The 286823-nt window shown below is 37.1% G+C and overlaps 20 protein-coding genes across 29 annotated transcripts; 10 read left to right on the forward strand and 10 right to left on the reverse strand.

Moving 5' to 3' along the window:
* The first annotated feature begins 23009 nt into the window (after nt 1-23009).
* gdf10a (growth differentiation factor 10a) lies at nt 23010-27327 on the forward strand. The gene is made up of 3 exons (XM_079439486.1): nt 23010-23512; nt 24358-25265; nt 25659-27327. Exons 1-3 carry the CDS (start codon nt 23287-23289, stop codon nt 25848-25850), a joined length of 1326 nt encoding a protein of 441 aa, XP_079295612.1. The 5' UTR covers nt 23010-23286; the 3' UTR covers nt 25851-27327.
* A 1183-nt stretch (nt 27328-28510) lies between these two features.
* Nucleotides 28511-32408, reverse strand: znf488 (zinc finger protein 488). Its single transcript, XM_079440042.1, has 4 exons — nt 32263-32408; nt 31644-31868; nt 31281-31512; nt 28511-30702 (listed from the first exon to the last, which is right to left on the reverse strand). The coding sequence occupies exons 2-4, from the start codon at nt 31857-31859 to the stop codon at nt 29663-29665; spliced, it is 1488 nt and encodes a 495-aa protein (XP_079296168.1). The 5' UTR covers nt 31860-31868; nt 32263-32408; the 3' UTR covers nt 28511-29662.
* Nucleotides 32409-32960: 552 nt separating this feature from the next.
* On the forward strand, nt 32961-56036 carry LOC306884085 (anthrax toxin receptor 1-like). The gene is made up of 18 exons (XM_079439740.1): nt 32961-33314; nt 35871-35942; nt 36028-36099; nt 36202-36283; nt 36507-36537; nt 36632-36705; nt 36800-36868; nt 36954-37034; nt 37974-38034; nt 42373-42471; nt 42662-42731; nt 46020-46098; nt 46458-46553; nt 47961-47999; nt 48755-48853; nt 49372-49539; nt 49698-49778; nt 54979-56036. The coding sequence occupies exons 1-18, from the start codon at nt 33166-33168 to the stop codon at nt 55228-55230; spliced, it is 1674 nt and encodes a 557-aa protein (XP_079295866.1). The 5' UTR covers nt 32961-33165; the 3' UTR covers nt 55231-56036.
* Nucleotides 56037-57274: 1238 nt separating this feature from the next.
* Nucleotides 57275-68072, reverse strand: rrp12 (ribosomal RNA processing 12 homolog). Its single transcript, XM_079440670.1, has 34 exons — nt 67834-68072; nt 67334-67557; nt 66416-66499; nt 66213-66289; nt 66003-66108; nt 65299-65415; nt 64967-65105; nt 64358-64485; nt 64182-64280; nt 63981-64072; nt 63793-63904; nt 63592-63692; nt 63391-63505; nt 63164-63306; nt 62960-63081; nt 62779-62843; nt 62334-62496; nt 62053-62207; nt 61840-61907; nt 61508-61601; nt 61262-61420; nt 61093-61173; nt 60906-61011; nt 60697-60804; nt 60062-60219; nt 59866-59954; nt 59603-59761; nt 59318-59481; nt 59090-59203; nt 58957-59000; nt 58784-58859; nt 58360-58427; nt 58188-58270; nt 57275-58103 (listed from the first exon to the last, which is right to left on the reverse strand). Exons 1-34 carry the CDS (start codon nt 67970-67972, stop codon nt 58004-58006), a joined length of 3852 nt encoding a protein of 1283 aa, XP_079296796.1. The 5' UTR covers nt 67973-68072; the 3' UTR covers nt 57275-58003.
* A 496-nt stretch (nt 68073-68568) lies between these two features.
* On the reverse strand, nt 68569-74463 carry LOC306884738 (ubiquitin domain-containing protein 1-like). Of its 2 annotated transcripts, XM_079440900.1 has the most exons (4): nt 73921-74225; nt 72625-72896; nt 71148-71375; nt 68569-70498 (listed from the first exon to the last, which is right to left on the reverse strand). In XM_079440900.1, the coding sequence occupies exons 2-4, from the start codon at nt 72677-72679 to the stop codon at nt 70125-70127; spliced, it is 657 nt and encodes a 218-aa protein (XP_079297026.1). In that variant the 5' UTR covers nt 72680-72896; nt 73921-74225; the 3' UTR covers nt 68569-70124. The 2 variants fall into 2 exon arrangements, with proteins under 2 accessions (XP_079297026.1, XP_079297025.1); XM_079440899.1 differs by lacking the exon at nt 72625-72896 and having other exon boundaries at nt 73921-74463.
* zdhhc16a (zDHHC palmitoyltransferase 16a) lies at nt 74282-81969 on the reverse strand. 3 transcript variants are annotated; one of them, XM_079440894.1, is made up of 11 exons: nt 80614-80791; nt 79154-79390; nt 78873-79067; nt 78681-78769; nt 78520-78548; nt 77214-77347; nt 76847-76951; nt 76155-76231; nt 75941-76064; nt 75733-75803; nt 74282-75643 (listed from the first exon to the last, which is right to left on the reverse strand). In XM_079440894.1, exons 2-11 carry the CDS (start codon nt 79379-79381, stop codon nt 75541-75543), a joined length of 1155 nt encoding a protein of 384 aa, XP_079297020.1. In that variant the 5' UTR covers nt 79382-79390; nt 80614-80791; the 3' UTR covers nt 74282-75540. The 3 variants fall into 3 exon arrangements, with proteins under 3 accessions (XP_079297020.1, XP_079297021.1, XP_079297022.1); XM_079440895.1 differs by lacking the exon at nt 80614-80791 and adding an exon at nt 81853-81969 and having other exon boundaries at nt 74283-75643; XM_079440896.1 differs by lacking the exon at nt 76847-76951 and having other exon boundaries at nt 74283-75643.
* mettl18 (methyltransferase 18, RPL3 N3-histidine) lies at nt 81052-83181 on the forward strand. Its single transcript, XM_079440897.1, has 2 exons — nt 81052-81553; nt 81801-83181. The coding sequence occupies exons 1-2, from the start codon at nt 81461-81463 to the stop codon at nt 82665-82667; spliced, it is 960 nt and encodes a 319-aa protein (XP_079297023.1). The 5' UTR covers nt 81052-81460; the 3' UTR covers nt 82668-83181.
* LOC306884737 (phosphoglycerate mutase 1-like) lies at nt 82992-86841 on the reverse strand. Its single transcript, XM_079440898.1, has 4 exons — nt 85501-86841; nt 84522-84796; nt 83727-83907; nt 82992-83505 (listed from the first exon to the last, which is right to left on the reverse strand). The coding sequence occupies exons 1-4, from the start codon at nt 85637-85639 to the stop codon at nt 83336-83338; spliced, it is 765 nt and encodes a 254-aa protein (XP_079297024.1). The 5' UTR covers nt 85640-86841; the 3' UTR covers nt 82992-83335.
* On the forward strand, nt 86709-107343 carry tdrd9 (tudor domain containing 9). Of its 2 annotated transcripts, none has more exons than XM_079440892.1 (35): nt 86709-87141; nt 87589-87683; nt 87887-87960; nt 88114-88335; nt 88658-88780; nt 89505-89585; nt 89676-89846; nt 89927-90030; nt 92839-92958; nt 93034-93118; nt 93205-93262; nt 93356-93460; nt 93560-93657; nt 93780-93911; nt 96361-96520; nt 96658-96721; nt 96820-96883; nt 97797-97841; nt 98106-98159; nt 98241-98357; nt 98890-98997; nt 99293-99393; nt 100088-100261; nt 100337-100448; nt 100573-100788; nt 100899-100988; nt 101651-101908; nt 102996-103163; nt 103260-103330; nt 105055-105164; nt 105928-106024; nt 106227-106365; nt 106523-106641; nt 106736-106808; nt 106900-107343. In XM_079440892.1, exons 1-35 carry the CDS (start codon nt 87011-87013, stop codon nt 106996-106998), a joined length of 4038 nt encoding a protein of 1345 aa, XP_079297018.1. In that variant the 5' UTR covers nt 86709-87010; the 3' UTR covers nt 106999-107343. The 2 variants fall into 2 exon arrangements, with proteins under 2 accessions (XP_079297018.1, XP_079297019.1); XM_079440893.1 differs by having other exon boundaries at nt 93560-93600; nt 106900-107299.
* A 549-nt stretch (nt 107344-107892) lies between these two features.
* On the reverse strand, nt 107893-130498 carry LOC306884655 (reticulon-1-A-like). Of its 3 annotated transcripts, XM_079440717.1 has the most exons (9): nt 130007-130498; nt 124133-124915; nt 122374-123264; nt 110812-111019; nt 110583-110721; nt 110025-110094; nt 109484-109530; nt 108875-108933; nt 107893-108777 (listed from the first exon to the last, which is right to left on the reverse strand). In XM_079440717.1, the coding sequence occupies exons 1-9, from the start codon at nt 130194-130196 to the stop codon at nt 108738-108740; spliced, it is 2427 nt and encodes an 808-aa protein (XP_079296843.1). In that variant the 5' UTR covers nt 130197-130498; the 3' UTR covers nt 107893-108737. The 3 variants fall into 3 exon arrangements, with proteins under 3 accessions (XP_079296843.1, XP_079296844.1, XP_079296845.1); XM_079440718.1 differs by lacking the exons at nt 122374-123264; nt 124133-124915; nt 130007-130498 and adding an exon at nt 117815-118141; XM_079440719.1 differs by lacking the exons at nt 122374-123264; nt 124133-124915; nt 130007-130498 and adding an exon at nt 114212-114275.
* Nucleotides 130499-132469: 1971 nt separating this feature from the next.
* lrrc9 (leucine rich repeat containing 9) lies at nt 132470-149198 on the forward strand. Its single transcript, XM_079439915.1, has 31 exons — nt 132470-132637; nt 132866-133006; nt 133095-133158; nt 133272-133342; nt 134908-135090; nt 135174-135329; nt 137362-137525; nt 137611-137742; nt 137831-138010; nt 138534-138651; nt 138729-138864; nt 139411-139560; nt 139656-139780; nt 139905-140108; nt 140185-140304; nt 140602-140793; nt 140952-141077; nt 141176-141316; nt 141583-141760; nt 141914-142134; nt 142292-142414; nt 142630-142760; nt 142871-142979; nt 143133-143269; nt 143920-144053; nt 145061-145278; nt 147476-147544; nt 147764-147889; nt 148143-148275; nt 148364-148520; nt 148993-149198. Exons 1-31 carry the CDS (start codon nt 132473-132475, stop codon nt 149042-149044), a joined length of 4356 nt encoding a protein of 1451 aa, XP_079296041.1. The 5' UTR covers nt 132470-132472; the 3' UTR covers nt 149045-149198.
* A 1551-nt stretch (nt 149199-150749) lies between these two features.
* Nucleotides 150750-162543, forward strand: pcnx4 (pecanex 4). Its single transcript, XM_079439799.1, has 11 exons — nt 150750-150863; nt 152374-153167; nt 154100-154282; nt 154449-154969; nt 155609-155709; nt 155812-155931; nt 156025-156385; nt 157519-157622; nt 157719-158863; nt 158973-159159; nt 161495-162543. The coding sequence occupies exons 2-11, from the start codon at nt 152464-152466 to the stop codon at nt 161744-161746; spliced, it is 3678 nt and encodes a 1225-aa protein (XP_079295925.1). The 5' UTR covers nt 150750-150863; nt 152374-152463; the 3' UTR covers nt 161747-162543.
* dhrs7 (dehydrogenase/reductase (SDR family) member 7) lies at nt 162422-166116 on the reverse strand. Its single transcript, XM_079439800.1, has 7 exons — nt 165656-166116; nt 165237-165389; nt 164915-165021; nt 163998-164237; nt 163760-163882; nt 162840-163055; nt 162422-162744 (listed from the first exon to the last, which is right to left on the reverse strand). The coding sequence occupies exons 1-7, from the start codon at nt 165786-165788 to the stop codon at nt 162697-162699; spliced, it is 1020 nt and encodes a 339-aa protein (XP_079295926.1). The 5' UTR covers nt 165789-166116; the 3' UTR covers nt 162422-162696.
* A 1174-nt stretch (nt 166117-167290) lies between these two features.
* Nucleotides 167291-180723, forward strand: ppm1aa (protein phosphatase, Mg2+/Mn2+ dependent, 1Aa). Of its 3 annotated transcripts, XR_013785409.1 has the most exons (7): nt 167316-167632; nt 172038-172909; nt 173877-173994; nt 174091-174202; nt 174526-174583; nt 175623-175744; nt 177354-180723. XR_013785409.1 is itself a non-coding variant. In XM_079439695.1 (6 exons), exons 2-6 carry the CDS (start codon nt 172055-172057, stop codon nt 175626-175628), a joined length of 1149 nt encoding a protein of 382 aa, XP_079295821.1. In that variant the 5' UTR covers nt 167291-167632; nt 172038-172054; the 3' UTR covers nt 175629-176859. The 3 variants fall into 3 exon arrangements, 2 of the variants coding, with proteins under 2 accessions (XP_079295821.1, XP_079295820.1); XM_079439695.1 differs by lacking the exon at nt 177354-180723 and having other exon boundaries at nt 167291-167632; nt 175623-176859; XM_079439694.1 differs by lacking the exon at nt 175623-175744.
* A 17998-nt stretch (nt 180724-198721) lies between these two features.
* On the forward strand, nt 198722-200975 carry LOC306884055 (homeobox protein SIX6-like). Its single transcript, XM_079439696.1, has 2 exons — nt 198722-199482; nt 200327-200975. Exons 1-2 carry the CDS (start codon nt 198911-198913, stop codon nt 200490-200492), a joined length of 738 nt encoding a protein of 245 aa, XP_079295822.1. The 5' UTR covers nt 198722-198910; the 3' UTR covers nt 200493-200975.
* A 6835-nt stretch (nt 200976-207810) lies between these two features.
* LOC306884495 (homeobox protein six1a-like) lies at nt 207811-211987 on the reverse strand. Its single transcript, XM_079440401.1, has 2 exons — nt 211155-211987; nt 207811-210321 (listed from the first exon to the last, which is right to left on the reverse strand). The coding sequence occupies exons 1-2, from the start codon at nt 211712-211714 to the stop codon at nt 210030-210032; spliced, it is 852 nt and encodes a 283-aa protein (XP_079296527.1). The 5' UTR covers nt 211715-211987; the 3' UTR covers nt 207811-210029.
* Nucleotides 211988-217935: 5948 nt separating this feature from the next.
* six4a (SIX homeobox 4a) lies at nt 217936-225382 on the reverse strand. The gene is made up of 3 exons (XM_079440397.1): nt 224486-225382; nt 221197-221834; nt 217936-220476 (listed from the first exon to the last, which is right to left on the reverse strand). The coding sequence occupies exons 1-3, from the start codon at nt 225265-225267 to the stop codon at nt 219998-220000; spliced, it is 1899 nt and encodes a 632-aa protein (XP_079296523.1). The 5' UTR covers nt 225268-225382; the 3' UTR covers nt 217936-219997.
* Nucleotides 224543-243626, forward strand: LOC306884494 (CDK-activating kinase assembly factor MAT1-like). Its single transcript, XM_079440400.1, has 9 exons — nt 224543-225562; nt 226068-226185; nt 230069-230221; nt 230311-230384; nt 230485-230588; nt 230945-231085; nt 231441-231572; nt 237346-237467; nt 243229-243626. Exons 1-9 carry the CDS (start codon nt 225511-225513, stop codon nt 243341-243343), a joined length of 1011 nt encoding a protein of 336 aa, XP_079296526.1. The 5' UTR covers nt 224543-225510; the 3' UTR covers nt 243344-243626.
* Nucleotides 242566-246413, reverse strand: LOC306884493 (tRNA (guanine(37)-N(1))-methyltransferase). Of its 2 annotated transcripts, XM_079440399.1 has the most exons (6): nt 246359-246413; nt 245502-246130; nt 244676-244800; nt 243942-244584; nt 243730-243812; nt 242566-243507 (listed from the first exon to the last, which is right to left on the reverse strand). In XM_079440399.1, exons 1-5 carry the CDS (start codon nt 246376-246378, stop codon nt 243757-243759), a joined length of 1473 nt encoding a protein of 490 aa, XP_079296525.1. In that variant the 5' UTR covers nt 246379-246413; the 3' UTR covers nt 242566-243507; nt 243730-243756. The 2 variants fall into 2 exon arrangements, with proteins under 2 accessions (XP_079296525.1, XP_079296524.1); XM_079440398.1 differs by lacking the exon at nt 242566-243507 and having other exon boundaries at nt 243673-243812.
* Nucleotides 246414-246462: 49 nt separating this feature from the next.
* LOC306883917 (putative sodium-coupled neutral amino acid transporter 6) lies at nt 246463-255688 on the forward strand. Its single transcript, XM_079439443.1, has 16 exons — nt 246463-246694; nt 247837-247958; nt 248347-248420; nt 248830-248882; nt 249125-249164; nt 249902-249980; nt 252087-252169; nt 252256-252314; nt 252384-252443; nt 253175-253225; nt 253376-253455; nt 253547-253647; nt 254072-254196; nt 254271-254415; nt 254507-254601; nt 254865-255688. Exons 1-16 carry the CDS (start codon nt 246611-246613, stop codon nt 254946-254948), a joined length of 1335 nt encoding a protein of 444 aa, XP_079295569.1. The 5' UTR covers nt 246463-246610; the 3' UTR covers nt 254949-255688.
* Nucleotides 255689-286823: the final 31135 nt, after the last annotated feature.

The raw sequence follows: 286823 nt of genomic DNA on the forward strand, positions 1-286823 counted from the left end.
CACTGTTGCCTCATAGTAAACATAATGTGTTGATGGAACGAAAGCCCTGACATTAATTGTATAGTTGTTGGTAATCCTATATTATATGTCTTAATTTATTATTCTGGTTTGTGCAAATACTGCAGCATTTTGTTCACCTACAGTGTGACTATAAAATAGCTTTTCTGTGAAACTCCATTTATTGACAATAGCAACCCGCTGACATGAAGCAATTCCTTGAGCGAGGTTTGATTTAGTGCACTTACAGAAGGAAACTGGTGGAGGATGTGGTTGGTATCTGACATACTCCAGTCATTGATCATGCAACTGAAACCACATGTGCGGAAATTTGGACATACTTTAAGAATTAATATAAGCCCTAACCAAGCTCTTCTTTCAGTTTTATAACACTTCCAGAGCCGCTGCTATTGTCACTGAGCTGGAGAGTTCAAGAAGACAGTGACTTTCATTTCTGCGTAAAGCTCTAGAGTGGGTGTATTGTCGTGGTAAAGTCATTTGGAACTGTGTATTTGGAGAGAGCCAGTGATTTATAAGAGTGTGGAAAGTGTGGAAATGATCTCACAGCCACCTTGTAAATCCACCAACTCTTGGGTTCACAGTACAGTGCAGACATTACTTTTTGGGTAACAAATGTAAAAATAGCACACAATTTAATACAGCACTAACTTGTCAAAGTTCTCCTAAAGCGGTTCCACAGAATTACATTGGAAATGTTGATAATGCAAATAGAAATTACAAATCAAAGCACTTAACCAGTTCTGAGAAATAATTCCAAAACACTTCAGGCCATCTCTTAATAATTTCATACAACATGCCTATTTCTCGTGAGAGCAGCAGGTTTCACAGACGTGTATTCGAACCCTCATTTAGTGTGGATACGAACTACAAATGTGACCCTGGACCACAAAACCAGTCTTAAGTGTCAATTTTTCAAAATTGAGATTTATACATCATCTGAAAGCTGAATAAATAAGCTTTCCGTTGATGTATGGTTTGTTAGGATCGGATAATATTTGGCCGAGATACAACTATTTGAATATCTGGAATCTGAGGGGGCAAAAAAAAATCCAAATATTGAGAAAATCGCCTTTAAAGCTGTCCAAATGGAGTTCTTAGCAATGCATTATTTTTTTAGCTGCTTTGTGTGAGTAAGTGTAAATTCATACAAGTCATTTGAGTGTATTTGCAAATATGGTCAGTGCTGTTTGCAATTAGAAGCCTCATTTACACAACCCATGAGTGAATATTGTGAATCTGCAGTGAATTATAGAGAGCAAGAGATCAGTTCATAAAGGAGAGCCAATGGATCTTTGAGAGCAACCAGAGACTTATATATGCAGACAGAAGACGTCTTGTATACATACAGCTGGAGCTTCACTTATGGACCTGTTATATTCAGAAAAAGAGGACGAGAGGAAATGATGGGAAAAGCAGAAGAGTACGGGTGGTTAGAAGAACAGGGCAGGTGTTGACTAGGAGGTAAGTAATAGTGTTCCACCTGCACTGTATCCCCCATGTAGCCATGTATCTGATTAACAGCAGGAAGGGATCTCTTCCAATGTGAGCTGTAAAATATGATCAGGTTTCTTGAGCGCTACAAGATGAAGCATAGATTTTATCTTAAAAAATAGTTTATTAATGAAAAGCAAGGGAATTACATGCAGTACAGTATTTAAGTGCAAAAAAGGCCTATGAGTTATGTATGGAAAGTGAATCTGATTGAACTATACGTGCGCTGATAATTCAGCTCCTGTTCCGTGTTAAGTGAAGTGAACTGTGATGGAAAGGTCTGTGGATTCAGTTTGCAGTAAGTAGACACGAAGGAGTAGTCTGAAGATCTGCCCATCTGGGCCGATGCAGTACAGCTGGTGCTCGTCTGTTTGTTTTTTACATTGTCCTTTGTATAGATACACTCCCTGGCGTCTTTTCTGTGACTGTGTAGTGACACAGACAGACCAAATATTCATTACAGGCTTAAAAAAAGACTTACTCTGGTGGGCTTCAAGAGAAGTCAATTACGACGAGTCAGGCTTGTAGGTTCGGTTGTAATCATATGGAGGTTGTAAAGCATTCTATATATGTATAAAATGTTGATACAGAAGTTGCCCTTTTGGCAGTAGAATACTTTGCATGATGGGATGGCCCACACTATTTCCATAAGATAGGGCCTTTAGTTTGATGTTGGATGTATACTTTGCATCAACACTATTTTGTTGCTCCAGGCCTTCAAAAAAATGGTTCCAACAAAGTACTACTCCTAAGTATGCAGACTTATCCTTATAAAGACTTTTTAGAGCTCAGATGGGTAAATCAATCCCTTTATATTGCATTGTGCCAAGAGTCTAATATGGAAGAATAGTCATTACCGGCGTGATGACTTGGGAGGTAGAACGAATTGTACATCTGCAAGCCAACCCTTATCTACATCATATTAAAGGGTTCAGTGGTTCTCCAAGGACATGTAAAGTCAATGGCATAACCAAAAATGTTTCTGAAAAGTGCTCACTGGAGGACCTCTCTGGTGATTAAACCTTTTCATGTCACTCAGTGAGAATGCTCTGAAGACATAACCGTCTGTCCGTATGTTGAATGGAAGAGTATTTGGTGTTATTTTTCAGAATTAAGCTTGCCAGCAGACAAGAGGCCAAGCTTGTGAAAAGTGAATTTTGTTGCAGCTGTGGTTATGGTATTTCATTTTTGAATAAGCGGGACGTAGAGCAACTTGACCCCCTGTTAGCCTGACCTGTCTGTTCAGTGTTCAGTGATTGACAGATGTTGTTGATTGACACTGAGAACTGACAGTGAAATTAAGTTTCTTTTTGGTATGAATGCTTTTTCAATGCACAGTCCAACTGTCCACATGCAGCTGAAACTCATATTGTTTTGCATGTCATCCAGTCTTCTACACATATTGCATAAAAATGAAACTTAAACATTATTTTTTTTAAATCACAGGATTTAGCATTATATTAGTTTTTTGCCAGATATTATTATAGGTATAAGGTATAATAATAATAAATTATATTATATTAATTATAATATTATAATAATAATAAATTTAATTATATTATAATTTATTATAAAAATTATATTTAAATAATATAGTTATATTTAAATAATCTTGCACTATATATAACATGCATAATGATTGTTTATTATTAGAGTTATATATAAATTAATATTTTAATGATATATATTTTATATATTTAGATATATAAAATAACAGTGTATAAAGATATTTTTGTGGGGGCAAAAACTACCTGTAAGTAGAAGAGCCCATCTGTTTTTAGACCCACTGGCTGGCCTCTGTCTCGGCCCATCTTCAAAAACTCGCTTTTCCACGACACCAGAACAATTATCGTAAATTCTTCCAGGGAGTGAAAGACATTGAATGAGTGCCTGTCATTAACACCACTGTGGGTTGGCAATATGCTCCCAAAGGCTGCTCTGTTAGAATGAACACCTTTATTCAAAGTGCAGTTAAATCCAATGCCCTGCTATGCTACCCATTCAGCAATTACATCTTAATGATGTTCCCTTGCAATCCGAGCCTGCAGAACTTCACGTTCTTTGTTGAAGAGATGACAGGACTAATACGGCTCTCCAGAGATCCTGAGAGGTACACTGAGTTGCGTGTATTTGGATTATAAATCACCGACCCGAGTGTGTGATGTAGGCGTGTTTAAACAATTCACAGTACTCTGTATGTTTTTTCCTATCGCTATTGTTTACATTGGCCCAGTCGATCATTTTTATTGTGGATAAAGAATGAGAAATATTATTTCAAAGGTGATAAATCTGAAAGTTGTTTTACAGTGCACCATACAACCAGGGATCCGGTTTGTGTCAGTGGCAGAAAGGAGCTTGGATCGGGAAACCTGAGCCACTCGCGGTGACAGACAGGGGGATGGTGACATTGGACAACAGATTACTTGGCTTGTAGGGCAATCTGGGATGCCAATTAACCACAATGCCAGATGGAGAGGGTACCAATGACACTTTGAAACAGCAGCGGCTTGATAAATCCAAAGACTCTGTCCACAAAAAGTAAAACCCAGACTTTGACTTTTATAAAGAAAACTTGCTGACATTGTTAATTACTGTTAAATCGCCGTGTGGAAAATAGGTTTTCTGATCAACACGCCGTCCTCTGTTTGTTAATGTTCCTGCCCAATCAAAAGTGTAATTAGCACCTGCTTTCAATTATATTACTGCGATGTCAAGCCAGAGATATAGACAGATAAATCATGTCTCACATCATGCAAGATGTGCCTAAATTAGAAAACTATTACAATGAGGTAGCAGACACTCCGACGTCCCGGGAAGATCGTTTATCTTCATCAAAGTGGGCTATCCTTGAGCAACTCAACGGGGGGCGTGTAATTGAAAAATGCAGGGAGATGTGATTGTTGGGAGCAATAATAATTTATTACACTGAGCACCAGGAGCTCAGGGAGCCATTTGTTTTCATTAATGTGAATTCAAATTACCTTGGCGATTAAAACGTGACTTTGACAGGCAGAGGAGCTCTGATCCGGGAGACAGGACTGATGAGACCCCTAATTCGGGTCATTTGTTTTCTGCCTGAAGAACAGGAGAGCTCTGCCTTTCCTTGCTGCCTTCATTTGCCATTTGATTTGATTTGATTTGAGATATTAAAAGTGATGGCCACAAAATGTGCGATGGATCTCCCTGGTTATTAAAGAGACTGTTTCAGCTAATTGGATTCATGAAGACAAAGGCAGAAATCTCCCTTATAGTATCAGAAGTGGTCAGAAAGACTCTTCATTTTCAAATCTCTGTGACATAGAGTGATAAAGACCCAAAATAGGTTGGTGTCATAAAGATAATGTCAAATGATGCTGAGCAGTCACTTCTTCCCCTGAGTGTCTGTCAGAAATGGGGACGAACATGTGGCTTTGATAGCTGTGAATGAACGCTGACTCATTCTGGCACAATAGAAAGTGAGTATCAGATGGGCCATTTGATCAACAGGCTGATAATGTGGCTTTGCTAATAAAGTCACTTCTTTATTTGTGCTTTAGCGGAGATGAAGATGAATGAATAACACAGTTCACGAATAAGCTATCGTATGAGTACAAAAGACATAGAATGTAGCGGTATGGACTAATTTTATGACACTTTTTTGATGCTTTATGAAGTATTAAAGACATAAAATAAGAAAAGAACGCAAATATGAAAATTTAGCCAGAACAAAACAACAACAACAAAAGGGTAGATAAATGGAGGTAAACTAAAGAGCACCCATAGGTGGCGCAAGAGGACTCAGCGGCACCTCTGATATTTCTGGGGCAACAGTGTGAGTCTGATAAGATCTGTTTTTCTTGAGCAGGGAAATTTCCTCTCTTCTGTGCATTCATTTCTGAGCCTCAGGAAGAGATTTGTAGTTTCATACGTATATTAGAATGAGCTAAGAATTTTCTCATAGGAGCTTGAAGAAATAACATCTTTAAAATACTGCAGTGCTGTTTTCCATGGACAGCTCTTAAGTGTTTCTAGGATTTATAATGAAGTGTGGATAGTCCATGGACAACTCTTGAGTGTTTCTAGGATTTATAATGAAGTGTGGATAGGAAATGACTTAAAACCATTTTCCATAAAATATCTACTTAAATCAGAAAGCTGCATGGTCTTCATACAGAGCAAATGTTTTGCTTTTGGAAACTCAAATTGATTGATTGGTTTTAAATAATCCTTTATATGTTTTGCCCATAGTAAAACCACTTCATTTTTATTGTTTACACCATAAGCAATATATAAATAAACTATTATAAAAGGGACCCATAAGTGTGCATTATTATCTGGAGGAAGAGGAAGTGCACAAGGTGTCTGGAGTTTATTTATATATAGACTATGACGGATGTGGTACGTGGCATGTTTCTCACACATCTTTCACTGTTGTCACTTCATTAATAATGGTCACTAGCAGACACACACACTGCTCAAGTGTTTCAGACGTTTGTAACATTAACCCTCTGTTTGATGGAAGTCTCAGACAGAGACAATGGGAAACGGGAGCTTGTCTGTCTCTAGATAAAACACTCCAGCAGCCTCTCATCGTGTGGTAGATTCGGCTCCAGTTACTGCACTTCCTTGTAATTCATCACTCACCCAATCAAAAGGAAGAGCTGTCGCCCCCAGTCCACAGCTCGGGTTTCATCCTAATATTGGTCAATAATCAGGCATATCAGCCCCTCTGATCTGAGCGAAGTGAACTTGGAAGGAGAGCTAAGAAAAGGCACTTCAAACGGGTTAGTATGTTGTGTGTTTGTATATTTTGCCAGCAATTTACCTCAGTAACTACTTAATTGATTCATAACAACCTGGTTAAATCTACTGCCTTTTCTTTGTCCAAAAACAGCAAAAATTAGAGAATTAAGCAAAAGAGAGGAAAAAGATGACGAGGGAAGCCCAGGTGACGTGTTTTCACATATGGAATCCCCCTGCGTCTGAGGCCAGCCTGTTACTTTTTCCAAACGTCTAAAAACAACAGGCATTTCATGAGAGGCTCACCTTCCATCTGAGAGGGCGACATTCAAAACTCAGCTCATTTTTTCTCTCAAATCAGCTGGACTGTCAGAACATATTTGTTCTATGCCCAATATGCAAAAAAAAAAAGTTGAAATGAATGATCGGGGACAGCGGCAGAAATGAAAAGGTGCCAGGGCAAAAATGCCACAGAAAATTGCAAAAGGTGCCTTGAAATTCAAAATGTGGGGGCAAAAATATATAAATAAATAATATATATATATATATATATATATATATATATATATATATATATATATATATATATATATATATATATATTTTTTTTTTAATGAAAATAAATTCCAAATGGCTGAATCTTGCCCCTTGAGGGAAGGTTTTGACACATGGTCTGGAGAATCCAAAGCAAGAAAAGTTTTCTGGCCACTGAAGAACAAAAATAAATGAACTTTAAAAAAAATGTTTTTGTTAATATGGTACAAAGGTATCAAAGACTAAAAAAAAATGAGTAATTGTGTCACGAAATCCATCACAATCACAGATGAAAACCGAGCCACTGCAAACAACAGCAATGACATGAAATATCACTGAAAGAAAATATCTAGTATCCCTGAGACCACAGATCTTACCGAAACAGTAAATGAAAGCACCCTTGTTTTTTATGGCTGTCTTTTACTGCTGGTAACACTGAGGTTCAATGCCATGATTAATGCCATCCAACAAAGAACTTTCAGTCGTCTTTGTTGTGAAGTGTGAAGCTCACAAATTGTTAGCCAGAGTTGAAATATTAAGCTTCCCTCCTCCACCCATCATGTTTTAATAGCAGAAGCGGGAAAGGGCACGAATGCCAGAGGCAAGATCCAGGCCATCTGCTATTCTCTTTGTAAAACACTGACAATCTTCTCACTTTCCATACGCCTTGCCATATTTTGTACACCATGCCAAAGACTAATGCACTTGCATTTGCTGCAACTGTTACAGATGCAACTGAAGCTGGTTTAGCTACTCTCCATCCATCTTGTTCCAGAGAGCAACTTACACTTGAAGATGTCAAGTTCATTCGGTGAGTAAAGTTTATTCTTAAGTCTTTGGAAGAATTAAAAATTATGAATTTGCATCTCATGAAAATGTCTTACAGGTACTGTAATACGTAATCCTCAATATGAAAATGATTAATGTTACATGATATTGTAGCAAACTACAGAACTCTCAATTGCCTTGACCCACAAACAAAAGCATGACAACTGATATAAATCAATGCACTTAACTTATTCTTCAAACTTTTCAAGGACGAAAATGAGTTTCCTATTTTATGAATTCACAGGCATTTTTCTGTCCCATTTTAAGCTCCAGCCAACTGCCCTATGCCGCAGAAGAATGATCATGATAAAGCTTTCTGACATGTATTGTTTGCAGGAGAGAATTTAAAACGTGGGCCTTTGGCCTCACCTACAGTCTGAGCTGCAACCGCAGCCCTCAGTGGGTGAGTGTGACTAATTAGCTAGAGAATGGTATTTATACATGGCAGGGCCATTAGCAATTTAAGCTCATGGGTGGCACAGCGGGGAAAAACGACAGGCATTGTAACCGACCACATCAGCCTTGCTATGTCTTATTCAGCCCTAAAGCAGAGTCTGCCATTTCGAGACCTTAACCATCTTAGTGGGTTAGCAAAACAAACAACAACTGCCATTATGGAAAGCTGCACTTGTTCTGTTAGTTTTCAAAAATGACATCGCTAGGGGAGACAAGGCTTATCTGCAATAATAGCATGTAAACAGCTCATTTGATATGCTATTCTTATGCAAAACATAAAAAGTAGAATGGGACACAACTTTAAAAATATGTAGATTAAATATTGTGGGTTTTTTAGTTGTCATAAACATACAGCAGTTCAAATGACGAGCCACACAGCATATAGTCTGATGTTTGAATGAATGACTCTTTAGAGTTTTTTTTTTTTTCAGTGAAAGCAAGACGTTTTAGTCCAGTTTTTGAAAAATGCCTATTTTCGAATGAATGTGAGTCTGTTCTCTTTAATGAATAAAACTATACAGCACGACCAATGTAGTCTGAGAACAAATGACTCATTAAAAGTCGATTCTTTGTACCGAATCAAAACCATAATGTGATCAATTTTGCCCGATTCTCAGACTAATGATCAGGTTCTTTTTACTGAATTAAAAACATAAAAAATCTGTAGCTACTGACTTTTCACAACGTGTTGTTAACAATGCACATTATACATTTTGTCAGCAGTATTTTATAATAATAAATGATTAAAAGGTCTGTGTAAACAACATTTTCAAGAATTGTTTTATTTGTTTATATTTTATTATTTTATTATATTTTTTTCCTGAAAATGATTTCACTTCTCAATGCAATTTTTTCAAAAAATATGAAACCATTAAGCAACCCATATTGTTAAATTCCTTATAGATTATATCTATAATCTATATTGTAGATGTAACCGCTAGGAATTTATATGTAGAGTCAAACAAAAGACTGAACACCACCTCAGAGAGAGAAAAAAAACAACAACTCCATTTGTCCAGTGAGGAAAGCCTGGTGGCAGTGGTCAGACATGAGCTTTTATGAAAGGTGTAAAAATACCAGACTGGTCCAAGATAAACTCACTCTCCCGAGGCCTGACATTTACCCTGGCCAAAGCCAGAGGGCCTGCACTTACCTGGAGAAAAGCCCCATTGATGGTGCTAACCTGCCGCCCGTTTGAAGTGTACTGGGCACACTGTAGCCTCTGGGAAATACTGGGTTTTTCCATACACCTCACTTGTAGAAAGTGTGTCATGGGCTACCCCTGTTTGTACAGGTATGGGTGACAACTTTTAAGTGCGTGTAGTAAATTACTCATGCTCAATTGGGAATTTGGGAAATCTGTTTTCGTAAGAAGGCTTTCAGATGCACTTTTCGGAACCATTTAAAGAGCCCCAGAAATAGCCCTGGAAGACCAGGGTAAAATGTATGTATTTATATGATAAATACTGTGACCTAAAGAGGAAAAAAAACACGATAGAATTGAAAATCTAGAATACTAAATGTATATGATCACAATGAAAAGAGTGCAAAGCAGTAACAAGTTTTGTTCTATTTCTTTGCTTTTTGGCCCTCTCAGCATGTGTTACCTTACCCATTGTGTCAGTGTGTTGCTGCAGTGAATAGAAAGCACACAGTTCAGGATTTAAATGTAAGTCCTGTTTTTTTAGGAGCTGTGCTTTTAGTGGTTAAAACACAGCACCAGAAGAGCAGAGCAGTGACTGAATAAACCTTAAATCCCGCTTGTGGATTTCTTTGGCACTTTTTTGCTGTGTTGATGACTTTATCTCCAATTTCAGGTTTATGTATTTATTTTTAATGTCTTTACAGTACCAGACTCCCTGTGGCGTTAAATGTTTTTTCCAGTCATTTAAAAAATACCTTGAAATGTTGTTTATCTGGTATAGACAAAGAGCACCTCAGGGAAATTAAACAGGAACAAACTGGATTTAAAGGGTTAGTTCACCCCAAAATGAAAATTCGTGTCGTTCCAAACCTGTAAGACCTTCGTTCATCTTCGGAACACAAATTAAGATGTTTTTGATGAAATCGGAGAGCTATCTGACACTCCATAGACAGCAACATAACTAAAATGTTCCCAGGTCCAGAAACGTTGTAAATACATCAGTAAAACAGTCCATGTGATATCAGTGGCTCAACTTCAGTTTTGCGACGCCAAGAGAATACTTTTTTTTTGCGCAAAGAAAACTAAAATATCATAATTTACTCAACCATTCTTCTCCCCTGAGTTACGTCGTCCGCCATTTTAGAGAGTATCACAATGCATATGCACGCTTTCCCCTAAGCGTAAATACGCAGATTACGTTCATGCTCGCGCTTTCCCCCCGAACGTAAACAACGCTTATTCTGTGAAATACGCTCTGAGGTACTCTCCAAAATGACGTAACTCGGGGGAGATGAATGGTTGAGTAAATTCTGTCATTTTTGTTTTCTTTGCGCAAAAAAAAGGATTCTCGTAGCGTTGCAAAACTGAAGTTGAGCCACTGATGTCACATGGACTGTTTTACCAATGTATTTACTATGTCTGGACCTGGGAACATTTCAGTTGTGTTGCTGTCTATGGCGTGTCAGATAGCTCTCCGATTTCATCAAAAACATCTTAATTTGTGTTCCGAAGATGAACAAAGTTCTTATGGGTTTGGAACGACATGAGGGTGAGTAATTAATGACCGAATTTTCATTTTGGGGTGAGCTAACCCTTTAAACTGTGAAAGCATGTGATCTTCAGTATTTCTTATGTGTGAGTGCCGTGAACAGCAAGATTCAAAAGTTCAGAAAATGTGTAATTATCACAAATGTGTAAAACAAACAAGTTTCTCGTGCTCATCAAGCAATATTGTGAAATATTATTACAATTTACAATTTTTTCATCAGTCAATACTCCAGTCTTTAGTGTCACATAAATTCAGAAATCATTCTAATATGCAGATTTCATGCTTAAGAAACATTTATTATCAGTGTTGAAAACCATGCTGCTTAATATTTTTGTGGAAACCACAATACATTTTTGAGTATTCTTTGATTAAAAGAAAGTTCAAAGGTACAGCATTTATTTGAATTAAAATTATTTTGTAACATTATAAATGTCTTTACTTTTGATCAATTGAATGCATCTTTGCTGAATAAAAATCTTACTGACCCCAACATTTTTAGCAGTATTGTGTATGCAATTGTGTAAATGACTTTGCCAACTTAGTAAAGAGATCAAAATGAAAACAAAACCAAATCCACATAAGATTTTTTTAAACATTATTCTTCATTTAGACATTTTTCTCTTCAGGAATTAGTATTTAAATATTGAATATCTTGGAAACATTTAAAGCATCTCTGCCAAATGTCAGTAAAGTATCACAAAGACAATATGACATGCCATGACACCCTCAATGAAGCTGTATCACTGGACAGAGCAGGATGAGGTCATGGGTTACAAGAGACCTTGCTTGTGAGGTAAGCGATCAACCAGCTTTGATCTCGCAGGTAGAAAGCATGAGACCTGCAGGCAACAGCACACCTGCCACAGTGGCTGCTGTCATTTCCACATCTGATAGCAATTATTCCTCAGTTAACGGCACCACGCTATTAACTTGATGCTCCAATCCCACCAAGGATGACAAAACTCATCAATCTTGTGCTGTCACTTGTCTCCTAGACACTGCTGGGCTGTTAAGTGTTGCTCTTACATCCCAAGAAGCTCTGTGCTGACAGACAAGCCTCTGGTTCGCAGGCTCCCTTGACAAGAACGCCTTTATCTTTTAATAATATATAAAACTCTTTTTAGTTCTACATTTACACTCTCACTTCATCCATTTGCTTTGCTTGGACACGAGGAGCCCTTTCTTACATCAGTCTTTCAAAACCGGCAGCAAGGATACCTTTTCAGACGTTTGGCTCTTGTTCTCAAGTGGAGGAGCCCACAATGAGTGTGAAGATATTCTGTATGAGTTCACCAGCGCAAGCGATGTCCCGAGGGCCGGCTCTCGGGTAAGACTCTGACAGAACATGAGGACTGCCATGATTGTACTGGCAGAGGCCTTGGTCGTCTCTGTTTTTGCAGAGGCCTTCCCTCTCTCGGCTCCTCATGTCGTGGATGTGTTTTCAGCATGCCCAGCGGGTTCTTGACTGTCCACAAAGGCCTCTTCATTCACAGGCGGAGAATGCCAGCTGGTGTGAGCACTAACCAAATAATGACTCTATCTGCTCCAGCCCACTGACCTGCAGCAACAACACACACGACACCCCGTGGACCTGGAGCACTGTTTTGTGGGAAAAAACCTTGGATCATTAGGAGAACTAAAAAGGTATTATGACTAAGAAGAGCTGGAAGACAGAAGAGCTGGGAGTATTATAATGAAGCCAATCAACTGTACACATCCACAAGAACAAAAATCGGCTCAGGGTAAAACTCGTTTCCAGTAAACATTTGTGCCGGAGTCATTCTAAATTAAATTAACATGAAAAACATCTTGGTACCAAGCAGAACATGGCATGCATTGTCTTTGCAACGTTATATTTCAGACCGAAAATAAACAAATGCATGTTTTATGATGTCTATGTAAAGTATTATGTATTTGATATTGCCTGATATTTGAATACTATTATACATTTAATGTTAGTTTTTTATATATAACATGACTCTTCCAAGATTTTGATTCATCTCGGGGAGACAGATCTGTTGAATCTATTCACAAAAACATCCATTCAAGTTTGTTCACTGAATGCAAGTGAACAGAATGATTTATTTACTTGACGATTCTCAAAAAGTAAAATAAATAAATTAAAAAAATAAAAATAAAAAATGTAATGAACTAGAAAACAAAACAAACTATTTGTTATGCCAGCATATAATCACACTATGTTTACATACTTGACCCTTGAAATATGACAAAACTGAAAAAGTGACATTCCACTCTGTAGTCCCACTGCTCATATTCCATTTGATTTAAGAAATGCCAGAGATTGTTTAGACCATCAGTAATGCTGTAAGTGCAGACAGTTTAACAGATTTTAGGAGGCAGGGCTTTCCGGGTCAAAGCAAATGTGTACATGGAGCACTATGTCAGTACTAAATTACATTGGCCTTTCACCTAGTCAGCTTTAGATTACGTAAGACATTATCAATTCTAATATTCACTCAGTCACCTGGGAGGGAGAGAGGACTGTGTAGCTGTCTCTGACTATTTATTTAATCTGTGTTACCCTGACAGCTAAAGCCCACAGGACTACAAGCATGTATTTACGGGTATGTTGTATGTCTTGTCTTGTCTGCGTGAATTTTCTGCGAGTATTCAGACCAACACATGCGAGTGTGATATTGTCTTTTATACAATAGTTTAAATTTTAGGCAATAGTCTTTACATTTTTAAATTTATCTTCATAGTAATATTCTTTGTGTGAACGGGCCTTAAAGGGGTCATCGGATGTCCATTTTCCACAAGTTGACATGATTCTTTAGGGTCTTACTGAAAAGTCTATAACATCCTTTGGTTAAAATTTCTGAGTGGTAGTGTAAAACAACACCCTTTTTACCTTGTCAAAATCAGCTCTGTTTTCATCCACCTGTTTTAGTGCATGTTCCTTCAAATGCTAATGAGCTCCGCTCACCCCGCCCCTCTCTTCCATGGGGTGATGAGCCATTCTCATGAGACTGTTTACTTTAGCCGCAGAACTTGCTAACTCGCACTTTATTAGGAAAGATGATTCGCAAAGATTCATAAAAGAACCTTATACTCACTTCTTCTGTAGGTGAGGCCGGATCACGAATGATTTGCGCGAACATAGACGCATTTACTTAGATCGGGGGCGAATTTCCTTCACAAACAAAGGTAATCCACTGTCTTCAGCGGCTCAGATGCCGGGAGTAAATGAAGACTGCTATGTTCATTATTACATCCATTTGAAGATTCTCTGATGTAACTGATTCAAAGGTTTGATTAAACTTGTTACCACTATCGTAACTAATCTCCGGTAAGTTAAACTATTTTTCGGTATGTTAAAGTGGACATGTAAACAGATCCATTCAAGGAAAGTTCTGTGCAGTCTGCTGTTTTGGGTAGTTTTTGAATGGGTGGTGTGGTATTAGAATAGAGTGCATGCGTGTGTATGTGTTTACGGAGGGAGGTGTTGAACATTTATTCTGGAAGGGCTCCCAATTTAACACCTCAATAAAGCATCCAGCCAACATTTATTCCGGGCCTGGGAAGTCTTGCATGGTGGTCCATGGAAAGACCTTTTGAATAAGAAAGTAGTAAGCTGAAATATGAAATAATGAAATGCTGAATACTCTACGTATACCAACATAATGTTTTGCAATAGCTGCTAGGACTAAAATGGCTTCTGCTCATAGGTTAAAGATTCAGTAGACCTCTTCAAACAGCCACAGTCCAAACAAAAAAGATCTTTTCCCATATACAATTTGCGACATTACCTTACTGCTAGGATATTTTTGCTCTAACTAACATGTGTGTTCAATTACTTTTCCAGAACTGCAGCGTGATGTTGTTTTAGCTGTAAAGCTGATACTTTCTTGATCATGCTAACCGCATTCGAGTTGATCCAGGCAGCAGCCAGTAAGCTGGGATCGGACGTGCCCCTACGCCACGGCTGATGATTGTATGACAGGGGGTGACTTTCTGACCTGTTCACATGGCTAATAAAACATTCATAGAGGGAGAGGAATTCCAGTGTATAGTTTTGCCCCGTCTGTGATGTTTGGAATCCTGCAGTGACCCCATAGAAAGCGCCATTCTGTCTGCAGACAAAGGCCTGCTGTTTCTCTCCGTATCATCGTGGACTAGACCAACACTACTGACTGCTTGCTGCAAAGCTAATCAAATATTTTTCTTCCACCACAGAATTAGTCTCAATAAATACTTTTTTGCATGATTTTTCACTCTTTTTCCTCTACAAATTCATCTTGTACCGCAACGGTGCTATAGTTCATGCAGGTGGTCGAGGGATTTTCTCTTTTTTGTGTGTGGAGAAAAGTGGCCTCTTGTGTTAAAGAAGAGGGAAAGACTGAGTGAATATTAAGTTCAATTGCTCTCACAACGACCTGATTTGCCCAAATTGCCTGGCTTGTGTGTTGGAAAAATATTCCGCTGGTCTCTTTGTTGTTATTTGGTTTTTAATTGGGTTACGACACTGCAATGCTTCACTTTAATTATGCTTCACCTCTGTCAGTAAAGTCCAAAGCGGCCTATGAAATATGAATCGCTCCGTCTGTGCATTATTCTTTCGAGACCACTTTGAGATGGTTCACACAATCATTTCTTAATGAAAGAGTCATTCTGAAGTGTGCTAAAGTAATCCACTTGGCACAAGAGGCTGTTCAGCAAAACAAATGATGGAGTATTCTTGCTGAATTTATGTCTATTCACTTTCTTGAGCCACAGGCGCTTGCCTTCCCTTTTCATCTCACAATAGACACTTTATGTAGCTGTCGATGTTTGCAATGAATCATTATGATGACTAGATCGTTTTTTTTCTTCTGGATAGCATTTAAGTCATCTCTCAGTGTCTGTGAGGCTTACATTTCCCAACAATGAGAACGGAAAGGACTTCTCATCAAATTCTCTTCATATTTCGAAGGGAGCCTCATCTTTTCATGAGCCACTTTCTGCCATGTAAAAATGGCTCACTGCAGAGCAGTTTCCCTCAAATCTATGCTCTAAAATTGGTTTCCAGGAAGGAAAACCTTCTAAACCTACAGACTTGGTGTTGTATTTACAAAGACAGAGTTATATTCATTAAAGTCTAAACGGCGTGCTGTCATTTCCTGAACAAGTCCCAGAGGCCCATGACCTTCACCTTCACAGCAAAGTCTTAAACCCCTGTGGGTGGCTGCCAGGAAGAAATTACAATCAAAAAGAAATTCTTAACTGTTGTGATTTAACTATGACTTGACAAGGATTATAAAATATACAGAAAATAATGAGGAGAATAAACCTTTTGTATTTGTGACCCAACTTTAATGGTTTGTAAATACAGTACTTTGGCTTCACGCTGCCTTTCATGGATGGTTTTCATGAAATAATATTTTTACCACCAACAATATTATTTGGTTTCACAGATTCCTCAAGATTCTTTCAAAGACAAATAAGTTTGTAATTTCCGTTCACATAAACCTTCATTTTTTTATTTTTGTAACTTACACTGACAAGGAAAATCCTTAATGCCGGGAATTGCTGATGAGTATTTTTTCTGAGAGTATTTTTTGGAATAATATTTGCCTCTTTTGTCAGTGTTCAAGCAGAAAAATGTGGCAATAGTTCCAAGCAAAACGTTAATGGAAGTTTTCATCCAACATTTACACTCCATTCATATTCCAAACAGTTGCATTGTTATTTTCTGATTGATCTGTAAACAAAACTAATCATAATTAATGATCTGATCTTAAAACACATTAGTTATCAATTATTTTGTCTAAAGGATTTTTGGGCAAGTGAATTTGCATCAAATTAAACTACTATTTTATTATTTTATTGTATTGTATTTGTTCCAAAAATCATCACTAAATTCTCTTCCCATGTGGGAATATCAGGTGTAATTTGCATCCAATTTTCACGATTACATTTTACAATTTAACCAAATAACCCCATATTTCATGTTCTATGGCATTCTGTAGAAATTTCTGGGATTACTGTTGAGTGTTTGATCAGTGTGCAACTGTGTGAGTGAATTGTGGCCTCTGGCTCACCTCTGCCTTCAGTTCCTCAGAATAATGGCTGCCAGCATCCTATTCCAAGAGCCTTCGTTTACTTTCTTATTGCAAACAAACTGCATTTTCCCAGTTATTTTCTCTGTGCAGAGGCCACCAGAACATTAAAGGGTCGGAGTGATATCATTCATGTAACATTAAGACCCCTACATTCAAGGAGGCTTTTAATGGCCACATCATGTTCTCTCTCTGTTAGAGCCATCAACCGCATAGTGTTTAAAGCATTAAAAATGTGGTTTCACTGATCCTGGGACTCAGAATCATATATATACAATAAAAATAAAATGAACTGGCATTGGTTTTTATGCAGACATAAATAATAAACAGCAGGGCTGGTAAAATGATCCAGAGTCTTGCATTTATCCCCAAGATAGTATTAATTAGATTTATCTGCTGCTCTGGCTCACTCTTCCTGCTACAGACTATATTTTACAAACTCAATGAATCTGAATACCCCAAAGTAGCATTACCCTCTCTCCCTTGGCTTGGTAACCCTGCTAGTCTATATATTTTTATTGGCAAGTTCTTCAAAAGGCCCCACAGAAATGCGCACAGGTAAAGAAACTGAATGTGTCTAGACACTTGAGGTCAGGCTTCTTAGTAAGTTTGGATGCTCCGTGCGACGAGGACAAGCAGATGTCTGTTGTGCCATATTGTATCTGAATGTTTGAGATTGTTTCGAAATTGAGCATTGCAAAGGCCGGATTTGGGATTGGTATGTTGGCATATACAGTACGTAGCAGTGAGGTAGAAAAGGGCATTCTGTGGTGCTTTTGAACATGATTATTTTGTATGAACATTACTGCATGCATGCATGATGTCATGTGAAACTTTGTTCATTATGCTAAATTGAATTCTTCTAGATAAACAAGAGAAATGCATAGAGAATGCATTAAGTATAAATAATGGCTTCACAACACCCAATACATCATCTTGACATAAAAATTTTGATATTTCTTTCAACAAGCACAGTAAAGATATCCCCTACCCAACCCTCCAAAATAAATCAATGAATTAATAATATAAAATGCAGTGTAATAATGTTTAAGACTAACTATTAATACAGGGTTTTTTTTTTATTCAGTATTAAAGCATTTTTTCCTTGGAGCTTTTAAAACATGTACATGTCAGCTATGATTTATGGCATACTTTTCATGCTCTAAATGGCTAGTAAAGTAAACCTCTAGTTGCACTTAGCTATCTCTGCATTCATCTCAAGAAATACTGTTCAATGGATGAGCTTTCTCTTAAAAGGCTGCATCACATGTCATAATGACTGAAAGATTTTAGCAATCTGTTTGTAACTCACTCTCTTCTGTCTTACATACTCCGACTTCATACACTCACCATTAAGAAAAGATGATAAAAGGGACAAAAAAAACTTATGTGGACAAAGATAAATAGGAGAGTAAAACAGCAGAGCGATGACATATGTTTGGCAGTTTGCAAAGCAGTTTTGGAAACAGTCACTCCAAGAAATCAAGTCATTCTAAAACTTCCAATTCTATGTTTTGTTTGGATGCAGATTAAGGTAAGCAAGAAACAACTTAAGTTACATCTTTATTGCAATGACCTGAAGATAAATGTCTACAATATGTTCCTTTCAAACATTTGTATACTCTGAAGGACAGACATTTCACTGAATGTTTAACTTCAGAACTTAACGTTTTTCAAAAGTGTGCATGTAAGAATAACTAAAGTATGAAGCTTTGAAACCCTTTCATATGTTTCAGCATGGCAGTTGTTGAGAGGCTGCAGAAGGCAGCATACATGAATGGCATAAATCCTAACACTGAATATGCATGGTGACTGTAGTTATAAGAGCCAATTACCTTATATAAGTGTCACTACTTAATATAGAATTTTTGTGAAATTAAAAGAGCTTTAAAGTAAGGTAAAAGGAAGTTTAAAATCCGGGTTTACACATAAAAGAGGCAATTGAACATCAACATGCACTTGGATGTTAGATCGACCGGGCTGAAAAAAAAATATTTTTTTGGTTGATTTGAGCCAAAGGAGACTTAATTTTGCCATTGTTGTCAGATTTTGCTTTCATAAATGTACTTACATTGCCAGAAATATCTAACAGGGGAGTTACGAATCTGGTTGTTGAGTGACCTGACTTGCCTCAAAGCAATTTTGGTTGTCAGTTCTGTAATGGAGGTCTTGAAAAAAATCATGCAAGTGGCCTTTATTTTCATGTCTCCAAAATCCATTTTACACCTCATAAGCAGACTAGATAACTGCTTGTCTTCAGATCACAACTTAATCATATAATAGAAATGTAGCTCGTCACAGTAGCAAAGGAACAGTGGACTCCAAGGTGACATGTGGCACTCGTGTGAAGCAACTCAAACTCAGCATGTGGCTGTTTTCATGAAGACATAGAGCATAGACAAAGCCGTGCTTGTTCTTAGACAGGATTCTGCATTGAGAGAGGAGGAGTCAGTATTGAAGGATAACTAATTTTGATTGACAGAGAGTTAAAGATCAAAGCCAGACGGGTCCAGGAGACCTACTGATCACAGCAGTCAGGGGTGAAATCATGTTAGCCGTAAAGCGACAGCAGTGGGCTTTTGCAAACGGGACAGCATGAGGGAGTTTTATTGCTTCTGGACCAGAACAATGAAAGCACTGCATCTCTTCCCAAAGCCAAGTGAGCTCATGCCTTAGTTCAGGGCCACCATCCAGAACTGGACAGACAGGAGGGAATCTGCCATGTGTACGGCATGCGGACCAGGACCATGGACAGATTCAGATCAGTTTGTTATGTTCAATTCATTATATTCCTTTTTTGGACCCAGTTTGTATAATGCCTCCTGTGCTACACAAAGATGCTCTGTATATGGTTAAACAAATAGTGAGACAAATAGATAGATGGGGGGAATATTAAGCCATAAATATACACAAACCTACTCATAAAACCTCACCAGATGCAGTAATTTTCATAGCCAAGTAAAATGATTTGGTTGGCCTGAAATTACATTTTATATTAATTATTTTTAGCAGCAAAATGGAGAGAACAAGAATTTGTGAATATGAAATGGCACATTCAAATTTACAGACTATCTATCTATCTATCTATCTATCTATCTATCTATCTATCTATCTATCTATCTATCTATCTATCTATCTATCTATCTATCTATCTATCTATCTATCTATCTATCTATCTATCTATCTATCTATCTATCTATCTATCTATCTATCTATCATGGTGTGAATCCCAACATGTTTCATTATTATGATTTTATCACTCTCATAAATCCAGAGAATTGTTCATTAAAAAAATATATATTTTCCAATAATCCTTTACATGGATTTACTTGTTTCAGAGTATTTTGAAATAGATCCAGTGCTTTACCCTTCAAGACTGAGACTGAGTCTAACTAACAGTGGTTTTAAAACATTTGTACTCAGTTATTCTGCAAGTATACTGGAAGTAACTGAGTAACTGAAGCCAAAAGAGAATGCTCTTTGCCATTAGGTCCATTTGGCAAGATTGGCACGTTGATATTGTGCAGGTCCAAGAGCACCAGAACTTTGAGACGTGATTGATCACTCAAGGCACTGCAAGGATAATTGTATTTCTCTTGAGCTATGAGACACACAGCCAATACAAACGGGAAAGAAAAAACACAGAGAGCAGGCAACTACTTGCGTTCTGCCTTTCAAAAATCTTGATGCTGACAGATGGATGCTTAAAATGTATTTGTCCTTGTGCCAAAGGACCTGACCCTCTACTTTCTAATATCAGCAGCCACTTCCTTTTTACTGAAGTTCTACAAATATACATAAAATGAAGGGAGGGAGTCATTTCTTTTTTAGTGGGAAAGTGAAGAGCTTTTATGTCAAATAATAATAATAATCAATGTTAACAATTTTCTCTCTGTGCTATACTTTAATTTTACAGTGCAGTTGTTTCTACTATCTTTTGTTTTTTTATTTTGAACACATTTATAATACTAGAAACCGATAAACAGTACTGGATCCCATCGGGAAGTGAAGGATTCAGCTACATGAATCTAATTATTTACTTAAAGAAATTTCCATGCTATTACAAATGCTAATTTCATGATGATCTAGCATTTGTCACTTGAATAAAATTATTGCTATACCACAAATGACAGTTTATTCTTCCCTAATTTTACTTACAGAAAAAATAGCCTCAGGAAATCAAAGACCCATCTGCCATTTATGAAGCGAACCACATAAACTGCTTAAGTACAGGCAATTGAGTTAAGCAACACTATTTGTTTTTGCTAGCCATATCAAATAACAAATCCATTGAGTTATGAGTGGTTCCCCACAGTCAGTTTTTTTATGAAAAGTAATTAAAAATGTTATATATCATGGATATCTGTGGTATGAGATCAAAAAAATAATAATTCAAATGAGGTCAAGCAAACAACTTCAAGCAATAAGGCAAGAAATAATTTAGCTACTTTTATATGAATTACAGAACATTGTGATTAAACATTTTTCAGTGGGCAGTCTAGGCCCTGACAAATGCTCCTTTTCACACAAAGAGTGAAGCAAATATGTGTCAGGCTGAAGGAAACGTAAATTCATATTTCATGTCATTTTTAAAACGTAGGTTTTAATAAAAAAAATTATGAGATCTTGCAGTATAGCCTTATACATCAAAGTTTTACATATTTCATTCACAGAATTCTTCTATTTATAAAAAAAAAAAAAAAAAAAAAAAACCTTCCAACCAATGAAAGATGTTGCAACAAGCCCCATATAAAGCTCATGAATGGGAGGCAAGGAAGGAGGCAAGCAAAATAATAGTGTGTTTTACGAGACCAGGACTACTAGCTGTTTCCAAGTAAAGGACAAACATATTAAGAGAATTTGTCCTGGAGAGACAAGCCTTAAACAAGACTTTATGCTTATTAGCATCATTCCGTAGTTAGCTTGTTAATTAAAGAATCATTCTCAGTATCCAGACCCAGCAGGATCTGAGAGAGAATTGGTCTCTCCCAGGTGCTATAGAGAGCAAGTGATGCAGTTGCATTGAAGAATCAAAGGTCTCTGTGAACCAGAGTTAATTTGAATTCTTTCACCCTTGTTCTGTTTTTTTATTCATTTTTAAAAGCGGTATAGGATTCTGAAGCTTAATGGCTTCGCCTTCCCACAGTCGGACGATAAAAAGAGGGGTGGAAACAAAGCAGAGCAGAGGTATCTCCCCTCCTACTCGATTTATCCCTTGATTCACTCAGTAACAGTGTCCTAGTGGGCAGGAACGTCAGATTTTTAATGCAGATTTAAGACACATTCAAGTGTGAAGTAAAAAGGGGGTCTCCAGTGGGGTCCCCAGGGGCCACAGGAGGTGTTTAATGGCACGCAATGACCCAAACGGCCGGGCTTGTTATGGTCTCTCCACTGGAGCTCCGGGCTTTCACGGAACCAGCATTGTTGGCACAGCGCTGCAAACACTGCACACAAAAAACAGAGGTGACAAGGCCGTTCCCCCAGTGTGCTTCATGTACTGAATGAAATCACTATAATGAAATCAAGCAAAGGCACTCACAAATATTCAAAAGTCTTTCAAAGTAGCCTTTTTGGATTTATGCATTTGCACTCTCACTTTATTTTAACGTTTACTGATAAAGAAGGAAAAGTGCACATATAGCCTCTTATCTTTCTTTAAACGTATTAATTGAACAGGTCAGCTTTGCTGTCATCACCATGACATAAATGTCAGTTGGACTCATATTTATGGTTGTAGATTACTGGATGCATACAAAAAGGTCTTATGGCATATTGAATATAATGTAAACCTTTAATGTTTGAAGAAATATTGAATTACTTTAGAAAGTAAACTAGAACGTAGATGTTTTAGTATTATGTTGAATGCTTGTAGACCTTCTTGATGTGTAAAATCAAAGTGTAACTTGCTGATTCAAAGTAAAAAATATGAAAATGTAAACCCTAATCTATTTCATCAAATTTTTGTAAAAGCTATTAACATGAGAGCAGCCGCTTAGTGGTTCATTATAAAATAATAACATCTTAAAACTCATTTTGAATGAAAAAGAAAGCTTTTGAAGTGCTTGTTGTGAAAAGGGAAAAAACAGTACAATAACCTAGAACCTTAAACTGTGAAAGTGCATGTTTGCTGGATTTGTCCTCTTGCTGGATCGGGTGTAATGTAGCAGCAGCTCCCGTTGGCTGATGGGCGGATACCTCAGCACCTCGCTCCGCTTATGCCTGCTCTCGTGGATAGTGGCGGTCAGAAGAAATAAGTGATGTACCACAGGTTAAGCACGAGACCTACAGAACTTCTGAAACATTGTAACAACTTCCTCTCTGCACTGCGTTAAAAGGCGGGGAAAGCGGCTACTTTACAAACCGCATGACTGGAAAACGTCACTCCGAAGCTGTCATACTGGAAACCTTGTTTTAGTATGTGCTAGCGCGTTTTTTTTTTTTTAGCTACACGGCATTCAATTGTTTGGAAGCTTTTCTTTCTTTGCAACATGACTGTTAAATATGTCTTTTTGACGCACCTGTTACTGCTTTGGGTCGGTTCCGATACTGACGCGTCTGAAGCTGTTTGGAGAAGTGCGCGAGACAGCACGACAGACGCGCTCGTGGCCACAGATGCGCTCTCACAGCATATGTTTAAACTGTATGAGAAGTACAACACTGAACCTAACCGGCTCAAAGAGGGAAATACTGTAAGAAGTTTTAAAGCAAAACCTGGTAAGTAACATAAGAAATAAATGCATGATGCATAACAATGCACAGATACATACTGAATTTATATTACGTTTTAAATGTTTGATAAAAATTCTACAATGATTATAATAGTAGGCTATTTATTTTAGCTTAATTGTGTCTTCTGAATGACTTGGTTTTGGTTTACCTGGAAAATGGCAAGTCTTTTTAAAAGATTTTGTCAGAAGCAGGCAATTTAATTGGGGTTTTTTTGGGGGGGGTTATTATTTTTCAGCTCTATTGAAGTTTGTCTTGTGCAACGCAAATGTGTTACTCCTAGGTTTTTATGTTATGTATTTGTACTGAATATTGTCACTACTAGGCTATGTTTTGTAGATATGCCGTGCAAAACTGAACGGAACTGTTCAATGGCAATTTGTGCAATTTTGTTAATGAAACGTTTAAAAACAGATATTTATAAGCTAAAATTACTCTATACAGACATAACTATGCATATGCATGATATGCGCATTTTCAAGAGCAGGTTTTTAAAGTTGTTGTGGCTCAGTTATTTCACAATATCGTTCTCAGAGCCGTTTAAACCAGAACATTAAAAAACAACATGTGTTACACTCTCATGAAACAATGCAGTCTTTTTTCTGCAGTCTGCTAAAGCATTTAATCAGTGCCGATTAAAAGACTGACATTATTGCAGGTTCTAACTCTTTAGGGAACCTAAATAAACATTTCCATATGTCTGCTCTTGGAGTAACATATCTCCTCACTTCCTTGTGCTTTCTCCAACCTCATAGACAGAACAAAAAGCCTGTTGTTTGAGCCCATATTCATAATTAATATGTAACTCAGCAGTTTCTCTCGTATCTTTGCAGAGAATGTGGAGGAGAGGGTCTCGTACTGGTTGAATCTAACTTCTCTTCAGGGGTCTGAGGTGATTCTCACATCTACGTTTCACTTCTTTTTTGACAAACGGCCACGCCAGAGGTCCTGGTTCTGCAAGCGCTTCAAGAACCCCTCTTGTCGCATCCTGAACGTACATCTGCTACCCTCTGTCCATCTTATTTTCCGGTCTCCCTCCTTCAGCTCAGCCCAGGGATCTCTACTCGGAAACATCACCGCAGTTCCTCACAGACGTGGGACCTGGCAGAGCAAGGATGTGTCTGTCATTATAAAGGAGGCCCGAGATAAGAATCACCTTTTGATCACTGTGGAGTTTGACTACGGAGAGCAGTATCAAAGGTATCAGGACCAGCTCCCGTCCTCCAGCCTTCCATACTTGCTGGTGTACGCTAATGACCTGGCAATTTCAGAGCCCAACAGCGTGGCCGTGAGCCTACAGAGATATGACCCTTTCATTGCAGACCAGCAGCCAACTCAGTCTCCAGACTCCTCACCTGACATACGTGTGAAGCGGGAACTGGATTTGGAGTTCTCTGATCCTATTGAGAACAACGAGCTCCCGGAGGTGGAGTACAACAGCTTCAAACAGCACGATATGTGGGAAAGCGCTTACTTTGCGCTCAAGCCAAAGCCCTTTAAAAAAGAACGTCGGAGGAAAGGCCAGGAGCATGCTGATGGATTCGGCAAGTCTCAGGTTCTCCGGTTTGATGAGAAAACCATGAAGAAGGCTCGGAGGAGACAGTGGAAAGAACCTCGCAGCTGTTCCAGGAGGTACCTGAAGGTGGACTTTGCAGATATCGGGTGGAACGAATGGATCTTGTCTCCCAAGTCTTTCGATGCCTTCTACTGTGCAGGAACGTGTGAATTCCCCATTCCAAAGGTCAGAGAACCTCATGGCGAGGATCAGCGTATGCGAATGTGAATCGTTTAGACATGTTGAAATATTTAAAAATGACTATGGTTAATACAGCTTTTCTAGCCAGAGGTTTTAAACAAAGAATCCCTTCAGAAAATGTTTCAGTTCCAGCACAACTAAAGCACACAGACTTTATGTGCAATTACAGTCAAATAATTGTATGCTTAATAGGGGTTTTAAGCACATTTTGGACACATTTTCTTTTGAAATGAGCCAGTTTTACAGTTCTTCTGTTCTGAATAATAGAAGGGTGTTGTAAGACATAATTTCCTCTGCTTCATTGAAGAGGGCAAAACAAAAGTTGCATATCTAAACGCTACCACACCTCATTTATCCTCTCTTTTCTGTCCTTTTCAGGTGGTCCGCCCCTCCAACCATGCAACCATCCAGAGCATAGTCAAGGCCGTTGGGATAATTCCAGGTATCCCAGAGCCCTGCTGTGTCCCAGAGATCATGAAACCCCTCAGTGTTCTATTTCTGGATGAGAGCAAAAACATTGTGTTGAAGATCTACCCCAACATGTCTGTGGAGACGTGCGCTTGTAGATAAGACTTGCTGCTCAGAGGAAAGAAAGACAAATGGGCATTGTTGTGGTTTTGACACCCAAATTTACCTTGAAGAGGCATATTGTCTTTAGTTTGCACTTGTTAGAAAGTGCACACATTTTTAAGGACTGCATTTCATTTTTTATAAATGCCTACAAGTGATATTTTAATTTCCTCAGTTTATCCAAAAAGGATCTGTCGTAAACATTTTTCATTGTAGTTGAGTAACATAAGCACTTACTCTTAAAAGTATCCCTTATAAATTGTCGGCTTTTCTGTCATCTATATGACATAAATGGTTGTTGGACTCATGTTTGTAGATTACTGGATGTACGATGAGGTTTTATAGCATACTGAATATATAACAAACTTTTTTTTGGCAGAACTGTTGAATTACATTGGAAAGTGAATTAGAATAAAGAATTATCTTATTATTCAGATGAATGTTGTAGTTACAGGTTAAGATAATGTCTTGGTGTTCATTAGAAATCTAAGTGTAACTTGATATTTGGTTCATTTAAAAGTATAAATGATGAAGTACATGTGAAAAGTGTGAACCCTTTAATCTACATCAAACTATTAGTGTGACTGCAAAGCAGTCTTGTAGTAACTAATCTGAATTTAGTTTTGAAACAGAACTTAAAAGATCCCAAAAGGTGGGGTGTTGCTAATCGCTGAAGTTACTGATGGCTAGTGCTGACTCGTTTTTCCTGTGCATTTGTTTTAAGAGATGTTACACAAGGTTCATTTTTTGTATTCAGACGCATTTGATGATCTCAATTTGGCGCCGTAAGCAAGGAGTATTTGGGCCAAATGTGTCAGTGTGTATAAACAATTGTTCATTTGGAATCATATATTATATTTTAGAGAATGTATTTTTGTAAATGTGTGTTTTAAATTATGAAAACTAGCCTTATAATAAGTAGAATAAAATAAATGTTAAACCACGAGCTTGTATTTTCTGCTGCATATTTCTGCATTGTATGTTTTTGTATTCTTCACTTAACGAAGAGAGTAATGGTACATTACTTCTTTACCTTGACATCAAAGACATCTCTAGCCCCCAGTTCCCACTTTCAACCCACTTCAAGAGCATCGGGTCTCAAAGCGCAGGAAGTTCCAACTTTTACTTCAACAGATGATGTCACCCAGCTCAAACTAATTTGACGTAAACCCTTTTAATCCCACTTGCCCGTGAATGAAAACGAAAGAAGCGTGTTCTCCCAATTACTGTCTGCTGTGTCTTTCCTTTGTGCAAGTTTGAGTGTTGAATGGCTTCTCTGTGCAGTGTGTGAAAAGAGTCACTTGAAGATGTCAACATGTTTGGTTATGTAGACTGAAGAGACATGAATGTGTCTGCTGCTTTTACTTGTTTATCACTGCAAATGTGAATTCAAAAATTTATTTTATATTAAACCAGCCTAGTTTGTTGGTTTTTAACTTGTCATCAACAAACCCTCCATTAAAGACACCTGACCAGTTTGTAGATAGAAACCGTTTTTAAGTAGAGTTATCAACAACTTACTAGTTTATTAGCAAAGAAATTTGGCGGCAACCAAACTGATGAGATTATCAATGGTCTCCACAGTAATCAAAAACTGCTTTCCTCTATCGGGCTAGTTTTGACAGTGTCAGTATGAATGAGGTTTATTAAACTGTAGTTCACTTGGTCTCCCACAGAGACCATAAAATAACAGAAGAATGTGAGAATGTAACGCCAACATCCTCTAAAGCTGCCCAGAAACACTGAGGGAAACTCTCAGGTGAATCCCTTTAGGCAATGTTTAGTTTCCTGGGGAGCACTTTCATATTTAAATCGGTTGTATAGGACACCAGAGGCTTCCTCAAAATGTAAATATTCAACAGTTACTGAAAACCAAAGTCAATATTTAGTTTTCCAAATGAGGCCTGATTAATTAATGGCAGCGATGAAAGATGCTCTTTAGAGGAACAGAGGATTTTCTGTGTGTATGAAATGACTCTCATCAAGTGATTACAGTCAGGAACAGGCTGCTGGGCTTCTAATTGCACCAATATTAGGCCAGTGTATACACATCTTTTTATTCAATCTAATGGCTTCAAAAGTTCAATATTTTACTTTCTTGAATGAGCAGAATGTTTATAGCTAAATAGCCTACAGATGGGCGCCCTTTTGAATTTATTCAAAAACTTTGACGTTTTCCTGAACTTTCTCAGTGTTGAGTTTATTACCTATGACTTTATGCATATAATTAAACGGAGACTTGCATGGGGTTTAATTAAATAAAAAATCAACGTGAACACAACACCATTCTCACACAACAGTTTTGTTTAGAGTCGTGAGGCTTCGAGGATTTATGAATTGTTAGAGAGTGCACTCTACCGGTCACTCAGTGTTAGTGCATGTGTCAAGCCAATGTTTCAAAAACTTCAAATTATTTAAATAAAATTAAAATGAAAAAATGGACGAGCTCATTATTTTTTAAAGAAAGTCAGTATTTTTTAAAACAAACTGACACTTTATATTCTAAACATACTTCTTAAAAGTATTTTAAAATTACACTGACTAGACAAAACTACATTGAATTAGATTCATCTCAATGTCACTGTTCTCTAAAAGAAAGTAGTATTTGATATGTTTCATACTACTTCATGGCTAAAATCAGAGGCAAACACCTGGGGAATATGTTCAAAATCTTTAATGAAATACAATGACTACTTATCTCAAAAAAGAACAGAACAAGAAAATATTTTAATAAATACATCCTCCTTGTCGTTGTGCTGATAAAAAAAAAATGTTAAAAAGAAGTAGACATCTGAAAAGAACATTGTAACAAAGATTTGGCATTCTGAAGGAAGGGATATTTCAAATATAAAATCTCTTTACAAAGCAATGCCTTTAGTTCATAATAGTTTTCTTCAGTTGTTAGCAAACCTAAAAATGCTAGAGCAATTTATTCTACCGTTTTTCATTAGCATTTACATGTACTCATCATGACATCTGTAAGGCACTGTTAAGTTGAAAATGACCAGGCAGTTCAACAGTGTTAGTCACAACTAAATGTACTAGGTACAGCTAGCTCTAAAGAGAAAGTTATTCATGTCTATAGCCATCTAGTGGCGATGTAGGCCTATCCTGAATTGCACTACCAAAGACCACCATTTAAAAGACTACACTGCTGAAATGACTATGACCTTTAGAGAAAAAGACAATGAATCTTTACCAAAGGTAAATGGTTGAAAGGTTCAAGTTTTTAGTCGGTCTGTAATGTATTGCTACAGTAAAATGCTTCCCCTGTCCAATGGCAATCTACCCAGTTATCAGAAAATGTTCTCAGAACATTCGGGCAACTTTCAATGTTTGTGATAGTCTATAAACCACTGGGCTAACAGAGAACGTTCTCAAAACATTCTGGCAAGGTTCTCTCACACAGTTCTCTCTTCCACAGTTCCAGTAACATTAATAGAAAGTTTACTAAGATATCTGGTCTTTAATGTTCTCATAACTGGAATGTATTAGCTGGACATTTTACCTGGAATGTTTTCGAAACTACTTGTTTTAAAACGTTCAATCAAAAGTAACATTCCCATAATGTTTGCAATATGATCAAATGGAACGTTCCATATAACTACGTTTTTCAAACATGTAAAAAACTGAACATTTCGAATAGTCAGAGAACACTACGAATTCATAACTCAATGGTAACGTTAGCAAAACGGTCTTAGAACATATTTTTGTCAGCTGAGTAGTTACAAGGGACCATCACAGTGTAAATGCATAATTTATGGATAATGCATCTTCATATACCTGGCTAAAGTGCGATGGAGTTTTTCTTCTTAATTATGTGATGTCATGTGACGTGAGAGGTGGTGACGCTCTCGAAAGTACTCGTGACAGATGGGACAGGTGAGTTTCTCCTCTCTTCTCCTCCTCACCTGAGCCTCTGCGGCGAACTCTTTCTTATGATGGGACCGCATGTGAAACACCAAGTCGGAGGTCATTCGGAATGAAAGGTTGCATTTGGCGCACCAGTTCTGCACTGAAACACTCAATGGTGTGAAAGTAGGGGGTAGAAGTGTCAAAGAAGATGTAGACTGCAGCTGACCACCTATAGATCTGGTCCAATGCTCGGGTGCGTAATAAAAAGATCCTCCTGTAGCCAGAGGAGCAGACATCACTCCACCTGCATGAACGCTTGGCAAGTCAGCGTGAAACAGGTGTGAAGCCAACACATTTCTGTATCCTAGTGAAGGTTTTGATTTGAAAGAGTCTGATATATTATCCGAATCTGGTGGTGAAGAATTCTGAACTTCGGTGATGGTGCGTTTGTTGGGTTCACAAAACGCGCTCTTCCGTTCCGAGTGTGCGCTCTTGGGTACAACGAACGAGAAGGCGCTGCAGTCGGATTGCAGGCCTACTTGAGACGCCATTATATCCCGTGATGACTGCTCTGGTGGTTTTTGAACCTCGGTAAATGCGCTGCTTTTACGTATCTTTGATTCATTTGTTGATAATTTGTCTGATTCTGACAAATCCTGGAAAGGTGGACTGTGTTTGTTGATGTTGGCGGTGTTGCTGTGATTAGTGATGTTGGTTTTCTCTAATAAAACAGTTTTTTTGCTCCGGGGACTTAGGGAACCCTCTTGTTTTCTTTTTCTAGGTATCCCCGAGTCTTCAGGAGAACCGTTCATTTTGTGCTCCAGATCTCTTGCAATGTTGTGAAAATCTATGATTTTGCGTTGTCGCTTGACTTCTGGTTTCTGTTCGCTGGTTGGTCGGATAATATCTACTTTTTCCTGCGCACATAAAAAACGGCAGTGGGCAAGGAAAGGGTTTTCGTTCTTGAAGGCCTGGCCGCATCTCGTACATGTGTAGCCTGCATATGAAGATACAAACGCTGTCAGACCCTCCATGGTAGTAACAATAATAGGAAACTTAACATTTAAGCAACAATTAATTTATAAACAACTCATTTATATGTTCAATTTACATATTAAATACGAATTTTGTAAATTTTTGAATAATGAATAAGTTGCTGTCTTATGGACATTTTTGTGCCAAATATTCAGGGTCTAAAGGGGTCTTCTGTGTTCAGTGGTTTTCTTGTCACATTACAACAAAATGGCTTCCTGCATATATTTGCTTTTGTATAAAAAAAAACAATTCCTCAAATATTAATAATTTACAAACCAAACATTTACAGGAAAATTGCTTAGCTGTTAATTAATACATAAAAAATACCAAAGTAGGCTACTTGTGCAAAAGTTTTGAAGAAGAGCTATTTATACCTATTTTATTTGATAGAGATGAATATGACCTATGAATTAAAATTTCATGACATTGTTAACCTATTTGAAGTTACATTCAATTAAAATTAATTAACAAATTATTTAAGCATTAAATAATGATTTTATTCCAATAAAAAAAAAATCTTTGAAAGCAGCCCATACTCACCATCTGCCAGGGCTTTTGTCTTTATGTCTTCGAACCCCAAAAGATGTGACAACTCCTTGTCGTACCAAACAAGTAGTTCTTCCCCTTGTTTCACATCTCGAATAGTCCGAAAGTGCAGCTGTCCTCCTTTCAAGTAGGCCTCAGTATTCTGGTCTTCTGCGCTCATTGCAGCCTGTACTAACCGTAGCCAAGGAACTACTAATGGAGAACCTTTCATCGCCTCAGGATCTACCTGTTGACAGTGGGACATATTTGACATTAGAGGAAATTTGATTTTACAGTAAAATACTTAACTGATCGTTTGCGGTGTTTCATTTACAGCACAAGACAAATTCTGCAGTCTAAATCTAACATCTTACTCACCCGAAACACATATGATTTATTCCGTTTGTCAAAGGACTTCAATGCAATGAAGGCTATAGTGTCATAAAAGGTATTATGAAGAACACAAGGTCCAAATGATATTCCAGCTGGCATATCCTGTGTAACTTGTACACTGGTGAAGAAGTCCGAGACATGGTGGTGGAGAAATTTGCTGTCATTAGTCCACAAGGTGCGAGGAATAATACTATGCTCCATGTTTTATTCCTGGAAATATGAATTTAAATGATGAAAAGTTAAAAAGAAGAAGACAAGTACATGTTTCCATGCTTAAATAGGGTCAATGGAGCAATCTGGATTTTTAATAGCCTAAAGTTTTTATGTTTTTGTTTTTTTTTGTCAGTATTCCTCTAAAACACCGGTACATAGGAAATGTTTTACCATGCATGCAATTAGTTCGACTATCGAAAAATAAATAAATCGGTCTATGTTTGCGAAATCGATTGGTAAATCAGAACTGTTCAGTTTTTCTTTTCTTTTACGTTTGGTTTGATGTTCTTTAGACTGTTAATAGCGTTTGAATCCGTATAATCAGCAGGCATTTTATATAAAATGGAATATCTCACAAAATTAGCCAATATGCAGTAAAATTGCTACTCACGTATAGCAGATTTTGGTTGAGGATGTGCCGGAGCAGGTGCACAGTCCAAGGAGACGCGATTTGCAATTATCCACAGAGAGCGCGCGATCACGACCTTCTCCTGCTCCTGACTGTCTCTCGCGCTGCGCAGTCACGCACTTATCTATGCAGAGGACGCAGAGCTGATAAGCCTCATTCACCCCCCCCCAGGTGGCAATTTGATTGGTGCTTCACCAGCTTTGCAGGCGTGTTAATTAGAAGCGAGGGTAATCAATGACAGAAGTCAGAGACCGTTAGATTGTGATGAGTACCACAAAAGACTGTATGCTCATTCTGTATGCACATTTAAAACGAATCCTAAACCCAGAGGCATAACAAGTAGAAAATGTCGAATCAAAATTCAACTGTTAGATTTTGTGACGATTCTCCAAATATGTAAACTTTTATGTAGCCTAATTTAGGTTTATTTATTTTTTAAATGTATGTCTATTCAACCTGCTTCTAATTTTTAAGAGTGTTTTAGTGATTAATTGATTTCAGAAAAAAAAAACATATCTTCAAAAAATGTTTCAATTTCTTAATTATTTATAATGCTTGACTGATTTGAATAACATAATATCAAATAGAATTTAAGAAATTTCGTTGAAGCCAAAATTCTCCCTCTCCCGGAAAGAGGAAGTTTCAGGAGCTGTTGGCTGCCTGCTCGCCGTCCGGTCTGTGGTCGCTCCTCCAAACAGTTCTCCTTGAGGAGGAGCTTTCAGTATTTTGGAAGCGGACTCAGGTGACTGCGGGATATAACACTTTGACAAGACATTCAAATATATTTTTTGAGGAATGAATTTCATGGAAAAGATTTGCTTTCCTTTTCTGCAGGAATGAAATGCAATTTTATCCCAGTGCTTTTGGAGAGAAAAAACTGATGAAATGGCACGTTCACTGATTCACATGAGCCTTGTTGTGGGTATTTTAGTGATTTTGTTGCCCAGTTTTCATACTGGTGAATCTGAGCCTTATTTTGAGGACGAGAAGAGGTCTTGTCAAGGTGCTTTCGACTTGTATTTTGTCCTCGACAAGTAAGTGGCCTTCATATTTATGGCATCTTGTTCTCCTCTCACCGCGCACTGCTGCGCGACGCCTCTGACGCCCTCAGACGCGCGTGCACTTCTAGTATAACAGTCATGCTTAGACAGCCGAATAACAGAATTTAATTGATCCAAATGCTTTAACATGAAACAATTCATTAATAATTTTAAATGGATAGTCATTCTAGGTATATTCTACCAGAAAACGTCTGGCGAGATATTGTGGGAAAAGAGCTATTACCAAAGGAGACCAGACAAGGATGCATATGGCAGGATGCACTGACATGAAATTCGAGTAAAATTCCTAACCACATAAACAATGAACCATTAACTATCTCAACAGAATCAACACACAATGCTTATGGTTTTTCTGTTGTTGGATTCCTGAAGTTTGTGTCTAGTGTTAAATGGCTTTAGACGCGACAGATAGGAGGACAGGACTCTTTGCCTCGGGCGATGCTTTAACAAGCATGGTTTTATCTCACCTGGTGCGGTTCACATGCACATTATCCCAGGTGTGTCTCAATCATAAATGACAAAGAGAGCTCATCACAAGAGCATGCACTATTAGTTAGTTATACAAATACCCGTTTATAAAAAAAACCGGGTGTGTCAAGATATAAAATTGAATATAGGCCTACTCTATTTTTTTCTTGCAACTTACAATAACAGGCAGTTGTTTACATGTAATGTTAGTAGAATGCAAATAGTTATTTATATTTAAGTGTGTAATGAGATCTTAGTGAGCCTAAGTGGTATCCTACTCCTAATTCTTTAGCACCTTGGAGTTATGAATACCCAAACAAGCTTAAACATGCTGGAGCATGCTAGAGAACGGTTATAAATAAAGAGTTTTTGTGGGAATCAGATTTTAGTCAAATATAAAGTAAAGCTCAAGAGCAACATACAGTAGCAATGCCTGTAGACAATAATTTTGCTCATTTAGTGAAATCTATATTAAATCTGAGGTTAAAGATCTATTACAGAACAAAATTTGGAATTTTAGCCATAACCCTTTGTTACTGTGTTTGGAGCGCAAACGTATATTAGTTACACTTCACAGTTCGCTCTTCTGTTTGAAAGTTTTCTGAATGCCTTTAGAGACCTAAGGGATTGCATGCATCATCAGGCTTTTGCCACACTTCCACACTTTTAATCAGCTGAATGGTTCTTGCTGAATTTCCAAGGCCTTAAATGCCACTCAGTGACCCTATACAAATTGTAAATATCAGGCCATCGGTTCAGAGAGTTTTGGAAAGAAAAGCAGCTCCATTGCATTTCAGAGAGAAAATACCTTTGATTATCAGTGGAACGAGAGCTAGTTTTATGCCACTATATGTGACTTTTTATGACTCCTTTTAGAATGTTTCTTAATATAACAATATTCTGAATCAGCAGTTTGCTGAAGATTGATGTTAGTTCGGAGGATAAGAGATAAAGCGAGGACCAAGCTGCATCAAAGGAAACCAGAACGGTCTTGTTATTCTAGACTGCTGCATACCAGCACAATGTGTTCAAGTTAATTACTTGTTTCAGTGGCCCCCAAAAAGTATTTAGACACTAAACCACACTTAAAATATCTGAATGTCATTTCATTGTATAAAAAAATATCAAATGTATATGTCATCAGCTCATTATGCTAGGCCTTGAATTAACTACTTTTTGTTGCCATTTTACTTTTTAAACCAGTTGGCTTTAAGGTGATTTGGATGCATTAGGATAGGAAGTCAGTTCCCCTTTTGTACAAACAGGTGCAGAGTAACTAGCAGTTGTAGTTCATCCGATTGACTATGGATATTTTCCATGAACATTTGAAAGCCAGAAAGTTTCCAACTGTTTTTTTTCCCTTCATTTTAAAAAGTATATGTATTGTTTTAAGCTGACTAACTGAAACTTTCTTGTGCAATTGATTTCTTATTCTATAATCTAATGCAGCTACATGCACCAATTTGGGGTATTTTTTATGATGTATTTTATTTTATTATTATTTAAAAAAATTTTTTTTTTGCAAGTGTGGCCCAAATGTCCATTTTGGAACCACGGTATATCAATATATAAAATTGCAGGTGTTTTTAAAACTGACAACAGATTAGCATTGATTGCTGCTGTTACTGTTGCTAGATCCACACGTCCAGTTTTATGTTTCCTGACCCCCTGTCAGAGATGGAGCTGTGAGCCTTTTTGGATGCTGATGTAGATGCCAACTCTATTTTGGATCCCAACCTGTTACACTCACCCATTGCCATCTGTTCCCATTCAAATGGCTGGCTCCAGGAGGAAGGGGTGTTGCTCTCTGCTAGCAGGAGACAGATTCATCTGGCAAGAAGGCAATTAGCCCTTGTTGGGAACGCTTTGGGGCCTGTAATTAATTAGTGGCATGTGCGCATTTTATAGAGTACTCAAGGACCTGCTACTCTCAGATAGTGTAAGAAAAGATGGTAATTGTTATGTAATTGTGTTTAAGGCAGCCATTATAATGCACGGAAGAGATAGTAGCCTCTGACTCTTTGAAGCATGCAGTTTTTCAACATGTTTGATTTTTATTAGATCAGGAAGCGTCAAAAACCACTGGATTGAAATTTACTCCTTTGTGGAGCATCTTGCTGAGAAATTTGTAAGGTAAAGTTGCTTTAGTTTTGATGCACTTTTGTACATACATACTGTAATACCTTTCAGAAGTAATATGTGAATTGTTTTTTTACAGCCCAATGCTACAGATGTCCTTCATTGTCTTCTCAACTCACGGAACAACGGTTATGAAACTCACAGAGAACAGGTATCACACACATCAGCATCCAAAACAATATTAATGTTGCACAGAAATACACATATGATTTGTCTCCATTGTAATGGCTTTCCTCCATCATCTCTAATTCAGAAATGAAATTACCAGAGGCTTAAATAGTTTGAAGAGAGAAATACCTGGAGGTGATACATATATGAATCTTGGATTGAAACGGGTATCTTTTTCTCATTGAATCAAATGAGTCAATTTAAATCAATCACTGAATCATCTTCTAGTCTTCTGATTCTGCTATTAAAACTCCTGCGTTAATGCTATTTTAATTTGGTTTTACTCCTGTAAAATATCTGTGTATATTGAGTACTAATCACTCTAGTCTTTTGATTCTACTATGGTTTAAATTCCTGCATTAATGCTGTAAACATCTGCTTTAACTGCAGGCAAATGAGCAGATATATCACGGAAATTATGGTAAACGTCACTCTGAATTACCATGCAATTCATTCACACTTCCGCTTTTATTCTGGGAAAATCAAGCCTCAATGAGATGACGTTTATTTCACAGGGACAGCCAGTGTGATCATAGCACTGACGGATGGGGAGCTAAATGACTATCAGTTTGTCACAGCACAACAAGAGGCAAGTGCACAAGCCAGTTCTCTGGCAGATGTGTAATTGACAGTGGCATTTGCTCGGTAATAGAGCTGACTGTTTGTTGCCCATCTATGAGCAGGCACAGAGAGCTCGGTCTTTGGGAGCCATCGTGTACTGTGTGGGTGTAAAAGACTTTAATCAGACACAGGTATCTCAGCACCACTGCACAAGATTTAACCATGATTTCTGTACTGGAGATATCTCTGTAAACCTGTATTGTATTACTTGTTTAGCTGGCAACAATTGCAGACACCATAGAGCATGTGTTCCCTGTAATTGGCGGATTCCAGGCCCTTGAAGGAATGATAGACTCTGTAAGTTCCTCTGTTTATATCTCTGTCCTTGGCTACGTATAAAGTTAAAGTTTTGGTAGCAACAGCTGCATTTAAACGAGGAGCTGAATCACCTAAATTATCCCTTCGTGTGTACAAAAGACAGGAATCACTCTCAAAATTGTGATTGTTGGCATCTTGCAGCTGTAAACAACAAACATGGATGCCATGCCAATATTTTAACCCATTTGGAGTCTGATATTTTTGTCAAAAGAAATGTTAGTGACCGGGATGGAATAGAAGAATAGAAAGTAAAAATAAGAAATAAAGTTGCTCAGTTTAAAGTTACACTGTAAGATATTCAGTCATGTTGTGAGATATAAAGTCCCATTGCAGGAAGTTACATTCAAGATATAGGCACATTGAGGATACAAAGTCACATTGGAAGATCTAAATTGACATTGTGGGATATAAAGTCATATTTGAGATATGAAGTCACATTACAAGATATAGTCACATTTGAGATATAAAGACACATTGCGAGATATAAAGCGATACTGCAAGATAAAAAAAAGTCTTATTGTGAGATATAAGACACATTGTTATATGTAAACACACATTGTAAGATAAAAAATCAGATTGTGAGATAAAGTTTCATTGTGAGATATAAAGTCACACTATGGGAAAGAAAGGTCTTATGTGAAATATAAAGTCACATTGCAAGATACAGTCACACTGTGAGATATAAAGTCACATTACAAGATGTTGCAATTGGGAGATATAGGAGATTGTGCCGCTTTTATGAAGAGATCTAAAAGCATAATTTAGATGAGCTGTCAGCATCCAAAAGAGAGTGACATTACTGCATTACCAGTTAATAGTTCCGTCTGAGTGAATTTAGTTGCAGAATGCAATTGCTTCTGTAAAAAGTTTGTGTATACTGAGTACTAAGCACTCTGGCACTCCTTTTTTTCTTTGCAGATCATCAAGAAATCCTGCATTGAGATTTTAGCAGCCGAGCCATCCAGTGTATGTGCTGGTGGTAAGAGTCACCTCAACACTCGTCATGTTTATGTTTTTGTAATTTTTATAAAAAATATAATTAACACCATGATTTTTACATTAAATCTGTCTGCTTTTAAAAGAATATGAAAGGTCAGTGCGCACACCATAGTAAACAAAAAGCTTGTCTGTGCTAATTGTGTGAAAGCCCTGAGCGGTGTAATGGAAGCTTGTGAGTTGCGCTCTCTTGCACTCACCAGAAAATGAAAATTGATCATGTCTGGGCAGACCTAATCCGCCTGTTCGCGTCACCAAGGAGACGGCGCTGTAAGTGCACTCTCGCGCAGTAAGTGCATGCTAATAAGGTCATGTCAAACCACATCCATCCTCTCTGGCCTACACACCAGTGCTCAATGTGGCAGGCCTGTCTGCTGAGCAGCAGCCAATTAAACAAATGGGCATTTCACTGGTAAAGGCGGAGCGGAACAGCAGCGCAGTTATTCTGCAGCACCTCGGCTAGACAACAGATCCGATGTGGCAAACTAGGCCAGGAAGAACCAGCCAGGCAAAAAACAGCTCTCTAATTTCACTTGAGCATTCCTAACAATAAGTTCTCTGTCAAGTTATGGGATATCAAACCCTGAAGCACACAGAGGGAGAGAGAGAGGGCACGCAGTGACCACTGCCAAACGATGGTGGTTAAAACAACAAGACCCCTGCAGTTTGACCACACACCTTTGTGTCTTAGCACTAAGATATATATTAGTTGAAGAGTTTAGTTAAATCAAAATTATTCACATCATTATCATTATCTGTATTAAATTAGATTTAAAGTGTTAGTTCACCCAAAAATGTAAATCATTTACTCATCCTCATATTGTTCATATTGGTCTCTTTTTCTGTGGAATATAAACGAAGATATTTTGAAAATGTTTCAACTATATTTGTCTATCCAATGAAAGGCAGTGGTGTACAAAACAACAATAGATTGCACTGACTTCCATTGTCAGGGCAAAAAGATACTAAAAAAATTATAAATAATTTTAATGTCTTCTTTTGTTTTCTGCAAAACAACATAAGGCTAGATCATTTAAATTTTTTATAAACTATCCATTTAATCATCTTGTATTAGTTTTTATTTTAAAACCACTAATCCAAAACAAAACAGTTAATGACCTTAAACCACTTAGATTAACATGATTAATGAACTTGATCCTTAAAAGAAACATTGCATGACAATGAATTAATTAAACATATTGTTGTGTAATTAAATCAATCCTTGAAGTAATGTACTGTGAAAATGACCATCAGCCATAACTGTAATATAGCCCTCTAAATATTACAGTTTAGACTTAGTTGCATTTGAAGCTTGGGGCTAATTTTTTGGTCTAATTTGAATGTTGCTAGTGGTTTGGTTTAGTGTCCATTAACATGATCCTTAATGGAAACATTGAATGGCAATGAATGCCATAATTAATTAAATATATTGTTGTGTAATTAAATCAGTCCCTGATGTAATACCTGATGTAATATTGCTGTATGAGTAATAAAATTACTCATACAGCAATAAGTGCATTATATTCCTCTAAATATTACAGTTTAGCCAACGAATCGTTTAAATCTCGGGACTAATTTTTTGGTCTAATTTTATCATGGTTAGTGGCTTGGTTTGATGTTATGATTGAGTGGTTTGGTTTGGTTTAGTGTCCATTAACATGACCCTTAACGAAAACATGAATGGCAATGAATGCCATAATTAATGAAACATATTGTTGCATAATTAAATCAATCCTTGAAGTAATACACTGTGGAAATTACTCATACAGTCATATGTGCATTATATTCCTCTAAATATTAAATTTTAACCAAAGATTCATTTGAAGCTTGGGACAATTTGGGGTTAATTTTGGGCTAATCTGATTGTGGTTAGTGGTTTGGTTTGGTTTGGTGTGCTGTGGCGGCAGTTCCAGTGGCTGACAGTCTCAGCGATCAAACTGATGAGAAGTGACCAGCCCATGCAGCCTGCAAACAGGCCATCACTCTCTGTTTTGAGAGGAGGCCCAGCCATCAAACATGACAGCAATCGTTGCTTTGATTAACCCTTGTGATTCCTCTGCACCCCATCCCCCAATTCAGGCAGTGATTGAAGTGTCCGTGCTCGGACGTGGCACCTCTGCTCTAAACAGCCCGAGCCATCAAGCTCTCAGGTGTGGATGGGAAGCGTCAGCTCTCCCGTGCAGCACAACGGGCGCGAGCCGACAGCGTACCAGCCCCTGCCCACCATCTCGCTGCCAGCGCTGCCCGCTGCCAAGCCAGTGTTGACCTTTTTACCCCTGCGCTGTCCTGTCAGAACCCGACACACCATGTCTGACAGTAACAAGGGAAGAAAAGGACATAGATGTTGATGCCTGGCCTCCAAAATTAAATGGAATTAGCCATTTCATCTGTATGGACGTCACATTAAGCAGGCATGAGCAAGGGAGCTGGGCAAATTTAGACGCAGAGGTGGGGTGGAGAGGGGCTTCTGCATGGCAGACAAGATTAGTATAATTAGAGAGGAAATGACAGGTTAATTGGATCGGATGGGAGTGGAATTTGTTTTGGTAGATCCATGATGAGACAAGAGACATGCTGAGAATTTTTATTGCCTCAAATTTTCCCATGATCAGCCTTTTCGTTATTTGCCAGGTCTTATGTACATGTATTGGACAAAGGATCTTCAGAATAAACATCAAAATTGATCTTGTTTACATTGTTAATGCACACTTCTGGTCTTATTGTGATTGATTCATCATTGCATGTTACTATAAAGAATAAATATGTTTTTGTAATCCTTCAAGTTTGCATGAAATGAAAATTTAAATCTTTAAAATTCAAATGTTATAAATGCGTGTTATTGATCTTATTGTTATTGATTCATCCATGCATGCATGCATGCATTGCTTTTTTAAACCACATAATTTTTGACTAAAATAACTCAATCTTCCAGTGAAACAACAGACTTCTCTCTGGTGATGTATGCTGGGCCTCTCCAGTCGTTTAGTTTGCTTAAAGTATGTTCATTTCTTAACCTCTAGCTCGCATTTAGATCTGGTTTCATCCAATCAGCAACTAATGAACTGAACCAGTCAACATTTCCCGCATATGACACAATATGGGATACAGCATCTGTTGCTTACTTCTATTACGTTGCAACTGTAGTAATAATGTAATAAATCTTCCTCTAAAATGGGTTTCCTATTCTTTTGATGTCACTTAGGCCATGAGGGTTACTGGATAATGTTAACCAATAGTAAAACAGGCATTATTTAGTCATTATTTTAGCAACCTTGCCTTCAGAGTTGTCCCCATCCTGGAATGCCTGCTTTTCACAATCCAACAATTCCTGATGCATAAAATCCATCCAAGTATTATCCCATATTTTTAGCATATTTGTTGAATATCCTTATTTCAAAATAGTACTATTAGTGAATGGAAAATTACATTGGCTTTTTTAAGTGTTTACTTGTTAAAGATAAAAGAGGAAATCTACTGTATTCAGGACTTGAAGCTTTAAATGCTGGTGTGATAAAGAAGAAGAGAACTGAGACTTACAGTATAGTGTTATTTCTCAGAGCATATTCTCCTGACCTTTCCATACAACTGTTTCTCCCTGATGGCACACTGCACAGAATGTTTTTCATCCTGTGAACTTTACACACTTAAATGTTAAAGGTTTACAACCAGAACATTTTCTGAAGGTGTAGCATTATTCAGAGATGAACGGCAGAATCAGTAGAAATCCACTCAAATCTCCCTCAAACGCACACTGGTGTGCGTAGTGCCATGAGTAAGGTCACATCCACTCTGCATCCTTTGACGCCCTGAGACAGCTTCTAAGTGAGCGTGTTTTTCTCTCTAACATATGCTGCTTAGCAGCCGTCAGAGGGTCTACAGCATCGCCTGGGGGGTCTCAAAGGTCAGGCAGCCAGTGTTGTCGGCCACCAATGCAGCACCTCCAGCTAGAGATTTGTGAACCTCTTCGCTTTTATTATTAGCACCACTGGAGCATATGCATTTGCCCAGTTGAGTTGAGCGTTCCTGAAAGGTTAAGGGTGGAAAAAAAAATAAGAAAACATGCCCTCTGGCTGAGCACACTTTATAATTTCAGAGTATGGCTTTTTTTTTCTTTTTTTTGGAAAAAGTCTACATGAGACAAAGATCTAAAAAATTTCTCATATTTTAAAAATATTTCAGTATAAATAGTACATGAAAAAAATATTTAATAAAATTTTTGGTTACATTTTTTCTGGAAGAAAAAAACATATGCTTTTCACTATGCAGTAAAAGGACTTGCTAAATGTTTATTATTATATTTTTGGTTTGTGTTTCTTTTAAGATTCTTTCCAAGTGGTTGTGAGGGGAAATGGATTTTTGCATGCCAGAAACATCAATCAGGTTCTGTGCAGCTTCAGAGTGAATGACACAGCTACACTGAGTAAGTAACATTATTTTATAGACAGTACTTTTAATATTGCATTCTTCTAAATAATGTATGTAATATTCTTTTATTATGTAAATGACCAATTCTGCTATAGTAATAATGAAGTATTTACCCTGAGAGTAGGTCTAAATGATGATTATTGGTGAACATATATCTTATTCTTTTTCATGCAATTCATTTTCAGATGAAAGACCTGTCAGCATTGAAGATACGCTCCTTCTTTGCCCTGCACCAATCATAAATGAGGCTGGAAAGTAGGTGCACGTTATCCTGCCACTTTATAGCTTAATGCATTGGTACCCTTGAAAAATTAGGGTCAATGTCATTTGGAATTATTCTTATCAGTCAATCTCCACACACTCTAACACGTCGAGACAACAGGCATGTGGTGTAAAAAGCCCAAGAAGAGCATATAATTAGCCTCTCTGAGAGATTAGTCACCATGGGCTTGACCTGTGTGAAAAGTTCCCAGTGAGTGTGCATGTTAGCTCAGGGCTCTGGTGGTTTTCTGAGTTGAGAGAGAAAAGAACAGACAGTGAAATACAGAGCTGCTCGTATTCACATCAGCCAGAGCACAGCCCCGGAGACTCACTACAGGTTACTTACCAGGCCTTCTACAACAAATGAGCTGCTGCTGGCGGCTCATTTCCCTGTAAGCCCTCTGAATAATTATGTGTACCGCTGGCTGTAGACACCTTGAGGATTTCATCTGTCTTGTTCTTGTCAGGAAGATTCTTTGAGATGCCAATGAAGGAGCCTCTCATGGCACCTTAAGCAAAGCAGGGCTGTTTTTCAACTCTTGGTCAACCTACATCACTACACACTGTATTGCATTGCATTTGCTAATGTGGCACAAAAACAGATGTTGTTGATATATCAATATTCAGCACTTTCCATTCATTCAAAACTTTTGATTGATTCATGTGCTCTTAGCATTATTTGTTATCGGATATAATCAAAATCCACAGTTGTGGATTAATAATAATATTGCCCAAGAATATACAATACGTAGCATTTTTACTTATCAGATCTCTTCGGAATACTCATTTCTGACTGGTCAATTTATGTTATTTTATTTTAGGTCAATCAATGTTATTTTAGTATTATTTATATACTATTCTAGTATTTTTTATGTTTTGAATGAGATTTGTTTTTTATTTTCATTTTGATTTTGGTTAAAGTTTTAGTAATTATCTGCTTTGTCTTTTTATTTATATATATATATATATATATATATATATTTTTTTTTTTTTTATTTACATTTATTAGTACATTTTAGTACAAATTAAACATTTTATTTCAGTTATTTGCTAAGGCAATATTTCTAATATAATTTTAGGTTTTTCATCTAATATGTATATTTTATTTCAAATACAATTTTTTATATTTTTAGTTAAGAATGACAATATTTAATTATAACAGCAGAAAGTGAGAAAAGGATAGTCTTGTAATAGGAAGGTGGAGTCTATTTTGCAGTGACATGTCTGGATATGTGGTATTAGAGTCTGATTTAGTGATTATTGAATTAGATTAGTGTCTAGGTCTCTGAAAAGGCAGCCAGAATGGTATGTATTCATATAACGGAAAAACAGAGATGAAACATTCCATCATAATCCAGTTACAAGAGGGGTGGAATGATTCCGGATAATTAGAGTCAATGGAGAGTTACTTGAAATTAAAAGTGCCATCCTGTTATGCAGACTTTGATGTTATGGTGTAGTAAGACCACCCAATAAGTCAAATGATGTCTGTATAGTCTGATTGTAGAAGACCATGTGAGTGATGTGCATTAATTTTTGAAGGGTGAGAAAAGGCGATTTTGGGGCAAAGTCTGCCCTCTCCTCCTCCTCTGTATCCACATTGTGAGACAAAGCTGTCAGTGCTGTCACCTAAACGCGTGGTGACTGAGTGGCCTCCTGAAGATGTGCTCAAAAAGAGCCAGCCGCTTCCTGATTGATGGAAAATGAGATGGATCTGTCACTGGACTCCCCTCCACCCAACCCCTTGTTATCCTGTTGTGCCCCCTTTAAGCCCATCCCCCATCCTGCCAACAGAGTGGCACTGGAAGCGTGTAGGACCGACAGAGAGGAGACGGGGCAATACCCCTTCAGTAACTTATTTTCAGCTCCGTCTTCTCCCCCACCAAAGCAGAAGAAGAGGGCTTGCCTAAATCAAGAAAGCTGAGATTTTTCCGGCATACCAGCGCTCTGAATGCCCATGGTAGAGCCAAACATCATGGTATCCCTGATGTTTGAAGAAAACCCATTTTTTGAGAAAGTTGTCAGGGGGAAATGGACAATTGTCAGTTTTGATGTCCATGAGCATGTCTTCATAGACTGTTATCAGTCACATGACAAACCCTGCTTTTTCATGTCTTTCTCATCTCAAGATTTTAAAATATGATGATTTACAGAAGATCCTATCCATTTTAAAATCCATATCACATATTATCACTATATATTACTTAGAACTAATATCACCTTTTTCTATATTTACACACTACCATTCAAAAGTTTGGGGTCAGTAAGATTTTTTAAAAGAGATAATATTTTTTCTCCAAGGATATGTTAATATCCATGGATTAGAAACATTAAATTGATCCAAAGTGATAGTAAATACATTTAAAACATTACAAATGAGTTATATTTCAAGTATATGGTGTTCTTTTAGAAAATTATATTCATTAGAATCCACTGTCCAATCACACCCAACACTGATATTTAAGAAATATTTTTTAAACACCAGATCAGAATATTAGCATAGTTTTTGCAGGACACTGGAAGACTGGAGTAATGGCTACTGAATGTTCAGCTTTGGCATCACAGGACTAATTTACTATATATTAAAATAGACCACAGTTATTTTAATTCGCAATAATATTACTGTTTTATTGTATTTTTGATCAAATAAAAGCACCTTTGGTGAGCATGAAGATTGAGGGCAGAATCTGATATCAAGCAAATTCGATTCCAGTATGAAACATGTAGATCATACAAAAGATGCTTAGATCTCTTCTAACACGTTTTCAGGTCAAGGTCACAGCTCAAGATCAAACACATAAGGACCTTTTGTCAGATGAAAACCCCCAAAATAATGGGAATTAAGCAAAAGTCTTCATTTGACTCTCACTGAATCTCATTGTGACTGAAATATTTGAAATATTTAACAAATCTCAGCTGAAGCCTAATCAGATATCATTGTTTGAAAGGCTCATTGTTTGTACATAAACCCACATTTTATAAATGCATAGTATGCATAGTTCTACCTAAGATAACACTTATCAGTCAAGTTCGTGTGCCTACATGCTTTCAGCATGCTGGTTTTTGACTGTTGGTGTTGTTATTCATCAAAGTGGAATGCAATGGAAGTCATTCAGGCTCCAGATTACAAATTTGAACAAGAAAATGCTGATCTTAATGGCTTTAATAATAACCCCATTACAAGCTCACACATGTCAATCTGAGGAATGCAATGAATATGCCTTTTCAGCAGGTGTGATTGAAGTGTTTGTGTGTGTGTGTGTGTGTGTGTGTGTGTTACAGGGTGATATATCTGCAGGTTAGCATGAATGAGGGTTTGTCCTACATCACAAGCTCAGTGCACATCACCACTACTGAATGTGTAAGTACATCTTTGTTCCTTTGTCATAGCAACTTCTGCCTCTAAAAACATGAGTGGTGGATTGGGCTATGATAGTCATTCTGCCTCTCTGAATGTCTATTCAACATTGTTGTTTGCTGTCTACTACTGTTTTGTTTTTTCCCCTTTTCTCTTACTCTTTCTTTTTCTCTAATGAGGTCTCCTCTGCTTTCTTTCATCAGAGGAGTCTGGCTTTGTCACGTAAGTTCAAATTAGCAGTGAAAAGATTAGTTCCATTGCTTGGAGTAGCCATTTGCCCTCTTCTTCAATCTCCTTACCTGTTGATTTGTGTTATGCCAGCAAATACTCATGAAGATGTGTGTGTGTGTGTCTGAGTGCAGTATGATGGGACCATCCTGCTCATCTCTTTACTGGTTGTTTTCCTGTTGCTGGGACTTGTGCTGATGTGGTGGTTCTGGCCTCTGTGCTGTACAGTGGTATGTCCTAAACGCTGAAGTTATACACAGTTAACAAAACATATTTAAGCAATTAAACATCAAATTATTCAACCAAAAGCTTTGAAAAGTGTAGTAATAATAATAAATAAAAATGATTATTGTTGTTGTTGTTGTTATAAATCATGTTTATTTCTGTCAGTCACACACAATGATTTAAAAATGTCAGTAAAATAATAATAATAATAATTATTATTATTATTATCATATACACAAATCAACAAGGATTAAACAATGTTGGTACATCATTATTTGTAAAGCATGCATTTATTTGTGTAATTCAAACAATAATTTAACAATATCATAATAATAATCATGATATTTTTCTAGTTGTTATAAATTGTTTATTTGTCATTCACACACGCAACGATTTAACAATGTCTGTATAATAATAATAATCATCAACATACAAAAATAAACAAGGATTAATAATGTCAATACATTATTATTATTATTATTTATAAATCATGATTTTTTTTGTTATTCACACACTTAAAAATAATTTTACAATTTTAATATAATAATTATTATTATGTTATTGTTCTTGTTTTTGTAGTTGTTATAAATTGTTTATTTGTGTCATTCACACACTCAACGATTTAACAATGTCAGTATAATAATAATAATAAAAAATATTTTATTATTATCATCATCATCATCATCATACACAAATAAACAAGGATTAAACAATGTCTGTACATTATTATTATTATTTATAAATCAAGCATTTATTTGTTTTATTCACACGCTCAAACAATAATTTAAGCAATATCGGTATACTAATAATAACAATAATAATAAAATCATGTTTATTTGTGTCATTCACACACTCAAACAATGATTTGTGACCCTGGACCACAAAACCAGTCTTAAGTCACTGGGGTATATTTGTAGCAATAGCCAAAAAATACATTGTATGGGTCAAAATTATTGATTTTTATTTTATGCCAAAAACCATTAGGACATTTAGTAAAAATCATGTTCCATGAAGATATTTTGTAAATTTCCTACTGTAAATATATCAAAACTTAATTTTTGAGTAGTAATATGCATTGCTAAGAACTTCATTTGGACAACAATATTTAGATTTTTTTGCATCCTCAGATTCCAGTTTTTCAAATAGTTGTATCTCGGCCAAATATTGTCCTATCATAACAAACCAGACATCAATATAAAGCTTATTTATTCAGTTTTCAGATTATGTATAAATCTCAATTTAAAAAAAATGTACCCTTGTGGTCCAGTGTAACATTTTTGTACCTTTCCCCAGTGCTATATGCAATATAATGCTTTAATACTTTATACTGTACTGTTTGTAGTACTACTATTTATACTGTACTGCTCTTAGCTTAGATTACATTCTTTCACAGGGAATTATCTTTCTTTCAGGTCATCAAGGAAGTGCCTCCACCCCCTCCCCCTGAGCCTGTGAGTCGAACTCCCTCTAACCTCATTTTGTGCCTATTTTTGTGTATGTGTGTGTTTAGGCACAACCATACACCCAAATGAACCTTGGAAATTTAGAGCTGATATGACTTGGGGCACAAAGAAAACAGATTGCACATGATAAAATGAATAACTCTCAGAAGCTGAATCCAGCGTGGCCCAGATATGGCATCATTCCTTGTAAACCGCATTCCCTAATGCTGCCAATATCAGCTGCTAGCTATGAGTGCAACTGCTTTGCAAAACTGTCCGTCACCATTTAAGGGCATTTTTTATGCCACGGCCATGTAAATAAAGACAAGTGAGCAGTGAAAGTGGACACAGTGGGGACCACAGCCTCAAAAATGCAAAATTCAAGCAAAAGGGCTCATAATGATCCTCTTGTGTTTGCTTTGTTCCCAGAGGTCAAAGGCAAGCAGTCACTGAGGCTGATGGGAAATAAAAGAGCTTTGTGGAAATGGCTTTAGAGTGTGCATCTGTGCTTCTTAACACTGAGAGCACAAACAAGGCGCTCTGTCTCTAAAGCTTCCCTTTGATTTGGAGACACAATGTGCTACTTTTGCAGCTAACATTATTTGACCGTGTCTTTGTGTTTATTCTATCTGTGTAAACTAATGGGTATGCTATAGCAAATTTAAACAAAATAAAGTGTTGTTTTCAACATAAGTTTATAGTCATTTTATGCTAATTATTACTAGTGTGATATTAGGTTTATGTAAGTTGTATGTGCTCAACAGGAGTCCGATGATGAAGATGGCATGCCCAAAAAGAAATGGCCTACAGTAGATGCATCCTACTATGGAGGAAGAGGAGTCGGTGGAATCAAAAGAATGGAGGTGATGCATGTATCCTGGTACACAGTGTGTGTATTTCGGCTTTAAATAGGGCGTGTTGATCATAGGTTAGCACAGGCTACAGGGGGATGAAGACCACTCATGACGAGTGATGTTATGAACCCTCAAGGCACTAGAACACATCACTGTGACCTTAAATGCTCCCTGTCTGCCTGGTGCCAAAACTAGATCATGTGACATCATAAGACATGCTGACGCCTGTAGATTTACTCCTGTCATTTGCAAAGGTAGCATTATTGGACATGTACATTGTTGTACTTTGTAAAATACACACCATTTTCATACTGCCCATTACTTGTTAAGTGCACTACGTAAAACACTAGTGTTAATATAAGCTTGTTAATGAAGCGTCTTTTGCTCAAGACACCATTGCTCAGGATCATTGAGGTATGCAAGCACTAACAGCTAACACAGTTTCTTAATATTGTTTACATGTGGAAACAATCATTTTTCTATAGTCTGTGTGGGCTATAAATGGACTGTGTTCCTGTGGTCTTTAGGTGCGTTGGGGGAACAAGGGCTCCACGGAGGAAGGAGCTAAACTGGAGAAGCCAAAGGACGCTGTAGTGAAAATGCCTGAAGACGAATATGAGCCTTATGAACCCAAACTCAGAAATCCTTATGGGCGCAGACCTGCCCATCACAGAAAGTGGTACAGTCCTATTCAGGTATATGACTTTATTTTCCATAGAACTGAGTATGAAATCATCTGTATTCACTAGATTAGCTCTGAAATATCAGTTAGATGTAGAAAGAGACACTGTAGTCCAATATTTGAGATTTTGAAGTCAAAAAGGTTTTAATAAAACAGTTCTATGTGCCTTAGGGGAAACTGGATGCTTTGTGGGCCCTTTTCCGTCGAGGATACGACCAAGTGTCACTCATGAGACCTCAGCCCGGAGATCAGGTACAACCATGAGCACATTCAAGTAACAAGATATTCCAAAACAGATTAATATTTGTGCTTGAATATTATGGAGAGCATTTCCATTTTTCATAGTGCCTTTGTTTATCATATTTATTTTGTTTATCTTATTTATTCTTTGAATAAGATGATTTTTTGAAAAAAAAAACACCAGTTTGTTATTCTGTAATAGGAAAAGTGTTTATGTGTAATAGAAAGTACCTTAATATATTGTTGTATCAAAGTTTTTTAAGAAATAATGCAATAAAATAATCAAAAGTAGCTGTTAAGTCATTTACAGTGTTCCAACGAATGTCTGTTTCAAATGATTCTGATCTTTTGAACTTTCTATCCATTAAATAATCCTAAAAAAAAATATTTAAAAAAATTAGCAGCACTGTTTTCAGTAATAATGTTTCTTGGGCACAAAATAATCACATTGATTTCCAAATTATGATGTGAGACTGAAGTAATGGCTGCTGAAAATTCAGATTTGCCATCACAAAAATAAAACACTTAAGTTATTTTAAAATTATATTAATATTTAATAATATCACTGTTTTACTGTATTTTTGATAAAATACAACAATGGTAAGAATAAGAGACTTCATTCAAAAATAACATTAAATTGTAATTAAATATGAATATTTCATCCAACATTTGTGGGTTCTGTATAAATTTGTGTTTACTGGCTGCTGCCATAAAAGGAAGCAAGGCAGCTCACTTGTTTTTGGAACACAAGCATGCTCAGTAGCCGGGACAGGAAATAGCAGTCTAATTACTCTACTTTTAACTCCTCCTCTAATGGAGCAGTAGTGTGGCCGAGCACAGTCTCTCATTCTCTTGTGCCTTTTGTAAGAGACGTCCCTGCTCTCTGCACCCTGCATTATTCCATCAGCACAAGCTGTGTCATGGCAACACATCTGTGTGTCTATGAAAGGCATCTTTCATGTGGGCCGCAGTGCCGCAGACTGTACAGTATGATCCCATTGACACGGGCAGGCTATAGCTCCGTTCCCACTGTAGATGGACCGATCTGATTTACTTTGGTTTTATTCTTCATGCTTCATAATGGGCCGCTTGTCTGAGGCACTGCCAGTGTCCAGCTGCTCAGTGTACTTTGCATGAGCTTTAGAAGGTGCTGGTGAAGGCAGTAGACTCTGTAAAGGACAGAGTTTGGATGGAAACAGCTGTGCTATTCAGGGAGATTTGGGGTGTAGTTGTGTGTTTCATGCCCACCTGCAGCACAATGCCTAGACAGCAGACACAAACAACTCGCTGTGCCCAAACAAGACCTCTGCTCAGCCATAGACAGCTTAATCTCCATATTAGTCCACATTTTTCTCTTTATAACTCGTCTTTCTTTGCATTTCCTAGCTGTGACTGATTCACTGTCTCCTCCATCTCTGTATCCTCTTTGTCTTTTCCTCTGTTTCTATTCCTACCAAAGGGCCTCTTATGTTAATGGCTCTGGTCTTGTAGAGTTCAAAGATGGACTGCAACTAAACAGACTTAACGTTATATTGTTTTCCAAGCAGCACTGTACTGATATACGTCAAACACATTGGTTTAGGGTTGTTCTAAACTAGTTCACATCTTTCTCCCTTTATAATTCATATTTCATGATTTAATATGTTCTAAACCCCAAGCATAAGTATTGAACTTCTGTGGTTAATTCAGCATGAACTGTTTAATGTAAAGATTAATTTGAACATTTAGTTTGAGGTTTTTAGCTTATAAATTTGTATTTTTGTTTTTTTAAAGAAATTTCATTTTAATTGGTATTGTTACATTTTCAAAATCGTCTGTTGATTTATTTTAGACTGATAAGAGATAGGATGTTCTGCATTCAAAATGTAACCAACAGCAATAATGTCATCACATTATCTTCAACCTAGATTCCAACATTTTCGGCTTTCTTACATCTATTTGCATATCCATTTGCTTGCATATTTTTTATTTTTATTATTTTTGTATTGGTCTTGTCAAAAATGGACCTAGTTAACTCCACAGTTAAAATACTACAGTTACTGTTACTACAGTAAAATGGTGGTAATTTGGAATTAGCCACTACTGTAAAACTACTAAATAAAAATAAAGATAACAAATTGTGAAAAAGTCTCTCAGTGTTTGGAGGAGGGTCACATATTAATATTAGTTCATTGTGATTATACTGTAGCAACTGTAGAAAATAAAGAAATCTGGAAGAAACTACATTTACAATGGTAACATTTTGTAAAGGTAATGGCAACAGCAAAGTGACTCAGATATATCATTTAACTTATGTACCACCAAACCCTGAAACCTATATTTACATAAAACATCAACAGCAATCTTTTGTCATCTACTAAACACCATTTTTCTCCAGGAAGTGCAAATCTGATTATTATTTCTGACTTTTTCTGTTGGCTTCAGCAGCTTCTGTCTCTCCAGACATTTTGTTAGTTTAAAAATATTAGTGTTATTATATTATAAATTCAAGTAAACTGAACGGTATCGCATTGGCATCTTACATTTTGAGTGAATGTTAAACATTAACATGTATGACCTGTGCTAATGTGTAATGTGGATGAGTCCTGGGTCACACTCTTTACCCATAGGCCTCAGTGCACACATTGTGATGCAGAGGTGACATCCTTGTTTTATTGCTGACTTATAGTTGTTGTGTAAAGAAAGAAGCTCTTGTTGAAAGTCTTTGTATGGCTAGTTTACAAGCTTCACCTCCAATGCTCAGTATCTTCCCCCTCATGTCTGAGTGCCACCTACATTTCACACAAAGAAACTCTGTGGAATAGAGTGTTTTTGTTTTTCCTAATGACCCACAGAGATGTAAAAGTTGTGACTCTGGTTAACAGAAGGAAGTGGCTTTTTAATATCATTTACGAGTCAAGGTGAATGACATGCTCCTCTCTGCACTCGAGTCTAACCCACACATAACCAACACTTGGTGGTCTGATTTAACCGCTTATTAAACAGAGAGCCCCATAACGTGACATGGGGCCCATTGGGCAAAGGGGGAGCTGAGTTTTATTGTGATGGGCTATTGTCAGGTTGTTGGGGGGTGGTGGTGATTGATTCACATCTGTCTGGCTGTGGGGCAAAGCCATCATTTTGCCAGTCGTGTGCGGTGAAAAGGACAATTTGGAGAGCAGCACAGCAACAGGCCTGCACAAGGGTGAGCATATGGGCTGAATGAGAATGGAGACTCATGAATACTGTGCAGATGTGGGTGGAGGGATTGGGGAAGAGAAATCTGTCCATATGGTGTTTTAACTACTGTGGATGGCCCCCAGCAGGCTACAAGATTCTACAGGCTTTACATCAGGGGTCTCAAACTCAAATTACCTGGGGGCCATTAGCAAGGTGGTGCTTTCTATCAGGATCTATTGAACAGTTGCAACAAAAACAGGTGTTTTAACAACCATTAAAACTGTTTACAGGCAACAATATTAGAAAACAGACACATTACATGTAGACCTTTCTTTACATCTGTTTCATATTTATGCAGATCACTCCTGCATACTCAGTGAAATGACTCCACCCTTATTACTACACAATAAAAAGTCATATCCTCTCCTTCCTTCAGACCCTTGAGAAAAAAGGAGGGAATCTCTCCTGTGACAATTTAGCAAGTGGCCTTTAAAACGTCCATCTGTTTGTCTGATAAGTGCTCAAACAGCATGACAGAGACTGACTCCCCCCTTAACTGCTCTCCTTTCCACTCGAGTGAAAGTAATTTAAATGGAGTTCAGCAAGATCAGAGTAGGACACATATTAGTTCACGCTGTGCTTTTTTGTTGAAGGTGATAGTAACAATTGCTGTGGTGGTCATCATTTATTTATGTATTTATTTCTTTATTTTTATTTTTTATTATTGTTATCTATTTTTGTTAAATAAATTAGTATCATACTCCATATTACAATTATATACATTACCATTCAAAGGTTTGGGGCGGTATTTCATTTTATTTTATTTTAAAGAAATTAATACTCTTATTCATCATCTTATTCTATTTAAAATAAATGCTGTTCTATTGAACTTTCCATTTATTGAAGAAACCTGAAAAAAATGTATCATGATCAAAAACATTGATAATAATAAAAAATGTTTCTTGAGCACAAAATCATCATATTAAAATGATTTCTGAATGATCATGTGACACTGAAGTAATGGCTGCTGACAATTCAGCTTTGCCATCAAAGGAATAAAATACATTTGATAATATAATAAAATATAATTTTTATTTTACATTTTAAATTTAAATTGTAGTTCAAGTACATGTAGCCATGGTGAGCAGGAGAATTCTTAATTTTTTTTTTTTTAAACCTTACGACCCCAAACACTTGAACCCTTGATTTACCTACATTAATAGAAAATAACCAAGAGCAATATTAGTACATAAGAACAAGACTTCTTTTGAACCTGAATGTTTGTTTTATGAAATTATGCAATGAAATACTGTTTAAAAGTTCAAGCAGTTTGTTTATCATTTCAATTTCTAAATGTTTTATTTTTTGTAGCCAAGTATACTGTGTTTGACAGAAAAAGATTGAAAGGTTTGCCTCCATTCAAGCACATGCATATGAACACATTACTTTTATTAAGCCCTGACAAAAGTGGGTGTTGTAGTGGATCCTGATTCATCCACAGTTTTCATTTTTTGCACCTAATGAAGCATAAAGTGAGTTTTGAATGGCTTTGGTCAGTCCGTCCCAAAGTCTGAACCCTCTCTGACAATTCCTCCTGGACGATCGGCCTTCCTGACAACAATGAATCACTTCATCTTGAAGAATGTAAGTTTTTCTCAGAGACCAGCCCCTTGTTCCAACACCGTTTTCACAAATAGCTATTCTTCCTTAAGCGCAGCGCTGCAACTCTTCAACCCCACCCCCATGATTTTAGGGACAGAATTGCAGTTGACAGCTGAGTTTCTGGATGTCTGAAGTGCTGTGGGTTCATCTCCTGGGCATTTTGAGCGAAAGCTAGCAAGAGAACGCAGCCTAGGATCAGCTGTATACTGAGCATTTGTTTTTGAATCCCACGCATTTCGCAGTGAACTTGTCACCTCTGGGGTTAAAAATACAACCTGTCCATACAAAATATGTAAAGAGCACGGGTTATGTTTTATCCCCAGAAGTTATAGCTACTGATAGTTTCAGCTTTGAACTGACAGTGATCCCGCCATCTGTCCTGTTTCCACAGGGGCGATGCATCAACTTTACCCGGGTGAAAGCAGAGGAGCCAAGGTCACCGCCACGCAGCAACTGTCCACTTCCACCTCCACCGCCCCCTCCAGACCATCAGCCACTCATGCGACCTCCGCCCGAAAGACCACCATCCCGGGGACCCTCCATCAACCGCTCAACCCCAGGACCTCCACCAGCCCGGGCACCCCCAGGCCCCCGCGGACCCCCTCCTTCACGACCCCCACCCTGCCCTGGGAACAGGCATTGAGAACAATGGAGGGCCTTCACAGCTATACCCTAAAATCTCTGCTTTTAATTCCGATTTGTAATATTTGCCAAAGCCACTGGTTTCCCACAGTTTCAGATTGATGAGTTAGTTTATTTGGAGTGAATGAAATGTGATTTGTTCTTATTATAAACGCAGGCACTGAAAGAGGGACTGCAGTAATGCATGAAATTATTACACATGCAAATGAATGGTTTTTAAGGCACTTAAGAGCTTTCAATGTTGACTTTGGGTATTTGTATATCAACATTTGCATGACAGTAATGTGTCGGTAGGTTAGAGCTGAAGTAAGTATGGTATACATTATGCCCTGTTTTAATTTGTATCATAATTTTAATTGGTCACATCTTTAAAAGGAAAATCAGATGTGTTGTGACTGCAGGGCAGTACAAACCACTAATTTATTAAGCCTTGGGTTCCTGGTAGGCACTTGAATATAAACTGACAAGGTGTCTACCACTGGTACAGGACACTCAGCATGATATTTTATATAATATATTTTGTGTTTTGGTTTATGGATCATGGTAATTAATAGTAGTCCTATACAGCAGGAAAATGTTAATGTTATATGTTAATGGTTTGGACTCTAGGTGTTATTTTGCCTTGACAAAAATCCCATTGTCTAATTTTTGTTTTATATAATATTTTCTCTCTCTCTCTCTCTCTCTCTCTCTCTCTCTCTCTCTCTATTGATATGAGAATGAGAACAGCATTATCTCCATTCTATATAAATGTATAAAAGCAAGGAATAATAATAAAGTATTCAGTTCTAAAACTGTTTGATCTGGAGTTGAACAAGCTTTATTACCATGTCAGTCACCGACAATTAAATGTGCACAAGCTTAGGGTTTCATCTTCATTAAAGCCTATATTTGCTCTGCTTTACATTTAATAATGCATATATTTCAACTTTTGGATGCTCATGCATAAACACATAAAGAATATTGTTCTTTGGTGAAGCCATTCACCAAAAATTGGTCAAATTTCTTAAGATTGCATCATTTTCTTCTGAACCTTCTGCATGATTGCTAACTGTCTTGTGTTGCGTATCATTGTTCAGTTTTTGCTATCACACACATTTTATACCCTAGTGTAAAAGTAACAAAAACGCTTCATATGAATCTACACGGAAAATAATATCTAATGGTTAGCCAAATTCCATAGAAATAACTCAAACTAATCTAGGAGCATGTTTTAGCTTCATCTCCACTCATGCCTCAGCGTTAACCTCATTCCTCTCTGTAAGGATTTAATACTCAGCAGGAGTATTGATTCACATCATGTAACATGACATGATTCATATGGTCTGATGACTGCAGCTCCTTTGGCTGGGTGCACCGAGCACTCATAGAAACATCAGTGTGTTTACTAGCTACAAAACCTGGAGCCCTGTGGCAGCACTGGGGATGCTCCCACTACAGGCTCTGACAGCAACACATTATGAATAATATCTCTCTGCCTGCTGTGCAGCGACAGCTTAATGGAGATTCATTCAGTTACTGCATTTGTAAAATAGTCTATATTGCAGATATCAGGTTCAAACTTAGGACGTAAGAATGGAAAAGACTTCTGTGTGCATATGAACGCTGTTGCAATAGCGGACTTGGTAACGCTCCTGGAGTTAATTTCACAACATTGTCTGTTGTGAAGTGAAACAGTGCCCTCTATTGACCCAAATTACTGCAGTACACCAGACAGGATTCAGTGTACGATAAAATGATGTTTGTGTGATGAAATACGACCATCCATGCTTTCCTTCAATGAGACGTCAACGTTTCATTGTAGAAATTGAATTTGGCTGAACACTGAGCAAACACCAAACTATTATAAGTTCAAATTATCCATATAAAAATAGCAGACTGAAGTGCTTATGACTAAAAAGCAACTAAATACAAGAGGTTAAAATATATTAGAATTCCCTTTTTTTTTTTGTAAATTTTTTTCCCCAAAAGCCCCTCAAAATGACAACAGAACAAAGAAACTCACAGAAATCTTGAGAATAAGTAAATAATGACAGAACCATTGTTGGGTGAACTATCCCTTTAATAATAGGCCTTTATCATGCATTGTTAATGAAAGATAGATCTCAAAATCAGCTAAAGCCAGCAGACACCACTATAAACTGAGTCTGTATCACTATTCTCACAGGGCCCATCAGAGAAAATCCAGTCGAGGTTATTGAGTAAGAGGACACGTCTGACCTCCAGTAGACCTCGTTCATTCACACACACAGCTGGGATCTACATAAACACCACCAATATCCTCTGCTTAAAAACTGTAGCATACAAGATTTAATTCACGAGACTTAAATGACTTTTTGATGGGCACATGGGAACTATGTTTTCATAACGTTAAAGTCATTTAGAAATCATTCTAGGTATGCTTTAAGAAAGCACTACCGTTTAACTGTAGAAACATTATATTAGTCTTAATGTTTTTGGGGGTTCAATCCATGAATATTGGAAGGAGAATGTGTAAGGCAATATGGATTTGTAGTTTTAATGGGGTTTTCTGAATATTTTATTTATGTCCAACACACCAAGGCCATAAACACATTTGGCGCAAAGCTATTGTCATACTGCCATGTTCTTAAATCCAACCACAGCACATATCAACCAGGACCTCTTGAAATCATCTTTAGAAGAGATGCTTCCACAGGAAGTTCTCAAAACATTTTTACAGGAAGTCTCTAGCTTTAATTTGATCATGCCATGGGAAGCAAGGGCAGATCTAGGAAAACTATAGCAAGAACACTTTAGGCTTTCCTCTTCTTCAGGATTTTCGATCCGGAGCGTGCTCCTTTCTTGGCCCCTCTGACCATGCCTTTGAACTGGCCTTGGAGTTTGGCCTTTTTCCTGTTAAAGGTACAAGCAATGTTTGATCAGCTGCATCACTCATATTAAAGGAGGATACATGATAATACAGACTTTGATCCTTACCTGCGGTTGAGCTGGGCTTTCTTCAATGGTACATACGCATATGGGTCACACTTGTCTGCCTTCTTAACATCACCTTTTCCCTTCTGCAACAAACAGAGATGTTTAGCAGACATTCATTTTATGTTAACAACTAAAAATGTTCTGATGAAATTAATGGCTCTTCACTTCTAACCTTAGATTTATACTCCGTCCCAAACTCTGGTCTTCTATCCAGAGGCCTGTGGATTCCAATGCCACCAGCTGAGGAGTTCAGAGAATCACAATGTACCATGATATTACAATCATTTCTTGGGAATAGTACCATAGCACTAGCTTTATTTTTTTATTTTTTTTAACACAAGTACCAGTGGTAATTCCACTACATTCTTTGAAGTATCTTGGAATGCAATGGTATTAATATAGTTGACATCGCGTTGAGTGATACAATTAAGTCTAAGAAACTGTCTGATTAGGGATTCATTGAATCTGAAAGTATGTGTGAGTAATTTTGCACATCTGTACACTATACTAACTATATACATCCATACTACATTATTTGCAAAGGAAAATTAACATGCACAAGATGGAATTGAACTTCGAAAATGTTGTTGTCCTACCTTTGTATTTCATTGTAGGTTCGACATCCATATCATCATCTAGATCATCATGCATTTTCCTCTTTGGATTCTTCTTCTGCTCAAGGAAAGAGAGAAATTAACATCACACTGCACACTACCTTTCTGTATACTTCCCAATTCTGTCGAAGGAAATGAAATACATAAACACTTACAGTTTTGACTCCAGCCTCTTCAAGTACATCATCCATTTCAGCATCTGAAGAGAGATATGGATATGATTGCACTGTGGTTTATTACAATTATAAATTTATGCAATACATTTAAACACAGATGATTATGTCCCACCTTTTGTTTTATAATCTTCGTCATCTGCCTCCTCTTTGATGATCAGCCTTCCATCGGATGTCATTTTAAATCCATGCTCTGTTTTGATGGCCTTCTTTAGATTAGGGTTGGTGGCTAGATATATTGTGAAATAAAAATAACCAGTATATAAACAGATATATGAATGAACTTGATCAATTTGAGTTGATCATGATAGAATTTAACTGGGCATATCTAAAGAGGCCTTACACAAAACTCTCTGCGCTGCTTTCGGATCAAGGAAGTTGAGTGGTTCGTCAGAAACGCCTTCCTTCAACCAGGCCTGGCCCTTTTTCATTGGCTTCTTCTGATCCCTTTTAGGCTTCTCATCTTCATCCGAGTCAGAGTCCGTCTCGGCCAGAATGTCCTCAATACTGCAGAGACAAATAAAAGCAAAACATCTACTCTCTGAAGTACATCCTTCTCAGCACTGTTAACTAAGCTTTAAAATAAAAAAAACTATTATAAAAGCAAACGGTTTTGGAAACACCGTACTTCTCTGCTTTCACTTTAGGCTTCTCATCCTCAGTGTCTGATCCATCCTCTTCGGTCTTGATCACGAGTTTGCGTCTCTTACTCCTGGCCTCTGTTTTACGGATGTTCACTAGAATCTTGTGTTGATCAGCCGGCAACATGCTTTTGACCAGCTCAAATCTGAACAGATTTTACATTACAATCATAAAAAGACACAAAAGGAAAAAAAATGCATTAAGAAATAAAGGACCAAGTGGTCAGTTTTGGTTAGCTGCTAAACTTGCCCAAATTTCCTAATCAGCTTGGTGTAAACGTTCTTAAGTTTCACCCTAAAATGTCTTCGCATATCATTCATATTGCTGATGCCTTCCATCTGCAAGATAATAGGGGGAAAAAAATGCAACACGGTCACTTTAATCACAGACACTTTTTAAATGTTGAAATATGAACTTGAAAACGCTCTCTCTCTTCTTCACTTACAATAACAGCAATATGGCCGGCTAAAACCTTGACATCAATAGAAAAGAGCAAGACTTTTAGGAAACCCAGAGAGGCTTTGACGACGTCTCGTGTCCGGCTCGAAAGCAGCAGACACACATTTTGCAGCAGCAGCTCCAGTGAGGACACCTCAATGGAATCTGCACAAAGTCCAGACAATATTTTTGCTTTACAGTCAAAGATAAACATTTATTGATTCTTTACAAACCATGTATCACTACATTTTCTGAAGAAAAGGAGTTGTGCTTCCCTATAACATTAAAAACAGAACAAGGCTAGTTGTTTGATTATTCACCAGGGGAACAAACTACAAAATCAGCTCAAAAGTACTGTTTCCACCTTATTTTAAAAAGTAAGAATGGACATGTCTGCAACTATTTGTAACTTTAACGTGGAAGGCTTCCTGTCACGTGACCATTACGCTGCTTTATATTAATCAACTGATAATTTGTCATCATATTTGAATTAATCATAACCACTCAATGGTTTGTAGTGCAAATAGTTATTCTTCCAATTAATTTGCTGCTATAGGTAAATAACTAGAAGTATTGCACATTCAAAGAAAATAGCTTACTTCCGTCTTACAAATTAGGGTGGATAGCAGAAGTCACACTTACCTTTATAATGGAACACTAGTCTTGTTAAAGCCAGAACTGTACAGGTGATCATTGTTACAGAGCCAGTTAGTCCAATGAACACATGGCCTAAATACTCATTTATGGCATCTGAAAGCACATGATTATAAAAAATTATTTCAGCTCATTGCTCAGCAAGATGCATCTTAATAATGTAAACAAACAAATTAATTCAAAGGTTTTATTCTCACCTTTTATGTTCCCACAAAACCTTACAAATGCATTTCCGATCTCAACTAGAAGAGAGTAGGCATTTTTGCGGGCACCAATAGACATTTCCTTAGTGCAAAGAATGACCTAAACACATTAAAAAGCCCAATATTAAAACTTTCATAAAGAATAACACTCTAATTTAAGACTGTACTCTATGAGACAAACCTCAGGAAGCAGAGCCGTAATAAAATCACAGTGTTCTTCATTCAGCTGCTTCACTATGTGAATTAGACACTTGAGTCTAGGCTGAAAAGTGTCAAAAAAGAACCACATATTAATCCATTAAACATTCTGTGTGTAAATATGATTACTTGGTGTTTTTCACAGCTCTCACTCGTTTGGAAGGTGAGGCTGCTGTCGTCAGGCCGTTCATCAGCATTGTTTTCAGCTGCTCGAGATTCTGCAGAACAAAAGCCTTACAAGACGCACTCTCTCCTCCACAAATTTCCTCCAGCACACGGTAGGCTTTCTTCTGGATGCTAGAATCCTTGCTCTATACACATACACAAATTTTACATGAAGTGCACTCATAACACAAGAGTGAAAATATGTTTTAAAATAGTAACAGGAAGATTCTCACCTCCACAAAAGGTTTAATCAAACTGAATGTCTGGGTCATGGATGCTTCATCTACAAATGGAGCCATTGCCACAATCAAGTCGATAACCGCAAGCCTACAAAATAACAGCCACTTATTTTTCAAAGCAAGATATAGTTATACATATAAATACATCTATATGGGTGCAAAGCAGCACTTTTTAGGCTGTAGTCCAGCCACAAAAATACAGTCTCAAATTATGCATTTTTCAGGTTTTCATCTAGGTCTCTACCCTTTTCTAAGCGTCTCAAAGATCTGTTGAAGATATCTAGAGCCTTGTAAATAAAGACAATAAAGGTGCAGAGCTGTATTACCGTGTGAACTCAGAGTTGTCTGCACTGGTGAGTCTCTCCGATGCTTTCTGCAGAAATGTGCACACCATCTGAAGCAATGGAACAAATATTCAGAACCGGCAACGGCACATAAATATATGCAGACTGTAAGATATTTGCAACATCTAGGGGAGACCACAATAAAGTAATTCCTGCTATGATGTATTTAATTTGTTAATATGGTAAATTACTTACCGCCTGCTCTGTAATGCTCAGGTAGACTCTGATTGTGTCCAGGACAGCCATTCTAGCAGACGCCGTCTCTCCAGGTTTCGGTTGCTGACTGTAGACATTAAATAGGATGGGAAGGAAGTTCTTGGAAAATCTTTGCAATTCTGATTTTTCTTCCTCTGCAGATGACCCAGAATAAAAAAAAAAGCATTTAATACACAATCATAAATCTCAATGAGCAGTCAGTGAAAATATAGCCACAGCAAAGAAAAAAAAAATGGTTATGTTTTAACAACCCAGCTGACCTGTTTCACAGCTCTTGTTGATAAGAATCCGCAAGGCCTGGCAGATGCACAGACGGAGGTCAGGGCGATCATTCAGGGCCATACCCAGAGACCGAGCAATGCCCTTAAACGATGCCAACAAATCGGTGGGTTTAGTGCAGAACCCAGGAAACATGGTCCAAACCTGGAAAAAAAAATTACACCTTTAAAACAATGGGAAAATAAGTCGAATAGATAACTCATTCCACTACATGACAATCCAAATGTTTCTATGTAAGTAACAAGGTTCAGTAACAGTAAATACAGTGTTCAAGAGAGCATGAAAAAAAAATTATACAAGTTTGGAATAGCAATATGATGGGTAAATGATAATTTTCATTTTTGTGGGAACTATTCCTTTAACAGCAGCCACTGCAAACATAGTAACAGTCAAAATAGTCTGCCATTGTCAAAATATTTAGTGTACCTGCATCTGTAGAGTCTGATACACTTTAGCCATCAATTTCTGTCCTGACTGCTCCAATTCATCAGCTGAAATATCAGAGATAGACATATCATATATCAACATGTAATTTAATACAGTAATACCGATACCATTCGACATTTCAACATTCAAAACAATGTGTGTGTGTGTGACTGATACATACCCGTCTGTTTAAGTTTGTTTGCCAGAGGGAAAAAGTATGAGGTGAAGTAAGCCAAGTGAGTGTTTTTCACATGATCTCTTATGACTGGTATCAGCCAGCTACGCGGGAACTCCAGGTCATCACTGCAAAGAAACAAACAATTCACAGCATTAATAAACAAATTTTTAATTCAAAAGACTGAGATGTACCAGCAAAGTAACTCACTCTGTTCCAGTGATGAGGAGGGGCACAGCTTTCAGGACCACCTCTGGGCCCATGCTCTCCACAGCACTGCCCACAGCCATATCCAGCTCTCCAGAGAAGGGGAACTGAGGGGTAGCCCGCAGGTCACTGAGAGACTGCAGACTCTGAGGATCAGACACACATCTGTGAGTAAACTATCAATTACTTAGAAACTCACAAACTACGGAATATACTGTATTTCAGTCAACCTTTATCATCATAGGATGAGCCTGTTTTCCTGCAGCTCGGTAGAAACAGCCCAAGATCTGCAGCACAAACGGCCAAGAGGCATGAAAACGATAGGACAATCCTTCCTCCACGATTCTGAAAGAGACAGAAATTGGACTTTAGCAAGTTCATGCTCTAGAAAAAGGTGACAATACAAAAGATGAAAGTCTCGGGTAGCTCACTGAAACATCTTTAGGATGCAAGCCCCATTTCCAGATGATGCGTTTAGTAAAACGGATCCGATCTCAGCCATATGCGGAGCCACACACTCATTTAACAGAGTCTGGATGGAGAAGGGGAAAGTAACTCTTTTAAACATTCAAGAACAAGAAATCAAAATTCTAACAAACTAATACACTGCTGATACACAAGGTGTGACAAACCTTCAGAGTCTGAGTCGCAGCAGAGACTACTTGTGTGTGTGGAGACAGAAGACACGACATGGTGACAGAGAAGAGGCGAGGAAGATGACCAATACTCAGAGAGCTCTGTAAACTAGAGACCAAAAATTATGTAATGACCAAGATTCCTCACAAAGGCAGCAAACAAAAGAGTGCTAAAAAAGGCCTACCTGGAAAGATGAACATGGGCTTTTTCCATTACAGCAAGCCATGCTAGTAAAGGCTGCAGATCATTCTCACTTGGAACATAGTCATATAGAGCCTGGAAGGAAGTTGTTGAAAGAGGTGTCAATACACACATTAGGAAATTAAAATGCAGAATCACATCTTTCTGAGACCATGTGCATGTGTTGATTGATTATCAGACTCACTGTGATGATCTGTGCATTCAGTTCTGCAGACATGCTGGCAGAACTAGGCTTGCTGCTGAAGAGCTTGTGGAAAGCCTGCATTGCATTTGCGGTTACCAGCTTCAGAGAAACAGAAGCAGGTGTTAAGAGTTGATAAGTCAATTAAAACGAAAATGTATCCCTTAAACTGCTCTTACCACATGGCTAAGGGTCATCACACGGAGAAGGGTCTCACAGCAAGATTTTACAGAGCTCAGAGGAAGAGCAGACAGGAGGTCTTTTAGAAGACCAAGCACATGCATAATGGTAGTGTCTTCTTTGCTGCCTTGAGACGGATAGAAATATAAACACTCAATCAGTAAGCAGAAAATTATTTCAGTCTGTAAAATATATATACATATTTAAAAAAAAAAAAAACAGATTTGTGTCCACTAAGTGCAATGGACACTAGGTGGTGCTATGGGGTCATTTTTGCTGCACAACTGCCTAGACAATAACTTAATGCAGTTTCATTTTCAACATTAAATTGTATGTTTTATCTAAAACTAAAATGCTTTTGAAAAATAAAATTATTAATTTACACAGTTAATGGATTAGTTCCACCAAAAATGAATGAACAGTGAGGTATTAGAGTACAATGGCTGTGTGAAAAGATACTACTCATCGGTCCTTTACTTGCATTCTTCACAGAATTTTTTTTTTTAATTCTTTTAAAAATTATTTAGTGGATAATTTCACCTGTTATCAAAAGCAGGTGCTATTACTCGTTTTGAGCATTCCAGCATTAAAAACATGAGTTCACTGACCTCCTGACTGCTCCAATTCTTTGCAGCAGAATTTGGCTGTGGCGATTGCTGCTGGGTGATGGGCCGGGGCATTATCAGAGAACATGAAGTCGCTGTAATGAAGGACTTGGCAAACACCCTGCTGTGCTGCTTTTCGCACCTGCAACACATGGACAATCATCATTCAGAAACCTCAAATAATCATAATCAGTTACTCTGCATTGCGAGTACAAAAGTAGTGTTTCCATTGTGTATTACTATAACAACTAATGGTGGATAGAATGATTAAGGCACAAAAGGAATATCAACGTTAACATTCCAACTCTGAGCAAATGGGAATCAAACAGACAGACCTTTGGTTTAGAGTGCACTGTGAAGCTCAAAAGCCCATGGTACATCTGTAGAGTTGAAGGGTAACTCCAGACTGACAGATCTTGTTTACGCAGCAAAGTCGCTAGAGAGGATATGATCTGCAAAGGAATATGACAGCGATTAGCATAGAAGCAATTAGAATATAAAAATGCAAAATAATAAAAGACGACAAAGCACACTTCCTTCTCACATCACAATCTCATAAAATACATTTCCCCTCTGGTGGTCTTCGGTCATTTTAGATGATATAATAAAAAAATACAAAATTAAAAAATTAAAAAAAAAAACTCTTGCACTTACTGTATGAACAAAATCAATCAGGGACATCATAAAAGGCTAAATGGTCTTTAAAAATTCACAATTACGATCTCTTACAGTCAAAAGCAATTGCTACAGGAAATTTAGAGGAATAGGAAAAATCAATTGCAGTACTTTGCAGTAGTCTTTGATAATATCTAAACTACCTTCCATGCATTAGATTTTAAATACCTTAATCCTTTCCTAAAATTCCCATTCTTTCATCTAGAAATAAACTTAGGAGTGAAAACTGTCTAGCACCATGAAATACTCTCAAAATACAAAAACAATATGACTGAAACAAAATACAGCCCATTAATTTCATAAAAAAAAATACAAGCTTCTGCAGGGAATTAAAGTGTTTGATTTATGAGAAGAGTGTACAAACCCATCGCAGACAGGACATAGAGTCAGAATTGGCTTGGTTTGACATGATATCTATTAAAGCCTTGGCCGTGTCTGAGAACTTCTTCTTAAGCACTGCCACAGGCATCCTTGAAAAGATGAGCAGAACATGTACTTATTTAGATCAACAGCTAAGGCAAATCCGAATTCCTTCCTATGCTGTTGTTTCTTTGACTCATGACTCGCCACTCACCTTTTCATGACCAGGTTTAGGAGATAGGCAACAGCTGCCAGAGATTCACTGCTATCTACAGCTTCGAGTGTTGTCATCTGCCAATTGAAAAATGCAAAATGAAAAGACATTCATAGATTGATCCACAGAAAGTGCACTTTTAAGCATTTCGACACAGCCAAGTGGGTATTAAACAAATTGATTTCATGGTGACTTTAATTTACCAAGGCTGCAAAATACTCTGTCTCTGTCTCCTTTCCTCCCTGAGATCGAATCACTTCGGTTACAGCTGCCAATACAGCACAGATCTGTAGAAAAGAAGACATCCATTATACATAATGTGGTTTCAACAAAGAAATATTGTAAAATATAAATAAATAAATTCCTCTCCCTAAGTCAATCCAAAATGTAGACTAGATTTTCTTCATCAGAACAGATCTGAAGAAATTTACTATTAAATCACTTGCTCACCAATGGATCATCTGCAGAGAATGGGTGCCGTTAGAAAGAGTCCAAACAGCTGATAAAAACATCACAATAATCCACAAGGAATCCACATGACTCCAGTTCATGTTTGTAATAAACAAATGGTTCAAGATGGTTTTTTTTTTTACTTTTTAACATTGCTTCCAGCTAAAATATTGGTCAATAAATAAAGGTCATCTCACCTGAATCAAGAGTGAAATATGCACAGATGAAGGACTGTTTACAAGCAAACATGTCAGTGTATATTGATGTGAGAGGACAACAGGGAATGGACCTTTTCACTAAAGTAAACATTATTATGGATTATGGATAGGCAAGTCAGAAGCAAATGTTTAAAAATATAATGTCTTAATAATGGATGTTTTTCTTACTAATATGCAGATTTTCATAAAATGTTAATGGATAGACTGGAGTTGTGTGGATTAATTGTGGATTACCATGATGTTTTTATCAGCTGTCTGAACTCTCATTCTGACGGCACCCATTCACTCACCCGCTGGTGAGCAAGTGATGTAATGTTGAATTTCTCAATCTGTGGAATGGCCCGAGGGCAAGTAATCTCAGCAATTTCATTTTTGGGTGAACTTTTCCTTTAACAATATTCTAGTAAAAATATCTTATGGTGCGGCTCTCTGGACATTAAACTGAATACAAACCTCTTTATGTGCTGAAGAGTTTGACTCCCAGTAGCGCTGTACTTTTCTAAAAGTGAGGTTAGAGCAGTCTGACAGTCCACTAAGAAAAGTCCCAGAGGTTTTCTCTGTCAGGGCTTGACCCTCCATGGTATCTCCTGCTTCCATTGCATCACTGCTTCTCTGTAGAGATCCTGCCTGAAGCTCATTGTGGAGTTTCAAGGCATCTACTGTCAGATCACTTTTTTCTGTTTAAATATAGACAGAGGTTTGGTGAACACCAACACGTTCGCCCATCTTAACACATTATGATGACATACTAGTCACGAATACAGTCAAAGCATGGGCAGTTCAAATAACTGTCAGAAATTTAAAAACACGCTATGATTTAAACTGCTTTTCGATAAACTCGAAATTAAACTAGTCGTCGCCCTCCCAATCAACCAAGCATGATTTTTTAGCTTGTTTAGGAAGTGCGACCAGCTAACGGTACCCACGTGTTGTCAGACAGGCCAAAGTCTTACCAGAGGGACGGCTGAAATATTGGCTTCTCGCGGCCTTTCGATAGCGACTTGTCTCCGGATTGGAGTCACTACTGTGGCCTTTCTTCCATCGCCTGATTTTCTGGGCTGTTCCGGATCGAAGTTTTCCGGACTTCACCATTTTAGCAGGTGAAAATCCTTACAGCGCTGCAGTCACGTTTGTCTCTCCAGTCGGCGTGTCGCGCTTATGCTTGCGTCATCAGCGGGCGTCTTCCTCGGTGGGAGTCACATACCGCCATCTACTGAGCATTCAAAAAAATTAACACGAGTTGATTTTATGTCCGTCACACTGTTCCTAATTGAATTTGGAACAGTTTTAATGATTATTCCTGCTCCTCGACCACTATGTAAAAGATGAAATTAAATTGAATGGTAACCTGAAATTTCTATTTCTTTTATTATTTCTATTTCTTTGATTTGAATCTATTTTAATCTGTTCTCTTTCATGTTTAAGTGATAGCATTTAAACATGTTCTAGTTCATTTAAGCTTCCATAAATTCACCACATCCAATTAAAGACCATTTTGTCAACTTTCTCATTTCCCTTAATTCCAACATGGGCTGGCACTCATATAAAATATACTATACTAGTTTCAATTTGCTTCATCTTGTATATTATTCAAATATCAAAAGATCAAAGGATAAAACAAGGTTTCCACTTACTCACACATGACAGGACATATGATAAACTGACATTAGGAAAATAAACCAGAGTTTGTCAGTCAGCTATATATTGTTTATTAAAATATGGTGTTAAAAATAAACTATTCTCTGGTATTTACAGACACACATTCTGACGTGTTTTAAAATTGCTATTTAATTCCATCACATATAAAAAAAAAAACAATTCCTTAAATAAATCCTCTCCGTGGTGATCAAATGTTGTTAACAGAATTTCTCTTGTATTCAGTTAAGCCAATTCATAAATGAAGCCAGTCAACCTTTCAATCAAAAATTCAGTTAAAAAAACACCTTTGCCACAGTATAAAAATCTGTAAAATTTTATAAAAACTTGTGAAATGCTGACAGTGAGAAACCATTAAATATTACAATATGCAGTAATTTTACAGTTTAGATCTAGTTGCTTTGTTTCAAAATTATTACAAACCGTATTCATTTAAAATAAATTTTTATTAGAAATAATTTACCTTTCTGTCCTGCAATAAATTATAAAAGCATGTCTACAAACAAATGTATACAAAGAACTTCAGAATATGAACACAGGTTGTTGTTTTCTTACAGATAACACAGATACATAAAAGTCTCATAACAGTCTATGATTAGTGCCCTAACAAGATTTTAAAAATCCATACGCTCTAAACTGAAAAGAGTTCTGCTCAGTAATGGACAGTAGACTGACTCAAGGATCAAGGCAAATGATACCACATAGAATATGGAAATGAATATCAACACAACATATGTAGGGATATTAAAGTCAAGAAGGCAAGGTATCTAATTTAATATTATACATTTAGTATGCTACAATTATGGATTGTTAAGCATACAGTAAACAAACTTAAGAACTGATTTTGTAAAATCTTGTGAATATACGCTCCAATTGCTGTGGAACTATATACATGTTTTACACATGCTTATATGCATGTATATTTGGCCTTTTAAGCTCCTCATAGATTCAAGAAAATAGACATTTCTGGAAGAAATGTTTGTGCGGCTCGCATCAAGTTTAAGACATTGATGCTAGCATATAGAACAGCCACAGGCTCAGCACCCGCCTACTTCCAATCACTATTACAAATCTACATCCCCTCTAGAAGTCTGAGATCCGCTAGTGAGCGATGCCTCATGGTACCACCACAGAGAGGCTCAAAATCACTTTCCAGTACATTCTCGTTCACCATTCCTGGCTTGTGGAATGATCTTCCCACTCCTATCCAGAATGCTGAATCCCAGACAATTTTCAAGCGACAGCTGAAAACTCATCTCTTTCGACACTACTTGACTTCATCCTGAATTACAGAAAAAACTTTGTCTCTTTATTTATTCCTTCCCTTTCTAGCTTGTGCTTATTTGAACAATGACTGAAACTTGGTATTACGAGCACTTCCTGTGTCTGTTTGCCTCTTTAAGAAGAATCGATTTATGTATTCCCCAATTGTAAGTCCCTTTGGCTAAAAGCATCTGCAAAATGACTAAATGTAAATGTGCTTAATATTTGAAAAGGACAAGTGTTGAAACTCAAATCTGATCAGTGAATTTATATAATGGAAACATAGGTTTGAGTTCATTGAGTCCAAGTTCAAAGTTTTGTGTGTTTAGTTGGGAACAATGGGCTGACTAACAATGACCTGTATTACAAAGTCCTTCTGGATCTTGGTGTCTTGTAAACGTGTTTTATCCGTGAGTAGCTTTCCAGAGAAAAACCAGCGCTGGTGGGTGGTATCAATGTCTTCCTGATTTTTAAGCTGTTTCTTCAGCTGACGAATGGAATTGGCCATCGTGGCACTGAGGCGAAGGTCTTTTCCAGTGGAGAGACGCACCTTCAGCTGGAACTCCTTCTCCTGTAGCTCAGAGTGTTCAGACACATTATGATCGTTGCACTCGGACACCAGGTTGACTGGAGGAGCCAAGCAGTATGCCGGGAGCTGATAGCGGTTCCCCAGTTCATCATAGCACTCCATAAGAGACCCTGAAAGAGCAAAACAAAAGCTCCAATTCAGCTCAAATGCTGTAGTCATTAAATGCTGAATGTGTATATTTAGTATGTGTATATGTATGTATACTACTTTCTAAAAGTTTGGAGTTTTTTTAAAGTCTCTTATGGTCAGCAAGGCTTAATTTTTTTTAATGAAAAATACCATAACAACAGTAATATTGTGAATATTATTACATATTTAATTGAACTCTTTTCTATTTTAATATATTTTAAAATGTAATTTATTTCTGTGATGACAAAGCTGAAGTTTCATCAGCCATTACTCCAGTCTTCAGTGTCGCATTCTTCAAAAATCATATTATGCCGATTTGATGCTCAAGTAACCTTTCTTATTATTATCAATGTTAAAAATGGTTAATATTTTTGTGGAAATTGAAAAACAAAAATCAGGAGTCTTTGATATATTCACTTATGGGGAAAATTTTTTAACATTATAAATATTTTTAATGTCCCTTCTGATTAATTTAACGCAATTTTGCTAAATAATTATTGCATTAATAATTCCATTAAAACCAATCGAATGATAATTATAAAACTTTTGTAACAAAAAAAAGTTGTATTACACTAGTATTTCAAGTATTTTCACTAGATCTGTATATTAAAATGCTGCTTAAATGTTTACCATGAGGCAGTGTGATGCTGGCTCCATCTACAATAGCCTGCGCCAGTTCATGGTCATTACATTCAGTCGCTACCGCTGCAGCTTTCAGTGCATCCCAGATCTCTTTACGGCCATCAAAAGCTGGGGCCGTGTCCCAGAATTCATCTCTTTTACTGCGCAGCTGGCCCTCTGTCATAGGATATTCACTTTTCCACTTGGGCTTATCTTTCTTCAGGGGCTCATTGCGTCCTACAAGAGAAAAAGACATAAATGTAGAAATGCCACCCAAACAATCTCCTGATCGTTTAGATCTGCATTAAGTGACCAGTGTATCTGTGTGACATCTGTAAAAATGGTTCTCATTTCTTGTTAAAGAACTAGGACAGCAAATACGTCTTACATAGTGTATATGACATCACAGCTTTTGCCCAAATGAGATTCAGTGGATCTTTCCAAGAATCAGATTTTCCATGCTAGAAGCTTCTCTTTGACATGTAGCAAAGATTTCTAAGCACATAAACAGAGGTTTAATAACTGCTTTTCCTTTAAATGAACTATGAAGCTATCAAATGTAATAATGCAGTACAAATCAGCATCTAAACCACAACCTAAATCCCAACAGTCAAGCCAGCTCAATGTCAACTAAAGACGAATAGCTCATGTACAGTAGGCCAAAGGAAAATCCCTTTAAAAGGCTATTGGCTCAGACCATAGGTGACTGAATCATTTGTATACAAACAAAACGTGACAGAATCACAGCATAGATTTCAAAAGAAACATACACTATAAGTGCTTTGAATCTTCATCACAATTGTAATAAACCTGCTTTTGAGACAAAGCAGCTGTCACTGCGACACACTAGGGGAAAAAAACAAATTATTTATAGTGTCTGAGATTAAAGACTTAATCGGGTGATGCAAAACAGGATTTAGTGGCTCCTTTCCCATCATGCATCACTCCTAGTCAGATGACTGAGAGTTTTATAAGAGTACATGCCACAAAACAAACACACTCCATCATTCAGCACTTTCAATTTAAATTTGAAAAAATGAACTAATATCAAAACATTTAGCCTTAATTTCTCAATTGTTCCTTTTTACTATGCATTCTTCTGATAAACAAAGACTTATAAAGTCCATGATGCACTGTAACAAACATGTTTAACACACAAATACTATAATTCCATACACACACACAAATCAAACTGACTGTGCAAATCAAACTAAACATGGTTGGTCCATCTAACATCGTGCACATTAAAAATTAACAGGAGATTAAAATGCTCATTTAATTTGGTTTCCAATGGCAGGGAACTTTGGTGTGACAGAACAGGTGTGAACAAAACTGTATATGCTAGCATGACCAAAAACCTGTCAAACTTTCTTTACATTTGGGGTCTTATACTAAAAATAAGTAGGCTACTGTACATCAACAACCTCGGCAGTAGTAGTATCTCTAAACATACACTGCTAGTAACTGTGCACTGGACGCTACTTACTTTTCAGCACAACTGTTATCGTTGGTTGATAGTCTCTTGAGTTTGCAACTCCCATGGTCTGAGCAGTCACTTATTCCTACAACCAGTGAAATGTTACTGGATGGTCGCTCCTATGACTTCATGCAGGGGTTTGAGAGACAATCAACTTCACATGCGTGGTGCTACAAGATGTCCTGTCACAGCAAAACTCATGACACTCCGCTAGTAGCTTAGACCAGTTTCTTGCTAAATGTGCACGCCCATCACCTGTTTTCTGAATCTAAAAATAACAACTGAACAAATATAAATCAAAGCAGATCACCAAGATATCTTCTAGCAGCAATACATTTTTTTTTTTTTTTTTGCTTTTACAATCCCTGGCTTGAGTTTAGATGTATGAGTGCCTTTTTACAACAAACGTAATCCAGTCAACTCTTTTAGACCTGGACGGATAGTCAAAAATAAACTGTAAATCCCAGGATTGTCCAGAACAGGTGCATCCAAGCAGTTCCACAAATACATCTAATCTAAAATGTCCCAATCTTAATGGATTTCTAGGTAAAGCAAGAACATTTTAGCATTTAAGCAGACAAGTTTATATAATATCCAATATGTTAATCTTCTTTGCGCTGTGCCATCAGAATTAAGTAATTCAAGGAAAATTCAAGGAGACATTCTTTTATGTTGGTTTACTTAAGAAATCAATAACATTATTTAGAGCTCCTGCAGGGACTTGTGGGTTCCATAGTGTAAGATCTACCCTTATAAAAGAAAGAAAATGTACCCTAACTGCCCATTTTGAAATGGTGCTTAGAGGTTTTTAAGATGATTTTGGTGATCGAAGTCAGAACCAAAACCCAAGGGGCTTACAAGGAAGTGCATTGAAAAGTTTGAATAAATAGGAGTAAAAAAATAAATTAAAATAAATTAGTTAATAAAAAAAATGGAACGGTACAATACTAAAAATGTAATTCAATAGAAATATTTTTCAAATAATAATCAAGACACATTAATATTAATATATAATACAAGAAATTCTATAGATTCCTTTGAATTTTTAGTATTGGACGTCACACACACGAGGTCATATTTAGGGGTCCATGGCAACTTAAATAATAATAATAATAATAAAAAAACCTATTATAATAAAAAGGTTACCCAGATCTTGCCTTTTTACTTTTTACAGTGATACATTCTCTAAAATATCAGAAATACAAAAATCAGAGTAGGACAAATAAGTTTCCTCATTCAAGGAACACCACAGCTTAAGCATTCACACTATTTGCAAACAGGATTCCTCGACAGATGAAGCCTTACCTCCTCCTTTGGTGCTGTATCTGGATGCATTCCTGGAAGACAGGTGAGACCTTTGACATACTCCAAAACAACTTCCCATCACTCAAACTTACATCAGGACCAGACGCCTGGATGCCCGAATAAATGCATTTCTACAGGATCCAAAATGTAAAAAGTCCTAGTCATTGACATTAATAAATGATATTTTGTTTTTGCATAAGAAACATTGTGTCTAGTTGACTATTATTTTAGGTTATCAGATGTGTTGTTGTCTGAGGGCAGACACAAGCCCGTTGTATTCCGCTGAGTCGACATTTGTCTAAGCCTTAAGCTGATCAGTAACCATCCAGGAAGACAAAGTTATTACACAAATGCAGTCAATGGACAGTAAATACAAATCTAAATTTGACATTTAATTATCCTCAGAGTTAAACAACACACACATACTTCCCGAGGTAGTCCACACTCAAATCCCTAAAGAAGAATAAATCAGTGTAGAGCTCTAAACGATGAAATCGGCGAACTAGTGAGACTAGAGGGCACATTATCGTGAACCAGCGCTGCAGGGAGAAACAGCAGAAATGCATCAGGGGTAACAAATCTCAAATATACATCAAAAATTCATATTAAATCAAATACATATTCATATATATTTTCCCAAACGCTACTTCTATTACTGTTACAACAATAAAACTGTAGCTATTTGCTATTAATCACCACTGACCTGGTGAATAAAAAAAAAAAGAATATGAAATGGTGAAATGATGGTACACTGCCATCTAAAGGCTGCAATACATTTAATGCACATTGATGCATTTATAGATGTTAACAAAAGTCTGAACTGTAAGATATGCTGTTAAAAACATTTCTTTAACAAATAATAAAATTCTAGGCAAGTTTCTTCTGATGTGGTTGACTTTAGAAATTAAGTATTGGATTTCAGTGCATTTAAATAATGATACTGTAAGTGATATAAATAATGAGTTAAAAACCATATTTACATAATCAAACATTAAGCCCCACATCGCTACAAACCCTGCTTTAAAGGACAAATTCACCAAAAATTAAAATACTGTCATCATTTACTCACCTCTACTCTGTATGACTTTCTTTCTTCTGTTGAACACAAAATAAGATACTTTTTTGGTAACAGTTAACAGTAGCCACTGACTTTCATAGTATTTTTTTCCATCCTATGGAAGTAAATGGCAACTGTTAACCATTTGGTTACCAACATTCTTCAAAATATCTTATTTTTTTGTGTGTTCAACAGAAGAAAGAAACTCATACAGGTTTGGAACAAGTGGAGGGTGAGTAAATGGTGGCAGTTTATTTTATTTTTGGGTGAACTATCCCTTTAAGCACAGTATCTTCCATAGATCGCACAGTCAACTGTCATGATTTCATTATAAAATATTGATAGAAACATCCAAAATATGCATGATATTTTTGGAGGGCAGCCCTTTCATTTGGCCAGAAAGAGCAAACATCATCCAGTGAGATCACCGTCTAAATCTGGGCTCTGCAGACTCCTGTGTTCCCAGGGCTCTGGTTCTGCATTCAGCCTAGGCACAGCGGGTGAGACTCACCCTGATGAGCATGTTGGTCATCGCCAACTAAGACAGTCAAGTCTTTAATGTCTCAGACTGGCATCATGTCTTTTTTAAGAGGGTAAATGTCCCATGTCAGTCCGTCACCATATGGGTTGTGTCCAGAGGGAAGGAGAACACGCGTCAGCCAATGACTGTGAAGACAATTAGAATAATTTACATTAAAATCACATCTTACAGACTGCATAATTTGACTAAAAGCATGTAAAATGTGTAATTTTACCTTCTCTTTTCTACACCAAAGAACACCTTCCAGTTGTTTAGTTTACCATAACTAAAAGGATTACGATAGACCTTTAACAAGACAGAAAATGTTAAATAAGTCACAGCTAATGTAATAAGTACAAAATTTGACATAGTTACCAGAGATCAAATAATAGAAAGAAACCAAATTCCAATCAGTTATAAAAGTTTAGACTTTTATAACTTACCTTTCCACGTTTTGCCAAATGTTTGGCCTCTTTGTTGTTTATATGGCGTTCAATGCTGGTTTCTCCACGAGTGATAAGTATAGCATGCCACAGTGTGAGACCTCCTAGGGCGACTGACACTGTGCTGATGGAAAAAACAGCAAACATAACAAAAGATGTGAGTCTATGGAAATAGTAAAACCAGTATTGCGGCCGCAGTGAAAGAATAGACTACCTTGTAAGGACCCACATGTAGATAACACTCTTGTGAAACATCCTGTCTTTGTAGGTGTATGGAGGTTGCGAAACCTCCTGTGTCCATTGAAGATCAGAAAAACAAAAAAATATTTTATATGATTCAAAATACAATGCATAATAATAAATATGATTTACATTCATAAAATATAGCAATATACTTGAAGATCATTTTTTATAAATATAAATATTTAAAATATTATATGAATACTGAGTGCAACTGTTATTTATGCATATATACTAATGTTCAAATATTTGAGGTTAGTAAGATTTGTTTAATGCTTTTTAAAGATGTCTCCTTTGCTCAAAAAGGCTGCAATTATTCAATTAAAATACAGTAAAAACAGTAATATTGTGAAATGTTATTACTATTTACAACAACTGATTTCTATTTTAATATATTTCAAACAATTTATTCCTGTGATAGCAAAGCTGAATTTCCAGCAGGCATTACTCCAGTGTCACATGATCCTTCAGAAATTATTCTAATATGCTGATTCGGTGCTCAAGAAACATTTCCTGTTATCATCAAATTTGGGAAGGTCAGAAATAATTTGTTGGTTTTCATAGCATGCTGTTTGCTTAAGAGTGTTAAATAATGAACCATGATGCAGAAAACTAAAATTACGGCTCTTAAGCCAAATCAACAGCAGGAAAAACGACTTGAGCCACCTGTACTCCCTTCCCAGCCATGCCTTCTGACGGTACAATGCCGATGAGCAACCCAATCCCTGTCACCGGGACACCCTGTTTCTCCGCTTCTAAGTGTCTGAATTGCTATGGAATGGCAGAGAGACAGCTGGTAGTTAAGACATGCCCACTACACCAGACTTTGAGAACAGAAAGAAATGAGGAGAGACACAACCGTTCACAAAGAGAGGAGTTAAACACCTTATTCATTAGAATACGTAAAAGGAAAAAACAATGCCCACTGAGTTGTTTTTCAAGCTTCAAAATGTTATGATACAAAGTTATACTAAATGGAAAAGAGCAAAGACAAAACAATAAATGTATTTAAAAAAGAAAAACAAAGCCTTACATCTATGGCATTGTATGCATCGATAAACAGATCGCGCCCGCTGATGCTACAATACATGCAGCCCAAAGTCAAATAGAGACAAAAGGAGAAGAAGTAACGATGATTGTAATGGCCAACACAGTTGTTAAGCCAAGCTGAATACAAATAATTAAGGACTTAACTACAAAGAAGTGGAAAAAGATTAAATGCATCTGGGCTGTTAAAGGAATAATTCATCTAAATTCAATTTAAATGTAAATTTAATTGTTACTTACATTTGTGTCATTCTAAACCTTTACAACTTTTTTCCCCCTGTGGAACGCAGAGAAATAATGCCTGTTCATCTTTTCAGCTGCCTTTTTCAGTATTTTTCCCATTGGGATGTTTAAATTAAGTCTTTGTTAAAAAGTTTTAAGTTATGAACAAAACCAACCAGCTACAAGGTGATTCATATTCATACATAAAAAAAATTCGTTTTCAGAATCGGAAAAGGTCCACGATCTGGGGCTCGAACTCAGGATGCCCAAAGTGCAACGACACTACATGTCGATGCACTGCCCATGAGGCTATAGGCGCCAACAGACGAACTATACTTATAACAGTTTTAATAAGGAAATAACTTGCACTTGTACCGTCCGTACACCCCTTATAGAACACTGAGAGCCAGTGATCTCTGTCTACTCATTGTGCCTACATCTAGACTTATCTGATCTAAAAAAAACTAGGCACTTTTGCAACTGCAGGTCCGAAACTCTGGAACAGTCTACCTCTTCATATTAGATTAGCCCCCTCTATTTCTGCTTTTAAATACTTATAAAGCAACTGATTTAAAGATGTTGAATATGTATATAGAAATAATATACTGTATTTAATGTTTATTGCAAAATGAATGTAGAATCATGGGTAAAGTAGATTTTCCACAAGGAATTTTGATATTAACCATGACTATTTAATACATTTTGTTGAAATAATGCGAGCTGATGGCTTCAACAAAAGCAAATGCCATCAGTAAACAACTTTGTCACTCACACAGTAGGTTGTCTTTAAAGCTTTATAAGTTATCATTAAAACACTATTGAACTCTATTCTGAAAACTGTTCTCGTCAGTCTATTCCATGCAATTATAATGAATGAATGCAATACAACTTGCGCATAGTTTGCAACAACATGAATGTGAATAAATGACAGAATTGTAATTTTTGGATGAACTATTCCTTTAAACTGAATGTTTCATTAAAAAACATAGCCAGTATATAAGAATTTTAGAGTAAAATAAGACCAAATGGGTGCACTTTTTACAAAATGTATGGTGATTTAAAAAGGATACGGCAATGATGATCCATTTTTAGAATACATCTGTAGAGAAAGATACAGGGATGTTGATACATGCAAGTTTCTTACAATAATATTATACAATGCAGCTGACACTGAATCACCAGTCAAGAGTTTATAAGCCTGTTGGGATTGAGAAAACTGTGCGTCTCTTACGTTTTACAGATGCCACAGTGATGACTTCGTGCTGGTTTAGGAATGACACATTTTTTACAGAACGACACAAACGGGACCTCATTTTTCATCTGAAACACAATGTGAAGAAAGAAAGGAGGAACTGTCAGGTCATGAATGACATTGAACACACACATCAGCTACTTGATTGTAGCATGTCTAAGTGTGCCATACCTTTGGAGGGTATCCAGGAGGAGTGTTTGTGGCTTTGTAGTAATGGAAGACTATCATGACCAAGTTCCAATTCCCATAACAAATGTGCCACATCATCCAGCCAGGAGAGTACGTATAGAGGACCAACGGCAGAAGGCAGAAGTATGCGATGAAAACCACAGAACTGGTAAGAGCTACTACTAAAAACACAAAAACCTTAAGAGAACAGAAAAAGCGCAGGGTGTAAGAGAAACGAAACAGACATTGCAACAAAATAACATGATGGTAATTATAAGATTTACCATTCCAAACCATCGTGTGACAACCTCCACCATCCAAAACACTGGTTCAAGGATGCAGTCCAGTACCACTTCAGAGTTAGTGAGCGAGTTAAAATAAAGGGATTTGAAGATCAGTTTGATGTAGCTCACAGGCTGCCTCAGTCTTCTGGGCATGCGACTGCGACTGTGCCTGCCACATTCGCGCATGCATCGCAGCAGCAGGTGCATGACAGTAGAGCAGGGACGCATGTTCAGCCCCTGTAAAGACAAGATCGTATCTTTTAATAACCTGTTCGAACATCCTGAATATCGGCACAAGCAAGTTCCTCTGCCTACGGCCTGCAATTTGCTCACTGACAACTGCCCTCGTGCTGAACCTGTAAGACAATTAGATTAACCAAGTATCCTTCTAAGCAGATGGTGTGGATTGATATAAACCAATAATGCAAGCATGGTTTAGTTTTCTGATACCCCTGAATTAACTAACATAATACAAATATACGAAAGGTTGATGACCTCTTTTGTTCAGTCTTTAGAAAGCAGCATACTTTACATGATTGCACTGATAACAATGCACCTAAAACACGCCGCCCTTTTAAATTCACTTAGGTTTGGAAATAATACTCAGGGATTGTTAGGCTAGTGACTAATGCATCTTTCCATGGATTTGTAGTTGCAATCAAACCATTAATCTTACTAGAAGGGTTTCAAGCCGTCCCATAAAGAGTCGCTGCATGTGAATTTAGATTAAAATATGCATAAACAAAGATCTGGGATGATGAAGAGAAACTTTGTTATTTATTTAAAAACGTAAGGCATAACACAAAATCAGTGTGAAGCCAGTTTCAAGACAATACATTTATTAATCACATAGGAGTGTCTCCAGTTAGAATTCAAAACATTTTAATTTTAGCACTGCATGCCCAGACGCTGTAAAATTCAGACATGTGAGCTAAGGATCTGGACAGTCTACATTCCGGTCACACCAGTGAATGTGGAGGGAACACCACCACCCATATGATATAACGCTGTAATAGTGACAGACGTAAGCAGAAAGAGATGTTATAGTGGACAGTAGATACTGTAAGATTTGTGGAAAAATGGTCAACCCCCCCCATGTCATTAACAGACTATAATCTCACGGACAGATTGGGAGTATGTGCCTCTAAAATTAACTTTAAGAGAAAACACTCATTGATACTGTAAAGTTAGTACACTGATTAAATGAAAATGAAATATCTACAATATATAGTTACATATAAATATAGTATCTATCTGTCTGTCTGTCATCTAATACACACTCATAGATAGATACATAAATATACAAATATACGTAAATATATTTCTTTGTATACCGCACATCAGTGATGAAACAAGGGATAACAGTGATGTTTAGTACCTCGACTTGACTGAATAAAACAGCAAGAGCTAAACATCAAAGAGCACAGCATGGCAAAAATTTGTACAATCGGTTGTTTTACCTGCCCAAGATCTTCTCCTAAAACTGCGATAAAATCAACTCATGATACCGTTGAATGTTTTATATATATATATTTCGGAACAGACGGAGATAAATAATTGGAAGCAGCAGTTTCTATCCCTTTGATGTCATCTGTCTTTCTGTCTGACGCTCAGGGATGTGAGCTCAGCTGTCACGCTGGGAATTGTAGTTTAAGGCGTGGAAAGCGGAAATATTATCTGGGAATATTTTTATAATGTATATTTTTATATTATTAATAATCAAAATTACGTTATATTGTGTGGAATTTAAAGATTTAATCGCATTTCGGTTCGATTTGTATAAGATTTAAGACAAACTGCAGCAGGGAATTGTGGGAATTGCAGTTTGATTCATGTCCAATTCGTTTTAGCGAATCGGTTCTTTGGAACACTTCCTTTCAAAGAACAATTCAGTGATTCTTTTACGTCCGAGCGTAATGGCTGCATGCGTGGGCTCTAAAATCAGAGATGCGGCATTGCTAAAAATCTGCTCTAAAGCGGCCCAATAAAGGCATATTACGTGTTCTTTTTTCTATAACGTTGTACTATTTCCCATTGTGTTGCAGTCATGAATAACCAGTCCATAAAATCTAATTTACAATAACCATGAACGTATTTAAAACGCGATTATAATTTGCATTTACGTTGCTAAAATAATTCACACCTATTGGCTGAAATTGCTGTTTAAATAACTATTTCTGAACCAGTTCTGTTCAACCAATGCACTGAAAAGATCCGACTCAAAAGAACAATTCGTTGAGGACTCCGATAACGACAGTAGGTGTTCACACGTGCTAAGGCACTGCGTGGGTCAAAATAGTGCAAGAGATGGCATTCAGTTTCAACTTCGATATTCCTTTACAGACAGACGAAACAAACGATAAAGACGACAAAGCAAAAGACGTGGATCTTAAGTGTTCGGTAAGGGAATTTATTATTAGCTTAAACCCGGCTACGTTATAGCTTGGCTAATGCTGCAAATCAGCTGACTGTAAAATCTAAAATTATGCTTGAAATGTACAGCACACTTTAAATTCTAGGACTGGATGATATTCCATTTTAATGTGAAAGCGTAAATCAACAATAAGTGAGGGTAATTACTCAAGCTACACCCCATGTTGTGATTGCATCTGTCAAGATCATATGCACATTGCATTTTTCTCCATAGGAAGTTAGTGCAACTGTCCCAAAGAAGATTAAGGATGCTGTGGAACACCAACCTTTGTTGGATCCTCTGTCCCAAATCGAGAACTGGGTTCCTGAAACCATCACCATAGGTGCCCTGCCTCCCCTGCTCTGTCTCAATGAATCAGTGTTTGAGAAGACTGCTCCTGAACGAGAGGACAGTGAGGAGATACTGGCCAAAACACTGACTCAAAACTCAGACCTCATCTCTGGAGTCTATGAGGGTGGACTTAAGATATGGGAATGCACTTACGATCTACTTGAGTACATTGATGATGAAGGAGAGACCTTCGCTGGGAAAAGAGTGTTAGACTTAGGCTGTGGAGCAGGTCTACTTGGCATACTTGCATTGAAGAGAGGAGCCAGCAAAGTTGACTTCCAGGATTATAACAGCACTGTGATAGAGCAGTTGACATTGCCAAATGTTTTTCTCAATTGTGAAGATGATGATGAAAATGAAGAGACAAATAGCAGCCCACCGTGTAAGAGAAAAACCCTGAATGCAACAGAGAAATTACTAGATCGTTGTGGTTTCTTCTCAGGCGACTGGAACTCTTTTCTCACACTTATGCAAAATAAAACCCCATCACCAAAATATGACATGATCTTCACATCAGAAACCATATATAACACAGACTACTACTCTTCACTTTATAATGTGTTTTGTGACCTGCTTGATGAGAATGGTGTTGTTTATTTGGCAACCAAATCTCACTATTTTGGAGTAGGAGGTGGCCTTCATCTGTTTGAGAAGTTTGTGGAGCAGAATAACGTCTTTCAGATCAGATATTTGAAGGATGTGGAACAAGGCCTTAAGAGACATGTTGTATCATTGACATTCAAAAAGTGACATTCAAATTGTATTGATGATAAGTATTAATGTGCCTATGCAATTATGGTGCAAGTTCCCATAAAATAATGGATGCATGTTCTTTTTAGGCCAAATGGATGGTTATGAGATCCTAAATTGTGCTTGGTGTAAATAACTAATGTTAAAACAGCAAGAGCATCATTACTGAAACTGGAGTTTGGTGAAACACTCTGAAGATTTGTAAAATTCAGTGTTCAATCTAAAATAAAGCACTGCAAAACCATCATCATATAAACATCAGAACTGACATAAGTTTACATACATCTCTACAATTTATCAAGCAGAATCACACAGACCAACAGACAGTCTCAACACTGGTTTAATGTGAAAAGAAAAGTACTTGGAGGTGCCACATTGACAACACTTAACCAAACATTCTTCAAAACAAAGTGGTGATAAAGTAAATTATGGAATGAATTACATAAAGAGAAATCCCCCCCAAAAAGTGTGGTCCTTGTAAACTGTTTAACTAATAAATATTCACAACCATTCCAAAAATCTAACATTTCAAACTTGTTACGTATAGGTCCTATATTTTTTTAACTTGTGTATATACTTTTTCTATAGAGCTCTGTCTTATTGATGTTCAATATGGGAGTCTTGTTTAAAGTAAGTCAGTGCTGATATATATTTAAAAAATGTATACTCTATTTCTTGGCTTTGCCCTGTGCTGCCACAGCCTCCATGGCTTTGCGAACAGTTTCTTCGTCTCCGAGGAACTGCATGGGCTTGATGGGCTTCAGGTTCTTGTCCAGCTCGTAAAGAATAGGGATGCCTGTGGGCAGATTCAGCTCCATGATGGCCTCCTCAGACATACCTGTAAATGTGAGAAAACAAACTGAAACTATGGAAGAAATACATAAGAAATGCTTTGGCAACTAGATAAAAAAGGTTTCAATTAACTTTTTTTTTTTTTTAATTTATGAAAGATTCTATTAGTTTCCATGACTTTTCCAGACATGGAAATCATATTTAAAGGATTTCAATAATGGTGGGAACCTTGAACAAGGGATTGAAATGATACTGTGGAATAATGACCTTCTAAGTGCTTCACAATGCCTCTCAAACTGTTTCCATGAGCAGCAATTAACACTCTCTTTCCCTCCTTGATTTGAGGCACAATCTCCTCATTCCAGAAGGGTAGGGCCCGTGCAATAGTGTCCTTCAGACTCTCGCAAGAAGGCAGCTGGTCCTCGGTCAAATCAGCATAACGTCTGTCCTATAGAAAGAAAAGACATCCCACAAGACAAAATTGGCGCAATAATCAAATGTTCTATAAACATATCACCATTTAATAGTTCTGCACTTTTAATCTAACAGAAATTTTTGACTTGTTAGTTTGCTCTAGGTCATAGGAAAACCAGAGTGTTTGAATGTTATCAACATTTGTAAACTGTTTCCCATACAAATAAGGTTTGAACTTTGTTTTCTGAGTCTTTGCATTGATTAAATACTAAGACGTCAATTTCAATGTCTAACATCAACATGCAACAAATTTGGTTTTCAGACTCATGAGTTGGTAATGCATGTTAAAATGATTTATGAACTCTGTGATTTTCGTTGTACGGGATGCAAGAATGCAGATTATAAAAAAAGTTGATAGGCATGCTGTCATTACGCAATATCATCCATTCAGAAAGCTAAAAACTAAGTACTGCCTCACCATGTGCATTTACACCATTATGAGTCGTTTCTTATTTTGAGAATCTAATATGGAATCTGAAAAGGGGAAGTGACTAATTATGATGACAAATACATCCAAAATGTGCATTTGAATGCAACAGATTAAGGGTTTAAAGTACAATAATGAATGAAAGATGCTGAAGACCCCACCTTGCTGATGATGCTGTAAAAGTCATGATCTGCATCCATAGTTGGTGGAGGGATGTCATAGGAGCGCCTCCAAATCTTAACCTGGGCTTCACCGTGCTTGGCTGCAGTCTCAGCCTTGTTTAACCCAGTGAGACCACCATAATGGCGTTCATTCAGGCGCCAGGTCCTGTGCACAGGCAGCCACATCTGATCAATACTGTCCAAAACAATCCATAACGTCCGGATGGCCCTCTTCAGTACCGAGGTATAACAAATGTCAAATTCGAACCCTGCATCTGGAAAGACACAATATAGGCTTAATATGGAACACAGAATTCAACATAATACAACTTAATATAATGTGATTGTCATTTTTATTATTATTGAAATAAAATATTGTTTAATACACAGTTAATACAACATAGCCCTAACAAGGATTTAAAACTATACAAGTTAATATTACATACATATATATAGAGAGAGAGAGAGAGAGAGAATATTAAATGTAGATACTATTTTTGTATTGAGAATATTATAACATTATAATTATTAAAATTATTATTTATATATAAACGAAACGCATAACTGTAATCGCGTCAAAAAAAAAATCACTTTACGCATCCTTGTTTGAGAAATTCAGCACGTGAACAAAATCACGTCCTGTGTTGCACGTTCGCATCAGAGAGGCCCCGCCCTCAACCCGTCAGTAAAAGGCAAGCCGACAGCTAATTGGTTCAGAGAGTACACGCGTCATGTCGGAGGCGGGGCTATGCTGGGGATGCACATTGCACAGTCTTCTGAAAGTCATTTGAATTTTACGGTTCGATTTTTCTGTTAAAATCGCAAAAATCTCAATACACACAATAATAACATAAAGCGGGCAAAGTGATACTCAATTTAGACATAATGTACATGTTCTTTGAAAAACTAATCTATAGCTAATCTGCTGATATACCTAGGACAGCAGATTTACAACGCTCATTCACAATACTATACAAACCTTTTAAAGCTTGACCGCCTTTCTTTGCCTCCTGAGCCCCTGTCTCGCTCAGGTCCGCGTCGAACCAGCCACAGAAGCGATTCTCCTGGTTCCAGCAGCTCTCGCCATGGCGAATGAGAACCAGCTTGTAAGCAGCCATTTGAGACAAATAATAAAGATAGCAGCTAAAGACAGCACAGTGAGCTCTGATTGAACAGGTTATGAAGAGTACTGTCAAAAAGATCCTCCTCTCATCTCATTCCGTAATGAATGACGTTCCGACCGCCCCATCTCAAAGCTCAACCAATCAAAGCCTCGCAACGATCCTCAACCATCACGACATGGAAAAAAACTGTGACCTTCCTGCAACGCCTCTGAATATTTTATAGTAAACCCACTGTAGCATTTCGCGGTTCAAAATGTTTTAGCAAGAATAAAAAGGAGTATAACATATTTCAACGTTCATGATTCATCGACACTACTAGAAATATGCAGTATTATAAACTATGATTATAAATCATTAAACTACAGGATCTAACTTCCCGTTAGATTTAACTGGGTGTATCTTGTGGAGATAAGGTTCTGGAGAGCCAATAAAAAGTTAGTTTTTTAGGTGTGGGCGGAGTTTAGCCTGGTCGCTTGCCTGAACCATAGGCATGTTTGTCTTCAACACGAGAGAATGATGCTGTTGGTATATGAAGTAATGTGACCATAATATGATGTTAAATGACTCATGATCACTCATTATGAGTAGACGGAAACTGTATTTAGTCACACCTTTTATTCCAGTGGGTTCTTTTTGAAAATCAGCCTACAAAAAGCTATTGAACATTTCCACTGTTGCCCAGGAATAAAAACAATCTTGTCACAGCAGAGCCTTCCATTAAAATAAAGACCTTGCCTTGCTTACTTTAGTCTGCATATTTAAGATTTTTGTTGCCCATGACTCTGAGTATACACTTGGAAGCAGGCAATACTTGGATGGAAACAAAGTGACATACATTGCAGTATATTTTAATGGAAACAAAATAAATAAATGTTAAAGTTTTTTTCATTTGTAATGTTTTAAAGTTCTTTCGTTATATCTCTTTTTTTTACATTTCATCCTGTTTCATTTTCTGCACCTCTATCAGCTTTGTACAAAAGTACCAACAGTATATAACCGTATATTTTTTTCTTCAGACAGGCCGTGCTCAGTGAAGGATTTGGCGGGAAAATCGTCACCGACTGATATGTTAAGATTCAAATCAACAGTTGAAGGTTCGTATTAATGAATGTAATTACATTTAGATTGACGTTAATATCTCACCAACTTAATTTGGTCTATCAGCGAATCATATACAACAACAACAAAAGTTTTCGTTATTTAAAAAAAAAAAAAAAAAAAAAAAAGTAAGCGTTAACCTGGTCTCCGCCCCATCTCCTCATTCTCCTGGCAGGGCGCGGAAAGAGATGCTAAAGAGACGCATGTGAGCTCTTCTCGGCGTTTGATTATTTATCGTTTTTTGCATGATTTTTGTATGGTTTGTTAATGATGCATCAGGCCATCACATCAGCTCAGATAGCCCACTGGTTTACTGTCGGGGTACAGTTTGCAAACATCACAATCACCGATGAAGTGAAAAAGCAGGCAAAGGCCGAAGCTCCTGCTACTGCAGACAGGTATGAGTCATGAGTGTTTTTGCCGATTAAACTGTTAATTTTATTATACAGACTTAATTTAAGAGGATTCAGAAAGTTGAACAATAAATAACGATGAGACGTGTGTAGTTATCGCTAATTAACGCGACGGGGGACACGTGCGTTTAGGATAAGTCTATACACATGCATTTCCATAAAATAAATATCAACGCACGACCCTTTGTCGAAGTTTAGTTTTAAAGGGTCTACCATACTAAACATTTAGCTTTTTGACAATATATACACGGTTTGTTTAAAAAGACCATTAAAAGTGTCTTAAATCTTTTTGAACCAGGGTTTAGTGTTACATAGAGCAGTATAAATGTGTGCAGGTGAATTAATATGATTGACAGCTGGTGGTAAACTAGACAGTAGACTGAGTGAAGACCCAAGAATACACAATTTTCTCTGTGTGTGCATTTGCTGCAGCTCTGTGGTGGAGCAGTTGTCTGAACAGACTTCTCCAGAGAAGGCAGGATCAGATGGAGGAAACCAGAAGAGCAGGAGGCCAGGACTACCAACCAGTAATCACACACATACCAACTAAAGACTGTCTTTATTATTTTATTTTACTGATGTGATTAACTGGAATCAGTATTGTATATTGCTGTTAACATAATATCTGTCCTACCGCCATGTTTTGGCTTCTGTGTTACCCAATAGGATGGAATTGCATAACTCCCATTCAACATTCAAACTGTTTTGACATGTGACCTTTGAACTACAGGTCCAGGAACCACCCTGCCTTCACTCGGCAGTTATGAGTATCCAATTCTCCCTATTACTAAGAACAGACAAGAGGTACACATATACAGATACAAGGCACATACGGACACATTTACTCAAAATTCATAAAAGGTTTATGGCCTGTATGAACTTTTTCATGTTTGGTTATGTTGTTTGTTTTCTTATTTGTGCATATCAATCCCTCTTTGTGTTTGTTTGTGTGTGTAGTTGGTCTCTCTGATTGAGAATAACTCAGTGACTATCATTCGTGGAGCAACAGGCAGTGGGAAAACTACCCAGCTGCCACAGTTCATTCTGGATCATTATGCAGAAAAAAAGAAGCCCTGTAACCTTGTTGTCACTCAGCCACGCAAAATTGGTGCCACCAGCATTGCCCGCTGGGTGGCACGTGAACGCAAATGCACCCTGGGCAGCTTGGTGGGGTATCAGGTGTGAGATGCATGAAGCAGAAACTCTTATCCTCAAAAGTGTGAATAGAATCAATATCTTGAATGGAAATAGTCATAATAAAACTGAAATATTAACAGTTTGTTTATTGTGACGTGCATCCCAAGTGTGGATTATCAAAGAGGGTGTATGTAGGGTGGGGACTATGCATTGGTTGAGAGCATTAGAACTAAAACAAATTCCTCATGATTCCCTTCCCACAAAACCAAACCTATAAAATATACAGATTTTTTTATTTTATTCTAAGCATAAGCTACTAAACTCACTATATACATTTATTTAATGTCTTTTTCTCTGTCTCCAGGTGGGTTTAGAGAAGATGGCCACAGAGCACACCAAACTGATTTATGTGACCACAGGAGTCTTACTGCAGAAATTAGTGTCAGCCAAAACACTCACAGAGTACTCGCACATCTTCATAGATGAGGTAGATACACAATCTGCAATTTATAGACATAGATTACTGCCACATTTAAACCACATTTATTTGATAAAAAATACAGTAGAACAGTAATATGAAAAACCACATTTATTTGATAAAAATACAGTAGAACAGTAATATGAAATATTGCTATTTAAAATAAAAAAAGTTTTTTTAAATGCTTTCAAATTTTGTTTATTGCTGTGTTGCCAAAGCTCGATTTGTCAGCAGCAATTATTCTCCAGCCTTCAGTGTCACATGGTTCTTCAGAAATTATTTAAATATGCTGATTTGCTGCTCAAGAAACGGTTCTTATTATTTCTTATGTTGAAAACAGTTGTGCTACTGCTTAACATTTTTGTGGAAACTGATACATTTTTCAGGATTCTTTGATGAATAGAAAGTTCAAAAGAACAGCATTTATTTTAAATAGACATTTTGTAACGGTGTAAAAGACTCTGATCAATTTAATGCATCTTTGCTGACTAATCAATTTCTTAAAAAAAAAAAAAAAAAAAAAGTACATTTATTGAAACAGTATTTACACTCATCAGGCTAGTGATATTCACAATAGCAAAAGTTCAGTACTTGGAATTATGCCATACTAGTTAAATGTAATGATACCAATGCAAATATGCTACTATGAAAAAGTAGAATTTTAAAAGAAATATTAATTTAAATGAGAAAAATGGCATGTAGACTTAATTGTTTGTGTTTTAACCTTGTTAAGGTCCATGAGAGAACAGAAGAACTTGACTTCCTATTGCTGGTTGTCAGAAAACTGCTGCGGACCAATTCCAGATATGTCAAGGTTTGTTCAGCACACATTTTAATTCACACAATCAGATTTTACACTGTAATTCTTACCTCTTCTCTATTTATCCCACCTCTCTTTCTGTAGGTCATTCTGATGTCAGCCACTATAAACTGTGCTGAGTTTGCAGAGTATTTTGGTACTCCGATCCGCAATCAGATGAATCCAGCATACGTGTTTGAGGTGGAGGGAGCCCCATACGCCATTGAAGAGTTCTACCTGGATGAGCTCAAAACCATGCTACCTCTTGGAGTCAATGTATGGGAAGCATAAAAAATGCTATGTTTTGACATTTTCTATTTAAACTCCTTATATAAGCGTTTGTGTGTATGTGTCAGGTGGATGTAAACTTCCCAGTAGACCCTTGTATCACAGAGGAGATGTATAATGTTGCCGTCTCTCTCATCCAGAGCTTTGATGAGATGGAGGCTAAAGATCAAAGGTCAGGAATCACAATGAGACATGCATACACTACCATTCAAAATTTTTTAAATGTTTTTGAAAGAAGCCTTTCCAAGACTGCATGTATTATCAAAATACAGTAAACCTGTAATAGTGTGAAATATTACTACAATAAAAGTATTGCATACGTAAATATTGCATAGTGTATGGCGCAAATCACGAAATCCTTCTGACCTTAATTTATATCGATCACTCCTCTCTGACTTCTCTGCTAATGTTTCCACTGCTAAAAGGACATACTATCATGACAATATTAACAATTCGCCTAACTCTCGCATGCTCTTTAAAACATTTTCCTCCCTCCTTTTTCCTCCTCCTCCTTCATCTCTAACAGCTGACGACTTTGCCACATTCTTCATTAATAAAATTACAAACCTCACTGCACCATTTTCCACACCACAATCTATCAAACATATCTTGCCAGCAAACATACACTCATTCACATCCTTCTCTCCACTCTCTGAGGCAGAGGTCTCTAAACTCATCCTTTCCAGTCATCCTACTACCTGTCCGCTTGATCCTATTCCATCTCATCTCCTTCAAGCCATTTCTCCTGCAGTTGTACCTGCACTCACTCACATTGTTAATACATCCCTTCACACTGGAATTTTTCCCTTAGCATTTAAACAGGCTTGTATAACTCCACTTCTTAAACCCACTCTTAACCCAACACTTTTAGGGAACTATAGACCGGTTTCCCTTCTTCCTTTCATTGCAAAAACATTTGAACTTTCTCGCACAGAACAAACTCCTGGACAGTAACCAATCTGGCTTCAGAAGTGGACATTCAACCGAAACTGCCTTGCTTTCTGTTGTTGAAGCCCTAAGACTTGCAAGAGTGGCTTCCAAATCTTCATTACTTATCTTGCTGGATCTGTCTGCTGCTTTTGATACGGTCAACCATCAGATCCTCTTGTCAACCCTATTGAGAAAGGGCATCTCAGGAACCGCACTCCAGTGGTTTGAGTCTTACCTCTCTGATAGGTCCTTCAAAGTATCTTGGAGAGGTGAGGTATCCAAGTCGCAACATCTAGCTACTGGGGTGCCTCAGGGCTCAGTTCTTGGACCAGTTCTCTTTTCTGTCTACATGGCATCACTAGGTTCTGTCATTCAGAAACATGGCTTTTCATATCACTGCTATGCTGATGACCCTCAAGTCTACCTCTCATTCCATCCTGATGATCCGACGATAGCTGCTCGCATCTCAGCGTGTCTAACAGACATTTCTTGCTGGATGATGGACCATCACCTTCAACTCAACCTAGCGAAGACAGAACTGCTTGTAGTTTCAGCAAACCCATCGCTTCATCACAATCTCACCTTCACCAGTTAGGCTCTTCTATCATAACTCCTTCAAAAACAGCCATTAACCTTGGAGTTGTGATTGACGATAAGCTGAATTTCTCAGACCACATTGCTGAAACTGCCCGGTCCTGCAGATTTGCATTATACAATATTAAGAAGATCAGGCCCTTTCTCTCGGAACATGCAACACAACTCCTTGTTCAGGCTCTTGTTCTGTCCAGACTTGACTATTGCAATGCTCTCTTGGCAGGTCTTCCAGCCAATTCTATTAAACCTCTACAATTAATCCAAAATGCCGCTGCAAGATTAATCTTTAATGAGCCGAAAAGAACGCACGTCACGCCTCTGTTCATCAATTTGCACTGGCTACCAATAGCTGCTCGCATTAAATTCAAGGCATTAATGTTTGCCTACAGAACCACCACTGGCTCTGCACCCCTTTACCTAAATTTGAGCGACTTTCCTGTAGCTCAAAAAGTAGAGCATGGCGCTAGTAACGCCAAGGTCATGGGTTCGATTCCCAGGGAAATCAAGAGCTGATAAAAATGTAAAAACTGTAACTTGAATGCAATGTAAGTCGCTTTGGATAAAAGCGTCTGCTAAATGCATAAATGTACATGTAAATTCATTACTTCAGACTTGTATGCCCTCTAGAAGCTTGCGTTCAAGTGAACGACGCATTATTGTACCCCAAAGATACACAAAAACACTTTCACAGACTTTTTCATTAACTGTTCCCATCTGGTGGAATGACCTGCCCAACTCAGAGTAGCCGAATCCTTACACATCTTCAAGAAACGGCTAAAAACTCATCTGTTCCGTCTCTACTTGACCCTCTAACTCTAGCACTCTCTATTCTAATTTTATTTTATCTGTGTCTTTTTATTTAAAAAAAAAATAATAATAATTATCTTTACTGCGTTAGGCTAACCAAGACTTGTAATAGCACTTGCACATTGTTGCTCTTTTGTTGGTTTTGATTGCTTCTTATGTCCTCATTTGTAAGTCGCTTTGGATAAAAGCGTCTGCTAAATGACTAAATAAATAAAATAAAAGTTACTATTTTTTTAAATATCATTTATTCCAGTGATGGCAAAGCTGAATTTACAGCAGCCATTATTTCAGTCTTTGGCATTGCATTGATTCTACAGAAATCATTCTAATATGCTGATTTGCTGCTAAAGAAACTTTTTTTAATCAATGTTAAAAAAAATTGTGCTGCTTAATGCTTTTGTGCAAACTGATGCATTTTTTCAGGATTCTTTAATTGAATAGGAAAAAATATTATAATATTCATTAGTATTCAGTATTCATTTCTTTAAAAAAACTGACCCCAAACTTCTGACCGTCACTGAATATTTTGATAATTTTGTGAGACCAGCAATACATTAAATGCTTTATATCTTTGTTTGTTGTGTGTTTAAGAATTACAAATCATATTTTAAGTAATTAACTTCATAAAGTGTGTGTTTGTGTGGAGCAGGTGCTCAGAGCAAACTGGAAGTGCTACTCATCCAGAGAGAGGTAGTGTGCTTGTCTTTCTGCCTGGACTGGCTGAAATACAATATATGAAGGAGGCCCTCGCAAAACTTGTGCGCAAGAGGTACATCTGTGTGTAGTGTGTTTAAGCAAGCACGCTTGTGTATAAATGTGTTAACGTGTGTTTGATTGCTTGCAGGTTGCAGGTATACCCTCTTCACTCAACTGTCACTTTAGAGGAGCAAAATGGAGTATTCCTGGTTCCTGTACCTGGATACCGGAAGGTAAAATTTACCCTGAAATATTCTTGTATGTTTAGAGTGTTTGAAGGATGTAATGGCATAAATTCTTGCTCTGTTTATACTTGCAGATTATTCTCTCCACAAACATTGCTGAGAGTTCTGTCACTGTGCCTGACGTTAAATATGGTGGGTGTTTATTTTCACACCTTCTGTGAGTTTTTCAGGTCATCCTACAGTAGTTGGCATAACTCATTTTGCATTATTTTGTGTGTTATGTAGTGATTGACTTCTGCCTTGTGCGTCAGTTGGTTTGCGATAAGGAGACCAGTTACAGATGTCTTCGAATCACCTGGGCATCTAAGACCAGTTGCAACCAGCGTCGAGGTGTTGCATATGTGGGCTGGTGTTCAACAGTACAGATTTACTGGTTCTTGGGTTTCTATAATGCACTCTATTTGCATCTCTTCCTGTGCATCCTCCTAGGTCGTGCTGGACGGGTTTCTAAAGGCTTCTGTTACAGATTGGTGAGCAGACATTTCTGGGAGCATGACATTCCGGATTTCACAATCCCAGAGATGCTGGTAGGGGAGCAATGATTGCATCAATCAGTGGCAGCAAGACTTGGAAGATCTTCAGAAATAATATTTTTTTAATTATAAAGTCTTTGTAAGTTGGTTATGGCAGCTTGTGTATTGATTTGCAGCGATCACCATTAGCCAGTACCTTGTTGAAGGTAAAGTTGTTGGATATGGGAGATCCCCGCTCAGTTCTCTCCACGGCCCTCACACCACCCAACCTAAATGACATCGAAAGAACGGTCCTGCAGCTCAAACAGGTCAATGAAGATTAGTGGTTGTTAGTTACTGCTTGGTTGCAAATTTGAACTGTTTTGAACTCCCAACCTGACATTAAAATTACATGATGTGTTAAGGCAAACACACAACATTTTTGTATAAGTTTTAAATGTGTATATAAATATACAGTGCCCTCCATTAGTATTGGAACCGTAAAGACAAAATTGCTCTGTTGACTGTGGAGTCAAGACATTTGCAAATATGATAATAGATGAATATGAGACAAAACTACAGAATGTCACATTTTATTATTAGCCGTTTCAACACACATGTTTTACCAAATAAAAAGAACAGCACTTTTAGGGTGCTTTCACACTAGCACTTTTGCGAACCGCACCAGAGTCCGCTTAAAAAGGGTGGTCTGGGGTTCGGTTCTTGTGAACTCCAGTATGGTTTGCTGCTGATGTGAACGCAATCGCACCAAATCACGGAAGTGAACTGCTATTTATGCCTTATTATTTGATAATGTTTGTTTGTGTGTTTCACTCACTTTCCTGACGAGCGTGACTGACGTGCTGCAAGCAGAGAGCTGTATGTCTCATTTGTTCACTTTCAGCGTTCTTTAGAGCATTAGCAGTACATTCGTAAGACAGACATAAGTGGTTTATGCACTGAAGCTTTGTAAACATTTTGCGGCCTTCTCCCGAGCCGTCGTTACTAAGCAACGGGGTAAACAGCTGCTGGCTTGATGACGCAAACGAACCGCGGTTCAGACCCAAATAAAATAATATGGACACAGTCCAGCAGGGGGAGGGGGGAGCAAATGAACTCTGGTTTGGACCAGGCAATCGAACCAAGTGGGAAAGCACCCTTTAGAGTTCATTCCACTCAGTGATGTGACCATAAGTATTGGGAAAGTTGAACATAAGGCAGATATAAAAGATTAAAAGCTACTATTTAGTTGCAGATCCCTTGCACACAATCACAGCAGTGAGTCTGTGACCCATAGACATCACCAGACTCTTGGTCTCATCCTTTGAAATACCTTTCCCAGCCTTTAATGCAGCCAATTCCAATTGTTGCTTGTTTTGGGGAGTTTCTGTCTTTACTCTCCTCTCCAGCTGGTGAAATTCATGTTCAATCAGATTTAAATATGGAGATTGACTTGGGCAATCTAAGACTTTCCATTTCTTTTTCCTTATAAATTCCTCGACTGAACTGGCAGGGTGTTTTGGGTCATTGTCCTGATGCAATATTAAGCACTTCCCAATGAATCTGGTGGCATTTTCTTGAATATTGGTAGGCAATATGGTTTTGTACCCTTCCAAATTCATTCTGCTACTGTCATCATACATCAAGTCATCAGTAAAGTTCAGAGGGCCTGTTCCAGAGACAGCCATGCATGCCCATGCCACGACACCACCTCCACCATGCTTTACAGATGAGGCTGTATGCTTGGGATCATTGCAGTTCCCATCACTTAGATAAAGGTTCATCTTTGTTTCATCGGTCCATAAACACAGTTCCTAAACTCTTCTGGCTCACCTTTGTGCTTTTTTGCAAACTCTAATCTTGCCTTTCTATTTTTGGTGCTGGTCAGAGGTTTGCATCTTGCTGTGTAGCATCTGTAATTCTGTGTCAGTCTCCTGAAGACAGTAGATTGTCAGAGCATCACCCCAGCTTTCTTGAAGTTGTTGGTGATTTTACAGACACATCTTTTAGGGTTCATTTTCACAGCTTTTATGATTTGTCTGTCATCAACTACTGTTGTTTTCTCAGCTGATCCTTGTTGGTTGCTGGTGGTTTCCAAACTTGATTTCTCCATGCGCTTTGTTTTTGCTAGAGCACTAACTGACTTCCTCTTTTCTTTTAACATCCAAATTGCTTGCTTTTCTCTCAAAGTCAGCTCCCTCGTCTTCATCCTGGTTTGTGTGTCATCATTGAATGCAAGATTCAGAATGCAGAAGTAATGGATGTAACTGATACGACACATTCCCTGCTTTTAATATCTGAACAATTAATGCAACAGGACACAGCTGATCACTTAGAAAGACCTGTGAGGCAACTGTTCCAATACTTATGCTCACATCAGATAGAGGGATGAAACTCTAAAAGTGCTGAACTTCTTGGCTGGTAAAACACCTGTGTGTTGAAGCGGCTAATAATAAAATGTGACATTCTGTAGTTTGTCTCATTCATCTTTTAATCATATTTGCAAATGTCTCAACTCGACAGCCAACAGAACAATTTTGTATTTACTGTTCCAATACTTTTGGAGGGCACTGTATATTTAAATAATTAGCTATTATTTTATGTTCTCAGCTTTCATTTTAGATTTCATTTATAATTTATCTAATATTTATAGTATTTTATTTCAGCTTTGTTTTAATTAATAATGTATGTTTTTAATAATTTAAATTTCAGTTAACTATAATTAATAACCCTGACCTGTGTGTGTGTGTGTGTGTGTGTGTGTGTGTGTGTGTGTAGATCGGAGCTCTTTCGGTGCAGAGCAACAGTCAGAGGCAATTTGATGGCGAGTTGACATTTCTGGGTCGTGTGTTGGCGCACCTGCCTGTGGATCTGCAGCTGGGCAAGCTGATTGTTTTTGGACATGTGTTCGGCTGTCTGGAGGAGTGTCTTATCATTGGTATAACATTTTGTATATTAGTGTGTGTGTGTGTGTGTGTGAAAATATCTGTATATTATTTATATAACAATGTCAGGTTGTACCAAGTTGCCATGAAATAAAAAAAAAAATGCTAAAATATATAAACTGTCTTTCAGCATCGTCTCTCTCTCTGAAGAGTTTCTTTGCCATGCCATCACTGCAGCAGTTGGCTGGGTACAGGTAGGTTGACCTTTCACCCCACATACACTTTATTGGTTATCTGAATTAGGTTTTCGCTGGCTCCTTATCTGTACTGTTGTCTCTGTTTGATCTTACAGGAGTAAATTGAGCTTTGCACAAAATGTTCCAAGTGATTTCATTGCTTTCGTCAATGCCTTCAAGGTATGAAATGCCAAAACTGAGCATGCTCAGTCGACTTGTTTAGATTATGATCTCATGAAGTACAGTTTCTGTAATGGTAAATATTAGTTACAACACAGTAGTTTGGTAACAATATTGTTATGGGCCAATTAGGGGTGTTCGATATGACTATTTTTGATCGTGGACGATAAAAATGTCTCCACGATCTGCTTTTGAAGAAATATCGAAGTATCGTGCTACAGCACACATTCTATCAGCTGCAGTTCTGGCGCCGCCGTATCAATGTACTGTACGGCGCGACATGCATTCACATCAGTGTTAAGTCAGCGGTAGAGTTACACTCGCGGGACACTGCACTTATTTGCAATCACAAAAGTACATAATTTGCGTGTGTTTTAAACCTTGCCTGTTAAGCTTTTCATTCGCGTGCTGGTCATCGCTTTTTCTGAGCCCGTACACCTGAAGCGTGCGCACTAAAACACCTGTCTAAGAGCGCCTGATTACTCAACTAAGTTATCTATTGAGCTAATACTGTCAAAACGCAGAAGGTTTACATACAGACTCAGTTGGTTATGTCTAAAATGAAAGTAAACAGTTGAGAGAAATGGATGCGTGCCTGTATATTAGATGCGTGCAGCTCTTAAAGGGACAGTAATAAACATGCTGCCGACCGTCATTAAAGGGATAGTTCACACAAAAATGTAATTTTTGCCATTATTCACTCGCGTTGTCCCAAACCTGTATTCATTTGTTTCATGTGCTGAACACAATAATACAAAATAGTAAAACCAACATGACAAAGAATCGTGATAAAATCGTGATATTTCTAAACAAAATTGTGATATGATATTTTTGCCATATCGCCCACCCCAAGGGCCAATGTTTATTTTATTTTTTTTAATTGGTCTGTTTTTGTTATTTTTTTGTTGTTCAGGCCTGGTACACATCTAGAGCTAAAGGAGAGCTCAGACACCCAAAGGTAAAAACATATATATTGATCATATATATGCAGATGGGAAAGGAAACATTTGAGATTAAATACAAATGATACAATGTTCTTGCCCTCAAAAACTGCAAGATGGAGCCTTATTCAAGATGTGTTTTTATATTTACCTTGACAACTGTCTTAAAGGCACTACAATATGCTTAAAACCAATGCAGTGTGTACATATCAACAGTTAAAATATGAGACAAGAATGTGTCCTCTGTGCACACTAACACCTTTGTTTTTTCCAAATATCAGGATGAACTGGAATGGGGTAAAGAGAACTGCATTCAGATCAAACGTATCAGAGAGGTAAATACAGTGTGCACACATACAAAACATGCTCATTTTATACAAAGTTTGCATTTTATACCCATTGAATGTGTGTTACAGGTGGCAGAGCTCTTTGAGGATCTAAAGAAGAGAGTGTCCAAATTTAACATGCACATCAGCAGCTCCTCAAACCCCACAGACTACACCAGCCTGCACAAACAGAGATTCATCCTGCAGGTACACACACACACACACACAATAATACACTTCACTAAACTACTGGTTTGTAAGAAATGAATATTTTAAATCAGCAAGAACACTTTAAATTTAATAAAGATGACGGTAAAGACCGATTGTTACAAAAAAATACTACTTTTAAACTTTCTATTCACCAATTAATCGTGGAAAGAAAAGGTTTAACTGTTTCCATAAAAATATTGAATCGTATTAGAATGATTTCTGAAGGATCATGTGAAGACTGGAGTATCGTCTGCTGAAAATGCAGTTTTGCAATCACTGGAATAAACAACAAATATAAAATATATTAAAATAGAAAACTGTTACTGTGAATTGCAGATATAATTCACAATGTAACCATTCTTACTGTACTTTTGATCAAATAAATATAGCCTTGGTGAGCATAAGAGACTTGTTTCAAAAACATAAAAACAATCTTACCAACACCAGACGGTACTGTGTGTGTGTGTGTGTATGTGTGATACTACACAGAATGTGATCTGTTTATATTTTCTTTGACTTTCTGGATTAGGTAGCCATTGCGGGTGCATTCTTCCCAAACTATTTCTCTCAGGGAGAGATTGATGAGCAGCTGGCATCTAAGGAACTTTCTGGAAACGATCCAAAGACCACCATTATGGTACCAGTGTCTCCAGTTACAAAACTGTCAAGAAAAGCTACTGTCATTGTGGAGCAATAGTTTGAAATGAATTTTGCTCAGCAAGTTGGATTTTAAAAAATATATTTATAGTTGGCTAGATGAATAACACAACTGGTTTAATGCAACAGATTTTGAAGGTAACTTTAAGGTAGTAACATTTAAAGGTGCCCCCTTTAGAACCAGAACTGGTACCTCAGGCTTGCAATGAACTGACCAATTATTTGTGTACTTGTGTAGAGTATGTCTCTGGCCTAATGCTTTTTCTCTCTCTCAGATTAGGAATTTGCCTCCATTTGCATTCCTGTGCTATAAGCAGCTGCAGTCACTGTTCCGTCAATGTGGACAGGTCAAATCAATCTGTTTTGACGGATCCAGGTAACTTGCATGCATAAACGGTGTGTTTTGTATGAAAGTCTGTTTTAGCCACAGAATAATTAAAAAACTAAATTCAATTTTGACTTTTCTTTTGCATATTACTAAATTGTCTGGCTTAAGAGATAAGGCAAATGATAACATTGCAATTCAAGACTATTCAAGTCATGATTTGTTATTGATATAATATTGTTTGCCAGAGAAATCACTTGGGTGCATTGGGTGTGCATTATTATAAAATGTATTAAATAAAAATGCATGGAACAGTGGCTCGGATAAGTTGATAGGCCGCTGGGATTTCCCTTGGTGATTCTCATGGCCAATCCAGGCCAGATGGGAATGTAATGTGTGATATGGCTTAATGGGAATGTGAAATGGAGTGTTCGGAAACATTTATTGAACTAAATATGCATTTTGTAATACAAACAAGTCCTTTCATCAACAAAATTAGGTGCCTCTTGAAAGAGATAATGTATATACTTTTGTCAAAATAAAGATTTCTTAGAAAAAAAGTCAGTTGCAAAATTTTAATTCAGAGTTGTAAGATATACAGTATACTCGAAATTTTGAGCAATAAAGTCAGATTTGTGTAATAAACTTGCAATTTTAAGTCAGAATTATGAGGAGAGAACTCCAATTACAAGATATAAACTAAAGATTGAGACAAAGTTACAAAAAACTTTTTTATTTTTTGCAGAGCATATGTGGAGTTTTATCGCTCTTGTGTGAGGGAGACAGGCGTGTTACCCGAGGTTTTGTTGGCATTGCTCCGAGCACGGCAGACTCCCGCTCTACAGCTGCAAGTGCACCACGCAGACGAGGTGGAGGCCCACGCTAAAGGAAAGCCCATCACGCACCTACGTTACACAAGGTAGCCGCAAGTCCACAATACACACAGACCTTGACAAAGACAGATGGAGTTTTCAAACAGAAATCTCTCTTTTAGGGTTAACGTGGATGTTCAGAGCCATGCTGTGTCTCCTGTTGGAGTTCTGAGCAGCACTGTAAATCCAGAGAAACTTCCAGCCAGCAGGGATTTTATCATTAACATCACAGAGGTGAAGACTAACTACTTAATTTTGTTTTTAAAGGCTTTTAGAGAAATGTGGCATAATTATGGCCCATTCTTGGTTCATCTTTGTGAGCAGTGTGCAGGTCATTAATGTGTATAATTGTTTGTAGGTGATCGATGTAGGCCATTTTTGGGGCTTTCGGACAGATGAGAGCAGCGTAGAGAAACAGTGTCAGTTAACAGCAGCCCTAAATATAAGGGATCTGAGACCTGTATCTATCTCTCTCTATCCAAACCTGCTGTGTGTGGCCCCCTTCAAAGATGGACAGCAAATGGCCAAATACTATAGAGCCAAAGTACTGCACATCCTTGGCAGCAATGTAGAGGTACATGCCATACACACACACACACGTATACACACTCACAATGTCCCAATGCAGAACAAAACATGAAGTCATATCTATAACTATTGCTCTACGTGTATATATGTGTGCAGGTGTTTTTTGTGGATTTTGGTAACACCTCTGTGGTCCCGTGCAGCAGTCTGAGAGAGCTCCCATCTGACCTCATGACTCCCCCCTTTCAAGTATGTACCCCCCCCGCCCTTTTTTTTTTTTTTTTTTTACACAAGTTTTCTTCATTAAGGCTCAGCAACATAGCGGAAAAAAAACCAATTTGTGTAAAAGGTAAAAAAAACATATACATAGATGTAAATGGGGAAAAAAGGCATGTTTTAGTTTTTCACAGTAGGAAGAATTTTTAATAATTTAAACATTGAATACATTTTTAATAAAACATTTTAACAATAATGTTTGCTATAAGTTGCTATATGTGATGCTTCAACTCATCTGACACTTTAAAACCTCAAATTACATGCAGTCTGATTGGCTGTTTTTTTTTTTTTTTTTTTAATTCTGAAACTGATTCCAACAATTGTTCCACAATCATTGTTATAACTATGGTGCAGAATTGAAACAATTATTAAAACCTTAATTATATTTATTGTCCTTGGTGTGACTGGGCCACTCAAATATTCACTTAAAAATGAATCTCTTGGCAGACATATTTTGGCAAATTACTGTCCAAATAAAACGTTCATTAAAATCATTCTAGTATTCGTGAAGCTGCTTACATTTGTCGGCAACAAAGCCATTGTGAATATATGGTATATCTCCCAGCTCTCTATTACAGCTGGATTTTCTATGGATTTCAATGAGCCCTAAACTGTCTCTGCATGTTTCATTGCAGGCGCAGGAGTTTTGCATCGCAGGCATGGGTCCGTCTGCGCAGTCGCTGATTCTGGGTGGTCGTTGGAGCAGCCGGGCACGTAACCGTTTTAAGACGCTCACGAATGGTCGCTCTGCCATTGTGTCCCTTTACTCCATTCTGCACGGAGTCATGCGCGTCGACCTGCACATCTCCACGGAGGCGGGCGATGTCAGTGTGGCGGACCTCCTGGTGCAGGAGGGACACGCCTGTCACATACCTGAAAGCTTTGAGAGTCAGGTAACCATGCCACCACCACAGCAATGTCCACCTGACAAGTTTTCTTGAAATAATTTTAAGTTTTTAACATTTTATAGTCCTTTTGCCTGGCATCAATGAATAAATTCTGAAATGTGACCCTGGACCACAAAACCAATTTTTCGAAATTGAGATTTTATACAGCATCTGAAAGCTGAATATATAAGCTATCCATTTATGTAAGGTTTGTTAGGATAGGACAATATTTGGCCGAGATACAACTATTTGAATATCTGGAATCTGAGGGTGCAAAAAAATCTAAATACTGAGAAAATTGCCTTTAAAGCTGTCCAAATTAGGTTCTTGGCAATGCATATTACTATTTTTAGTTTTAATATATTTACGATAGGAAATTTACAAAATATCTTCATGGAACATGATCTTTACTTAATATCCTAATGATTTTTGGCATAAAAGAAAAATGGATATAGAAAAATAGATTTTGACCCATACAGTGTAGTTTTGGCTATTACTACAAATATACCCCAGCGACTTAAGACTGGTTTTGTGGTCCAGGGTCACAAATATGTACTAAAATGTTTCTGCATCAAGTTTAAACTTATTTATGGTTCATTAAACTTGTGTGGAAGCATTTTCCTACTTTTCTTCCAGTTTGTGTTTTTTTTCGCTCCATTTGTTATAAACTCATAATTGTGAGTTTACATCTCGCAGTTCACACTTTTTTCTTTAAATTGCATGTTTATCTCACTAATCTTTTCTCATAATTGTGAGTTTATATTTGCAATATTTAAATTCGCAATTATGAGTTACCAACTCAGTTTTTACTTTTTAAATCAGAATTCTGAGTTTACATCTTACAGTTCTAACTTTTTTCTCTAAATTGAGAGTACATCTCACAATTCAGACTTTTAGCCTAAGAACTGTAATTTTATATCTCAAAATTCTGACTTTATTTTTTCTTCAGAATTTTGAGTTTATATCTCAACCTTGGTGAAATCAAGTTTCCATACATAAGAGAAAATATTTTAACATTTGCATGTCTTTTAAAACATCCTGACCTGAAATCAGCCAGGTCAGTGTTTATGCTTCTCTTTTGGTGTATTTGCAGCAGTCCCATGAGGTTCTGATATCTCTGTATGAGGACATGGCCAGTGGCAGATTCACCCCTAGTTCTACTAGTGGTTCCTTGAACAGCAGGATGGAGGAAGACAAGTTGCTTGTCAACCAGCTCCTTCAGCACTTTTGTGCCTCTAGCAACAGTGCCCCCAAGTGCAAGGTGCTGGTATAGCAGCCCTGTAATCGCCTACATTCAAAATGTGGTGTGTATTTTCTGTGGGTCTTAAGCTAAAAGTTCTGTTCTGCCACTCTGCAGGCTTCAGTTTATGGTCCCAGCAGCCCACATAAGGTCAGCTTTCACAGCATGAGCAGGATCAGCAACTTCAGGTAAGACCTGCTTGTCCATTTCATAGAACACACAAATGATGCTTTTCCACTGTGTGGTACGACTCGGCTCGGCAGGGCTCAGCATGGCACGGTTTAGGTTGGTTTGCGTTTCCACTGCAGTTTAGTACCGCTTTAGAGTGGGCGGGATTATTCACATGTCTTTATAATAGCGCCGCCTCTACTGCCGTGACTCCTGAAAAACTTTTTCATTTCACGTTGCTCCATCAAGCTCTCGCTGGATCTGCTCCTCGGCTATCAACGAGAGGAACATCTGTACTTCCTTAACAGACAACGAGACAGCCATTTTTTAGTTTAAAAAAGGTGCGCTCATACAAAACTTTTGTGTTTGATCCTTCACTGGTTGTGCTGATTTAAAGGGGTCATAAGATGTTGCTGAAAAGAACATTATTTGGTGTAATGCAATGTTTGTGGTTTAAGGTTAAAAAACACATTATTTTCCACATACTGTACATTATTGTTGCTCCTCTATGCCCCACCTTTCTGAAACGTGTCGATTTTTACAAAGCTCATCGTTCTGAGAAGTGAGGTGTGCTCTGATTGGCCAGCTATCCAGTGTGTTGTGATTGGCCGAATACCTCAAGCGTGAGACGGAAATGTTACGCCCCTTGCCATATTGTGATGCCGTGTCCCGGCAACGACACACAAACAATAAAACCCACTATAAAAGAGGCATCCTGTGGGGACATAATTACTGATTATAATGATTTGTATCTGTCTTTTTACACGTCACGTTGCATCGCGCTGCGTAAACATTACCATGTCTGCATTTGTGATCGGATAAACGACAAACAACAAGCGCTACTCTACACAGCTCAAAACTTGCATTTGAATAGTCAGTGGCAAATTCTTTAAATAAGAAAACGTACTTACAGGCTGTGAGTCAGAAGCGCCAGACTTGTCCTTGCAAAGTTGGAATTGCCCCACTTTATAGAAACAGCCTTTGTGCAAGCCAGCATTGTAGGCTACTCTTCCAGGTTCAGGAAATAGTCCTCCGTAAATTGTGCTCCACACACTCTAATATTTGGGTTGAACTGTTCTGGAACAGTGTTGTAAATACAACTGCACCACTGATTTCTAGTTGTGTCCCCTTTTGGAAGCCCGAACAAAGTATTTTCTCTTTCACAACGAAACACAGTGTCTCTGTGATATGGTGCCGGATAATAGTTCCGCCGCCTTTCATTGCGTATACATTTGGGGGGTGTTTTGCAAATCTCCCCACACCGTGATGTAGACGTGGGGGCGTGTTTAAATGAGCCATTTTAGGTGGGTGTGGTCGAGTCTTAACTTTTATAAAGAATATCTCTTTGGTTTTGAGACTATTCTTTGCAACTTCAGGGATCCTATCTATGCACAAACAGCTTGTAACACTTCAAAGAGAAAGGAAAACTTGAAATCGCATCATATGACCCCTTTAAATCTATGTCATGTTGTGTCTCGTGACGCAGGCAGTGACTATTTTTTACGGCCAATCAGTGATCAGCAGAGTTTACACGTCATGTTTTGGTAATGGTAAGGCTCGCTTGGAACCTCGGCCGAGGTGGTACTTAAAAATAAAATATCAGGTACTGTACCCAGTGGAAAACCCCCCAAAAGTGAACTGTACCAACCCGTACCGTGCCATACCATGCAGTGGAAAAGCTCCAAAATTGCATCCCAGGGAAAGGATGGTGGTGATGGTGTTGTGGGTTTGGTTTTGTTTGCAGGGCTGTTGGCATTGAGAGGGACAGTATTAACTCTGTAATGGTGAATGAAAGTCCACAGAACTGGCATGAGAGGATGTTAGTGGCTGCAGCTGTCTCTCTCAGCGCATCAGGTGTGCACACAATCACATAATGATTGGTTGGGTTTGTCATGGTAAACGTAATGTACATTACCAAAAGATTGGAGTCAGTAAGATTTTTGTTTTTGAAAATGAACTTTTATTCAGCAAGGATGCATTAAATTCAGGAAATATGATAATAGGAAAAGTTTCCTGAGCAGCAGACAGTATTAGAATGGTTTCTGAAGGATCATGTGACACTGAAGACTGGAGTAATGGCTGCTGAAAATTCAGCTTTGCCATCACAGAAACAAATGATATTGGTAACACTTTACTATAAGGTGTCGTTTGTTAACATTAGTTAATGTATTAACTAACATGAACAATCCATTTATTACAGTATGTATTCATCTTTGTTAACGTTAGTTAATAAAAAAATAGTCGTTTATTGTTAGTTCAGTGTATTAACTAATGTTAACAAACACAATATGATTTTAATAATGCATTAGTAAATGCTGAAATTAACATTAAGATTAATAAATGCTGTAGAAGTATTGTTCATTCTTAGTTTGTTCATTATATTTAACTGCTGTTAACTAATGAACCTTATTGTAAAGTGTTACCATTACATTTTAAAATATACCTATAATTTAATTATTTTATTATTATTTTATGGTGGCTAAGTTAACAATAATAATTATAATTAACCTGGTAAGGTTAGTGGTAGTTTGGTAGCTGCACTAAATTTCATGTGTATTGTTTTTTTTTAATTATTGGTATTATTATTGTCTAATTCATAATTAAATTCATTGTACAGGTTCTCGTATCTTGCTGAAGGAAACATCTCTGATGCCTCATATCCACGGCCTTCCCTCCGTTGTTACTATGCTCTTCACCCCTGTCATGGAACTGCGGTAACAGTCACCATAAAAACACACTCACATTGATTTCTCACATCATTCTTTACAGAAAAAAATCGATTTGTGTTTGAGGCGATGATGTTCATTCAGACTTAGCAAGTGCAAATTTTCACAACAAGATAACTATACTTTATTGTATAAAATGAACATTTGCATGTGTTAACTGAGTTTAATTACTCTGAGATGTACTCTGCAGTACTAATGAGGACAGGACCTGTTTTACTGGTGCTCTGTGCGGGCTGGGCTGGAACTCTGTTTCCCAAAATGCAGTGCTGCCTGAACATGACATTGAGCTTGCCTTTGATGTCAAGTTTGATATTGAGGACATCACAGAGGTATGTTTTGGTGTGTATGTGTGATATGCATTCAAAGGTCAGCTTTGCATGTCAGACTGTACCTGTATAAGTAAGCAGGCTCTTAGCTAGAGTAAGTTGCATCATAAAATGTCTAGTTTATGCATAGTTTTAACAAATGGTGTGTGTGTGTGTGTAGATAAATGCTTTGAGAGGTACAGTGAACAAGCTGGTTTGTGATGGACCAAACGGCCTGACAAACCTGAGTCCTGACAAGATCACCAGCCTTCAGGAGGAGGCCCGGGAACAACTTGTTGGGTACTCGATCACCATCCACCCTCCTCGTGAGACATTTGAGTCTCCATGACATGGGAATACTAACTATGAAACGTCTGTGATTCTTTCTCTGTAGACTGTTCATTAAAACCCCTCCCAGACCAGAATGTACCCCTGTGTACTACGAGAAATTCAAGAAATGGAACCAGGTATAAATCATCTATTCCTAAAGTCTTCATTTCCTAAAGCTCTCTCTGATTAGAATGAGTTCATTGGGTTCTTCACCATGTGTGTCATCAGGTGGATCGCTCCCAGCAGATGGAGCTACAGGAGAAGGATGATGGGAAATCCAAAGGTGTGCTATTTCAGCTGCATCCAATCACCTTACTGAACATGTGAGGAGCATCATATACAAGAGAATCTAGAAGATGATAGAAAAGCTTAAATGTTACTTCTATTAAATGTGCAGTATTTTAGTTTTGCTACGCATTTTTGTTACTCGAGAAAGAAAATTTAATTTGCACTATGCAGGGTTCATCAATCTGTGTTGGTAAAATATTATTTGACTGCACTTTTTGGTTCTTAAGAAACATACTTCTAATTTGGTTTTAAAACAGCGTCTGTTTTAATTTAGCTGTAAACTGAGTTGACTGTTGTTGCTGTAATTGAATGTGTACAGTAAATTTGTTCAAATTCCTGGACTTTTTTTTTTTTTTTCCAAGGTAAAGATTTGTTTTCAGAAATTACTTTGCCGGCTCTACCCAGTTTCAAAGCTGAAATATGAGTAGTTCACAAATTAGTTTTCCATAGCATTTGTCCACTATATTCCAAGCCGTTGAAACCGTACCATAGCTTTATGTAAGGAACGGGTAAAAAAAATTATATACATTTTAAAAAGTTATATGCTTATAATATTTCCTTCCACTTTTAGTTCTTTAATCTTACTACTTTTTAAAGTCGGCACTAAACGGAATTCACCCTATCACTCTTATAAATTCGTTATTGACCTGAATGATGCATGCATGTTATTTTTCTAAAACATTTTGATCTTAATTTTTAATCAAAATACCAGAAACTTCCATTGAAATGACAGACTTCTCTCTGGTGGCATATATTAGGCCTCTTCAATCATTCAGTCCTCTTAAACCCACCCCTTTGGTACAACTGTCTGCAAGCTCGCATTTATATCTGCCTTCGTCCAGTTAACAACCAATAAATGGAACCAAGTCCCACTCTGAGCCTTATCGACCTTCTTAGTTCATTTTGCTATGAATGACAAAACACAAACCCTCCTACATTAAGGAACATTTATTTTTTCCATTCGTTAATTAAATACAGAGTGCAAATAGTTAAAGACTTTAAAATAACTGAACACTGAACATCGTACAAAGTTGGACAGAGTTTAGTACAGCTGGAGCTCTGCAGTCTGACAATCAGGTGCCCTAGAGAAGGACCACAAAGCTTGTCTTTAAACACCTACACGTATCCCTACAGTTCTGCAAAAAATTACAGTTACACATTTAGTAATAACATCTTCAAATTATCATTGTGCTCTAATACACAGAGAAGAACAAAAAAAATCCACAATTCAACTCGATATTAATAAGTATGTCTGTACACAGAGCCACTCTACCAGTGACGGTGAATTGAAGCGATTAATTGACATGGCAGCAGGAGATTATATGACAGGCATGATTTTCATTTGTGTCACATTTTACAGCAGGAAATATGCACTGCAAAATAAAGCAGAGAGGAAGAGCACTGCAGAGATAGCAAATATTTACTCAAGACTGGACTTCATGCACTTAAATCAGAAGCAATGGAAGAGAGAAGCACTGTGTGTGTCCCTCTGGTATATCTATAGCTCTACAATCGCCCACAAGGTGTCATTTATGTGAATCAGTGTTAGTTACTTATGCAGGGCTTCACCTGTGACTGGCAACCGTGTGTGGGGGTGGGGGGGGGGGGGGGGGGGGTGTTATTGGTGCCATTAACATGTTCTTTTTTTGTTGTTGATGCTTTTTTTGTATTATTCTTTGAGGTGACATTGGCCTCCTGTGTAGTTGGGGTCCTTCAGTGCTGGCAAAGTTGTAGATTTTACTGGCTATAGTGTTTACTTGTACAGAAGCGAAGAGAGTTTATTCCTTCTTTTTGGACCCAGGAACCTTTTCTCTAATCCTAAAAAGAAAACAGAAAATTAGGCAGGTTAATTTATATATATATATATATATATATATATATGTTTTTAGAAATTTTATATTTATACAGAACTCACTTTCCCATTATAGAGTTAACCTGGGTGCGCACCAGTCCTAAGTACTGATCAATCTGTGTCTGAAAGGGAGAAAATGAGTGTGAGGATTCACCATACACAATATGGATGTCAAAAGAATCAATACAAAAACAACTATACCAAAAGAAGTTTCTGCCATGGGGTGTAAAAAAAAAATCTGATTTAATTACCTGTGGCAGAATAAAAAAAGAATTGCAAGATATTAACTCAGAATTCTAAGAAAAGCTGAAAATTCTGAGTTTCTATCTCACAATTCTAAATTGCAAGTTTTTTTTTTTTTTTTTTTTTAATCCAGTGGCGGAAACGAGCTTCCATAATTGACTACTTTATTTTTGTTTTTTTACTAACTGTATTTGAATAGTTTATGGGATTGTTTGCTTAATTCTGAATTATAGGACTAACTTCAAAATGAAAGTTTTCATTTGATGTATCTTTTTAAAAATAAAGTTGCATGTTTAATAGCATATCACTCACAATTGATATTGAGTATCATGAAATTTCACTGGTATAGGAGTCAATATCCTAAGTTATGATATTGTGGCAAAACATGGACCCTAAAAAAGATAGTTGTGGGGATTGGGAAAACATTACCTGGTACTTCTCGTAAACCAGTGGCACGGTAAACATGGAAACCACCGCTAAAGAGAAAAAGACCAAGGAGAGATACAGTCAGGACAAATCAGCTGCGCTCCCAGAATGCTGTGTGATGTCACTTGATTAAAATTGTTTGAGGTTATAACACCCTGACCTACAGCAGTGTGTGTGTGTGTGACATGGCATTTTGAGTGTGTACTTAAGATTTGGATGGAAATCAGACAGCAGACACACAGCACAATAAAAACTGTTGAACATTTCTTAGAAAATCATTAAGAATCAACACTCATATAGGAGAATGGTTATCAACTTTTCATTTAAAATTCCAACTAGCTGACTCCACCCACTGGTTTAGAGCAGCAAAAATGTGTACTGTGTATACTAACTAATAATATTTCCCAATGTTACAGTTTATTTCTGTATATTTCATCAAATAAATGTAGCCTTGGTGAGCCTAAGGGAGTCTTTTACAAAACATTTTAAAATCTTACCAACCCTTAAGTTTTGGATGGTAGTGTGTGTTTGGCTGTTTTCTTACCCAGAATAAACAGGGTCAGGCCATTAAACAGAGCTCCAACATAGGTCAACAACCACATCAACACTGCAAACTAAACACACATATATAATGTCAAATTATCTTCACAGCTTTTAAATCTTTTAAAGGAGCACTCAATTACTCTTCCCTCTAACAAAATTAACAGCACTTACATATAATTAAAATTATGTAAACCTACATGTACGTGAGATGAAGACTTCAGTCATATTACTGGCCTAAACCTGCGGTTTTATTCTACATTGGGTGGGCGCCACTCATGGTTTAAAATCACATGAGCCGAATGCAACCCCAAAAATTATTGTCCACTTCTGGTTCCAAAATATGCCTGCAAATAGTTATTTCCTGTAACTAAAATCTTTTGTGTAATACTCCATGCCAATAGGTTTCAAGACCACTGTTCAACGAGTGAAACGAAATTAGTGAGTGCACCTTAAAAGTTATAACGAATTTGGCTTTTACATTGAAATTGTAATAGTATCTCCGAAAATTAGGGAAAGAAATATTCAGGAATGTAATGTTTATAAACTAGAATGTTTTTACCTTTATGGAATCGACCAGATCCTGAACCAGGAACAGCCTGCGAAGCTCCTTCATGGTGGAGTTGATGTACAGCTGAGTCTTATCCACATACTTACTGATCTGATCTGCAGACAGGGCGATCTCCACCTCCAGATAGGCCCTGAAAAGAGAGAAGCCACAAGAGTGAATGAGCAGATTCATTGCTCAATACGTACAGAGGTGAAAGACACAAATTGAGTGTTGGACTAACCTGAAGGGGTGGCCCTCGTCGGTTTTTTGCACTGCCTGCAGGACTGATTTGTAGATTCGGAAACTGATGGTGGCGAAGAGAACAGCCAGAGCGAGATACGCTATGACACTCACCACGCTGAACTGGGTTAAAGAGAACAGCAGCAGCAACAAGCTGCCGAACACCAGTCCGGACTGCTTCACATCCCGCCAATGTAACAGATCTACCACTGAAGAGGGGGAGAAAAATAAGTAGAAGTGTGATCAGAACAAGAACCGTGTCAGTTCTTATGTACGTTTGTGTACCAATTTTACAGTGAGAAATTACAGCATGAACCTGATTGGTCAGCATCATATCTGCACAATCACAGGTTGTGAGTTTCGCTTCACTTGTTCTATTTTAGTTCAGTAATTCTGCTCTGTAAAACATTATTTACGTAGCTATCACACATTAGCAGCTGTATAATATTTGTGTTACACTTATTATATAATAGGCAGCATTGGCCATTTACTCATCACTACTAAAAGGTCTCATCCACTATATGTTTACATGAAATATGACATTCCTGAAGAATTAACCTTTATTTCTATAGCACTTTATACAATATAGATTGTGTCAGCTTCACAGAGATAAAGGAAATAACAGAAACAATTATGAAAACTCTAAGATTTAGATTCTGTAGTAAAGCAGCTCTCAAAGACAATGGTGTCATTGTTTAGCTTAAGTTAGTTCAGATCAATGACTGTGCAGCAATGTTATTCATCTCAAATCAGTTCAATGTTAATTTAATTTAAATTCAATACCAGTGTCTATGTTGCAAGATGTGATTCAGCTATAAACCAGCTCTACAGAAAACAATAATGCCATTATCCAGCTTAATTCAGTTCAAGTTTTGGCAGTCAGTGTGGTCATATAGATGAATTACTTAAAGTTAAATGTCTTTTAGAACCCATCTAAGCAAGCCAGAAGGTGAAAGTGGAACCCTATCAGAATGTTCAATTAGTTTTACTAATTTCAAGAGAATTTCATAAAATTCTCTTTTGAAGTTTTTTCTTGACTGTATTCATCATGCATTTTCCATGAAGAGAACATGTGTAACCTTGAGGCTATCAGTTCACACCTGTCTACCTCTCACAGCACCTGTTGTCAACTTTTCTAACCCTAACCATCTGTGTGCACACTGTACTGGGTTAATTATTGTTGTTGGGTAAGACGGTACAAATAGTCGTGTTATCAGAAGTGCTGGAATATAATGACCACACACAAAGTGAGCTATGAGCCTTCACCATACTTACATAAACTTTTAGAAATATAGAAGTGGAATGGATAGGTGAATTTAAGGTTATAACTTTCATATTACAGGTTTGGTTTTGGCAAGTGCTAAAATAATAAAAGGCAAAGCCTAGCCAATGGTGAAATTATCAGCACTCTATATAGAGGAGATAAATTTATTTCTACAGTGTCACTACAGACGTGTACCATCTTAAATTACAGTGGTAATCGCCCTTGGCGCAACCTAATGTTAAGTGTCTTGCTCAAGGGTCACCCCTTGCAGGGTTCAAACCTTATGGTTACTGGCCCCAACATAGAAAACTACAACTACCATTCAAACCTATAAATTAGTCCCAATGTTCTCAAGGAGCAAGTCATTTTCCAAGTACTGGGAGCATGTAGTATATGCATTAAACAGATTAAAACCAATCACACTCAATGGCCAAAAATCATTTTCAAAACACAGTGCTCTGTCTTGCTCTTAAGTGCCAATCCTTCCACAGAAACTCAAAACCTTCTGGAGCTTGTATTTGCTATTGATGTGAATGATGAAGAAATAACATATTGTACTTATCTGGCATGCTGCTTTCCATATAATATTTAGCAGGCAAATATCAAATTGTTACAGTGCCGGATGCTGATTGGTCAATATAGAGTTCTAGCCATGCTAAGGTACACAAACTACTGTTCAAATGTTTTGGATCTGTAAGAATTTTTAAGGTTTTTAAAGAAGCCTCTTATACTCATCAAAGCAGCATAAGTAAAAACTGTAATATTATGAAATATTACAATTTAAAATACCAGTTTTTTCATTTTAATGGATTTTCAAAACATAACTTATTCCTGAGATGGCAAAGCTGAATTTTCAGCAGCCATAACTTCAATATTCAGTGTCACACGATTCTTCAGAAATCATTCTAATATGTTGATTCACTGCTTAGCTGCTCAACAAGCATTATCAATGTTTAAAGCAGTTATATGTTTTGTGGAAACCGTGACTTTTTTTTCAGAATTCTTTGATGAATAGCAAGTTTTATTTGAATCTGAAGATTTTGTTTTTTATAGCTACATTTGATCAATTGAAAGCATCTTGCTAATTAAAATTACCCATTTTTTAACTTAGTAGTGTATATAGTAACAGCTGTTTGGTCAGTGTTGACCCATTCATTTTTTGACCCATCCATTTGGTCACCCAAAGAGAATTTCTTTGCATTCTTGTAAGCAAGTTCTTTCTAATTATTATGATACTTCACAACCAAGCAAGTGTGTAAGATGGTGGACAGGTTTCAAGCACTGTAAACTAGCCTAGGTTTTTCTTCTCTAACTGCTGGAAGAAAACACATTTCACCTTTCCATCCAAATATCACATAGACAACACAAGTAGAACTTGTTGCCATGAGAACCAGCAGATTGAGATCTCTGAATCATCTCTTCAGTCTCTGCGGCAAGCGAGAGCTCCCTGTAACTTCTGTTTGCTTTCTTTTTTAGCACCTATATTTTTACACCTTTAGCTGCTGCTTCAGAAGAAACTGTTACACACTCACAGAAGCTGGTCTGTCACACTCTAGCGTGTGCACGACATCTGTAGTCCCCTGTGTGATTCTCCCATCAGTCCCGCTGGGCTAAATTTAGCCTGGCAGAGCTTAGAGGAGGGCAGAAATATCGGCCATTTTTATCGAGTCCATTTGACTTATCGTTGAACACAACACAGTTTTTTTATAATTTCTTATGGTTTCTAATCAATAATAATGTAAAACAAAAAATACAAAAAACTTTAACATAACTATTAAACTATAACCTTTGATGATGATACTTGCCTGCTCTGACAAATCCTTCAGTTAACAAACTCTAAATAGAACAAGACTAAAAATAGCAACGTTCACACTCTTTTTCCTAACACACACCTTAAAGTATTTAGTTAACCAAAGCAGACTGATATAAGACTATTGTTTAAGGATATCCAGTAGTTAGGTGACTTAACATGGGCTCTAAAATCACATATGGACACTAAAGCACCACTAAATTCCCTTCCATCCATCAAAACCAGTGACATCTGTAGTTAATTCAATCACTATGAACTACAGTCTCAGAGATCCCTGATTTTCATCTAAAACACCAAAGCTAGCAGAAGACAGAGAGAGCTACTGACCTGAAGCACCCATGACTGCAGACAGCAAGAAAAAGAGAGAGAGACAGTGAGTAGGAACGCACACAAAAGGAGAGAGAGAAAGGCAGAGAATTAGAGGGAGGGGGACCGGCTCATACTACCATTGGCTAATAATGGACACACACACACATTCATACAGCATACAGGGTGACAAATAGCCCAGACTGAAACACAAACACAGCCAAAAAAATATCACAATTATGTGTGACCCTTTTGCAGAACCTATTTAATCCACCTTGTTTCATACATCCTATGAGTGTGTGTGAGAAGAGAAAGAAAGGGGGCAGCAGCGGTTGCTATAGATACAGTGTTCCAGTTTCCTTTACACACATTGCTTAGGGGGCCAGCTTAAAATAAGAAGGTAGTGGTGGGGGGTAATTGTGTGCGTGTGTGCTGGTGTTTAAATGTCGGAGTGTAATTATAGCATCAGAGATGCACATCCAGCTTGACAACCAGGCTAACATTATATCCAACCATTCATTTCCTGAATGAAAGGTCATTGCCACATGGAGAATGGCAGTTGAATTCTGGAAGTAAAAATCACATTCATTTTTTCCATAGGGGTTTCGATTTTTAAGGATAACTTATAAAGCTTAAAAAACAGACCTGCTGTGAGCTTCAAGGTTGTTAATCAATGGCATATGCCACTAGCTTGCATTATTTCACCTTTTTTTTTTTATAATTGTGTTCAACAGCACACATTCTGGTGAAAAACTACATTACCCATGGTTCTGTAAAAAAAACGGCATCAAATCAGAAAATCAAAACAAGCTGCAAAACTTAAAGAACTGTAAATTATCTAGCTATTCTCACTACGCTCTCAAACGACTTAAATGTGTATGCATATTTTGCAACAGTTGTAAAATATGTTGTACGCAATCGACATCTTTAAATTAATATTTCTCCATATTTTGTGTTCAAAGTCACAATTTGTATTTATATTAATCATATTTGCAATGCTCCATGGGATTGTAGTTCATTTTCTCATTAAAGTTGTTAAGTACACAGTCTTGTACCTTTGTCTTTTTATATTAAAATAGTTTTTTCCTTCAAATCAAATTTTGTAATATTGTGATTCACCTTGTAGCTGTTTGGTTTGATTCACGGCTTATAACTTTTAAGCAAAGACTTTTTAAAAATCCCTAAGGGAAATATTAATGGGAAGCAAGGCAGCTGAAAAAGTTTGGGACTAAAAGCCTAAATGTTCAATCAAAATGGTTGAATAACTTAATATACTGTTGTAGCGCATCATAAAAAGATTGTTTTAATCAGATAGCAAAATGCTAAGCTAGTACACGAAGCTATGAAATGCATCCGGGACTAGAAAGGGACTTCACAATGCACTACATTCCCACTGGACTTTATTTTTGACTTTCCATGTACATTTTCACTCCCTGTCTATCTTAGTTGACCTTGCCACCACAATTAAAAATGAAAATGAAATTTCATCACTTGTATGACTTTCTTTATTCTGCCAAACACAAAATAAGATATTTTGAAGAATGCTGGAAACCAAGATTGACTTCCACAGTAAGGACAAAAAAAAAAATCTCAAAATACCTTCTTTTACACTCCAGAGTAAGAATGTCGTGCAAGTTTATGCAACACAACACAAGGGTGAGTAAATGATGTCAGAATTTTCTGTTTTTGGTCAAATCTCTTTAAAACAAGTTGACAGTGCCTTAGTCTTCCCTGAATCAACATGAATGCTGTTTTTTTTTACATTTTGTGCCAGTTTAAGTTTTAATCAGGGTTGGTAGTAGCTTATTGGTTAATGATCTGGGCTGCTGACACAAAAATCTCAAAAATAGGTGACCCAGGCGCCAGAGTTAGTGCGATTACAATCCTGGTACTCATACATTGTGCTCCTAATCAAGACCCCATACAACACACACAAGCCTGGAAATTCCAGAGCTAAACAGGAAATGGAATCCAGCCCCACCAAACGATAGAAATATAATTGAAATCTGGAGGGAATATATATTCCTAATGTTTCACTGATTGGTTACGCATAACAGGGAAGGGGTGTGTCAAGCTGATTTGAGGCAGAAAAACAGATGCCTCTATATTTATGAAAACAAAATAACTAAACACTGATACTGTACCCTTGAATTGAAAATACACGTCCATTCAAAAGTCTACTAAGCTAAACTCCAGCATCCCAGATCTTGCATATTTCAGGTAAATCTAAGGTAAATCAGGTAAACCACTTCATATTTTGTTTTTATTTATAGCAATTATTTTATTTAATTACTTAATTTCCTAATATAGATAAATGTATGTAGATGAGTTCAAATAAAGCACCATCTTCATGCCTGTGAGTGGTTAAAAAATACAAGCACTGAATGTTTTATATATTTATGTTGCTTTATGCATGTCTCTGTGTGTATGAGAATGCAGTGAGATGCATCTAGACTCTAGAGAGTTTGTTATGAATCATCAAAAAACAAGAAATGATTTCAGAGTGATGTCATACGATCGTGCAGGGAAAATGTGATGTCATACAAATAGCATAAATATAGAGACAAACTGAGTAGAGTATCAATGTATGTTTGTGCTGTTAAACGATCATGAGTAGAATTTCTAAATTGTTTAAACATAATGCTATGAATGAATTCAAGATATATCTACTATGCATTAGTTTAAAAGGTCCTACACATATCTAGACACCAGAATATAATATAAATCCTTATGTGGACCCAATTTTCACACTCTAAAAAATGCTGGGCTAAATACAACCCAGTGCTGGATAATCTATGGACAAACCCAGCAATTGGGTTGTTTTGACCCCAGGGTGTGTCCATATTTTACCCAGCATTTTTTAGAGTGCAGTTGACCCATGTCAAAACAACCACCCAGAATACTCAAGCAACGTCCTAGAAACCATTAAGAACACCTTATACTGAGAACATTGTCAGGCCAATTATAATGTTGTGAATTTTGCACCAAATTACAGACAGTAGTTTCAGCAAACACAATCATACAAATACTGTAGTTTTACAAACACAGACTGCCAACACTCACACAATGCAGTCCCCATAAATGGAGTGCCTGCACTCCCTCCCAACACCATTTATCTGGGTGGACATTTAAAATGTGCCTGTCAATGTACTAGAATAGCCTAGAGAATCCTGTTTGTTTTTCTTTGAAAAATATCCTAGCTCACAATTTCTTAGTCTTGCATGCCCTCCCTCTTTCGTTCTCCAGGTATCATGAATGCCTGTTGAAGAGAATGATGTAATCAGGATGGGTGTGACCTGGTTGCCATAGCGACAGCCTCATCCAGCGCTGCTGTAACTGCGAATGAAGATAAAAAAAAACAGCCTGAACTCTGTTCCGTGGCAAACGAAGCCTAATCTAACGGCACAGCGGGGTTACCATATCAGCATTACTATGAAGCAGACAGACCACCTGCCATCCCCCATCCCAAAACAGATCCCTCTCCCCTCTTCTCTTTGTCCCGCCGGCTTCATGTAAAACGCAAAACCTAATACACGCTCAAATATACAGCATAAAACACACAAGGCGTTGAAAAATGAATACCACAAAAAAACGGTTTTATACAGACAAACACGAAATCTGTACCCTGCCCTCTCCAGCTGCTCCAGGTGCACTCTTTCTTCCCTTTATCCATGTCTGTCGTTTCACTCCCAGCTGTCGTCTTTCTCTTTTCCCTTTCGCAGATCTTATATCTTCCCGAGACCCACTATCTCACGCGTCCGAACGGCATGAATGGCCAGAAAGGAGAGAAGAGAGCAGAGGAGAGGAGAGACAAGCTACTGCTATTTAGTGAGAAAACGGACAGAGAGAAAGAGAGGGAGAGGCGCTGCTCTGCTGGATGAAACCGTAAACACTGCAGCCTCCACCGCAGAGAGCGGAGCGTACCATATGCAACGCCCGGGGGTTCAGATCAAAGAGGCCCCACCCCAACAAACCTAATACATAAACATTAGTGAGGTCACGTGATATTGTTGTCGGTTCAAAATGGGGGGAGTCTGCTGGGTTTTTTCTTGCTTTTTTATTTTATTGCATTCAGACTTTAAAAGAATAGAAGGCTAACATTTGTGAAAATAAATATTCTTACGAACTGAGTGAAATTATAGTGAAAATGATATTAATTTTGTCACACACATACATGAGTGTTGTTAATAATATTATATTTATATTTATTATACTAATTGTTAATATAACATTAATTACATTAATAATTAGTATATATTAATATAATATTAATTATATTATATATGGGATAAATAGGAATAACTCAATTTAAACATTTCATTATTTTTGGAAAGTTCACAGTTGTGTGTAAATTAATGAATTATTGTAGATTTGTTTTTATGTTGTTAAGTAATAATAATAATAATAATGGTGATGATGAAGAATTTGCACAATGATATTTCTGAATCAATAAACACTGTTCTAAGGCATTTCAACAGAAAGAACCGACACAAGGAAAGCAAACTTGTGCATGTGTTCATGCGTCGGTACGTGCGAGTAGGTCTGGTATAAGATGATTTCAGTCTTGGCTTATTCATTTTCATCATCTTCTTCTGTTTCCCTCAGCATCTTCTCTCCATGGTAACAGCTTAAGCTCCCTCTCTCTCGTGTTACTATGGCAACAGGCTGATCTGTGCTGATCCAGATAGTCTCAGAATTGCAGTGTAATGTAGAGCGTTGTTGTTTTAATGTTTTAATATCACCACATTAAAAACACCAACCTGTTCACACGAAGACATACTTTAGCACTACTGTGCTCTGTTGGTAATGTTCTTATGAAGTTTTTCAATGATAAAAACCCAAGGCTTTGTTACATAAACCGGCGGTCTCTCTCGCCCTCTGCAGGTGATTTACGGCAGCGCTGCCGTAAAGGCGTTGACCTCTTTTCTAACATTCCAGAACCTTCAGTTTCAATCACCAGACAATGAATGGGATACATCTGTGTTAAAATGCAATCCACAACATTAGACTTACATATTGCCTATCTATTATAAAACATCTTTGTCAATTTATCTGTAGCTGCCTGCAATTTTGTGATATAAGAAATTAATGAATAAAGGAAGCAATATAGCAAATTAATATTTAATCGACTGCTATTCCTTCAGACAAAATGAAGAAAAGCACTTCATAATGCTTGAAGCATCATACGTGCACTGCCCCCATTTTACAAGAGGATTATATAAAAAACTGTTTACAACAAGAGAGTCTGCTTCTCTAGAACGAACCACTTGATCCAAAACAGTTCATAATATGTTCTAATGTTCATTCCTCCCACTGCTGTCACGAATTCATGTCAGTCAGGTTCACGTAAACACAGAGAGACAGATTTACTCCTGAGATGAGCATGTTAAGAGCTGTGTTCTGCTTCTGGACTTTCATGAACACAACAGAATATTTTCTCACTCCTGCTATGAAAGTGCAAATAAAGGATTACAGTTTTATTAATGGGCCTACAGAAGATTTATTACGAGCAACAGCAGTACGTTTCAATTTAAATGTTGTTTAAATGTGCAACCTTAAAGGGGTTAAAAAAATAATGACCTGCACAGTTCAGATCTGCAATATCTTTTGGGTCAGTGAACATCATTGCTTGAGCTTTTTTGCTTTTTCTTTGTTATTTTGAAGTTATGTAAATAAGACACAGAGCAGTTGTTTAAACCCACCACTAGAGGGAGATTATCCCCTTAATTCAGCCTCAGTCGACCCCAGAAAAGAGTGGATCTGCCTGTGGCTGTGTGCCTGGTGAGTCAATGACTTCACAAGCAGCATGTTTGTATGAAGGTACTTCACAATGAAACTGATTTCATACCAGCTTTCAAGGGGCACTCTCAGAAAGAAAAGGTACAAAAGCTATCACCGGGACAGTACCCTTTCAAAGGGTACAAAAATGCACCGTTTAGGTACTAATATGTACACTTTAGAAACAAATATGTACCTTAAAGCATCTAAAATGCAACATTTTGGGGTAAATAAGGTACAAAGGTGTACCTTTTGAAAGGATACCATTCCAAGTGACAGCTTTTGTACCTTTTTTTCTGAGAGTGTGTAATGATGCTTAATGATCTCAAATAAATTCTTGTGAGCTTTTGTGATAAAAAAAACATTTAATGACTAAATGGTGAATTTATTGCCAGAAATCTGAACATTTATGAATTAATTTACTCCATTGAATCATAAACCTATGCTGCTTTCAAAATAATAACAGATCTTAGACAGCATCTTAGACAGGATGTTACACAAATACTGGATGTTCTTTAATGCCTTACGTAAAGGCTGTTGTTTGTGCTTTTGGACAGTCATTCTCTCTCAGACTCTCCACCACTGAATCAAATTAGTCCTTGCAACATAAGCAGGCTTTTCTAATTAAACTTTTATGGAAAACACCAGCTGTGACAATAGTCTGCTCAGCACTGCTTCCTCTGAGCATTGTAGAATTATGAATTGGCATGACTACGCATTCAAAGAACAGACGATAAAGAATGAGATCAATGAGCTGAGTTACAAAACAAAGAAACTTGTGACTTGAATGAATATTTTGGATTCAATACAATAAAAATTAAGGTTCGTTTTGATTATATATTACAGAAATGGTCTCTTGTAAATCATACTGTGTTTCTGATTGATTCAGACTGTAATTAGCTGTTTTGAAATGTAAGTCATTAATTTTGGGGGTCAGGCTATACATTATCTGTGCCATATGTTTAATTCACTATAAGAGACGACTCATAAGAGTGCTTTGTTTGTGAATCTGAACTAGTATACAACCCAACAGAAATACATTTCTTGCCATTATTTTGTGGTTCATGTTTTTTATTGCATCACATTCAAAACAGACTGTGAACTCTTATTCAACACTCAAGTGAAATATGACTTTTTCCTTTTGACTTTTGTCTGGCATGACACTTTTGCAAAAGGGAAAAGATTATGCTAATTAGATTATACTATTAATACATAATTTCTGAATGATCTACATAAGTAAACTACTGATTAAGTAAACTCGTGTTGCTTTAAAGCTGCTATAATCATAACATCTATTTAAAATTGTTTTTGTTTTGAGATGCCATTTGGTGATAAACAGGAGGTGAGCTGGTACTCCCACATCATCACATTATCACTTCATGACACTCACCACCTCTCATCACAGCTGTCAGGCAGTGGATGTTCTCAGCGTCACAGTGCTAAAGTTAGCTTGCTTCCAAACCTGCAATCATCTAGAAAAGTGGTTCTCAAGCTTTTTGACTTCAAGGCTCCCACTATGTCCAACACAATATTTGAACGTCCCTCGCATTGGCTATTAGAGGTATTTCCTCTGGCATTTTACTTGTTGATACTGGGAATGTTAACATAGCAAGGTAATTAAACATGATTTGATTTCAATAACAGTTATTGAGGGGGAAAAGAAATATGATGTCAGTTTGCATCTGGATTTTTTTGTGTTTTCAGCATTTCAGTAAGCTTAATTGGAAGTTAAAAGCAGCCTTAGGATCAAAAATCAATTTTGTGTACTGACTAATTGAAAAAAGTTACTGTCCATAAATATTTCTTAAAAACTGTATTATGCATTAGTTTCATTTTAAAATGTCTTATTTAAAAAAAACATTCTATGATGGTAAATTTAGCTAATCACTATAGTGGCAAAGTATACCCATAGTGATTTTTCACTTGAATTTTCATTTTGGTGGGTTAATATGAGAAAACTCTAATAAATGATGCCAAAAGAAAAAAAAAACTTAGGCATCCTGGATAAATTTCAAAGGGTAAATATTTTTTACAATTTGATCTAAACCATTATGTTATAGTAAATGCATTTAATTTACTCTCCATAGGCAATTCTGACTCACATTAACGAGTGAGTTTCTCTTATAAAAACTGTTATTGTAGTAGTATTTACAATTATATTGCTTATTAATTTTTAATTAGCTTTTATTTTTATATTTAAATTTTTCATGTTTCAGTAATTTTAATATGCTTTTGTCATTTTTATTTTTTTTTATTTTCTAATTAGCTTAAGTTAGGTTTTTTCATCTAATATTTAATATTTTCTTTCTGTTATTTCAGCTTTATTTCAATAGACAAATGCTTTTTAATTAGTCATAGTTATCAATAACAGTGCTGCTTAGTAAGAATAATGCAATGCCTCTTACCTTTCTGTCTGTTGATGCTTTGGAGGAACAGGGACAGATCAGCCTCTTTCTCTGTGGTGGAACTCACAATACTGCTTTTGCTTTTATTCTCCTTCTCCTGACTGGAATGCTGCTCTGGAGTTGCTGTTGACGTTCCCATTACTGCAGGCCTGGGTTTGGTGGACCAGCTGTCCTCTGGTTGCGGCTTAGGCTTCTCAACAGGTACGACTTTCTCTTTTTCCTTCTCTTTCTCTGTTTCTCTCAAGGTGCTAGCTGGGGGGTCGGTGAAGGGAGAGGCCGTAGCGCAGGAAGTCGTAATAGGCTTAGAAGATGTGATGTCTGTGGTCAGGGGAGAAGATATTTCTGGAGGTTTTGGGGCAGAATATTCCTGCTCCCTCTTGGGACTTTCCTCAGAAGCTGATTCGATTAGCAGGTCGCTGTCGAGCTCCGCCTCCCTTTCCTCTCTTAACAGACTGTAGAGTGGTGGGTTGCTGGATTGACCAAAGCCCCCCTTGGAACCCACAGAGAGGTCAAATGGGTTACTAGCACTGACCTTGTTTGTTTGTGGCTTGTCAAATGGGTTACTAGCTTTATCAGTAGCAGATGTGTAGCTGGGCTGCTCAAATGGGTTGCTTGCTTGACTGAATCCGCCTTTTGCGGGCGGGGTCTTAGATGTCAGGTCATATATTGGCGAATCAGGTTCTTCAGCCACTTGCTCAATTTCTGAATCTCCAGACTCATCTCCACTGCCTTGAAGGTCTTGAGCCCACTGGGACGAGGGTTTGGCTGAGCTGTTGATGTCCTGGGCTTCAGGAAGTTTGGGATGAGAGCTGATGCTGCTGGAATCTTGGGTGGAGCTCACCGACTTCATTCCTGCAGGCTGGAACAGCACATCAGATGGAGACTCTCGACCTGGAAAAAGAGAAAAGTGACAGAAATGTCAGAATTCAAGAACAACTAAAATATGAGAGAAAGATTATAATACATACGTATTAATTATATACTGAAATAAATGGCAAAATTTTAAATGATTAGGTGGTATTAGAGATAATAGCATGACTATAGATCAGTATTTTTTCTGCTTGCAATAATCAGTTTACTTAACTAAATAAATAAAATAAAAATATTCATATGAAAATTATCTGTCTATTAGCTGGTATTAGAGTGTTAGATCTATCTGTCTGTCTGTCTGTTAGATGTTAGAGGCAAGACTATAACCCTACAGATCAGAGTTTTTTCTATCTATCTATCTATCTATCTATCTATCTATCTATCTATCTATCTATCTATCTATCTATTTATCTATCTATCTATCTATCTATCTATCTATCTATCTATCTATCTATCTATCTATCTATCTATCTATCTATCTATCTATCTATCTATCTATCTATCTATCTATCTGTCTATTTGTCTGTCTGCCTGTCTGTCTGTCTGCCTTTCTGTCTGTCTCTGTCTGTTAGATGATATTAGAGGCAAGACATATATCAATCCATCTATCTTTAACTACCATTACATTTTGACACTTTTTAAACTTTCAAACTAGGCTTGACAGCTTTTCTAATGAGAAAATAGTTACATTCATTTCAATCTATTCAATCTAATTATAAAAATTCAATCTAATTATACTCCCTTACTTTCAAACGCTTTCAAACCGCAATCTGCTTGCTACTTTAATTTGAATTAAATTCAAATACAGAAATGTATTTGGAAAATAAAAGGCTTTCTCAATTCAACTTTGAATGGTGCAGCCGGTACATCACAAGGGAGAGGAATCTACCTGTAGGGGAGTGGTTAGGGGAGTGGTTAGCTGAGGAGGCTGCACTGTCATCCTCTGGTTCTGACAGTGTTACTGTGGGAAGACCCTGCTGACCGAAACTGAGCACACTCTCTCTCTCGGACATGCCCCCTTGTGGAGACACTCTCACCGGCTGGGACTCTGTCGTAACCGTGATCTTTACAGGACTGGCACTCTGTGGCGTTTCCATCCTACGGTAAGATCGGTAATCTGCCATCTCTTCATCCGAAGGATCCTCCACGTATGGGAATGAGTGCTGCCCACCGGCCGACCCCTGACTCTTCATCCCTGTATCCTCAGATCCAAGGGGGCTCTTGTCCATATAGCGACCCAGATCAAAGGGGTCGTGGCTGGATTCTTTATTTTCCTTTTCCTGAATCTTAGGTTTGAAATCCTGAATGTCATCTTCGTCTTCTTCGTCATCATCTTCGTCATCTCCATAGCCAGACATGAGAGGCTGCTGCTTGTTCTTGGCACTGCCCACACTACCAAAATCACAGAGGTCATCCCCCATGTCCATGTAGCTGTAATGGTCAGTCTTGTGTGAGCCCTGCAGGGTCGTCTGATGGTCTGAGGGGTCACCTGGGGTCATGCCGATGCCGGAGTCGGTCCCGGTAGGAGCAGGTGGAGAACGGTTGCCCTCAGTGGAGAAGAGAGAGGCACCATCATTAAAAGGATTAGAGGAGAAATTTGAGGAAAGGAGAGAGGTGTACAGATCGCCCTCTTCTGATGATGACTTCATAAACATGTCAGACAGAGAGTCACCTAGAGAGAGAGAGAGAGAGAGAGAGAGAACATAATTTTTTTTTTATTAGTAATGGAAATCAATGGATGGAAAAAAAAATGGAAATGGAAAACTGTTTTTTTTTCTTTTTAATTATTTAGTTGTTTTTGGTACAAATTATTGGATGTAAAAATATTTGCATGGTGTTTGTTTCCGTTATTGGGTCTTAAATGTGTGTATTTTTGTGCTAATGCACATAAAACAACATAATAAAATAATAATGTTTATTCATATGGTAATATGCATTCAAAGATTAGATTTTTTGTTTTTTCAAAAAGCAAAAATGCATGGTATGGTACTCATGGATTGATTTTTAATCTAATAATCCCTTATGATATCTGGGTGGGGGTGGGGGTATGAATGCAGGGTCTAAGTCTGAATGGGTTAATCGTGATTTAATATATTTGTTTAGTATAAAGTTTATCTGCGTAGAATTCACTAATGACAATAATATATAAAATATGTTAGAAGAGCTCTTCATATAATACTTTAAAGCACATAGATGCTTAAAGCCTCTCAATTTTGCCTATACAGGCACAGCCGACTCCCTGCTGAGGCCTGTGCAGGAACCAGAAGTCAGATTTACTACATTTAGATAAATAGATGCTCATGGACTTTTAGAGTAGATTTAGAGTATATTTGGGCATCTGCATATGAAGTGAAGAAAAGGCAATAGACAAAGACATAGCCCTAGAAGTGATGTAAATCTGATTCCCACTGGACTAAGAGGAAAAGCAGATAGCAAGTGATATTCAGACTGGTTGGATACTGTGAACACTACACAGCTGGAAACATCTGCTCTGTCTCTGTGAAATCAGTCGAGTCTTAAGAGGATTAATGAAAGTTGGACAACGAACCCTGTAACTGTTACATCTCCAATAACACATGCACATCAGCCTGTGCTAAAATTATTGAAGGAAATAACATCATAATGGACCAATGGCTAACTGCAGTTTTGAGAAAGGAATGATGCGATTCCAAAATCTATCATGCCATCTTGCTGTCGCAGCTTATACAGACAGCTGTCTTCTAAGGCAGCATAGCAGTGTTGTTATTGTTGACTATATATTGACTATATTGTTGAAAATATTACAAGTCATCTTCAGCAATTGAAATAAAGCTGAGATAAAATAGAAATATTAGATTAAAATACAACTTAAATAAAAAATAATGCTGTAAATAATAAGCTCATGATGAACCAATACTAAAATAGAAAATAATATCTCACATACAAATATTGGGAAAAACAGTCACTTTTTAATCAGATCAAACTGTTTTCATAAATCCTTTTCAGTACCGAATTAAGTACGATTACATTTATTATCAATATATCTGTCTATTCCTCCACCAACTTTGATATATTTTTTAACACTGAAAAGTGCATTATGGAATTGCCTTCTCAATTTTTGTTTGTGCGCTAAATGTGGGAATATCAGACAAATGTGTATGGATCTGTATTCAGTGACAGCCTGTTTTTTCAGCAAACCTTGGTTCTGGTACATTCATTTCAACCATAGACATTTAAAAAATTCAGAAAACAGAATTCTAAACTACAGACCAAAACAGCCACAAAGTGAAAAAGTTTTTTGACAAAGAAAATTTGTTTTATGGGCGTGGCTGAATTCGATATAGCATCCTAAATGTACCATTTTAGCCATATCTTTATATAGTTAAAGTAGTATGCTATTCTGAATTCAGCCAGTGACTCGATCACATCATTTGCAATGCTTGCTGGGAGTAGGCGGACACTGCTGAGCTCTTTTGGCAAGACTCACATTTCCATGGTAACAGTGACTTCTCTGATTGTTGGAGGATTATGGGTAGTGTAGTTCTTTGCCGGAAATTAAGGGGACAGCAGACTCAAAAATTAAAATTTGGTGCAGACTCTAATACCATTCCAAACCTGCATGACTTCCATTCTTCTGTGGAATATAAGACATTGTGAAAAATGACTGTTTTGTGGTCCATACAGTGAAAGTAATTGGGGTCCAATACTGTTTGGACTTCTTTTGTGTTCTGTAGAATAAATAAAGTCATACAGGTTTAGAATGACATGAAGCTGAGTAAATAATAGAGTATTGATAGGAAAAAACATTATTTTACAATTAAACTGAAATCACGTTGACTTGTCTGCCACCATTTTACAGCCTCAAAATTCTAGGTAGATCTGTCTTGAAAGGTTTATACAATCAGTTTCTCTACAGCGTTGCGCTCTATTCGAGTTGTCCTTGTATGTTGACCGCCTTTGGCTGAAAGTGACAGAAGGAATAGCCTTTTCACATTCATCCCGAACTGTTTGTTGATCTCACTCGGCCTCTCTCTCTCATGCCCGAGTGACTTTGTGAATGCAGACAGACAGTACACACCAGCATTCCTCCTCGTCTAGGCCTTTCCCCTCAGCGTATTAGCCAGACAGAGAGAGAGACAGGCAGTCAGAAGTGGATTATGGTGGACATATTGACATGCGTGAGCCATGTTACTAATGGTATATTCAGAGTTATGGGATTTCTGTAGTGTTGAGCTGCTCACCACGTGGACAGATCTTTTTCCAGCCTGTCTTTTAAAGAGCCCTGAGCTCACTGGCTTGGCTACTGTATAAAGACCGTGCGATGTCTCACTCTCACTCAGCCTATAAATAGACCTCCCTCTGTTTATTTAAAAAGGGAGAATGCTAAAGACGGAGCCAACTACAGCCCAAACTGACATTGTATGAAAGACAGGAAGAGCAAGAGAGAGAGAGAGGGTGAGAGGAAGGGAAGGGAAGAAACAAGAACCTTACCATAGCCAGACTGTGAAAGAGAGAGAAAGAATCTTTGTGTGAGTGCATTTGAATGTGTTTAAGAAAATATGCGTATTTGGGCTTGTGTCCATGAGAGGAGGAAAGACTTTGTGTGTGTATGTGTGTGTATGTGCAAGAGTGTGTGTTAAAGCTGTACGGGGGAGCTGAGGGATTTCAGGCCCTGGCTCATGAATATTTGAGCATGTGAGAGAGACCGTGCATGGGCGTATGTGTGCATGCAGTTTCCCCATAGCTAATAATAGCACTCTGAGCCATAATGGCGGTTCAATCAGACTCTTAATGGACCAAAGAGCACCTGCAGATGCAGAAAATGACAATTAGCAAAAGGAAAAAGCCATGAAAGCGAGCTGCGATGGCTTTCTGTATAAAAGTTTGAAAGCATGCGTGTGTCTTTCACCTTATATATTTTACATGCTATGTGTGTGATAGGCTGTAGTCACATGTATCCACTCTGAAAGGGTTTCTATAGATACATCGCCACTTTATCTGTCACATTGATCCATAGAAACACTAAAAGCACATTAAGCGCTGCAGCATGTGGTACAATTAAAGTACCACTATGAGTGCTTGGAAGTCTATCTCTGAATCTCCGATCATGTACACTTCCTTTTTGATAAGGTTCTATGTTTTATAATTGTCTGGTATCAAATCCACATTATTGTCTGAGGTTTAGGAATCAGCCAGACCATCTCATCTAATAAACTCAATGTTATTTTTTGTTACGGTCAGTTAGGATTTAGCTTAGCAGCTTAGAAATACTCAGAAAAAAAAAGTTCACTGAAAAAAAGAGAAAAACTCTTTAGCTTTACTATGCAGGATAATAATTTCTTCATAAAATGTTGTTCATAGCATCAAAATAAGGTTGAAGCAACATCATTTATGGCAATAACAAACTTTACCCAACATGCTTTCATAAATGTTGATATCCTGAACTAATATGAGTCTGGGATATACCTTTCTTCCACTCCTCTTTGTTTTATTAACCACACCATACTCGAGAAAACTCTAATGCACTCTCTAATATCTATAATACTCCCTAATATCGATAATATACTCATCTGTAAAATAGTGGTGCACTCAGTCATTTTTGTTTATGCAGTAGGACCAGCTAATATGGTGGTTATGTTTGAAATGTAAGCTTGCCTTGAAGAAATGTGAAGTTCACAGTCAGTCACAATTAATTTATTCAGTATGCAAATGTGTCCAATAATAGGGGTTTACCCAGACAAAATGAGCACTATTTGGCTGGTCATGTGATCTCAACATGGTGGCCCCCCTGAGATGGTGCTCCATGTAAAATAGATTAGGCTACTGATGTTACTGGAGTCGTCATTTCAGAGGATATCATTTTCAAGTACTACTCATTTATTTCTTTGTAGAACTTATTTCTTTGTGCACTTTTAAGGTCAGAGTCAACAAATCAGATGTAAATGACAACATTACAGTTTATATTGAAATATATAAAATCTTTTTTTTAAGTTTATTGTACTACAGAAGGTTGAATCAGCAGGGCTGACAACACACTCTCGTTGTATTTTTTTTAATAGTTTTTTGTTTTCGTGATTTCTTATGATTTCAGTCATATGTCTTCATACGATCTGCTTACACCCCACTGACAGGTTAGGTTTGGGGTGGACCTTTTCCTTACAAAACACATTGTTTGAGTTCATACAAAACTGCCACCATGTGATATAATTTACATTTTCTTATTAGACTGGGTTGGGTCTGGCTGTGAAACTGCTGTTGTCAATACTGTCATATTGAGACGTTTTAATAGTCTGGCTATGTGCTGCATGAAAAGGTTTATGAGAAGGGTGGACAATGCCCAATTATTGAGCCATACCCTGTGATTTAGAACAGTGAGACAGGCTGAGGAGAAAGAGGGCAGAGAGACAGACAGTGAGCACAAAGACAAAGAAATGATGATTACATTATTGTGGCTTTATGAACACACATCATGATCCTAAGAGTTCAGTCATCATGATTGCTTAATTCCAAACGCATCAGAGAGCAACATGAGAATGTTTTGTTTGTTTTATTGTGTGTGTCGTTTGTTTGATCGTGTTATTTGAACTACCACGGTTGCCTGGAGCGCACTGTGCGTCTGTGTATGCAGAGACATCCATGCGCTGTCACACCCATGGCCTGGCCTGTCTCTCTATTCATCTCCAATTCATCATCAGCAGCAGCTTTTGCTTCTGCTTTTCTTTAATCGCCGGCACGGGTGTCACCGCTAAAACACAATGCGAAATTATAAAAAGCCCAAATTTACCTGTAGATGCAGTTTCCATGGCAACGCCGCTTCCTTCAAAGGGATGGAATTGTTGCTTGGGCGCGTGCAGATCGTCCCGCATCTCGTCGAAACGGGGCCCTGCGCTCCCAAACATCCCGTTCTTCTCCTCCTCCTCCTCCTCGAACCATTTCCCATCCAAACCCGGCCCCTCGCTCGAATTGGCGGACATGCTTGCAGTAATCGCGCGCAGAGAGTTTGTTCGGAAGCGAGAACGATAGTGTGAGATCGCAGAAGAGACTGAAAGATGTGACGCTTAATATGGCCGATCCTGACCGATGCTTCCCGTCTCGCAGCAGCGGAGCCTGTGGCTTGATGTGTTTGGTTCAGTGTCTCGGAGCTGACGTCACTGTATCTGTGCGGCTCGCGGTTGGCACGGATTTAGGACGGAGAGCGACATTCCGGTTAGAGGACGGTCCGTGTGCCACGGGCGTGGTTCTAGCTACCTCACAGTTCACACAATACGCACGCTAGGCTACATTTAAGTTTGTTTTTTTTTTAAATACACTTCAGCGCAAAAATACATTCAGCGATGAATGGACGTCTTCATATGACTTTTTCCTGATTATTGCGGACAGAAATGACTGAATTCGCAGTTGTTGTTCCCCAAAATAGTGGGAACAACAATAATAATTTTGATTAGCCATTAGTAAATTTATTTTTATATTATTTATGATTTATTTTAATATTTTATATATTAATGAGCTGTTTGTCAATATTTATCCTCTACCCAGTTTACATTTAGTCATTTAGACGCTTTTATCCAAAGCGACTTAAAAATGAGGACACTAGAAACAATCAAAACCAACAAAAGAGCAACAATATGCAAGCGCTATGACAAGTCTTGATTAAAGCAATACACGTAGCAAGTTTTTTTTTTTTTGTGAAAGAAAACAAAATAGGGATTTTTTTTTTTTTTTTTTTTTTTTTGCTGAAATGGGATAAAATTGGTTAAATTTAGATTTATTTTATTTCTTCAGAATGATGAGTTGCTTTATTTCTAAATGCTCCACCCTCTCCATTGGCTGTCGTTGTGTTGTGCTCTGAGGGTTTGGGGCATAGACTGTAAAAAAAGGTGAGATGAGAGATGTTTTCTGTCTTTAATTTCCAATTTAATTTTGGTTGGGTAACGCTAGGCTATTACAAGGATGCTGTTTAGTTTCCTTTTTTAATTATATGCTAATGTAATTTTTTATTTTGCGTAAAAATATTAAAATGTGTAATTTTAAATTATTTTATTTTGTGAAGGATTTTTTTTGTTCAAGTAAAAATATTTAAACACGGATTAATTCTAAAGTAGCAATATTCCAAAAATGCATATTGCCCTGAAACACTTTCACATTTGACGTAGTTTTACAGTTTTGAACGGGTGGATGATCCGGTTTTTTAGCACCATCTGCTGGCGGACAACAACACATTCCAACAGGGCTTCCTTAGCAACGGCGAGCCACGCTTCCTTAGCAACGGCCTGATGTAAACATTGCAGTAAGCAAAATAAAAAGGGAAATCACTACAAGTGCGGCTCGATAATTGAGGGTTAATATGTTTTCACTGTTGAAAGGTATGTTTACACTTAACAGGCATCATGCAGCTGTTGAACTTTATGGTGGAGAGAAGGTAAACTGATCTGTTGTAGTTGTAGTGGTAAATCATGGACTGTGAAGGAATTTGACTTGGTCACCTCACCTGCTGGGCTCTGACTGTACAGTTGGACACACAAACAGGTGAGGATTTTCTAAAGCAGATAAGCATTAGCAAAAATCAGGGATGTAAATTTTGTGAGGTAAATATAAGTATTAATAAGTAAGGTGTTTGCAGCATTGCAGCAATTTGAATGTTTTGTCGTCGTTGTTGATGTTAAGTATTATCTAAGATAGACATTTAGTAACATTTTAATGTTTAGTAACTACAGTTGTAGACGTTTTAGTAAAGAATTAGTGTCTATGTTTTCAGTTCTTTACATTTCACTGAAAAAAATGATTATTCATTGAATTTACCATTTTTTTTAAGGTAAGTGATTACAATCAATTTATTTTAGCTACATTTAAATAAACAAATTTAGTTCACTAACTTTCAACTAAATTTGTTTATTTAAATGTAGCTAAAATAAATTGATTGCAACCACTTACCTTAATTTCAAAATTAGTATTATTTTTTTTCAGTGTGATTGAATGTCCATAAGCCTTTGAAAACTACTGTTTTTTTAAAGGGATCATGACACAGAATGAAAAGCAGAAACTAACTGGAGACGAAGAAATTATAAAAGAGCTGGTGAGTTTCCTGTTTTTTTCCCTATGAACTTAATGTGCAATTTGCTCTTGTATTGTGGTTTTCTAATCTAAGCCACATGTGCTGGTCTGTGCTGAAGTGTCTTTGGTTTGTATATGTCCTCAGTGTGTGTCTAATGGACTCTGCTATGAGAAGGTGTGTCAGGAGGGGAGTGGTGAAATGGTTCTGGAGATGTTTTTCTCTGGGTTCCCGCGCATGGTGGGTCTCTCTCTTTTCCCTAGATTGTCCAGTCTCACTATTGTAGGCCAGAGCATCAGCTCAATCCAGGGCCTGGAGTACTGCCCACTCCTCAAAGAATTGTGGGTAGTGGAGTGCAAACTGAAAGTAAGTTACTGAAAACATTTGGAATGCTTCTAGCTTAGTTTTCTGAAAATGTTTTATGGATTGGATTTCAATGTGATTACAATAATTTTTCTTTTTTCTTTTTTGGGGGTGCCAAGGTTGTTCATTTCAAATACTTATTTTCTTTGACTGATTTACTCTAATTAAGATGAAAATTAGCAAAGGAATCTAGTTGATTTTGACCTGTCTGGTATTGGTTGTATTTTGTAGGAAATCTCTGGCCTACATAACTGTGTGCATCTACAGAAATTATTTATGTACGACAACAACATCCAGCAGATTACAAATCTAGAGATGTTGGTCAATCTTAATGTCCTGTGGCTTAATAAGAACCAGATCTCTGACATACAGGTAGCCTATATTTGTGAGATTCTGTAAATGCAATTTCAAAGTATATTATATTTGTGTCTATACCTCTGTTTTACACCTTGTTTTACAGGGATTGAATTCACTTGTGAACCTTAAAGAGTTGAATCTTGCTGATAATGCTGTTGAGACTCTTGGTAGGTCCACTGTAAAACACTACATTTTTGCAATTTTAGCATTTAATTTTTGTACTATAATACATAGACACTTATTACTGGATACTCTAATATTTAACATGTTTATTTCTAAGGTCATTGTCTGGATTCCAACATCAATCTCCAAAATCTAAACCTCTCAGGGAACAAAATCAGTTCCTTCAAGGTATGAGAAATATAGCATTATTTGACCTGCTATTTTAATAGCTTATCATAGCAGAGCAATTTCTTTTTATGAATAAGGCATCAGTCATATTGAATTGAATTGAAATGAACAGTATTTGCTAAGGCACGAAGCCCTACTATTGTTGCTCATTCTTAATTCAGTTTTTAATACCTTACCTTAAAGGAATACAGCCATATTTACTATTGCTTAGTGAAATTTCCTGGGCAAAGGGGAACGCACACAGACCAAATTTATGTAGTTACTTAATACAAAAATACATTTAAAAAAATAAGTTACTTCAAATTGCTTTAAATAATACAGTAATTGCTTCAAAATTCATGTTTTCATGATGAGTGTTTGTGATTTACATTTTAGAGTAAAATGCCCAACAATCGTTGATTCATAGGGAAATAGTGAGGGAACCAATGATGAATTAGTCTTCCGGGTTTTGATGTCATGGCTGCAGCACTCTTTAGACAATGGAAATTTTTTCCCTCCAAAATTGAGCAAATCTGACTGCAACTTAAGTGTTAAACTTTGAAGCGTAGTTACGTATTTGCACATGGATGATGCCTAAAATCATGTTTTTTCTTATTAGATTGTTGATTGCCCTTTGTGTAGAGCCCATTTTGTTTGTTTGATTGTGTCCAAGATTACCGGGTAATAATTCCCTTCTGGCCTTCACACCATTATTACTGCAGGCCTGTATCTACATGCCATTATTGCGTCCTTCCTCTCCTCCTCACTATAGATCTGATTACTGTTATTTCTGTGCATGCTCTGTACTTTCCCAACTCCCCCAGAGAGACCTGATCATTTCGGGAATTGCACGATTCAAGTTTTTGCTTTAAAGTTCTTATCATTATCATAATGTGGCATCTCTCCCCAAGCAGATTTCGTTTTCTCTCCTTTACGAATGGAAAAAGTTTTTCACTTTTTCATTAACATAGATAAATATTTTCATTTTCAAGTGATGTGGAGCCTGAATGAGGTGCACATCTCTAAATGGGAGCCTTTGTTATTTTGTGTGAGTCGAGTGATTGAAACCTCCTCTGTCTCGCTTCGGCACTCTTTGTGTCTGACGGTTCTTCACATCTCTTTCTGTCTAACACACACAGAATCATGACACAAGCCGATAGGTGTTTGTATGGTGCTTTTTGTGCTGTTCGTCTGTGGGCTCATTGTTCAGGTGAACTGTCTTCAGGCTCATATGTGAGGCTCTTTTCTCTAATGGGAAACTAATGCACTTCCATTTAATGTTGCAGCAAAATTTTCCATTTGTGTAGGCGGACGTTATTTCCTGATGTTGCAAAAATAACAAAATATTTAAATCAAAATATCAATAACAAGCAGCATTTATAGTGTAAACGAATATACCATAAATATGGGCAATAGTAATAGTGATGCTTGACCATGAAACATCAATATAAAAATCATTGCAGAATGTCAGGGTGTTTTTTGTTTTTTTTGTTATTTGCGCAAAATTATTTCATATTCATGAATAGTCCTGATCTCTGAAAGAAGAAAAAAATGCATGTAAAATCTGTACAACCTCTTCCTTATAGGAATTGACCCATCTGGCTTGTCTACCCCGACTACGGCACCTGAGTCTGAAAGACCCTCAGTCCATTCCAAACCCACTGTGTTTGCTCTATAATTACTACATACACGTCCTATATCACATGCCACACCTGCAGAGCCTGGACACATATGACATATCTAGCAAACATCTCAAAGACACTGCAGAGGTGAGAGAATCTCTATTTCATGCACCCGAGAGTGTTGCATCTTTTGTGTTTGAGAATGATGGGAATGTGTAGTTGTGCATCAGTCCACAGTGCTGAAGAAAATGATGTATTACACCATGCGGGTACGTTGTGCACAAAGACAGTTTGATGAACTCAAAGCCAAGCTCAGGCAGCAGAGGAAAGACCAGATACAACTACCAGAAGAGAGAATACATGTACTAACACACATGCTCAGAAATGTGAGTATACAATTTGTACACAAGTTTTGTTTTTTGTGTGCCACAATGGTGGTATATTTAGAGTTTCACTTTTTCCTAAATCCATTCTTAACATATTTCGTAGGAATGCACCCATTTAAAATGTCCAATTCCGATAAGCTTAAAATGATTTGTTGTTATAGGTCATAACTGATAAAATACTGACTTTGAAATAATGTAAAAGTATATACGTATGTGTATATATCTATACATACAAAATTGAGGAAATTATTATCCAAATTATTATTTTTTATATATATACAGTGCCCTCCATAAGTATTGGAACAGTAAAGACAAAATTGCTCTGTTGACTGTGGAGTCAAGACATTTGCAAATATGATTAAAAGATGAATATGAGACAAAACTACAGAATGTCACATTTTATTATTAGCCGTTTCAACACATACATGTTTTACCAAATAAAAAGAACAGCGCTTTTAGAGTTCATCCCACTCATTGATGTGAGCATAAGTATTGGGAAAGTTGAACATAAGGCAGATAAAAAAAAATTAAAATCTATTATTTAGTTGCAGATCCCTTGCGCACAATCACAGCAGTGAGTCTGTGACCCATAGACATCACCAGACTCTTGGTCTCATCCTTTGAAATACTTTTTCCAGCCTTTAATGCAGCCAATTCCAATTGTTGCTTGTTTTGGGGAGTTTCTGCCTTTACTCTCCTCTCCAGCTGGTGAAATTCATGTTCAAATTCATGTTTAAATCTGGAGATTGACTTGGGCAATCTAAGACTTTCCATTTCTTTGCCCTTATAAATTCCTCGACTGAACTAGCAGGGTGTTTTGGGTCATTGTTCTGATGCAATATGAAGCACTTCCCAATGAATCTGGTGGCATTTTCTTGAATATTGGTAGGCAAGATGGTTTTGTACCCTTCCAAATTCATTCTGCTACTGTCATCATACATTAAGTCATCAGTAAAGTTGAGAGGGCCTCTTCCAGAGGCAGCAGTACATGTCCATGCCATGACACCATCTCCACCATGCTTTACAGATGAGGCTGTATACTTAGATAAAGGTTCATCTTTGTTTCATCGGTCCATAAACACAGTTCCAAAACCCTTCTGGCTCACCTTTTTTGAAAACTCTAATCTTGTCTTTCTATTTTTGGTGCTGGTCAGAGGTTTGCATCTTGCTGTGTAGCAGCTGTAATTCTGTGTCAAAGTCTCCTGAAGACAGTAGATTGTCAGAGCATCACCCCAGCTTTCTGGAAGTTGTTGGTGATTTTACAGACACGTCTTTTAGGGTTCATTTTCACAGCTTTTATGATTTGTCTGTCATCAACTACTGTTGTTTTCTCAGCCGATCAGGTCATTGTTGGTTGCTGGTGGTTTCCAAACTCTTGATTTCTCCATGCCCTTTGTAATTGACTTCCTTTTTTCTTTTAGCATCCAAATTGCTTGCTTTTCTCTCAAAGTCAGCTCCCTCGTCTTCATCCTGGTTTGTGTGTGTCATCATCGATTGCAGGATTCAGAATACAGAAGTAATGGATACAACTGATACGACACATTCCCTGCTTTTAATATCTGAAGAATCAATGCAACAGGACACTTAGCTGATCACAGCTGATCACTTAGAAAGACCTGTGAGGCAACTGTTCCAATACTTATGCTCATATCAGATAGAGGGATGAAACTCTAAAAGTGCTGAACTTCTTAGCTGGTAAAACATCTGTGTGTTGAATCACCCAATAATAAAATGTGACATTCTGTAGTTTTGTCTCATATTCATCTTTTAATCATATTTGTAAATCTCTTGACTCCACAGCCAACAGAGCAATTTTGTCTTCACTGTTCCAATACTTTTGGAGGGCACTGTGTGTGTGTGTGTAGATATATATATATATATATATATATATTTTAAGTATTATTTTTTTAAGTATTATTAAATTAAGTCATCCTCAAATTTCATCAAGGCTGGATTATTCCATACTCAATTTCTGGGGACAGATTTGACAAATTAGTTTGTACCCTAAAACACATTCACCCTCTGTGAGCAGATGGATTGTGAGCTGTCCCATGCACAGTCTGCTGGTAAGAAGTCAGGAGTACCTGAAGACTTGACCTCTGACTTTCATAAAGAGCACAGCCATGAGCAGAGATTGCAGCAGAAACTGGATACTCTTAAAGACCGACTGAAGTTCTGGGAGCGGCGCCTGGAGGAGTGAGTGTGCATTTTTATATACGTAAACCTGTGTGCATGATCAGGTCTTGCATATGTGTTTTTTTTGTTTGTTTTTTTGGCTTAGGGTAGAAGCAGGTCACCAGCGTAATGTGGCTATGGCCTCAGATAGAAGGGATATGATGGTGCACTTTCTGCTATTAGAGCTGGAAACCGTGGGGAACATTCGCTTTGAGGAGGGAAACACCGGCGAACCTTGGTACCACATGTATGCATGCAAGATCTTTCATACAGATACACAACATGCAGGATTACTGGTCTATACTGTTCTCTGCTTCCTCTTTCAGGTTCACATCATGTTATGATCTCTTGCTGTCCCGTTTCTGTGCGTGGGATTATAAACCTCACCACATCACTGGCATTAAGATCAATCGAATCATCCGTATCCATAACCGAGCACTGCGGCAACGCTTCCAGGACAAAGTACACTCTCTGCTCTGCAGACAGGAACCTTCACCCTTCTCACAGTGAGTCAGTCACACACTTGCTGTGTCTCACAGAGCCAGACTTTTATATATATATAGTCTACTTTGCATCTTATTTTGGCCAGAAAAACACACTTAAATAGGAAGAGGCAGTCAGACTTACAAGCAAAACATATGGTCAGTTTCTTTTTGTTTTTACTCATTGTTTATAGACAGATAAATCTGGTATTCATACCAGAAAAATAGACCACACAGATTATAAATACAAATTATTACAGATAAATACAGATTATTGTAAACACGATTTTTGTCCCATGCATCAGGTATCAGTATTACGTTAATTAAATGCCATTTATGACTAGAGAGACACAGACTGATTAAAAAAATAGAGGCCGTTTGATAATCTTTCTTTTATATTCATGAATCAGTAATCTATATTCGTAGTTCATATCAATTTTTAAGATCATGAGATATGATTCTGACAGCACAGTGTCTGTGGAAGAGAGTGTCTGTATATGCAGATTTATAATATATGTGTTTGTGTGTGTGTGTGTGTGTGTGACAGGAACTATAAACGCTGCATGGAGTATCTGTTCTACGTGCCCGATCCAGAACATTCCTGTGAAAGTGATGAGATACTTCCAATCCTAGAAAGTGGTTTTAAAACTGCTGATGCATATAAGGTACAAAACCCATCAAAGCCTAGTGAGGACTGGTTATGAGTTTCTGTTGTACATGGATGTGTGTTTCTTGCCTTCAGGCATTAGGCAGAGAGAGAGCCATCCCCCTCTCTAACAGTGTGAGTGTGTCTGATCGACTGCGAATGACATTTATGCAAAAGAAGAGTTGCTCAACATCAGGAAGTGGCCCTGTAGATATTCTTCCCTTCAGACATGGTCTGTATTCACTCAGAAGCTTTCATTTAAATTAACTTGAATGTACTATCAGTCATTTCTACACTACTACTGGCTCCAAACATTAATACAAAAATAATAGTTTGGGGATAGTAATTTTTTATTTATTTTTATTATTTATTTATTGTTTTTACCATTTTTTTTAAAAGAAGTCTTTTATTGCTCAAAATACAGTATGATCAAAAATACAGAAAAATTGAATGTTGTAAAATATTATTACAATTTAAAATAGCTGCTCTCTATTTTAAAATGTAATTTATTCCTGTGATGGCAAAACTGAATTTTCAGCAGCCATTACTCCAGTCTTCAGGATCACATGATCCTCTTAATATGCTGATTTGATGCTCAAGAAACATTTCTTACTTTTATCAGTGTTGAAAATGGTTGTGCTGCTAAATATTTTTGTGGAAACCATGATACATTTATTAGGATTCTTATATCAATAGGAAGCACAAAATAACAGCATTTTTTTTTATAATTTTCTCTCTAAAAAAGTGTTTGCTTTTGTGCATTTTTGTATGTTTGTAGGTCAGTTGATCATTTCTAAAGTGTTCCTGGGCCGTAGTGCTGCAGTGAAGGAGGGTCTCCCAATAGACTGTGATCATTACCCTAAAGCAAACTCTGTCTACCTCAGTACCTGCTCTAAAGAGCAAAGGCACACAGCACAAACAGCCCCTGGTGAGTAGAGTAGAGTGTGTGAACCCGTCAGAGAAAAATGTCTTCTGGTGATCAAAGCAGTAATCTGTGTGTATCTGTGTGTTTTTGTTCAACAGACATGCTGTGTCCCTCCAGCCTGCCGGACAGCTGTGACTGTAAACAGCAGCAGAAACTGTGGTACATGTTTGACAATGAAATGGTGCTCCCAGAGTACCTTGTAGACTTTGAATATGTAACACAGGTATATATGTTTAACAGTATATATACCCTCACACATTTACACCATCCTGTTAATATTATCCTCTCTTATTAGAGAGTAGTAATTAGTAATCAAATCATCTTCATCTTATGACATCTTTCTGTAGGACGCATCTCAGCCCTCTCCAGACTCCCCGTCCAGTTCTCATGCATCCCCGGCTGATTCCCCATCTGTGTCCCGAGCTGAGCTGGACCTGGATGAGGAGGCATTTAATATGGAACCCATTTTGAAGGCTCACCCCAAGCTGCTCAGTCTAGATGAGAAATCCATACTTACAGTGGCCAGAGCAAACGTCCTTAGTCAGATCACAGTGAGACCTACAATATTTAACATACACAAACCCGTATCTCTGTGATCATTTTATTGACTTATTTCCTTTCGTACAGGTACTGAATCTATATGGCAACAGTCTGAATAAACTTCCTGAGATTTCTCGACTCACAGCTCTAAAGCAACTGACCCTCAGCTTCAACGAGTTCACTCATCTGGACGATATTTCACATATGGTGATAAGATCATTCTATTCATTCATAAACTTCTTCTAAACATGACAGTATCACAACCATTTAAAGGACAAAATTGTCAAAAGTCAAAACTGACCCTATATACACTTTTTATATATACAAATTATTGGTCTTCGTTCACTCTGAAAGGTACAGTATTTTTGGTCTATGTCACTAAGTACCTTTATTTTTAACCACCTGTCATAAAAAACACTTAAATGAAGTCCTGTCATTGAATATGAATTTATAACTTGTGACTGTCTTTGTCTCTCATTGTCTCTCTGTCTTTCAATCCTTTAGCCAAACCTGGAGTACCTGGATGTTAGTTTTAACCATATTTCCTCTCTGGAGGGTTTGCGTGGACTTGGTCAACTCATAGAACTGGATCTTCGCTGGAATCATTTGACTCGAATCAGGGATGACATGAATGTTTTGCGTAAACACGCCCCTGCCCTGCTCCGTCTAGACACACGGCACAATCCTTGGCACAGGGTAAAAGTTACCTTACATGATTGAGTTTCATATTATACAGTAGAAAATGTGAAGCATCATGATAAATGAAGATTGAGCAAGGTCGATATATACACTTCTGTTCAAAAGTTTAAAGAGTCAGTAAGATTCAAATAAAATAATACTATTTAATTTTGCAGAACGAGTCTGTGCGTATGATGGTTCTTGGTCGGCTGAAGACTCTCACTTATTTGGATGATGTTTTCGTGATGGAGGAGGAAGCGGCTGCTGCTGTTCAAGTGGCTGCCCGATCTAGAATCAACCAGGTATGAACATTCTGAATGTTATACATGAATATGAACGTTCCTGAACATTCTCAGTGTTTGTGTCCACGTTTGACCTGCAAGCGTGTGTGTGTTTGCAGGCATCTCTGATGACCCACTCTCGGACTGACAGTGAACGTCCCCGCAGTCTGAGTTTGCTCTCTTCTGCTCACCTGCTCACACAGATCAGCCCGTCTCCATGGAAACACTTGCAAGAACTTGAGTCAGGCTGGACCACCAAAGTATGACATATAAACTCACATTCTCTCACACAAACAACATTTAAAATGGTTAATTCACTCACCCTTGTAATTTCTGTGTTTGTTGAAACACAAAGAAGATAGAATGTTACGCATCTTGGCCTTTCCATCCAGCATTTTTTTATATGATATATATCCCAAAATTTGCATAAAAATAGGTAGATGGAAACATAGCTAATGATGACATAATTTCCTGGTAGAGCCATATTTTTAACTGATATACTTTGCCCTTTGCCCTGCGGGGTCAGATCACAGCACTGAATCTTGATGGTCTGCGGTTGACCCGGCTCAGTAATCTTGACCGACTGGTGAATCTTCGCTGGGCTTCATTTGACAATAATGAATTAACTCGAATTGAGGGTCTGGAACACTGCACCCTACTGGAGGAACTTTCCCTTAATAACAACAGTATCAGCAGACTGGAAGGTAGTGTTCCTTCTTTCCCTTTCTCACTTTTTTCCCCACTGTATCAGTTTAATATAAAACCAGGGACAAAACTGTGTAATATAACCTTCATTAGTTCATCACACTGTTTCTTACTGTGTTTATTGCTGCTCTTGTTTGTTTGGTGTGTGGCAGGTTTGTGTGCGATGCATCGTCTGACTCGTCTGAGCCTTAACAGCAACCATTTACAGTGTTTAGAGGGGGATATTTTGGACCAGCTACCCAACCTTCACTTCCTGTCTGTAGAGAACAACATCATCTCATCTCTGCATGGGCTTCAAAGGTCACGGTCCTTATTCGAGCTGTATGTTGGCAATAATGACATCAGCACCACCCGAGACATATACCACTTAAAGGTAAGGAGATTTTATAGATCTGAATATCATTTTGTGCAATTAATGTTTTTTTAAGCATTCATTCAAAGCACCTGTTGATGAGAATGCATGTAAAGTTCTGTAGGGTAATGTTAAAGTGAATAAAGTGTGGTGGTGATGAAGTGTCTTTTTCTCTTAGGCACTGCCTAGTTTAATTATTCTGGATCTGTATGGGAATCCCCTTGTAAACAAACTGGAGAACTACAGGATCTACATGGTTTTCCATCTGCCTTCACTCAAAGCACTGGATGGAGTAGCTGTGGTAAATATAACTGATGCTTATGTATATATATACAGTAGTGTTTGTTTTCATATGTATGCTCAAAAGTTATAAAGAAATTAGTACATTTATTCAGCTGCACTTTTCCATGCAATGAAAGTGAAAGGGACTGGAGGCTGGCTGTTGCCAGAATTTCAATTTATGGGTGAACCATTTGGGTAAGTTTTAAAAAATACAAACGTGTCTGTGCTGTGTAGGAAACGTGTGAATCAGAAACTGCCAAGGATGTGTTTGGAGGGCGGCTCAATGCTGATATGGTGGCTGAGAAGCTGGGCTATACCAACTACAGAGACCTGTCAGAACTCAACCTGCAGTCTAGCTCAGTCAGGTTCACATTAACTCTCACTTCAATCTCACTTCAGTCAGAATTAAACCAACACAGTTGAACTGGATATATTGCTTCACTCTTTATGATTTCTGTTTTACTGTGTATTTTAGAATGGTGGATCTCGCGCCTGCTGATTTGTTCAGTAATTTACGCAGTATTAATCTAGATCACAATAACCTCACCTCATTCAGCGGTCTCATCTTCCTGACCAACATTAAGGTGCGTATGAGTTTAGGACAGAATGTAAATACAACACTTTTGTCTGTCTTTGTCTATGTTACTGGTTATGTATACTAACATTATATACTAATGTCCACTCTGTGTCTATGTACATATATATTTATGTTTTTGTTTGTGCATGTGATCTTGCAGGTGTTGTCTCTTAACTATAATCACATTGAGTCAATTCTACCACGTCAAAAAGTTCAGAGTCACATGAGCAACAAGCAGTTTCTCTATCATAAAGTCAGTTCCAGTGGATATGGGCAGCAGAACAGCAGGCCCAGCAGGTGCTCACACACACACACACACACACACACACACTCATTGTTTTTTGTGGTTTATGGGGACTCTCCATAGGCATAATGGTTTTTATACTGAACAAACTGTGTGTGCTATTGCCCTACACCAACCCTACACCTAAACTTAGCCCTCACAGGAGACTTTGTGCATTTTTAGATTTAAAATAAAAACACCATTTAGTATGTTTTTTAAGCCTTTTGAATTATGGGGACATAGGCAGTGTCCTCATAAACCACCTTCATATTGTAATACCTATGTCATACCCATGTCATTATACAAATTTGTGTCCTCATAAACCGCATAAACATGCACACACTCAACATCACTCTGTCATAAACTATTGGGGTGATATACTGTAGTCTCTTGTCTAACCACTAGGGAGCATCACAATTACATATAATAAGAAATTCTCAGACAGTGAGTGTGCTTATAACCAGAGAAAATTCACCGCTTCATAGGCTGCAAAGTTTTGGGAGTAAAAGCCACATTTATTGACAAATTGTATATACCGCATACAGTATTAATCCCGTTAACTGTAGTCTTCTGGATGACACACACCTCTACATGTGCCTCTCATTTATTTTTCTCACTTTCCTTTAAAATGTGCTTCTCCTCTCTTCCTTCTCTTTGTTTGTAGGGAGGGATTAATTGATAATCTGGAGCCTCTGATGTCCAGTTTGGAGGTTTTGCATTTAGGGTATAATGGTATATCCAACTTGATCAATCTACAAATCAGCCGACTCACTAACCTCAGAGCGCTGTTCCTACAAGGTATGTACAACCAAAGTTCTTTTAAGGCAAGTCATGTCACTCAGCGACCATCTTTGAAACGCCTCTCAGGCATGCCAGTGCAGCTCCTATCTCTTTGAAAGGGGAAACATCAAATTCTCCAAAACTGTTTGCCAAGCTTGCGATTTAATTTCATATTTGAAATCACCAATGTAATCTGGCAACAACTGTATCATAAATGTTGTTTATTTTGCTCAAATAGAGTTATTTGGGTCTGGGTCCGTTAAAACCTTAGACTGTTAAAACTCAATGGTGAGAGAGACATAAACTCCTGCTGTAACTTTTCCTGCTGGTGCCGCTGTTGGACAGGGTTTCTATAGAAAAATTGGTGATTTATACACTTTTTTTATTAACAATAAACAAACCAGAATTCAAACCTAAAAATGCATATAAATTTAACTTAACCTCCTACACTCCCACACTTTTTGAAGTTATATTTTGTAATATTGGCATTGTTTTATTTTTGTACTATTTTTTTTTTTCTCATCCAATATTTTGAAGAGACACTGCCTCCCTTGCCTCCTCGGAGGAAATGCCTCTGGTACAACCTCTCTTGCACAGCTGTTCATCACTGTCTGCAAACATATCCTCACTGAACTATACAGAAAATATTTATGTTTCAAATAAATGCTGTTCTTTTGAATGTTGTATTCATTAAAGAATCCTGAGGAAAAAATTAACAGTTTTCACAAAAATATTAAGCAGAACCACTCTTTTCAACATTGATAATATCAACATATTAGAATGATTTCTGAAGGATCATGTGACACTCAAGTTGAAATATTCAAATTCAAATATTTTAACATAAAAAAACATTTATTTTAAATTGTAATAATATTGTCCAATATTACTATTTTTGATCAAATAAATGCAGCCTGGGTGAGAATAAGAGACTTCTTTTAAAAACATTAAACGTTTAAACAATACTGTATATACAGTTTATATTCTTTAATACGATCTTCTGTATATGTCTTCTCTTTTTCTCTAAGGGAATGATATCAGTCAGGTAGATGGATTGGATGGTTTGCGGAGACTATGTAAGTTGGTTCTGGATCGAAATCGAATTAAATCTTTGAGTGAGAACTCATTCTGTGGACAGGGAGTTCTGCTGGATTTGCACTTGGCAGAGAATCGCATCCGTGAACTGAACCACCTTCAGCCTCTCACTGAGCTCCGGAGACTGTTCCTAGACATGAACAAAATACTGGTACACAATAACACCTACACAAAATACACAAAAACCTTCCTAAAAATACAGGTACACGTTAAACATGTACACAAAGGTTAATCCTTGACTGTAGAGCTCCACAAAGGACAGTGACTTTTCCAAGCTTCTGGTGAGAAACATACTATAATTTGTTATATGCTGGAAAAAGCTGGAAACTATCCCTTTAATTTATCATTTAACCATTTACATTACATTCACATTTAGTCATTTAGCAGACGCTTTTATCCAAAGCAACTTATAAATGAGCACAATAGAACCAATCAAAACCAACAAAAGAGCAAAAATATGCAAGTGCTATGACAAGTCTCGGTTAGCCTAACACAGTACACGTAGCAAGGTGTTTTTTTTTAAAAGAAAACGAGTAGATAGAAAATAGAAAAAAGAAACCTAGATTACCAATACATCGTTAAGCAATTGTAAATGTCCTCACTAATAATGAAAACATTTGGTATTTATGTCATGGCATATTTCTTGAGCAAATACATACAAGCAGTTTGGTTCACATTTATTAGTTAGACACACAGGTCTTTCAGATATAGTTAATCTTATGATAGGTATAATTTACCATATTAGCAGGATATATTTAAGTGTTGTAGGTCAGGCTATATATAGAATCTACCAAGAAACTTAGGAACACAGTTACTCTCAATCCTACTGAGAGTGTGTGTATGTTTGAGTACTTGAGGCTTGCTTTTATTATTCACCCCTCCATTCTCATCTATCTGTATGTGTGTAGCTACAGTTTTACTGTAATTACTAAATTACAGTAATTCAGTCACTTAGTGTGTTTGTATTAGTGTTGTTAGTCCCTGTGAGAGCGCTGCCTTTCGCCTGCCCCTGAATATAGAGTAATTACAGACAGCCATTACTGCACCAGCACAGCAGCCCAAGGGCACAATTAAGCAGTATTTACATTGATTGAAGGTCAGAGGTGTGTGTGTTCTTGAGACACGATGATCTTTTTGATTCACCTCCTCATTCCTTTATCTTTGTGGAAATCATGACATGTTAACAAAAACCTTTAATTTAATGTTTCTTGTGTCCTGCCCATTTTCTAATCATAATTTTTGTTTTCATTGTTTATTTCCCTCTTCATATGCCTGTTTATTTGAAACATTTTAAGACAGTAAATATAGGAGTTAACATGACAAAAACAACAAAATATTTGAGATGAAGATATACTATAGTCAAATAAGGAATTAATAACAGTTGCTCTGCAAATTTCGCAGTCAATTCCATTCATTTCCATTCCATGGGAGTTTAGCATGAGGGCGCAAAAGGTCTTGAAGCAAATTTTGCTCACGTTCAAGTTGATCATGCAAATTCACCATGCTGACCAACAGAAAGCTAAAACTAAACTGACAAACTGAAAAATGGACCATTTTTGCCCACAAAATTTTGCATAGATTTTGAAAATCTGACACCTTAAGATGATAAAAGGGTCGGCACCAATAGCCTCGTGGTTAGTGTGCCGACATCTAGCACAACTGTGTTCACGGCGACCCGAGTTTGATTCCCGTCTTGAGGTCCTTTGCCGATCCTGCCCTCTCTCTCCACCCAATGCCTTCCTGTCTGCTCTCTACTACTATCCTATCCAATAAAGGCATAAAAAGCCCAAACAAATAACTTAAAAAAGGGAGAAATCTTTATAAAATCTAGTTTAAAATGCAGGTGCCGCATTCTTAGAAATTAAATTTTTGTATTCATATTTATACTTAAAAAAAGATTTAATGACAAAATATTGAGCTGTATAACCATCAAGCAAAAAGTAATAAAAGATGTCCACATATTTCAAAATAAACAGTTTTCAACATTGATAATATTAAGAAATGTTTCTTCACCAAAGATTGGAGTAATGGCTACTAAAAAAAATCAGCTTTGCCATCACAGGAATAAATTACAGAAAATATATTAAAATAGGAATCAATTGTTATAATATTTCAGAATATGAATGCTTTTACAGTATTTTTGACCAAACAAATGCAGCCTTGGTGAGCACGAGACACTACATTAAAAATAAAATAAAATCCTACTACCCAAACTTTTTGTGTATATAAAAATTATATATGTATATAAAAGCATACAATAGTCATTGTGTTTCTTTTGTAAGCGTCTAAATGCATTATGTATTTCAAAGCGTATTTATGACCTAATATGTCTCTTGTTTGTGTTACAGGACATTTCAGAGCTGGAGAAACTGGAGGTGCTTCCTTCTCTCATGGAACTGTCTGTAGTGGGCAACCCAGTGAGTCACACACACACAATGCTCTTGATGAAGAGATTTCAAACTGAGACCATGGCTCAACTGCTAACTAACCATGATTACAGACAAACCCTTACACACGCACACTCACTCTCTGCTTCTGAATAAATACAGTATGTTTTGTCCTCTTTACTTGGCTGATTATCCCTTTAATTAAACATAATATTCTGCACTACGACATACCAGTTGTGTGTGTTGCAGGTGGCTCGCCGATCACTGCACAGACTGGCAGTGGTACTGCATCTGTCTACGCTGCAGGTCCTGGATGGCATGACAGTCACCCTGGAAGAAAGAACCAGAGCAGAGCTTTTAAATTATGAAGCACAGGTAGCTCACACTTACTATACTATTGCTTTCCTGTAGCTCAAATAGTTGAGCATGGCGCTAGCAACGCCAAGGTCATGGGTTCGATTCCCAGGGAAAGCAAGAGCTGATAAAATGTAAAAACTGTAACTTGAATGCAATGTAAGTCGCTTTGGATAAAAGCGTCTGCTAAATGCGTAAATGTACTATCCAGATCGAATGAATGGATCAGATACAGCTTATACTGCAGAGACAATTACCTTGTGCATGTGTGTAGGGTTCTAGTTCAGGTGGTGAAGTGACTTTACCCGGTTTGGTACCATTGGTGACCCGACCGGCTCCTTTAAGAGGTTCAGGAATACACTCACTTGTACCTGATCAGCATGACGACACACATGATACCAGCAGATGTACGTATACATACAGTACAGACACACACCAGATGTGTATGTTAAACACAAACTCACACCATGAATACATTTTTGTGTGTGTTTTTAGATAGGAAGCAGAAAGCAGTTGCCTCTCTCTTGCGTGGAGTTCAGAGTGACTTCAACTTCAGGCAGATCAGAGGATCTTCCAGCCACTACATGACAGCGCTGCAGCAGACCGGATACAGAGTTCTCTCCACTTTCCCTAACGCTGATCCTGAGACAAGGTCTGTACATACACACACGCATGTACAGTATAGGTCTTTATGTGATGTTGAAGGATAGAAATTATCACACGGGTTATAACACAACCACAATTCTTTCAATTGTTTTGCTAAATATATTTTTTTAAATCATTTTGGCGCTGGTTGGTCCTAGTCCTTATTGATCTGAGCTTATGCACTTCCGTTGTTAAGTGAATATTGCTAAAATGATCCACAAATACTGCTTTTTCACTCAAAAACTGAGATGCATAAGCTTCAATCAATGAGGCCTATGACCAGTCAGTTCCAAAAAGAAACACAAAACCTGTGCTAATTGAAAGAAAACAAGTTGACAAGAAGATTGAATCCAAGGATAAGTTACAATTTTACGATTTACAAGCCATTTTTAAATGGTTGGTCATTTTTGACTGTGACCACCAGATTAGGTAAAGGATGTTCAGCCCAGCACAAGGGGTAATCTTGATATTCTCCACAGGTACCAGTGTCACAGTGTACCCAGACCTCCTCCTCCTCCTCCTCCTCTGTAATGCAGAGTCATAGACACACTATGTGTGTCATGAATTTCAGCTTTGGTCTTGTGTGTTGTTGTTTGTCTTTGGATCTTAGATAGGACTTAAATTGACAATTTATTTATTTGGAATTGTGTCAATATCAAATTTATTAAATTTATATTTTCTATTCAAGTCTTTGAGTGGTGTCCTTTATCTTAAGCCTTTGTGCGTGCAACATTCTCACTCTCCATGAGGTTTGCTTTATTTTTTTATGTATTTGATAGTTATGAAGTCACTTCAAATATAAAAGTACATACAAAACATTTGTCAAAAACATTTTTGCTTGAAAACTCAAATGTTTTGGCCTATAGTTGCAAAACTTGTCCATTGAGGGGTCCCAGTAGGCTGGTTTGGTTTTTAATTTATTCTTAGCCTCAGTGGAACTGGTTGGAACATATAAACATATGACATATTACAGTACTAAAAAAAAAAAAAAAATTGTAATATTTGTTCTCAATTTTACTTTTATAATAATATTATTTGTTTTAATGTATTCTATAGAGAATAAGAAGAAATTATTAGTTTTGTTATTATTATTGTTATTATAATCCATAATTGCACACAAGCATAATAATGATCATTTTTATAGAATAATGTAATTTGTACATTTATACTTGATTCTTAAGGAAAACAATTTCCTGCTAATTTATAATATTCATACATACACACTATCAACTATTGCCAGCTTTGCACTTCTGTGTCTGTTTTTCTTTTTATGACAAACACATCTCACACGGTTCAGAATTTTGCTATCTGCTTTTCTCTAAGAAATAAAAGCCCACTCTGGGGTGGAATAGTTCTCGTTACAGCTATGACAAAGTGTGATTTGTGTCAGACTGTGACACTGAAAAGAGAGCAGAGGTTTTAGTCTGATGTGTTTATTTTCAGTGAGCTGTATTATGAGTGCAGTTTAGCAACACAGCTGAAAATGCAATGTCTGGAGAAATTCAAAGGCAATCACACACATAATGTGTTCAGTAAAAACCTGTTATCACAGCTCAAGGTAATTCTCTTCCTGTTTTCCTGTGGACTATAATGGTGGGGGGTTGCAAAAGGAGAAAGACACAGAGAGAGAACCAAATCTAACAGAATAAAAGAAGATATATTAAAATGTGGAGAAAATGAGAAAGGAAAGCCAGAGTGAATGCTGTTGAATTTAATGGTGGACCTGCTGTGGAAATAACACAGAGCACAGTGAGTGTGTTGTCCAAGCACTGTTCAAAGGAATACAGAGATACATCTGAGCATCTTGCAGCATGAACGTTCCTTTTTTATCTGTTGATGTGTCTTTTACTGTTGGTCTCGTGCAGGGATGTGTGTCAGATGTGTGCCAATAGTTCATTATAATTCAATTAATTTTAGCTCACTTTAAAAAAAAAAAAAAAAAAAAAATCACTGTCTGATTGCATAACGTCTTTTTGATTTGATTTATGCATGTACATTGTCATTTCCCCATGTCTAATTAGCCTATACTAGATAAAATAATCAATAGATAAAAGCTGGAAATCATATTAGTTACCTTTCTTTTATCATAATCTTCACATTTAAGTGAGAATAGTGTTCATTTCATTACTTTCACTGCTTTGAGTTACTTTCAGTTTTGTGATTTTATATTTTCATGGCTAATTCTGAGGGAAAATAAATCTGTCTGTACGTGTCGTGTAGCGCCGCCCTTCAGGCCGTGTTCCCCAACTGCAACATCAGCAGAAGCGATGATGGATAACGGGCTCGTTTTGTCCCCACACAAACCCTCTAGTCGCCCTTCTAACACCTCTCCAGCCGTTCTCATTTAAAGGTATGTGATGTTAAAAACAGAAAAGGCTGTTTCGATTTCATTTTTTTTTGCCATGTGGAAAAATAAACCGACTTTACGCCCAAACAGGAGCAGCTAACGCTAGCCGCGCTAACCAGTTTATAGCCGCTTGCTCGCCTCTGTCCTTTATCTGTTGTGTTTGGAAGAAACCAAGACGATATTGTAATGTCATATGATATAAGAGCTGTGTGTTTGGTTATTGTAATGGTCTGTAAACCGGTTGTTACGTTCATGTTTGTCTCTTGTTGTCATAGCTGCAGTGTTAGCATGCGAACCATAGAACAGATCACAGCATACAAATCAACAAGACTGCATTAAAAACATAAATCTGAGGGTTATAGTCACAAATTAAAGGATAAGAGCACGTAATTCACAGGATAAACCCTTGAAGTCACGGGTTTGATGCTGATTTACTCCCTGTGTGTTTGTTTTGGCTGTAATCATCTCTGCTTATTTTGCTCGGGTAACATCAACAAACAGGTACGTAAACTGGGAATCTAATGTAAGAATACACAGATGCTCTGAGGTTATAACCTGTGGTTAGTTATTTATTTATTACCACGTTAACATGGTTAAAAAAATAATAAAATAAAATAATTGTAACTTGGTAACTAATATCTATCTGAAAATGTTTATTTTACTGAAATAGTGTATTTCGTATGCAAATTATTCATTCTCTATTTAAATATACACAAACTTTCATACATTTCCAGAACCGATATCTTGAACCCAGATTCAAAATTCTTGTTTCATGTTGTTGGAATATTATAGTTATCCTAAAGGTTTTTACAGATTTTGGATATCTCTTTTTCTTTTTCTTTTTTCACTCCGTAAATCAGAAAATACTGTCAGCAGCCAGAAACAAATGTCACCATCTTTTTAAAATTTTTTATATAATGTTACAGAATATAGATAGGAATAAAACTGGAAAGTTTGGTTTAAGTAAGTGGAGATTTCAGGCTCGGTGTATGAGAAAATAATATTTTGAGAAAATGCTGTTTAAAGATATTTGTTAGATATTGTTGTAATTAAAATATACAGACAAAATAGATAACGTGTAATAAAATAAACACTTGTTTTGGAAGTTATATTCTTTCCACTAGTCTAGCTTTAAAACAATTGCTTGACAAGTAACACTGTCCTCCCATCAGAATTACATTTATATATTTCTTAAATATACATATTGTATATATTATAACAATAGCTATAATTAATGTAAATATAATTAAGAAATATAGTAAATAAATATAACATTTAGTATTGTGTATGTATACACTTCTGTTAGCATTTTCAATTATTTCAGTTTAAATTGATTAATTACATGATATACTTATTAATTAATTGAATTATTAGCATATAAAAAACGTCCCAAATGAAGATATTGCATTATTCTAGTCATTAAATGTTAAAGACATGCAGTGCACCGCTGCTCCATCTATGCCATATGATATAGTAGTGTATATTGTTATATTGTTTTGTTTGTGTGTTGCAGTGAATCACTGTCAGCTGGGCATGTGTGTGTGTTCCGGAGCAGCTGGGAGGAGATGACTGAGTCTGTCCCTCCCGTGCTGCGTTCATCATCATGGGGCCTGATGTGCCCCTGCTCAATGATTACAAGCAGGAGTTCTTCTGGAAGCGTTTCCCGCAGACTGTCTTGGGGGGGCCGAGGCTGAAACTCGGCTACTGCGCACCGCCGTATGTCTATGTGCACCAGCTGGTGTTATTTCTGACACCGTGGCTGTTGGGAGGCATCGGGACCCTCCTGTACCAGCTGAGGGTGCTGGATGAAGCCTTTGCAGGCGTTGTTTCTGGTGTGCTCATGCTGGGTGTCGGTGCCACCCTTCAGGGACTGGCACGGTGTATGGGACACAGGACCGGAGTGGTGCAAAGGCTGCCTGCTGCCAATAACATCCTTGCAGATGAGGAGGAGGTGGAGTTTACTCACTGTGTGGCTCCTGAGACGGTACATTTTGTGGTGCCTGGGAAGAAGTTTATGGGTAATGTAGTTTTGCACACCTTTCTTGCTGGAGCACTATGTGGGTTGTCCACATGGTACCTGCTGCCGGACAGACTGAGCAGCCTGTATGGGCACACGGGTGCAGGACTGGGAGCTGTCATGCCTTTGTTTGCCCTGAGCTGGGTGACTGTCTGTATTGGGGAATATTCGCTCATCATCAACACGGCTACAGAAACAGCCACGTTTCAGCCGCAGGACACCTACGAGATCACACCGCTCACCAGACCGTTCTACATACTCGCCTTCATTACCGTGGACCTGGCTCTAAGGTACAAATCCCACAATTCACCACTACTCCCTGACAACGTATAGGTCAATGACAAAGAAGTCTGTCCATGATAATGAAAGGGAAACAACTTTTAAAAAATAAAACGCGTTTAAAACGCGTCTTAGAAATATATTGATATATAAGATAGTTACATTTAATAACATTTAAAAATAGCAGCCGTTGTATACATCAAGTAAAAAGTAATGCCATATTTTCAAATATATATACATTTAATTGAAATATATTTTTCATATTGATATATTTGTAACATTATGCATGTCTTTAATGTCACTTGTAATCAATATATTGCTTCCTTAATGAATATTAAATATTGAATAAAGTATTAATGTATTTTAAAAAATCTTACTGAACCCAAGCTTTTGAATGATAGTGTATATCAGACCTATATTTTCCAGAGAAATAATTTCCTAAACTACAGAAGACTTTTTTTTCAAGATTTGTTCTTTCATAAGGTTTTCCTTTCATGATGATCTTTATACCTCCCAGAAAATATTAAAAATCAATATTTATCCTAAAATTCAAAACATGCTCAGACATAGATGTATATTTAATTCATTGTATGTATGAATTATATTTTTATTGTTTCTTTGAATAAATTAATAGATTCCAGACAAAAAAAATTGAGCATCTTGTCAGTGATCCATATGCTGAGTGTTTTGAGCTTATACTTGAAACCTGGCATTGTGTACTGCTAATATTAATGGCTCTTAGAGAAATTGCTTGTGATGTTCCTCAGTAAGTCGCTTTGGATGAAAGCGTCTGCTAAATAAGTGAGATTTATTTGAGTGTTTTCTTTGAGACTGCTGTTATATAACCTAAACTTTTGAGGATTGTATGAGTATGAATGTCAAGAGTCATTGCTGAGCCTGACATTCTCTTCTCCTGGAGCTCAGTGTCTCTCTCTCCTCTCAGGTTTTCAGGTTCTGGTGTGGTAGAATTGCAAGTAGCAGCTCAGGTGCTTCACGTGTTGTTTGTTTTTCTGCCGCTGCTTTGGGCTTTGGGAATGCTCTCGCCGCTGGACGCTCTTCTGCTCTGGGCCATGGAACAGACCTTAGTGCATGGCCTGGGTGGGTCAGCCATGTCCACCAACATCAGGTGAGCAATAAATCTGAATCTGGTCTCATAAAACCAGACTAACTAAGTTTGGTCTACATTGCAGTCTTTTCTGGTGAAGGCTTGCTCCCTTTAATCAAACTTCTGTTGTATAAAAGTCAAGTGTGCGACCCCTTTAACTATGATCTTATGCTTTTCTTTTTTTCAGGCTCTTGGTGATGTTTCTGTCATCTGTGTGTGTTGCCATCTGCACCTTCTTCATTCCCTCTTCATTGGGTGTGGTTCTGTTCACTGTTGCAATGGGTTACCTCCTCAGCCAGGACCTGACCCAGTTGCTGGTGCTGCTGAAGGGCACATCTCCGACCTTGGGTTTGGGCTGGTGGGGGCTTCCTCTTTCCCTGATGTTCATAATAGGAGCTTTGACTGAGGCTGGACTCCTTCATCAGCTTTACCTCATCGACTCAGGGAATCTGACGTTGGGTGTGAATTCTATAGAGCACTGGGAGTCTTCTATTGTACTCCCAAGCCCACAGGAGGTGGTCGGCTGGATCCTTATAGCTCTGTTTCTTCTCACTCGTCTACTGAGAGAGCTCCAGGGGGCGTGTGTGCTGGGAGGTGCCATGCTCAACCCACTGTACCCCAAACGGGTCACGACTGCCCAGGCTTTCAGGCAGAAGACCCGAGGTCTGCGTGTCGCAGGGATCATCCGGAGGATCCTATTGAACCTTGGTGAGGAGATGTTTGCACTGTACCAACCAAACAAACAATCCTTTGTCTTTGTTTATCTGTATAGTCTGTTGCAGGGAGATGTTGACTTGGCATTGATAACACATATGGATGCATGATATATCAATGCTACATTGGTTATTTGTTTGATGATCACAGTATTTTAAATGTATCGCTACTTGTCAGTATTGGAAATTTTACAATAAATTTTTGATTGTGCATGCACCTAAAAATGTAAGTGTCATCTTTTTTTATCATTTCACATTCACTGAAATGTAATCTTAAAAAATGCTTTATAATAATTACAAATAAAATATTATTTAATAGTTTAAAACCACTGTTTAGCAATTCTTTAGCAAGTCTCAAAATGAATAACATACGGTACATTGTAATGTTGCGAGTGTTAAATTTTGTAGCAATTCAAATGATGGATTTTATTTTTTATTGCTTTATTTTTTATTTATTTTGACAAAAGTATAGAATTCATGATGATAAAATTAGTATGTATAAAATTAATTTGTATATAAATATATTTAATTGGTTTATCAGTACTGATGAAAACTTTTATATTTGTGCATCTCTGCCAATGCATATTTCTGTTATGTGTGCATTTAATGTGAATTTTCGTATTTGACTTCACAGTGAGTCCACTGGCGATGATTGCGTATTTGTCTGTGGATGAATCTCTAGAGAAGGTGCACACAGCCTCTCTCGCCATTGGCTTCACACGGGCAGTCAGGATGGTACGAAAGTCTATTGTTACACCATCTTGAAGCATTATCAGGACATAAACAGCACCCTTTCACTAAAATACCCCCTTTGGCTCTTTGGCCTTTGTACGGCAGGTGTGGCAGAGCTCTGAGGCTGCTTTACTGCAGATGGTGTTGGTGGTGATCATCAGACTTGCAGGGGGGCACAGAGTCGCACGCTGGAATGAGTTGGGCACTACAGTGCAGCTGATACTGGTGAGCCAAACCTAATTTAATGCATTTACTGTAATAATATTGCAGGGATGTTTGTGTAATAACACTTCTCTTATCCATCCCCTTTTCTGACAGGTCTCTCTAGTTGTGAATCGTGTATCTCAGTTTGTATGTAAGCTGAGTTTTGCTCTTACGGTGTTGATCTCGTCCTGGACGGAGAGTAAACAGCGTCGTCAGTCGGCAGGAACTCTGCTAGCGCTCAATGCTGCTCTGTTCCCAGTTCTGCTAGGTGTTGTGGCTCTCTCTGCCCTTCTATCTGCCCCTCTTCTTCCTCTCTTCACACTACCTGTATTCCTGGTGGGATTCCCTAGGCCGCTGCGCTCATGGCCGGGCACCCCAGGCACCGCCTGCCCTTGCCCAGATTCTGTATATTACCAGCAGCTCTGCAAAAGACTTGCATCTGCTATCAGACCTGCATTTGCTAATGGTGCATTTGGTGAGTGAGACCAACTGAGAAACATATTGCTGATCTCTATCACAGTCTCAGCTCAAAATCATATTTTTAGAATGTTCCTCTAGCTTAAACAGTAGAGCATAGTGCTAGCAAAGCCAAAGTCATGGGTTTGTTTCTTAAGTCATGGGGTATTAAAATGTCATGGGAACAGATTAACTGATCAAATGTATAATCCAAGTCACTTTGGATAAAAGTGCATTAAATTGGCCCAAAGTGACAGTTTACATTACTACCCCCAAAAAGTTATTTTAAGTTTTCTCTTCATCAAATAATCCTAAAAAATGTATCATGGTTTCCACAAAAACATCAAGCAGCACAACTGTTTTTAACATTGCTAATAAGAAATGTTATTTGAGCACCAAATCAGTATATAAGAATGACTTCTGAAGGATCATGCGACACTGACTGGAGCTGGAGTAATGGCTGCTGGAAATCCAGCTGTGCCATCACAAAACTAATTTTGCATTTTAAAGTATATTACAATGTAGAAATCAGTCATTTAAATTGTCACAATATTACTGAACATAGAAGATTACTTAAATAGTAATGTAAATGTAAATATTTGCTAAGAAAAGCTGCCAAATTAAGATAAAGACATAAATGACATAAAAGTCATTGTATAGGAATTATAGAAAGTGGATTTATTGCTGTAATGTACAGGTTAAGTAATATGATTAAAGTTGCAGTCCGTAACTTTTGGTGCTCTAGCGGTCAATAAACAGAACTACGTGCATCTTGCGGAAGAACATTGTAGCCGGAGCTACTTCTCTCTGTTTATGTCTATGACGAATCATGCAGGTACTGGGCCACTCCGCAGTGGTTCCACCAGAACCAGTCTGAAATAGTCTGAATATAAAATCTTATTATAGGTGTACCGTAGTGATTCAGGATAAGCCAAAAACACAGTTTGGAAAATCGATTCATGATGTACTCGCTTATTATATTAATTTTGTGCATTTTGAACACAAAAAAGTTGCGGACTGCAGCTTTAAATAATAATTTGTAAAAAATAGCTATGAATTTGTACAATTTTATCTAATATTCATGCGACACTTCAAACTGAAGTTTCTATAAAGTTTTTGAATTTTTTTTTTTTTTTTTAAACCTGGTTGCAGGTTCCTGTACTCCAGGGTCTCATTACCTTGGCCGCTTCCAGGGTCGTCTTCTTTGGATCTCTGTTCTAGAAAGGGGCTACGGCTATTGCACTGTTAACATTAAGGTATTTGCTTGCTTGCCTTTGCTCTATCTACAGAACACCAGTTTTATGATTCTCCTGTGTGTGTTATTTCTCATTACCTGTCATGTTTCACCACAGGGTTTGGAACTACAGGAGACATCCTGCCACACAGTGGAGGCTCGGCGTGTGGATGAGGTTTTTGAAGGAGCGTTTGATCATGTAGAGCGGCCTGGCCAGTGTTTCCGACTATTGAATCCTCACTGGGGTAACGTTCTAACACCCTGCTCTGTGTTGCCCGTCAGGGTTTACTCTGACGCCCAGAACGTTCTAACAGGAATCATTGACTCCCCTGACCACCTGCGTCAGCTCAATTCTGACTTCCTTAAAACACTTGTCTGGATTTTATTGCGTTACTGTGTACAGGAATTGACATGTAGTGCTCAGCGAACAAAAGGTCATTCACTACAGACCTCTGGACGCAAGTCGCAAAGCTCTCAGCTTGCCGTGCCCTCGGAGCCAGGTCCGGCTGTGATTAAAGTTGCCATGGACTCTCAAGTTCGCCCTGAGTCCTCCTCATCCTCTCACTTGGGGCAGGACAGCTCCAGCCTCTCATTTTTTGCAGATTGGTCCGACGAGGATGATCTGTTCGGTCCAGTCCCCGTAGAGCAGCCGATGAGAAGGAATGTACGGACAGATCAAGGGCAGGTCGAGTTAGGGTTGGGAGTGTCTCTTCCAGGCTCTGTAGAAATCCACAGCCTGTACGAGAGCATGGCTCTGTCTTCTCTTCCCACACTTAGACCTCTGGGACTAGGTTTGGGGCTCGGCCTGCCCATTGTAGATAAAGGAAAAGATAACATACCTCCACTCACTTCAACTACTGTCCCGAGCAACTCCCAGCCTCTCCACTTCACAAGCCCTCACTCAGAGCTCTTCTCTCTGCCTGCAGAGTGGCGGACCACCCAGTTGGCTTCCTCCAAACTCCAGGTTCTGCGACCTTGCTTCCCAGAGGCTTGGTTCTGCTTTTGTTTGTCCCAGCTTGTGGTGGAGAGTTTTGGGAAGGGAGATGTTGAGCAGGTGACGCTGGGTTTGCAGGAGGACCGTGCCCTGCGGGAGCTTTATACCCAGGTGGTGCTATCGTGCTGTGTGGCACTGGGGGCAGATGCTCAGGTGTTCAGCCCCAATCTGCTGTTCAGGCTGTATTGTGGGAATGGCCCCTGGAACGAGGGACTCGAGTGGCTCCGAGCCAATAAAGAGCTGCATCAGCTCACACTCAGAGCTTTCAGGTAACAGACAAGCAAGATTCTGCACACGTTTTCCATCAAAAATGGCCTAGATTTTGTCACTTTAAAATGTTTAATATGTGACAGGTGTTGTTTTATTCTGTGTGTGCAGGTACAGTGTAAAACTCTTGGTAGACCAGGCATCTCTTGGTCCAGTAGAGAGTCTGAATGAGCTCTACACAACTTTACAGGATTACCATGACAACTGGTTCATTGGCCTGGTAACAGACCGCAGTTGGCAAGAGAGTGTTGCACAAGAGAAGCCCTTCCTATTCTCTCTCGGACACGATCTCACCATGGTAAACACCACATTTACTGGAATGTAAACATTGCTACCAAACACTATCTCATATCTAGTCATGAAGCAATAAAAAAAAAAACATTCTGAGTATACATGAGCTTTTGCCATAATTAGCCATGAATATAATGTATGTAAGGACATTTTGATGCTCTATTTCTGCAGAATAGGCCCTGCCCACAATGACATCTCATTGGTCCAAAATCATGCTCCACATAAATTGGCTTGTGATTCTTTAACGTTGTGTTGGAATTCCAATTTAACTACATAGAGACATAGAGAGTTTTTTTTTATTGGTATCACTCGATATTGAATATTATTTGTACATGCTGCTTCCCCCCCATTTTATTCAATTATTTTTGCCATAATCAAATGCTCAATTATAATTAAATTGTAATTCTATTAATAGAATTATAATTTAATAACACAGTTAAATTGAATTTTTCAGGAAATCTTCAAATTAATATCTGTTTTTATAAGCATTTGACAAATTATTATTATTATTTTTAATTCATACAGTCCCCTCCAAAGGTATTGGAACAGTAAAGACAAAATTGCTCAGTTAGCTGTGGAGTCAAGACATTTGCAAATATGATTAAAAGATGAATATGAGATAAAACTACAGAATGTCACATTTTATTATTAGCCGTTTCAACACATACATGTTTTACCAAATAAAAAGAACAGCACTTTTAGAGTTCATCCCACTCATTGATGTGAGCATATGTATTGGGAAAGTTGAACATAAGGCAGATATAAAAGATTAAAAGCTACTATTTAGTTGCAGATCCCTTGCACACAATCACAGCAGTGAGTCTGTGACCCATAGACATCACCAGACTCTTGGTCTCATCCTTTGAAATACTTTTCCCAGCCTTTAATGCAGCCAATTCCAATTGTTGCTTGTTTTGGGGAGTTTCTGTCTTTACTCTCCTCTCCAGCTGGTGAAATTCATGTTCAATCAGATTTAAATCTGGAGATTGACTTGGGCAATCTAACACTTTCCATTTCTTTGCCCTTATAAATTCCTCGACTGAACTGGCAGAGAGTTTTGGGTCATTGTCCTGATGCAATATGAAGCACTTCCCAATTAATCTGGTGGCATTTTCTTGAATATTGGTAGGCAAGATGGTTTTGTACCCTTCCAAATTCATTCTGCTACTGTCATCATACATTAAGTCATCAGTAAAGTTGAGAGGGCCTGTTCCAGAGGCAGCAGTACATGTCCATGCCATGACACCACCTCCACCATGCTTTACAGATGAGGTTGTATGCTTGGGATCATTTGTAGTTCCCTTTTTTTCTCCACATTTTTGCTTTCCCATCACTTAGATAAAGGTTCATCTTTGTCTCATCGGTCCATAAACACAGTCCCAAAACTCTTCTGGCTCACCTTTGTGCTTTTTTGCAAACTCTAATCTTGCCTTTCTATTTTTGGTGCTGGTCAGAGGTTTGCATCTTGCTGTGTAGCATCTGTAATTCTGTGTCAAAGTCTCCTGAAGACAGTAGATTGTCAGAGCATCACCCCAGCTTTCTGGAAGTTGTTGGTGATTTTACAGACACATCTTTTAGGGTTAATTTTCACAGCTTTTATGATTTGTCTGTCATCAACTACTGTTGTTTTCTCAGCCGATCAGGTCGTTGTTGGTTGCTGGTGGTTTCCAAACTTGATTTCTCCATGCCCTTTGTTTTTGCTAGAGCACTAACTGACTTCCTCTTTTCTTTTAACATCCAAATTGCTTGCTTTTCTCTCAAAGTCAGCTCCCTCATCTTCATCCTGGTTTGTGTGCGTCATCATCGATTGCAGGATTCAGAATGCAGAAGTAATGGATATAACTGATACGACACATTCCCTGCTTTTAAAATCTGAAGAATCAATGCAACAGGACACAGCTGATCACTTAGAAAGACCTGTGAGGCAACTGTTCCAATACTTATGCTCATATCAGATAGAGGGATGAAACTCTAAAAGTGCTGAACTTCTTAGCTGGTAAAACATCTGTGTTGAATCACCCAATAATAAAATGTGACATTCTGTAGTTTTGTCTCATATTCATCTTTTAATTATATTTGTAAATGTCTTGACTCCACAGCCAACAGAGCAATTTTGTCTTCACTGTTCCAATACTTTTGGAGGGCACTGTATATAATGTATAGAATTTTAATATTGGCCAGTAAATATACAATATCATCAGCTTGTCTTTATTGACAGGAATTTAAATATTGTTTTAACCCCTACACTTCTTCATGCATTCTTATTTCCCTTGAGTTTATAAATTTAATTTAACAAAAAATTATAATTTACAATTGTGTAATATTTTCTCTGTTTTTCATAGGGGACCTATACAAGCCGTGTGTTGTCCCTGCAGGAGAATCTAGTCCAGGTGGGGGTTTTGAATAAGGAGGGTGTGAGGGGCCAGTGGGCCAACCTGTCATGGGAGCTACTATATGCCACTAATGACGACGAGGAGCGCTACAGCATTCAGGCACATCCTGTGATGCTGAGGAACCTAACTGTTCAAGCAGCTGATCCACCTCTGGGATACCCCATCTATTCCTCCCCGCCCATCCATTTACGCTGCTTATGATAATCACCTTCATTTGTTTACCCACACCCCTTCAGAGATCATGACAGACACAGATGCTACCAGCACATGAATTTCACAGTCAGAAGTTTTTGCATTTAATTTCTTCTTCATTCAGGGTATGGTAAAATATTTTCTTGAATGTATGAAGCATTTAAAATTGCTACTGTTGAAGTGACATTTGACTTTTGAATGAAATGCATGAATTTATGAATGTCAGCAGATAGTAAAATGTGCAAAAACCTCTCCACACAATAATACAGTAAATTCATTGAGACACAGAGGCAAGTTTAAATTTGTTCTCTGGAAAGTGTGCTCTATTTTCTCAATGAACCCTTGGGTGTCCTTGACTGAATCTCACCTCACACTGCTACCATTTCACATTTTTATTTCATTTTATTTTTATATTTTTCCACTCTCTTGTTAAGCATCCGTCAAGAGCCCTAAAAAGGAGAAACAGGAAAACGATTGCCCTTTTAAAGAACCTGTTTGTCAGATCTCAAGGATGTGCCTTGGTTACTATTTTCAGTGGTTATGAATAATATTTTGTTTTGTTCATGTGACCACCTAGTGTTATAAATATGAAGGTAAATTGGTTATGGCACCTTTGTTAGTCCTATTTGAGCTCAGTCTTTATACGGTTGTGTAACTGTATGTATAGAAGAAATACAAATATTTTGTATAAATTCTTTACTGTCTTTTTTGTTCACACAAACAATGTTAGAATATTAAATCCTATTTATAATGATGCACAACATTTTAATACAGAAAACACAAAGAAAACAAATCAACTGCCCTTGCATTTTTTTAAAGAATGTACCATTTGTCTTGCTGCTAATACAGCAGGCAAAATATAAGGTGTTTTCATATTTAATGACAGTGAAATCTCTGTGTGACTATCCTGGGTCCTTCTGTAAGGAATTCACAAATCAATGTTTCCTGAAATGAGATTTTCAAGTTGTCTTGACCTTAGGCGTGCTGAAATATGCGGAGTCTGCATCCTAGAAAAGAAGATGATTCAGAAAAGATATTACTGCTATTGTAGCATAAATATACCAGTTCAGGTATCCGTTTACACCAAGGTCCCACTACTCACCAGGCCAGCTTTGAAGTTCTGCACACGTTTTTTACCCAGAACGTTAGTCAAGTACCAGGCCAGAGTGGGAGTGTACTGCCACAAATAGCAGAAGAGTAGAAAGGGCTGCTCGGCGATCCACATCTCTTTCACACGGTTGGCCAGACCGACCAGGGTGAGGTGAACACAGCGCTCTGTAGACATCTTATGTGTCTGATCACCAGCTGTGGCCACAGGCTAAAAAAAAAGTGCTCTTTAGTTAAACAAATGCTAAATGCAAATGTATTTTGATATAATGATCATTGATAAATGAGCCTAAGTGCAGATAATTTTTATTTAAGTATTATTTACATTAATAGTTTGAATTAGTTATTAAATATATTGGTTTTAGCCCCGTTTACTGTTCATTGACTACTGTATGCCATTCATGGGTTTATTTGTCAATTTCTTTCCCGCTCAACCAATAGCGAGTATTTGTACACCCTGGCTACTGTGTAGCAGACTGAACCGGAGGGTGTTGAGCTGACTTGTTATAAAGGCAAAGAAATTAAGATTCGGTCATACAAGTGCAAGTAGTATCGCTTTTTATTTAATTTTTTCATTGATATGTTTATTATTGAAATGTTGTTATATGCATGTGTCAATTTTATTTAATTTCTCTATTTTCTTAATATGTGGGTATATAGTATTTATAGAGTTGTAACTTTTTAGTTTTAGTTACTTTTTCTTATTTGTAAGTCGCTTTGGACAAAAGCTTTTTTGAAAATAGGCTTTTTTTTGTGAAAATGCTTTTTTGTCATTTCGCTAGGTGACACTAGTAGATCAGAAACTGCACACTTCACATTTAAACATAATTCTGTAAAAAAACATTTACTTTAAGTTCATCTAATTTTTCTTTTACTTTACCAAAAAACAAACAAACTAACAACTGGTGCAAATACCTTGCCAAGCTCCTCTGTGAATGCATTTTGAACAATGCTTGATATTACAGGTCCTGGACAGATGGTACTGATGGAGATGTTTGGATACTCAGCAAGTTCTGTCCTCAGAGAGTTAAAGAAACCCTGGAGAAACAACAAATCAGGAGCTTTTTTTATCCTTTATGACTATTTTCTTTTACCAGACAATGCTGCATACGTGTAGGCAGATTCTCAGGGAATTCTGTCAGTTTGCTCTTACCTGCACCGCATGCTTGCTCGCAGCATAGCCCGTAGCCAGGGGCGCCCCAACAAAGCCTGCAACGCTGCTGACGGTGGCTACGATACCACTACCACGGCGGATCATGTGGGGCAGCACCTGCTTAGTGACAGATACGGTGCCAAGGTAGTTGAGCTCCATAAGTGCCTGGTACACATCCACATCAGCCTCTGTGCACAGCGATCGCTGTGACCGGCCTCCGTTGTTTATCAACACATCTATCTGAAAATGCAGACAAAGAAAAAAAAAAATTATTAGACATTTTAGAAGGATTATTCCTACTTAATATATCTGACCATTCTAATCATTATAAATTACTTGACACTCAGATGAAGTACAGTATAAAGAAACAAAATGGCATTGCTAGTCTGTTGCAGCTGTTCCAATGTCAACAGAGAAATTCATGTTGAAATATTATGCTACGTAATGCTAGCTAGCATTTACAGGTTTTTCAGATGATTATTTACTGTTTTATACACACTTGTCTCTGCACATGTTTAAAGTTTGCATGTTTTATTATTGTCATGTAATGTATGATCTTGAGCTTACTGGTGCAATTTATGATGAATAGTTCACCCAAAAATGAAAATTTGCTGAATATTTACCCATCCACGATGTAAATGAGTTACAAAAATACAGCTTTTTTCTTTACAAGACATTAACTGATACAGACCGACTGATACTGATCTCGGATGGCAGTTTCAGCTAATGTTCATTTTTGGGTGAATTCTTCCTTTAACCAGTATATACTTTAATTCTTAGGTGTTAATACTAGGAAAATTCAATCAAAATCAGTAATCTGAAAATTACACTTTTTGGTGTCAGCAATGTTTCTGAAATAGAAGAAACAATAACAGAGACAATCTGAAGATTGGACATGAAATCCAGATGGCATTTACATCACCAAAGTGCTTCAGAGCTGCAGCAGCTTTTTCTTGATGTGATCCACGGTCCAACAAATCAAGTGGAAGGACAAGAACATCCTCATCCTTTAGAGAGAAGCGCTCTAACAGAAGGAGAGAAAGAGTGTATTTTGTGTCAGAAGGTCATGGTGTGGATGCTTTTATTACATAACTGTCAAGTATTGACAGCAAAGATACTTGAGTATACATATTCAGGGTAACTCTGCAGCTCTGAGGGAAGACACATGAATTACAGTGTACTTAACTGACCCTTGAGGGGTTTTATGGGTTTACTCATGCCTCTCAGGACTTTTCATACCTAAACATGTGCGCTTTACCCTCTCCAGCTCATTCTCCCTGCGGGCAGACAGCACTAGCCGAGCACCGAGTGCCGCGAGCTGATAGGTAAACTCCTCCCCGATGCCACTCGAGGCTCCGGTAATCCACACCACTTTGCCTCTCAACTTTGACTCTATAAAATTAAAATAAATAAATGAACGAATCAATTAAGAAAATTCTACACCATCACACTATAATTTAATTAATAATTATCAAAAAGTGTATAGTAATGGAAGTAATGCTCAACAGAGCAGTATGAACTCCAGTATATACGACAGAGTGCAAATAACCTTGCAGAATGTGTCACACTTTGTTGCATAAGTAGCCAGGTGTTGGTTGAATTTAGATTGCAAACATATTTCAGTGTATATGTCTATAAACGATTCTGATTCATATTACCTGGGCTGTTGCCGAACCTCGCCGCCCATAATAAAGTCAGATCAGCGTCTGCGAAAGTGAAGCGTATAAACTGCGTTAGTAAATAAACTGCGCTCCCAGCGAGAATCACACACAGCCAGCATATATCCAACATTTCCGTATAAACGCCGAGAAACTTCGCAAAAAGTAGCTATTTTATAGAGTAGTGGCTGAATGCGCTGGTAAATCTTGCGCAAGCTGAGCGCTTGACAGATCCGTCTGTGTTACAACATGCACCCGGCAGGACAGCATGAGTCAAAGCCTTCCGGGTTCATCTTCTGTTTTAATGGAACACACTGCTACACCTTTTATTTTTTTATTCTATCTATCTATCTATCTATCTATCTATCTATCTATCTATCTATCTATCTATCTATCTATCTATCTATCTATCTATCTATCTATCTATCTATCTATCTATCTATCTATCTATCTATCTGTCTGTCTGTCTGTCTGTCTGTCTGTCTGTCTGTCTGTCTGTCTGTCTATCTACACTATATTTCCAAAAGTATTGGGTCACATGTTTGAACATGAACATGTTTGACTTTAGTCATTTCTATGAGTGCAAATCTGAATGTTTAAGCATATAATGATATTCTAGGGAATTGTGTGCTTCTAATTTTATAGCAACAGTTTGGACAGGACCCTTTTCTATTCTAACATGACAGTGCCTCTGTGTATAAGGCACGGTTTAAAAAGAAATGATTGATTGAGTCAGTGTGGAAGAACTTGACTGGTCTGCAGAAAGCCAAGTCCTGATCCCAGCTGAACACCTCTGGTGTGACTTTATATGCAGACCTTGAGCAAAAAACCCATCACCAAACACCAATGACTTGTACATAAGGGTATTGTCATTTTAGATGCGTCCAAAACTGTTTCAACAGAGATGGAAATACAATTTTTAAATACATTAATTATGTTTCCATCTTTGTTGCCACAGTTTTGCTAGTGCCCTTTTCTGCTCTAAAGAAGGGGGTGTCCCAACACTTTTGTCCTTGTAGTGTCTATACAAGTCATTGGTGTTTGGTGATGAGTTTTTGGCTCAAGGTCTGCATTTAAAGTCACACCAGAGATGTTCAGACCAGTCAAGTTGTTCCACACTGACTGAATCAATCTATCTATCTATCTATAGCCAATAATTCTCCACTCAAAGATTACAAAGCTATAGGCTACAGTACCCTAATATTATTTAATATTTTTATTCCATATATTATATATTCCGCTGGTTTTGTATTCAGATGGAGTTGAATAGGCTATACAACAGGTAGATAAACAGACAGAAAGACAGATCAAATAAGATAGAAATAAGCTCGTGGAGCTCTTAGACATTTGTTAAATCAAATGTCGTTTTGTAATGAAAAAAATGTTTGTTAGACATTTTATTCATAGGGTATTATAGAAATAATTGCATTAGGCAGCTTGAACCATATAGTTTGACACCTGTTCAGCTGTTCTCATTTCTATTTTCCACCTAACATATTGAAATCAATTTAATTGTGTATAAAAGGGGCTTTTTGTTTAATTTGTGTATAAAAGGGAAGGATGCGATGGCGATGATGACAGAATGATGTATAGATGGAGGGATGATGTTGATGGAGAGATGATGATGATGATGTCATTCTTTTAAGTGCGCAGCCCTGCTGAATCCACATCCGGGTCCTGCGCTGCTGCTGGTGTGCAGAGCTTCGGTCCCGAACGCAGCGGACCAAAATAGCGGTCAAACCCGACACTTTCCACTTTCAGGACGCAGAATAAATGGGAATTATGCATCCCTGGTTTAAACAGATAAGGGTGATCCGCTCTTTCACAGACTGAATGCAGAGCAAAACAATCCGCCAGCCTGTCTCTCTCTCACCACCGCCTCGCTCAGTTTATATCTCTCTCTTTCTTTTCGTCCTTCTCTTTTATCTGTTTTTTACCTTCTCCACAACAGAACTCTCCGGGACTTATTTTTAGTGGGTAAGTTTCTGTGCTTTTGTAATATGCGAATGGCAGAGCTAGCCTGTTAGCATGTAGGCTAAGGGAGTAGGCGGGTGTTATTTGAGCTCGGCGGGTTGACCTGCCGCATGTGGCCGTCGCATGGTGAGCTGAGGGCCGCAGGTCTGACAACCCAAGCCCGAGGCTTCACTTGGCCTCTCGTTAGCATTTAGCTTGCTAGATTGTCTGACCTCAAACCGTAGCCGTGAGTATCTGCCAGTCTCTTAGCTCATTCTCTTTCCCGATTACATTCACTAGCCTATTTCACTTTGTCTTAATGTTTCAGTCAAACTGAAGGGACCCAAACGTCAGTATTAGCATAAAGCTAGCGTGCTAACAGGCTCGCGACACCATGACGTAATGCGGAATAGAGGCGCGTGAACATGCGGCAGGTCTGTACGCGCAGACTTTCAGTTCACTGCTGTTCAGCACTAACAAGGGCAAAGGGCATTGATTGCTGATATCTCACTGTAAAGTGTGAATGCACTCTAGCAGTAAACCCAATCTGCAGCTAGATCAGATTTACAGAGTTTACCTGTCAAATATATACAGGGGTCAAGGCTGGAGTTTTATAAATTGCACTGGTTTTGTGTTCAGAGTGCGCAGTGACAAATGTGAGTGGTGAACAATGGTCTGAATGCATCTGTACTTGTCTATTTTTAGTATACGAGTGTGTGTAGCATTGCGTTATCTGACAGCCATACATGGCTGGGACCCGCTGTATGTGTGTCTGCCTGCCTTTGTGATAGTGTGTGTGTGTTTACATTAGTTTCTTGTGCCTGTTGTCATGCCATCGTTTATTTCCAAAATGATCACTGGCATGACAAGACTTTTGTAGTTACAGTCATCATGAATTATAAAAAGTGGACTAGTTTTGTGTGTATTTAGACTTGATTCGGGTTAGCGGGAAATTAAAGTCGAAATTAAATTCAAATCAACCATTAATGCATGTTATTAAATACTGATCATATTGTAAACAATTGTTCCATGCATATGTTTAGTTACTAATCATTTGACCTCATAATTCTTAATAAAAATCTTCTGGCAAATTTATCTCTGGTGACATATGCCAGACTTAACCAATCATTTAGTCCACTTAAACCCCGCCCCTTTCTTATAACTGAGTGCATGCTGGCATTCAGATCTGCCTCCATAAATCGACAACCAGTGAATATAATCAAGTCTGTCCCCATCTTGCTTGTTTTTCAAATCCATTTCGTTCAAATATACCGCAATTTATTAAGAAAAGATCTGTTGCTACTCCAATTCCATTAACTCATGTTATCATAAGCTGAGTAGGCAATTTTTCCTGTTCTTATTTGGTTCGTTAACCTACATTAAATTGGCTTTAATGTTTACATATGAGAACTACACTACAGAACTAATTTTTAGTTTAATTCTTGACTGTCAACAAGAGTAGGCCAATTTTGCTTATCACTCGGCAAAGATTAAAAAGTTGTTAAACATTTACTTGTTGCAATTTCATGCAATATTTTGACACTTGAACAGGGTTATTATAATGTTTTAACATTTCAACAGGGGTTTTGAACTGTGCAAATGAGGAGTGGGAATGTAAGTTTACTTTAAAGTTGAAGTATATAATTTCTGTATCACCAAACGGAATTGTCTTTCATTGTTGATGAAGACATATCATCCTGCCCTAAACATATACCACTGCATAAATCTAATTTGTAATAAAATAGCAACTGCATTTTAAAATGTGTTTGGAAAAAACCTTAGGTTTGCTGTGCTTGTTTGTAGAGATGCACAATTTGGCCACAATATATATATATATCTTGTTGATGTTGTTGTTTTCTGAAAACGACTGAGAATTATTATTATTAATAATAGTTGAAGTAGTAGTAATTACACTGAACAAAATTATAAATGCAACACTTTTGTTTTTGCCCGCATTTTTCATGATCTGAACTCAAAGATCTATCTTTCTCCATCTTTTTCTATGTACACAAAAGGCCTATTTCTCTCAAATATTGTTCACAAATCTGTCTAAATCTGTGTTAGTGAGCACTTGGGGGGAAGTCGTGGCCTAATGGTTAGAGAGTCGGACTCGTAATCCAAAGGTTGCGGGTTCGAGTCTTGGGCCGGCAGGGATTGTAGGTGGGGGGAGTGAATGTCCAGCGCCCTCTCCACCCTCAATACCACGACTGAGGTGCCCTTGAGCAAGGTACCGAACCCCCAACTGCTCCCCGGGCGCCGCAGCATAAATGGCTGCCCACTGCTCCGGGTGTGTGTTCACGGTGTGTTTGTGTTCACTGCTGTGTGTATGTGTGCACGTTGGATGGGTTAAATGCAGAGCGCGAATTCCGAGTATGGGTCACCATACTTGGCAGCATGTCACTTCACTTCACTTCACTTCTCCTTTGCCGAGATAGTCCATCCACCTCACAGGTGTGGCATATCAAGATGCTGATTAGACAGCATGATTATTGCACAGGTGTGCCTTAGGCTGGCGACAATAAAAGGGCACTCTAAAATGTGCAGTTTTAATGTATTGGGGGGGTCCTGGGTGGTCCGAAAACCATTCAGTATCTGGTGTGATCACCATTTTCCTCACGCAGTGCAACACATCTCCTTCGCATAGAGTTGATCAGGTTGGCCACTCCTCTTCAATGGCTGTGCGATGTTGCTGGATATTGGCATGAACTGGAACACACTGTTGTATACGCCGATCCAGAGCATCCCAAACATGCTCAATGGGTGACATGTCCGGTGAGTCATGCAAGAACTGGCATGTTTTCAGCTTCCAGGAATTGTGTACAGATCCTTGCAAAATGGGGCCGTGCATTATTATGCTGCAACATGAGGTAGGGCTGTGCAATTAATCAAATTCGATTATCATGCGCATCTAGTCAGTAAAACCGGTTTCTTGATTAGCAGTTAATCGCATCACCTGCTTTCAAACGGAACGGGAATTACTACACAAAACTGTAGTTCACTGACAAACTAGGCAATTTCGTGTTCATAATCGAAGGCGATTCGTCTGCGATCATGAATGCGATATTGCCTATCTTGTCGGTGAACTACGGCTCTGTGTAGTAATTCCCGCTCCATTTGAAAGCAGGTGATGGCGATTTACTGCCAATCTCTGAATCGGCTTTACTGACGAGATGCGCATGATGATCGAATTCGATTTAATTGCACAGCCCTAACATGAGGTGATGATCGTGGATGAATGGCACAACAAAGGGCCTCAGGATCTCGTCACGGTATCTCTGTGCATTCAAAATGCCATCAATAAAATGCACCTGTGTTTGTTGTCCATAACATACGCCTGCCCATACCATAACCCCACCGCCACCATGGGCCACTCGATCCACAACATTGACAACTGCTCACCCGCACGACGCCATACACGCTGTCTGCCATCTGCCCTGTACAGTGTAAACCGGGATTCATCCATGAAGAGAACACCTCTCCAAAGTGCCAGATGCCATCAAATGTGAGCATTTGCCCACTCAAGTCGGTTACGACGACGAGCTGCAGTCAGGTCGAGACCCGATGAGGATGACGAGCATGCAGATGAGTTTCCCTGAGACTGTTTCTGACAGTTTGTGCAGAAATTCTTTGGTTATGCAAACCGATTGTTACAGCAGCTATCCGGGTGGCTGGTCTCAGATGATCTTGGGGGTGAAGATGCTGGATTTGGAGGTCCTGGGCTGGTGTGGTTACACGTGGTCTGCGGTTGTGAGGCCGGTTGGATGTACCGCCAAATTCATTGAAACGCCTTTGGAGATGGCTTATGGTAGAGAAATGAACATTCAATTCACGGGCAACAGCTCTGGTGGCCATTTCTGCAGTCAGCATTCCAATTGCACGCTCCCTCAAAACTTGCGACATCTGTGGCATTGTGCTGTATGATAAAACTGCACATTTTAGAGTGGCCTTTTATTGTGGTCAGCCTAAGGCACATCTGTGCAATAATCATGCTGTCTAATCAGCATCTTGATATGCCACACCTGTGAGGTGGATGGATTATCTCGGCAAAGAAGTGCTCACTAACACAGATTTGTGAACAATATTTGAGCGAAATATGCCTTTTGTGTACATAGAAGTCTTAGATCTTTGAGTTCAGCTCATGAAAAATGGCAGCAAAAACAGAAGTGTTACGTTTATAATTTTGTTCAGTCTATATAAAGAAGTGCTAAATAACAGTTGGTAGATAATTGAAATTAAAGGTATTTTAGAATTGTGAATATTTTCTTGTATTGACTGCTGAAATGTGGTACCATGACTACCCTATACAGAATTCATTTTTCAGTGAATCATGCGGCCATATATCTGGCCCATTTGGGTTGCAAATAGCAACTAGTTTGGTGCTGTTAGTGGTTTTTATGTTGCTCATTATTCTCAAACTTTTCTGTTCTAGATTCCTAAGCAGCAGAGATGGGTGCATTTCTGGACAAGCCAAAGATGGAAAAACACAACGCCCATGGTGAAGGAAACTGCCTGCGCTACGGCCTGAGCAGCATGCAGGGCTGGCGAGTAGAGATGGAGGATGCGCATACTGCTGTCATCGGTCTGCCCAACGGCTTGGACCCCTGGTCGTTCTTTGCTGTCTATGACGGGCATGCAGGTTCGCAGGTGGCACGTTACTGCTGCGAGCACCTCCTGGAGCACATCACCAGCAACCCTGACTTCCAGGGTGGAAGTGGAGGAGGAGGTCCAGCCGTGGAGCCCAGCGTAGATGGCGTGAAATCTGGAATCCGTACTGGTTTCCTGCAGATCGACGATCACATGCGGCAGATCTCAGAGAAGAAGCACGGCGGCGCTGACCGCAGCGGCTCGACGGCCGTCGGTGTGATGGTCTCACCCCGCCACATCTACTTTATCAACTGCGGTGATTCGCGGGGTTTGCTGAGCCGCGGAGGGTCTGTGCACTTCTTCACACAGGACCACAAACCCAGCAACCCCTTGGAGAAGGAGAGGATCCAGAACGCTGGAGGATCTGTGATGATCCAGCGTGTCAATGGTTCCCTAGCGGTGTCCAGGGCTCTGGGGGACTTTGACTATAAGTGTGTGCATGGTAAGGGTCCCACGGAGCAGCTGGTGTCACCGGAGCCCGAGGTGTATGCTATCGAGCGGTCGGAGGCGGAGGATGAGTTTATTGTTCTTGCTTGTGATGGGATTTGGGATGTGATGGCCAATGAGGAGCTGTGCGATTTTGTTCGTTCACGACTGGAGGTGACTGACGATCTGGAGAGGGTCTGCAATGAAATTGTTGAGACCTGTTTGTATAAGGTGAGTGTAAACAGACTTTTACCAGCCAGTCAGATGAATGCTTTTGTCTATTAAAAATACAGTGAAAGGAGATAAATCACGCTGTTGATTGTTTGCAAAGTATTTTATTCGATCAGTTTCCAGTGCAGTTCCATGTTTTTTTTCCCTTATTCAGCAAGGGATGCATTAAATTGTTATAAATTGACAGTAAAGACTTTCTACAAAAAAATGGCAATTTGTTACAAAAAAAGTAGTTCAAATAAATGCTGCCCCCATGAACTTTGTTCATCGATGCACCCTGAAAAAACCTAAAATGTCAACCAGCAATGTTTTTAACATTGATGAAAATTAGAAATGTTTCTTGAGCACCAAATCAGCCTATTAGAATGATCATGTGACTCTGAAGATTGGAGTAATTGTGGGTGAAAAGTCAGCTTTGCCATCACAGGAATAAATAAATACTTTTTATAGAATATTACTATTTGCACTGTATTTTTGATCAAATAAATGCAGCCTTGGTGAGCATAAGAGACTTCTTTCAAAAACAAAAAAATCTTACTGACCTCAAACTTTCTTACCCCTGAAATTTATTGATTTATTTTTAACAAACTGATTTCATTTTTATTTTTTATTTAAGATAAGTATAATTAAGGAAGTTTTATATAATGCAAACAAATGTAATAAGTAATGGAAAATGTTTTTTGTAATGTTTAATGGAAAATGTTAGATTTTTTTTTATTTATTTAAATTATGTATACATTTTTAATAGCTTTATTTACTTCAGTAGAATACAATGAACATATGTGACCCAGCTGGTATTGAACACAAGTGTTTTATTTTTTTACATTTCTATATGAGAGAGTGTTCATAACACAGTTCTCCAAATTCTAAATCTTATGTTACATTTCTCCACAGTGTTTCATTGATGTTAAATTTTGGATTTGGTTTAAATTTTGATGAACCCCTCTCTTCTTCTGTGTTTGGACAGGGAAGTCGTGACAACATGAGTGTTGTGTTGGTGTGTTTCGTCAGTGCACCGAAGGTTTCCGCTGAAGCTGTCAAAAGGGAAGCGGAGCTTGATAAATACCTGGAGAGCAGAGTAGAAGGTATGAGCTAACCTTTACAAGCCTTCTGCTATTAAATGGAATTAGTAATTCTGCTGGGCCAAACTTGATTGCTCTGAATTGTTGTTGATATAACAGAGATCCTGAAGAGGCAGGGGGATGAAGGTGTGCCTGACCTGGTACATGTGATGCGCACGTTAGCATCTGAGAGCATCCCTAACCTACCACCCGGAGGAGAGCTGGCCAGCAAGTGAGTACCACACAATCTCGTTTTCTCTCTTTACTTCAAGTTCCAAAACCTAGTGATCTGTCCATCCAATATTTTGTGATCCATTGGTGGGTAATTCTCACAGAACCTTTCAATAACACAATAACAAGTTTGTGGTCAGTTAAGACATGAGAGAGACTTGGCTCTGCACCAACAGCTCTCAAGTTGCTGTACGTGAAGAATCGTATATGAAGTTCCATTTTGCTTTTAATGAGGCAGCTCAGTAGGTTTTGCTACAGAGGTGATGTTTCCTTCCCTTTCTTTCTTCACTCAGAAGATTATACCTGTCTCTGTTTTTGTCATAGGCGGAGTGTAATTGAAGCAGTATACAACAAACTTAACCCATACAGGAACGAGGATACAGTGAGTACATCAGCCTGACCTTGTGTGTGTATAAATGCTGGGATGTTTGCTTGCAAGATTTTTTTTTGCTTTGTTCTAGAATTAAGTTGCATTGCACGATTTAGTTGTTTGTCACCTTAAGTGTTCCAGAGTTTTGTTATTTCATTTGTGCATTTTTCCATCCCATTCCACATTATCTGCTCTCATCTGACAGTGCTGGATAGAGATGTGAGTGAGATGTGCTTTGGAAAGAGTTTTGGTTGAGTGCAAGGTGGAGCCCCTCAAATTTGTTGAGCAAACCGATTTAATATTTAAAAGAAAAACTTAAACACTTAAATGTTGATTGAATAATTTGTAATCGATTGATTCGATGATTATAGCCCTCTTGACTCTGAACAGTTCTTGACCTGAAAATAACTTAATTACATAAGATGTGATGTACTGTATAGGGTTATCATGGTACCATATTTCAATAGGCAATACCAGTAGAATCTACTAATTCTCAAATGGTATCAATTTCAATACCACAAAAAATTTAATATTGTCTAACACACTTTATTTAAAATAATAAACATAATAAAAATATTAGCATTTACAATTAAAGCTTGATTAAGTTGTGTAATCAAGTGTTTGCTTCAAGTTTTAAGTCATTTTCAAAGTTTTTAAAAGTAATTACTTCAAAGTAAATGACAAACAATAGGAATAATAAAACTAGGCAAGCATTTTGACCAAGAAGTGCATTTGAATGTTTATAAACATAGCTGCATTTTACCATGACTTGTGATTGCTCTTTATGATGGTGGCATTTTAAAGCATCGCTTACAAAAGTGATTTGGCACTTGGTACTACCAGTACCATTTTTAAAAAATATTATAAATATATCTATCGCCCTATTGGTACATACTGTATGTTGTATTTATTTGATTTCGATTTTTTTCCCCAAATATGGACTTTATAAAGATACTTTTGGCATCCCTAGTGGCATATGCATTGTGATTTGTGATTGATTTTATTTATTTTTAACAAACTGATTGTGTATATCCGTTTTTGTTTCATATAGACTTGACTGAAAATCAGGCACCTTGGGTGCTCTTTACTTCAGCACTCAGCACTTGATTCTGATGCTTTTCATGACTACCAACCTTGACCTGCCACACCTCAGGCTGTTCTTCCAGTTCACATGTATTTTACAAACAAGTTCAAGCCTTCCCAAAATAACAATGGAACAATTCATTTTCAGTCTGTCATTTTCCTCTCTTTCATATTTATTTAATAATTTGTTCATGTCATATTCATGTCATATTTATGTTTATAAGGGGCAGTTCAGCCTGCTAAGTGTGAACTCTGATTGGTTGGTGTGCATATTGTTGTGCTTAAGCTGTTTGGTGATATTTTTCTTTCTTTTGGGGTAGTGCTTTGCTTTTAGGTGCAGTCTCATAGATCGCTGGGGTTGGGTACACCCTTACAGGAACCTGTAGATTTTTATTGAGGAAGACTTTTTTTTTTTTCTTTTTTTTTTTTTTTTACAGTTCTACAAAAAATTTAACAGGGTCCCTGTGAACTGGTGTAAAATTTAACATTAATGCTTGCATTCCAAATACAGAAATTGTATTTGAATTGTCTTCGAATTGGAATACACTCACAGCAGTTTTAGTCCAATACCTGAACAAATCTGAATTTGGGATACTAAAGCTGCCTTTTGGATCACTCTGGACCCAAATATGTATAGAATTAAAATAGGACACTGTGATAGCCAAAACTGATATTTCAATTGCTTTTATTCGTTTTTTCTGTGTTCAATGTAGTGTGTTTTTCCCCAATCCAAGGAAGCATCCTCTCAAGTAATAGTAATAAACAGCAGTATTTACAGGCCGAACACTACCATCCAAAAGTTTGGAATCAGCTAGATTTAAAATGAATAAATAAAGACAGACATTCTCAATGTTAAAAAGAAATCCATTACAAATAGTCAAAGAATACTGACAAAAGTATAATTTCCACCTAATTTTAAATTCAACACAGATAGTAATAAGAAATATTTCTTGAGCACCAAATCAGCATATTAGAATGATTTCTGAAGGATCATGTGACACTGAAGACAGAGTGATGGCTGCTGAAAATTCAGCTTCAACATCACAGGAATGAATTACAATGTAAAATAGAAAACATTTTAAACTTTTAATAATGTGTGGTAATGTTACTGTTTTACTGTATTTTCAAATAATCAAATAAATGATTAAATAAATACAGCCTTGGTGAGCAATGTCTTAAAAATAAATTGTAACTTTTAAAATGGTAGTTTATAGAATCAGTGAAATCCTTGTGAATCATAACTATGTAATTTATAGCCCTAAATTTATGTAATAATTGCCTACCTTTCGGCATCACAAAGATACTAGCTTAATTATAATTTTTTTTAATAATCCTGTAGTCTACATGTTTATCTGTAGCGCGTCTCAAGTCTGTTCATACTTATAGCAGTTTTGTTTCTGGAATTTGCTCTTCTAACCAAGTGATTGATGCACCACAAAATCTACAAATAGCCTTTTGGCACACAAGCAACATCAAGTGTTGTAATTTCTGTCAATTGCAATCAGCGTATCAGTTTGGCCATTTAAACCCAAGATTTGGATCCCTCCATCATTTCCATCAACATTTCCTAGAATCATTCCTGATTTATCTTCACCTGTGTTTCATACTGTGTCTCACACAAACATGCTTTTTCCTGAGTGGTTGGCAGTTGGAGCTTGGTTGGATCTCACAAGCTGCTCTCCTCCTCTCTCCATTCAAGGACTCTGCATCCACGGATGACATGTGGTAGCCCCGCCCCTTTAAACACTGCACAGAGTTTACAACCCTTCAGAACCCTGCACAACAACCTTTCCTACAGGACCCGACACCAGAACCCTGCACAAGAACCCTCAACTACTACAGAACCTGCACAAGAACCCTACCACAGCCCAGCTCAGCTGCTCTGGACTATTCGGAGGAAGAAGAGGAAGGGAATGAGGGCTCCCTCCCCTTGTTCACGTAACGTTCCCTCAGTGCTAGGCAATGGTACCTTCTGGAAATTTTCTGCATACTCTTCTGTCCCAAATCACTCTTTTCCCAAATAATTTTATCCTTAACATCACCCTCTTAAAAAATCATACAATTTTTTTTTTTTTTTTGCCATTTCAATTTTTTTTATTTTTTTTTGGTGTAATTAATTTGATTCACATTTCCTTGTGTGTTTGTATATTTCAGCTTTTATTTCAGTGAAGTGCAATTGTCTTGTACAAAGAAAAGCCTGTATCAAATGCAGCTTTAGTTTTAAGTTTATAAAAAAAAGAAAACAGGCACACCTTTATTGCCCTGCCTGCTATTGTTTCCTCTCCAACCGCTGAAGCCCGACACATCTGCCTCTCATATGCTTTCCTTTCACTTTTTTTTTTTTTTAAACAAAATATAACTTTTTGTATTGTTACTTTTTAAGTGAAACGGGTAAATGATATGGGCTCACAGCACAGTACAGTAAGCTTTTTTGTAAATCTCACAGCACAGATGACAGGAATCGTTATGTTTTCTCAGTACTACTGTTTTTCTTTTTCTGGTGGGGTGGGTGTTTTATTTTTGCCCCTTTTTTTTTTGAGGAAACCGCTTTAACTTAAACTAAGCTGAAATTATGTGCGTGTTTGTTTGTGAGAGAATGAGCGAGTCTTCTGAGAAATCAGTGGTTTGTGTCGTGTGGGTGTGGGTGTGTGTTTGTGTGTAAGAGGATGCATGTTTGATGCACCAAACTATTTCCATAGTGCAAATTTTGTGTGTGATTCTCTTACCTGATGCGCTAACCCTAACTCTCTTATCATCAACACTAGGACCCTTCTCTACAGTGTTCTGCACTAATGCAGCTCTTGATTTTTTTTTTATTTGGGTGGGGGGGCGCTAAGTTGGTCTTGGAGCATTTTAAAGGATCTCCTGCACTTGCTGGAAAAAAGTAATTGTTAAGAAGCACTCAGAACTGGGATAGGCCCTATTAAGTGCGTTTATGTGTGTGTTTGGTTGTCAGTGCATATGGTCTGAATGGATGTGTGAGATTGCATGTTTATTGTGCTTACAATTATGTGGGTTTTAATGGGGATACTTAGGCTTTTGACATATAAGGCTTTAGCTATAGCGTTCGATCACCTATCTGCACTGCTGAGAGAGTGATGAGTGAATGCTTTCTGAGATTAACACTCAACTCAGATTTTTCGTCTTCTTAAACCATCTCGTGTTGATTTATGTTATCTGTTTCTTTTTTATGGATGTGGTGATTTCTATCTCTCTCTCTCTCTTTTCAAAGAACAAATACAGTGTGATGCAGTGAGCTGTCCTGGTTTAGGCCAGAGCCTGCATGTGTTCCTCTGACCAATAGGGAGCGCAACAGAGTACTGTTTGCTGCTAAAGTGTGTGATTGAATCATTAGTTCATTCATTTGAATGCTCTTAGTTAATATTCTCCTGCACCTTTTCCCCCAATGCTGTATGTAACATAGTTCTGAATTAATTTAATTGTATTTTTTCAGAGAGATTGTCACTTGTTCATTTGTCCTGATTGTCTGAAACGTGACAAAGTGAAATCACCCCCTTCGTCCTTACCTTCCCAAACTAAATTTTATGTATGAAATAGATTATATGAACAGGAATTCCCTTGCATCTAATAAATATAAATTAGCTTTTCAGTCTAATCCCATGTATTTGCATACTGAAAAAAGGGTAGGTAAAAAGATCACTACTTTGAGTCTTTTTCGTGAACCTCACAGGGTGATTTATTTAACTAATATTGTAACAAAATGACAATCTAACAGTGTATAGCTAATGTAAACGGAAAAATCTCCCTGTGTCCTCTATGCTTTCAGCTTGTTATAACACAGGCATAGAGATCATTGTGTTTGTGTGGAATGGTGAGCTATGTGTTTTCCCCAATGGAAGCTGGAATGTTGTGTAATAGGAGATTTACGAAATGAATCTAAAATTAACAGGATGTTTTAGGATGGTTTTAGTGGCCAGGATACGTTCATGTATCTTTAAGCTTTTTTTGGATCTGTAAAGCTACGTGGAATCACTTTAGGAATGTAGACACGAAGAACGATGACTCTTAATAGGATGCTGTTGGCTTGCTTAACCCTCAGTTTGGTCTTATACAAGCTTAAAAATCACTTGTTTGAAAATTAACAAATTATGTGACTTGTTTTGAAAAAAGCATTTTGTTGTATGCAGTTTTGAGATTCATGGACTGCTATTATAAAGATTCTCTTTTGTTTGTAAGACTTCCAAATGGTTTTTAGATGGGGCAAAAATCAAAAATAGAGATTTTTCTAGTTGCGAGGTGGTCATAAGCACGAGTCTATTAAGTGAGGAGAGGTTATGGCTTACAGTGAAACATACAAGCCCAGTTATAGATGATAGAGATGTTTAAGAATGTTTTTTTTTTTTTTGCTGAGTCTTGTCACTTAAGTTGTCAAGGGCATTTTGCAAGGAATTCAAATGACACATGAACCGTTGCATTTGTTAATTGCACATAGATTGTTTGCTAAATATGCGTCACAAACCCTTTGAAGCCCCGTATTTTAGGTTTATTCTCTGAAATCCTATTTCCGTGGTCTCTAGCTCTGTAGTGTTAGCTTGGTAGCTCATTTCAGTTTAAATGATCCGGACCTGCCTTCTAATGTATAAACCAAGTGATTAATGCAGCCTTAATGCCTCCTGCAAAACCCCACCCCCAAACCCTTGGGCTTTACTCATATATTACAGAGCTCTGTATGCAAACACACCACAATTTTGTGCTAAAGGGAACTCAATTTTTATAGCACGGTGTGTAATTCAGTGGTTCGGCCTCGCACGTTCTCATAGACACACGGATGGTATTTTACTCTGGTGAAATCCCACCTCCTACCCCAACAGGATTATTTTTGCTGATTTCAGTCATCTGCTGTCCTCATAAGCTAAGCTATTTTTGTTAAACAATTGATATGTATATTTGTATTCATTTATAAATATGTACACAAAATGAAGTGAATAATCAAGGATAATCTCTCCTCCCTGTAACCCACTTTGACCCACTGGTCATCCTCTAACTGTTCCACTGTTCATTTTTGTTGTTTTAATCTTTTCAGACTGGAAATAAACCTATTTTATTTGAAAAAAAACAAAACTATTGTGTAATGGTTATTTGTTACCGTTGTTTTGATGATACATAATTAAATATTATGAAATGACAGGTCACGATGAAAGAAGGATATGCTAAATTGAAATTCTACAAACATTGGTTATATTTTGCCTATTTTAAAAGCAGTGCTTGGAAATTATACACAGGAATTAATACTTCAAGGATGCATCATCAATAATAATCAATGCAATTGATCTAAAGTGAGAGTAATAACATTTAAAAGATCAAATAAATTATTTTCTTAAACTTATATTTATCAAAGAATACTGAAAAAAAGAAATGTAGCATGGTTTCACAAAAATATTAAGCAGGACAACTGTTTTCAACATTGATAATAACAAGAAATGTTTATTGAGCACAAAATCAGCATGTTAGAATGATTTCTGAACTATCATGTGACACTGAAGACTGGAGAAATGGCTGCTGAAAATTCACCTTTGTCTTCTCATGAATAAATTACATTTAAAAATATCTTTATACAGTTATTCTTAATTGTAATCATTTCACAATATTATTGTTTTTACTGCAATATTGATCAAATAAATACAAGCCTTGGTGAGCATCTTCTTCAGGGACCTTTTTCAAAAGCATAAAAAAACCTTTCTTGTATCTTGCAAATCTTTACATTGACCACCAGTATGATTTTCAAATTCTGCAGCTGATTTAGTTACTATTACTAGTGCTTTTGGGGTTGCTGAGACCCCTAATCTAAAGTCAATGTAAAAGCAGTTGAGATTTAAGGTGGATTTAGCCTCTTGTTTCTGAAGGGAGGGCCAATAAAAAATTCAGATGAAATTCAGTTTCAGGTGTAGGAAAAAGTGCTCCAGTTTATTTAAAATATACTGTTTATTTTCATTTCGGAGCAACAGAGGCCCTAAATATGAGTCATATAATGCTAACAGCATTTCAGTCACAGTGATATTTTCCCCTTTTATACTTAGGAGCCAGCTACGTGATTTGTTATAGCCTGACCACAGTGTCCTTGAAGTTATTAAAACACTTTAATTTTAGAGATGAATGGCTGGTCTCTATTTAACAGAATTTTCATTTACCTTTCATATGTTGATGAATTTGTAATGTGAGTATTGATGTCTCATTTTGACATCAGTCTTGAAATGGGAAAGCAAATATACATCTTTTGTGCAAAATCTTTTGGACTTTACAGTGGTAAATTAAAAAGGTGGTTGGTATTGGAGAGATTTCTGAGAACTCTTAAAGATTGCTTTGTTTTTAATTATGAGAGACATTTTTTTTGCATTTCAGAAAAAGCAAGAAACAGGAGTTTACTTTCTCAGGCAAACTTTTAATTGTAGTCACTCTTGTCACATTTAATGTTCATATTTGGGTGATGCCAGTCCATCTACTTTGTAGATCTGAAAAGTTCTACTTTTTAACTATTTTGTCTTTAAGCAGCCAGGTGGGGGCAGTGTGAGTTGGATAAAAGGAAGTGACTATGAAGTGAGACCACTGTCAAAACCAGTTCAGAATGAAGAGACTATGAAGTGAAGCCACTGTTAAAACCAAAGTCAGTCAAGAACAGACTACTTAAAATTAAAGTGCTATAGCAAAATGGAAATGGATTATAATGTCTGATCCTCTCAAATCTAATCTAAAGTATCCATAAATCTGATAAAATGTCATTTTGTATGTGTACCAGTGAATGCTGCTATTGAATGGTAATCGCAAACATTCACCTAGGATCTACAAGACAGAAATGCATTTGAGATAATTTGCCCAAAAATGAAAATTCTTTTACCGTTTACTCACCTTTATGTCATCCCAAATCTGGTAGCTTTCCATCTGTATTCTTTTTTCTTTTTGTTCCAAAACTGTATGAATTTCTTCCTTTTACAGAACGAGTACAGCAACAATACAGCATGGCCTCGAGTGCCTTATTGCTTTTTTAAAATGATTAAGGAAACGTAATGTTTGTTTTAACATTAGTTTTATTACGCTAATTCATTGTCACTTTATTGACCAACCAGAATTCTGTAAAACAACTCTTTTAGATAGCAGGTTAAGGGCTTGTGTGTTCAAATGTGAATGGTTGGAGTTTGAAATCATGAATATTTCAAGCCAAACTCTCAACATTCCATGATCCGACTGGAATATGTGACTTTTATAGATTTTAAAACACTTGGCATTAATCAAATGCTGAATGTTTACAGAGAAAAACCTGGGCATCTTACTCTAAACGATGGATGGTCCCACACTAGACTTACAAGTCATTTTGAACACAACAACCTTGCGCAGAAGAGACACATGACAATTGAAAACAAGTGTTGTAAATGTTTGCTATCCTCCGACTTGATGGAAGCATAGTCTGAAGTCAAAAAATAATCATAGTCTATACCCATCATGTACTCTACACGATTATCTGTGAAATCTGTCACTCAGACTGCCCAAAAAACCAGGCAATCTGTACATGTAGTGTCATGTAGTCATGTAATGCTATGCTGAGGAGAGACGTTTTCAATGCCTGTATACAGCATTTTTGTTCACAACATAATTATAGACAGCAGTAGATGAACCTGAAGTGACGACTGTTCGCCACAGAGGGGTTTACAGCCTCTCTTTTTGGCACAACTGTGTTTTTTCTCTCTTGGGGGACTTCTGAACACTTTTTAGGGCTGTTGACCCGATGCAGTCTGTTTTCCTGTTATTCTGTATATGCATGTGAATGTTTGCAAGGGAGAGTTGTATCCTTCTGCTGCAGCTGCACGGATTCATCACAGACCTACAAAACAGCTCAGCCAGCCGATAACAGACAGATAATATTGACTCTGCTATTACACTTCTGTTCTCTTTTGTATCTCTTCTTTCATACTTCTCTCAACAGTTATCACTATTTTGTTGTATGCAGTGTGTGTATATCTTTCTTCCTCTGTCATTCTCAGTCACTGGAGAGCACTGCTGTGTGAAACAATGTAGCTGAGCTCTTTTTGTTTAAACCTTATTAAAAGCTCTTGGGTGTGTTTTTAACTGACTGTGTAGAGATTTGAGTTTTGTATGCATTTGCTTTGACTGGGTGCTGAGTTTGTTTTTTAACCCTTAGCATGCGGTTGTGCTATGGTCAAAATGGCATGTGCATTTCTGTAGTCAATTCTCTCTATTCTTCTCCTCCAGGATCCAGACATCCTTTTCTTCAGAGGTTTCAGCTAGATGCAGAACAAGCCCTCTCTTCTTCTTTCTCCTTTTCTCCTTACTTCTCTCCTTTTGTCTGTTTATGCTTTTAAGACTTATGCTTTTTAGAGAAGATAAAATTAGAAGATCTCGAGAATGAGCATCCTGTTGTTTAGCACTCGCACAAGTAGTTTTGCGTCTCAGTGATGGTTGTTTTTAGGATTTTGCTTAATTTTAGTCTCGCTGAATATATCATATTCTTTCAGGAAGATATACATATGTACTACCTATCAGAATTTTGGGGTCAGTCATTTTTTTAAATGTTTTGAATGTGTCTCCTATGCTCCACAAGATAATTTATTTGATCAAAAATACAGTAAAGACAGTATTATTATGAAGTATTACGATTTAAAAACACTTTCTATTTTAAGCATAATTTAAAATGTAATTTCTTCCTTATTTGGTGCTCAAGAAACATTTAGTATTATCATTAATGTTGAAAACAGTTGTCCTGCTTAATATTTTGGTGGAAACTGTTACATTGTTTTCCATGATTCTTTGATGAATAGAAAGTTCAAAAGAACAGTATATATTTGAGAAAATATAATGGATCCTTGTTAAAAATAAATAAATAAAACTAATTTATTTGATAAAAATCTTACTGACCCCAAACAGTATAGTGTATATATCATTTTCCACGAGAGGTGACTGTCTGCATGTAAAACGAATATATAGTAAATTCTTAAAGCATTCTAAATTATAAAAGGCATTATTTCAACAACAGAAGATCCTCTTTATAATGAGTGTGGAACAGCCCTCTTATTGCATCTACGATCTGGGAACAATGATTCATAGAGCATGAAACACAGTCGACAGGCAGAGAACTGCTGAGTTTGATAGCAGGCGGTTGTTGTGATGCTGCTTTGTGGTGTTGTAATGAGAGCACACGGCACCACAGTTCCTAACCATCAGAGAAGAGACGTGGGGCTTCTGAAGGGACCAGTCCACAGTGAAACTCTTCAGAGAGCTTTTCATTGGTGCTGATGGTACTGATTACCTCAGAGGGATTCAGTTACTTTACAACGAACCAGGATGGCCACAGACGGATCCAGCTGTGATTTTATAACTCCACTAGAGCAGTGGATGGCCGTCATGTTGATTCAGGTTTTTTATTCCATTCTAAACTCAAAGTGCAGGTGGAGACTCACACTGTTCCAGTTTCTCATATAAGTCATATTCTGATTTAAAGGCCACTGATTTTTGAGACATGGGACAAAATGTACTTGACCTGCCATTAGATTATAAAGAGAAATAACAGTGTGTGTAGTTCAACATCACACAGACTTGATGTCTTTTATATATATATATTTAAATAGTAATTGTAAGTAATTGCACTCATTTCACTCAATTTTCTGTCACAAGTGGTAAATGTCTTGCAAATTTTAAAGTATAATTGTTTGTGATTTTTAAATAACTTCCTTTATTTTGAAAAGTCCTTAATATTTTGCAACACCGAAAAAACTGGCTACTGTTTTTAATACATTTATTAATGTTTAATAAGAAAAATACGGTGCTTTTGTCTGACTGCTGGTTAGAATTTAATAGCCTCAATTCTTCAATTTATTGAAGTGAATGCTAGATTTATCAATATTGATAATATTTGACTATTTTGAACTATTTTATGATGTGAAAAAACACTCTTTGTGAGAAAACTGATTGCAACAAAATATGTTGAACAAAATTTAAAATATTATACTTTTTGTTGTTTTTTTCCCCCCCATGTCTCAAGAATCTGTGAAGTTATCACTTCTTCGATTTACATCGTCAGAGCTGCTAGACTGTCTTCCTTCTGTATGGTGCTGAATATTTAAAACAACCTAATAAAGATTTAAAAACAGCACCGTGCCACAATATTACTTATTATGTGTGTTCCTGGCTATATTGAATTACATAAGTCATTCTAGGAGTCATATTAGGTAGATAGAGATCCTTTAGGTAACAACTGCATGTATTCAGTTTACAGTATACACACACACTCTCAGGGTGAATGTGATTCTCAGTAAAGGTCACTGTTCGGTGTTACTGACACCCTGAGGTGTGAAGTTCCCTCATCGTGGCATTTCAAGTCAGACGCACGCATAGACCATATATCAGCTCTCAGTTGCAGATTAAAGTGGCATCTCATGCTCGATGGCTGTAGGAAAGTGTCTCTCACAAGAGCAAAGATAGAAAATGAGGAGACGAATCCTGTCAGACCGTGTGTTATTAAATGAACTTTCATAGATTTTTATGTGACTCGTAATGGCTCTTGATTCATACACAATGCTGGATTTTGTATGAGACTGCCTACCCCTCTCTCTCCTTCTCTCTGTCTGTCTTTTTTTTCCCTTGTTGAACAGGTGCCACTTTGACCAGCGACAATGGTGCTTTAAGTTTGTCTTTCAGTTGCACAGTGGGATGTCTTCTGCTTCCGTTTGCCATTTGGAAGAGGGGATGTGGCAGAGAGAAGGAAAAAAAATAGAGGGAGAGATGATTTGGCATTATACACGAGAGCGTAAGGGCTTGTTGGTAAATATGTAAATAGCGCACTGTGAAGACATCCTGCCTGGTATGATTCTTGAGCCAACAGAGACACAAAGACGGAATTCAGAAAATAACTGCAAGGAAGTAAAAATAAGAAGAGAGGACAACGTGGACAAACTGGATTGCAGATAGAATGTTCGTAACGTACACTGGCAAAATGATCAATTTAGATACAATTATATAGAATTTGTAATAGTATTATACTTAGGCTATTTTTAAACAAAAATAGTTCATTCTCTCATAATGCACGTGGAAGTGAACCTTGCTAGATTTCTCACTTTAATAAGATATAATTAGTAATAATTATTAAATAGTATAATAATTAGTCTTTTAGCTGATGCTTTTTCTAAAGGCACTTAGTAACTAACAGAAGTGAAAGTTTGACTTAAAATTTAATTGTAGTGATACTAAAAACCCTCTTATGTTTGGAGTTCAGGATATAATTTGTAATATTAATCATGTTTCTGACTAGCTTTCTGCTCTACATAATAAAACAGACATCGAATCACTGGATGGGAGAACTTGTGGCTAAGTTTTGTGTTCCTGATCTATACTGCATAATGTAATAAGAAGCATCCATCGTTCATGTGACTGAGAGCTGCATAAGAAAATGGGTAAGCTTATCAATAATCATTTCTGAAACTTTTTCCATTATTAGAGTAAGTTTCCTACATAGCAGCTAAAATAATTTAAGCAAATTTGTATGGCTCTAAAACGTGTCTTACATGTATAAAATCACGTGTATAATTTTGTCTAACAATAACCATGTATTATTAAATGACATATTTGAGAAGCCAGTAGTAATGCGTTCCCCTCTAAGTCATTTTGGATGTGAGCTTGTGGGGTAAGTTTTGTCACTGGACCACTTATACCTCCTATATGTTAGTAAAGTTTTATTCCAGGTTAATATAATTTTCAGTCAGGGCTGAATGCAGTTAATATGAAGTTTGTATAACATTTACACAGCCGGTCACATGGCAGGAATGAACCAGTAAAGCTCTGCGACTTTCTTTTTACTTGTCATCTGTTTCCAGAGCATGCAGGTGAAGGACACGCATTCATTAAAGTCACCTGACACGCTGTTTGCGTGGCCATATAGATTTAACTGTATTGTTAATATAGATTCCTTATTAAATATACTTTTCAGCACTGGAGATGTCTTTTGAATTTGTCTCTCAAAACCCTGTTGTTTTGGTTTAATCGACAGGCAAATACTATAAAATTTGAATTCAATAGAACAGGGCAGCAATTATTTCGGGTTGTGGCTTCAATGGATCCAGGAGGTGAACTCAACTTCACCTTCAATTCAGCAACTTTAAATGTGAATTTTTAGAATATGTTCTTATAGTCAAAGGTGATTTAATTTGCCTGCAGGGAATAATTCACCACAGGGCTTTTGCTTTTCGCTTTGGAATGTTTGGTGAGGCCGGATTATTGGTGGGGGGGGGCTCACCTCATATCTTTTAGAATGTTTTTAATTTTTCTGGTATGGCCTATTCATGAAGAAGCAGATTAATTATTCATTAAGAAAAATAACTAATATTTTAGAAAACCTTTTAGCAGCTCGTAAAAGTCTGATTCAAAAATGAAAGTTTATTAAAAATTTGTTGAATACTTTAGTTTAAATCACTCTGACCTTTTTAATTACTCTTTTATGTGCATGTTTCTTTTTTTTTTTAAACTTTTTCAACTTTTCTAGAGAAAAAGATCAGAATAAAAACGAAATGTTAATTTTTATTTGTTTATTTATTTCAATGGACAGCACGATACTGAAACATTTTAATAAGTGGCAAAGACTTCTTGTTTCTTGTCAGGCCTCATTCTAGTGTTCCCGTGCGTGGCCGGTTCGAGTGGCCCGCTATTGTCCCACAGCAGCCCGGAGGGAGGAAGCGCTACTTTGGGTGGTCTGACAGACCCCCGCGGCTCACAATAGCGCGGTGCCCAATTATGAAGAGGACGTTTTTCTACTTGAAGGTTGTTGATTTACGGCTCGCAGTTCAACCGCCTCTAATTACCATTCTGAGTGAAGCAGACATGCACATTCAAAGCACTTTCCGTATTAAAGTATGAAGAGTGAGAGAGCCCAGTTTGTTGTTAAGGTAAGAAATAATGTTTTAGATAAATTTGTTGCATAATAATTTGATTTGTCTGTTAAATCGTTTAATTTGACCGCATAGGCCTCTGTGAATTTAGTTATGAAGAGATTTTTTTTGTGAACATTTTGAGCAGATCTGCATTCAGCATATCTATCAGGCCTGACCAGGCTTTACAGTAGAAGAAGTACTAATAATGGTAAACGATAGAGAGGTTCTTGTCAAAATGATAATGAATTGTTTTGATGGCCATCTAGCTCCAAAACATCAATGTAGCCGCTTCTCTACACTTCAGTCTGTTTGACTGAATCTTTTTGACAATCAGAAAAATTACTTTTATTAGCCTAATTATTATTATGTGGTTACTTCTTATTAGAGGTCAAATCTACTCATCTGTTTTTCTCAGTTTGTTGACAACTTGATATTTCTGTTGGTTTTTTCTTTTTCTTCTAATATTTGGTTAATGTTTTTAACATTAACTTTATTAAGTTCATGGTTTTTCTTTATTTTTTCAGGTTACTTGTAGTGTGGCCTAATGGTTTATGTAGCATATACAATTTATAAATGTGCAGAATATTTTGTTTCTGAAGGTTGAGCAGATTTAAATATAATAAAAGCTTTTATGATAATATTATTTAACACACGTGACAAACTAATTTGACCAAATTATGTACATTTTATATAGCTCATTCAGCAACAATATTTTTAATTTTTTTTTTTTTTTTTAGAAATATTGCTTTAAAATTGAAAGTTTAAATGCTCAAGATGGATAACAGTAGGCATGCAAATCTAAATAATTTCTGTACAGGCCTACCTTTTAGAACCCAGAAATCAACTTGTTAGTTTTAGGGAGTTTTTGCACTCACTGATGAATTTGATCCTTTTGTTATATCGTTTACTCTGATGAATTTTGCCATGAAGTTTATGGTTGTCATACTGTCAGGTGTTGTTGGCACATTAGAAGCAGGTCGAAGCAGGTTGAGATCTAATCTCTCTAATTAAGCCGTCTTGGTTGTAAAGCTCTGAAACAACATAAACATGATGGGAATGTTGGGGATTAGATCTTTCTTGGAATCCCCAGATAACAAGAATGACAAAGTATTCCCATTTTAGACCCTTAATGTGTTAAAATAGTCTTATCACCAACGCAGAGCCCAACATAAAGATTTTTTTCTCCACTGTGAGCATTTGGGTGCCTCAGAAATATCAGAAATAACTGTAGTAAATATTTGTTATGGATCCAAAACAGAAGGAATTTTTTTATGTAATGGATAAAAAACATCCATCAGCCATGCTCTGTTAAAATGTCTTCAGCAGCCTTTATTAAAGCCCATAACTGACCATAGCTTTGCTTATACGCTGAGTGGCCTTCACCTCAGAAACATTCCTTTCATCACTGTGTATGCCATCTCTGTTATGTACTTCCCTGGTATGTATCTGCGTGGGTCACTGGTCAAAATGACAGCAAATCTAAAATGAAACCGTATTCTGGTGTGGACAGTCAAGGTCAGAAGCCGCAGCGAAGAGCATTAATACTTAAGTCAGAAAGGTTAGGAGATCTGCGATTCTTTTCCAGAGGTTTACTTGTTTCTAAGAATCCAAATTGACTTTTTTTCTTTATTAAAACGTGGTTCTGCTACAGGCCACTGACATTCCTATGTATACAGGAAGTAATAGTAAGATATCTCCACGCTATTTATACTCTGTCCTTTCACCAGAACGGAAGGGGACGCATCTTCAAGAGACTTGTTGATAGACTCTGTTATATTTTTATTCGATATATGTGAATCATATAGGCTAGCCTATTCAAAATATTTGTTCCTCCTGAAACTACAAGCATCATTGACATTTTTCAAGTGTCTGTCTATGTACACGCGATTATGTGTGTTGAGATTTCAGAACAGTCAAACGTGCTCGGCTGATTCGCACCATCTGATCTCGAGGTGTGTGTATATATTTCCTTTTTGTCACAGAACGCTTTATTCTGAAAAAGCATCACCCACACACACACATAAGGAAGCGTCCTCATCTGTTCCGCGGTATTTGCCTTCGCCTCCGTGTACGGAGGGCAGGTGGGGGTGTGGAGTGAGAGCCGGAGCAAAGTGAAAGAGTCTGTGAGCCTTAACAAGCTCCAAATAGAAAAAGAACATCATTTTCATTAGGCTGCCAGACAAAGGCAGAGGCCCCCATGTTTTTGGGGAGGTCTGCAGTTTTTGTGTATGTGTATGCCTGTGTTTCCTTGAAATGTGCCTCTTACGCGAGAGCGTCCGTATGATTGTGAGAGAGACTCTATGTGTGAGTGTTTTTCAGGGACTGTCCTCTTTCCTGGCTGCTTTGTCTCTGTTGGTATTGTGCGTTGCTCAGAGAAAGGACTTCCTGGTCAATAGGGAGTAGAGTACCGTGAACTCGACAGCCCCCCAAAACACTCCACACACACACACACACACACATAGACTCAGACCCTTCTCAGCAGGCCGGGAAGCTGAGAGAGAGACAGCAGGATGGTGCATTTATCGGAAGGACTTGTTGCTAGGTGACTGACAGACAAGTGCTCAAGTCAGGGCCTGGTTTTTAAAGCTAAAACCTGTCTTTCTGAAATGTTTTACTGATTGAATAGATTCACAAGGAAACATAGAACCAGAATAACATTAGGGTCATCGATACTGAATTCTGTCTCATTTGTTACTGAAATACTTAATTCTGAATGAAAGCTCAATCTCTATTCACTTATTTGTGTATATAATGTATAAAATTGACCTTTGTCCCAGGCAAACTATTACCTCTATTGATGTGCTAGTTTCATATCTCTATATTTTTGTGGAATATTTATTTTATGTTTTTGAAAGAAAAATTTCATGCTCACTTTTATGCTCACCAAGGAGGCATTTATTTAATCAAAACAGTCAAATCAGTAATAAAATGAAAGATTATTACAATTTAAAATAACTATTTTCTACTTCAATGCTATAACATGTAATTTACTCTTTGGGTGGCAAAGCCTAATTTAAATTTTTTTTTTTATATATTTTTGTGAAAATCATGATTTTTTTTTTCAATATGCTTTGATGAATACAAAGTTCAAAAGAATAGCGTTTATTCTAATTAGATTATTTTTAAAACAATGGAAATGACCCAAAACGTTTTTCAAATTTTTATTAAAAAAAAAATCATTCATAATATTACGAACACCTGTAACTTAATTTTCTCATCATCATCTTCTTTATTTCAGTTTAAGAGAGAGAAAATATCATTGTCTCAGCAGAAGTCAATGGAAAGTCTCCGCCAAGACACAAAAACAAACATGCGTATTTTTGGGTAATGGCATTGTTAAGTGATTGCTGAACTTTAAAATAACCCCATAACAGATGGCTTTGTCTTTTTTGCTGATTGGGTAAAAAGATTAACCTGTATTTCTTTACGAGGATAAACTGTCTTGGACAAACTCACTCAACTAAAGACCAACCCTGTTTACGTACAGGAGAGCTACTGATAGTGAGACAGAGAAAAGCTAAATCTAGTACATTGTTTTTTTGCTCCGGGGCTTAAGGCTTGATCTCAGATTTATGAGTCACTCACTGCAAGAGTATCACAGCACAGCACCATCCCCTGACTGCTCTCAGAGGACAGAGAGCAGACGATCGGAAGACCTAGTGCAGCCACAAGCCACACTTACTCACTGCTGTGTGTGTGTGTGCCTGCTGGGAGTCAAAGTGAGATGAGTCTCTGCTGTCACTAGTTGTCAGAATCACTGCATCATCACTGCCACACACACACATGTAGTAATTTCTTAGAGAGATGACCTGTTTCTCTTTGTCTCTTCTCCTTTAGCTCAGTAACTTGGACACATACCGGTCACCAATGACCAGTGAATGATCTGCCTTGAGACAACCAAGTCTGTGTGGCTCTCTAGCACACACTCATGCAGTTTCCAGATCTTTCTCATGAAAATCAAAAGTGTCAGATTGGCATTTGACATACGCCCTGAGTACAGAGATCATGCCCAGCCGTAAACATCCTCCTGACACACACACACACACACACACAGCTGACCTTGTCATCAACACACACACAGTCTGTAAGCTGTGTTGTTGAGCTCATTCAGCAACAGAAAAGTCTGTTTATCTACTATCAGAAGGCATTCAGCATGTACGGCGGCAGAGGCGGAGATGATTTATTTATCTGAAAAGCGCAGCAGCATCAGACATCCATATGTCTGACTGTTATGTGGCCCTGTTTAATCGAATGCATTACTTTAGAGATCATACAGTGCAATGACTTATCAGCATGCTTCTGGATAGTTTCACATCTCATCTTTTATTAATGTATTAATGCTTTTCATGTCACAAGGTGGTTTGTGAACAAACTATTATACTATGTTTTATTAAGTTCTGCCCAAACTTTTTAGATAAAGAAAAACAATTAAAAAGTATATAATAGTATATAATCATAGTATATAATCATAGTACTATTATTATTATAACTTTTTATATCTAATTTGTATTATTATTATTGAACTTTATATCTCACAATGTGGCTTTATTTCTTATTTTAAACTAAAATTAAACTTATTATTTTTATATTTGTATTTATAGTTTTTATATGGAAATGCACTCTAAAAAATGGTGCTATATAGCACTAATAGTGGTTCTTTGGCTCGTAATCATAGGGGAACCACTTTTGGTGCTGTAACTCTTGGTGCTACAGTGGTCCATCACCAGTTATCTCGGTGCTACAGTGGTCCTTCACCAGTTCTTTGACAAAGCACCAAAAGTGGTTCAACTATGATTACGAGCCAAGAACCACTTTTAGTGCTATATAGCACCATTTTTATTTAGAGTGTGGGCATAAAAATTTACTACAATAATAGACAGACGTGGGGAAAAATATTAAAATAATGTTACAGCAGTCCATAGAAGATGTCCAAACATATGAGAAACATTTTATAGATTATATATGCATCAGATGGTCTGTTAATACTCCTAAAGAAAGTTCTCTGTTAATCTCTTCTGCCTTTAGGATGGTTCCTTATAGATTTTGAGAATACATTTTTCATGAAGTTTTTATTAATTAGTTGGTGAAAAAATAAATAAATAAAATAAATGAGTCAGTTGCAGTTACCAAAAACCATAATGTAGCATGTTCGAGCTTATGTGTGGTTCGTCAGATTTCTGTTAAAAGCTTTTTGCTGGACATCCTGCACATTGAAGTGTATAGTGGTCATTAGCCTTGTGCGTGTGTAAATGTTTCTTATAGTTTTGGCAGTTGCCAGAATGAGATAAAGAAATGAATCAATGAGCTTCAGATCAGACTAAACTGACTCTGCAGACTATATGAAGTGCCTTTTACTATCAGTATTATATTAAAACAGTAACTGATGTCTTTTAGTAGGACTCTTTAGATGCTCAGACACTTAGCTGTTTTGTTCTGAATTTACAACACTTTTTTTGTGTGATTTGTAAGCTATTTCTTCACAATTAGTGCATAATTAGATACAAATGTGTTGTTGGTAGATTATTAGCTTGTCTAAATTCATTAATTTCATTGAATCAGTCTTTTTAGTCCATTAGAACGAAAAAAAATCCTTTATATTTTTCAAGACAAAAGCAAAGATATGAAGACCCCGTACGTCAGCATAAGTCATACAAGCGTGGTGACTGAGCACTGGTTTTCAGATCAGGGGTAAGTGGAGCTTCTCCTGGTGTTTTTGGTTGCTAGGTAACAGTTAATGTAGACCAAAAATGGCTGTCTCATTTTTGTCTGTGATGGACTAGATATTGCATTTAAAAGCCAAGGGTTGTTGTTTTGTTGGTGTTTAATTTGTGTAATGCAAATCAAAATGCTAATTATTAGTAAGTAACAATAGCGACTTGTGCATAGTTTGTGACACTTTTTTGTACCCAGACTGAATACATTTGCGCTCATGAAAGTGTCTATGTTTGTGTCTGCCTTTTGGGGCGTGTGTGGATGTAGTCACATATCTATATTATTTTGAAATTATGTAGTCGCAATATATTTTATAGCATAAGACTGTTAGAAAATGACAAACTGAATGATAAAAAAATAAACCGGATGTCTGAGGGATCCTGTTGTGTTATCCCTGTCCTGCTGCTGGATAACAGAGAGAGAGAGAGAGAGGGAGCGGGATAAGCCAGAAGGGTCATAGGATAAGAGGTCTTCTCTGTTACCACAAATCCCAGATTACATCCAAACGGGACAATGCCATGGCTGGACATCGATCTGTCATAAGGACACGCCCACACACTCACAGAGGCCTGTAACTCATCTGGTTTGTCTATGTATTAAAGCAAGCAAAGACTTTATTTAATTGAATCGAATCCCTCATTCGTTTGCTATTATCTGGGCCAGTGGAGTCTTAGCAAGCCCAGCTCTGCCAGACATGATATCTTAATTAGAACGTAAATCCCTGGCCTATGGGAGTTATCCAGCGTTCGGCCTCAACCAGCTGAGAGGACAACAAAGCGGATGGCATTTGAACATGGTTTCAAAAGGCCTCCGGTATGCAGAATGGTGGCAGTAATAACTTGTACTAAAATGTAATTTATTCCTGTGATGCAAAGCTGAATTGTCAGTAGCCATTACTGCAGTGTCACATTATCCTTCAGAAATCATTCTAATATGCGATTTGCTGCTCAAGAAACATTTTTAATTATTATCAATGTTGAAAACAGTTGTGCTGCTTAATATTTCTGTGGAAATCTTACATTTTGTCCTGTCACCTTGCTGAATAAAAGTATTAATTTATTTTAAAGCATTACTGAAATGGTTGTGCTGCTTAATATTTTTGTGGAAACCATAATACATTTCTTCAAGATACTTTGATGAATAGAAAGTTGAAAAGAACATTTGAAATGGAAATATTTTGCAACATTATTTATAAATGTCTTTACTGTCACTTTAGATCAACATAATGCATTCTTGCTGCATAAAAGTATTATTTAAAAATATATCTTACTGACCCCAAACTACTGAACAGCAGAGTATGTGTTTGAATCCAACAGAGGTTTCCCTCCAGAGCTGATGCATCTTGAATGAAGAACAGAGGCCTCTGTCTGTTTAAGTTATACAGTTATAAAATGCAAAAATCTCTTGCCATTGTTAAAATTGATAAATTAGGACCCATAACAATGGAGCATTATGTGTAATGCATGAAAATAAGCAAATCATTATATATAATAATTATGCCACTGTAAAGATGAAAAGATACTAAAAGCAATATATATGTGGTTGCCCGACTGCCACACTAACCTGTTGCTTATTCAAGTAACTTCACTATACATACAGTATATATTTTCAAAGTCTTTCTCTTGTGAAGGGGTTAGAGGAGGAACTGTATTTAGAGTTATTGCATGGACCTTTTGAGCTCAGGTTTGTACGTTTCCCAAAAGTGTACCTAGAGGTTCTCCAGAAGATTCTGAGGAACTAGTGCCTACTTTTTTTCTCTTTTTTTATGATTTTCACAGGGATGGTTAAACTGCACTGTAGACACTTGTTATCTTTCATCCGCTCTCTGACTCAGTAGACAAGCTTCTTCACTTAGTATGCTCTAACATTGTGCAAAACCTTCACTTTTGGTTTGTAAGGGAATAATATAGTCAGATATCTTTAATGTTTGTTTTACATGTTGTATATTTTATGTTATTCATGTTATATTCATGTTTAAATATTCCTGTATCTAAATAGTAGAACATGGCGCTAGCAACACCAAGGTCATGGGTTTGATTCTCAGGATCTTGATCTTAAATGCATCGTACCTTAAAAGTCACTTTGGATGAAAGCATCAGATAAATGCAGAAATGTCGCTATTTTATAGGTGAATGCAACGTTATGCTAACTTGCTTTATTTCTGTGGAGGTTAAAAATGAAGAATTGAAAGAATTTGTGGCTTATCAAGCCTGGTTTGTGTGTCTGCGTGTTGTATCAGAGAACAAGCAGATAACAGAACTCTTTGTATGAGTGTCACTCCTTATCTTTACTCTCTCTCTCTCTCTCTCTCTCTCTATTTCTCTGTCATTCGTTCAGGGATAGCGGTGTCAGGCATTACATTATGTGTGCAATCCTTATTATTCAGCTCGTGCGCGCTGCATCCCTGGCTCGCGCTTTGCCATGACTCGGTGTCATTTCGCCACTAAAGTTACGGAGCACAAGCGAAAGCGAGGAGCGGAACAAACGTGTCTCCTTCTGCGATAACTGCATGCCTGAATGTCTCTTTTTTTTTTTAAGCAGGGACAATGGTTGTTTGAAAACATTTTGTCCATGTGAAATGAGGGTTATTTTAAGAGTAATGGATTGTTGGACAACACAACCTCACACTACAACCTCCCTTACAAAGTCCGTGTTTTTAAAGTCATTATTTTTTGACTAGAGTCTTGGAATGATATCAAAAGCCATGTATTATTTACTGGGTGACTTAGTAGAAAAATATTCCCTATGTTGAGGTTACAGTATGAAATATTTACAGAACTCTGAATATTTCAGCACTGCCGCTCATCCAATGGTTTCCCCAAACCCTGTCTCCATGGCGCATGTGCATGGGGTCGCAAATCCTTTGTTTTTAGTCATTTTAGTGGTCGGCGTTAAAAACTGTAATGAGATGGATTAAATCTCATTACATGGCTTTAATCGTTTTACTGTGTCTACCTCTCATTATGGCCAACTGTCACGCCATTACTGTATAGCGTTAACCTGCTCGAGCCTATGGATAATTGATTAACACTGTTGCCAAACACTCTAAGATCCTCCGCCTGCATTAAAATAGGCTGGATATCTTTGTGTGGTCTATTTTTGACAATCTGTCATTCTGATATGACTGTGCTCAATCACTTTACATTACAAAAAATGATAAGTTCGTGAAGACAAAGGTATTATATAATAACATTTTGTTCATTGGCATTTGGTTTCCTGTCAAATATGAGTTCAGGATGCCAGTTAAAAAAGGTTAAACGCATGCATGTATTTAATATTAATAGATGAGGTGTATTATAATCCTATGGCCATTCTGATCCCGAAGCGCATCATGACAACAGCTCCCTATGCTGAGACAAAAGAAAAACAAGTTCCTGAACCTGCCTGCATCCTCCTTCATATAAAACATGCAAAAAGCACTTTTAGTTGAACTTGAGTATCTGTGAAAATAATATCAGGCCCTTCCGTCAGACTGAACATTACCTTTGAAACGAGGCATGCCTTAATGGGACCGGACACTTCCAACCACCTATCATTTAAGCGTGCGCAAGACAAACTGAGCGATTTTAAAACAGAGGAGAGGTGTACTGAAAACTGGACCTACTTACCAGGATAGCGTTATATACGCATCATTTGTAATGTTTAGGTTAACGTTGTGAGTTAGTCCTGCCGCACAAGATGTGTTAACCATGGTGCCAATTCATCCCGATAGGTATTTCATGCATGACAAGATGTGCTACCCACATTTTCAACACATTTGTGTCTATATCCTGACAGTTTTTTTCTTTCTGACGAAATGTGCATATAGAGATGACAGCTTATGGTAGGTAAATCTTTTAATTTTGTTATTTGTGTGGAATAGTACTGCATGTCGCATGGTGTTTTTTTTTTTTAATGAGAACACTTTCCTCATTAAAATTATTTTTAAACATCTATAGTTATACAATGATTACATGTTTGGCACTTTATTTCCGAGGTCCTAAACATGGAAACGCCACAGAAATGAGCTACGTTTTCGAAAGATAAATCGTGTTTTTTTTTTTTGTTTTTTTTTTTTTTTTGAATAGGCAATCATTTGTAATTATTTATACTTTTCATAGAAAGTCTTACTAATGTCTTTCAATGCGTTCTGTATTTTAACAGACACTCTTTCCTATCGTTTTATCGACGACTCAGAGGGGGTTGCTTCCAGATTTCTAGCAAATGACAATATTACATTCAGCGTCTCTGAGCACAAACGTAAAGGTCAAAATGACGCTTTGACGTTTTCAGTGAAAGGCGCTGTTGCGCGCTGGGTGGTGCTGAAATCTGGTGCTGCTTCACGCATGATTGGCAAACCTGACAGTGATTGACGTGTGTCCATGGCAACCAGGCAGCCAATCTGACAAGTCTAATAGAATATCGGCAGCAGGGGCTAAATGTTCTTTTATTTTGCTCCTCAGAAAACACCTTGCTTTCAGTTTTTTATGCTCACACTCAATCAAAGAAGAGATTTTGCCGTTCAGGCTGCTTGAGCCTGCCGCACGGCATCGCTCCTCAGCTCGTTTGGTTAACTTTTGCCGTTTTCTGACAGACCCGCTGAATAAAAAGACGGGCGAGACGATCGAGGAGCAACACCAGACAGGAGAACCAAAAGAAGATAGAGATTGCAGTCTCCATGTTCCAGCTGCCCATCTTGAATTTCAGCCCCCAGCAGGTCGCGGGGGTCTGCGAGACGCTCGAGGAGAGCGGCGACGTGGAGAGGCTGGGCCGCTTCCTCTGGTCACTCCCGGTGGCGCCGTCCGCCTGCGAAGTACTCGGGAAAAACGAGTCTGTTCTGCGCGCGCGGGCAGTCGTGGCCTTTCACGCGGGAAACTTCCGCGAGCTCTACCACATACTAGAGAACCACAAATTCACAAAGGACTCACACGCGAAGCTGCAGGCGCTCTGGCTCGAGGCGCACTACCAGGAGGCTGAGAAACTCCGTGGGCGTCCCTTAGGACCCGTGGACAAGTACCGCGTCCGAAAGAAGTTTCCACTGCCTCGGACGATATGGGACGGCGAACAGAAAACTCACTGCTTCAAGGAGAGGACGCGGCATCTCTTGAGAGAGTGGTACCTGCAGGACCCTTACCCGAACCCGAGCAAAAAAAGAGAGCTGGCGCAAGCGACTGGACTTACACCCACACAAGTGGGCAACTGGTTTAAAAACCGGAGGCAGAGAGACCGGGCGGCAGCGGCCAAGAACAGGTATAGAGATCTCCACTGAACTGCATAAAGGCGCTAAGCATGTGCAAATGATCTTCGCTTTTATAATTTATTATATTGTCGTTATCTTTAGTTATTATTATCTTGAAAAAAATCTTTGGAGTTTCTTGCGTTATTTCACTTAAAATTAATATCCAATTAGTGTAGATATTGGCAAAGCGCCTTTTGTTCACATATTACCAAAATGTACTAATTATTTTACATATCTCTGCTGATGGATGAGCTTTCATTCCGGGATGATTTATGATTAAAAAAATACTACATTATAGATATCGTAACAAATATTTTCTCTGGGTTTGGAAGCTTAAAAACCTCGCTTAAACAGATTGTTAAATTGACAGCATGCTTTAAATTCTGTAATTCATTGTTTGTTTTTATGCTGCAACATAAATTTCTATCAACTATTTTTGTTGTACTGCCTTAGACAATATGTTACATAACCTACAATCTTTGTTTATAATTAACATACAGTATTGAAGCTATGTTATGCTATAAGAAAAGTTTATTTTGTCTAAACAGACACTATTTGATTTTAGCTCATGCAAATGTTCTTACAATCTGAAATGTTTTTGACAGCTTTAACAGCATATCATCGTCAAAAGATTTTTGTAGTTTCCCCACACTCAAATAAGAGGTGTAAATGCTGTGTTTAATAAATATAGGTTGACAATTCAGTCTTAATACAAGACTGATTAACTTAACCAGATATTTCTGTAATTTATGCATCAGAGAGACGAGGATATTTCTTTTATATCCACTGTCTCCACTGTAAGCTATGAATGTCGATGTATCCTCATTGACATTTTGGCTCTTTTCACCCCTGCAGGATACAGCAGCAGGTTCTGTCCGGTGGCTCGGTCCGATCGCTGGGGGACGATGACACCACAGTGGACCGCCTGGGTCCCGCCTCAAGCCCAGAAGTCAGTCTCTCGAGCAAGGCCGCCACCTCCGCCATCTCCATCACCTCCAGCGACAGTGAATGTGACATCTAACGTGACAGGCTTCAAAAGAGCAAACAGGAGAACTGTAAGAGACAATCTAACAACAACAACAAAACTTTAGTGCCTGCAACCGGCCGAGAGAGAGAGGCTAAAATGAAGGATGGAAAAAAGCGTCACAATTTAATTTTCCAATCGTTGATGTGATCAACAAAATGCGCAGTGCTTCTCATGAAGACAGGTGGGAGTTTTCGAAAAAATCTTCAGTGTCTGAGGGCCGAACCTATTGTTGTATGTGTGCGTGCTTTATCATGAAAAGACTGAATAATGTTTTAATGTGCACTTGTCTTTTTTAATATATAAACGATGTTTATTTACTTATTTAAAATATCATCGGGCCCTAGGCCCTTTATTTGTGTGCTTTTTATTATCATTTTTGTTGTGCGTAATGCTGCGCGTCTTGAAATTTCTGGAAAAAAATGATTTAAAAAAAAATTAAATAAAAATAAAATCACTTTTGAATTAAGTAACGATCGCAAATTCACAACGGTATTTTTTACATTTATTCCAGTGTTTCTGGTGTAAAATTGAGCCATGCAATGTTTTTTTCATGTTTATTTTTAACGTGTCTACCCGAAAAAAAAGTGAATCTTATATCCAGAAGAGCAGATTTAGAACAGACGGGGATCAAATATGTTGTATGTTTTAATGCCTCTCTGCGAGCTCAATCGCTCTCACACTCGAGCAGTAATTGGCTAAAATGCTTCGCGTGGTGTAATGCGCTCTGACAGCACAGGGTCAGCGAAAGGCCGAGACGCTCTCCCGGATGTCAACACAACCTAAACTGTGATCTCCTGCTTAAATAGAAGCTTCTAGTGGCCCAAGCAAGCTGCAGAAAATTCATTTGTCAAAGGTGGTTGATAAATGAATACTTTTTAAAATTGTTTTTCATTTTGCTATAATTTTCTCTCGATTCAAAATTGTTTATATTTATTAAATATGTAATTCACAACATGACTATAATTCACACGTGGCTAATCTAGTGGGCATAAAGCTTTACATAAATCGACCGTGAGACTATAATCATCACAAATTAGTGCTTAATTTTTTTCATATCATTTTTATGATTATTTATAAATTATAGGCTATATGTATTTTTTCTTCTTTGGCAAGTGCCAGAGAACGATAAAAGGTTTTTATATCCTTCCAAATTGCTATTTTTATTGTGAAGAATAATACACGTTTGTAAATAGTTCATAATATTTTAAAAGCATTGCCACGCTATTCTTAACGCTCAAATCTACTTAAGGTGTCGAAAAATGAGTGAAGGAGCAGGCGCTAAAACACAGCACCTCTGTTTCCAAACTGCCTGAAGGGTTCACGGCGCGCACCTGGGTTTAACCCGCGCCATTCATTAACGCTCCCAATAAAAAGCACAAGCTGTATGTTTCAATCTTCTTTCAGTCTGAACAACGGCGGGGCCAAACCAACTGTTCCTTCCTAGAAAAAGGAGAAAATAGGAGCCAAAGCAAGGGAAGGGAAAGGAGCACGGCTTTATTTAAACACTGGATAGAGAATGGTGGAAAATTTCCGTTTCTTTTGAGCGCTGGGGAGTGCAGGGTGGGACGATGAAAAAGTCTTTTTAGCAGTCAATAAGGTTGTCAAATTGGTCAACGGTAATCAGCACTAATGACGAGTTGGAGAGGGCCTTGCTAACAAAGAAGCACCCCGCCTTCCCCTCCCCAAAGCCTCGGCATGAAACTCTCTGCCTGGGTTGCCAGTGGTGTACAGAAATCCAAAGTTTTTCTTTCTTTTTCACTTGTGTGTGGCGTTCCTGGGCATTTATTTGAGGAGTTTGCTGTCTGCATATATGGATCTATGAATAATAATAAAATGCCAAGATTCCTAATTTTTACATCACAAATAGATTCCTTTTGATGCCACAAAGTGCGGGAGAATTGTTATTCGTGAACTAAAAACCCGAATACGTTTATCATTTTGCAGGTGGAGAGAAAAGGCTCAAATAAGCACACATAATACACAGTTTTAAGCAACGTTTAATTAAGTAAATTGAAAAGGATGTGTACACACATTTATTCATATTCCTATTATTACTGCCTGTAGGGATTGTTATAAAAAAAATACAAGTCCTCTAAATTCCTCTCAGCATTAGTGTTAGTCTGTCTTTGTAAAGAGCTGTGAATGGAGCATAACAATTTGCAACTGCACTTTTTTAATCAAAACAATACATACAACTTGGATTTAGCTACTTCAAGCAAACAGCAAACATCTATTACAATTTTCGAAAAAAAGCAAGCTTCTTCTAGGAGAACTCAACTATAGCCAAGTATCCTTTTTGATTTTAAATGCAAATGTCCTCTGAACTCTGTTACACCGATATGGTACTAATTAATCACGATATCGCTCATGTATTACTCCCATTTAATTCACGCTGGATAAAAGCGTCTAAACGAATAAATATAAAGCAAACACAATCTTTATCCTTTAGCATATAGGCCTACTAAGTTATAGGAAATGTATAGGGTATGTGTGCGTTTGTCTTTGGTCATTACTTTGTAGAATGTGTCTAATACACCTTTGCTTCTTGCGTTTATATATATTTATTCAGGTTTCACAACTGGATATTTTTCTTTTGGCTTTTGGCTGCGACCTCTGGTGGTCAGATGTGACGTGGCATGACACCCTGCTCAGTGGCCTTTATACCTGGAGGACAGATGCCCTGCATCATCAAATTGAAACAAATACCACAAATCAAGAATCATAACTCGCCTCTGTAAAAATGTGTGATGTGAATAAATTATAAGTGTGCGTTTATCTATTTAGCATGGCGTTAGGCGCTTTCTTCCAAAGCCACTTACAAAAAAGTAGCATAGTTCATTATAAAAGTGCCTCACAATACAAAGTTTTCATATTTCTGTCCTAGAACGGAGAAAGCTGTTTCATGATGGGCAAGTGTATTAGTTACTGTATGGGTGGAGTGTGCACGGAAGAGTTGCGCCAAGAAATGATGCTGGTCTAGTTGCATTTGAAAGATCATTCGGCTATTTGAGGTAGCTATACAGACAGACTAAACCTACATGGACGTCTACAGACTCTGGATGTCTCAGAAATCCTCACACGAAAATAAGTCATTAACAGAATCGCATTCAGCACCGTGGACAGCTACACGGCAGGAACACTCTTCTCGCCCACAATTTACACTTTTCTTGCCTTGCTTTCTGTATATTTATTTGAACGACATTTTATCATTTTAAATCTACTTCATGATCCTAAGCAACCGTAAAGTATACTCTTAAATAAAATTCTGTCAACTTCACGTCGTTTATTCTGCTAAACACTGAAGAAGATTTTGAGGAGTGCTTCAGCTGTTTTTGACCATACCCACAGAGGTCAGTGGGGTCCAAAACAACACTGGACCATTATTGGCATTCCCTGTATGTGCACTGAGACATCCTCTTTTGTGATCCACAGAAGCAAGTCACGAAAACTGTTTGGGTGAAACTATACCTTTATGGCAACATTTACTGTAAAATACTAAATCAATTTATTTTGAGTATTTATTCGTCTACTTTAAATCTAATTACTGAAACTATAAATCATAACAGAAATAGAAATTACAGAAATTATTTTTGTGAACTTTTCATAATTATAAATAGGCCTATTCATTTGAAGTTCTTAATGTAAGCTAAACTGTCTGTTTCTGGTCTGATCTTTACAGACAAATCAGTAGTCAGAATGCGAATTGAAATCCAGGTGCAATGATGGAGATAATTATTAGAGATAAGTACCTTCATATTGTTTTGACAGATGGTTGTCGTCACTTGCAGTCAGAAAAAATGTAGCCTAGTAGACAAATAATGTCACATACGAGCGGTCAGAAGAAAACTAGCATGAACGTTATTGAAAAACGATAGTGAGCCAGTAATTGTAGCTTTAGTCTCGGATCTTGACAGCTTCTCAATACACTAGAGTTTCTTGGGCAAGACCGTGAGCATTTTAACCATACATGATCCTTTCATCTCAAGTCAATTAACAATATTTTTACTGCAGGAACAATCCATCTGGATCAACCCAGTGAAACATGCACAATGCTGGCAACTGAGTGATAACCTTCGTACATCTAGGAGCCTAACCGTAAGTACACATAATTCTGCAGGTCAACTAAACTTTATACACTCTATAAAATGTTACAATACCAGAATACTTCTTAATTAAAAAACAAAAACAAAAAACAGTTATTTTAAATAAATGCATAATATAGGCCTACAATAGATGAAGAATGAGTTGCTAGCGCAGCTGGTACATATGGGTGTCATTCATGCTTTATTGGAGTGGAGATGTTTTGTTTAAGGGCAAATGAAGAAGAAGGCTCTAGGCATAGATTCTTTGTCTTCTAGAAAATTTAGTTTTATTCAACATCAAGTGTGTCGACATATTGAGATCACATCAGTGTCATTCAAATTACGTTACTGAAATGAAACTTTCTAATGAGTAGATGAGAGTGCGTTGACAAGTGTAGTAAGGTTTTTATAATGCAATACCTCGTATCAGTCGCTAGGGGGAGACAAATACCAAATACATGCTGTCCTTGGCATAGTAGTTCATTTCTAGCCTTTCTACAACCATGAAGCTTTCAAACTTCCATAAGCAAGCTTTAGACTCATGGAAGCTAATCTTTAAACATAATTTTCCCCCTCATATTATTTGGAATAATCAATATGTTTTATCAGCTCGGAAATCTGTTTTCTTCCCTGGTTGGTTCTCCAAGTTTATATCAGATTTAATAAGCAAACAGTGGGGATTTTTATGCTTATGTTGACTTTCTTAATTAATATGGGGTAAATTCTTCAAAACGGGACTATACTATTCTTATAAATTCCATTCCTCCTAAGTTGTTATTTTTAATGAAGTCTTATAAAATATATTGTAATCTTTGTTTAATTATCCCTCGATTATTTATTCAAGGGGTTAATATTATGGCTAATAAGTGTGCAAACACATGTTTGAGAAACTTTGTTACTGCTAATAATGCTTCATCTTTTAAAGCTTATAGAAAGTGGTTGGCACTTTATCCAAATGTTAATTTTCAGAAAGTATGGACAGTGCCAAACAAATTTTTGTTTAGCAATAAAATAAAAGAAGTTCATTTTAAAATTATCCATCATTATTACCCCTGCAACAAATATTTAAGTAAATTTATACAAAATCTTTCTCCACTCTGCTCTTTTTGTCAAGAAGAGGAAGAATCTCTTTCACGTTTATTATATTTCTGTCCCTATACTAAACAATTCTGTTTTCGAATTTCAGCATCTTTACTTTTCGTATTCTTTCGACTATGTAACATTTCTGCGGTTAAGGTTCTCTTTCATTCGGTGGTTTCCGACAGTAGGGAGCTAGAGGATGCCCTGGATTTTATTTGTATGATGGGAAAATTCCACATTCACAAAGCGCGATGCCTTAACTTTAAACCTAATTGTAAAAAGTCGTGGCCTAATGGTTAGAGAGTCGGACTCGTAATGAACGCATGAAATTATCTTCTTAGCATTAATAATAGCCCTAGTTCTCCCGTAGTCTGTCTTCATTTGAGTATTTTAAAGATACAGATTAACTAATTCACATTTTTAACATATATTCTGTTGTTTTCTGTGAAATTGAATGACACACGTCCAAACACTAGCTTGTGTTTTGTGGTGCCTAACATTACCACCAGAGGGCAGAAGAGACACTGTGGTAAATAGACCTGCAGCCACAGTAATTATGATTCTTTCCAGTTTCTGCTAATGAGATAATGAGTCAAGACCACAGAGTCAATGTGTTAGCAAAACAAAGTGTACAAGGCATGTGTGTGATGGACAAATAAGAGAAAAGTGTGTCTGTGGATTCTGTGGATTTAAAAGAATCCACAGACACACTTTTCTCTTATATGTCCATCACACACATGCCTTGTACACTTTGTTTTGCTAACACATTGACATAGATTAATTTGGTCTGGAAGTCTCTTCATTGAAATTTAGTATGTTGAGGTTTAAATAAATTCACTGACAGACATTGGATTTTTAAGTTAAATAACTAGGTACATTATTAATCACAGAAATGAGCACATAAAGAGTAAAGTAAAAAGAGAAGAAAAAGATGTGAGAAGAGAGAGAATCTCTTTTGTAATGCCTGTTGGGAAACTGTTTTGTGTAGTCTGTCCAGTTCTCCCGCTGACATCTGGACTTTACCGGAATTCCATAATCAATGTGAATCTAGATCATTGTGATCCAGAGAGACAAAAATTGCCACTGGAATGTCAGCCAGCAGCAGCATGCCAGAGAAACCTGGATTAGACTACAAGATGAGGGTGTGTGTGGTGTGTGTCTAAGGTTTTGGACTATATCACACTGATCTCATTGTAGTAATTATATCCCAAAAACAGAATGCTCCAAGTCCCTATGAAAAACAGGAAGCTATCATATTTCTGTTTTCATTTCCTGAGTTTTTTCTTTAATGGAGCCATCTAGAGTTTTATCCTGTTCTCTCTCTCCCTCTCTGGGGAGTGAAACGCTGGCTTAATGCTTCCAAGCCTGAAAGAGCTGCCAAAATTAATTCTTTTTTTTTTTTTTCTTGACATGGCTTCTTTTTAAAGATACATATTTTAATGCAAAGATGTTGTAAAGAACTGATATTAATAAAAAAAATATTTAAAAATAATTAAAAAATATTTAAAAGAAATATTTTTGTAACATTATTATTATAGTTGTTGTTGTTATAAAATATTTAATATTTATTTATTATTTAACAAAACAAAAGGGCATACTACAAATAACATAGTTTTAGATAATAAAATAGAATGTACAAATAGGAAAATACATGTTTCCAAACTTATATTACCTATATAAAAGCATTAGCTTATCTCTGAGATGTGTGTTTGTGTGTGTGTGTCCTACTAAAGTACTGTAAGTGAGAAAGGCTGCTTCAGTTTCAGTGACCTTCAGAAAAGTGGATTTCAAAACTGATGTATCGCCCATATCCCTTTCCCACAAACACATGTTAGTCTTTGTCGGGGGTCTGGCTGGTTGAAGTGTTGTCAGGTCCATGCATCATTGGTAACTGAATCCCCCTCTTCTAGCTCTCTTGAGACTCACTTTAAAAGCTCCTTCAGTGTGCCCCCCCTCCCCCAAAAACCCATTTAAGGGTCAGTTTCCTTGAGAGTTCTGGATGAGTGACTACCTGTGCAGGTGACAAACAGATCGTGTGTGAGATTGACTGTCACATTGTACAGGTGGCAAACCAGAAGTATTTCATGGCATTTTGTCTGTGCCAGAGAATGGAAGCAGCACTTCTGACATCAGAATCTAATCAATACTCTATGTAGTTCCATATTTATTTATTTTACCATACATGGCATAAATAAACTTTTTAAAAAATTATTTAAAATTGCACTTTTTTTAAATTTCCAACCTTTAAGGTTTTGACATCCAATCATTTGAGATTTATTGTGTAATAGTTCAAGGATGCTTTTATCTTATGATTTCCCTTCAGTGTGATAAAGAAACTTCAGTGTGAAAACGTAAACAAAAAGACATTTAATAATGACACTTTGTTTGGAGTTTGATTATCATGAAAAATGAAAGTCTGATTCATAGCCTTTTTAAACTTTTACTCTTGTTACCAAACTATGAGAAAACAGAATTGGCCACATCACCAACACAAAAATCAAAAGAAACCTTTTTCTATTTGGATTTCTCCATTTCTGGCTTTGTATAAACTACCGATATGAGGATAGCAGATGTAAGGAACGTTTATATGTGCAAAATATAATTAGACTGTTGATTAAAACCACAGCTGACATTTATTCCCAGCATTGGCCTTATTGGTAGAAGAATTCTGGGTTCCTCAGTAAGTCAGGCACGATATGATATTTATTCCCAATTTTAAAGATGTTTAGAAAAAAAAATGTCTGTGTTCATGGTTTATGTATTGTTAAAAGTGACAATGAATACTGAATATGCTTTTCAAATCTAGACAGACAGACAGACAGATAGATAGATAGATAGATAGATAGATAGATAGATAGATAGATAGATAGATAGATAGATACTTTATTGAACCCTGAAGGTAAATTTCTGTTGTGCAGCACCCTGTGGCTTGAGGCTGGAAGGGTGTCCTCCTCATTCCTGCAATCAAGCCCCTCTAAACCCGGAGAATGGTTCTAATTAGGGTCCGGAAACCCTCTGCGCTCTCTCTTCAAAACCGTTTACTGACACGAGACTATCGACGTAAAAGAGACAGAAAGAGGCGAATTCACTCTGCGGAATATTCCAGAAATGTTGGTTTTCATATGCGGAGCTGGAAATGTATTGTTTGTTTAATTTTTCTCTCTTAAATATGTCAACAAATGTGCGACAAATTTGTAATCTTCAGGTTTTCCATTTGTTGAAAATTTCAGTTGTCAGTGTCTGGAGTTTTTACTAAAAAAGAAACAAAAGTTCACGATTGTTTCAAATGGGGCTGACAATGTTTTGTAGTGGTTTTGGTGGACGAGGCCTTTTTGGGTGGAGGGTCTTTAGAGCCGCTCTTGCGAATCGTGTCAATTTTCAGTGGCCCAGAACTGACAGAGGAAACAAAAAAAAATGAGCAATACTCCCCCTTTCTCCCTCTGTCTCCATTCGCTCTCATTTTTGTTAAGTCCGACAGAGGTAATGGACTAATAAATGTTTATCAAACTTAATGTTACAAGGCTTAAAGTGACTCAGTGTGCCCGTTTTTTGACCTTTTTTCATTTTTGTTTTACTGAATAACGGCCAAAAAGCCAAACTCGGCCCTGCGCGCAGCCTGGTGCCTCTTGGCGTCTCTCTGCATAAGGGCCAGTTTTTCTTGTTGATGTTTCAGGCGTTCACATTTTTCACGCGCTCATGCCCTCTTCCGGACTTGTCACGTGGATTTTTTATTATTTTGATCCTTTGTGTTTATTTATTGTAGTTTCCTGATTTTCTTTATTTTGATTAACAGGCTTTTCCAAGTCAAAGACAAATGCTCAAAACGTTGACTTGACGACTTCAAATGTGGAGAATGTGTGATTAAAAAAAAAAAAAAAAAAAAAAAAAATGTTGGCGAGCCTCTGTTTTCAAAACAACAAATAAAATGTAGTGCTATAATTATAACTAAATAAAAAAAGAACGAAACAAAGTTTCCACATCCTTAGAGTTTAGTTTAAGTTGTTTGAAGCCAATGATTTTCTCAGTAAAAATTCCTGCTCTTCGTACTGTCCGATACAGAACAACTTCTATAAATTAATCTTTGAGTAAAACATCATAAATTATTAAGGGTTTATGCATCCAACAATACTGTGAATATTCTTAAATATTAACCTCACTGGTTTTACAAATTTTACGCACTTGTCCAGTATACTCAAAATTCCCAAAACTCAGAGAAGCTCATTTGATCTTCTCCCTTTTTCCTAATCGTTTGCAAAATAATAGTTTATTTCAGCAAACGTCCTGTGCGTCATGAGAATATGCAATAACGCCGTAAATATTGGTTATTTATGGTTTTAAGTCTTGTCGCTTAAAATGCGAACGAGACGTGCTAAGATTCTAAATCCACAAGGCTGGATGTTAGAGATCCCAACAGTGAATCCTGGATCTGATGCGGATGTCCTTGCATGCTGTGCAGCGAGTGCTGTGCACCGAGGCCGGGCATTGGGTATGCGGAAGCCCCGGGATTGTTCATGTTCCCCTGCAGTAGAAGCACGGAGCTGTGCTCGGGGCTCTGCGGCGGAGAGAACTCATCCTCCGAGCTGGACATGAGCGACTTCGCTCCGTCGAGCAGGGACCTCTGGCTCTGCTTACCGCCAACGCCGTTGTTCTCGCTGTTTTCTCTGTTGGATGAATATTACTTTATTAACATATATATAATTGACATGTTACAGGCCAAGAATTATGCTACATAGTTGCCTATTAGAAAGTGTTAAACTTTAACATAAATAGGCGTGTTATGGCTTCAAAATAGTTTAATCTTAAAATAATTATTCCATAGCTAAAGAAAAACGAATGCTTGATGTCTGCTTTGTTTTTAACACGAGACAAATAAAAAAAATTAAAAATCCAACTGCACCAGTACCTCGCCTTTATGTCAGCATGACTAAAAAGATAACTGTCATCACAGATTTACGATTTTAGATAATATAATTCAAAGTAAACCATTTGGCCTATTTATGAACTCTAACATTTAAAATCTGTAGGCTAATTAAATTAGGCTATATGAATACAGGCCTAAATAAATTCTTACTGCAATAAGAAAAAAATATTTTCTGGTCTTCTGCTCTTGTTTCGTTCTTAAGAACAAAAATAAACTTATTTTAAAATCCTAACCGAATTATAAAAATAAAAATAACTACACAATATATAAAGTATTAAATTATAAATTGGCCTACAAATATACAAATTATAAATTTAGATAAGTGTAACTTGATGTTAGTTAGATTCGTATTTACGGTTAAATTTGAGAGTCAATATAATATTTCTGATATAACGATACATTCCTGAAATATTTTTGTTCTCTCTACAAGTGACTGCAATAATCACTAATTCTTCGCGCTATTTTTTGAGGACGTTAGTTCATGTACCTCAGTTAGCTTACTCTGAAAAACTGTATGTGTGCCTGTATGTGATCATTTTTATATATGTATTTATTATTATAATTATATCTCACCTCTCTTTTGCCTCTGCTGCCCGGTCTCGCTGCCTCCTGTTTTTAAACCAGTTGCTGACCTGTGTGGTGGTCAGTCCCGTTGCTTCCGCCAGCTCCCGCTTCTCCCGTGGAGATGGATAGGGATTGTGCGTGTACCATTCACGCAGCACGCCCCGAGACTTCTCCTTAAAGCAGTAACTGGTCTCATCACCGTCCCAGATCGTACGGGGCAAAGGAAATTTCCTGCGCACGCGGTATTTGCCCACAGCGCCTAACGGGCGGCCCCGTAACTTTTCCGCCTCCACGTAGTGCGCCTTCAGCCACAGCTGCTGCAGCTTCGGATGGTTGTGCGCGGAGAACTGTTGGCTCTCCAGGATCTTGTAGAGCTCGCGGAAGTTTCCCCTGTGGAAGGCCACCACGGCCTTCGCTTTCAGCACGGATTCGTTCTTGTGGAGGTGGTCACAGGCTGGCAGGGACCAAAGGAAACGTCCGAGCCTCTCCAGGTTTCCACCCTGCTGCAGCACCTCGCAGACGCACGCGACCTGCTCCTGCGTAAAGCCGAAAGAGGGCAAGATTGACATTGCGACCCGGTGCAATCCACAACGTAATACCTTCCTATTCCGAGGCTCGGTAGGTATTCCTCTCAAATGAGTCCTCGGACAAAAATCCCCGTGCCACGTTTATCTCTCGATGCAGCTCCAGTTTTGATAACCGCCTGTTATCCGGTTGTGTGGCACCACTGTCACCCTTCGGGGTTGCACACGTGAGATTTGGATGCGGTTTGTCCTTATGGATATATGACAGAGAAACCCAGCACAGCGTCATTCCGTGATTAGCTCGCCCCGGTCTGTTCTGAAACCGGCCAGCAGAGCAGAACTGCATTTACAGATCCGTCTCGTTTCCTCCCCGGAGGGCGGACGTCAAGGCCTGAAACTGGAGACCTTGAACACACACACACACACACACACACGCGCACACGCATACTCACTCACACTGCAGTTGATAGGCTACTAATCAATTATTAAATTATCACAAGCACTCACAACCTTGCATGCAGAATCTTCCGTTTTTCACAGTTTAGGTAGGCTATACTTCAAATAGGCTATATATATATTTTTTACTACTGCTTTAAGTTAAAGCCATTCTAGATTAATAGGTATTCTATAATTTATCGTGACCACTGTGTGCTTCTAATTAGGTGACATTTTCACAGCTTGTTAATTGTGTGAAAGTTTGGTGACGAATTTAAGAGTCAAGGCTGCTGAACGGGAGATGCAGAAAAACATACGTTTCTGAATATTTAATATGTGATTTAGTCACACATCTCAGAAATTAAGTATCTAATAAATAGTTTTTGACTTCGTTTTACTAATTAATAAACTACACAAGCAACAATACCTAATCATAAATGTGCAAATTCATGAGCTCTTACATCTGCCATGTTGAACTTACTGAAGTCATTGGCCTTGAGAGAGAATTGATTAAACTAATGATACCGTCTTAAATCGACATGAATTCGACTTCAGTTATCTGATATGTACTGTGGATAGCTAATAGTTATAAATAGTTTTGATCTATTATATAGCAAAGGCCTACCCTCTTAAGAATGTCTCAAAAAATGAAAAATGTTTCTAGCAAGAAATTTATTGAAATGTCAAGAACTTCTTTCTTTCTAAAGAACACTGGAGAACAATAAAACTGTTGTTACGATTATTTATTTATTGCTGGACGATGCACTAAATAACCTTAATTTTAGCAGTATGTGTTTTAACTTTAAAAAAATCATCTTGTTGAAAACGCCCCACCGTTGGAGCATTTGGTCCGTGTGGTTTTGTAAGCTGGGTCTGAAACACTAAACCGATCCATTAGCGAATAACTCCTAGTCTCTAGGTCACAGCTCTTTATCTCTGAAGATATCCGTAACATGACACTGGGAAATCCAGCTGGCCCGCCTGAGGTTATTTTATTTTTTTGAAAAATATTCCCCTTATTTTCCCCTATCCATTTTAGGACGGTGTGAGGATTTTTGACCTTGAATATTCCCTAATGCTAATTAATATCTGTGTAATCTTTAATTGTCCTCTCAACATCTAAAAACAATCAATCGTGTTCTGTCTGGGGGCCCCTCTCCTTTTCCTTAATGGTTTATTAATGCCATTGAACAAACATGGTTTACTCAGCAAGCAGATGTTAATAATCTATAAAAGTAAATAGTTGCATTTTAGAATAATCTACACATTCTACACTCTTAAAAATAAAGGTACTTCAAAAGGTTCTTCTATGGCATCGTGAAGCACCTTTATTTTTAAGAGTGTACCAGAATCAGAATTGTAAATAATCTGTATATCTAAATAGACAATTGCATTTTATGTATTATTTTTGCGACGTCACACTTTGCAAACAGCTAAATTAATCACAAAATAATATAAGGTTTATCTATTAACTGCTTTTATAATTGCACAGTGTAATGTAAATTGTGACCCATTTAGGTATTTAGCGCTAATTCTAGCCATGTTGTGAACAAATGAATTCTAATATTTTTTAACAAATTTGTGCCTAAAACTATCTCTACTGTCCTGAACAGTTCGTGGGCCTATGGCAGCTCAGGTTACGTAGTATGTTGAGCACAATGCACCCCCTCCATCCCACACTAGATCCTCTACCAGCCCCCCAGCACGGCGGCGTGCCCGCTCTCAGATCATGATCATTTCAAGATGTTCTGCACCAACAGAAGCGCGCGCGCTCATACACACACCATGCGGCCCCGACGTTACCAATGGGCTCTGCTGTGATGATACAGGGTGAGGACACACACACACACACACACACACACACACACACACACACACACACACACACACACACACACAGCATCCTAATAAGTGCAACATAAATGTCACCGTATTTCATGTTTAGTAGTCCGCGCTCCACCACTGTGAAGGTGTAAACTGTCTTCTTTTCACTGAGTGTGTTTATGAGTTTTCTGTGAGGTGTAAATGAAAGGCTGAGCGGAGGAGAATCCACCCTAATTACACGTCATTGCAGCCGAGAGAGAAAAACTATTACGCGTTCCAGTTTTAGTTTTAAAATAATATTAACTAATGGAGTTTTTACTTTCATTTGAATTCGTTTTAAAACAGCAAAAAAAAAATTTGCATTGAGATTGTTGAATGCATTTTAAACATGATTTGGCTGCATATGTTTTGTTTTCAAGCCTGTATTTAGATGCAGGGGCGTTGCAACACCGACTGGGGCTCGTAATTAGATGTCAACAAAGTCATACTTACTATAGGCCTTGATTTAACGTTCAAAAATAGATTATAGTTTATTCTTAATATTCTTTCACATAAACTGAGATGAGATTATATGAATGGGTTGCTTGCTTTTGCTTGCAGAATATGCGAAAACAACCATTTTGAATTAATTCAATATATTCAGCTAATATGATACTCTGCGAATTTAGAGTAGAAAGTACATAAGTAAGGATGGAAACAAAAATGTTGGTGTAACGATGATAACATTTTACAGTACAGTACAATCAGTCTCCGTGGTCTTAAAATAATTCTGTCTTAAAACAGGTTCGAGCCATTAAAGGATTAAAAAAAACAACAACAATCAGGCTATGAGAGAAGACATAGAAACACGAAATAGTTTTAATTATCGGTTTACACATGTTACTTTTGTAAGATTATAATTAGAAAAGAATCAGACATGTTAATAATATTGATAGTATTAATATATTGATATCATAAGTATTAATAACATTAATAATAATAATAATTAACATTCAGCAATTTTTTATAATTGTGTAAGTTATTTAAAAAGGATCAATAACAATAATTCTCTCTCTCTCTCTGTATATATATATATATATATATATATATATATATATAGCCTATATTACTTGCAAAAATAAATTCAAATCCAACAGTCTGGCAATCTGCAAACTCAAAGTGTCATATTTTTGTATTACAGGAAGAGGGCGCCAGTCAGTGTTATCTATCTGTTTTTTCCACAAACGGACAAATAACGAATCTCGCCCTCTGTAAAACATGTATGATCTATTTCATACTCTTGCTCTGTTAAAGTTCTGTAATTCTGTCTTGGTCGTATTTTCTGCTATGCAGTGGAGATGTTGTTTCAGCTCAGAATCTGGAACAAGACGATAAAATGCCATTAAATTAATTGAAGAGTAATGTCTGTCATGCACTCTTACAAAGTGGTGTGTGTGGCCTGTAAGAAGAAGTATTAAAAAAAAACAGTTGTGCTTTCTCCCTCTGTGGTCCAATATCACCAGGGGGCATAGATTGACCCCATGTATGTGTGTGTGTTTCAAGGAAATCCTTGCATATTCTCTTAATTTTAACAACCTGTGCCATTCAATTACACAAACACACATTTAGCTGATGACACACTTTACACAAATTAGTATTCCTCCAGATTAACCATACTCCTAAAATAAATGCTTTTGCATCATTTTGAATTGTTGCCCAGTTGAATCTCTATCTGTTTGCAGAAACACGTGCTTAGCAATTTCTGAAAAGCACTAGTGGCCTGTAACTGCACAAAACTTGTGCTGCATGCATGAAAAAATCACCTCTGCACCGCTCCTTCTCTCTCTCTAAGCAGACATACCAAAGAAATTGTGTAAGGCTGCAGAGGTCAAAGTTCAGTAAAGATGAATGACAGCCTCATATCCCAGAAGGCAAAGAATGAGAGTTTGATGACAGTTTGTTATTATTTATGTTTATGGTAAGTCAGAATTCAACTTCAAATTTAGTTTAATAGCTTTTCTCCTGGAACTGATCTGTTCAGTGCAAACTTTAGACTTCAAACTGAGGAAAAATGCTTCAAATAAACACAAGTATTCACATTTGTCAACAAGTATATCTGACACTCTGCGTTTACATTTGACATTCACACTTACAAATCTCACACAGTAGATCTGGTTCATATACATCCTCAAAACCTTACCAGTAAATGAAACACAGCTGAGGAGCAGCGTGTGCCCTTTGACCTCTCATTAGTGGGGGCGTGGGGGGAGGTTCAGGTTACAAATCCAGCTCTGTTTGCTATTCAGGGTTAAGTCCCCCTCCTTTCAAACCCCCAAAGGTGAGAGGTCATAGTTTTTAATAAGGCTCAGTTTGAGAGGTTCATATTTTTTATTACCGCTTCTTATTGTTGCTCAGTGTGAGGTATGTTTGAGTAGTTTCGATCACCATCACGTTCTGTTTTTATTTGCACATTGTTAATGACAAAATATGACATAAAACCATTGCTCGGGATCAAAATCAGCTCATATAATAAATTCTCACCGACACTCTTCATTCTCAAAGCGTTCATTTTTCGAGCTGGTGTTATCTGATACCTGGCCATCTCTCATGGTAACCGGGTCACCTAGGCTGTTTGGGAACAGGTGACAATGCTCTTATTTCCTTTTCTCTCTCTTGTTCTATTGTCCTGTCCTGTTTTTCCCTACTTGGTGAAAGGAGTCATGAACTACAATGCTGAACGACTCCCAGCAATATTGATTATGGTATATTCAGATTTGTTTGGCATCCAAACTAGTTCTCTCAGCTAAATTTCAAAGAAAAGCTTTGGGATCTGAAATTGCTTGGTTGGTTAGCTTGAGTTTTTGTGGTCTTAAGAAATAGTTCACCCAGAAATTAAAATTAGCTGAAAATGGCCATCCAAGATGTCAGTGAGAACAGAGAACAGATTTGGAGAAATTTTGCACTTCATCACTTGCTCATCAATGGTTCCTCTGCAGTGAATGGATGCCGTCAGAATGAGAGTCCAAACAGTGGATAAAAACATCACAATAATCCACAAGTAATCGATTATTGAAATGTTGTTTGTTTGTAATAAACAAATCCATCATTTAGACATTTTTAACTTCAAACCGTTGCTTTCAACTGAAATTAATCCTCTATTTATAGTGAAAGGACATCTTGTCTCAATCAGGAGAGAAATAAGCACCATAAATAAGTGCAAACAGTTCAAAACAAATATGTCAGTGGATTTTGATGTGAGAGGACAACAGGAGATGGAGTTTTGCCACTGGAAGAAGTGTTATTATGAATTATGGACTGGTATATTGACCATAAGCAACGATTTAAAGTAAAAACGACCTTCATGATGGATGTTACTTGATGGACTGGAGTCATGTGAATAACTTCTGGAATATTGTGATGTTTTTATCAACTCTTTGGACTTGCATTCTGATGGCACCTATTCACTGCAGAGGATCTATTGGTGAACAATTAATGTAATTCTAAATTTCTCTAAATATGTTTCGATGAAGAAATAAACTTGCCTACATTTTGAATGGCCTGAAAGAAAGTACATTTCCAGGAAATACTAATTTTTATAAATTCTGTAGCATTACATTTGAGATTCGCACAATGCCTGTCAGTGGCATCTGTAACAGTCATTTACAAATCAGAGAGAATTTCTCTACCTCCTTCTGCACCCCCCTAACAGGAGACAGCAGGGCCTCCAGAAATCGCCCTCCTGTTTATTTGAATTTAGAGTCTGAGACAAGAGCAGCTTGCTAACAAGCTCCAGACCACCAGGCATGTGCAAACGATCTGATTTTCCAGCACCCGGCCTGGCCTTTCTGTATCAGGTCTCTGCTCCCCTCCCCTCCCTGGCTACTTAAATCTTTTTATTTGCATGTTTCCTGTCCGTCTGAATATTTAACATCCACTGCAGACATAACATGAAAACGCAAACAAATCTATGTCGAAAGTTTACAAGATCTCTCAGTCATGAATGAAATCACTCAAATGAGACTGTTTTTCCAGTATAAATATTTAATGAATCACTTTTTGTGCTTCTTATTTATTTATTTTTTTAGAAAAATACATAACTTAAAATTTTTTGTTCATGCTAAAACATTATTCACAAGGCTGTTTTGCTTTTTGCTCATATATTTACAGCCATATGTTAGCTTATTTCACACCTATATCCCTTTCATTTCTGATAATCCTGTAGGAGACTTTTCATTCATTTCTAAAAGTCATTTCTCATTCCCAGAATGGCTGCTTAGCTTTCGTCATGGAGTTAAATACTGCAGATGTCAAACCAGCACCAATAACAATAAAAAAATGACAGGCAACCTAAAGACCAATCAAATGTTGAGCCTCAGAAAGCAAAGCGGCACAAAAAACAAACTCAAAACCAAAAACTACTGTAACCAAAAACACACACTCTTCTAAATACAAACATACAACTTACTCACATACACAACCATATAAAGTTTTTTTCACATTTACAACTGTGCTGACATGTCTTTTTAATATCTTTTCAGACATTTTTGATTTAATCTACAGTATAAATTAAAAGCATGATTTTTCTTATTGCTTGTTATTGCTTTTTTGGTAATATTAGTTTTGACAGCAAATTCAAACATTGTACAACCCAGATGGTAAGTTTAATCAGATCCTTTAGGAAAACAATTGCTTTCACTATTTGGAATGACCAGCAGGTTTAAGTTACCCATATTTCTGTCTGAAAACAGTTTGCATTTCAAATGAATCAAGCAGTTCTTAGCCTATTTTGTGCACAGATAATACCCTAAACTTTGACAGTCGAACAACATCTGTTACAGCATCTGTGACAAGCATTTGATTACCAACCACCATTCTGACTCATCCCTTAATTTGTATAAGAAAATATTGTGTATTTGTATTTATATTTGTATTGTCTACAATACATATTATTTGCCTATTATTAAAGCAATTGGAAGGTGTAGGCAATGTAATGACCATAACAATGCCACAAAGATTGTCACAGATTTTGTATTTTTTAATTTGCATGTGAATAAAGTGTATCTGTGCATGTGTGTTTCCATAGGGAGGTGACCTTTAAGGTCTGACTCAAATGACACATGACCAGACGTCCACCTGTCTGCTAAACTCAACTCTTCTTGGCAGAAACTAGCAGGTGACTCTCATAAAACACACATACGTATACACCCCACTGTGAGAGGAAAAGAGATAGATAGAGGGAGCGACAGAGAGAAAATGAGAGCTGTCTGGTACTTGTAGTTCAAAAATGCATGTAAACACTTAAAATAGTATGACATAATAATAATAATGTGTTTAATTTATATAGCGCCTTTCCCAAGCTCAAGGACGCTTAAAAATGATTGATGGAAGGGATATAGAGGAAATATGGAAAAAAAATATTATTTTATATACCAGGGGTTTTCAAACTTTTTGATACAATGGACTCCCAAATGATTATTCCCATAGCATAGGAGACCATTCCTAAAATATAAAAGGCAGCTCTTTACGTTTGTGTATAAAGACCCAATTTCTACTGTGAAAAACAAAAATAAGTGTTTTTTAATGTGTATAAAATATTATCTGGAACATACTAAGTTTCTATTATGATACTCTGTTTCCTTTTTCTACATATCAGTTTTGTTAGATGTAGAGAAACAAAGAATAAAATAATAAAAAATAATAAAATCATTGTAATTAATCTCTAAATTTTCAGCCAGAATGAAACAATAATAATGTCTATGGACCTCCTAGCACTCTCTTGTGGACCTCTGGGGGGTCTCTGGACCCCAGTTTGAAAACATCTTTTATACTTATAGAGTATAGCTGAAAAGGTACCTGTGTGTGGAAATAGAGAGAAAGAGGAAAAAGAAAAAAAAAAACACTTTCAAAAACTGTGTTCTTCAAATATCACTTTGCATAGATTCTCCAAACCAAACTGGAGTCAAACCAAGTGACAGATTTGATAAAATAATTTAATACTTAAAAAAACCATCAAAACATTCAGAGGCTGAAAACATAAAAACCAATCAATATTTCAAAATAGCGTTGTGATTTTACCTCCTCCACTTAAATTCAAAGGTCAGTCATCTCTTCTTCTATATGCACTGTTTTTAGATTTGTCAGTTGTTTTTCCCCTACATCGTCCATTTCTCCCATCTCGCCCTTCCCTCCCTCTGAAACCGCACATAGGAAGCCTCCATTTAGGTTTGAGGTAATCTGGGCATCATGACCTCTGAACTCACCGGTAAGGTCCGTTTGGGCAAGTAAGGGTGCGCTCACTGTGAGAGTGGTGTAGTCTTGTTGGGTGTTTGTCATGGTTGTGTTAAGTGAGGTGGGGGAGCTGTGGGTGGGGTCAGGACTGTAACCCAGGTGGTAAAGGTATCCACCAGGAGTCTCCATAGGTTCCTTCTTCACAGCAGACAGTGTGTGTACATTAGCCAGGCCATAGAGTGCTGTGCTGGGGTCAAGTGAGGTCAGTTGCAGCCTGTCCTGCTCCTCCACCTGGTTGTGGCACAGAGAGGCGGGAGCAGGAGAACTGCCATCAACAACACCTGACAGATGACAGAAAGAGGAGTGAGAAATGGCAGAAGATGAGAGAGAGGATAAAGCTCTCAAACTTTTTTTGGTGGTATGGCATACAAATATTAAAGGATATACAGTTAATATTAAATTATGATTTGGTATATGAGTCAATGACCACAACATAATCTACAACAAAAAAGGGAAAATTCTGACATTTTATGAAATTTGTTTTGTGACTTAAAATGCAAGAGTGGATTCAATTAATCAAAGGTGACAGTAAAGACTTTTATGTTAAAAAATATTTATATTTCAAATAAATGCTGTTCTTTTGAACTTTATCACAGTTTCCACAAAAAGATTAATCAGCACAACCGATTTCAACTGTGATAATAATAAGAAATGTTTCTTGAGAAGCAATTCATCATATTATAAGGATTTCCAAAGGATCATGTGACACTGCAGACTGGAGTAATGATGCTGAAAATCCAGCTTTGCCATTACATTAATAAATTACATTTTAAAATATATTTTTTCATATATAAAGAGTTGTTTTAAATTTGTAAAATGATTTCACAATATTACAGTTTTGCTGTATTTTTGATCAAATAAATGCAGCCTTGGTGAGCATAAGACTTCTTTCAAAAACATTAAAAATCATTTCTTTGACACTCATAACAAACACAACGCACCTCATCCTGCTCAAAGGATTGATGTTATCTTGTGAGTGATGTTTGCTGAGACTCACTTACCTGATGAGGGTGAAGAAGATGATGAGAGTTGCAAAGATGGAAGTACCACCTTGTTGCTGAGCATCGAGGTCCCATTGCCTTCAGAAACCAAGCTGTAACCTTCAAGCTGCAAGCCGTCAGATGGAGTCACATTGAATGCTGAGCTAATAGACGTGGTCTGGTCCTGGACCGACACATCCTGCCTCACATCCTCTGCTTTCACCTCTACATCTGTCCCATTCACAATGCACTGAAACGAGGTGTACGCCAATGCAGGGTCTGCTGATACCGGTTTATCCTCTCCTGCACCATCCATCTCCACATCTGCCACTGATCTGCAAGCCAGGGACTGGAGTCCCAAGTTCATGCCACTGAAGAGGACGTGTCCTGTGGTGGAGAGAAATGAAGGGGTGCCATTGTGGAAAACAGAGGTGGGAGTGTTAACTGAGACTCCGTTAAAGATGACGGATGGTGGCGAGACAGAGTTCCTGCTGTCTCCAACCTGCTGGACGATGACACCGGCCTCCAGAGCTCCAGAGCAGAGAGACACAACTGCATTACCCACAGTCCCATCACTGCAGGTCGACATCGGACACGGGGACAGAGACTCCTGACCTTTACTGCTCTCATCCTCCGTACTGTGATTTCCATCTGACTCACTGAGAGAATGTGAAAGACAGAGAGATGAGAAACAGTGAGTGTCTTCCTTTCTGTCTCCATCTCTACACTTCTGCTCATTATAACAGATTTATGTTCTGTATAGTTATTTAATCTTCTTAGTTACTTAAGTCATTTATTAAATCTTAAATTCTTAGATTTCTGCTTTACTCTATTTATATTATATTTTAACACTTTAATTGTTAATATTACTTTGTACAATTTCTTAATACACACAACTGAAACAATAAGATATCACAAACTGAAAATACTAAATTGGCGCTAGCAACAGCAAGGTCATGGGTTCGATTCCCAGGGAATGCAAGAAATGTGAATGTGCACCTTGAAAGCCATGTAAGTCTCTTTGAAGAAAAACATCTGCTAAATGCATAAATGTAAATTGAACAATAAAACATGCAGAGAGAGTCCACCAAATCATAAAAGTTGCAAAAAATACATATTTTGCACCACTGGAAAATAAAAATATAAATGAAAGCAAATTGGAGGTCTGTGCTCAATGTGAAAATAAGATAGAAATACTTGGACAAACTATCAAACTCATTTAGTATTTCTAAACTGTCTGAAAAAGATCAAATCCAGGTGTCCTCGCTTCAATTAATTCTTTAACAGTCTAAATGTCTATTTAAATCAGTAAATAACTTGTTTTTTATTAATTTTTATTGCATAATGGAATTAGTATTTTTTGACACCAATATTGATGATTTTGGCAACATTATATGCTGAGCACTCGTACCAATTAAGTACTCTGGAAGAAAGAGGGGGAATATTGAATTATTACTTTTCACGCTCTGCATAACTGTACATGAGCGCGGACTGACGCAGCTGCAGGAGGAAGATGTAGACGGGAGCGCGCACGGACAAATGGAGAGGTGAGTATCCACTTCACACCGCGGGACCCCCTACATCACAGCTTTCATGTGTCCGCGGTAATCTTGTCTATATTACATAGACTCTTTCTACGCACGCACACCATTTGGCGCAATGAGTCCTATGGCGACACAACCCCGCGAACACAGCATGACTTCACAAATGGTCAGCTTTATTTCCACAGTGCCCCTCGCCAAACGGGGATGGGCCGCCGGTGACGAAAGGTTAAATTTAGCTGATATTTTAAAGTACGACACAGCGCGATTCATCCACTGACAATATTTCACAGTGCCTTCAGCTGTCCAAACATAAATTCGTTTAGTTGAGAGAGAAGGGCGCGTTTAGTGAATGACTGCAGCAGCTGTGTGACTCCGACAGGACTCCTTTTCACAGCCAGCCAAAAGAATTTGGCATTTAATTTTTTAGCGATAACATCATTATGTTACGGGAGATTAAACAAAGGACGCGTTCTGTCTGTCTGTATAGCCTACATGTGTTTGGGCCGTTGCGTGTTGCGTCGCGTTCTTAAAGAGGCCTCGAGACCTCTGCGTTCTGTTCTATTTCTTTGTTTTCTATTTAAAAACACATTTCAGTATTGTTAAATTATTATCCCGTTATCCCATTATTACTATGATATAGCCCTGGGGTTTAGATAAAAGTCATTTCAACTTTTTTTCCAAACACTGATAGGCCTAATCTATTGAACATGATAAAAGGTAATAATGTTTGTTAATTATATTAATGCTACCGATCATATCTTTGTTAGATGGGTTCCTGGCTGAAATTCTGAATGGGGGTCCTGAGTCTATAAAAGTTAAAAAAGAATGACATGGCCTATTAATATTATCACATTTGCCACACCTCCACATTTGGCATTACAGAATAGCACAGGATGTCCTCTATAAATACAAATGCATTTATGTTCTGCGTAATATTGCCAAAGATGAATTGTTAGGATAAGAAGTGATTTTTTTTTTGGAAATTTTATGGAGTGCAGGCACAGCTGCATGTGGCCTAAATTTAAAATGGTCTCATTCAAGTGTAAAATATATAATAAAATATGATTGATGACAAAAACATTCCTGATCAAGATTCTTCAAGTAACGTGTGACATCAGCTTTCTGTGAATGGAAAAAAAATGATGTGTGTTGGAGGGAGGTCATTTCCACCAGGTGCGCTGGAGCTTTGTTCACAAAGAGAAAAGCATTTAAGTGAATCCTGTATTACCAGTGCATGTGTGTGTGTGTGTGTTAAAACAGAGTGCTGAAGAGGAGGTTTTCCTATCCCCTCTGGCTAAAAAGAAAAGTAAATAGTTCGGAGTGATTTATGTGGTGGGGCGAACCTTACGCGTCAATGGGCCCGAGTAGCTACTCACTCAAAAATAAACACACACATACACGAGATGGTGACTCACGCGATACATTTTACGCACACGTTTGAATGTCCTTTAGAAGCTGCCTTTTAAAATTTCGATCAAAGCATGTTTTTTTTCTCTCTATAATTTAAGATCATTAAGAATAAATTAAAGACGAGTCTAAATGTAAAAAGACTGGTAAATGCTCACAAGTTGTGACAATGCATAAGCAGATAAGCAGAAACCTTTTTTAGAAGCAATAATAAAATCCCAAGAACTCTCAGAAAACTTTGCCTTAACTACTGTATCTCAGTCTTGTCAATAAGCCAATTAAATCTCTTAACAGACGTCTTATATTCATTCATTCATTGAAAAAAAGTTTGTGTTTGTGGCTTTCTAGTTTTTCCTCACCTTTTGGACTGCGCCTCTGACGGGTTTCTGTCTCTCTGCCTTCTGTTTTTGAACCAGTTGCTGACCTGTGTGAGGGACAGTCCCGTGATCTTGGCCAGATTCCTCTTCTCGGCCGGGGACGGGTACCGGTTCTGCTTATAGAGGTCCTTCAGAGCATTCCTGGAGCGCTCTTTGAAGCAGTACACCGTCTCCTCTCCATCCCAGATGGTCCGGGGCAGGGGAAACTTCCGTCGCAGGCGATATTTATCCACTGCGCCCAGCGGTCTACCGCGGACCTTCTCCGCCTCCGTGTACCGGGCTTTATACCATAAGTCCTGCAGGGCAGAGTGGCACGAAGGGCTGAAGCTGTGGCTCTCCAAGATGCTGTAAAGCTCCTGGTAGCGCGCCTGGTGGAAGGCCACCAGCGCCTGAGCGCGGAGGATACTCTCGTTACCGCGCAGTAAGTCGCTCTGCGGGAGAGACCACAGAAACCGGGCGAGTCGATCCACGTTGCCCCCCTGCTGAAGAGCCTCGCAGACACACGCAACCTGCTCCGGTGAAAAAGCCAAAGAGGTCGCGGTTGCTGCGGGTGAAGTGTGCGCAGACAAAGAGTCCATAGTGGGCATCTTGCGCTCCGGTGGAGAGGTCTGCCCGACGAGCATCCCGGTGGCTACCGGAGTGTCCAGAGTCAGGAGTTTGACGTGCCTCCGACTGTCCGTGGAGCTCTCGAGAGGCTCCGTGTACTTCACATTTTCCTTTTTAATCTCGCCTGCCACTGTCACTTCACTAGAGGAAACAGACATTGTTTTTATTCTTCACCTCAGATTCCTTTAGCCCGTCACCCCGCCTCGTTTCTGCCCAAAGCTGATCAGGTTACCCGTGCGCCATGCGAGTGATATCGGGTGTCTTTGTAAGTGGATAGCTTTCCCCTTTCGCTCCAGCAGCGTGACTTCTCAGCCCGATAGTTTGAGGGGGACACACATGATTGGCTACACGAAATTTCGAAAGGGGCGGAGCGAACGCAGCTTCGAGGCGAACACATTGTAATGAAGCTGTCACTCAGCCGTGACGCGCTCCCGCAGCTCACCTGCGCTATAGGTGAGATCTCATTCGAAGCTTTTGTGTGCTGCTGTGTGTTTACTTTGAGCTTAACAGACTCAGATTGTTCATACAACAGACACTCAAACAACACAGACATTTACAAAACGACAAGCCTTACCCATTTTATCTCCGTTTGAAAGGATCTTGGTCTAACTTTGTATAAAAAGTTAGTTTCGACAATTATTGTTAGGGTATATATATATATAATACAACCAAATCTATCTATCTATCTATCTATCTATCTATCTATCTATCTATCTATCTATCTATCTATCTATCTATCTATCTATCTATCTATCTATCTATCTATCTATCTATCTATCTATCTATCTATCTATCTATCTATCTATCTCTGAAACTCAGCGCTGGACAGAGCTCACAAACTAGAGCAGTGTTTAGATAGGAACAATTGTAATAAACATATTTGTTTCCACCGGACGATTTTGAATGTAACACTCCTATGCGATCTGGAGTGTGTTGATTGCTGTTTTTTCTTTTGCAGGCGGACTAAAACAGATATTAACACTAATAATGGATGATCAGGGATGCCCGAGGTGCAAGACGACCAAATACAGAAATCCATCTCTGAAGCTGATGGTGAATGTGTGCGGACACACGCTGTGAGTACCTGCTGTCAGGACACTTATTCAAACCTGTGCAGACCCTAATCCTCCAGATGTGGGGCTTGATTCGTCATGGCCAAGACTAAAAGTTGTGTAATGTGTTTTATTATATTGTATATTTGCTGTAATAAGGCCAGTGTTTCAACCTGTGAGTGCAGTATTTTTATGACATCTAACTTCTGTTTTGAAGCTCTCTTTACAAAAAAGTTTCCATGGTACTTTCAGCCATAACTACAAAATCATAACAAATTAGCATGTGATGTACAAATATTATAAAGAGCTTTTATAATAATTTACACTTCAAAGTTATGTTTTGATACATACATGACCAATAAACCTAAGATGTGGGCACAGTTCTGCCAGCTACATGAAAAAATACTATAATAAATTATAGTAAATACTATAGTGTTTTTGAACCATACTATAGTAAAGTGTATTATGTATAAGTATTTACAACACTTTGTTAATGAATGCTACAGCATACTGTAGTATTAACTATAGTGAACAAATAAAATGTAATAAATACTGTAATATACTTTAGTTTTTACTACAGTAAACTATAGTGTATTGTAATATATACCCAATAGTTGCAGAAAACTTAATACAGTATTGGTTAAAGTAATTTGTTTATATTACTATAGTTGTTAAATTACCACAGCGACTATAGAATTACCACAACAAATTAATTCAAGTGCGTTACTATAGTATGGTTCAAAAACATTATAGTATTTACTATAAATGACTATAGTATTTTTTTGTGTGGGCTGACCTAAATTTGGCCGTTTTATTGTAGTAATAACAAAAATGTGTAACAGTGGTATTTTGGTGGAATCTAATACAATGATAAATGTATTGGGGATGAATACAGACGAACGTGTGTTCAAACTAGCTGTTCATCTGGTGCATGAGAGTAGTCATTTAGTCACAGAGAGGGTGTAGTATGTATATCTCATGGGTGACTCCTCGTGTTCTGGATGCCCTTGACCTGCAGAGAACTTAAGGACTCATGGTGGACTGCTGACCTGGGACTCAGAGATTGTATGAATATATTACACACTGATGACACACTGCTGGAGACAGTCCAGCACACAGTCCCCTGCTCATTTCATGAGTTTACATCTGTATGCAGAAAATCAGGACGAAGGAATTGCAGCTAATGAGCATAGTCTGTGATTAAATACAGATGATGGAGTGGAAGGAGATGTTGCTTGTGTGTTTCTTCAACTATGGGCTTTTTTTGGCCCTCAGGACTTTGAGAGAAAAGAAACTCTTACAGTTTTTCTCAATCGCTCAGGTTTTGAAACAGTCTTAACAGTCTCTAAACTGCAATTGTCAAGTGTTTTGTGGGACATTACAGCTCTATTGCATACTGTATATGCCAAATGTAGTAACTCAGTTAAAACATTTAAGTAAAAAAGTTAAAACATTTAATTAAATTGTATCAGTAAATTGGCCAATGCCACCAAATTCGGTGTAGATGTCTTTTACCATGGCAGTCAACCTTGGAAATGTAATTTTTGTTTTCCGTTTTTCTTGACACGCAGCTAAATGTTATTGTGTATCACACAGAGCTTATTAGATTTCAATAGCAGGTAGTGGTTTACTGGGAAAAGTAAATTGTAATATGTACATTTATTTGTATATAGTGCATTTATTTTGTGTTATGTGTTAAACAGAAAAATTCTTCGATATTTATGGAATCTACATGTATGTCTGACAAATTTTAAACAACTGAATGATTATTTTGCATGGGATGGCTCACACAATGAAAGAAAGTTTAGAAGTTGTGAAGAATATAATATTTTTTCTGAGAATCAAGTCATCATTTTTGATAAGCAAGCCATGTGCAAATTGTAGTCAGTTGTTCTTACTCTTTTGCATATGTAAAAACACGATTAAATAAGAAATTCAAATCAGATCTCTGAACTTTAGTTGATTTTGAAATCACACCATAACTAAGGGACAGTCATAATTTGTGGAAATAAAAAATATTTTTTTGACATTACAGATATCGAAATGGTTATTTAACTCTTTTTTTTTGATTGTTATAGTTTTTATAATAGTCTAATAAGTCATATTTAAAAAAAAAAAATTAACTTGTATTTTAAGATTGAAAGTCTACAAGGGTAAAATAATGAAATTGAATAGAAAAGCATGTGAAAAACCTAAAATCTGTTAGTGTTATTAAAAATGCCTCATAAAAGTGCCTGTATTGGAGGAAAACTGTGCTTGTGACTGTTAGACTGATGCTGAGTGTGTCCTGATGACCTGCAGCAGTGAAGAGGGAAGGGCACAAGTAGGTGTGTGTGAGAGATAGTTGATGAGTGGGACACAGGTAGCTTATGTGTGTGTGTTTGTGTGTGAAATGCAGGAGTTTGCAGATTTTGTGTGTGCGTGATGGGGTCAGTTGTGCTGAGTTAGAGGAGTGTAGTAACCTCTCAACATGCTGACAAACACGGATCGGGAGTGGAGGAATGAGCAGGGAATGTCTAGCATTTATTCACATGAGAGTCTGTGTTCGAGTTTTTAAAGGTCTGTCGTTTTCTCTCTCACACATGGACACTCACCTTGTGTATGTTCAGAAATAAAGTCTATCCTTTAAAGTGAGTTAAAAAGTGGACAGGTGAGATGCTTCAGAGAAAACCCAAGCCAGATCTCAGCTGAGCTATGGTGCAGTGGTTAGTACACACATTCCTGATGCTTTGCACTGCCAGCATCACAAACGACAAATGTGCACTACTGTTCCAAAGTTTGTGGTCAGTAAAACTTTATTTTAATGTTTTTAAAAGAGGTCTCTGATACTCAACATTTATTTGATCAGAAATATGGTTAAAAGAGTAAAATATTGCTACACATTAACAACATAACTGTTTTCTATTTTAATATATTTAAAAATGTAATTTATCCCTGTGATGGGAAAGCTGAATTTTCAGCAGCCATAGCTCCAGTTTTCAGTGTCACATGATACTTTAGAAGTCTTTCTAATATGCTGACTTGGTGCTACAGAAACATTTATTATTATTATCAATGCTGTGATCTTTTTTTCAGGTGAATATAAAGTTAAAACGAATAGCATTTATTTGAAATATGCTTTTTTTTTGTAACAATGTAAAATTCTTTTGATGCATCAATTTAAACTATCTTGTTAAATAAAAGCAATAGTTTCATTGAAAAATAAGCTTACTTAACCCTTTGTGGCATTTAACATTTTTTATCAATAAAACGTAAAAATCTAAAATAAAAAAAGTTATATTTTATTAACAAAAGCCAGTTTGCAATTACAGCAAATGATTTGTTAGTTTTTTTTTTATTTCTTAAAATGTTCCCTCTTTCAAAGTTTGTCCACTGTGTCATATACAGTACCTGGCGTATTGAACAGTTTCAGAGAGCAAATTAATCTCTAGAAAGAGTGGGGAAATGAAAAACAGACAGAGAAAAGGAAAGTTAAACTGCTCAGTGGAAAACGAAAGATTGTTTACTGTATTTTTAAGAAAATCTAGTTGAAACTCAGCATTAGTTATATGCATAAATCCTGGGCAAGATGTAACATTGGTTTTTAACACACTGTACTTTGTCAGCTCATGTGTATGTCTGCGTTGCTTCAAACCCATCCCGTCATCACTCCATTATGATTAAGACCACCACACACACATATCAGGCCTCTGTTTTATCCATTAGTCTAAATTATGGCTCCTTTTGGAAAGTTTCGAGGGCCAAATTTTACCCTCTGAAGCAGTGAGATGATTGAAATGTGTGTTTGTGTGGAATCACATCTGAAGACTTTTCCAGCAGATTTCACATTTCATTACTGTTGATTTTGACCCTCATTCAGCAGACCCTCTGCCAATGTGAGTAAAATGTTTGTGTGTGTGTGTTTCAGGTGTGAGAGCTGTGTGGAGATGCTGTTTGTCCGTGGCTCAGGTAACTGTGTGCAGTGCAACACTCCTCTCAGAAAGAGTAATTTCCGCGTGCAGCTTTTCGAAGATCCAGCCATCGATAAAGAGGTGGAGATCCGCAAGAAGGTTCTCAAAATGTATGTGGCAGAAAAAACGTGTATATATGCATCCAAAATTGTCTTAGTGGCTAATTATTATATTTTAATGTGTTTCTTTCATTTTTCAGCTATAATAAGAGGGAATTTGATTTTTCCACTCTGAAAGAATATAATGACTACCTGGAGCAAGTGGAGGACATTGGTGAGATGCATATCATTTATTTATTCATACTCTTGTTTTTTTTTGCAGTTTTTCACATTCAATTAGTGTTTTAAATTTATTTACCTCTTTCTCTGTCCAGTGTTTAACCTGACTAATAACATGGATGTTGAAAGGACCAAGCAGATTATGGAACAGTACCAGCGAGATAACAGAGACATTATTCAGAAAAACAAAGCCAAACTAGTGAGTATGTGTGCATGGTTCTGATTGGACAGTTGGATAATTCCACAAGTGAGAATCTTATTTAAGCAGAAACATATTGTAGCAGAGATCTGAATGACATATTATTGGAGCCACAGTTTAGCAATATGTGCATGTGCTCCAGAAACAGTTGAGCTTTTTATTTTATTTTAAATGTAAAAAAATCTTGTGTAATAGAACTTGTTTGTTTGTTCTGGTTTTTATTGTATTTGTTATACTGCTATTTTTTTATTGTTTTTGCAATGAAAATAGCCTAAGATGCTGACATGGCAAATAAATATATACTACTACTATTTTATTTTATCTTTCCATCCTTAATTTAATATTGCCTCACTTAGACACGTGAGCAGGAGGAGTTGGAGGAGCTGTTGTTACAGGAGCAGCAGGATTCAGAGCAGAGGAGACTGGAGACCCTGCAGGAGGAACAGAGACAACTACAGACCAAGAGGAAAAACAAACAGGCCCTGCTGGATGAACTGGTACACTCACACTCTAAGTGTTGATTTGGTCCATGGGCTGATGTTTCGTTGCCTTTCTACTTTAGCATGTGTATCTGACTTTAGATTTTTCTTTTTTGTCTGTGGTCCGTATTTCATATACTTCACACACAATATATAATACAATACCCTAATCTGGTTGGAGTTGCAACCTAGTGGTTAGTGCTCTGGCATGTTGAGTTGTGGTGCTTCTGCAAGCATGGCAAGTTTGACTCTAACTTGTGTTATTTCTTGATCTTTCCCTCCTATCCATCACTGTCCTCTCCTCGCTGTCAATTAAAGTGTCAAAAATGTTTAAATTAAAAGCATATCCTCAATGTTGTGTTTGTGTTTGCAGGAAAGTTCCAAGTTACCTGCGGCTATGCTGTTGGCCCAACATAAAGATCGAGCTGCTCAGCTGGAGACCCAGATAGAAAAACAAAAGCAAAATGTTAAGCCAGCAAACATCTTCTCTACTGGAATAATGATGGTGAGGGAACAACATGCATACATGCATGCATAATCGGCAGGGTAGTGGATAACATTTTTAATCATAGTAATTAATAATTAACCAAATCAATTCCAATTAGCTGAGAAATGCCACCAAATGAAGAATTATATATATATATATATATATATATATATATATATATACATATACAGTATATATATTTACTTATTTCTTTCTATGTGACCCAGGAGCGCAAAACCAGTCATACATTTTTTTGAAATTGAGATTTATACAGCATCTGAATGTTGAATAAATTAGCTTTCCATTGATGTATGGTTTGTTGTGATAGGACGGTATTTTGCTGAGATACAACTATTTGAAAATCTGTAATCTGAGGGTGCAAAAAAATACAAATATTGAGAAAATCTCCTTTAAAGTTGTCCAAATGAAGTTCTTAGCAATACATATTACTAATCAAACATTAATTTTTGATATATTTATGGTAGGAAATGTACAAAATATCTTAATGGAACATGATCTTTACTTAATATCCTAATGATTTTTGGCATACATTTTTTTTTTTTTTATAATTTTGACCCATACAATGTATTGTTGGATATATACAAATATACCCCTGCTACTTATGACTGGTTTTGTGATCCAGGGTCACATATATATATATATATATATATATATATATATATATATTTATTTTATATAGATGTTTTTAATAGATTTTTTCATGTGTTTATAAAGGTTTCCTGTGTTATATTCAGCACACTATGTACACAAGCATTTGCGTGTACACAGACACACCAGCATGCTTGTATTAGCCAATGTTTGAGTATGACGTTGGAGTGTGTGTGTGTGTTTATATCATTTTGTGGTGCGTCTGTGTTGTAAAGCAGGTGAGACAGGTTTGTTCTTTAAAGAAAAAAATAAAATCCTTTCAGCGGTCACTGCAGAGGACACAGACCTGAACCAACATGTCATGAATGTGTATGCAAAAGAGGAGGGGGAGCAATACATCTCAAAAACTGCCGTTTGAGAGTAAAAACAGAAACAGTGTGCACAATTGTCTGTGTTTGTGTGTGTGTATCCAAGTGCATAAGTTTCCACAAACGTGTCTTGTGGTTGGCATGAAGAGATGAGTGGTGTTTATGTTGGCATGGATCTTGGCACATGGCGGCAAAAGTACCAGCAAAAAAGTGTTCGTCAGCTTTAGATAGCTTTAGACTAATAGGCAGGAGGCATGCGTATTTGGTTATATTTAACGCACATATGTGCAGTTAAGCAATGTGTGTGTTCGTCTGACTTTTTGCAGCCAGAATCATACTCGGCATACATGTGGACAGAGCCAGTAGAGGCTTGGAGACCAAAATAGTGTGTGTTACAGGGCATGGAGAGGGCACTGGCTCTCACACTTGTTACTTGAGCTCAGTTAATGCCAGCTGGAGGGTCTACAAAGCTCACTTTATCCCCACTGAACCTGTATGCGTGTTCACTAGTGTTACACAGTAAATTCAAGACACTTTTTCAGTGTGAATTCAGCGACTGATGATTATTTTGCTGTGAATAGGACAAGATATTTAAGATAATGTGTTGATGAGTATATTTTGTTGTATTTGTGGTAATATCTGTGTTTTTGTGACATTTTTCTCTTGTGCCCCATGCAGAGCAGTGTGAGTGTGTGTGTGATCATTTTCAAATGTGCTGATCTGAGGTGTGTGTGTGTGTGTGTGTGTGTGTGTGTGTGAAGGTCAGCAAGAGGTGCTGATAGACAGTTTATATTTGTTGACCTTGGAGCGTCCTGAAGACTTGCATAGTCAGAGTCCCGATGCGCTCTCCTGCCTCATCCCATGTGAAACAGAAACCTTTTTCCATTCTCTCACATTCCTCTTGAGTTATCCAAAAGAGAAATGTACTCAACATGCGCTGTTTAATTGAGTTTTGTCAACAGTTATTCTGTAAAAACTTTTATGGACAATTCTTGTTTGAAGATATTTTAGCTAATAGTTCTTAACAAAAATAATACAGTATAAATTAGCTTTAAAGCAATGCTTCTCAACCAGGGATCCTTAGAAAACTTCCAGTGGTGTCATATGATGACTTAAAATAGTTAAATTAATAAATTATTATTAATATATCAAATATAAATTAAAATGTAAAAAAAAAACAGATCAAATCAAGATGTAAACTAAAATCATTCATTTTTAGAATTAATTTACACATTACTTTTATAATTACATTTGATTTGTTTGTTTGTTTGTTTGTTTTGATGATTAAATATTTAAAGTAGTTAAACAAACAGAAATTAATATCTTGGACATTGAGGGCCAAAATGTTAAATGCATGAAAAATACTTTTAAAAACTGATGAAAAATGAAATAAAAAATTGCAATACACATCAAACAGCTTAAATATAATTGTCAAAATGAACCAGGATGTCTATGACAATTCCCAGCCCTATTGCTTTCCTTTTGTCAAATGCATTCAATGTAAATGTAAATTATCAGAATAAATAACTCTTTACAATTTTATCTAAAAGCCAAAGTGAAACTGATGGCTGACTATATGTAATTTTTCTGTCAAGGTGCAGAAGTTTTTATCAGTCCAATGGGAAACAGAGCCTTTTTCATCAGATTTTTTAAAGATCAGAGATTTGAAATGTGTGCTTAAGATATTCTTGGGCACACCGCTGTTGTTGTTATAGTCACATCTGATTTCATATTTACTCACTCCAAATATTACATCAAAATGTTATTTTAAATTTCAGTCATACGGATCTTAATGTCTAAATGAGTGGTTCTTGGCAGAATAAGCTATGGTCAGCTTGTTCTGCTTTGGTGACTGACAGTGTGTACTATGCTGGTACAAAGAGAATAGCTAATCATAATAGTTATTTACATAAACTCTTAAAGGTACAGTAGCAAAAACAGTTTAAGTTATATTTTCAGCTTTTATGCCTTTAATGGACAGATCAGTAGAGAGATGACAGGAAAGCATTGGGAGGAGAGAGGGGAGTGGGATCAGCAAAGGACCTAAAGACAGGAAGCGAACTCGGGTCGCTGTGAGCACAACTGCGCTATATGTCGGCGCACTAACCACGAGGCTATTGGCGCCGACAGCCTGTTTTTTATTTAGTTAAATTGTGGTCAGTAAAACTAAATTCTGGTACAAGAAACTTTACTTTGATTAAATTGCTACAGAAGTTTATCCAGTTCCCCTTTAAGATTTGCATGTATGTTTTGGAGAAACAGTCTTCTTTTGGTCTTATTCCCAAAACCAAATTTGAGAAGGCATAGTTTACAACAGAATTTTCCAAATCCCGTCCCACATTCTGGTTGATACTTGTAGCAAATAACTGGCATTTGCTGGTTTGGTGAGGAAAATGATCACACCCACAGAATGAACAAACAAATGAGTCGTTGCATCGTAGAGCCTTTCCAATGCCAGTCAAAATGTTCTGTGCCTCCCAAGACAGAAGTCTAAAATGCAGAACCAGGGGAGATGGTTTATTTTAAAAATGTGAAATTCAAGTCCACCTTGTAAAAACATGTTTACTATGTGTTAATGTCAAACATATGGACTGATTCACTGCCCAGGCAGGGGTGAGGTTAAAGCGCTGGACGGCACTGAATGTCGAAACGCAGCAGATATATGATTGATTTGAACACAAGGCCCCGTTAAACTGTGTGTAACTGCTTGGAGTGAAACTATGAATGCGCAGACAACTGGAGGGGTGTTTCAGCTCAGGGATTTCCTTCCCTCTCCACCCCCGCATAGTAATGAAGATGGATCGAGCCGCCAGCTCTGTTTTAAGGGCGCTGGGGAGTGAATATGTATCTATAGTCACTCAGCATACTCCGAATCAGCAGCATTTCTCTATACATACACATATAAAACACCACAAATCAATGATGAGCGCAGATGTTCATTTTGAGTTGCGGTTGTGTGTGCGTGTGTGCGTGTGTGTTTTGGAGTTCTGAAGAGTTTCCCACTGGTATTAGGCTGTTGACAGTGTAATCTATGATTGGATGGTTTGTATGTGTTGACATGGAAATCTCTTGACAGATTGTGTTTGTGTGTGAGATGTGAGTTTGGAACTGATCAAGCTGGGTGGACAAGAGAATTTATGTTTGTTATTTTGAGTTCGTTATTAACCGCAAACATTTTGAGTGTATGTAGAAAGTTAAAGTGTTCAGTTTGTAGAATTGGAGTGCTGCATCCACTTTTTATGAACCTGCAAGTGTGTGTGTGTGTGTGTGTGTGTGTGTGTTGTTTGCTGGGTTCAATGTGAGGAAAAATAGTTTTTAGTGAATAAATAAAATCTGGCAAGTAACTTTATTAAAGAAATCCACTGCAACAGTACTAGTTTTAAATTGAATGGCAAAAATATTTCTCAAGCTACCATAAAAAATGTGGGGGTAAAAAAATCGCAATGATCTTATTTTTCTGTTATTTTTAAATATATACTGTTGTCCAAAGGTTTGAGGTCAGTAAGATTAAAAAAAAAATAATAATTAAAAGAAGTCTCTTATTGTCATTTATTTGCTCATTTATTTGATTAAAATACAGTAAATGACAGATTATTACCATTTTTAACTGTTTTCTATTCAAATATATTTTAAAATGAAATTTATTTCTGTGATGGCAGTTGGCCAAGCTCAATTTTCAGCCAGTCTTCAGTGCCACATGATCCTTCAGAAATCATTCTGTAATCCGTATGCTGATATGATGCTCCAAAAATATTTCTTCTTATTAAATGTTGGAATTTTTTGTGTGTTTTTTTTTGTTCTGGATTGTTTGAGGCATAAAATTTCGAATTGACCCACCATTGCCCTAGTGTTGCAAAAATGTAATTTTGTACTTTGGCTATGCACTTAGGTTGCTCACACTTGGAATGTTTAATTGCAGTTAATTAACAGATTGTAAAAGGTCCCTCACAAGTGCTCTTTTTCATGCTCTAGTTACTTGTATCACTGTTATTTTCGCTCTTTTTCTTACCCTGTTTTGTGTGGCATTATTTTACTTTGCTGTTTTGTTGGCGTATAAATGCATGCAGTATTTTCAAACCTAAGTAACGAGAAGCTCTCCCATGGAAATTCCCTCTCCACACACACACACACACCCTCCCTCCATGCTGTGGTTTCTGTCTGTCTCCAGCAAGTTCAATCTCCCTTGTGCGTGTTGCCTTTGTGTGTGTGTGTATGTGTGTTGGCAGTGAGTGATGTTGTCATACATCTTTAGATCCCCTGCTTGGATCTGTATCCATAGAGGGATGTGTGTGTTTGTTGGCACCCATGCATTTGTGTGTGTGTGACTTCATCTCAGACAGAATATCTGTTAGTGTTGTTTAAATGAGGTCATCTGCATTAACAGTTCCATTTTAAACTCAACGAGTATGTTTTAAATATTATCACCTCAAATGGTGTTAAATAAAATAGTGTAAAATTTAAATTATATTTAAAGAAAATGAAATAAAAATCTAACAAGTTTTATAGGTATATGTACCTACTTTCTAAATGGTTGTCCTCAGAAATCACAGTTGTTTCTGTGACAACCAGACTTTGTAAAACAAGTGTCCATGCCTTTTTAGCCAATCAGAACACAACCAATCATAAATGATTTCTGTCTGTCGATAATTGGCTGTGTTCATGGGCCGGGTTTGAAACAACTGGGCTGTCAGTCTATCTAAATATTGTCTATATTTTTGTTTAGTGGTCTTTTTTTATTGGCATAACAAAAACTGTGCATTTGTCTTGCCAAAACAGTGCAAAAATGTGTCTTTCTCTCTGTCTCTTTCCTTCAGGGTCAGACTGTATCTTTTGCTTCTGTGTCTCACGTGGAGGAGGTGTTGTACATCTATCAGCCTCTGTGCATTGACACATACGGGCCGCCCGTTCCAGAACTGAATCAATTGGGCCGATTAGGGTAAGAATCAGCTGCATTTTGTTAATGGGAATTATATTATGGTAACACTTAACAAAAAGGTTTCATTGGTTAACATTACTAAACTACATTAGTTAACATGGACTAACAATGAAAAATTTGTTTTGGTCTCACTTTAGTTTGGGGACCAATTCTCACTATTAACTAACTATTAGCTTTGATGATGGCCTCAATAAACTCATAATTTGTTGCATATTAATAGCTGTAAACATATCGATAAATGTATAGTAAATATATGGTCATGCAGAATGAGTCATTAATATGTCCTTCATAAGTACTAACAAACCAGTAGCCAGTATGCTAGTAAATTGCATGCTAAGCACCTAGTTACCGTTATTTTTTTAATTAATCCGCTTTAACAAAGGTTAATAAATACTGTAAAAATGCATAGCTTATTGCTCATTCATTCATTCAACAAATGAGGCCTTATTGTAAAGTGTTACTTATATTATATCAGTATGTCAGTACGTTAATGGGCATTTTTTTAATACTTACATAAGAAAGTTTTTCCTTTTTGTAACTTCTCTGTTCCCTTTCTGTTGAGAGTGTGTGTTTGACAGAGATAAATGACCTCTTATTTAAACAAATAAACCACATCTCCCATGGTGCACTGCTCCCAGGGTAAACAGGAAGTCTGCTTACATTTTTGTTGTGCTTGCAGTTTCATGCTTCACTTAAGTTTAACTTTGTCTGTAAGACACACTCTCACTCTTCTCAAACACACACAGTCTTTGAAGCTAAATTAGTGCATAATCGGTCCTTTCATTAATGCAATGATCATTCTGCTAATGCTGTTTACTACATCCTACCTCTATAATAATTTTTTAATAATCTCAGCATGCTCCTACTTTGTCAAATAAAACAGCTTTTATTAGGCTACTGATGACTATAGTATTAAAGGGATAGTTTACCCAAAATGAACATTCTGATGACAGAATGTAAATCTCTGAAATATCTCTAAGAATTTTGATGATGAAAAAAATTATTGTTCACCTCTGAATGGAAATTAAGCTTAAGTTTAACTATGACTTCCATTGTAAATGTGTTTCTGTCACAGATGCTGTTGATAGAGCTTAATTTGTATTGAACCCGCACACACACACACACACATACACAGATAGATAGATAGATACAAACTGGAATCTTCAGCAGAGGATCTTGTGATGTGGTTTGAGCTGAAAAGCAGCGGACAGGAGAAGAAAAAGAGTGAGGGTTATGAAAAGAGATGAAAGGGTGGATCACTCTCTCTTTGTTTCTTTTTCTCTTTCGTTCTGAAATCATCTTTTTTTCTTTCCAGCTTCAGTCTTTTGAAGTCGAGAGCGGACGAGTCTCTGAGTATTTGTGTGTGTGTGTGCGAGGTTGACAGAGAGACGGATTGTTTTTTGTTATTTGTCTTAGTGTGTTTTGACAGCGAGTTAGTGGAGATTTATGTTGGACTGGTTTGTGTTTTTGGAGGGTCATGTATGTATTCACTTCCTCCTTACCCCCGGGGCGAACCCCGTCCTCTGTGTCCGTCCCTGTTCTGTACCTGTATAAATACAGATTGGGTGGGGCATTTTATTAAAGACAGCTGTGTGCGTTTGCGTCTTGAAAGGAGGTGATTGGGTTGAAGTTTTCTTTCCTCCACACACAATGTTTTCAAGTGTGGTCAGCTGCGTCTATGTAATGTGTGCGTATTGTTTGAATAGCGTTATAGAGTTTTTTTTGGGAGATAACTATGCCTTAAATATGTCCTTCTATTCTTACAATGTTGCATATAAATATAAGTTTTGGCTGTACAAGTCTCCCTTCATGGATCAGTAATCTTCCCAACAAACCCTCTCAGGACACACACACACAGTCAGTCAGTGTTGAGTGATGTCTCTGGTGAGTTTTGAGATGTGTCTGCAGAGATTTTGATAAGGTAATTAGTTTAAGAGGCATTTGTTATCGGACAGGACTTGTATGTGAGTCTGTGTTTGTTTGGGTTCAGTAAAATGTTTTAAAAAGAAGTCTCTTATGCTCACCAAGGTTGCATTTGTTAGATGAAAAAAGTAAAAATGGTAATATTGTGAAAAAAATTAAATAACTGAATTCCTTAGTATAATTTTCTTGAGGTTGGAGCAATTGCCAAGGACTTGTCTTTCATTGCCATGCCAATGTTTAGACTACTTTTTCTACAGAAACACACTTTGGCATACAGGAAGTCATCTTGTGCTAGACAGGAAGTAATCCATCAGCAGGTCAGAAGAGGGCGCGTGTGTGAACCGGGTCAGTAGTTTTATTGCGGTTTTCGGCATAAATCTGGTTGATTGTTGTTTATTTGGGTAATAAAGAACAAGAGGTATTGTGAATATAACCATGTCCAAGGCAAACAGTTAAAACCTAGTAAAGGAGTTTCTACTTAATAATAAAAATATAAAAATTTCATTAGGGTAATTTATTAAGCGTCATAATTCTAGAAGATCTTCTTCCTGACATATTTTCTTTATTTTAGTATGCTTTATGCAGCTAAAAATGGTATTTCACATCATAATAGTTATCATTTATTTTTTTTTCTCAGCACGGCTGGATTTAACCAATTCTAACCAATCAGCATTCAGTGCCAGACCATCTGGTTTATAATATACTTGTCAAGAAGGGTCAATGACTGCAGACACGTCTTCCATTCATCATCCCTCCATCTCTCCCTGTCTGTAAGGTTTTTTTATTTTTTTTGGAAACTGCATTTTGAGATTTGATATTTGCATATGCAAACAAGCCTAAAACAAAGATTCTGGCCTTGGCTTCAAGAGTAAATTTGGCTTGCAAATGGCCCCTGTTTCTGTGTGTAAGAGGTAGCAATAGAGAGCTGAACTTTTAAAACATACCCATAGGGTGCATTGTGGAAAAATGGACAGACAAACCAAACTTGTTCACCATTTCTCAGTCCACAGATTTGAGTGAATTTTGCATTTCACAGTACCGGCTTTTCCTTTGAGCAAGGAATCTTCACACATGATCTCCCAGATGTGTATGGGTGTGTGTTATCGTTCGCCTCATTCAGATTTAGTTGTTGCCATCTCTTTAAAACATAACCCATGCTACACGTCTTCATGCATTACAGACACACGCTGCCTCTGTAAACAGCAATATACCTTCGGACCAGTCTCTTGCCTCCTCCGTAGATGAGTTTGATCTTTGAACTCTGATGAGGATATTTGCGTCATGGATGAGTTGTAGTTTGATATACGTGTGTCTGACATAGCAGTGCGGGCAACCAGATCTGTTTGAGGAATGTGTGTGTGACACTGACCCTGTTAAAATGACAGATTGTCCAGCAGCTGCTCAAGAGTTTTCTCTGCTTTTTCTGAGAGAATATTTCTGTGCTGAATCCTGTGCTCGGAAAGGCTTTCTCAACTTCTATTAGGAATTAAAGGCTGGCAAGACGTGCAGATCCCTCTGACGGAGAACACACACCATCATCACCACAGTGTGTCAACACTGATACAGCTGCATGTTTTAACTAACAACTGCTCAGTTCATGTTAGAATTTCAACCTCATCCAGTTGACAACATGAGCAATGTCAGCAACATGTCCATCTTGTTAAGTATACATCAAGATAGCTGGAGCCAGAGTCAGGCAACCAGTAATATCCTCCTAAACATTTTAGACATAGTCCAAACCCTCACATTAGTCACGTTTCAAACTACCTTCCAATTTTCTTTGAAATCTTTTCTTCCTTTAGGAATATTCTTCTTGTACTTCAGTTTGAGGCAGTTTCATTCATATAAAAACATGTAAAATTATTAACTTATTTAAACTTTTTAAACTTTTTTTGTAATTACCAACAATTTAATATTTTAGTTTGTGAGCAATATAGTCCCATTTGTTGTTTCAAAAGACTTTTACTTAAAATAAATTACTTAATATCAATGACAAAATGTATTTGTTTCAACAAAGATATTAAGCAGCACAACTGTTTATAACATTGATAATAATAAATCACAAAATCAGCATAGAATATTGAATTTTAGGATCATCTGACACTGAAGACTGGTAATGACTGCTGAAAATTCAGCTGCACCATCACATGAATAAATTACATTTCAAAATGCATTAAAACAGAAACAGTTATTTTAAAATGTATTTAAAATTATAATATTTGACAATATTTACTGTATTTTTCTTCAAATAAATGCAGCCTTGGTGAGCATAAGAAATTTCTTTCAATAATCATATTGACCCCAAAACTCATTTTCACACAACCACAAACCAAAATTATAAGCCTTACAATTTATGGAAAATAATTTACAATATACAAACTATGGAAAACATACAGTTTATAATATACAATTTATTTATAATTTGCAATTAGTTTGACTACATGTGAGGTGAACATACACCATTTTGTGAAGGTCATGAACTTTTATTTACTGACTTTTGTTTTCTTTCTGAAAAGATAAATCCATTTTTTAGTTTTAAAGACTATTTTGCTCCGGTTTTTTTCTTTCTGAATCTGGATTAAAAAGTGCTAACAGTGATTCACGTGTGGAATGTTATGTGTGGTTTGTGGATTAATGATGGAGAACTGAAGCAGCATTCTGTGTGCATTAGCTCATGGTCCAGTGCTTCAGTAATCTCTGTTTGTTTAGAAAGTGTGTGAAGCTGAGAGGAGCTTAAGTGTTTCTGATGATACCTGACCCCCTCTATCACTCTCCTCCTCGTCCCTCTCTCTCTTTCCATTTTCTCTGCCTCTCACTGTAGTATCAGTTTACATGTAATTTTCAGTTCTCTCATAATGAATGGCCGCTGTGGACTCCAGCTGCTGGAGAGTTTTGGGGGTGTGAGATCTCTGAGTCCCTCCCACAAGCATTAGGTTTCTGACGCTTGTCCTGATGCTTTGTGGGTAACCAGTAGTTGTCAATTTGGAAAAGAATGTATGAATGAAGAAGTTATATTTTTGACGCATTGTTACATATTAATATGATCAGTAATTACATTCTTATATATTTAAATGTGGCGTAGCTATACAAATGTATTTTTATAATATTCATGATAATATTCATAATATATTATTATGAATATATATAATATTCAAAATAGTTCTGCAAGATTTTTGAAGGAAATTAATACATTTTATTCAACAAAGATGCATTAAATTGATCAAAAATGTCAGTAAAGACATTTATAATGTTACAAAAGATGTTTCAAACAAATGTTAGACAAAAATGTAATTTTCAGTACAGATAATAATAAATCAGCATATTAGAATAATTTCTGAAGGATCTTATGACACTTAAGACTGAAGTAATGGCTGCTGAAAATTCAGCCATCATAGAAATAAATGACATTTTAAAATACACTAAAATAGAAAACAGTATTTTTTAATTATATTATTTCACAATATTATTGTTTTACTTTATTTTTGATCAAATAATTGCCTTGGTGAGCATAAGACTTTTCAAAAACATTTAAAAAAAAATCTTACTGACCTCAAACTTTTGCACAGTAGTGTATAATATGTTATATAACATTACATTTAGAAACAGTATAAGAACAGTATAGGAACAGCTGACATTTTTGTTTGATACATTTTATTTCTGTTTTAAATAAATTAAATTTGTTCTGGTCATTGTGAACTCCATGGTCTCATGCATGTAAAACAACAGAGCTGCTCCCTCTAGAGGATTAACCCGATTATACTCAAAGCCAAAATTGTGAGTTTGCAAACCACTGTTAAGCTATTCACTGTTACACCTAATCGTCCTCTCTCATGTCCAGGTATCTGAGTCATGTGCGCACAGCATCTCTGCAGGATCAGGCTGGTGGTTATACATCAGGACTGGCATGCCATCGTGCCATCCAAGATGCTTTCAGTGGCCTCTTCCCCTTATGATATTACAGAACCACCGCCACTGCCACAACATCTGTTCATCAGTCTTCCTAAAGACTCACTGACAAGCAAAGCGAGAGGCAGTGAGTGTTTGGATGCATGGGAAAGATTCCTGTGAAGAACTCCTTGTGAATATGACCCATTCGGGGGGCCAGCTTCAGAATACCCTGGAGTTTGTTGAAGAGTGACATAAACAAGCTTTAATAGGTGTACAGATATTTTTGTTGATCAGTTTTGTTATTTTTGTAATGCTGTTTCAGTTAAATAAACTTTTTTTTCTGTGTGTAAGTGTTGTTGGTTGTGTGATCCTCTCAAAGAAATGCTACAGCATTCACTTGCATGGAATGATTTATTTAAAAAAAATTAAAAGAACAAAAAATAAAACAAACCATTTTAACAGGGAACACTGAGTATATTCAGTCTGTTGGATCCTCACACTTCTGTTTCTTAGGATTCGGCTCCTCCGAAATGTCTATGGAGAAAAAGAGACATTTTAGCTCAGCTGAAATAACCTAACATCTTCACTATGGCTTATGCATGTTCTTATTTCATGGTTTAATACTGCTGCCAAATGACTCCAGTTAATGTGAGAGTCTCTTACCTCTGTCTTGAGTGTGTGAGCAGTATAAGACCCCTCTCGGCAGTGTAAAACTCACACACATCATCTCCTTATTGGGTGCCACATTCCTCACCAGGTGCACAGAACACTGTCCTTGCAGGGAAGTCTTTAAACTCGCCTCCGCCCGCTCCACTACATCCCTCTGAGCGTCATCTTCCTTGGAGAACCCGTAGCAATGCACCTGCGGCAGGTTGTCAAGACTCTGGTCTGGCTCTGGGCCCAGCAGACCTCTGAAGGCATCGAGGAACTCAAGAGCCAGTGCGGGAAGATTCATCACCACGTGAATCTTTTGTGAACCCTTCATTAGAGCAGGCAGGCGCTCCTGTACGGGTCCCCGGATGAAGTCCCGTCCATCCATGTTAAATGATGTTATTTTTCGGTCAACCTTGTTGAGTTTAGCATTGTGCTGGAGCCAACGGAAGGACTCAGGGTTTAAGTCGTTAGCGAGGACCTCGCAGCCTCGACGGGCCGCTGGGATCGCGAATGGACCGACCCCGGCGAAAACATCCACGACAGTATCACCACGCTGAAGAAGGGAAACGATGCGCTCGTGCTCGGTGCTCAGTCGAGGGTTCCAGTACACGTGAGAGAAATCAAACTCGTAAAACACGCCATTCTCGCGTACCTGAGAGAGGATAAAAGGTAGATTACAGACAGATGTATCTTTGAAATCTGATGTAACTGAATATGCGACTCTATATATTAGATGAACTCACCTTTGCTACCATGTTACTCTCTCCTGCCAGAACCTCCATTTGGAAGTTTCTGTAAGTGGAATCAATGGTGTTGGTCTTGTTGACCACACAAGTAACGCCAGGGTTCTTATCTATGATTACTTGACCTGGAACAAAACACCAAAAACCCATAAAAAGACCTGAATTTGATAAATTAAACACATGTAAATGTATTTTAGCCAAAAATGATAAACTACTTACCTTCATGTCATTCTAAATCAGGGTGAATACTGTTAACTATGACTAAAGCTATTAAAAATATTTTTGGTAATTGAAATAAAGTTGAAATAAAATAATTGGATTAAAAAAATTCAAATACAAATATTAAATATTAGATGAAAAAAACTAATGAAAATAAGCACTGAAATTAATAACTGGAATTAAATTTAAAAAATAAATGAAACCTAAATATAGTATAAAAAACTAATAAAATTACAAAAGCACATCAAATGACTAAAAATGTGAATTAAAGGAAAAATCTAAAAATATTGCAAACTGAAAATGTAAATATAAAAGCTACTGCAAAATATTAATAAAAACAATAGTTTTATATAAATAATACTAAATTTACACTCAAACTTGTATGATTTTGCTTCTTATGCAGAGCACAAAAGAAGGAATGTCAAACAACACTGGACCCCATTGGACCTGATTTTCACATTACACACTTTTAAAAAATATCTTCTTTTGTGATCCACAGAAAAAGTCATACAGGTTTGGAACAACATGAAGATGAATACATGATGACAGAATTTTGGGTGAAATCCCTTTATGGTGATTTATTGGTTCATTTATCATATCTTCTCACCAATCAGTTTTCTGTAGGGGAGCTGGTGGTCTCTCAGGTTCATGTGGGCAATGTGGCCCACTCTACTAAATCCTGACGTCACATCCTGTCCTTCAGGAAGTACAGCTCGCAGTATCTCCTCACCCTTAAGGTTCTCATAGGTGAGTTTCAGTTCATATTTCTGGATCTCCTGAGACACTCCATATGCTTTCAGAGCTTCTGCCTCCTCACTGCCAAACGAATCTGCAGATGTAATGCTGTTTGGGTCCAATAGCAGCAGCCGATGTTCTCCTTTACTACTGTCTTTATTCCCATCGTCACTGTGTTCCTCAACAACCCGTTTGAGTCCTGGCCTCTGTAGTGCCACTTTCTTCAAACTCTTCACCACTTTGTTGAGAACATTGGTTGGTATCCGTATGGCAGGAACACTGACTGTCTGACTGAAAGCTACTCGGTCCAGTTCTGTCATGCCCCGGACTGTCTGAGGGGGCTTGTAGAGCCCTAGATCAGTCTGTGATTGGTCAGTCATGGCTTTCTGAGACCGGACAAGAGTGGAGAACTGGAGGTAAATTCTTGCAAATTGGTTTATTTTCTGTGAAAGAGAGACACAACTGCAACGTTTCTGCAACAGGAACAAAAGTCTGCCAGATCTGTTGGTCAAAGAGAGAGATAAAGTACAAAAGTGAGACAAAAAGAAGATTGTGCAACCTTTTTGTTAATTTATTCACAAAACAATTGAAATAAATGCACATTTTAGCTACACATGATAATAAACTACAAGATCATCTGCTATAGCCACAGAGCTTAAACCGTGTAATTCATTAAATTCAAAACATAACTTTCATTTTTATAATATAAACAAATGAAACACTGCTCACCCTCTCCAGCCGGCAGCCATACGAGCACGCTTTTACACTACGTCATTTCTAAGCGACCGAGTCTTCGGCTCGTGATTGGTCTGTGACGTGAGATATAAGTGGACATGTGACCTTATTTTATAATCACGTGAATAGCGATGTTTACCTTTACTTGAGTGTCTTTTGGAGCCGGTGGAATGAGAGTCGGACACATGAATTGACGGCCCCTTTAGTGTCTAAGAGCGAGCAGAAGAGTAAACTAAACGGCGGAACATGTGGAAAAAAGACCCAAACAGCGTGCAGACGAGGAGCGAGTATGAACCCATTGGAGAGGAGAGCAGACCGCTCTTAGCACAGGTAAACCACAGCCTCTCATCTAAAAATAATAATAAGTGTCATTGAACGAAACGTGTCCCTTTTGTTTCCCACAGTAGCATATTTTTTAATAATAACTATAAATAATGAAAATCTGACACCTGTTTAATGTTTTTGTATGCATATAAACTGATATTTTGCATTATGTATGTATTAATGAAAGCCCATTACATTGTTTCGCCCAAAACCATGCTTTGGTAAATAATTATGCCATAAATTCACATATCACCTAAATCAAAATTAGAACAAAAAAAAAAAAAAAGTTAGAACTATGACAGGAAACTTCGACTTAATTAAGCGTGACTCGTGACTTGTTATAATGATTCATGTCATAATTAGCACTCATGACTCATGTCTGAAGTGAAAGTATGGTAATCAATACTTGCAATTTGTGCTCTGCATTTAACCCATACAAGTGAACACACACCCGGAGCAATGTTATAATGCCATAATTATGATTGAACAAAGCAGGATTTTTTCCTTATGTGACAGAAATGTGTTCCAAATGTATGCATTATATTTTATGTATTTATTATTTAGTATATTATTTAGTATATATTTTCTTTTTAGAATTTTTGGATATGAACAATATATTAGAAAATAAAGGTTGTGTTTCCAGGTTATGTGCCAACCTTTTTATTCTTCTTGCTAAAATAATGTAAAATCCCCTGTTTCCCATCTAAGACTAAGACTTAGTTGATTTGTTTAGCACAGTATTTACAAAGTATACAAAAAAACAATATTTACAAGTGCTTTACAGGGGCTTCGAGAAAAGAAATAGCAGACATGTCAAATAATGAGTAAATGAACGTACCACTAAAACCATAAAGCTGTGCTCTAATGCTTTCCATGGAAATGGAGAAGAGTATGTGTATTATGTCATTTGCTGCCTCATGCTTTCTAATCATTTTCACATCATCATATGCTGATCATATGCAGTTTTATTTTGTCTTTGCTAAGATTTCAGTTCCCTTTGTGCTTTCAGCAACTTGGTGTGCAAGTAGACAGTAATGACATTAGTTTTGCATGCTTTGTCTCTTGCATAACGTCTAGGATTTGTCTCAGTTTGCTCCAGTGTGAGCTGATATGTTGTGTAATTCCTGGTCTGTTTATCTTCCTCACAGGGTTCTCAGGCTAGAGGTGCATCCTTCTGGTCTTCTGCCTTTAATCTGATGAATGCCATCATGGGTAGTGGCGTCCTGGGTCTCTCTTATGCTATGGCCAATACGGGCATCATCGGATTCAGGTACACGGACATAGTGTTTCTGATTCAATACAAGTTCAACTGCGTTGACAACTTTTGTGGCATAATGTTGATTACAACAGAAAATTGTTTTGATGCACAGTTTTTAAAGCAAAAATTGTAGTTCCAGTAAGGTACTTACATACCTTACACATAAACAGAGCCATGCAAAAATGTTCCATTCAACAGACATTTTTCACAAGGATAGAAGTGAAGGACTTCTATGTAGAGAAAAATCTGGGATAAATCAAAATTGTTATCGCAAACTATATGAAAAATCATTATTCCACAAATGTTTTCAATAGAGCTTCCCTAGTATCTGACACGGAACTGTCATTTGAGATTGTTTTTTTTTGTTTTTTTTTTTCAACTTTGTTTGTGTTTTTCACAGTATTCTGTTGCTGGTGGTCTCCAGTTTGGCTGCTTACTCTATCCATCTCCTGCTGCTCCTCTGTGACAAGACCGGTAATATCAGCTCTCACTTTTGACTACTTCATTACCCTGCATAATCCTGTTTACCGTTCAACTATGTTTATGTAACCCCTCACCAGGGTTATTATAGTTAACTAAAATGAAACCGAAACCAAACTAAAAGTTAAACAAAAACCAAAACTAACTAAAAGCACACAAAAAATACTAAAACTAAAATGAAAATGAAAACAAAAATTCAAAACTAATTTAAAATAATGGGAAAAAATTGTACTAGTATCTCAGTGATCCTAAAATAACACTTATTCTCATAAACTGTACATCAGGTGAGAAATCTCTGCTGACACACAGAGGAGTTGTAGGCAGTTTGCAACACTGTGAAATGGCCTTTCACGATTATACATTATAACCAGGCCTCATTATTGCATATGTGTTTGTGTGCTAGGCATCAACTCCTATGAAGCTCTTGGAGAGAGAGCATTCAACAAACCTGGCAAGGTTGGTTAATATCACAGATCTAATACCTAGCTCACAATGCTTTATTTATCTTTTTTTGTCTTTGTCTGAAAATTGCTTGCAGTTAAGTTGTAATGATGCACTGCAATGTTTCATTTTGTTATATGAATAAATAACTGTGTCTGAGGTCATTATCTTTGTACTCATCATAACTGAATACACCATAGAAGTAAAATGCGCCTTTTTACTCCCATAAGACGTGTTTTTCCACTTGTTTTGAGCAGATTCTTGTGGCCTGTACTATTCTCATTCAGAACATTGGAGGTGAGTTTTTCACTGTCACTTGTATTTAACTGTTTATATGGTTAAAGTCATACTGCTTAACCTTTGAACTCTGAACTTAGAATTACTTCATGCTCTGATGCAGAGAGTCTCCCCTCTCTTTCACTTCCATGCTCTGTTTCAACATGTTTTATTGGGGGAGATGGTCTGCAAACAACAGCTATACTTAATAAAATGAATAATAAGAAAAATAAAAATCTGCTTTTTCTTTCTGTCTGCCTTTCTCGGAACACTGCTTCCTACTCCCTGTGAACAGTAGTGAGTATTCTGTGTGTTATGTGGTGTTTAGTAGCAGTAAAACTGAATTTTGTTTATCATTAATCTCCCAAAACTACTTAACATAAAATCCATCTCACTTTCACTCAACAACAATTGTGTGTTTGTGTGAGCGCAAGTGTCAGGTCTGCTGCGGTCAGGTTTCCAATCTGGATAGAAGCCAATCCTTCCATCAAACTATCTGTTAATCATCTGTGTTTGTGTGTGTATATATGACCGTATGATATGAACTCGTGACTGTTAGCGTGTTAGTGTAAGTTTAGAATATGTCGACCTCAGCACTGTGCTGTTTTTAAATAGACTTAAATTTGTTTCTGTCTGTGGAATGGTTTGTTTTTTTTTGAGCAGATTGTTATCCATGTTGGCATCATGAGGTGTTATAGTGTGTGTTTGAGGTGTTGCATAGCTTGCATGTATAATGTGCTGTTGTTCTCCTTCTCTAGCCATGTCCACCTACTTGTTCATCTTGAAGTCTGAAATGCCTGCTGCCATCACCGACTTCATGAGCACAGAGACTACTGGGTAAATAAGTATATACCACACCCTCACACTTCATCCTGATATTGTGCAATGCAAGTTTTCAGTGTCAAGTAGTTTTTTTTTCTGTTCTCACTAAAATTTCAATTAGTCACAAAGCAACAATATTAGCCAGTCAGAACATATTATTTAATGTTAAAAATGAGCATATCAAAAAGTAGAAACCGAGCAACCAACAAAATGCCTTGTTTACAGTGTCAATTGGAAGACAAAATAAATCAGACTAAAGTCTAAGATACAATACTATTTAAAAGTTTAGCGTCGGTAAGATATTTTTAAATACTTTTATTCAGCAAGGGTGCATTAAACTGATTAAAAGTGACGGTAAAAATATTTATAATGTTGCTAATAATTTCTATTTTATATAAATGCTAAAATATTGAGCAGCACAACATTGATAATCATAGAAATACATTCTTGAGAAGCAAATCAGCATATTAGAATGATTTGTGAAGGATCATGTGACACTGAAGACTGGAGTAATGATTTGAGACAGATTTTTTTTACTGCATTTTTAAACAAATAAATTCACAAAAGACTTCTTTTAAAAACATTTACATACTCTGTTAAAGACAGAGAAGTGAGAGAAAGAGTGTTTTTCTGCCAGTCAGTGAATGACCTGGTGTGAAAGTGTCCCCTTCTATCTTCAGGTTTTACATCTTGAATACATTATAAGTCAAAATAGAAACATGATTGAGGAACAGAGATGGAAGGGGACACTTTCACACCAGGCCATTCACTGACTGGCAGAAAACCATTCTTTCTTTCACTTCTCTGCCTTTAAGCAAGTTTCCGAAAGAGAGAAAAGAGCAAGTATTCCAGAGCAAAGAATGTAACGGTCATTATTTTATTAGCCGCTGTTCTGAGCTGTGGTTCGACTGTGCCCCGTCCCCATGCAACTGGTTTGCATTACAGGTCCGTTCACGTAAATCTCGCACATATGTTCCGCCCAACGAGAGTCGTGCCTGCCCAAGATCCCCTTTACCAGCACAATTACTGTGACCAGACACACACAAACATCACTACTCCATCTCTCTGGGAGGAGCAAAAATCACAAAGTGGCCACAGTATAAATGCTTGAAACTAGTCATTTACTGTAAAATAACATTTTTCTTTTAGTGGAGTAATTTATCTTCATTTCTTCAAGTGGATCAGTAAGGCTGTATAGTACCTCCGTGTTGTTAAGACAGAACCACAGGAGATCAACTCAAGATCTCTCTCGCACACCAACCTGTTCACGATTCCATCTCCCAGTTCAAAAAACACACAAACTTACTTATTTTTTCACATTTTTGTGGAATGAATATGATACATTTTTTCAGGATTCTTTAATGAATAGAAAGTTCAAAAAACAGCATTTAGTTGTTGTAGTTTTGGAACAATGTAAATATAAGTACTATAAATAAAAGTTTTTTCTTAACATTTGTGCTTTTTATCTTATTAAAACAATAAAAGAAATTAAATGCTTAGCAAGAATTTCTGGCATTTAGATGTGGGGATTTCCAAAATTGCAATGTTTGAACAGTTGATTTGGGAAGCAGACACGTGTTTTGTAATTATCACAACCATGGTTTTAAAACACTCAAGTATGGGGTCAGTAGAAATTGATACTTTTATCTAGCAAGAGTGGATTAAATTGATCAAAAAAGACGGTAAAGGCATTTTTACAAGAGATTTCTAATTCAAATAAATGTTCTTTTGAGCTTTCTATTCATCAAAAAATCCTGAAAAAATGCATCACGTTTTTGGCAGAAATATTTTTTCAACATTGATAATAAGAAATGTTCCTTAAGCAGCAAATCAGCATATTAGAATGATTTATGAAGGATCATGTGACACTAAAGGCTTGAGTAATGGCTGCTGAAAATTCAGCTTTGTCATTACAGGAACAAATTATATAAAAAATATAAATGTATGAAATACAATAAAATAAAAGTTATTTTAAATTATTATACAATTTTACTGTGTTTTTGATAAAAATGTAGACTGACTTTATTCATTATAAAAAATCTTACCGACCCTAACAGTTTGAAAGGTGTGTATGCCTTTACTTTGTGCCATTTTGTCATGCTGTTTTTCTGTCCTCCTTAGAAAGTGGTTTGAGGATGGTGTTACACTATTGATTTTAGTGGCTCTAATTGTAGTGTTGCCATTGGCTCTACTTCCTAAGATTGGTGAGTGTCAGTTTTTTTCTGTTTTCTGCAATTATTCTGTACATGTGTGAGAGAGTGTGTATCACTGGTTTCTATCTCCTCTTCAGGTTTCCTGGGATACACCAGCAGTCTCGCATTCATCTTCATGTTGTTCTTTACTGTAGTGGTGAGTTGTTTTCTCTCCCTTTCTCTCCTTCTCTCTCTCTTTATGTTGATGTTTTCATCTCTCACACAGGTGGTGGTGAAAAAATGGTCCATTCCCTGCCCGCTGCCAATTAACTCTACTGTGAGCCTGGTAAAGACCACACACACACACACACACACACACACACACACACACCCTCACAGCTGGACCACTTGCCCAAACACCCCACGTTAATACCCAAAACTATTCGGGCAGCTCCAGAACAATAGACAATTTAGTTTGGTTTAGTTAAATTTAGCTATAGAACCTCCTCTTAACTTTTTTTTTTTTTTCTCACAACAGACTTAAGGCTAAAGGGTTGTTTTTCAACTGTCAAATATTAGTTGTTGTTTTTTTTTACTTGAACTTCTCTAGGACTCTTTACTTTGCAGTTGATTTGTATGAAAAGATTTTAATTAAGTGAGACCAGGTTTAGTTTTAGATTTTTTATTTTTTAATTAAAGATGGGCTTTAAAACCTTTTAGTTTTTATTTGTTTCTATATAGTTTAGTTTATTTTTCCTATTTTTCACTTGCTTCTCACAACAAATATAGATGTGATAGCTGGCATGGTGCTAAGTTATAAACAATTAGTCATTACTCTCAGATATTTTGTGCAGTCTGATTGGATTTAGTCAATCAGAAACAGGATGTAGAATTTTTTAAAATAAGGCAAGTGGTCTTTGACCTCTTGAGCCAGAGGTCAAAGCCTTTATTTATAACAGTGTGCCGATATTCAGCTGCATATAATGTGATATCATTGAGTGTTTATTTTCATTCTGTTGCTGTCCTGATTTCATTCTAATCTTCATATTCACATTAGTTTTATTTTTCTATCCCCAGAGCTTAAATACCTCTGAATGCACCCCACATATGTTTGTGATCTCTAGTAAGGTGAGTGTGTGTTTTCCTGAGAAAGGCGAGCTATGTTTTGATTTAAAGTCTGCCTTGCAGGACTATTAGAAACTCAAATATTAGTTGTAATATTATAGCATAACCGCACACATCAGGAGGGTGAGAAATGACTGTGTGTGTGCATTACAGAGTGCTTATGCTGTCCCAACAATGGCTTTTTCCTTCTTGTGCCATACGGCAGTTTTACCTATTTACTGTGAGTTACACAGGTTAGTTCACTCATTGCTGTTTTTTTCTGTGCATCTGCTACATATATAACCTGTTGTTGCCTTATTATATGCAGTTATGTATGTTTTTCAGACCCACAAAGCAGAGAATGCAGAGAGTGGCGAATGTCAGCATCTTTCTAAGTTTTGTGGTGTATTCGATCTCTGCCCTGTTTGGATACCTCACCTTCTATAGTAAGAACGTTGACGTAACCTTACATTTTTAGTTCCAACAAAGGAGTTAAGACTGAAACTAAAAACTAGTGCTGCCAAACGATTAATCACGATTAATCGCATCCAAAATAAAAGTTTTTGTTTACATAATATATTAGTATGTACTCTGTATATTTATTATGTATATATAAATACAAACACATGCATGTATATATTTAAGAAAAATGTTATGTTTTAAATATTCATATATAATATAAATGTATATACGTGTAAATATTTTCTAAATATATATGGTATGTGTGTGTATTTTTATATATATCTTATATATAGCTTATATCTATATAAGCTTGTGTGACAGGCAGATTTGTTTTAAAAGATTAAATGATTTCTGTAACGGATGAGGAAGATAAATGGATTGATCTGATCAAATGTTCTTTATTCGCAGCACATGTGGAATCTGAGCTGTTGCTAGGATATGACACCTACCTACCGCGGGATGTTGTGGTGATGTCAGTGCGTCTTGCGATTTTATTGGCCGTTCTGTTCACCGTGCCGCTCATTCACTTCCCAGTAAGTCAAACGCCAGACTGTGAACTATTCAAGTAAGAAATTCATAAAACACATCCTCTCTCTGTTTCTCTCAGGCACGTAAAGCGCTGTTGATGTTATGCAGGGGAGAGAGGGACTTCTCCTGGCTCTCTCACTCGCTTTCCTGTTTTTTCATCCTCACTCTTGTGCTACTGCTCGCTATTTTCGTCCCTGACATTAGGAATGTCTTTGGTGTGGTGGGTGAGTGTGTCCATATGCTCTGTGTGTGTTTTACTGTTTAGTTCAATGTGTTTATGCGTGTGTCTGCATACCTTTTCTTATGTGATTCTAGGTTCTACGACCTCCACATGTTTGCTGTTTGTGTATCCTGGAATGTTTTATTTGAGAATCAGCTCTGAGCCAATCAGATCTCTCAATTCAGCAGGGGTATCTAAAGTCTTACATAAATTCAGTAACCCATACATGACTTCCTTTGCAGAAGACAGCTGATTTTGAGTGAATTTAATGCATTCTTATTGAATACAAATATTAATAAAAAAAAAAAAAAATACTCAAACCTTTGGACCTTTTTAATGTCTGACTTGGAATGAGTTTACATTTTTCTTTGATACGTTGATTTTGTTGATACTATTTTGCTTTCTTTAGTTCTTCCCATAAGCATCTTTTCCCACTTTGTCTTTTCATTCTAGGCAGTTTTTCTGATGATGATTGGTCTGGTTGTTGGTGTGCTGAGCCTGTGTGTCATCATTGTCTCCTGGGTTCAAGATCCTTGACCTTTGACATCATTACTGTGGGACGTCTTGCAAGAGTTGGGAGCTCAACTCATCCTGCCTTGAAAAGAAACCTTATTTTACAGGTTACACACCAGGCAGAGACTCTTTTCTGAACCAAATTAAGGGAGTCCCAATGAGATGAGCCTTTGCTCTTATGACAAATCTCATGTTCTCATAGCACTGTTATGACACTTGAATACTGAACAGAGGCACAATCAAATTCAAAATATACAGCAGAGCACCAAAATGCACATTATGTCTGAATGACAGCAGAGTTTGACAATCTTTGAATCCTGTCATCCATAGAAAGACAGTTGGGACCAATGAATGAAGGAACTACACTGCCGATTTTACAATAACTGAATGTGGGATATTAGATTTATACAGATGTTTGATGAATTGGAAAAGCTGCTTGTCTGACTCAAAAAAAGCTCTGATATAATGATTAGCCACTGTCTTTAGAAGTCAAAGACTTGGATTTGTTTTTTTAAATATTCACAACTTTCAGGATATTTCTTCTCCAACACACTAATCCCAAAGAGTTTCTGTTGATTCGTTTTAGAATTCAAAATGTTCCTTCTATTTTCTATTTTAAATGAAGAAAAAATAAATACATTGAGAATATACAAAACTGTAATTTTGTACCATTACAACCCTGTTTACATGTCCAAAAGGAGAATTTTGATGTATTTTTTATGTGAATTTCGATAAATAAAGGGAAATAAGAATCGAAACTGCTGTCTCGTGTACTGTGGCATCTGGAATGGAGTCTGTGATCCATGTTTAGTCTAAGAGATCCAAGCATTAGTGTGTGTTTTTGCTGGTTTGCACGTGAAAAAGATTGATAGACAGGCTGATTTTTCTTCATTGATTTGGACAGAGGGTTCTCTGTATGTCAGATAATGGAAAACAAATGCTCTCTCTCTGTGTGTGTGTGTGTGTGTGTGTGTGTGTGTAGGCTCTGGCCTTTGCTCTCTCCTGCTGTTTCTAATATGCTGCATTAGCTTGAGAGGCCGCCCAATGTAAGGCGTGTGTAACATGGATACACACAAACACACGTGCACAACCTTACATGTACTTAATGAAATATGGTAGTTTTGTTATTCTCGAGGTGTGTAATTAAAGCAACGTTCATCTTGTGGCTCCGGATGAGGAAAAAAAACTGATTTGTGTTACATGATTACCTTCACTGACATCACCAATCACATGATGAAACCATGATTTTTTTTAATTTTATTTTTTTACTAGTGTACTTGTGCTTTTTTTCTTTTTACTTTTTCATACTAGTGCAGAGGATTGGTGTTCAGGTGAACCACACAAAAACACGTCATGTTTTACTTTTTTTTTTCTTTTTTACATTCCATTAGTAAAGTGTTCAGACTTTTTTTTCTTTTTATAAATTCTTTTATTTCATAGTAATACAGCAAAATACTGATTATTAAAACAAATAAATACAACAAATATAATGGACAAATACAATTGAAATAATTAGGGCCCAAGCCAGTAAGGCGCAGGGCCCTATTGTTCTTCTAAGGATTATTATTAGGGCCCAAGCCAGTAAGGCGCAGGGCCCTATTGTTCCCCTAAGGATTATTAGGGCCCAAGCCAGTAAGGCGCAGGGCCCTATTGTTCTTCTAAGGATTATTATTTTTTTTTTTATTATTTTTTATTTCGACTATCCGGGTACTTTTGGGGGCCTTAACGTGCCCGAAAACTCTTGAAAATTGGCACGCACGTTGGAACCTGCGGCCATTAGGACGCGGCTGAGGCTGGGACCCGGGCGGGGCACAGGGGCTCTACGGCGCCCCCTGGAAAATTGTCAGAAAGCTTGATGTATAGCTCACACATACTTGCACGTATTCATATGAAACTCGGTACACATATAGAACTCATTGAGCCGAACAACTTCCGTGCAGCATTTCATAGGCTCCGCCCAACAGGAAGTCGGCTATTCAGGGCTGTTTAAAAAGCGCATGTTCTGGAATTTGATATACTCCTCTGAGGATTTCCATACGATTGCCACCAAACTCGGTGAACATGATCTCAAGACATTGGGGATGCTAAATTGCGAAGATATTTTTGATATGTCGAACGGTTTGCCCGTGGCGAGGCGATGAAGTTATGGCGAAAAATGAGACCCAGGAAATGCCTAATAACGTCCACATACATTGTATGATGTAGATCAAACTCCAGTGATTTGTTCGTTGTATGATGCCGATCGGATAGATGTGACTATTATGACTGAAAGTTATAGCGCCACCAACTGGCTGCAGGAAGTGTGTCGTTTTCAAAATGCTTTGAATTCAGCATCTTATTTTTACTCGATTTGCTTCAAACTTCACCAGAATAATGTCAAAACACGGCCGATGTAAAACTGTGAAGGGAATATTGATATCTAAAATTATGTTGCCATGGCAACGTGTCAAAGTTGAAAATTCGTTTCTGGTGATTTTGAGGCAGATAACATGTTTAGAATGTCATGAAACTCAACACACATATGAGTATTAATGATAGTTAGACACTGGAAAAAGCTCATAAACGGGCGTGGAAGAGGCACTCTATAGCGCCACCTTTTGTCAAAAATGAGGGGGTTAGTTTTAGCTACAGACCCCAAACTCGGTACATAAATTGTTCTAATTAATCCGGACAACTTTCTAATTTACAGTCATTAGCTACGACCAACAGGAAGTCGGCTATATTTATTTTAATGTGGGTTTTTTTTTAAAACGGGCTGTAAACAAATTAATACTCCTCCAAGCAGAAACACGGAAATCACACCAAACATTTTTTATCATGATGCCAAAATACTGAAGATGCTAAATTGCGGACGGATTTAGGATATCTTGAACGATGATTTAATGGCAATTTATTAAAGTTACAGTAAAAAAGATAATTTTTTTTTTTTTTTATCTTTTAAGAGCAGCTTCCAAACACTTCATAAAAAATTACATACACAGAACAATACAGTCTGAGGATATGTGATTAATTTCATGAATTTACAATACACTATGCAGAGGAGAAAATTAAAAAACTATCAGAGCTGCTTTTGAGTTAGAGCTCCCTGCCAGCCTGCCTCTGAGTGAGAGGTCCTGTCAGCCTGCAGCTGAGTGAGGGGTGGGGGTGGGGTGGGGTGTGAGTGACTGTGTGAGTGACTGTGTGGATTGAGGCAGTGGGTGAGAGAGAGAAAGAGAGAGAGGGTCTGTTTTTTAAAATCTTTAAAAAATGCTTATAAATCATTAAAGATTTTGATAACAATTTATAATAAGGTCTCAATTCTTAACATTAGGAAATGCATTAATTAACGTGAAATAACAATGAAAAATATATTTTTACAGCATGTTAATTGTTCCATGATATTATTAACTAACAAAGAACAATTTTTTTTAAAGCATTTATTAATCTTTTTAATGTTAGAAAAATAGTCATGTTCAAAAGATAAACTTTAAAATTGAATAATATATAAACACATTTTGGATTAATATTGATCAACATTAAATGGTATATAATTATTAATGATTATATATATATATATATATAATGATAGCTACAGACACCAAACTCGGTACATAAATTGTTCTTATTAATCCGGACAACTTTCTAATTTACAGTCATTAGCTACGACCAACAGGAAATCGGCTATTTTTTTTTTAATATGTTTATTTTTTTTTTAAACGGGCTGTAAACAAATTCATACTCCTTCAAGCAGAAACCAAAAATTCACACCAAACATTTTTTCACATGCTTCCAAGATACTGAAGATGCTTCATTGCGGACCGATTTAGGATATCTTGAACGGTGATTTAATGGCAATTTATTAAAGTTACAGTAAAAAAGAACACTTTTTTTTTTTTTATCTTTAAAGAGCAGCTTCCAAACACTTCATAAAAAATTACATACACAGGACAAGACCGTCTGAGGATATGTGATTAATTTCATGAATTTACAATACACTATGGAGAGCAGAAAATTAAAACTATCAGAGATCTCCTGTCACTGCGCTCCTAATGTGTGCGGTGGGTGACTGACTGTGTGAGTTCAGTGAGTGTGGAGGGGGAGAGAGAGAGAGAGAGAGACAGAGAGAGAGAGAGAGAGAGAGGGTCTGTTTAAACTTCTCAATAAAATCCTTAAAAAATGCTTATAAAGCATTAAAGGTTTTGATAACACTTTATAATTAAGTCTCATTTGTTAACAGTAGGGAATGCATTAATTAACATGAACTAACAATGAAAAATATATTTTTTACAGCATGTTAATTCTTCATTGATAGTATGAACTTACAATGAACTAACAATGAACAAAATATTTTTAATATTAGAAAAATAGTCATGTTCAAAAGATAAAACTTTAAAATGTAATAATATATTAACACATTTTGGAATTGATTTTGATCAACATTAAATGGTATATATTTATTAATGATGTTAACTAACAACAGTTAAATAATGTTGTTTTTTAACATTGGTTAATGCACAAATAACATTAAATATTAACAATATATTTTTTACTTTATTAATTTGTGTTAGAAAAAATTATTCATGTTAGTTAATGGAAAAATAAATCATTAAAACCTTTGGTAACTATAATAATTTCTCATTTGTTAGCATTAGTAAATGCATTAACTAACATCAACTACCAATGAAAAATATATTTTCACAGAATTTAAAGTTTTATATGTTGTTCTGTGTGTGTGTGTTTCACAGAGTTGATGGTTTGGATTAACCCTTTAATTGCCGTATCCCTTAAAACCAAACTGCCAGAGGGTTACTGTGATGCTTGTGCTCGCTGGGCACCGTTTTATCGATGCCACCGGGGTGGCGTATGCTGACGGCTTGGGCCCGTCATCGCTGCTCGCAGCTATATTTAGGGCCCAAGCCAGTAAGGCGCAGGGCCCTATTGTTCCCCTAAGGATTATTATTTTTTTTTTTTTTTTTTTTTTTTTTTTTTTTTTTTTTATTATTTTTTATTTCGACTATCCGGGTACTTTTGGGGGCCTTAACGTGCCCGAAAACTCTCGAAAATTGGCACGCACATTGGAACCTGCGGCCATTAGGACGCCGCTGAGGCTGGGACCCGGGCGTGGCACAGGGGCTCTACGGCGCCCCCTGGAAAATTGTCAGAAAACTTGATGTATAGCTCACACATACTTGCACGTATTCATATGAAACTCGGTACACATATAGAACTCATTGAGCTGAACAACTTTCACGCTGCATGTCTTAGGCTCCGCCCAACAGGAAGTCGGCTATTCAGGGCTGTTTAAAAAGCGCATGCTCTGGAATTTGATATACTCCTCTGAGGATTTCCATACGATTGCCACCAAACTAGGTGAACATGATCTCAAGACATTGGGGACGCTAAATTGCGAAGATATTTTTGATATGTCGAACGGTTTGCCCGTGGCGAGGCGATGAAGTTATGGCGAAAAATGAGACCCAGGAAATGCCTAATAACGTCCACATACATTGTATGATGTAGATCAAACTTCATTGATTTGTTCGTTGTGTGATGCCGATCGGATAGATGTGACTATTATGACTGAAAGTTATAGCGCCACCAACTGGCTGCAGGAAGTGTGTCGTTTTCAAAATGCTTTGAATTCAGCATCTTCTTTTTACTCGATTTGCTTCAAACTTCACCAGAATAATGTCAAAACACGGCCGATGTAAAACTGTGAAGGGAATATTGATATCTAAAATTATGTTACCATGGCAACGTGTCAAAGTTGAAAATTCGTTTCTGGTGATTTTGAGGCAGATAACATGTTTAGAATGTCATGAAACTCAACACACATATCAGTATTAATGATAGTTAGACACTGGAAAAAGCTCATAAACGGGCGTGGAAGAGGCACTCTATAGCGCCACCTTTTGTCAAAAATGGGGGGGTTAGTTTTAGCTACAGACACCAAACTCAGTACATAAATTGTTCTTATTAATCCGGACAACTTTCTAATTTACAGTCATTAGCTACGACCAACAGGAAGTCGGCTATATTTATTTTAATGTGGGTTTTTTTAAAAAACGGGCTGTAAACAAATTAATACTCCTCCAAGCAAAAACACGGAAATCACACCAAACATTTTTTATCATGATGCCAAAATACTGAAGATGCTAAATTGCGGACGGATTTAGGATATCTTGAACGATGATTTAATGGCAATTTATTAAAGTTACAGTAAAAAAGATAATTTTTTTTTTTTTTATCTTATAAGAGCAGCTTCCAAACACTTCATAAAAAATTACATACACAGAACAATACAGTCTGAGGATATGTGATTAATTTCATGAATTTACAATACACTATGCTTAGGAGAAAATTTAAAAACTATCAGAGAGTTGATATAATGCTTCTGAGTGAAAGGTCCTGTCAGCCTGCAGCTGAGTGAGGGGTGGGGGTGGGGTGGGCTGTGAGTGACTGTGTGAGTGACTGTGTGGATTTAGGCAGTGGGTGAGAGAGAGAAAGAGAGAGAGAGGGTCTGTTTTTTAAAATCTTTAAAAAATGCTTATAAATCATTAAAGATTTTGATAACACTTTATAATAAGGTCTCAATTCTTAACATTAGGAAATGCATTAATTAACGTGAACTAACAATGAAAAATATATTTTTACAGCATGTTAATTCTTCCATGATAGTATGAACTAACAAAGAACAATTTTTTTTAAAGCATTTATTAATCTTTTTAATGTTAGAAAAATAATCATGTTCAAAAGATTAACTTTAAAATGTAATAATATATAAACACATTTTGGAATTAATATTGATCAACATTAAATGGTATATAATTATTAATGATTATATATATAATGATAGCTACAGACACCAAACTCGGTACATAAATTGTTCTTATTAATCCGGACAACTTTCTAATTTACAGTCATTAGCTACGACCAACAGGAAATCGGCTATTTTTTTTTTTATGTGTTTTTTTTTTTTTTAAACGGGCTGTAAACAAATTCATACTCCTCCAAGCAGAAACCAAAAATTCACACCAAACATTTTTTCACATGATTCCAAGATACTGAAGATGCTACATTGCGGACCGATTTAGGATATCTTGAACGGTGATTTAATGGCTATTTATTAAAGTTACAGTAAAAAAGAACACTTTTTTTTTTTTTTTTTCTTTTAAGAGCAGCTTCCAAACACTTCATAAAAAATTACATACACAGAACAAGACAGTCTGAGGATATGTGATTAATTCATGAATTTACAATACACTATGGCGAAAGGAACATTTTAAAACTTATCAGAGTTCTCCTGTCACTGTGCTTCTAATGTGTGCGGTGGGTGACTGACTGTGTGAGTTCAGTGAGTGTGGAGGGAGAGAGAGAGAGAGAGAGAGAGGGTCTGTTTAAACTTCTCAATAAAATCCTTAAAAAATGCTTATAAAGCATTAAAGGTTTTGATAACACTTTATAATTAAGTCTCATTTGTTAACAGTAGGGAATGCATTAATTAACATGAACGAACAATGAAAAATGTATTTTTTACAGCATGTTAATTCTTCATTGATAGTATGAACTTACAATGAACTAACAATGAACAAAATATTTTTAATATTAGAAAAATAGTCATGTTCAAAAGATAAAACTTTAAAATTTTATAATATATTAACACATTTTGGAATTAATTTTGATCAACATTAAATGGAATATAATTATTAATGATGTAAATTAACAACAGTTAAATAATTTTGTTTTTTAACATTGGTTAATTCACAAATAACATTAAATATTAACAATATATTTTTTACTTTATTCATTTGTGTTAGTAAATTATTCATGTTAGTTAATGGAAAAATAAATAATTAAAAAATGCTTATAAATCATTAAAACCTTTGGTAACTATAATAATTTCTCATTTGTTAGCATTAGTAAATGCATTAACTAACATGAACTACCAATGAAAAATATATTTTCACAGAATTTAAAGTTTTATATGTTGCTCTGTGTGTGTGTGTTTCACAGAGTTGATGGTTTGGATTAACCCTTTAATTGCCGTATCCCTTAAAACCAAACTGCCAGAGGGTTACTGTGATGTGCGTGCTCGCTGGGCACCGTTTTATCGATGCCACCGGGGTGGCGTATGCACTGACGGCTTGGGCCCGTCATCGCTGCTTGCAGCTATATTTAGGGCCCAAGCCAGTAAGGCGCAGGGCCCTATTGTTCTTCTAAGGATTATTATTTTTTTTTTTATTATTTTTTATTTCGACTATCCGGGTACTTTTGGGGGCCTTAACGTGCCCGAAAACTCTTGAAAATTGGCACGCACATTGGAACCTGCGGCCATTAGGACGCCGCTGAGGCTGGGACCCGGGCGTGGCACAGGGGCTCTACGGCGCCCCCTGGAAAATTGTCAGAAAACTTGATGTATAGCTCACACATACTTGCACGTATTCATATGAAACTCGGTACACATATAGAACTCATTGAGCTGAACAACTTTCACGCTGCATGTCTTAGGCTCCGCCCAACAGGAAGTCTGCTATTCAGGGCTGTTTAAAAAGCGCATGCTCTGGAATTTGATATACTCCTCTGAGGATTTCCATACGATTGCCACCAAACTCGGTGAACATGATCTCAAGACATTGGGGACGCTAAATTGCGAAGATATTTTTGATATGTCGAACGGTTTGCCCGTGGCGAGGCGATGAAGTTATGGCGAAAAATGAGACACAGGAAATGCCTAATAACGTCCACATACATTGTATGATGTAGATCAAACTTCATTGATTTGTTCGTTGTGTGATGCCGATCGGATAGATGTGACTATTATGACTGAAAGTTATAGCGCCACCAACTGGCTGCAGGAAGTGTGTCGTTTTCAAAATGCTTTGAATTCAGCATCTTATTTTTACTCGATTTGCTTCAAACTTCACCAGAATAATGTCAAAACACGGCCGATGTAAAACTGTGAAGGGAATATTGATATCTAAAATTATGTTACCATGGCAACGTGTCAAAGTTGAAAATTCGTTTCTGGTGATTTTGAGGCAGATAACATGTTTAGAATGTCATGAAACTCAACACACATATGAGTATTAATGATAGTTAGACACTGGAAAAAGCTCATAAACGGGCGTGGAAGAGGCACTCTATAGCGCCACCTTTTGTCAAAAATGGGGGGGTTAGTTTTAGCTACAGACCCCAAACTCGGTACATAAATTGTTCTTATTAATCCGGACAACTTTCTAATTTACAGTCATTAGCTACGACCAACAGGAAGTCGGCTATATTTATTTTAATGTGGGTTTTTTTTTAAAACAGGCTGTAAACAAATTAATACTCCTCCAAGCAAAAACACGGAAATCACACCAAACATTTTTTATCATGATGCCAAAATACTGAAGATGCTAAATTGCGGACGGATTTAGGATATCTTGAACGATGATTTAATGGCAATTTATTCAAGTTACAGTAAAAAATAGATTTTTTATTTTTTTTTCTTCTTTTTAAAGCAGCTTCCAAACACTTCATAAAAAATTACATACACAGAACAATACAGTCTGAGGATATGTGATTAATTTCATGAATTTACAATACACTATGCTTAGGAGAAAATTTTAAAACTATCAGAGAGTTGATATACTGCTTCTGAGTGAGAGATCCCTGCCAGCCTGCAGCTGAGTGTGGGGTGGGGGTGGGGTGGGCTGTGAGTGACTGTGTGAGTGACTGTGTGGATTGAGGAGCTGGGTGAGAGAGAGAAAGAGAGAGAGAGGGTCTGTTTTTTAAAATCTTTAAAAAATGCTTATAAATCATTAAAGATTTTGATAACACTTTATAATAAGGTCTCAATTCTTAACAGTAGGAAATGCATTAATTAACGTGAACTAACAATGAAAAATATATTTTTACAGCATGTTAATTCTTCCATGATAGTATGAACTAACAAAGAACAATTTTTTTTAAAGCATTTATTAATCTTTTTAATGTTAGAAAAATAGTCATGTTCAAAAGATAAACTTTAAAATTTAATAATATATTAACACATTTTGGAATTAATATTGATCAACATTAAATGGAATATAATTATTAATGATTATATATATATAATGATAGCTACAGACACCAAACTTGGTACATAAATTGTCCACATTAAGCCGGACAACTTTCTAATTTACAGACATTAGCTACGACCAACAGGAAGTCGGCTTTTTTTTTTTTATGTGTTTTTTTTTTTCAAAACGGGCTGTAAACAAATTCATACACCTCCAAGCAGAAACCACAAATTCACACCAAACACAGAACAAGACAGTCTGAGGATATGTGATTAATTCCATGAATTTACAGTACACTATGGCGAGAAGAAAATTTTAAAACTTATCAGAGATATCCTGTCACTGTGCTTCTAATGTGTGCGGTAGGTGACTGGGTGAGTGACTGACTGTGTGAGTTCAGTGAGTGTGGAGGGGGAGAGAGAGAGAGAGAGAGAGAGAGAGAGAGAGAGTCTGTTTAAACTTCTCAATAAAATCCTTAAAAAATGCTTAAAGCATTAAAGGTTTTGATAACACTTTATAATTGAGTCTCATTTGTTAACAGTAGGGAATGCATTAATTAACATGAACTAACAATGAAAAATATATTTTTTAAAGCATGTTAATTCTTCATTGATAGTATGAACTTACAATGAGCTAACAATGAACATAATATTTTTAATATTAGAAAAATAGTCATGTTCAAAAGATAAAACTTTAAAATTTAATATATTAACACATTTTGGAATTGATTTTAAACATTAAAACATTGATTTCAACATTAAATGGTATATATTTATTAATGATGTAAATTAACAACAGTTAAATAATGTTGTTTTTTAACATTGGTTAATTCACAAATAACATTAAATATTAACAATATATTTTTTACTTTATTCATTTGTGTTAGAAAAAATTATTCATTTTAGTTAATGGAAAAATAAATCATTAAAAAATGCTTATAAATCATTAAAACCTTTGGTAACTATAATAATTTCTCATTTGTTAGCATTAGTAAATGCATTAACTAACATCAACTACCAATGAAAAATATATTTTCATAGAATTTAAAGTTTTATATGTTGTTCTGTGTGTGTGTGTTTCACAGAGTTGATGGTTTGGATTAACCCTTTAATTGCCGTATCCCTTAAAACCAAACTGCCAGAGGGTTACTGTGATGCTTGTGCTCGCTGGGCACCGTTTTATCGATGCCACCGGGGTGGCGTATGCTGACGGCTTGGGCCCGTCATCGCTGCTCGCAGCTATATTTAGGGCCCAAGCCAGTAAGGCGCAGGGCCCTATTGTTCCCCTAAGGATTATTATTTTTTTTTTTTTTTTTTTTTTTTTTTTTTTTTTTTATTATTTTTTATTTCGACTATCCGGGTACTTTTGGGGGCCTTAACGTGCCCGAAAACTCTCGAAAATTGGCACGCACATTGGAACCTGCGGCCATTAGGACGCCGCTGAGGCTGGGACCCGGGCGTGGCACAGGGGCTCTACGGCGCCCCCTGGAAAATTGTCAGAAAACTTGATGTATAGCTCACACATACTTGCACGTATTCATATGAAACTCGGTACACATATAGAACTCATTGAGCTGAACAACTTTCACGCTGCATGTCTTAGGCTCCGCCCAACAGGAAGTCGGCTATTCAGGGCTGTTTAAAAAGCGCATGCTCTGGAATTTGATATACTCCTCTGAGGATTTCCATACGATTGCCACCAAACTAGGTGAACATGATCTCAAGACATTGGGGACGCTAAATTGCGAAGATATTTTTGATATGTCGAACGGTTTGCCCGTGGCGAGGCGATGAAGTTATGGCGAAAAATGAGACCCAGGAAATGCCTAATAACGTCCACATACATTGTATGATGTAGATCAAACTTCAGTGATTTGTTCGTTGTATGATGCCGATCGGATAGATGTGACTATTATGACTGAAAGTTATAGCGCCACCAACTGGCTGCAGGAAGTGTGTCGTTTTCAAAATGCTTTGAATTCAGCATCTTCTTTTACCTCGATTTGCTTCAAACTTCACCAGAATAATGTCAAAACACGGCCGATGTAAAACTGTGAAGGGAATATTGATATCTAAAATTATGTTGCCATGGCAACGTGTCAAAGTTGAAAATTCGTTTCTGGTGATTTTGAGGCAGATAACATGTTTAGAATGTCATGAAACTCAACACACATATCAGTATTAATGATAGTTAGACACTGGAAAAAGCTCATAAACGGGCGTGGAAGAGACACTCTATAGCGCCACCTTTTGTCAAAAATGAGGGGGTTAGTTTTAGCTACAGACACCAAACTCGGTATATAAATTGTTCTAATTAATCCGGACAACTTTCTAATTTACAGTCATTAGCTACGACCAACAGGAAGTCGGCTATATTTATTTTAATGTGGGTTTTTTTTAAAAACGGGCTGTAAACAAATTAATACTCCTCCAAGCAGAAACACGGAAATCACACCAAACATTTTTTATCATGATGCCAAAATACTGAAGATGCTAAATTGCGGACGGATTTAGGATATCTTGAACGATGATTTAATGGCAATTTATTAAAGTTACAGTAAAAAAGATAATTTTTTTTTTTTTTTATCTTTTAAGAGCAGCTTCCAAACACTTCATAAAAAATTACATACACAGAACAATACAGTCTGAGGATATGTGATTAATTTCATGAATTTACAATACACTATGCTTAGGAGAAAATTTAAAAACTATCAGAGAGCTCTTAGACTGCTGAGTGAGAGCTCCCTGCCAGCCTGCAGCTGAGTGAGGGGTGGGGGTGGGGTGGGGTGTGAGTGACTGTGTGAGTGACTGTGTGGATTGAGGAGCTGGGTGAGAGAGAGAAAGAGAGAGAGGGTCTGTTTTTTAAAATCTTTAAAAAATGCTTATAAATCATTAAATAAGGTCTCAATTCTTAACATTAGGAAATGCATTAATTAACGTGAACTAACAATGAAAAATATATTTTTACAGCATGTTAATTCTTCCATGATAGTATGAACTAACAAAGAACAATTTTTTTAAAGCATTTATTAATCTTTTTAATGTTAGAAAAATAGTCATGTTCAAAAGATAAACTTTAAAATGTAATAATATATTAACACATTTTGGAATTAATATTGATCAACATTAAATGGTATATAATTATTAATGTTTATATATATATAATGATAGCTACAGACACCAAACTCGGTACATAAATTGTTCTTATTAATCCGGACAACTTTCTAATTTACAGTCATTAGCTACGACCAACAGGAAGTCGGCTATATTTATTTTAATGTGGGTTTTGTTTTTAAACAGGCTGTAAACAAATTCATGCTCCTCCAAACAGAAACACGTAAATCACACCAAACATTTTTTCTTATGATGCCAAAATACTGAAGATGCTAAATTGCGGACGGATTTAGGATATCTTGAACGATGATTTAATGGCAATTTATTAAAGTTACAGTAAAAAAGAGAAAACTTTTCTTTTTTTTTTTTTCTTTTAAGAGCAGCTTCCAAACACTTCATAAAAAATTACATACACAGAACAATACAGTCTGAGGATATGTGATTAATTTCATGAATTTACAATACACTATGCGGAGGAGAAAATTTAAAAACTATCAGAGTTCTCCTGTCTCTGTGCTTCTAATGTGTGCGGTGGGTGACTGGGTGGGTGACTGACTGTGTGAGTTCAGTGAGTGTGGAGGGGGAGAGAGAGAGGGAGAGAGAGAGAGGGTCTGTTTAAACATCTCAATAAAATCCTTAAAAAATGCTTATAAAGCATTAAAGGTTTTGATAACACTTTATAATTAAGTCTCATTTGTTAACAGTAGGGAATGCATTAATTAACATGAACTAACAATGAAAAATATATTTTTTACAGCATGTTAATTCTTCATTGATAGTATGAACTTACAATGAACTAACAATGAACAAAATATTTTTAATATTAGAAAAATAGTCATGTTCAAAAGATAAAACTTTAAAATGTAATAATATATTAAGACATTTTGGAATTGATTTTGATAAACATTAAATGGTATATATTTATTAATGATGTAAATTAACAACAGTTAAATAATGTTGTTTTTTAACATTGGTTAATTCACAAATAACATTAAATATTAACAATATATTTTTTACTTTATTCATTTGTGTTAGAAAAAATTATTCATGTTAGTTAATGGAAAAAGAAATCATTAAAAAATGCTTATAAATCATTAAAACCTTTGGTAACTATAATAATTTCTCATTTGTTAGCATTAGTAAATGCATTAACATGAACTACCAATGAAAAATATATTTTCACAGAATTTAAAGTTTTATATGTTATTCTGTGTGTGTGTGTTTCACAGAGTTGATGGTTTGGATTAACCCTTTAATTGCCGTATCCCTTAAAACCAAACTGCCAGAGGGTTACTGTGATGCGTGTGCTCGCTGGGCACCGTTTTATCGATGCCACCGGGGTGGCGTATGCTGACGGCTTGGGCCCGTCATCGCTGCTTGCAGCTATATTTAGGGCCCAAGCCAGTAAGGCGCAGGGCCCTATTGTTCTTCTAAGGATTATTATTTTTTTTATTATTTTTTATTTCGACTATCCGGGTACTTTTGGGGGCCTTAACGTGCCCGAAAACTCTTGAAAATTGGCACACACATTGGAACCTGCGGCCATTAGGACGCCGCTGAGGCTGGGACCCAGGCGTGGCACAGGGGCTCTACGGCGCCCCCTGCAAAATTGTCAGAAAGCTTGATGTATAGCTCACACATACTTGCACGTATTCATATGAAACTCGGTACACATATAGAACTCATTGAGCTGAACAACTTCCGCACAGCATGTTTTAGGCTCCGCCCAACAGGAAGTCGGCTATTCAGGGCTGTTTAAAAAGCGCATGCTCTGGAATTTGATATACTCCTCTGAGGATTTCCATACGATTGCCACCAAACTCGGTGAACATGATCTCAAGACATTGGGGACGCTAAATTGCGAAGATATTTTTGATATGTCGAACGGTTTGCCCGTGGCGAGGCGATGAAGTTATGGCGAAAAATGAGACACAGGAAATGCCTAATAACGTCCACATACATTGTATGATGTAGATCAAACTTCATTGATTTGTTCGTTGTGTGATGCCGATCGGATAGATGTGACTATTATGACTGAAAGTTATAGCGCCACCAACTGGCTGCAGGAAGTGTGTCGTTTTCAAAATGCTTTGAATTCAGCATCTTATTTTTACTCGATTTGCTTCAAACTTCACCAGAATAATGTCAAAACACGGCCGATGTAAAACTGTGAAGGGAATATTGATATCTAAAATTATGTTGCCATGGCAACGTGTCAAAGTTGAAAATTCGTTTCTGGTGATTTTGAGGCAGATAACATGTTTAGAATGTCATGAAACTCAACACACATATCAGTATTAATGATAGTTAGACACTGGAAAAAGCTCATAAACGGGCGTGGAAGAGACACTCTATAGCGCCACCTTTTGTCAAAAATGGGGGGGTTAGTTTTAGCTACAGACACCAAACTCGGTACATAAATTGTTCTTATTAATCCGGACAACTTTCTAATTTACAGTCATTAGCTACGACCAACAGGAAGTCGGCATTATTTATTTTAATGTGGGTTTTTTAAAAAAACGGGCTGTAAACAAATTAATACTCCTCCAAGCAAAAACAAGGAAATCACACCAAACATTTTTTATCATGATGCCAAAATACTGAAGATGCTAAATTGCGGACGGATTTAGGATATCTTGAACGATGATTTAATGGCAATTTATTAAAGTTACAGTAAAAAAGAGATTTTTTTTTTTTTTTATCTTTTAAGAGCAGCTTTCAAACACTTCATAAAAAATTACATACACAGAACAATACAGTCTGAGGATATGTGATTAATTTCATGAATTTACAATACACTATGCTTAGGAGAAAATTTAAAAACTATCAGAGAGTTGATATACTGCTTCTGAGTGAGAGATCCCTGTCAGCCTGCAGCTGAGTGAGGGGTGGGGGTGGGGTGGGCTGTCAGTGACTGTGTGAGTGACTGTGTGGATTGAGGAGCTGGGTGAGAGAGAGAAAGAGAGAGAGAGGGTCTGTTTTTTAAAATCTTTAAAAAATGCTTATAAATCATTAAAGATTTTGATAACACTTTATAATAAGGTCTCAAAACATTAGGAAATGCATTAATTAACGTGAACTAACAATGAAAAATATATTTTTACAGCATGTTAATTCTTCCATGATAGTATGAACTAACAAAGAACAGTTTTTTTTAAAGCATTTATTAATCTTTTTAATGTTAGAAAAATAGTCATGTTCAAAAGATAAACTTTAAAATTTAATAATATATTAACACATTTTGGAATTAATATTGATCAACATTAAATGGTATATAATTATTAATGATTATATATATATATATATATAATGATAGCTACAGACACCAAACTCGGTACATAAATTGTTCTTATTAATCCGGACAACTTTCTAATTTACAGACATTAGCTACGACCAACAGGAAGTCGGCTATATTTATTTTAATGTGGGTTTTTTTTAAAAACAGGCTGTAAACAAATTAATACTCCTTCAAGCAGAAACACAGAAATCACACCAAACATTTTTTCTCATGATGCCAAAATACTGAAGATGCTAAATTGCGGACGGATTTAGGATATCTTGAACGGTGTTTTAATGGCAACTTATTAAAGTTACAGAAAAAAGAGAAAACTTTTTTTTTTATCTTTTAAGAGCAGCTTCCAAACACTTCATAAAAAATTACATACACAGAACAATACAGTCTGACGATATGTGATTAATTTCATGAATTTACAATACACTATGGAGAGGAGAAAATTTAAAAACTATCAGAGATCTCCTGTCACTGCGCTCCTAATGTGTGCGGTGGGTGACTGGGTGGGTGACTGACTGTGTGAGTTCAGTGAGTGTGGAGGGGGAGAGAGAGAGAGAGAGAGAGTGAGAGAGAGAGAGAGAGGGTCTGTTTAAACTTCTCAATAAAATCCTTAAAAAATGCTTATAAAGCATTAAAGGTTTTGATAACACTTTATAATTAAGTCTCATTTGTTAACAGTAGGGAATGCATTAATTAACATGAACTAACAATGAAAAATATATTTTTTACAGCATGTTAATTCTTCATTGATAGTATGAACTTACAATGAGCTAACAATGAACAAAATATTTTTAATATTAGAAAAATAGTCATGTTCAAAAGATAAAACGTTAAAATGTAATAATATATTAACACCTTTTGGAATTGATTTTGATAAACATTAAATGGTATATATTTATTAATGATGTAAATTAACAACAGTTAAATAATGTTGTTTTTTTAACATTGGTTAATTCACAAATAACATTAAATATTAACAATATATTTTTTACTTTATTCATTTGTGTTAGTAAATTATTCATGTTAGTTAATGGAAAAATAAATCATTAAAAAATGCTTATAAATCATTAAAACCTTTGGTAACTATAATAATTTCTCATTTGTTAGCATTAGTAAATGCATTAACTAACATCAACTACCAATGAAAAATATATTTTCACAGAATTTAAAGTTTTATATGTTGTTTTGTGTGTGTGTGTGTTTCACAGAGTTGATGGTTTGGACTAACCCTTTAATTGCCGTATCCCTTAAAACCAAACTGCCAGAGGGTTACTGTGATGCGTGTGCTCGCTGGGCACCGTTTTATCGATGCCACCGGGGTGGCGTATGCTGACGGCTTGGGCCCGTCATCGCTGCTTGCAGCTATATTTAGGGCCCAAGCCAGTAAGGCGCAGGGCCCTATTGTTCTTCTAAGGATTATTATTTTTTTTTTTTTTATTTTTTTTTTTATTTTTTATTTCAATCATCCGGGCACTTTTGGGGGCCTTAACGTGCCCGAAAACTCTCGAAAATTGGCACGCACATTGGAACCTGCGGCCATTAGGACGCCGCTGAGGCTGGGACCCGGGCGTGGCACAGGGGCTCTACGGCGCCCCCTGGAAAATTGTCAGAAAGCTTGATGTATAGCTCACACATACTTGCACGTATTCATATGAAACTTGGTACACATATAGAACTCATTGAGCTGAACAACTTCCGCGCAGCATGTCATAGGCTCCGCCCAACAGGAAGTCGGCTATTCAGGGCTGTTTAAAAAGCGCATGCTCTGGAATTTGATATACTCCTCTGAGGATTTCCATACGATTGCCACCAAACTCGGTGAACATGATCTCAAGACATTGGGGACGCTAAATTGCGAAGATATTTTTGATATGTCGAACGGTTTGCCCGTGGCGAGGCGATGAAGTTATGGCGAAAAATGAGACCCAGGAAATGCCTAATAACGTCCACATACATTGTATGATGTAGATCAAACTCCAGTGGTTTGTTCGTTGTATGATGCCGATCGGATAGATGTGACTATTATGACTGAAAGTTATAGCGCCACCAACTGGCTGCAGGAAGTGTGTCGTTTTCAAAATGATTTGAATTCAGCATCTTATTTTTACTCGATTTGCTTCAAACTTCACCAGAATAATGTCAAAACACGGCCGATGTAAAACTGTGAAGGGAATATTGATATCTAAAATTATGTTGCCATGGCAACGTGTCAAAGTTGAAAATTCGTTTCTGGTGATTTTGAGGCAGATAACATGTTTAGAATGTCATGAAACTCAACACACATATCCATTTTAATGATAGTTAGACACTGGAAAAAGCTCATAAACGGGCGTGGAAGAGGCACTCTATAGCGCCACCTTTTGTCAAAAATGGGGGGGTTAGTTTTAGCTACAGACACCAAACTCGGTACATAAATTGTTCTTATTAATCCGGACAACTTTCTAATTTACAGTCATTAGCTACGACCAACAGGACGTCGGCTATATTTATTTTAATGTGGGTTTTTTTTTAAAACGGGCTGTAAACAAATTCATACTCCTCAAAGCAGAAACACGTAAATCACACCAAACATTTTTTCTCATGATGCCAAAATACTGAAGATGCTAAATTGCGGACGGATTTAGGATATCTTGAACGATGATTTAATGGCAATTTATTAAAGTTACAGTAAAAAATAGATTTTTTTTTTTTTTTTATCTTTTAAGAGCAGCTTCCAAACACTTCATAAAAAATTACATACACAGAACAATACAGTCTGACGATATGTGATTAATTTCATGAATTTACAATACACTATGCAGAGGAGAAAATTTAAAAACTATCAGGCAGTTGTTACAATGCTTCTATGAGTGAGAGTTCACTGTCAGCCTGCAGCTGAGTGAGGGGGTGGGGGTGGGGTGGGGTGGGGTGTGAGTGACTGTGTGGATTGAGGAGCTGGGTGAGAGAGAGAAAGAGAGAGAGGGTCTGTTTTTTTTAAATCTTTAAAAAATGCTTATAAAGCATTAAAGGTTTTCATAACACTTTATAATTAAGTCTCATTTGTTAACAGTAGGGAATGCATTAATTAACATGAACTAACAATGAAAAATATAATTTTTTACAGCATGTTAATTCTTCATTGATAGTATGAACTTACAATGAACTAACAATGAACAAAATATTTTTAATGTTAGAAAAATAGTCATGTTCAAAAGAGAAACTTTAAAATTTAATAATATATTAACACATTTTGGAATTAATATTGATCAACATTAAATGGAATATAATTATTAATGATTATATATATATAATGATAGCTACAGACACCAAACTTGGTACATAAATTGTTCAACAACTTTCGGACAACTTTCTAATTTACAGACATTAGCTACGACCAACAGGAAGCCGGCTTTTTTTTTTTATGTGTTTTTTTTTTTCAAAACGGGCTGTAAACAAATTCATACACCTCCAAGCAGAAACCACAAATTCACACAAAACACAGAACAAGACAGTCTGAGGATATGTGATTAATTCCATGAATTTACAGTACACTATGGCGAGAAGAAAATTTTAAAACTTATCAGAGATATCCTGTCACTGTGCTTCTAATGTGTGCGGTGGGTGACTGGGTGAGTGACTGACTGTGTGAGTTCAGTGAGTGTGGAGGGGGAGAGAGAGAGAGAGAGAGAGAGAGAGAGTCTGTTTAAACTTCTCAATAAAATCCTTAAAAAATGCTTATAAAGCATTAAAGGTTTTGATAACACTTTATAATTGAGTCTCATTTGTTAACAGTAGGGAATGCATTAATTAACATGAACTAACAATGAAAAATATATTTTTTAAAGCATGTTAATTCTTCATTGATAGTATGAACTTACAATGAACTAACAATGAACAAAATATTTTTAATATTAGAAAAATAGTCATGTTCAAAAGATAAAACTTTAAAATTTAATATATTAACACATTTTGGAATTGATTTTAAACATTAAAACATTGATTTCAACATTAAATGGTATATATTTATTAATGATGTAAATTAACAACAGTTAAATAATGTTGTTTTTTAACATTGGTTAATTCACAAATAACATTAAATATTAACAATATATTTTTTACTTTATTCATTTGTGTTAGAAAAAATTATTCATTTTAGTTAATGGAAAAATAAATCATTAAAAAATGCTTATAAATCATTAAAACCTTTGGTAACTATAATAATTTCTCATTTGTTAGCATTAGTAAATGCATTAACTAACATCAACTACCAATGAAAAATATATTTTCACAGAATTTAAAGTTTTATATGTTGTTCTGTGTGTGTGTGTTTCACAGAGTTGATGGTTTGGATTAACCCTTTAATTGCCGTATCCCTTAAAACCAAACTGCCAGAGGGTTACTGTGATGCTTGTGCTCGCTGGGCACCGTTTTATCGATGCCACCGGGGGTGGCGTATGCTGACGGCTTGGGCCCGTCATCGCTGCTCGCAGCTATATTGAATCATTGTTCCCCTAAGAATTTTTTTTTTATTTCAACTATCCGGGGGGTTTTGGGGGCCTTAACGTGCCCGAAAACTCTTGAAAATTGGCACGCACATTGGAACCTGCGGCCATTAGGACGCCGCTGAGGCTGGGACCCGGGCGTGGCACAGGGGCTCTACGGCGCCCCCTGGAAAATTGTCAGAAAACTTGATGTATAGCTCACACATACTTGCACGTATTCATATGAAACTCGGTACACATATAGAACTCATTGAGCCGAACAACTTCCGCACAGCATGTCATAGGCTCCGCCCAACAGGAAGTCGGCTATTCAGGGCTGTTTAAAAAGCGCATGCTCTGGAATTTGATATACTCCTCTGAGGATTTCCATACGATTGCCACCAAACTCGGTGAACATGATCTCAAGACATTGGGGACGCTAAATTGCGAAGATATTTTTGATATGTCGAACGGTTTGCCCGTGGCGAGGCGATGAAGTTATGGCGAAAAATGAGACCCAGGAAATGCCTAATAACGTCCACATACATTGTAGGATGTAGATCAAACTTCAGTGATTTGTTCGTTGTATGATGCCGATCGGATAGATGTGACTATTATGACTGAAAGTTATAGCGCCACCAACTGGCTGCAGGAAGTGTGTCGTTTTCAAAATGCTTTGAATTCAGCATCTTAGTTTTACTCGATTTGCTTCAAACTTCACCAGAATAATGTCAAAACACGGCCGATGTAAAACTGTGAAGGGAATATTGATATCTAAAATTATGTTGCCATGGCAACGTGTCAAAGTTGAAAATTCGTTTCTGGTGATTTTGAGGCAGATAACATGTTTAGAATGTCATGAAACTCAACACACATATCAGTATTAATGATAGTTAGACACTGGAAAAAGCTCATAAACGGGCGTGGAAGAGGCACTCTATAGCGCCACCTTTTGTCAAAAATGGGGGGGTTAGTTTTAGCTACAGACACCAAACTCGGTACATAAATTGTTCTTATTAATCCGGACAACTTTCTAATTTACAGTCATTAGCTACGACCAACAGGAAGTCGGCTATATTTATTTTAATGTGGGTTTTTTTTAAAAACGGGCTGTAAACAAATTAATACTCCTCCAAGCAGAAACACGGAAATCACACCAAACATTTTTTATCATGATGCCAAAATACTGAAGATGCTAAATTGCGGACGGATTTAGGATATCTTGAACGATGATTTAATGGCAATTTATTAAAGTTACAGTAAAAAAGATCTTTTTTTTTTTTTTTATCTTTTAAGAGCAGCTTCCAAACACTTCATAAAAAATTACATACACAGAACAATACAGTCTGAGGATATGTGATTAATTTCATGAATTTACAATACACTATGCTTAGGAGAAAATTTAAAAACTATCAGAGAGTTGATATACTGCTTCTGAGTGAGAGGTCCTGTCAGCCTGCAGCTGAGTGAGGGGTGGGGGTGGGGTGGGCTGTGAGTGACTGTGTGAGTGACTGTGTGGATTGAGGCAGTGGGTGAGAGAGAGAAAGAGAGAGAGAGGGTCTGTTTTTTAAAATCTTTAAAAAATGCTTATAAATCATTAAAGATTTTGATAACACTTTATAATAAGGTCTCAATTCTTAACATTAGGAAATGCATTAATTAACGTGAACTAACAATGAAAAATACATTTTTACAGCATGTTAATTCTTCCATGATAGTATGAACTAACAAAGAACAATTTTTTTAAAGCATTTATTAATCTTTTTAATGTTAGAAAAATAGTCATGTTCAAAAGATAAACTTTAAAATGTAATAATATATAAACACATTTTGGAATTAATATTGATCAATATTAAATGGTATATAATTATTAATGATTATATATATAATGATAGCTACAGACACCAAACTCGGTACATAAATTGTTCTTATTAATCCGGACAACTTTCTAATTTACAGTCATTAGCTACGACCAACAGGAAGTCGGCTATATTTATTTTAATGTGTGTGTTTTTTTTTTTTTAAACGGGCTGTAAACAAATTCATACTCCTCCAAACAGAAACACGGAAATCGCACCAAACATTTTTTCTCATGATGCCAAAATACTGAAGATGCTAAATTGCGGACGGATTTAGGATATCTTTAACAGGTTTTTTAATGGCAATTTATTAAAGTTACAAAAAAAGAGAAAACTTTTTTTTTTTATCTTTTAAGAGCAGCTTCCAAACACTTCATAAAAAAATTACATACACAGAACAATACAGTGTGACGATATGTGCTTAATTTCATGAATTTACAATACACTATGCGGAGGAGAAAAATTTAAAACTTAGAGATCTCTTGTCACTGTGCTTCTAATGTGTGCGGTAGGTGACTGGGTGAGTGACTGACTGTGTGAGTTCAGTGAGTGTGGAGGGGGAGAGAGAGAGAGAGAAAGAGAGAGAGAGCGAGAGAGAGAGAGAGAGAGAGAGAGAGAGAGAGACAGAGAGAGGGTCTGTTTAAACTTCTCAATAAAATCCTTAAAAAATGCTTATAAAGCATTAAAGGTTTTGATAACACTTTATAATTAAGTCTCAATTGTTAACAGTAGGGAATGCATTAATTAACATGAACTAACAATGAAAAATATATTTTTTACAGCATGTTAATTCTTCATTGATAGTATGAACTTACAATGAACTAACAATGAACAAAATATTTTTAATATTAGAAAAATAGTCATGTTCAACAGATAAAACTTTAAATTTTAATAATATATGAACTCATTTTGGAATTAATATTGATCAACATTAAATGGTATATAATTATTGTTGATGTTAACTAACAACAGTTAAATAATGTTGTTTTTTAACATTGGTTAATTCACAAATAACATGAAATATTAACAATATATTTTTTACTTTATTTATTTGTGTTAGTAAAAATTATTCATGTTAGTTAATGGAAAAATAAATCATTAAAAAATGCTTATAAATCATTAAAAGCTTTGGTAACTATAATAATTTCTCATTTGTTAGCATTAGTAAATGCATTAACTAACATCAACTACCAATGAAAAATATATTTTGACAGAATTTAAAGTTTTATATGTTGTTCTGTGTGTGTGTCTGTTTCACAGAGTTGATGGTTTGGATTAACCCTTTAATTGCCGTATCCCTTAAAACCAAACTGCCAGAGGGTTACTGTATTGTGTGTGCTCGCTGGGCACCGTTTTATCGATGCCACCGGGGTGGCGTATGCTGACGGCTTGGGCCCGTCATCGCTGCTCGCAGCTATATTTAGGGCCCAAGCCAGTAAGGCGCAGGGCCCTATTGTTCTTCTAAGGATTATTATTTTTTTTATTATTTTTTATTTCGACTATCCGGGTACTTTTGGGGGCCTTAACGTGCCCGAAAACTCTTGAAAATTGGCACACACATTGGAACCTGCGGCCATTAGGACGCCGCTGAGGCTGGGACCCGGGCGTGGCACAGGGGCTCTACGGCGCCCCCTGCAAAATTGTCAGAAAGCTTGATGTATAGCTCACACATACTTGCACGTATTCATATGAAACTCGGTACACATATAGAACTCATTGAGCTGAACAACTTCCGCACAGCATGTTTTAGGCTCCGCCCAACAGGAAGTCGGCTATTCAGGGCTGTTTAAAAAGCGCATGCTCTGGAATTTGATATACTCCTCTGAGGATTTCCATACGATTGCCACCAAACTCGGTGAACATGATCTCAAGACATTGGGGACGCTAAATTGCGAAGATATTTTTGATATGTCGAACGGTTTGCCCGTGGCGAGGCGATGAAGTTATGGCGAAAAATGAGACCCAGGAAATGCCTAATAACGTCAACATACATTGTATGATGTAGATCAAACTTCATTGATTTGTTCGTTGTGTGATGCCGATCGGATAGATGTGACTATTATGACTGAAAGTTATAGCGCCACCAACTGGCTGCAGGAAGTGTGTCGTTTTCAAAATGCTTTGAATTCAGCATCTTATTTTTACTCGATTTGCTTCAAACTTCACCAGAATAATGTCCAAACACGGCCGATGTAAAACTGTCAAGGGAATATTAATATCTAAAATTATGTTGCCATGGCAACGTGTCAAAGTTGAAAATTCGTTTCTGGTGATTTTGAGGCAGATAACATGTTTAGAATGTCATGAAACTCAACACACATATCCATTTTAATGATAGTTAGACACTGGAAAAAGCTCATAAACGGGCGTGGAAGAGGCACTCTATAGCGCCACCTTTTGTCAAAAATGGGGGGGTTAGTTTTAGCTACAGACACCAAACTCGGTACATAAATTGTTCTTATTAATCCGGACAACTTTCTAATTTACAGTCATTAGCTACGACCAACAGGAAGTCGGCTATATTTATTTTAATGTGGGGTTTTTTTAAAAACAGGCTGTAAACAAATTCATACTCCTCCAAACAGAAACACGGAAATCATACCAAACATTTTTTCTCATGATGCCAAAATACTGACGATGCTAAATTGCGGACGGATTTAGGATATCTTGAACGATGATTTAATGGCAATTTATTAAAGTTACAGTAAAAAAGAGAAAACTTTTTTTTTTTTTTTTCTTTTAAGAGCAGCTTCCAAACACTTCATAAAAAATTACATACACAGAACAATACAATCTGAGGATATGTGATTAATTTCATGAATTTACAATACACTATGCAGAGGAGAAAATTAAAAAACTATCAGAGCTGCTTCTGAGTGAGAGCTCCCTGTCACTGCTACTGAGTGAGGGGTGGGGGTGGGGTGGGCTGTCAGTGACTGTGTGGATTGAGGAGCTGGGTGAGAGAGAAAGAGAGAGAGGGTCTGTTTTTTAAAATCTTAAAAAAATGCTTATAAATCATTAAAGATTTTGATAACACTTTATAATAAGGTCTCATTTCTTAACATTAGGAAATGCATTAATTAACGTGAACTAACTATGAAAAATATATTTTTACAGCATGTTAATTCTTCCATGATAGTATGAACTAACAAAGAACAAATTTTTTAAAGCATTTATTAATCTTTTTAATGTTAGAAAAATAGTCATGTTCAAAAGATAAACTTTAAAATTTAATAATATATTAACACATTTTGGAATTAATATTGATCAACATTAAATGGTATATAATTATTGATGTTTATATATATATATATAATGATAGCTACAGACACCAAACTCGGTACATAAATTGTTCTTATTAATCCGGACAACTTTCTAATTTACAGTCATTAGCTACGACCAACAGGAAGTCGGCTATATTTATTTTAATGTGGGTTTTTTTTAAAACAGGCTGTAAACAAATTCATACTCCTTCAAGCAGAAACACAGAAATCACACCAAACATTTTTTCTCGTGATGCCAAAATACTGAAGATGCTAAATTGTGGACGGATTTAGGATATCTTGAACGATGTTTTAATGGCAATTTATTAAAGTTACAGAAAAAAGAGAAAACTTTTTTTTTTTTATCTTTTAAGAGCAGCTTCCAAACACTTCATAAAAAATTACATACACAGAACAAGACAGTCTGAGGATATGTGATTAATTTCATGAATTTACAATACACTATGCAGAGGAGAAAATTTTCAAACTTATCAGAGTTCTCCTGTCTCTGTGCTTCTAATGTATGCGGTGGGTGACTGACTGTGTGAGTTCAGTGAGTGTGGAGGGGGAGAGAGAGAGAGAGAGAGAGTGTCTGTTTAAACTTCTCAATAAAATCCTTAAAAAATGCTTATAAAGCATTAAAGGTTTTGATAACACTTTATAATTAAGTCTCATTTGTTAACAGTAGGGAATGCATTAATTAACATGAACTAACAATGAAAAATGTATTTTTTACAGCATGTTAATTCTTCATTGATAGTATGAACTAGGGCTGTGCAATATGGACAAAATAATCATATTGCGATTTTTTGAACGAATATTGCGATTGCGATTTTATTTGCGATTTTGGCAACTGGTTTTGCTTTTTCAAACAAGCTACATACATACATTCTAAATGTATTCAGTGCACAATAAGTGCATAACAAAACATTTCACAATGAAATAACATAGTATTAAGTTTAATAAACAAAACTGTAGAAAAATTGTCTTTAAAACAGACAACATAAAATAAATTAAGATTAACTAACCTCAACTCTAGTTAATAACATACTGTACACAGTAGTACTAACTGCTTGATAAACAAAACTGTAATAAATTGTCTTAAAAACAGACAACATGAAAAAAATAAAGATTAACTAACCTCAATTCCAGTCATAACAATAAATAAAAACTAACGTAAATCAAAACCAAAAAACAGATTGCTCTCTTAAAGGTTTTTTGCAAGAAAAACCAGCATGTCCACCATTTCTGGTTTTAAGCATGAACGGTGACATGTCACCACATTTCCCCCAGTACTAAACACTCTCTCCGAAGGTGAGCTGGTGGCAGGAATACAAAGATACTTTTGTGCAACCCTGCTCATTCTTGGAAAATTTATCTGATGGAGTCTCCACCATTTCAGAGGATCTTCCTCACTGTCAATGGATGGAGAAAGCAGGTAGCTGTTTAACTCAGCGGCTATGGCTTCTTCAAGTCGCAGAGCTGCTGGCATGGCTGATGTCGTTTTGAAGAAGCTTCCAAAGGACTTCCGTGCTTTTTTGCCTGGTGGAGGTAGATCGGTGTCAGGATTCTCTCTGCATGTGTTACTCACAGATTCAGATGTATCCTTTGACATACAGAACAGAAAGAAAAGATTAAAAAGCAATCTAAGGAGATGACAGTTTCATCCAGTTTACATAAATTAACTCACCTTGTGTGAACTCATTTCCATGTCAGACGTCACCCTGGCCTTAATGTTTGGTAGTTTATCCTCATCAGTGTAGCTGCTTTTGAATCTTGGATCCAAAAATGTTGCTGTATCCAGTAGCTCTTGGGTAGCTTCATCCTCATAATGTTTGTTGATGTAGTTCAGAATTTTTGATTTTATAGTCTTTGTCAAGTCAGTATCTTCATCCTCCACTGCAAGTATCTTGGTGTTCAGCAGGTGAAGAACCGGTTTCACATACGACACACTGATGTAGTTTTCACTGGAAAGGGCATCCGTGAACTCCTGAAGTGGACCCAATGCCTTACTTACAGATTCTAGAACATCTGTGTCTTGCCATTGGGGCACTAGGTGTCTTGTTTTACGGTCAGCTGAAAGGACCTGGGACAGTGCCCTCTGTTGCTCCAAAACCCTTTCTATCATTTGTTGCATTGAGCCCCATCTTGTTGGGCATGATGTTATGAGGGCATGCTGGGGAAGCTGGAGTTCTTCCTGGGCTTCGGCTAACATCTTCTTTTTTTTCCAACTGTGGGAAAAATGTCCCACTAGCTTTTTGCACAAGCCATTGGCTCGGGAAATGCGAGGTTCATCTTTGATTGCATTTTCTAAAAAATAAAAAATTGCAAAACATGATGAAAATGTGTATTTTATTCATTTAAATATAAAACTATTGAGTAACACTTCACAATAAGGTGCTATTTGTTAACAACTAGTTAATACATTAGCTAAAATTAACTGACAATGAGCAATACTAATAATGTTAGTTCATGTTAATTTTAGCATTTATTAATACATTATTAAAATCAAACGTTGTCATTGTTAACATTAGTTAATGCACCATGAACTAAGATGAATAGCTGTACTGACATGAACTAACATTAACAAGAATGAATAAATGCTGAAAAAGAAAATTGTTTATTGTTAGCTAATATATTAGTATTTGTGGCGACATATATGCAAATTCATTTTCCGCCAGTAGGAAGCGCTTAGAGCGAGACAGAGAGCGGTTTCCTTGGTAACGCTATATACAAAGCAACGCTTTATCAGGCATTAGCTGCTACATGCAAAATAAAAAGAAAATGACATCCAAAAATTTCTGAGGACAGTCGGTTTCCTTCAGACTTATGGTACCAACTATGGTACAAGTTGAAAATACTATTACAAAACACTATAATACGTTTTCATATTAAACATCTTTGCGCAATTTGTTTCTTAATAAAAAAAGTATGCCCTACAAAGTGTCCTAATGTAAATTAAACATTACTTAATGTAAAGTATAATAAATGTATAATAAAATCTAACTTACCAATTGCCAAATGCAGTCTGTGTCCGAAGCACTGCAATCGTGTCCAGTTGTTCAAAGTGACAGCCTTCACTATATTAGTTCCATTGTCTGTGGTGATAGACACTTGTTGCTCTTCACAAAGTCCCCATGATGCTAAAGCTTCTTTTAAACCTTCAGATATATTTTCTCCAGTGTGATCTTCTGGGAAGAATGCTGTTTGCAAACATCGACTTTTCATTTCAAAGTTGTCATTAATATAGTGGACCGTTAAACTCATGTACGGCTCCATCGTTCTGCTGGACCACATATCTGTGGTCGTGGCGAAGTATTTCACCTGCTTGAGCTCGTGTTCAACGCCCGCCTTACATTTCTCATACATTTCGGGAATAGCAAATCGTGTGAAATGAGTGCGAGATGGCAGCTGGTATCTTTTGTCAAGTGTTTGTATTAGTCTTCGGAAGCCGTCTTTACTGACGATGTGCGCAGGCATCATATCTTTGCATATATGATAGGTGATTGCATCGGTAATTTCTTTGTGCCGTTTTGATCCTTTCTCATAAGGCACGGCGCTTGCAAATGCTTGAACAATGGATACTTGTTCAGTCTGTTCGGGCTGGCTTTGATGTGTGCTTTTGTTTGTTTCGATGGACTTTGTCGACATGCATTGATCATGCAGTTTTTTATGACGCTGTTTTAAGTGTTGGAACAGATTTGTAGTATTGCTCCGTTTCGTTGGAATAGTCATTTCACAAGTCTTGCAAATTACCTTGCTCTGTGACACATCCTCTCTCCTGAATCCAAAATACTCCCAAACGACTGACGTTGAATTTCTCTTTGGCACCAAATCATTTTTATTTTGACCTGCATCCATTATGTTCTTTCCTCCCGCTCGCCTATTCGGTTCTCCCGCTCAGCTTCTTAGTGCGCGGAGTGAGCTCTGATTGGTTAACATCTTTCTCCCGCTCAGCTTAGCTGTAATTGCCCGGTGCGCTGCGTCAGCTCTGATTGGTTAACATATTAAAATCATGCGCACAAGAACGTATTCTGAATAAAAATCTAAATAAATTAATAGATAAAATCGCAGCCTTATGCGGTTTAGAAATCGCATGTGCTTAAATCGCGATTTTTTTGCGATTGCGATTAATTGCACAGCCCTAGTATGAACTTACAATGAACTAACAATGAACAAAATATTTTTAATGTTAGAAAAATAGTCATGTTCAAAAGATAAAACTTTAAAATTTAATAATATATTAACACATTTTGGAACTGATTTTGATAAACATTAAATGGTATATAATGGTATTCAAGATGAATCGCTTTTTGTATTCCCCAATTGTAAGTCGCTTTGGATAAAAGCGTCTGCCAAATGACTAAATGTAAATATATTTATTAATGATGTAAATTAACAACAGTTAAATAATGTTCTTTTTTAACATTGGTTAATTCACAAATAACATTAAATATTAACAATATATTTTTTACTTTATTCATTTGTGTTAGTAAAAATTATTCATGATGGTTAATGGAAAAATAAATAATAAAAAAATGCTTATAAATCATTAAAAGCTTTGGTAACTATAATAATTTCTCATTTGTTAGCATTAGTAAATGCATTAACTAACATGAACTACCAATGAAAAATATATTTTCACAGAATTTAAAGTTTTATATGTTGTTCTGTGTGTGTGTGTTTCACAGAGTTGATGGTTTGGATTAACCCTTTAATTGCCGTATCCCTTAAAACCAAACTGCCAGAGGGTTACTGTGATGCTTGTGCTCGCTGGGCACCGTTTTATCGATGCCACCGGGGTGGCGTATGCTGACGGCTTGGGCCCGTCATCGCTGCTTGCAGCTATATTTAGGGCCCAAGCCAGTAAGGCGCAGGGCCCTATTGTTCTTCTAAGGATTATTATTTTTTTTTTTTTTTTTTTTTTTTTTATTTTTTATTTCAATCATCCGGGCACTTTTGGGGGCCTTAACGTGCCCGAAAACTCTCGAAAATTGGCACGCACGTTGGAACCTGCGGCCATTAGGACGCCGCTGAGGCTGGGACCCGGGCGTGGCACAGGGGCTCTACGGCGCCCCCTGGAAAATTGTCAGAAAGCTTGATGTATAGCTCACACATACTTGCACGTATTCATATGAAACTCGGTACACATATAGAACTCATTGAGCCGAACAACTTCCGCGCAGCATGTCATAGGCTCCGCCCAACAGGAAGTCGGCTATTCAGGGCTGTTTAAAAAGCGCATGCTCTGGAATTTGATATACTCCTCTGAGGATTTCCATACGATTGCCACCAAACTCGGTGAACATGATCTCAAGACATTGGGGACGCTAAATTGCGAAGATATTTTTGATATGTCGAACGGTTTGCCCGTGGCGAGGCGATGAAGTTATGGCGAAAAATGAGACCCAGGAAATGCCTAATAACGTCCACATACATTGTATGATGTTGATCAAACTCCAGTGGTTTGTTCGTTGTATGATGCCGATCGGATAGATGTGACTATTATGACTGAAAGTTATAGCGCCACCAACTGGCTGCAGGAAGTGTGTCGTTTTCAAAATTATTTGAATTCAGCATCTTATTTTTACTCGATTTGCTTCAAACTTCACCAGAATAATGTCAAAACACGGCCGATGTAAAACTGTGAAGGGAATATTGATATCTAAAATTATGTTGCCATGGCAACGTGTCAAAGTTGAAAATTCGTTTCTGGTGATTTTGAGGCAGATAACATGTTTAGAATGTCATGAAACTCAACACACATATCCATTTTAATGATAGTTAGACACTGGAAAAACCTCATAAACGGGCGTGGAAGAGGCACTCTATAGCGCCACCTTTTGTCAAAAATGGGGGGGTTAGTTTTAGCTACAGACACCAAACTCGG

Source organism: Barbus barbus (genome assembly GCF_936440315.1).
Source record: "Barbus barbus genome assembly, chromosome: 18".
Taxonomy (NCBI): Eukaryota; Metazoa; Chordata; class Actinopteri; order Cypriniformes; family Cyprinidae; genus Barbus; species Barbus barbus.

Excerpts from the sequence above, each read along its gene's own strand:
- gdf10a (XM_079439486.1), top strand. The coding sequence starts at position 23,287 with ATGACTGTTAAATATGTCTTTTTGACGCACCTGTTACTGCTTTGGGTC. Across the intron at positions 23,513-24,357 it reads AAGTTTTAAAGCAAAACCTG|AGAATGTGGAGGAGAGGGTC; the intron begins GTAAGTAACATA and ends GTATCTTTGCAG. Across the intron at positions 25,266-25,658 it reads GTGAATTCCCCATTCCAAAG|GTGGTCCGCCCCTCCAACCA; the intron begins GTCAGAGAACCT and ends TGTCCTTTTCAG.
- znf488 (XM_079440042.1), bottom strand. The coding sequence starts at position 31,859 with ATGGAGCATAGTATTATTCCTCGCACCTTGTGGACTAATGACAGCAAA. Across the intron at positions 31,513-31,643 it reads ATAAATCATATGTGTTTCGG|GTAGATCCTGAGGCGATGAA; the intron begins GTGAGTAAGATG and ends CACTGTCAACAG. Across the intron at positions 30,703-31,280 it reads GACAAAAGCCCTGGCAGATG|GCTACACATGTACGAGATGC; the intron begins GTGAGTATGGGC and ends CTTCATATGCAG.
- LOC306884085 (XM_079439740.1), top strand. The coding sequence starts at position 33,166 with ATGGCACGTTCACTGATTCACATGAGCCTTGTTGTGGGTATTTTAGTG. Across the intron at positions 36,100-36,201 it reads ATGAAACTCACAGAGAACAG|AAATGAAATTACCAGAGGCT; the intron begins GTATCACACACA and ends TCTCTAATTCAG. Across the intron at positions 36,869-36,953 it reads AAGACTTTAATCAGACACAG|CTGGCAACAATTGCAGACAC; the intron begins GTATCTCAGCAC and ends TTACTTGTTTAG.
- rrp12 (XM_079440670.1), bottom strand. The coding sequence starts at position 67,972 with ATGGTGAAGTCCGGAAAACTTCGATCCGGAACAGCCCAGAAAATCAGG. Across the intron at positions 66,109-66,212 it reads CTAAACCTGGTCATGAAAAG|GATGCCTGTGGCAGTGCTTA; the intron begins GTGAGTGGCGAG and ends CATCTTTTCAAG. Across the intron at positions 62,497-62,778 it reads ATCAGACTCTACAGATGCAG|GTTTGGACCATGTTTCCTGG; the intron begins GTACACTAAATA and ends TTTTTTTTCCAG.
- LOC306884738 (XM_079440899.1), bottom strand. The coding sequence starts at position 73,999 with ATGGGAAGTTGTTTTGGAGTATGTCAAAGGTCTCACCTGTCTTCCAGG. Across the intron at positions 71,376-73,920 it reads ATACAGCACCAAAGGAGGAG|GACGCAATGAGCCCCTGAAG; the intron begins GTAAGGCTTCAT and ends TTTCTCTTGTAG. Across the intron at positions 70,499-71,147 it reads CAGCATCACACTGCCTCATG|GGTCTCTTATGGAGTGCTAT; the intron begins GTAAACATTTAA and ends TTGCTCTTTCAG.
- zdhhc16a (XM_079440894.1), bottom strand. The coding sequence starts at position 79,381 with ATGCGTCCCTGCTCTACTGTCATGCACCTGCTGCTGCGATGCATGCGC. Across the intron at positions 78,770-78,872 it reads CTCCTGGATACCCTCCAAAG|ATGAAAAATGAGGTCCCGTT; the intron begins GTATGGCACACT and ends ATTGTGTTTCAG. Across the intron at positions 75,644-75,732 it reads TTTGGTGTAGAAAAGAGAAG|TCATTGGCTGACGCGTGTTC; the intron begins GTAAAATTACAC and ends TTGTCTTCACAG.
- mettl18 (XM_079440897.1), top strand. The coding sequence starts at position 81,461 with ATGGCATTCAGTTTCAACTTCGATATTCCTTTACAGACAGACGAAACA. Across the intron at positions 81,554-81,800 it reads ACGTGGATCTTAAGTGTTCG|GAAGTTAGTGCAACTGTCCC; the intron begins GTAAGGGAATTT and ends TTTTCTCCATAG.
- LOC306884737 (XM_079440898.1), bottom strand. The coding sequence starts at position 85,639 with ATGGCTGCTTACAAGCTGGTTCTCATTCGCCATGGCGAGAGCTGCTGG. Across the intron at positions 84,797-85,500 it reads AGGCGGTCAAGCTTTAAAAG|ATGCAGGGTTCGAATTTGAC; the intron begins GTTTGTATAGTA and ends GTGTCTTTCCAG. Across the intron at positions 83,506-83,726 it reads CATTGTGAAGCACTTAGAAG|GTATGTCTGAGGAGGCCATC; the intron begins GTCATTATTCCA and ends TCACATTTACAG.
- tdrd9 (XM_079440892.1), top strand. The coding sequence starts at position 87,011 with ATGATGCATCAGGCCATCACATCAGCTCAGATAGCCCACTGGTTTACT. Across the intron at positions 96,521-96,657 it reads GGAGGAGTGTCTTATCATTG|CATCGTCTCTCTCTCTGAAG; the intron begins GTATAACATTTT and ends ACTGTCTTTCAG. Across the intron at positions 101,909-102,995 it reads CTGAAAGCTTTGAGAGTCAG|CAGTCCCATGAGGTTCTGAT; the intron begins GTAACCATGCCA and ends GTGTATTTGCAG.
- LOC306884655 (XM_079440717.1), bottom strand. The coding sequence starts at position 130,196 with ATGTCCGCCAATTCGAGCGAGGGGCCGGGTTTGGATGGGAAATGGTTC. Across the intron at positions 109,531-110,024 it reads CCTGACCCTGTTTATTCTGG|CGGTGGTTTCCATGTTTACC; the intron begins GTAAGAAAACAG and ends TTTTCTCTTTAG. Across the intron at positions 108,934-109,483 it reads TGGTTTACGAGAAGTACCAG|ACACAGATTGATCAGTACTT; the intron begins GTAATGTTTTCC and ends TCTCCCTTTCAG.
- lrrc9 (XM_079439915.1), top strand. The coding sequence starts at position 132,473 with ATGGTTCTGGAGATGTTTTTCTCTGGGTTCCCGCGCATGGTGGGTCTC. Across the intron at positions 137,743-137,830 it reads GGAAACACCGGCGAACCTTG|GTTCACATCATGTTATGATC; the intron begins GTACCACATGTA and ends TTCCTCTTTCAG. Across the intron at positions 138,652-138,728 it reads AAACTGCTGATGCATATAAG|GCATTAGGCAGAGAGAGAGC; the intron begins GTACAAAACCCA and ends TCTTGCCTTCAG.
- pcnx4 (XM_079439799.1), top strand. The coding sequence starts at position 152,464 with ATGGGGCCTGATGTGCCCCTGCTCAATGATTACAAGCAGGAGTTCTTC. Across the intron at positions 153,168-154,099 it reads ACCGTGGACCTGGCTCTAAG|GTTTTCAGGTTCTGGTGTGG; the intron begins GTACAAATCCCA and ends CTCTCCTCTCAG. Across the intron at positions 154,283-154,448 it reads GCCATGTCCACCAACATCAG|GCTCTTGGTGATGTTTCTGT; the intron begins GTGAGCAATAAA and ends TCTTTTTTTCAG.
- dhrs7 (XM_079439800.1), bottom strand. The coding sequence starts at position 165,788 with ATGTTGGATATATGCTGGCTGTGTGTGATTCTCGCTGGGAGCGCAGTT. Across the intron at positions 165,022-165,236 it reads GGTAAAGCGCACATGTTTAG|AGCGCTTCTCTCTAAAGGAT; the intron begins GTATGAAAAGTC and ends TCCTTCTGTTAG. Across the intron at positions 164,238-164,914 it reads CTCTGAAGCACTTTGGTGAT|ATAGATGTGTTGATAAACAA; the intron begins GTAAATGCCATC and ends CTGCATTTTCAG.
- ppm1aa (XM_079439694.1), top strand. The coding sequence starts at position 172,055 with ATGGGTGCATTTCTGGACAAGCCAAAGATGGAAAAACACAACGCCCAT. Across the intron at positions 172,910-173,876 it reads TTGAGACCTGTTTGTATAAG|GGAAGTCGTGACAACATGAG; the intron begins GTGAGTGTAAAC and ends GTGTTTGGACAG. Across the intron at positions 173,995-174,090 it reads CCTGGAGAGCAGAGTAGAAG|AGATCCTGAAGAGGCAGGGG; the intron begins GTATGAGCTAAC and ends TTGATATAACAG.
- LOC306884055 (XM_079439696.1), top strand. The coding sequence starts at position 198,911 with ATGTTCCAGCTGCCCATCTTGAATTTCAGCCCCCAGCAGGTCGCGGGG. Across the intron at positions 199,483-200,326 it reads GCGGCAGCGGCCAAGAACAG|GATACAGCAGCAGGTTCTGT; the intron begins GTATAGAGATCT and ends TCACCCCTGCAG.
- LOC306884495 (XM_079440401.1), bottom strand. The coding sequence starts at position 211,714 with ATGTCAATCTTGCCCTCTTTCGGCTTTACGCAGGAGCAGGTCGCGTGC. Across the intron at positions 210,322-211,154 it reads GCAGCAGAGGCAAAAGAGAG|AGAAAACAGCGAGAACAACG; the intron begins GTGAGATATAAT and ends TTCATCCAACAG.
- six4a (XM_079440397.1), bottom strand. The coding sequence starts at position 225,267 with ATGTCTGTTTCCTCTAGTGAAGTGACAGTGGCAGGCGAGATTAAAAAG. Across the intron at positions 221,835-224,485 it reads TCAGAGGCGCAGTCCAAAAG|TGAGTCAGATGGAAATCACA; the intron begins GTGAGGAAAAAC and ends ACATTCTCTCAG. Across the intron at positions 220,477-221,196 it reads ATCTTCTTCACCCTCATCAG|GTGTTGTTGATGGCAGTTCT; the intron begins GTAAGTGAGTCT and ends GTCATCTGTCAG.
- LOC306884494 (XM_079440400.1), top strand. The coding sequence starts at position 225,511 with ATGAAGCTGTCACTCAGCCGTGACGCGCTCCCGCAGCTCACCTGCGCT. Across the intron at positions 225,563-226,067 it reads GCAGCTCACCTGCGCTATAG|GCGGACTAAAACAGATATTA; the intron begins GTGAGATCTCAT and ends TTTCTTTTGCAG. Across the intron at positions 237,468-243,228 it reads AATCAATTGGGCCGATTAGG|GTATCTGAGTCATGTGCGCA; the intron begins GTAAGAATCAGC and ends TCTCATGTCCAG.
- LOC306884493 (XM_079440399.1), bottom strand. The coding sequence starts at position 246,378 with ATGGCTGCCGGCTGGAGAGG. Across the intron at positions 246,131-246,358 it reads ATGGCTGCCGGCTGGAGAGG|ATCTGGCAGACTTTTGTTCC; the intron begins GTGAGCAGTGTT and ends TTTGACCAACAG. Across the intron at positions 244,585-244,675 it reads AGAGTAACATGGTAGCAAAG|GTACGCGAGAATGGCGTGTT; the intron begins GTGAGTTCATCT and ends ATCCTCTCTCAG.
- LOC306883917 (XM_079439443.1), top strand. The coding sequence starts at position 246,611 with ATGTGGAAAAAAGACCCAAACAGCGTGCAGACGAGGAGCGAGTATGAA. Across the intron at positions 248,883-249,124 it reads CATTCAACAAACCTGGCAAG|ATTCTTGTGGCCTGTACTAT; the intron begins GTTGGTTAATAT and ends TGTTTTGAGCAG. Across the intron at positions 252,444-253,174 it reads TTAACTCTACTGTGAGCCTG|AGCTTAAATACCTCTGAATG; the intron begins GTAAAGACCACA and ends TTCTATCCCCAG.